Source organism: Protopterus annectens, chromosome 1.part1 (genome assembly GCF_019279795.1).
Source record: "Protopterus annectens isolate FY-2018-M chromosome 1.part1, PAN1.0, whole genome shotgun sequence".
NCBI lineage: Eukaryota > Metazoa > Chordata > Ceratodontiformes > Protopteridae > Protopterus > Protopterus annectens.
Window position 1 is genome coordinate 508,017,484 of NC_056726.1, and position 227,500 is coordinate 508,244,983.

The window sequence follows — 227,500 nt, forward strand, 5'->3', positions numbered from 1 at the left end:
TACATTAAAAATAAAAAACTGAAAATATTATCACTTAAAAGATTTTTGTATGTTTTTATACACTTTTAAAATGCACCTATGAACTATGTATGTGTAATGCTGACCATCCCAGTAACAACAAGTGTGGTACATATTTCATCCTATGTAATGTAATGTATCTACTCAATCTTAAATTGGAATGTCACTAAAAATAAATCAAGTAAAATGGAACAGACAGAAACAAATTCAAAAAGTCAAATGAAGTTGGCCCTGTACTTCAATAAAGGTTTTAATGAAATGCTTTCATTAAGCCCTGGAAATTTCGTGGCATTCAATCTGACCTGCCACTCCATTTCACGTAGTGCTACAAAGTTGTTAATGTCGCAATAATCATTGGATTTGGCTTTGTCGACTATAAAAAATAGAAATTTCTTAAATTCAATACAACCCCTCGAATGCAAGTAAAGGGCATTATGTTCGTCCTTCCTTTTAATAGAGCTGCAATGCTCTCTAATCCTTTCTTTCAAACTCCTTGTAGTCATGCCAACATAAAATGCTTCACATGACATACAAGAAGCGATGTACACACAGTTCCTCGTACAACAATTGCATACCCAAAATCTTTTAGGTGATAATATTTTCAGTTTTTTATTTTTAATGTATATTTTGTATCAACCTTACTGTGTTTGATTAATGAATTTTGAGTATATGTTATATTAGGACATTTTAAATATTTGTATAACCTTGTGGTTATGAAATGGTTGCATCATGAATTGTTGAGTAATTGAATAATGGGATAATTGAAGCAGTGGATGTGGTATTTAAGAGGAATACAGCTGGGTGTGTTGTATATGACTCTGAAGAAGCCAGTTTACTGGTGAAAGTGCTCAGTCGGTGCGTTTTTTTGGATTAAACTTATTTGCTTCAGTTCCTGGTTTGTGCCTTATTGCTGACTCCAACTGCACTGTGGTTGACGTTCTTTTTTTGTTTCAAGTGAATTCCTGTATTGGAGTTTGGTTCTTTATTTCTACAAATATGCTGCCTGAATCAAATCCAACTATCAGACAATGTGTTTTTTGGAGGGGGCACTTCATTATGTACATGGTGCCTCATAAGGATTTCGATAATGACATAAATCATTGGAGTGTTTTTTTTTTTTTTAATTTAGCACGGTAATGAAAATAAAAAAAGTTGAGTGGGTGACCACTTTGACAGACTACAGTCCCCCACTTCACTAAGGTTCCTCTGTCAGTTAGAAAGAAGTTACCTGTTACACTATAGGACTCCCACACCAAAACACAGTATAACCTGCTAGCCAGAACTCCTTCATCCTACACCAGTGTATTATACTTTGAGTGAAGTTCTAACAGGCTAACTTATCTCACTACATTGGAGAGGCATTCGACGAAGCAGCTCAGGATCGTTGTACAGGTCACCTAACTGCAACATCCAGCTGCATCTCCCATGCTGTTTTTCACTAGCAAAAAAGAAAAATGTTGGTAGTTTAACCCGGAAGAATCTACCGTTTTGTATGTCTTCCCATTTCAATACAGTAACATTGCAGCATATATTTGTTGTTTTATCAAGTCTAACATCTTTAAAAAGGAGTGTCATGCCCATGCCATCTAATGTGAAAAAAAAGATGTAACAAAGACGAAACAGCAAAAATAGGAGCAGATGCTTCACTATTAATTGTTTGCCAACTGATCCATCCGATAAAAATTTCCTTTTAAAGAGCGCTCGGTCATTGTGGTTGTTATAGAAACGATCCACAATGAACGAGCGTCGTAAAAAATAATTTTTTACTGGCAGTAGCAGTTGACAAGCACTTAATAGGTGTTCCTTCCTATTACAGCTGTTAATTGATTGTAGCTCATTTCTGCAAAATATAGAAAGTGTAACGATCATGCATTAGACCCAGGAAGGCATGTCTCATATTGCAAGTATCTCGCAGAGTTCCTCCTGCTTACCAACATGCCTTTGAGCCTTACAGCAAAAAGTTTGGAGTAACCATAAAGTAATGCTGGCAGTTGGGGGGATACAGGGCAAAAGAGACATGGTGCTGCAATTCATATCAAAAAGGTTACCATAATGTTCAATCCACAATCCCTTGTACTTTTCAGACTTCAAAATCCTTCAGAAAACGCACTTAAAACAACTGCTGTTATTCTACCAACTTTCTAAGTTTATAACAGCAATATTTAAAATACGTCTTATTTATTGAGCCATTACCCCCACCCATGTTGTCGGTCTTTGTCCAGATTTCTTGTACTAAGAGACTAAGAGGTATGACAACGAGAAGAAATAAGATGTGTGCATTCAGTTTGCTTTTTTAGAACGCGTGTTCATTCTGGTTACTATAGAAATTAACCACAATGAACAATCGTTCTAAAAAGTAAACTTTTAGCAGCAGGTGCAGTTGGTAAGTACTACTGAAACACTGGAGCCTAATTAATGTGCTTAATTTCTAAACGTATTGCTAGGTGTAACGATTGTGCATGCATGCTTCATAAGGCAAGTATAAGGCAGAGTTGAGACGTCCGAGATTTGAGTTTTCAATAAATCTGTTGGTGGATACTGTGCTCGTTGTTCTTTGCATCTGGTTGCTTCTTGGTTCGTTTTTTTATAAGGCAGAGTTGCTCCAGATTACCAACAGGTCCTCTGAGCATTTTAGAGCAAGAAGTCCGGACCATGTCTAACGCAATGCTGGCTGGTGGGAGTTGCGGGAAAACAGCAAAAAAGGACAGATTATGAGGTATGAAAGATTCTGAATTTAACCCAAACAGTAGAACGGGACCATTCAGAGAAGAGGGCATTTGTGAAACTGCGTGCACAGTGATAATGCATGGGCACATAAATACGAAAATAATTAATCAAAAAGACAGCTACCCAACCAAAGAAAATAGCAATACTTCACAAACTGGCCAGCTTAAACATGATTAACAAACAAGCAAAACGGCTGTTTTCTCCTCGTATAAAATTTTATTATGTAAGGTTTCGTTTGAATCCGTTTAAGTTTGGAAATTGATTCAAACGAAAGCGCTTACATAATAAAATTTTATACGAGGAGAAAACAGCCGTTTTGCTTGTTTTAAACCTGATTAACTCTGGAAAGGCGATGTGAGGAAACATGCAGCAAAGTTGTAAGTGTATTTAGCAACCTGATAGGAACATATAAATAAAATGTAGTTGACACTGGGAGCCAAAGCAGTATTGCAGCCGAACTTATACAGGATGTTTAAAAGCAAATTAGCACTGTGGGTGGGGATGTGAGTGACGTAGTAAAATGGGCGTTACTGTAGCTAACTATAGCTTGGACCCGAATTTTAAACTCTGGACAGCTGAGAGGGGAGTATGCAACTACCCTTACAAAATCTTAGCCGCTAACTACGTCTAAGCGGCGAAGTTGTGTGACGTAAACACGCCTAAGTCATGTTCTTATACGGAAGCTGGTTACTACCCTATAGCAACCAACTCCGACGCCTTGTAGTTAGGGAAATGAGTGGCTTAAAATTCACTGTTCATTTAAAGAGTGAATGATTGTGAGGGAGGGAAAATTCTCCAGATGTGAAATGAATGAAGACTGGGGTCAGGTGTTGAAATGATGTGATATTTCTTGCAGTGTTGTTTCTACTACCATAACGGATCAGACACATTCTACATTTGTAAAGAGGAAAAGGTATGTGACATGTGGCGTAATTAGTGCGCTTTTTAAATGTAATGTACACGAAGTAAAATGGATTGAAGAAATCGTAATATGTGGTTGTTTGTTGCGGGTGCTAGTTGTAATGTTGCCAGTAGTGAAAATGACATTTCACCACTTGGCTTAAGAATATTCGCTGTTTATTATGTTGTCACAGATCGGTGTAGTGCAGCTGTAAGGATGCTTGACTTTAACTTGATGCAGCTGAAGTGTTTTCTTTTGCCATTTAAAGTTATATTTCGTTAATTAATTGTTAGGTTTGATTGACTGGTATATTTGGATGCTGTAACTAGACTAAAGCCGCTCTATGATGCGGTGGTATTCGTATTTTAGTAAGAAGTTGAACTAGGCTTTAACGTTTGTGTTGTAAGGTCGTGGATATAGATAAACACGCACCATACGATGCTTTATGTCCAGTTAGTGATGAAACTAAATTTTATTGACTTCTCTTGTCACATATGGTTAGTAGTATGTTCGTTGATCGTCAGTTAATCCATACATGGCTTGACAGGGCAAAAGCGGTGATGTCTGCACGTTGTTTACAAACTGCTTAGAAGGAGAAGCTCTCATTCAAGGAATGGTGATACTTCAGGTAGAGGCAAAGTAATCACAATAGCAAGCTTACATGATTTTTAAGAGTTCTGTGCAGGTGCGCAGTGACTTTTTTTAGTCAAACTCGTGTCCATTTTTTTTACAGAAGCCTTGCACTTGGTTTCCTGGTGCACATCATTTTTTTGAGTTCCTGCAAGGATTCTTGCCTCTCTGGAGCTTCAAACTCTTTTTTTGTTTGTGTGACGGACATGTATAAATCCCACCCACTGCCACCAGTTAATATGTAACAAAGGCTTATCAACCACCTAATACCACTGATTAACATGTCACAGACAGGGCTTTAACTCCTGCACTCTTCTGTCAATATTTGATTGTTCAATTAAAACCAGCAGTATTAGGTCTGACTGCCAGCCCTGATATAAATTAAAATAAAAAGGGCCTTAATGATTTATGGTAAATGTGCTCTACGGCCTTAGGTGATACGTTCACTGTTCTGTACTTCAGACTGCTGGTCTAGTAGACCTTCAAGGAGCCTATCACCCAGATACTCGTAGAATACTTTTTTTTAAATATACAAATTGTATCCATTTTTCTGATTATAAGAGGCAGAAAGTTTCGCCAGCAAGCAGCTGCAAAATACAAAGGATTGTCCAAAACTCCACTTTTACATTCGGGGATTACAAACAAATAATCTCTATTCCAGTTCCTTTCTTGTGATAGTTTTTGTTATACTCTTTTGTTATACTCAAACTTACTCCCAAGCTTTCAGAGTTAAAACACATATATTCATAAAGATTAAATCATCCCTAAATAATCTGTATCTTATTTAGATTTAGGGAAATTTCTTTATTCTGTCTTTATATGTCTTCCTCCTCAAACCTTGTTATCTGTGGGGTTTAAAATTTCTGTGTCCTTTCCAATCGGTAACAAAGTAAACGTATAAACATTCCTAGCATATTCTATCACAGGTCTTACATGGTTTTAAATCGTGGGACCAAAATTTCCCAAGCCCTAATACAAAAGCTCTCAAAATATTCTTAATCTCCAGATTGCTTATAGGTTCATAGGTAGGTACTAGGCAATCGGCCCAAAGGCCTATGTAAGCCTAGCCAGCAAGGTTCCATAGCTTACGCCACCCAAGAAAGTTATTTTCCTGTGCCACTGTCCAGCAGAGACACATAAGTTATCCCCGGGGTGTATTTCCTATTTCCCATCCACTCATCAAGATTTTTCTTGAAGAGTGCTAATGAAGAACTTTTCTTGACATAGATGGGTAGCTTGTTCCAGAGTATAGGAAGTCTCTGGGACAGGAATCTATTCCTCCAGCGTGTCCTGTGTATTGTGGTGACAAGGTTTAGGTCCCTAGAGCGTGTAGCTCAGAGTGATTTCTGTAGGTGTAGCATGTCCAACAGCTCTGGGTTTGACATAGCTTTATATGTTAGGCAAAGATCACCTTGGAGTAGGCAATATGCTACGGAGTAAAGCTGGAGTTTTTTGAGGTGGTCAGTGTATGGCATTTGTTTGAGGCCAGTAATCCTCTTTGTGAGGTATTTCTGTGGCCTTTCCAGCTGCTGCAGATGTCTTGTGAGGTACATTCCAAAAGGGGTGTTGTACTCTATAATGGGTCTAATGAGTGACAAGTAGAGGGGAACAGTGACCTCTTTTTTTTTTTTTTTTCCTGGATCCCTTTTATGATGAGGTGTGCCATGTACAAGGACTTCCTGACTACTGTGGCGATGTGCTTATCAAAGGAGAGACTACCGTCCACCTGAGTCCCAAGGTCTTCTCATGCATTCGGTGTTAAGTAGATTGCTGCCTATGTGGTAGTTCATGGGTACAGAGTTTTTACCAAAGGGGTTGACACTGCACTTTTTGGCATTGAGCTTGAGGCCATGGCTCTGACGCCAGGCATCTGTCTCCGTGAGGCCTTTCTGTAGGATGTCCACATCATTTGGGGACTTGACTATGGCTCCTAGTTTGCAGTCATCTGCGAACTTCGTTAGCCAGAGGCCTTCTGTGTTAGCCTGTATTTCAGAGAAGTAGATACCAAACAGGAGAGGTACTAGGACTGAACCCTGTGGTACTCCACTTGTCACTGGTTTGAAGTCAGATTTGGAGTCTGCAACTTTTACAGTGTGGCAACCCATCTTGTGACGTAGGGATTTATACCTAGTTTAGTGAGTTTAACTATAATTCCAGAATGGGGAATGGTGTCGAAAGCCTTGGCGAGGTCAAGATAGGCTGTGTGAACCACCTTACCCTCATCCACGGCTTTGGTGACTGCCTCAAAGAAGTCGATCAGGTTCAGGAGGCATGATCTGCCTTTCACAAACCCAAACTGGGTGGGATCCAGAGTTTGGAGGTTACCAATGTCTTTGGTTATGAGTTCCATGATGATACGTTCCATGGCCTTGCAGACCAGGCTCGTCAGGCTAATGTGTCGATAGTTCCCAGGATCAGTGGTGGCTCCCTCTTTGTGGAGTGGGATAACTGTTGCTGTGCGCCATTCAGTGGGCACAAAGACTGATGCAAGGCTATTATTGAACATGATGCTTAAGTGGGGAGCCAGTTCGTTCTGAAGTATGTGTAAAACTCAGCCTGGGATGTTGTCCTGTCCCATGGATGCTGTGTTTTTGGCTTTAGAGAGTGCAGCTTTTACCTGTGTAGTTGTGATTACAGGGACTCAGAATGCAATCTGCCCTAGGGCATTTATAAGCCTAGCCAGAGTGTGTTTGGCTTTCGCCACCCTTTTAGATTTGTAGACTGTGCCTATGAATAGTAGGTCACAGAATATAGTCCCTTTACGGTTAGTTTATTGTGCCTCTGTGTAGCAGGGACCCAGAAGAGATCCCGGGGTTATACTTATGATCTCCCATCCACTCGTCAAGATTTCTCTTGAAGAGGGTCAGTGAGGGGCTCTGCCTAACCTGGACTGGGATTTTGTTCCAGAGTGATGGGAGTCTCTGGGATATGAATGTGTCCCTCCAGCATGTCCTCTTTATTTCTGTGCTCAGGTTTAAGTCTCCAGAACATGTAGCTCTAAGGGATTTGGATTTCTTGATGTGGAGCATGTCCATTAATTCTGGGTTGGACATGGCTTTATATGTCAGGCACAGATCGCCTCTGAGTAGGAGGTAAGCAACTGAGTAGAGCTGGAGTTTCTTTAGCCTAATTGCATAGGGCATCTGTTTGAGTCCCTTTATCCTCTTGGTGAGGTACCTTTTGTGTCTTTCCAGTTGCTGCAGGTGTCTGGTGAGGTACATCCCAGATGGGGCATTGAATTCAATTATGGGCCTGATGAGTGATGAATAGAGTGGCACAAAGACCACTCTTGATCTAGATGTGAAACCTTTCATGATGAGGTGGGCTATATAGAAGGTCTTTCTAACCACTTTGGCAACGTGATTAGATTACTATCTATTTGGGTCCCCAAATCCCTAATTAGTTCCTCCGTACTTAATGTATTACCTCCTATGTGGTAGTCTGTGGGCACTTTGTTTTTCCCAAAGGGGATGACTATGCATTTTTTTAGCATTTAGCTTCAGGCCATGACTTTGGCACCAGTTATCTGTCTCTGTGAGACCCTTTTGGAGTATACTTGTGTCAGCCGGAGAGTCTATTATGGCACCCATTTTGCAGTCATCTGTGAACTTGGTCAGCCATAGTCCTCCCGTGTTTCCTGTACCTCAGAGAAATAAATGCCGAACAAGAGAGGTCCCAGAACTGAACCTTGTGGAACTCCACTTGTAACTGGTTTAGAGTCTGACCAGGCACCTGCAATTCTGACCATGTGAGTTCTATCCCTGAGCCAGTTTGCAACCCATCTTGTGACACAGGGGTTGATATTTAAGCTAGTGAGCTTATTTATGATACCTGAGTGGGGTATTGTGTCGAAGGCTTTTGTGAGGTCCAGGTAGGCTGTGTGGACTACTTTCTCTTCATCTGTGGCCCTGGTAACTGTTTCAAAGAAGTCGGCCAGGTTCAAGAGACAAGTCCTGCCTTTAACAAAGCCGAACTGGGTAGGATCCAGTGTCTCAAGGTTTCCGATGTCATTGTTTATGAGTTCCATGATACACTCCATAGCTTTGCAGACCAGGCTAGTCAGGCTTATAGGGCGATAGTTTCCGGGGTCCGTTGTGGCACCTCCCTTGTGGAGCGGGACCACCATTGCTGTGTGCCATTCCTTGGGTACATATCCTGTGGTAAGGCTGAGCTTGAACAGGAACTTAATGTGAGAGTTAAGTTCATCTTTTAGCTCGTATAAGATGCATCTCGGGACACCGTCCAGTCTCACTGATGCTGTGTTTTTTGCTTTGGAGAGGGCAGCTCTCACCTGATTATCTGTGATGTCTGGGAGGTTACACTCTATTGGGATGGAGATTTGCTCTTTTGGGGGGAGAAATTTGCACTGAATCTGTCTGCCAGGATGTTGGCAATGTCTGTTGGTTCAGTGTATTTTTTGTCATTTTGCACTAACTCGGAGCATATCTGGGAGTTGCCGCCCAGGTTCCTGACATAACTAAAGAAGGCCTTGTGGTTGTCCTTAGTATCTTGTGCAATTTTTCTTTCGAAGCTGGCCTTAGATGATTTTATGAGGGATCGTAGCTTCTTGCTAGTACTGATCAGAGATGCCTTCCCTTTTTGGGATTTTACTTTATCATGTAGTAGCTTCCTCTTTTGTTGTATAGCTTATTTATGGCCAGGGTCCACCAGACAGGTCTCCTGCCTTTGGAGGAGTGAGAATTGGTTTTATTTGGGATGGCACGATCCATACATTTCTGTAGGTGTCCATAGAATGCGTTTGTGAAGGATTCTGCAGTTTGAGCCTTGTTTTCCACTGGCGCAGGGGCTTTGAAGGATACCACCTCAGTTTTGAGAAGTGTGAAGTTTGCTTTTGAGAAGTTCTTCACCGTGGTTACCTTGGCTGGGGGTGGGGATGGGATATGGATGTCCAGTGAGATTAATTTGTGGTCTGACCTTACCAATGAGGGTTATACCTCTGGTGTGGAACATAGAGTCCCTATGTTTGTGATGACCAGATCCAGTATGTTTTCCCCTCTTGTGGGGGTGGTGACCAGTTGTTCCATAGCATTTGAGTTTATAAATTCTAGGAACCATTGGGCGAGGGTGTGAGTGCTTGAGTAGTTAACCCAGTCAATGTGTGGGTAGTTGAAGTCACCCAGTATGATGGTGTTTGGAGAGACCTTCATGTTCTCCAGTGTTTTCAGGAAGGCCGAGTGGGGTTCCTGAGTTTGGGAGGGTGGTCTGTAGCAGGCTATAAACTGAAAGGCAGTTTTGCCCACTGTTAGTTGCACATGAATGGTTTCCGTTGCTTCGTGCAGTGCTACTAACCTGGAGGTGTGAGTATTTTTGATGTATATGGATACTCCCCCTCCTTTTGTGGTTCGGTCCGAGTTTTGTGGCTGAAAAGCATGGTATGAAGTATAACCTGGTAGTGCTGGGGTGCTTTTGGGAGCCTTGAACCAGGTCTCTGTTACTGCGCAGACATCAATGTTCTCCATACTGAGGAGAGTCTCGACTGCGTGCATTTTGAGGTTTAGACTTCTGGTGTTGAGCAGCATTACCCTTAGTTTCTTTTTCCCTGTATTGTCTATGGAGGTGGGTTTGTCTTTTAAGCCTTGCCTAAAAAAGGCACTGTGGGGGTGGCAAGAGCCTTAGCCAATATTCGAAAGCCCAGGAGTGACAGGTGCAAGCTGTCCCTAGCGAAGCAGCATGGCTTGTCGAGCATGTCATCCCAGGCTGACAGACACTGGATCCCCCTTGAATGACACCAATATTTTAACCAATTGTTAAAACTTATCATTTTATCTTTATACTGTGGCATCATTCTTGGTGAGGGTAAGATGCTACTCAAGGTCAGGGTCATACCAGCCTGGGCTACATGATCAGAGAGCTCCTCTGTCTCTTTTCATGTAGTCCAGGGAGGTACGTCTCAGGTCATTCACACCAGCATGGACAATGACGGAGTCATATTTGTACTTGCTTTGGAGTGACCTGAATGCATGTGTTATGTGGCGTATCCTGGCACCCGACAGACAACTTAAAGTGACCTTCTCCTTGTTCAGCCTGCTGAGTGGGACGTCAGTGTGTCTGACTATAGAGTCACCTATTACAAGTGTATTTGGTATGTTGTTTAGCCTTATGGGCTATGACTGTGTGGCACACTGACTTTGTGGACTATGTGATACGTGGGTATTTTTGTGGGGTCGCCGTTATTTTGGTGTCTGCTTTGCAGGTCTCTGCTGCTCAGGCAGATTTTTATTTAGAGCCTCCGCGTTTGTTTTTGTGTGTTTGTGTTTGGTTTGTTGTTTCTATAGGTCTATGTGAGTCTGTGAGACTAGATTTGTGCCGTGTGCAGTTACTGTCTTCTCCTGATTGACTGTGCTAGTCATTGGTCGAGAGAGCTCAGCCTCCAGTTTGGCAATATAGTTGCATCTCTCACATATATTTGAGCTTGTTGGGAGGAGAAGAGGGTTGTCCTGTGTACATAAGGCAGTTGTAACACTGCCTTAAGATTCCCATATTTACCTGCTGGACTGGAGAGTACACATGATACTGACCTTTGGACATGTCAGGATATTTATGATTTCTACTTTTGACTGATTAGGAGGATCAGTTATGTATTTAGAAGAGTATAAGAGAGGATTTAGTGCTTTAAATTTCTTCTAAGTGCAAGTGAGAGGCTATAAAGTGAGAATAGAGTACTTCTTTTGAGATACAGATCAGTTCCAAGGGAAAAAGTGAAGAGCAGACTTTGTGGAGCCGGTAATAGTTTAAACCTGTTTAGGTGACTCTGCCCGATGCTGCGCTATGCGCAAAATCGCACTAAAGCAGGTTTTTAAACAGGGGGCTTGAAAGAGCTAGGAATTAGCCCAAAACAGCCAATAAACAACAAGATCTTGTGCTGAAATCACTCCTCCAGGGACAGATAGGCTGCTCAAAGCTCCCCACTCCCACTGGTGAACAAAGAAGCTTCCTTCTATCCAAGTAAGGAAATGGGCAACACAGGAAAGCAATACCTGTATTAGGGACTATTCTAGCTCAGGATAGGTAGGAAAACAAGGATTTTTTTTTGTTTTTTTCCTTTTCAACAGGCAACAGAAAATGCACAGAAAATACTTTACACAGGCTAGCGCACTTGAGTGAGCAGCCTCAACAGTTAAATCAACAATGAGACCATCTTTAAAGTGCAGGTATTAAACAAAAGCAAAAACAACCTTAAATCTAGCAAAAGAGCAGTTATTATTCGCTTTTCGGCGAGAATAGACAGTCGCAAAGGTAAAGGCAGTAAAAGGTACTTAAAATCTGGTAGCAGTCACTCTTTTTTTTCGTCTCTCTGCTGCTAGCACCACTCTGCAGGACCACGAGGAGCTTGCTGAGTCGGAAACCTCCTTCCTATATAGATATATGCCCTTTAGGGGGTGAGAGTGGGGTAAAGTTAGCATCTGCCAGGATGTTGGCAATATCGGTTGGGTCTGTAATTTTCATGCCTTTGTGCTGTAACGCAGAGCAGATCTGGGTGTTGCTATCTAGATTCTTGACATAGCTATAGAATGCTTTGTAGTTGTCCTTGGATTTAGTGGCGATTTTGTTTTCGTAGCTAGCTTTGGAGGATCTTATAAGGGATCTCAGCTTCTTACTGAGGCTGACCAGGGAGCACCTCCACTCATGGGATTTTACTCTCTTTTGCAACAGTTTCTTCCTTCTGTTGTACAGTTTGTTTATGGCAGGGGACCACCAGATTGGCTTCCTTTTTTGGAGGATAGCGTCTTGCTTCTGTTTGGGATAGCACGATCCATGCTTTAATAATATTCATAGGATGTAAATAAAAATTAAAATCAGGATTGACTTTAATTCCCAAATCCTTAACATAACACTGCGTCCAAAGTAATGTTATTCAATGCATAAGGCTAGAACTTAAATGAAGAACACACTTTTTTATATTAAATTCCATATTATTGACAAATGAACACTTGTACAGTTCATCCAAGCATCCCTGGACTTTACTGTGATCCTTAGCTGTAGTACCAGTTGACTGTATCTTAGAGTCATCAGCTTACTTACTAACCCAGATCATATGAGCTATAGGAAACAATGTCATGAAAAGTCCAAATAAAACTTGCTCTAACACAGAGCACTGAGGTACTACAGAAACTTTTTTTAGACTTCAAGTATTGTCCAAGCAAACTCTACTAGTTCTAAAACGTAACCGGTTCTTAATCCACTTTATCACATAGTGATTCAGATTGAGTTGTAACATTTGGAATATCACTGTGTCATGACTCAGTGTCAAATCCTAATAGATAACCCATTGTCCAATGCTTCTCATAGTGGTTGATAAAGTGATAATAAATTGATAGTGTCATATCCAAATAGATAACCCATTGTCCATTTTTTCCCATAGTGGTTGATAAAGTGATAATAAATTTCTCCTAAACTATCTCCCCTGGGTAAATCCATGTTGTGTTATATTGATACATGAACCTAATGTATATTCTGCCTACAATTTTTTTTGTATATCCTATGATCTCATTTGATCTACTACCAGGTCAGGCTACTAGGCATTCAATAACCTATCATTCTTTGTTTCTTAACTTGTATATCCTATGATCTCCTTGGATCTACTACCAGGTCAGCCTACTAGGCATTCAATAACCTATCATTCTTAAAAAGACTGTCTAGAATTTTCCATCTGAGTTAAAATGTAATAATTTGTTTCTGTATATCTGTTTGTTGTTTGTTTATATCTGTGTACAAATCTTTTTATTTTGTGTTTTTAAACTGTAAAAATGTAACAGTTTTTTGAATGTGTTTTTTGGAGTTTTTCTCCCCGGACCTCCGCTGAAAATGGACATGTATCCAGTCGGACTATCACAGTAAACAAATGTAAAATAAATACATAATAATAAATAAATATTTACTGATGACCTGCTCACAACATATTCTCAGTATACTTGTCAGACTAATGGGTCTGTAATTCTCAACATATGTAGTTTCACCTCCCTTTGGTACTGGAACAATTCACGACTCTTTCCATTGTCTGGACACACAACCTGTTTCTAAAGTTCTTTGACAAAATACATTTAGACAAGTCATAAGAATTTTGAAAAAAGACTTAAGAAAATATCCATTGATCCCATCAGGACCCGCTGCAGAAGGAGAATTAACTTTTCTGAACTCTTTAGTGTTAATATGCCCAAATAAATTAAGACAATCTCCATCCCAATTAAACAAAAACTCATTTTTTACAGAGTTACTTGTATAGAGACAACTGTTGTAGCCAAAACTAGATCAACCAAATAACCTACATCTGTAATTATTTCATTATTATAAACAATATTGGCATCAGTTGGTTTGGACATGTGCTGAGGAAGGATGCTGAATATATTGGGAAAAAGATGCTAAGGATGAAGCTACCAGGTAACAGGAAAAGAGGAAGGCCTAAGAGAAGGTTTATGGATGTGGTGAGAGAGGACAGACAGGTGGTTGGTGTGATAGAGCAAGATGCAGAGGACGGAAAGAAATGGAAACAGCTGCTGTGGCGACCCCTAACGGGAACAGTCGAAAGAAGATGTTGATTGGCATCAGTCTTCCTGTCTCTAAAGTGATTAAGATGTTTATAAAAAGCCTTGTTATTACCAAGAATACATTTTACCAATTTTATCTCATAATTTCTTCTGGTCTTCCTCAAAAGTCTCCTACATTTGGTTCCATTATTCTTGTACCTAGCCTTATTACTTTCATTTGGAAATATTTTTCCATAGAAACTTTTTTCTTTTATTAAATCTATCTAGTTCATAATTCCACCAAGATGTTTTAAAAACTCTGGCTGTATTGAAAGCAATAAAGAACATGTTTCACTATCAATTGGTGAATAAAAAAAATGTTCCCAAGCAATATCAATACTTTTATGACTCACAATCCAATTATTCACATCAGTAATCATCTTTGAAAAATCAGTTACATGAAATTAGTATTTTACAGACTTCTTTTTTATATTTAAATAAGTCCCACTTAATTTTAAATTCCATTGTGCACCACAGTGGTCTGACCCTAATAACCCAGGAACAAGACTCCATTTTATTTTGTTAATACTTTTCCTTGCTCATACTACATCCAGTATATTTTATCCCTTGTAAGGTCTTTGACTAGTTGTTGCTAACCAAATTCCATACAACTCCTCTTTCATACCTGTGCCATCACAGGTACTTTTCCAATTAATGTTTGGAACATTAAGATCATCAACTATTAAATCTTAATTATTCTCAAACTTTGTAATAATATTTTTACTAAAATCACAATTTTCTTTAACTCGGACCTGAGGGTCTGTAAAACAGACATACCTTTGTAATAATAGTTTTACTAAAATCACAATTTTCTTTAACTCAGACCTGAGGGTCTGTAAAACAGACATACCTTGACATTTCTATTATCAATATACTAGCAGTCATAATCTCAAAATATACTGGTTGACCTGTCACGTTGGAGACAAATGTCATGTTTGCATAAATGCATACACCACCTCCCTTCTTGCCAACCCTAACATAATGATGAGCCGTATATCCTGGTAAATTCAATAGAGGATTTTTTTCTGAAAACCAGCTTTCAGTAATTAAGAGCAAATCCAATTTCATCTGTTATAGTGCTAGCATCTGTTTATATGCATCTCATCTACCACACATAGATAAGTTCCACACTACATAGCTTGCACATCAGAGGTAAAAATCACTGGCTATGCAAGATTCCACTCCTTTCAAACTAAGCTGACTTCCTTTAAGTAAAGCCTTACAAAGAATAAATTAAACTTGGCCAGAATTATTTTGTGCATACAAATGTGTGTGTGTGTGTGTGTGTACATATGTGCTCACCCACGCATGTGCATGGGCTTACAGACACACACATGCATTTCCACAAATACACATGCATATACACACATGTACACGTGTGTGTGTGTGTGTGTGTGTGTGTGTGTGTGTGTGTGTGTGTGTGTGTGTGTGTGTGTGTATACACATCCCTTACCAACTTTTAAGTAATCAATGTTAAGATAATTCTGCAATTTCTATCTGACATTTATTTCACTAAATGGTTAATCCTGTCTTTTCAGTCTGCTCTGCATGAACAAGTTCCTGACAAAACTAACGGTAAATATCAATAGTGTCTATGTTGGCAATAATGGTCTCCATCTCCTGCCAGAATGCAGTCTACCAGCCTCTGGAAAGTTGCTGGGGCATTTTTCGTCCCCTGGGCCTTATTGGTTATCATATGTCCCAAACAGGGTAACAGAAACTGAACTCTTGTCTCACTGCGGGTGTGAGGGGTATGTGCCAGTAACTCATAGTGAGTAGTAGTCAGACACAGCCTCAGTCCCCCAAATCTTCATCTGTTGTGGACATTGGGTAAGCAAGGATTTGGAAAAAGAACTCATCCATCTAGCTACTTAACTAAATGAGCTACTTGAAATTTCAACAATGCATCTTTATTCCTCCCGCAGGGAGGGCATCAGAGAGAGCGAGGGAGTCTACTAGATAAGCTAGCAAGTGATTTTTATCTGGACTAATCCTTTGTACTTAATTCTGTCAACATCTGGGTCACAGGTGGGATACCAGACCTGACTCGATCCTTCTGAATTGCCTTTGTTTCCTACTGTCAACCACCAGGTTTGCCAAAATTCAATTGTCTTTGGCAATCTTGGCCCTGGTGATGTGGGTGCCACCAGTTCTGATAAGGTTAATGACTGTGCCAGTGATGACCTTTACAACTTCATCAGGTTGTTTGGCTTTAATGCATTTGATGTTGACTCTACAGCTTCTGGAGTCTGTCAGCCCTTACAGAATCCACTCAGTAATACTCTTTGGCTCATCTTTCTGCACCATTTGCCTTGCTGGAACAAATGTTTGTAGCAGACATTTCTGTTGCTCAGGATAGGGCCTTCTGACCTCTCATACATTTGCAACAAGCCAGAGAGCCTTGGGCTTTGAGAAGCCTACCCTCAAAATTCCTCCTTCAAAATGGCCTCATTCTTCTCTGAGTCTGTTCCTGTAAGGTGTCCCGATAAATATTTATGCAAAATTAATTATGTTGCTCTCCTGAGGAATCTTCTGTGGAGGACTTGGATGAGAAGGAGGTGGAAAACTTCCTGGCCTCCTTTTCTGGGACCCCTTATTTAGGGAGGATCTTGAACTCGTGTGTCAGTGTTGGAGCTGGCCTACTGACCATTTACCCTTTCATCAGTGGCGATGTCAGAAGATCTAAAAGTCAATGCGGCAGTCGTCCTGGGTTGACCCTCCTTATGGACATTTTTAAAAGATGCTTCTAGGATAGCATGGGAAAACCCAGATATGGTGTCCCCTTGTCCCAAAGAAAGTCAACCATATTTTATGATCCCCATGTGAGTTGCCTTTGTGGGCAGAAACCTCCACAGAGTGATAGAGTGAATTTGGCAGTTGCCCTTAAAAGCCTCCCATACCCCAGAGCCCTGCAGTCTGTCCTCTGATGGAGAGGTTATGAAAGTATTCTCAGAGGTACTCCGTATAGTAGAACATATTTCAACAGAACTTAAAAAAAAAACATGCTGCTGTTTTCAGAGGGTCTGGCTTGAATCCACTGCGCTCCAAGCACAGATTAAGTACTTCTTGTCATTCTTGCACTTGTATAACTTATTTTGGCTGTGTGTCTACTATATGTTTGTATATTTATTATACTTTGCTTCCCTTTATCATTGTAAAGTGCCTTTTGCATTTCTCTGACCTCATTGCCAGCTACTGCACTGATGAGACATTTTTAAAGTGTTTGCTGGTTTAATTAGTTTGTAGTTTAGTTCCTCACCATTGGGCTTTGTCTTTGTGATTTTAAAATTAAGGATGTTCAGGCTGTGCTGTAGTGGTGGGGGTGGTAGCTGGTTCTGTTCTGAGCTGAAGTTTGAGTGTTGCCCTCTGATTGGCCACAAGGCTGTTTTGTGAGTTCAGTCACTTTCTGTGCCTGTATAAAGTTGGCTTGTATGCGTGAGCTGCTAGGCACACATTGGTTTTTAACAGTGTCGTGTACAGATGCAGGCACCTAAAATTGACATTTTCTGTATAAAACCATACTTGAAACTTCCTCAATTGATCAATGAAAAACTAGCTTGTGCAGTGACAAACATTGCCTCTCTAGGTTTGCATTAGATACACTTGTTTAACTCCTGTATTCCTTCAGCAACCTCTTGATCAAGTAAAAAGGTCCTGTAACAATTATGAGCACTCTTGCTATTTAAATTTCTAGCCTCTGTCATTGTCTGTAATTTGGGGGCTGGTGATGCCGAACTGTAATTGATTGGGCTAGCATGAAGGCTATTACGTATAGCTTCCATTAGTGAAATCCTAATCCCAGATGTGCCTGTTGCTGTGTATACAGCTGATTAATCTCTTTCTACCTGTATTCCACATATATTAAGAAGCCAGCCTTCTGATCTTGGTTATATATTTAGTATTCAGTGGTACTGGTGTATTCCTAAATACATAAAATAGCAGTGGGGCTTGGAACAGTTTTATTGTTACTGTCCTACCAAGCAGTGAAATGCAAAACCTTTTCCGTGAATTAGCCCATATTGGCTTTAGATTCAAGTTTAGCATGGTCAGAAAATTGGTATGGAGATAAGTTCCTAGATAATTGGATGAGTTTGAGATGACTCCTGTCATAACATTTAACTGTAGTCCTTTGGGTTTTGAGCTGCTACATTAGCAGCAGATATTTAATACCTAGCAAGGTTAAACCTCAAGCCACATGCTGCCATGGATTTATTCGAGAATGTCACCAAATCCCTGGATTAAGGCAAAACAGTACATACAGCCTATTTTATTTTATTTTTACATCTGCTACCCGGGTTAGTCCGACTGGGCCCAGAAAGCCCTTTTTCAGTGGAGACCCGAGGAGAAAAGCTCCAGGAAGATAATTAAAAAAATAAGAAAAACCTAACGATTCAAGTTGTAAGATACTTAAATGTACAAAAACAGAGAGAAATATACAATACAAATATATACAAGGCAAAAGTACAGTATTTTGAGAATGCAGTAACAATGTTTGAGAAGTTTGGTTAGCATGAAGTTATTTACAAGGAATGTAGCAATGCCTAATTAAAAAAAGAGTAACATCATGGCATAGTACAACAAAGATGCATTTAATAGCATAGGTACCAACTGCAGAGATAGTAATATATTTATATATTTAGACAGTTTAGGTAGATAATGGGCAGATATGTTAATTGAGAGAAGAACAAAAATTCATTAGGTAAAAGTTACTGGGTATCTTGACTTTGTCAAAGCTTTTGATGCAATTCTCTACTCGGGCATCATTGAGAAACTCACCCAGTTGAGAATTAAACCCATATGTCACTAGATGGGTAGCCAACTGGCTCACCAGCAGAATGCATGCAGTCAAAGTTGGGGATTCCACCTCTACCAGCAGATTGGTTACCAGTGGTGTACCACAAGGATCTGTGCCTGGTCCTCTACTGTTTGGAATATATTTCTCAGAAGTCCAGGTGAAAGTAGATGGCCTGTGGCTTACCAAGTTCGCCGATGACTGCAAGCTGGGTGCATTCATGGAGTCCCACAACAATGACATACTACAAAAAGGGCTTACACAGACAAATGATTGGTGCCAAAGCCACAGACATAAACTTAATACAAAAAATGTGTTATCATCCCTTTTGGCAAAGGGGAAGTCCCTGCAAATAACAATATTAACAGTACCCCCTTAGCTCAAACCATGTGGTGGGAGATTTGGAAAAGCAGGTTGATGGCAACCTTAACTTCGATCACCATGTGTCCACAGTGGTAAGGAAGGCCTTCTACATTGCACATCTCATAAGTAAGGGCATCTCATCCAGATCTAAGGATATTACAACTCCCCTGTACTCATCCCTCATCAGACCACTAATAAAGTACAGCACTTGCAGCAGCTGGAGAGACCTCAGGTTTCTCACCGAGAAAATTCAGGGACTTCAACACATGACCTCCATGGACAGACAGAAGGCCCTGTCACTGTACTGTGTATGTTATAGGCTGCTGAGAGGTGACTTGTGCCTGGCCTACAGAGCAATCTTGGACCCAGCCCTAATGGAAATGCTGCACATCCGCAAGTCAAATGGGACAATATTCACTTGCTTTAGGGATCTTAACCTAGCCTGTGACATTAACAGGACATGCTAGAGAGAGAGATGTCTCCCAGAGATTGCCACTCCTCTGGATGAAGCTCCCAGTTCACGTAAAACAGAGCCCCTCAATGACCCTATTTAGGAGTAACTTAAACAACTGGATGGGAGACAGCAAATTTACCCCGGGGGTGTCACCAATGTCCCTCTTGGATAAGGGCAGTTGGTGCTGATCATAGACTCGTGCTGCAAATATAGACCATACAAACTGGTCAATAAGGGAACAAGGGTATAACATGGCTAGGCTTATAAAGGCCCTAGGACCAATAACTTAGTAACCTCCTATGAACATCTGCTCTGCTCTGTTATGTTAGGAACATCTCTGTTTGGATTCCAGAAAAGGACTACAAAGTCATGCCCCAAAAGTATTGGACTGGTCTGACTTTCATGTAAGGTCTGGCCTTGTACTATATTTGTGGCATTTACTACCCTGTTGAGAGGCTCATTTGCCAACAGAAAATCCCCCAGCAACTAACATGTTCAAGACTGAACCATTAAGCAGATTGGCACATGGTTGCAAGTATAAGGTCTACATTGCTTTGGTAAGGGAGGCTGGAATATTCATATGGTTCAAAAAGTGTCAATGAGATTTCCAGATAATAATGCCAAAGGCCTTTTTCATGTCCAAAGTATAGCTAAATTAGGCTCTGAGACATTTTTGTTACCTTGCATCTATATTGCCAAAGCTCTGATATGGTCACTTCAAATGCCTTTGACAAACACATCCTGAAAAGGATGGGATAACTATCAGCTGAAGGCATGATCCCAGGACATGGCTGTATAACATAACATCCTCATTTAACAGGTATATTGGTCTAAAGTTTCAAACCTTCTTGATGTTTTTCCCCACTTTGGAAGTCACTGTAATGACAGAAACTGTAGAAGAATCATTAATTTTACCATCCCTGATAAATGAGTCAAAAACCCATTTTAGAGGGGATGTCAAAGCATACTGCATTGCCTTATATAGTTCGACATTAAGACCACCAGATCCTGGAGCTTTTCCAGATGGTGTCTGAAATATTGCCTGTCTTATCTCCAGTTCCTTTAAAGAGTGTTCCAGTGTCGGGAGCTGCTGGAATTACTAGCATACAAGATCACACTTAGGAGAGATAAAAGTAGAGCATCTCATATGCATCTCTACATGCAAATGGCTCTTTGACCTTGAACGTAAAAATGAATCTTGCTCTAGTTCTTCTTCTTTTCCTGTAACTGTCTTATTTTATTTGTTGCACCTCCTCATTCCACTACTTCTCATTTGATTATTGTTTTGTGTATTTCATATGTATGTGCTCTTTTGCATTATTCTATGCAAATTATACAAATGTATAATTCCATGCTTGCTTATTTAATTGTGCATTATTTTTTAATATGGAGCTTTTCTCCCCGGCCTACCTCTGAAAATGGGCCCTTTGGGCCCAGTGGACCTTCCCGGTTATCAAACTGGAAATAAATAAATAACATACACAATGAGCCATGTGAACTTTACCTGCTGTATGTATGGTTACACTTTGCTCCCCATTTTCCCCATATTCTTGTGTATCTTGATATAAATGCCTAGAATATTTGGCCAACACTTCACAGATTTCTTTGGTTTTGGTCAGGAATCTATAATTTGTCTGAATATGAGATGCTCTACTTTTATCTCTCCTAAGTTTGATCTTGTATGCTAATAATTACCCCATTCCCCACCCCTATTTCTGTATCCATTCTTGAAGAGCGGCCTATCTTGGATATTGCTGAGAAGCTCACAATTAAGTTGAAAAATAAGTTGCTTGGGACTCTGTATTGCCTTCTGATCCTCACACTTTGAATGAGCACAATTTCTATGTGCTTCTACTCCCTTTGTTTCCAAGTTCCTAATCTAAATATCCATGTCTGAAAACATCTGACTCTGTACACACTTGCTAAGGTTATAGGATTTCTGTTTGAGAGTCCCACCAAATCTTCCCAGGGAAATTACCTGCTGCTTGGTTTGAAGAAAATGTTCAATTATTGCACCTGTATGTTGCACTAAATCTGTTTTCTGTACAGTCATAGCCTAAAACATTCAAGGTGGGGTTATGTGCTCTTCCTCCTCTAATGAACATTTACAGTATGTTAACGTATGATCTGCTAAAGGTGTTGAAATTATTTCTTCTCTTGTAGTTCATTTATTAAGCTCATTGAAGATAGTCAGTAATCTAGCCTGCTAGAACTGTTAGCATTGGGTGTAGTAAATGCATATTCCTCTGTGTGAGGATGTGACTCCTCCGTATGTTGACTTTATATCAAACTGTATCTTTAAAATTTTGGGGCCTTAATGTTTTATTTATTTAACATTTATTTACCGGGAAAGTCTGACTTAGAACAAGCCAATTTTCAGCAGAGGCCTGGAGAGAAATGCTCCAGATGCATGTCTTTGTAATGTGGACGGAAACCAGAGCACCTGGAGGAAACCCACACAAATGCAGGGAGGACATGCAGACTCCACACAGAAGGTACCCCAGCCAGGAATTGAACTGGAGAACCTCATGCTATGAGGTGACAACGCAAACCACTACACCACTGTGCAGTCCAGTATGCCTCTTGGCAGCTGGAAAAGGAATTTAGCATAATGCTAAAATTCCCTGCTAAAATAGCAATTTGGTGATTGCATGCCTCTTGACAGCTGGAAAAGGAATTTAGCATAATGCTAAAATTCCCTGCTAAAATAGCAATTTGGAGATTGCATCCTGTCTCCATCTTACTCAAAGGGTTTGAGTAAGCACATGGAGCCATCACTGACATCTTGTATAGTACCAGTGGTAAGAACCTCTTCTTGGTTTGGAAGGTTGTCAATGGGGCTCTTTCTGAGTTGACTACCTTTTTTACTCCTTGTTTCCAGCCAGTGGTAAGGTTAACAATTACCAATGCACTAGGTGTAGTAGTGTAGATTATTATGTGTAGACTATGCCCTTCTCTAAATGAACATAAGATTCTACTATGCCTAATTGCTGTCATACTTTCTTGTAGACATAGCACATCAGTCTTTTGTTGCTTAAAACAGCATTTTAATTTTTTTCTTTTAACTGACAAATTAAGATTGCTCACATTGACTGAAATACACTTGTACATTATTTATAAATCTGCACAAATGAGAATTAATATGTGATTACTATGCTAACAACCCCAGGGGGCTTTTAAGCCTTGCCACGCTTCCTAAATATATCTGAAAAGTGTTGATATCCTAAAGTTATTTCAGTTTGGTATATGTAGGCTTGGGTATGGATGGTCAAGCATTCACAGGCTGCCTCTGTTTCATAAATAATTATGTGCCAGGCCAGGGATATATTTCCTATCCAGTGGTTCAAATTACACTTGAATTGGGTTAGGGGAAGAACTTTACTTCATATTAATGGGAAAAGTATTCCAGAGAAGGGGTAGTCTCTGAGACACATGTCCCTCCAACATATCTCATTTATGTTACATACAAGATTTTGGTCCCTAAATCAGGTAATTTTGATGAACATTTGCTTTGCAGATGTGCAACAGTTCAGTTGGAGAATGATCAAATGATGCTTTTTGGGCCAGGCAAAGATTGCCTTTCAGCAGTCTGTAGGAGAATACAGGGATAGGGATTTGAGGCAGTCTGCATAGGACATTCTGTTTACTGCCTGTATTCTTTTTGTGAAAAACCTCTGTAGATGCTCCAGTTGCTGCATATGCCTGGTTAGGTAGATACCAAAGGGAGCATTGTACTCATTGAGTGGTATGATGAGGGCTGAGTACAGTGGAATGATAACACAATTGGTCCTATATGCCATACACTTGCATATAAGTTGTGCAGTATAGAATGATTTCCTTACTACAGTAGACACATTATGGTCAAAAGCCAAGTTACTGTCTGCATGGATTTCCAAATCCCTTAACACTGGGTATACTCTTAATGGTGTGTTTTCAATATGGTAGTTTCAATGGGTAGCAGTATTCCCAAAGCATATTATTATGCATTTCTTGTCATTGTGTTTTAGACTGTGGCACTGGCACTGGTTATTGGTCTGTGCCAGGCCTTTCCTGGAGGGTACCTGTAACTTTGGGGGCTTCTATGACTGCACCTAGTTTGCAGTCATCTGCAGACATGGTTATTCAGAAGCCCTTGATGTTGGCCTTGACATCAGAGAAGTAGCTGCCAAAAAGGAGTGACTCCAGCACTGAGCCATGAGGGACTCTACTTGTGACTGGTCTTTTTGTGGAGGTAGACTCCTGTATCCTAAATTCTCAGGCTCTGTCTTTGAGACAGCTGGCTATCCAGTGGGTGGCTTAGGGATTTATACCTAATTTTGTGAACTTGTCTACAATACCAAAGTGTATTGTTGAATATTTTGACCAGGTCAAGAAAGGCGGTATGCACCATTTTGCCCTTGTCAACTGGAGAAAATCCAAGAGCATGGGTAAATAAACAATGCCATTAAAAAGTTACTGTTATCGCTAATATTACACAAATGCCTTAACTGCTTCCCATTATGCATATGAGCCAAAATAGATCATGAGAGCCAAGCAGCTCTTTCCCTTTTCTTGACAGTGAACTCCCAAGAGAAATACTCCTAGATGTATATTTGGTTGCTCAGATACACTGCTGATTAAGCCTTAATAGCTTGTACCACTATGTAGTTCATGGTAAAATATCTTGCTCTGCACCTAACTCATCTTGAGCTATTTTCATTTAGTGTCTATCTTCCCTTTAGCACTTCAGTATAACTTGTTTTACTCTTTCAAGGGTCAGTCTCATTTTTAGGATTATCAGAACTTTGTAAGGTATCAACTTTTTCAGATTCTGTTTCCTCTACACTAGCTTCATTTTGCAGTACCTCATACCTATTAAAGCTTAATACAGTTTCTAAAAAAAAGTATCCTTTGGTGGTTACCTTTGACACCTCTATGGACTGGGTGGCAGTCTATGTCGAGTAACTTCTTCACAACCTCCACAAAGCTGAGCAGTCATCAGGAAGAACAACTGTGCATTTGGCTGGCTCAGAGAAGTGCCACACTTGCTCTGGTATATCCTTCTGGATTTTCAGAGGATAAAGTGACAGCAGTAATGGCTTCATTCATCACATCCTCTGAAAATAGTTTGTCCTTGAGGAGATAATGCCTTCACTGATGTGGAAGAGAAATGCCTGTCGCCCTTAAATTTAACGCATAGGTCCATTGAGTATTGAAAATGTGTGGCAAGTCATTTTTGAAACCCATCCCTCTCATGTGAGAAAAGACTTTTCCTTTCTGAGCAGTGGTATGAGCAAAATGTGTAATATGCAAACCTTATGTCATTTTAACTATGATGGGTTCCTCCTCTTTAACTGCTTTACGAATACATTCCTTACCCATATAGCTCAAAAACCTAAAGATTAAATGACATGGGGCTCACTTGACAGTAGCCAGTCTTACTACTGTGTGATCTGTCATGATTGTCAAGGACACTACTGGGTGTAAATTAAGGGCATTTTGAAGGTGTTCTCCCAAAAAGCGCATACATTATTTGGGTTTTCTTCTCCCAGGAGGCTTACAAAAAATTATTCTTCTACAGTCTCTTTTCAGTATTGTGTAATTTCTCTTGTAGTTGTGATAGGTGCATATCATGGCCTGCAATTTTAGTGAAGTAGTCTTTCAAGTGCTGACTCCATAAGGGAGACTTCGGACACATAGTCTTTTAACACCTTTTGGTATGTCAGAGACTCTTCATCTACCACCTGTCATAGGTATCTCCATTGCTCTAGCTTCCTCATATACTGTGCCTTTACTGCCCAGGTTTCTGTACCGTACAGAAGTACGGGTCTCACCACTGTTTTTTATACCTTGAGTTTTCATTTCTTTGGCATTCTTCTGTCATTCTGTCATACTGTACCCCTGACACTGTGCCAGTTGGCTGTAGCCACTCTTATTCTGGCTTTGACCTTCTTATTCAGATTTCCCTTCTCCTCAACCACCTCTCCCAAATACCTGAAGCTGTTAACCTGTTCCAATATTTCTCTTCTATCTCAATTCTCAGTTTCTTCTGATTTCCTCCATTTTCTGCAATTGCTGTCTAATCTGTACTCTGTTGCCTCAGTTTTACATTCCCCTAGCCTTTCTTGAACTTCATGCTCATAGCCTGCCTGTAATCCACATCATCTGCCTACAGCAACTTTGTTGATCTGTTCCCTCTGACCTGTTTGCTAATGTAGTCCATTACCAGTATGAACAGCAGTGGGCTCAGAGATGAAACCTGATACACAGCCCACTCCCACTGTGAACCCCTCTGTGAGACTGAACACTGTTCATAGTTGAGTCATTGAGTCCTTGTTCATAGTCTCCACTAATTTTACCAATGTTTCTGGGACTTTGAACGACTGCAGGACTGCCCAAGTCAGCTTTCTTGGGAACTTATTATACACTTTCTCCAAGTCTGGAAATGCCCAGTTCGACTTCTTCCTCATCTCTAGCTTCTTCTCAACTATCTGTCTCACTGCAAACATCAGGTCAGTTGTGCTGCACCTGATCTAAATCTGAACTGATAATCTCCCATAGTACGTTTTACTACACTGTGTATTCGTTTGTCAGTCACACTCTCTCCAGAACTTTCAGGCAGCATGATAGGAGTTTGATACCTCTGTGCTGCCCACAATTGTGAATGTCTCCTTTTGTTTTTGAACACTGGCACTAGTATGCTTATTTTCCAGTAATTATCTGGAATATGCCTTTCTCTCTACTGCTGTGAGTACCCTCGGGAGCCATTTCTCCCCTATTTCACCCAAAATCTTTATCATATCTGCTGTGACCTCATCTGAGTATGCTGCTTTTTGTGACTTATTTAGTGCTCTTTTTACTTCTTCTATGGTGGGTGCCTCCTTTTCTTTCATCATAGACTTTGTTTGTTTGGGGCAGTATAGCTTCTGTGGGGTTTCCTTCATACAGAAGCTTGTGGAAGTACTCCTTCCATCTGCCTTTGATGTCTTGTGGATTGGTGAGCGGGTTGTTTGTTGGCATCCCCAGTGAAGGGCATCTGACTAACATCTTTATCCTTCTGGCTTTGCCTTGCAACCTGATATTTTCTTTGTGCCATCTACTGAGTCATTTTCCAGAAGTTGATAGTGCCTCTGATTCATTATTGTTTATTACTGCAATTTTTCTGCCTGCCTCTTTATTTGCCAGCCAGTATTTCTTCCTAGCCTGGTCTGTCTCTGTCTTTTTCTATCTCCCACTTCCTTCTGCACTCCTTCTTTCTTTTGATGTCTTCCTGGAGTTCTGTATTCCACCACCAGCTTTTCTTATGTCCCCTATTTCCACACTTAGCTCAGCTGCATATCTGTTCTTTAGTCCTCATGCTTATTGTTTTGTTTGTCATTCTTCTTCAGCTCTACCTATTTCCTCTTCTTGAGGCAGTAGAGCCCTGAGCATAACTCTCAACTTTCCATATTTTCACATAATGTCCAGATCTTTTGCGTCATATTTTTGGTCTGTTTCTCATAAAATTTGTGATTTTTCTTTTTTTTGTGGAAATCACTGAGGATTGAATTCCATAAATAATGACATTTAATTTTTCACATGACCTTTTCATTCTAGTAACTTTCTAAGTTTATAAGAGCAATATTTATAGTTTGTCTCTATTTTGGGGGCTTTGTCCCACCATTACTTTTGGCTTTGTTTGAAATTTTTATAGTAAGAGGTTGAGAGCTATGCCTTGAAGTTTTGTGCAGTCAAGGTCTTCAGCCTGGTCTTTGTTGACAATAGAACCTTCTCGAACAATGCTTGCAGCTGATTGTGGCAAACATGGTGTGGGTCAACTGTTTCACTGTGATGACTTTGCATTCACTGATTCTACCCCAGTGCCCTTTCATTACTAGGAACCTGAGTTGCGTATTGGCCACTCTTGTATGTGATCTTGTGGTTGCATGTCTTGCTGAACCATGTATTGGCGACCATCAAACAATTTCTGAGATAGAAGCCTGGAATGGTCTTTCTTCTTTATTCCTGTTGTCTCAGCATGTTTTTTTCTGAAGTCTATCCCTCACTACAATTCCTACACCATTTCTAGTCTGTCATTCTCATATGATGCTATGTGCATTATTAATTTTGCTGTATCTTTTGGGTCTCGACCTTAAAAGAAACAATGTGTTCTAGTGGCTATCTGATCACTAACACATAAACAGCAAGTACACTGACTCTAAATTTAGCATAGCTATTTATCCTATACTCTGTTTGATGAGTATGGCAGATGCAGTATATTTCATCCTGTTTGTGAAGATAGGTGAAGGCTGCCAGCCTAGATGTCTTGATAGGGAAGGATTTGGATGAGGCAGTACCATGTGTTAATGCAGTTGCATGCAGTCAGGCTTTGAGACAAGCATGTGGGTCTGGTAGCCTGGGGGTGACCCAGACAGACCGCATACTTGCAGCCATGATTGGTGAGGTGGTTACTTCAGGGAGGGAACTACTCTGTAGCAGTGAGACTGAAGTTGAGCCACAGCTGCTTCTGGGTACTGATGTTCCCTTGGACAGGGGGACTGCAAAGGTAGAGGTGAGTAGTAGTACCCAGGCTGACAGTGAGGCACCACTGTCTGAGGATGCCAGACTTCCTGTGGATTGGGAGCTGGGAAGGGTTACAAAGAGAGAGTTGAGGCAGGCTCAACTCTGACAGTATATTGCAAAGCCTGAAGCAGGTTGCTAGTGAGGCACCTGATTCTCAAAGGAAGGGGAAATCTGTATACTCAGACAAAGGGCCACTGTATAAAGAGTGGACCCCTGAGGGAGGGCTAGAAAGTGAAAGAGTACAGCAGTTGGTAGTGCCTAGAGCCTACAGTCTGGTGCTTCTAGCCATAGCCCATGATATTCCCTTTGCAGGTCATATGGACATAAAACGTACAGAGAGACATATTCTGCAGAACTTCTATTGGCCTGGAATTTCCAGAGATGTAACTGGGTACTGCAGGACCTGTGTGCAGTGCCAAAAGATAGGCAAGGCAGGAGGCAACGTGAGAGCTCCTTTGATGCCTTTGCCTGTCATTGAGGAGCCATTTCAGAGGGTAGCTATGGATATTGTGGGGCCTCTGGGTACCCCAAGTTCCACAGGGAAAAAGTATATCCTAGTGGTAGTAGATTATGCTACAAGATATCCTGAGGCAGTGGCTTTGCCCTCTATTGAGGCAGAAAAGGTGGCAAATGCTTTTTTGGAGATTTTCTGCAGGGTAGGTTTTCCAAAGGAAATACTGACTGAGGTGCCAATTTCATGTCAAACCTGCTGACTTGTCTGTGGAAGTACTGTGAGCTGAAGCACATGAAGACCACTCCCTACCATCCCCAGACTAATGGGTCTTGTTGAGAGGTTAAACTCTACAATCAAGTCCACGCTATGGACATTTGCAGACCAGTTTAAGATGGAGTGGGACAAATATTTGCCCCATCTGTTTGCTTACAGAGAGGTTCCTCAGGAATCCACATGAGTTGTTGTATGGGCATAGGGTGAGGGGACCACTAGATTTAATTTGAGATGAGTGGGAAGGTGAGTGTGAATCTCACAAGGAGTCTGTTGTGGCATATGTCCTAAACCTCAGGACAAGGCTCAGGAAATTCATGGGCTTGGCCCAGGAGAACTTGGCAGAAGCCCAACAACAGGAAAAAGGTATGGTATGACAGGAATGCTCGAGCTAGAGAGTATGCTGTAGGGCAGCAGGTAATGTTTCTCATTCTTGTCAGACACAACAAGCTGCAAGCAGCTTGGGAGGGACCCTACAGGGTGGTAAGGAAGGTAAGTGATGTTAACTACGTGGTAGAACTGCTAGGCAGGAGCACAAATTGTTCCATGTTAACATGATGAAACCTTACCACGATAGGGAGGCCCTTGTGCTGAGTATTTGCAGTGACTTTCAAAAGGAGTCTGAGGGAGATCTGGTGACTGATCTCCTCAGTGAGGCTCGGACTGACACCTCAGTGGAAAGGGTAGCAATGTCCCAGCAGCTATCTCCTACCCAAGTTTGAGAAATCCAAGCAGTGTTACAGGAGTTTGGGGATGCGTTCACTGGGAAACCAGGGTGTACCCATCTGGTGCAGCACCAGGTGGATACAGGACCCCAAAGGCCTATTAGACAAGCCCCTTATAGGGTGCCTGAGAGAGTCAAACTCTGAGGGAGGAGATGCAGGAGATGTTGGCACTAGGGGTAAGTCCAACAGTCCCTGGGCCTCCCAGTGATGCTGGTGCCAAAGAAAGATGGAAGCACCAGGTTCTGTGTGGACTACAGGAAATTTAAATAGTCACACAGAGTCAGATGCTTACCCCATGCCTAGGACAGATGCCTTAGAGCAGCTGGGTATGGCTAAGTATCTTACACAATTGATCTTACCAAGGGTTACTGGCAGGTGCCCTTGACTCCCAGTGCTAAGAGAGAGGTCAGCCTTTGTGACTCCTTTTGGCTTGCATGAGTTCACAAAGATGCCCTTTGGGATGAAAAATGCCCCAGTGACTTTCCAGAGGCTGGTAGATCATATCCTAGCAGGAGCAGGAGGATTTGCCCTTGCTTACCTAGATGATATTGCCATCTACAGCCATTCCTGGCAAGAGCACCTTCAACATGTCTGGGAGAGGGCAGGGTTGACCATTAAGCCCAGCAAATATCAGGTGGGTATGGCAGAGGTGTCTTACCTGGGACATAGTGGGGAGTGGTAAGATCAGGCCAGAACCTGCCAAAGTAGAAGCCATTCAGGCATGGCCTGCACCTATTACCAAAAAGCAGGTGAGGACATTCTTAGGGAAAGCAGGGCACTGCAGAAAGTTCATCCCCAATTATAGTGCTATAGCTGCTCCCCTTGCAGACCTGACAAGGAAAAACAGGCCAGATAAGGTAGTGTGGACCCCAGCATGTGAGCAGGCATTCTAGAAGCTTAAAGAAGTTTTGAGAGGACCCCCTGTGTTAGCCAGTCCAGATTACAGTAAAGAATTTGTTGCGCAGGTAGATGCTTCAAACCATGGGGTGGGGGCTGTACTTAGCCAGATTTTTTCAGAGGGCGAAGAGCACCCAGTGGTTTATCTGTCGTAGGCTCCAACCCAGGGAGGAATGCTATGCAGCTGTAGAAAAAGAATGTCTAGCCACAGTTTGGGCACTGCAGAAATTTCAGCCTTATCTGTATGGAAGAAAATTCACTGTAGTGACAGAGCACAATCCCCTGACATGGCCAGATTTCTTCAGAGGGCGAAGAGCACTCGGTGGTTTATCTGTCGTAGGCTCCAACCCAGGGAGGAATGCTATGCAGCTGTAGAAAAGGAATGTCTAGCCACAGTTTGGGCACTGCAGAAATTTCAGCCTTATCTGTATGGAAGAAAATTCACTGTAGTGACAGAGCACAATCCCCTGACATGGCCAGATTTCTTCAGAGGGCGAAGAGCACTCGGTGGTTTATCTGTCGTAGGCTCCAACCCAGGGAGGAATGCTATGCAGCTGTAGAAAAGGAATGTCTAGCCACAGTTTGGGCACTGCAGAAATTTCAGCCTTATCTGTATGGAAGAAAATTCACTGTAGTGACAGAGCACAATCCCCTGACATGGTTACATAGTCAGCCAGAAAAATGCCAAGTTGCTAAGATGGAGCCTAGGGGTGAAAGCATATGATATGTCAGTGCAGCACCACAGTGGGATTAGCAATGCCAACGCAGATGGGCTCTCAAGACAGGGAATGGGGTAAGGTATACTCAGATAGACCTAACCCTCTCAAGCAACGTTTCTCAAGGGTCACTTGAAAAACTAACTTGAGTTCTCCAGGGGGGAAGATATGTGAAGACAGGTGAAGGCTACCAGCCAAGCCAAACAGAATTTTGTAGATAATTCTGTCATTAGTAAATATTAATATAAGCCACAGGCTTGTTCTCTTAAATGGGGAAAAAATTGTGTTAAATGTGGAACTGCAAAAATGTAATATGCTGTAGGAAAGCTGTTAAGTCAAGTATTGTGTAATTGTTTGATGTCAACACTTGGAACCAATATGTCTAAATGAAGGAATTATTCCTATTGTTTTGAGGCCAGAGTTAATGGCTAGAATGTACATGTATATTTTTTTATTGCTGTGGCTTCCTGACCAGCTGCAAGATCAAAAGGGCTATTAACCTCTGAATTTCTGTTAGCCTGGGAAAACAGAAAATTGTTAAGAATGATGTAATGTGAAGCAGCACTGTATTATCAATTTAGAGAGAGAATCAGAGAGTGTTTTGCATTTGTCTTGTGAACATCCGACTCGCCAGCACTCTGCCTGTGTCTGTATGTAAGTAGGATCTTAGACTTAAGTTTCTCTTTTAGAACTAGCTAGGAAATAGGAAGATTAGACAGTTGTTTTCTGTGTGCAGCAGGTAAGGGTGATAAAGGACAGTGAGGGAAACGTACTCCCAAGTGAGGAGAGTGTGTTGAGTAGGCTGATGAATGAAGAGAATGAGAGAGAGCGAGAAGGTTGGATGATGTGGGGATAGTGAATCAGGAAGTGAAGCAGATTAGCAAGGAGGAAGTAAGGACAGCTATGAAGAGGATGAAGAATGGAAAGGCTGTTGGCCCAGATGACATACCAGTGGAAGCATGGAGGTGCTTAGGAGAAATGGCAGTAGAATTTTTAACCAGATTGTTTAATGAAATTTTGGAAAGTCAGAGGATGCCTGAGGAGTGGAGAAAGTGTTTTGGTACCTATCTTTAAGAATAAGGGTGATGTGCAGAGCTGCAGTAACTACTGAGGGATAAAATTGACCTATCTTTAAGAATAAGGGTGATGTGCAGAGCTGCAGTAACTACTGAGGGATAAAATTGACCTATCTTTAAGAATAAGGGTGATGTGCAGAGCTGCAGTAACTACTGAGGGATAAAATTGATCAGTCACAGCTTGAAGTTATGGGAAAGAGTAGTGGAAGCTAGGTTAAGAAGGGAGGTGATGATTGATGATCAGCAGTATGGTTTCATGCCAGGAAAGAGCACTACCGATGCAATATTTGCTCTGAGAGTGTTGTTGGAGAAATACAGAGAAGGTCAGAAGGAGTTGCATTGTGTCTTTGTGGACTTAGAGAAAGCATATGACAGGGTATCTAGAGAGGAGTTGTGGTATTGTATGAGGAAGTCGGGAGTGGCAGAGAAGTATGCAAGAGTGGTACAGGATATGTACAAGGGTAGTGTGACATTGGTGAGGACTGTGGTGGGAGTGACAAGATACGTTTAAAGTGGAGGTGGGATTACATCAAGGATCAGCTCTGAGCCCTTTCTTATTTGCAGTGGTGTTGGACAGGTTGACAGATGAGATTAGACAGGAGGCCCCGTGGACTATGATTGCAAATGACATTGTGATATGTAGTGAGAGTCGGGATCAGGTTGAGGCGACCCTGGAGAGGTGGAGATATGCTTTAGAGAGGAAAGGAATGAAGGTCAGCAGGGCTAAAACAGAATATATGTGTGTAAATGAGAGGGAGAGTAGAGGAATGGTGAGGATGCAGGAAGTAGAGTTGGTAAAGGTGGATGAGTTTAAGTACTTGGGATCAGCAGTTCAGAGTAATGGTGAGTGTGGAAGAGAGATGAAGAAGAGAGTGCAGGCAAGGTGGAATGGGTGGAGGAGTGTCAGGAGTGATTTGTGACAGGCGGGTATCAATAAGAGTGAAAGGGAAGGTCTACAAGAGGGTAGTGAGACCAGCTATGTTATATGGGTTGGAGACGGTAGCATTGACGAAAAGGCAGGAGTCAGAGCTGGATGTGGAAGAGTTAAAGATGTTAAGATTTGCACTGGGTGTGACTAAGATGGACAGGATTAGGAATCGGTATATTAGAGGGTCAGCTCATGTTGGACAGTTTGGAGACAAAGCAAGAGAGGCGAGATTGCGTTGGTTCGGACATGTGCTGAGGAGGGATGCTGGGTATATTGGGAAAAGGATGCTAAGGATGGAGCTGCCAGGTAAGAGGAAAAGAGGAAGGCCTAAGATAAGATTTATGGATGTAGTGTAAGAGGACATGCAGGCGGTTGATGTGAAAGAGCATGATGCAGAGGACAGGAAGAAATGGAAACAAATGATCCGCTGTGGCAACCCCTAACGGGAACAGCCGAAAAGATGATGAGACAGTTGTTTTCCGTATTGATGTCAGAACTATTCTACTGTATTATTTTATGCATTTTCCTGTGTCTGAACTCTTGACTAGAACTGTGCAGTAAGAAGCATTGTCTTGTGTTTTTATTCTTTATTGTTAAATATTTTTTAAACTTTCAACCCCCCTTTTATATCTTTTGAAAGCACATCTTACCCAACATACTAACGTTGAAGTTCTATCTCTTTCCCTTGGTAATAATCACTGTATTTTTACCCTTTTTCAACTCTGTTCTCAATTTCTGTATTTTCTTTATTTCTGTATAACTGAAGTTGATTAAATAAATCTGCAAGCATATTCACCTTATCTACGTTATATAATGTATTTATCTTTTGGCACTGGCCTGATGTTAACTAGTTTTAAGTGGAGCTTTTCTCCCCGGGCCTCTACTGAAAATGGACATGTATCCAGCTAGACTAGCCCGGTCAACAAATGTAAAATAAATAAAATAAACTGTGGCTGTTTTGTGTAGAGATAATTTAAGCTCTAGAGTACATTGCATGTATATAGTGATACTGTCTGAGTCATTCCAATAAGCTTTGCTGTTCAGTCACACTTACCATTTGGATAATAATCTTGCACAGTAGAATTGGACACCCTTTGATAAAGGCCAATGTGAGAGTGTTCAATCTCGCCGTTTGTTCTTACACATGGGTTCGGAGCCGATCCTCGGCTCCGTGTCAGCCGCTTGCAAGCTCTGCATCGAGAAGAAGCTCGAGACAACCTAATACCCACAATCCCCCTCTGCCTTTACCTCAGATCTAGTTTGCCGCTGCAGCGTTCGCATCACTGGGTCGAGCTCGAACAACTAAAGCTAAGAATAAGAATTTTTTTCTTGTTATTTCAACTGAATTTCTTCTGTAAACTTTGTTTAGTGACTAAGTGTGTGTGTGTGGTACGGTTGAGGAATTCTCGGTTCCGTTTAAGTTTAATTTTAAACTTATTAGAGTTTCCCTCGGGGCCTACCACCCCTTCTAATTGACAACTGGATAGACATTTTTTTCTTTAACTGGATTTGACAATTTTACCGGATTTGACTTATTACCTGGACTTGACTTCTCACCCTTTTTTCCACATAGGTTTAAGATGTCTAAATCTGGATTTAAGCATTGCCAATGTGGGCAAAAAATGTCAGTTACTGACAATCATACTTCCTGCGTCTACTGTCTTGGCCCTCTCCACCTGCAAGAAGACTGCTCTATTTGTCATTCTTTCAGTGGGAGGGTCATGACAGATAGGCGCAGGAAACTTATGGATAGGGGTTTATTGAAACCTTCCTTTCAAGAGGCTCTGGATGCTTCAGACCAGGCATCCAAATCCTCGAAGGAATCGAAGACGTCGGAGCCCAAGTCATCGGCTCCGAGCTCTTCGGCTAAGGTTCGATCACCGGTACCACAGACCTCGGGGCCGAGTGTTCAACTGTTGTCAGTGTCCGAGCCTCGAGTCTTGGAACCGGTGACAGCTCCCTCCCCCGACACTGTTGAGTTCGGCTCCGTCTTCGATTCCTTCGACCCGTTCTTCCAGGCCCCTCTCCGACACCGATGTTGACCGCGTGGTGCAGAAATTACTGGAGAATATGGCCTTATCCAAACTTATCTCGGTTTCGAGACTTGAAAGCCTTCCATTATCTCCATCTGTTCCTCCTCCGAGACCTGTCCAGTCTTTGGAGCCAGAAGAGGCTGATCTACTGATTGTGGAGCCCTCGGTGCCAGAACCGTCTTTTTCTCGGTCGGCACCGTTCACCTCGACTCCGTCTGATCCGGTACCGGAGTCTCGGAGCCGAAGATCCATCCTTGGTTCCGGGACCGAGAGTCGAACCGATGTTTCGGTTCCGACTCTCCCTCTCGGGGCCTCGGCTCGGATCGACTCGGCTCCGTCCTCGGGGTCGATGCCTTCGGTGCCTGTTTCGGGGATTCTTCCCACTTCTTTGGAACCGGGAGATACCTCGACTCGGGACCCGGGGGCCTTCGATCTCATGAGGAAGGTGTTGTCTACCCAGACAACCACATCAGTAGAAGCAGCCTCTCCTCCCCATAAAGGACCGTTATCCTCCTCTGCACCAACGGTCACATCCAAGCGTCGAGCACCGGTGTCTCAGCCACCCCTGGAGGGTGCCCCCTCTTCCTCGGAAGCTTCTTCGGATGCTCCCCCCCGAAGAAGTCCCTAGGAAAAGATTGTGTAAGAGGAGACACTTAGATTCTCCACAAGAATCATTGACATCGGACACTGACTTGGATGAGTCAGAAGGGTCCCCAAAGTCATCTTCAGAGGATGTCTCTTTTGCTGACATCTTGGAGATCCTAAAACAGAGAGGTGATTGGCAGTCCCTTCCCCCTTCTGAGGATGAGTCAGTCTTGCTGAAGGCATTCTGTGCTCGCCCTTCCTCCTCCTGGGTCACTCCGCCCTTCGATGAGTTAATGGAGCGGATTGCTCGAAGGGCGTGGGAGACACCTGATACGGTGGAACCAGTCCCTAGAAAGCCTAATAAGTACATTACTGCACCCCAAGACAAGGCTTACCTCACAAAGGGAGTTCCAGTGGACGCTATGGTGGTGGCAGCGGCCACGAAAAAGGAGATGTCGGAATCTTCCTCATCTGTCCATCCGCCTAACAAATATTCTAGGACTATGGACAGGTACGGGAAGCGCATTTTTAGTTCAGCGGCTTTTTCTATGCGATCCCTGAACTATTTGACCCACTTTACACGTCTACAGAGGGATCTAATCAAAGAGTTGGGAGATACCCTCCAGGGTACTACAGATGCTGCTGTTTCAGAGAAAGTTACAGCACATCTCAATACCCTTACATCCATTGTTAACTCATCCATGTGGCTGATCTCATACGCAGCCGAAGGATCGAGTAGGGCAGCAGCTTCAGCGATTGCTCTTCGCAGACAATCCTGGATGCGCTTATGTTCATTTGCGGAAGCCTTCAAGTCTTCCTTTACTAACGCCCCATTTGATGGTGCCACTCTCTTTGGCCCCAAAGTAAAGGAGACCCTTACTCGGTGTGAACAGGAGGGAAAGACTCTGTCTGCTGTCTGAGTCCGTTTTTCCACCCCATCCAGACCGTACCCCAAAGGGCAACGCGGTGGAAAAATGTGGTTTCGAAAACCCCAAGGATCTTTCCCAGGCACGCAGGGTGATGCCCCATCTAGAGGCAGAGGAGGGGGCAGAGGTGGAAGACGCCGCCCTGGCGGCAGAGGGGGTCCGCAAAACCAAGGTAACAGGGATACACTCCCTGGAAAACCTTTCCAGCACTCCTGAGAGGAGGCCCGACTGTCCTGCTCTGGAGGCAGTCTGGGGTCGCTTAGCTTTATACCCTCAGGCCTGGCAGAATCTTACTACAGACAACTGGGTAAAAAGCGTGGTTACCAGAGGTTACAGAATACCCTTTCTATCCACTCCCATTCCAAAGAAAAGACTCCCAGATGTGCCGCCCCATCTGCGAGACCCAGCAGCTATAGAAATTTCAAAGCTGCTAGAAAAGAGTCATCCAACCAGTCCCAGCGGACCAAATAGGATTCGGAACTTACTCAAGGTTCTTTTTAGTTCCAAAGAAGACAGGGGACTGGAGGCCGATTCTGGACCTAAGCAACCTCAACACCTTCGTCAAGAAAGAAAAGTTCCGAATGGTCACGCTTCAATCGATCCTTCCATTCTTACAGAAGGACGACTGGATGTGCTCAATAGATCTGAAGGACGCATACTACCACATCAAAATGGCCAGGGCATCCAGGGATCATTTACGCTTCCGGCTGGGAGCCAGTCACTATCAGTTTTGAGCCCTGCCCTTTGGTCTGACCTCAGCCCCCAGGGTTTTCACCAAATGCATGGCAGTGGTAGCGTCTCATCTGAGACGCCTAGGATTCCAGGTGTTTCCGTATCTGGACGACTGGCTCCTTTCTGCCACCACCCGGCGTCAACTGATACAGGCCAGGGATTACACTCTACAACTTTGTGTTCACCTCGGAATTTCCGTAAATTTCGAAAAATCTTTACTACAGCCATCACAGCATATCTTATTCATAGGAGCGGAATTAGATACGCATCATTTAATTCTAAGGCTCCCCCCAGAAAGGATAGCCTCTCTACAAAGCCACATTTCTCTCCTTCTGTCATCCAGAAAATCCCCAACAAAGCTGGTTCTGAAGGTCTTAGGTCTCATGGCAGCTTCTCTCATTGCGATACCATTGGGAAGACTGCACATGAGAGTTCTACAATGGCTACTGTTTGCACAATGGTCGTTCCAACAGCTACCTCTGACACACGAAATTCTGATTACAAACACATGCAAATCACATCTGACCTGGTGGCTTCAGACTTGCAACCTTTCCAGTGGAAGACCATTTGTGCTACCCACGCCGACAGCTACGGTAACCACGGACGCTTCCCTGATAGGGTGGGGGGGCATCTTTCAGGGACAGACAGTCCAAGGTGAATGGACCAATTTGGAGTACAATCTGCACATCAATGTTCTAGAGTTGAGGGCAGTGTTTCTAGCGTTGCAACACTTTGCTCCCCTTCTTCCTCTAGGGACTATTGCAGTTCAGACAGACAACATGTCTGTAGTCTGGTACATAAACAAGCAAGGGGAACCAGGTCTTATCAGCTATGCAGAGAGGCCATGAGAATTTGGCAATGGGCGGAGTCCACGGGTCGCTTTCTGATCGCAACGCACATCCCGGGGTCATCCAACGTCATAGCCGACAGGCTGAGCAGAGCAATCCTGTTGCCTCACGAGTGGTCCCTCAAACAGTCAATTGCGAAGACGATTTTTCGCAAGTGGGGCCAGCCTTCCTGCGATCTTTTTGCGTCTCCAATGAACGCCAAATGCAGGAGCTACTTTGCCCTATTACCCCCTCCAGGGGAAGTCCCCAGGGACGCGCTGGTGCACGATTGGCCCCCGGGTCTCCTGTACGCTTTTCCTCCCTTTCCCCTGATTGCAAAGTTTCTGCAGAAAGCCAACAACCTTCAAAGGACGATAATCCTCATTGCCCCATTCTGGCCTCGTCAAATTTGGTTCCCCTTTCTGTTGCAACACCGCATTCGGGGACCTTGGATTCTGGACCCAGAGCCAGATCTACTGGCTCACTCGTCAGGAGCTTCTCACCCCTCTCTCGAATCACTCCATCTAGCAGCTTGGCTGCTCCGCTTCCCTTTTTAGCCAGGTCTGATTCTCTTACACCGGCAGTTCAGAATATACTAGTGGCTTCTCATAAAGCTTCCACTACAAAGACCTACACTAGTAAATGGAAGCGTTTTGTCTTCTGGGCAAATTCACATCATTTGGACCCTGTCATAGCTCCGTTAAACAAGATCTTGGAGTTTTTAACAGAATTGTTCCATCAAGGAGCTTCTCCTGCCACTTGTGCAATTGGCTGCCATTTCCAACTTTCATGTGGAAGAATGTGGGGCACCTATTATGGCTCACAGACTTTGTAAGGCCTTTTTAAAAGGATCTTTCCATATTAGACCCCCAGTTAGAACTCCTACATCACCTTGGAATCTGAACCTTTTACTATCTAAATTGATGTTGCCCCCTTTTGAACCAGCCTCCGTTTGCCCATTGAAGTTTTTATCGTGGAAGACTCTTCTTGGTAGCCATTACATCCGCTAGGCGAGTGTCTGAGCTTCAGGCTCTTTCTATTAAACACCCTTATTTGATCTTCCACTCTGACAGAGTATCTCTTCGCACTAATCCATCCTTTCTCCCCAAAGTTTGCTCTACCAATAACATTAATCAGTCCATTGAATTACCCACCTTTTTCAAGAATCACTCTAATAAGTTAGAGTATATGTTACACAAATTGGATGTCCATAGACAACTCAGGTTTTATTTGGATAGAACAAAGGATCACAGGAAATCTGATCAACTTTTTGTAGCCTTTGCTGACAGCAGGAAAGGTGTAGCGGTTACTAAACGAACTCTTTCCAAATGGCTAACTGATTGTATTATATACGTTTATGATTCTTCAAATCAAACCTTATCTGTCAAACTTAAAGGACATTCTACAAGATCAGTGTCTACATCCCTGGCTCACGCAGCTCGCCTACCATTAGACACGATTTGTGCAGCTGCTACTTGGGCTAAACCACATACATTCATCTCTCATTACAAAGTGGACAGGGTTTCTAGGGATAGGGCAACCTTTGGTTCCACTGTGCTCAAGAACTTTCTCCCGTGAGTTCCTCAGGAACATGGAGCTAGGGACGCTACCCATGTGTAAGAACAAACGGCGAGATTGAACACTCTCACATACAGAAGTTATGTCTTTACCATAACGTTCCATGTGGAGTGTTCATCTCGCCTTTGTTCTTACATTCCCACCCTCCCACCCTCAGGAAGAACGTTCAATTTGGTGCCTGGTCTGGAGTATTCTCCTTCTGCATTTGCAGTGGTTGTATATGTATGATGTACATGTGTGTGTGTGTGTGTGTGTGTGTGTGTGTGTGTGTGTGTGTGTGTATATATATATATATATATATATGTGTATATATATATATATATATATATATATATATATATATATATATATATATATATATATATATATATATATATATAGATATATATATATATATATATATATATGTGTGTATATATATATATAGATATATATATATATATATATATATAGATATATATATAGATGATTTCTTGATTTATGTAATTTTTGGCATGAGTGTGCTCTCTCTGGCTGCTGGTTTGCTTGCAAACTAGATCTGAGGTAAAGGCAGAAGGGGACTGTGGGTATTAGGTTGTCTCGAGCTTCTTCTCGATGCAGAGCTTGCAAGCGGCCGACACGGAGCCGAGGATCGGCTCCGAACCCATGTGTAAGAACAAAGGCGAGATGAACACTCCACATGGAACGTTATGGTAAGGACATAACTTCTATTTTTAGTAGCTGATGAATATTAGTGAGTGGTGGCAGCTGATACTACCATTTAGACTGGGCAGAAAGGGGGCACAGCTGGAGAATCTGTGCCAACCTTCCCCAGGAGTGTCTGTGTGTTTGTATATAACTCCTATTTCAAAGTGCAAAGTGCGTGTGTGTCCTCTACTTGGGCAGGGACATGAAGCACTGGTTGGACAGAGAGGGTGCTGGAGGTTTTAGCTTGCCCACTAGGCTGAGATCTGGACCCTATAGCTGTGCCAGTGGGGAGTCTTATCAGGGATCTGGAGAGAAAGGGAGAAACCAGCCCCAGACTGACTGTGATCTCTTGTGTGCTCTTAAGGGAAATTGTACTTTACTGTGTGTATTTTATTCTTAAAGTGAAGAGTAAACTCGTAAGCTGAAAAGAAACGGCAACCTTGAGTCCTGGTCTTAGTAAAACATCCAGTTTATTCAAATAACACGAAAAACATAGAACCAACAAGAAGTCCACAGGTAAACGATACTAAGCGCTTTCACCCATCAAGCTGGGCATCATCAGAGTACAATTAACATATTGCTAGTCATCCCTTATATACTTTAAAAGTGCCATTAATCAAATAATTAATCAGTTAGTAAAAACAGAGTGTTTCTTAAAGGTGTTTCAACCATTTTAAAAAATCCCTTAAAATGTAGATGTAGATGTTAAACAGCGTTTGTATTTGTTCAAAATATTCTATAAATTAAAAATGCAACAATCAATTCAATCTTAAAATGTAATATTAAACAAACTGCTGAAAATTTTAAAAAATGTTTTAGAAAAAATAAATGAAATAGTAAAAACGTAATGTAATGGTAGTTTCTTTAGTGTTAGCTAGATGTAATATACTAATCAGTAATTCAACATTAATTGTACTGTCATGTAGTTACTTGTGTTGAAAGTAATAGTAATACCAATAAATTGTGATTTTAAAAATGTTATATGTTGTCAAATGTAAATAATAAATAATAAATATTTTTTTTAATAATAAATAATTCATTAAAAATGTGTAGGAACAGAGAAATGTGTTTGTTTAAAATATGTTCTGAAAAATACACAGTAATTTAGTTGATAATAGGTTAATAAATTCATATAAAATGAGATCGAAGTTTAAGTATACTAGAAATGGAAATTTGTTCATTCAAACCAGGCCATTTACTGGCATTCAATCTGAGCTGCCATAAACATTCTTTGGCTTCAAGTAAGTTTTTTACATCTCCACCTGTATGTACATTAACAGGTATTTTATCAATAACAAAAAATAAAAACCGTTTAAAATTTGTACAATTGATACTATGATTAAATAACATGTTAGTAGTCTTGTGTCTTTTTATATCACTAAGATGTTCAATGACACGTGTTTTAAGTCTTCTTATAGTTTTCCCTATATAAAATGCATTACATACTGAACATGTTGCTAAGTAAACAACCATGGTGGAGTTGCAATTGCAATGGCCTGGACATTTAATAGTTTTTCCATAATTATAAATAGTAGTGTATGGTCCATCATTAATAAATCTACAGATTTTACATGATCCACACTTAGTCATCTTAGAGTGTCTCAACAAGTCACTGTGAGTGTTGTTTTCAAATAATTTCTTTAAATTTTTCCCTCTGCTAAATACTATGTTAGGTGTGGTTCCTAAAATTTTTAAAATCTCTAAATCTGTCTCTATTACGCTTGTCCATACTTCTTGAATACAAGTCACAATCTCATTTGTTCTGTTGTTATATGGAATAATTAATGCGTCGTTCCTATTAATGTTAACCTTGGGAATAACCTCCTCCTGCGTGTCACAAGTAATGATAGGTTTGTATGTCGTAAACCTCTTTATTTTAACCTCTTGTCTAATTTTAGATAATAGATCATAGGGGTAGCCTCTTTCTTGGAACATAGCCATTAATTTGTCTAGTTCATATTCAAACAATAGGTTATCCCTTATTATTCTAGACAATCTAACCATTTGGCCTTTAACCAAGTTCTTCTTTTGAAAAAAAGGGTGACAACTATCAAAGTGTAGAAATGAATTTGAATGTGTTTTTTTCCTAAATAAAGTAGATGCAATAGTGTTGTTCACAACAGAGAGCTTAATGTCTAAAAATTCAACATTGTTTTCATAAATGTGACTTGTAAACTTTAAAAATTCAGTAGTCTGCTCTAAATATTCAATAAAATCAGTAAATTCTTCCTTGGATCCTCCCCAAAAAATTAAAATGTCATCCAAGTACCGTAGGTAAAGTAAAATCTTCTTCCAAAAAACACTAGTATAAACAAATTCAAACTCCCATTGTGCTAGAACTAAATTAGCATAAATGGGGGCACATCTAGCCCCCATGGCAACACCTTTTTTCTGTATGTAATAGTTGTTGTTAAAATAAATATAATTGTTTTCTAAAACTAGTTCTAGCATGGATGTAACTAACCGATTTTCAGAATTATTAAAACCATTATGTCTATTTAGACAAATTTCAAACATTTCTGTCCCCTTTTCATGAGGGATGACAGAAAATAAATTTACTACATCAATAGTAGCCATCAAAAAGTTGGTTTGAAAGTCAAAATTTTTACTAAATTCTCTTACACATTCTAAACAATGCCAAGAGTCTCTAAGAATGTGCGGTAAATTCTCCAAAATTCCTTTGCATTTAAAGTCAACAAATGCTGCTAAAGCTTCAGTTTTTGAACCCTTGGCTGAGACAATAGGTCTTAATGGAGGATTTTGTATATCCTTATGAATTTTTGGGATACCAAAAATTGAAGGCGTGATAGGAAATTCAACAGATATGTATTTATACGTATTTTGGTCAATACTTGCCTCCATCAAGTAATCGTAAGTTAACCAATCAATTTTTGTATAGGCCTTGTTTACATCATACCTGGTCACTCTCTCATATGTATCCTCGGATAATAAATCTGTCATTTTTGCATAGTAGTCATTATTCAACATTATGACTACCCCTCCACCTTTGTCTGGCTTCATGATCCTATACTTGTCAGAACTAGTTATTTCTTTTAAACAAAACTGTTCAGCTGTAGTTAAGTTAAAATTAGTCAGTGCTTTCTTGTTTAGAACTCGTCTGATTTGGTTTTCACAAAGTTTTTCAAAGATTTGAATTAAAAAATGTTGGGGGGGAATAAAAGTGCTGGAACGCTTGGGGGTAATAAAAGTACTGGAACGCTTGGGGGTAAAGTAATGTGAATCTAAAATGGGATTGTTAAAATGAAAAAATATTTTTAAATTTAAAAGTCTAGTGTACAGTTTCAGATTAATCAACACACTACCAATGTCCAAATAAAATGAAGGTACAAATTTAAAACCTTTACAAAACAATCTTAAATAGTTAATATCAAAATTGTGTTTGGTGTAGTTAAATAAACTAAAACCAGCTAGTGTAGATATAGTACAATCAACTAATTCTTGTTCAGTAATCAAATCAGTGTTGGGACCATGATGATGAAAGGAAGTATTCATCTGTACCACTGATTCGTTCTGTGTTCCCCCTTGTTGTAGTGATTGTATGATTGGTATTTGTTGTTGCCCTGTCTGTCCCTTATTCTTTCCGACCTCCTCTAAAGCGCTTAGTATCGTTTACCTGTGGACTTCTTGTTGGTTCTATTTCGTGTTATTTGAATAAACTGGATGTTTTACTAAGACTCAAGGTTGCCGTTTCTTTTCAGCTTATTTGTTATTCTTCCCTATGGGGACGCTCCTCACTGGTGTTAGTGGTGAGGATTGAGGCTCCTTGATTGCTGGACCAGTGCACGGGCATCACACTGTTATTGACCTTTGAAGCCCTACAGATTTTACCAGTAAGTGCAGTAATGGACAGGATTGGTTTAATGTGGCCAGGTGCTGTTTCAGTGGAGCTTTGCTCAATGAAATCAAATTAATTTGTTTCTAGATGAATTCTTGAAAATAGTGACTAGAAGTGGAGAGCGGGAAGACTGACCTAGCTGTTTGATAATTGTCTGTTGGTATGGACTTCTAGTTACTAAGACAAACAGGCAGTGCAGTCTCTTCTGTCCACTATCTGAAGAGGAGTGCTTATGACACGTGTTAACTGTTATAGCTTGCTGCTTAATGCTGGGTGCAAATTTGAGATTAGCAAATGAATAGTTAGGACACGTGTTTACAACAACATTTTTATGTATGTGTTTTTGTGTGTTCATGTGTGTAGAGAAGGCATTTTTTCAGTATGGGATGGGGTAAACTTCAAACTAGTTACTTTGATATAAAAATTAATTGAAATGAATACTGACTTGTATTGACTATTAAGTTAGATTGTCAGTTTGTTTGTGGGTTTCATCCCAAGCATACTGTTTTCATTTTGTTACTTGAGTGGGGAAGCTGCCACCTTTTACATTAAGTTAGAATATTTTTGTGTAATTTGATGTCTGTTCCAAAAGAACTTACTTTAATCCAGTATTTTTTGCAGACATGTTTTCTTTTGTAACAGAGGTTAGGGTTGATGCTTTTATCCTATTGCCTTGCAGCTGTTTTATGTATTTATTTCATTAGTTAAGAGGGTAGATGGACTGCTCATATTGACCCTTTTCAGCCAAGAGCTAGGTCAAAGAGTTGCAGGCAGTTAAGTACAAAAATTAAAACGGTTCAACAGTTAAATCCATAGTGTAGTTGTTAATGGTACAATGTTTAAAGTAATGAATGATATTTGGGTATGGGAATACAGCGTTTTAGGATTTCCAGTGATAAGAATTTTTAAAATGTATAGTACCAAGAATGAACGAACAAATGGTACTACATAAAATTTGTTTGTTTAATATAAACATGCATGCAACTGTATTGTTTAACTTCATTAAGATGTTATTAACTCTTCAATAATATTGTCAGGGTTATTGGGGAAAAAAGATGACTGCATAATAATGATTAAAAATGCTTTCATTGTTGATGTGGTAGTGTCAGGTTTACATGTAGGTATATTTTATTTTTGTAGTTTGTTTTTCATTATTCTGATTGTCCCTTTCTCATGTTGCTTGTTATAGCTTTAACAATTTCAGCAAATGTATTTAAAAAAAAATGCTTGTTCATGTATTGCATATGTGTGATTAAATGGACTGAACTTCATAGATGTGCACAATGCTAATTTTCAAGGGGTTTGCTAAGCAAAGAGCTGTATATGTAATCAGGTAAATGTTAGGTACTGAACAGCACTGGCAGGCTGAGCAAAGGACTGCTTGATAAAATAGAAGTGTAATGCTAATGGGAGAAGCAGCAGTAGGCTGTGTCTGAAGCAGCTCTGCCATAGAGTGAATGACCAATGAGCATACATCACAAGGAAGACAGGCTAGTGTGGCTCAGTCAGAATAGGTTCACATGGGCAGTGTAGCTCTGCATAGAGGCATTGTGTGCTTATCTGCCATAAAAAGGGCAGCATGTTGACCATCAGATAGCCTATGGGGTGTACAGAGCCAAGTACTAACTGTTTATCATATAAATGGGGATTAAATGGAGGTAGAGAGGTAAGAAAGGTGAGAACAGCAAGCAGAAGAAAACACATAATGGTAATCAGGGTGTGATGGTCTTTTCTAAACAATTGTGTTGGTTTGTGATTGTGCACTTGACTCGTAAGCAAATATCTATTTTGATTTAGATTGCATTTTTGCCACTATTTTTCATTGTCATTGGAAAAAAGGGATAGCTTGTAGACAAGATTTACTTTGATTTTCATTTTGTTGTTTTACCTTTAATTGTCACTGTTAGAGAGGAGTAGGTTTTAGACAGGCAAGCCCTAGCCATCCTAAGGGGCCTAGTTTGCTATAAATTTATATGGACTACAGAGAGGACAATCCAGAGATGATAACCTTGTGTTGGTTTGTGATTCTGCAGTTGCCTATTTTTTTACCACCGTTTTCACTTTTTGTAGGAAGAAAGGGATGGCTTGTAGATGAGAACAGTTGCCATAGCATTAGTTTGTAATATATTGATGCTTACTGTTAAAAATAGGTGCAACTGGGAGCAGAAGCTACTGCCAGTGTTTGCACTCAGGGTAAAGGAATTCCATATTTTGTGTGACCTTCACAACTAGTACAGCTGGAGCAATTACTTCATTCTACTTAATTTAGCATTTAGTTGTATATTGTTTGTGTGATATTTCTCATACAAGTTTATTTAAAACATTTGTGAGTTCTGTGTTAGCTGATTTTAGTTATCCTTTTCTTTTAGAATTATTTATTCATTTGCAGCTGAAAATTGGTTCCTTAAAGGAGTATGCCATTAATATTTTTGCTATTGCGCAAGTATCTTGTACTGTTTACTAAATGCTACGTATATTTAAAGGTGACACTTGATAACAGTGGGGATCTGTGGGGATCTGTGCTTCTCATGTCAAAGGTTGGATGATTATTATTAGTAGTAAATGTAGGCTTACTAATGATGATTGCACTTGCGTAACTAGCACAGCTTCGAGAACTGTTATTACATATATTGATGACTGGACTGATGAGATAAATAATGTTAGGCAAAGAGCAAATAGAGCATATTTAGGAAAGGAAGTGTCTTTTGCCAGTAAAGATTACTCGGTGACAATTTTAGAATTCAGAATACAAGTATTCAGCAATCTGAGGATTCAGACCATGTAGAAGGAAATAAAAAAGGAAGAAGTTCACAACAAATACCAAGGAAGAAAAAGATTACAGTGAATGATAATGTTGTTCTACCAGAAAACCTTCAGTCTACAGAAAAAGGCATATTTTTCTAAAAAAAGAATGTAGAAAAAAAGACAATGGGCAGGTGAAAAGGAAGAAATCAAAATTAAATTTGAAAGGACTGAAGAAGGTGAAAGAATTTGACAACATGGCTCAAGCTGTGGATATACAAACCAGCTAGATGAGAACTCTGTCCTTTCAAATGTAATAAGCAATGAAAACAGTGGGATTAATAAGACTAGTGGTGATAAAGATCATTCATGTCTAACAATTGATGGAGTAAATATTACTGAATTAGAAGTTGATTCTTCAGGTCAGTTCAGAAAAGATATGTATTATAACTGGAGATCAATGTTTAGAGGAACTGATACTTAATATTTGCAGAGAAGATGATGAACATAGAATAGTGCTTTGCTTGCCAGGATCAAAAATAGAGGATGTGAGAAAGGTCTTAGAATGTAGAAAAAACAACAAGGCAGGATTCACCAGACACGGTTTATTCTGAAAAAATACAAAGCACTCTGACGTCTCGGCCTTCGCCTTCCAGGAGTATAACACAAGTAAAACCACCAAGTCTTATATACAAGTTGAACCAATTATACAAGTAATTAAACAATCAACATATTAAGAATCAATTAATTAGACAGCATTTTCCAGTTAAAATCTTCATTAAGTCCATTTGGATATAGAGTTTTAAACTTTAAAATATAAACAGTTTCCTTATATAATAGTGACTGTTTAATTCTTAACATATCTCCATAATTATTAGATACTTGCTCCAAAATTGAAGCTTTAAGCAGCCTTTCATCACTATTATGTTCTTCAAAAAAATGTCGGGCAACAGGGCTCTCATTCTTAACATTAATTATGTCCCTGATATGCTCTAATAGTCTTATTTTGAAGGGCCTTTTTGTTTCGCCAATGTAAAATTTCTGACAGGGACATGATAATGCATAAATTACCCCTTCTGTTTTACAACTAAAACAACCATGAACTTTAAAAGGGATACCATTTATATAATCAAAACTGCAAGTAACAAAGCTACATGCCTTGCATTTTCCACACTGATAAGTTCCTTTTAATCTAACTTGTGCCACCATAATGTCTGTAGGGGCACTAAATCTACTTCGTACCAAAAGATCTTTAATACTTCTGCCCTTTCTGTATGAAAATTTTAGATTTACATTTAACCATGGTTTAACCTCATCAAGAGAGCTAAAATATTTCCAAAACAATGAAACATTTTTAACAAATTCAGGGGTATAGCAGCCATAAGTAGTGACAAAATATATAGCTTCACCAGATGTTTGTTTTTTCCACTTTTTTTTTATTAATACAAACTTCAGATCTTCTTTTCTGTATCATATTTTCTTTGTTATAATTATTAATATAGTCCCATAATTTATTGAGACATTCCTCCAAACAGTATGTGCTATATCCTCTCACTAAAAATGAATTATAAACTGAATCTAATTCATTCTTAAATATTATTTCATCATTACATAATCTATAGCATCTTAACATTTCTCCATAAGGTAAAGAATATTTAATGTGGGGAACATGTCCACTCATACCATGTACATAAGCAGTAGGGCCTTCAAACTTTCTGTTGACCGAAGTTATTAATTTATAGCCACTAGAGATGTCCAAAATAACATCCAAAAACGGTATTCGTGGACCCATAGTTAACCCATCAAAATCCAGACCAAATCTGTTTTGTTTCAAATCTGAAATAAATTCTACAGCCATAGATTGTCCCCCTTCTACCAAAAAAATTACATTGGAGAAACAAAAAGGCCCTTCAAAATAAGACTATTAGAGCATATCAGGGGCATAATTAATGTTAAGAATGAGAGCCCTGTTGCCCGACATTTTTTTGAAGAACATAATAGTGATGAAAGGCTGCTTAAAGCTTCAATTTTGGAGCAAGTATCTAATAATGATGGAGATATGTTAAGAATTAAACAGTCACTATTATATAAGGAAACTGTTTATATTTTAAAGTTTAAAACTCTATATCCAAATGGACTTAATGAAGATTTTAACTGGAAAATGCTGTCTAATTAATTGATTCTTAATATGTTGATTGTTTAATTACTTGTATAATTGGTTCAACTTGTATATTAGACTTGGTGGTTTTACTTGTGTTATACTCCTGGAAGGCGAAGGCCGAGACGTCAGAGTGCTTTGTATTTTTTCAGAATAAACCATGTCTGGTGAATCCTGCCTTGTTGTTTTTTCTACTTCCTCAACTTTGGTGCTGTTGTTCTGGTTGTTTCATGACTTCGGATTCACTGGCACAATTTCCACGGGTGCTACGTGACACCATGGATGGCTCACAACTTTCTCTGGACAGTTTTGTCAGCAATGCCATGGACAGAGGTGAGAGGCAATTTAACTACTAGAACTGGCATTGACAAAGGCAATATATTATGGGACAAGTGGGAAGATGAACGTAAAAAACGCTTCCCTAATCCTTTCTGTAGTGTTGGCAGAAAGAATCTTGTGCCCGATAATGCAGAACATAAGTCTCTTTTTGAAAATCTAGAGAAAAAAATGATCAAAGAAACTGCTACTTTTTTCAACATATGTGGCTTACAACGTTATATTGATACCGAGATAACACCTAGGGGACTAAGGGCTTTTAAAGACCCCACTACGCCCTTTGATCTTTCTAAAGAGTCGGAAGTTCTGTTTCATAAAAGATGGGTGGCTGCAGCTCACAACTGTACTACACAATGGTTACACATTCTTGTAGAAAGAGATAGTTTAAAACAGAAAGAACTGTGCGCTGATATTAAAAAAAATGTGCAATGACATATCTAAATGTGTATCCACATCTTTTTTGGATGATTTTCTCAAACAAATGAATGATAAATTAAAAGATTATGAATTGACACTCATTGACCGTAAAAAAGGCAAACTGATAAGGGATCTGCGTGACTATGAGTTAAATAAGGCGTTTGTATCGAGAACCAATCGCAACAAGGGGCGTAAACATGTGAGATTCCAGCAGGAAGCTGATAGAGTACGCTCCTTGAATTCCTCTGCTTCTGCTTCAGAAAATGGCTATACATCTTATGAAGATGATGGATTGGATACTGACTTTCCACATTTACCAGCAGCTGAGAATCCTGAGCATTTAAGAAACAATTTTCGTGCAGAGTATCCGCAACAGCAGAGAGATAACTCACGGCACAAACGCCAACGGGAATACCAGGACTACACCCCTTCAGAATCGACGAAACGGGGAGGCTTCAAACGAGGGAGATGGTAGTGAGTTATTTAACTCATTGGACTGTTACGTTGTAAATTTATCTAATTTTGAACTTAGTAATGATGAACTTTCAGTACTGAACTTAGGTTTAAAGTTTATTCCAACTGTAGTTTCTAGGTTGTATGACATGCAAATAGATGTTTATAAATTTAGTCGTAAATTGTACTTGAAGTATTTTTTTAGTTTAAACACTAATGAGCAATGTGTTGATTCTAATTCTGATGATTCTAGCTCTAACAGCAGCTTTTATTCTTGTTTGTCGGATGAATTTACTAACGCTTATGTTAAGCTTAACACTGAAAAGGTTCCTTCAAAAAGTAACTTTTTTCCTTTAGTTTCTAACCATGATGTCGCTAACTTTACTAAAATGGTTAATCATTCCTTAGAAATGGGATACCATGAATTCATGTTTAATAAAAGTAATATTGAATATAATATGTCGAAAAACGAATGGAAGATCTTAATGAATCTTAGTAAGAAAAATAATGTTGTTTTTAAACCTGCTGACAAAGGCAACAAGTTGGTTGTCTTAAATAGTATAGATTATTTAAACATGTGTATGCAACATCTTAATGACAAGAATATCTATGAAAAATGTGAGGTAAATAAATATTATGAGGCCATATCACAATACAATGACCTGATACATAAAGGCTATAGATTGGGTTATTTTGAGATGAAAGATGTGAAAAATAAATTTCAAACAGAAGGTTGTAGTAAGGCTTATTTTTATTGTCTGCCTAAAATTCATAAAAGTCTTAATAAACCCTCAGGTCGCCCTATAGTTTCCGGTCATAATTATTTTTTAAAAAATATAGGTATCTTTTTACATAATTATTTAATCTCTTATGTTAAGAAATTACCTTCTTTTTTAATGGATGTTTTTGATTTTTTGAACAAAATTAAGGATATAAAATGGAATAAAAACCTATATTGGTTATCTGTAGATGTTAAAAGCCTGTACACTAATATAAGCCATGATTTTGGATTAGAGGCATTGAGACGGTTTTTGGGTCAGTCACCCGTCTCTGAATTTGTTATTGAGTTAATATATTTTTCATTAACAAACAATTATTTTGAATTTAACAACATTATGTATCGTCAGAAACAGGGTACAGCCATGGGGGCTTAATTTGCCCCCATGTATGCTAATTTGGCCATGGGACTTTTTGAATATGAGTACATCTACAAACATAGGTTTTTTCAAGACCATGTTATTAAATACTATAGATTTGTAGATGATTTAATTTTTTTGGTAGAAGGGGGACAATCTATGGCTGTAGAATTTATTTCAGATTTGAAACAAAACAGATTTGGTCTGGATTTTGATGGGTTAACTATGGGTCCACGAATACCGTTTTTGGATGTTATTTTGGACATCTCTAGTGGCTATAAATTAATAACTTCGGTCAACAGACAGTTTGAAGGCCCTACTGCTTATGTACATGGTATGAGTGGACATGTTCCCCACATTAAATATTCTTTACCTTATGGAGAAATGTTAAGATGCTATAGATTATGTAATGATGAAATAATATTTAAGAATGAATTAGATTCAGTTTATAATTCATTTTTAGTGAGAGGATATAGCACATACTGTTTGGAGGAATGTCTCAATAAATTATGGGACTATATTAATAATTATAACAAAGAAAATATGATACAGAAAAGAAGATCTGAAGTTTGTATTAATAAAAAAAAAGTGGAAAAAACAAACATCTGGTGAAGCTATATATTTTGTCACTACTTATGGCTGCTATACCCCTGAATTTGTTAAAAATGTTTCATTGTTTTGGAAATATTTTAGCTCTCTTGATGAGGTTAAACCATGGTTAAATGTAAATCTAAAATTTTCATACAGAAAGGGCAGAAGTATTAAAGATCTTTTGGTACGAAGTAGATTTAGTGCCCCTACAGACATTATGGTGGCACAAGTTAGATTAAAAGGAACTTATCAGTGTGGAAAATGCAAGGCATGTAGCTTTGTTACTTGCAGTTTTGATTATATAAATGGTATCCCTTTTAAAGTTCATGGTTGTTTTAGTTGTAAAACAGAAGGGGTAATTTATGCATTATCATGTCCCTGTCAGAAATTTTACATTGGAGAAACAAAAAGGCCCTTCAAAATAAGACTATTAGAGCATATCAGGGACATAATTAATGTTAAGAATGAGAGCCCTGTTGCCCGACATTTTTTTGAAGAACATAATAGTGATGAAAGGCTGCTTAAAGCTTCAATTTTGGAGCAAGTATCTAATAATGATGGAGATATGTTAAGAATTAAACAGTCACTATTATATAAGGAAACTGTTTATATTTTAAAGTTTAAAACTCTATATCCAAATGGACTTAATGAAGATTTTAACTGGAAAATGCTGTCTAATTAATTGATTCTTAATATGTTGATTGTTTAATTACCTGTATAATTGGTTCAACTTGTATATAAGACTTGGTGGTTTTACTTGTGTTATACTCCTGGAAGGCGAAGGCCGAGACGTCAGAGTGCTTTGTATTTTTTCAGAATAAACCGTGTCTGGTGAATCCTGCCTTGTTGTTTTTTCTACTTCCTCAACTTTGGTGCTGTTGTTCTGGAAGGTCTTAGAATGTGTCTGTTTTTATTCATGTTGATACAAATGATCTCATCCACAAGGACTCCTACTGTTAGCAGGGAACTTGTAGCCCTCTAAGTTGGCATAGCCTGTACAGGTGTTGGGATGTATTTTTCACAAATCACATATAAAAAGGAGAGTCTGGTCACGGTGAATTAATGTATTTTTTTTGGCGGGGGATAGATACCTACATGAAAAAAAAGTCCACTTTTTAAAAAATGGAAATGTGTAGTGTATCCATGCCTAATTCTGGACAGCATGTTTAGACAGGATGCATGCATTTGTCAAGATCAGAGAAGAGAATTTTTGCAGCAGATATTTTGCAATATTTGACAAATACAAACAGGAATTTTGGCTGGTCAAAACTTAATAGTTCAGAGATGGGAACATTTTGAGGCATCTCTGATGGTTGTTATTGCCAGGAGCATTAATAATAGATCTGATATTGTTAATCCTCGTTCATTCCTTACGTGTGGGTATCTGTTCCGACCTCTGAACCGAGCCGGCCATCTTCCAAGCTCACGTTAGCTACAAACTCTCGAGCTAAAACTCTTACCCAGAATTCCCCTCTCCCTGTTATCTCAGATTTTGTTTGCTGCGTCACCATTCGGTCGTTTCAAGCTACTTCTGTTGAACTAAGTACAATATTTTGTTGTCATACTAGTCTAAAACAACCTTTTCTCTCAGAAAAGTTACTAAATTGTTTTCTCTTACCTTATCGCATTTAGTGACTATCCCTTCTTGAATCTTATTTTCAATCCCCTTCATCCTATTTACCGTGAGGTATTTTCTTCTTTACCATCGTTGGTAAACCCCTTTTCCTCCTTACCTTCGGGTATTTGTTGTACCATTGCTTGTATTCTTTCTGAATTTCCTTCTTTCCTAACATGGCAGGTAAAAAAGGTAGTCCAGGATTTAAGAAATATTCATATTGTGGCCATAAATTACCTACTTCAGATGCACATTCACTGTCTGTCTATTGCTTGGGTGTGCCTCATTTATCAATTGACCAGCCCTGTGGAATTTGTAAGAATTTCTCTAACATGATGTTGATTCAGAGGAAAAATAAATTGTTATTGAAGGGCCTACTTAAATCTCCTTTTTCAGAGGCTATTTCTGGGTCGGAGACTTCAACCCCTCCAAGATCCTATAAGAAAAAGACTGATGAACATACAAAGGCCAAGTCTCTTCCTTCGTCCCCGGCTGCTGGAGACACCCACCAACCGAGACCCAAGAAGGCCAAGCTTTCCTCTTCGGATCTGACATTTTCAGTTCCAGCGCTTTCAGTGCCTAGACCTTCGGCACCAAGGCCATTGGCGCCATCTGTGATTTTGGCACTGACTAGCATGCCCGGTACCGAGGGGCTCCTCTGTTCAGACTTCTCCACCGGCACCGACTATCCAGTTGATGCAGACTGTAACCACATCGGCTCCAACATCATACCCGGAACCGACAACTCAGTTATCAACACAGACTTTTTCGGTCCCGGCCTCCATGCCAACAACCACTTCAGCACCGACCTTATCGTCGGTGCAGACCATGACTTGGGCACCGATTTCCTTGGTGCAGACACCTGTAGTTTAGTTCCTTTATGGCCCCGTTGTTTTCAGTGCAGACTGGTGAGGTGGGCACAGAGCTTGCCTATGGGGCCTGACTCTCCCTCAGCCATGTCCATGAAATCCACTGGAAACCTCTCTGAACACTACGTGTTGCGTCTTGTGGATCAGGTGTTTTTGCCAGAGGTATCCCGCCCCCAGGACCTATCCTTCCTTGGGAGGTGATCACCCTTTGGCAAAGACCCCTACTTATTCTCCCCCTTCATTGCCTTTGAAGCCCCTTGATATAGCACAGTCTTCCCTCTCTACGGTTCTCTTTATAGACCTCACTAAGGAACCGTAGTTGCCTTTGTGGCAGGAGAGTTTTGCTATGACCCAGGATGTCAGCTGTGGCATTCTTAATTTGGTGTTTCACAGCCATCCAGGGACTCCGAGTCAGCAGGCTGAGCCACTTAGGGGAGGGGTGACCCCTGTCCTGGACACTCGCCCCTCTTTAGGTGGACCGGCCTTCCAACTAATGGTGTCAGCTGGCGATACTGTGCTACAAACTGGTCCGGCTCGTCGTGCAGCATGCATGGAAGGCTCCTGACACTGTTGAGGCCATTCCCCGGAGGCCAGATAAAATGTTGTCCCCCCCCTGCTACTGACCCCCCATTGGTCCAAAGGTCTTCCTGTAGATGCTCTGGTGGTGGCGGCTGCAACCAAGAAGGACTTGGCGGAAGAAAAAAGCCAGACTGTCCATCCCCCCCAACAAAGAGTCCCGAGCTCTGGACAGAATAGGGAAGCGTACTTTTGCATCGGCAACCTTTGCAATCAGGTCCTTGAATTATATGGCACACTTTACCAGGCTTCAAAGTGATTTAATTTCTGAGCTCTCTGAAACTTTGGCTGGTGCCATGTCTGATGAGGTCTGTGACAAAGTGGCCTCTCAGCTAGCCACCATTGAATCGATATCTAACTCCTCCATGCGTCTGATATCTCACGCATCAGAAGGAGAAGCTAGAGCGGCGAGTTCAGGCATTGTTCTGAGATGACATGCCTGGATGCGCTTATGCAATTTCGCGGAACCCCTCAAGGCTTCCTTTCTCAACGCTCCCATCAAAGCCTCTTCATTGTTTGGACCCAAGGTTAAAAGCACACTGGCCAGATGTGAACAGGACAGAAAGACCCTTTCTGCAGTGGGTGTCCGTTATTCTTCCCCTCAATGTGCTTTCTCCAGAAACCAGAAGAGTGGGAAGATGTGGTGCAAAAAGTCTCAGGGTCCTTTCTGTGACACACAGGCCGAGTTCTCCTCTAGAGGCAGAGGGGGAAACTCACAGGGAAGATGCCCTTTTCGGGGCAGAGGGGATCCATGTAACCAGGGTTCCAGGGACTCTTTTCCTTGTCAATCCTACCAGTGCTCCTGAAGAGCGGCACAACTCCTTTCCTCTGGAGGTGGTTGGGGGTCATTTTTCCTTGTACCCTTCTGCCTGGCTAACCATTACCACCGATTCCTGGGTACAAAGGATAATAACCAGAGGTTACTATATTCCCTTCGATCTTTGTCCTGCCCTCCCAACAAACTTACCCGATGTTTCACCCAGTCAAAGGGAAGAAGCAGCATTAGAGATATCAAAGCTGCTAAGAAAAAAAGTCATCCAAATAGTCCCTCCAGACCAGATGGGATCAAAATTCTACTCAAGACTATTGTTGGTGCCAAAGAAAACTGGGGACTGGAGACCAATTTTGGATATCCATATATTGAACAAGACTGTAAGAATACACAAATTCCGGATGGTCACAATACAGCATATCCTTCCGCTTTTGGAAAAAGATGATTGGATGTGCTCGATAGATCTTCAAGATGCGTACTACCACATAAAAGTGGACAGGCCATCAAGAAGATTTCTGCGTTTCCGTAAGGAGCCATTCACTACCAGTTCAGAGTACTGCCCTTCGGACTCTCTACAGCCCCCCCCCCACCCCCGAGTGTTCACAAGTGCATGGCAGTCATCACAGCTCACTTGCGACTACAAGAATTCCAGGTGTTTCCATACCTAGATGATTGGCTTATCTCCGCTCCCACCAGACATCTATTGGAAGAAGCCCTGGCATACTCTCTCCTCGCTGCAGAAATAAACTGGCAGAAATCCAATCTCACCCCATCTCAGTCCACATAATTCATGGGGGTCATCTTGGATACAAAGAATTGCAGAGCATCCATTCCAGAACACAGAATTCTAAGGATAAAGCAACAACTGATCCCAATCCTTTCAAGGGAGAAATCCACAGCACACTCTGTCCTACAGCTGTTTGGTTCCATGGCAGCCTCCATCACTATATTGTCCTCCTGGCCAGATTTCACATGAGGCTTCTACAGTGGCTACTGCTCACCCAATGGTATCCTTTTCAGTATCCTCTCTCAGCCAAGATTCGAGTAACTCACAGGTGCAAACAGGATTTAAATTGGTGGATGACTCACAACCCATCACAATGGTCTCACCCCTTCTCCCCCCAGCAGCCCAAGGCTACAGTGACCATAGATGCCTCCCTGATGGGGTGGGGGGGTTATGTCAGGGACAGACAGTCCAAGGTACTTGGTCCGAATTGGAGGCCCAACTGCATATAAATGTTCTAGAGCTGAGGGCGGTGCTTCTGGCGTTGCAAGCATTCGATCCCCTGCTGCCATCTGGGACTATTGAGATACAATCAGACAACATAGCAGTGGTCTGGTACATCAACAAACGGGGTGGAACCAAATCTTACCCACTTTGTCGAGAGGCCATGAGGATATGGCAATGGGCGATGGCTACCAACCGTTTTCTTATAGCAACGCACATTCCTGGGAGTTTCAACGTGATAGCAGACAGACTCAGCAGGTGCATTCTACACCCTCATGAGTGGTTCCTGAATCCCTTGATAGCAGCGGAGATCTTCCACCGCTGGGGTCTTCCTTGCTGTGACCTCTTTGCATCCCCGACCAACTGCAAATGCAGCAACTGATTTGCCCTGATTCCCCCTCTGGGACAGTCACCCAGGGATGCTCTAGGCCATGATTGTCCCTCGGGTCTTCTTTATGCATTTCCACCACCCCCCTTCATTCCCTAGTTTCTGAAGAAAGCCCGCTGGTTGAAGAGCAAGGTGATCCTCATAGCACCATATTGGCTTCATCAGATTTGGTTCCCCTTCCTTTGGCCTTACCTGCTAGATCAACCATGGATTCTCCATCCAACCCCGGGGTTGATCTCCCATCCGCAGAATCTGATTCATCCCAACTTGGACAGCCTGAAGCTCACAGCTTGGCTCTTCCAATTCCCATGATTGCCAAGTAGAATGATCTTTCCTTGCCAGTACGGGACAATCTTATTGCATCTCATAAGTCTTCCACTAAAATTACTTATCTAAGCAAGTGGAAAAGATTTACCCTTTGGTTGAAAGAAAAGCAAGTAGATCCCTTTTCAGCACCAGTGTCGATAGTACTGGAATATCTAGCCGACCTATTTCAATCGGGTCTATCGGCCTCTACCATAAGAATTCAATTGGCTGCAATATCTAATTTCCATGAGGGTGTCCAAGACACCTCTCTTATGTCACACAAATTATGCAAGACCTTCATAAAAGGTGTGAATCATCTAAAGCCCCCTTTTAGAGAACGTATTCAACCATGGGACCTGTCATTAGTTTTACAGGCTTTGACAATGCCACCTTTCGAACCAGCTTCTTCTTGCGACCTCAAATACTTGTCATGGAAAACCTTGTTTTTGGTCACCATTACCTCTGCCAAATGTATCTCTGAGCTTCAAGCCTTATGCATCAAGAATCCGTACTTGATTTTTCATAGAGATAGTGTCATTGAGAACTAATCCTTCCTTTCTGCCAAAAGTGATCTCTGAAATGTCCATTAACCAAACCATTGAATTGCCAGTTTTCTTTCCCAACTATTCAAGCAAAGGAGAGTATTGCCTACATACTGTAGATATTCACAGCCAAATTTGCTTCTACTTGAACAAGACTAAGGCCTCTCATAAATCAGACCAGTTATTTTTGGCCTATTCTGGATCTTGATTAGGATGTGCTGTTGCTAAGGTCACATTGGCTAGATGGTTGAAAGACTGTGTGACCTTAATTTATACACAACGTAATATTCCATTGCCTACTACCATAAAGGCTCATTCGACAAGGGTTTTTTTAATTTTATTGACATTTGTTGACTGGGAAAGTCCCCTGGGCCTAATGACCCATTTTCAGTGAAGGCCCAGGGAGAAAAGCTCCATACAGTCACAGAAATATTTACATAACATCAGCTTAAGTCTGAAAGTCAAAGTTTTTACATAATACAAACTGAAGTAGATGTACAAAGGCAAATATATATTATAGAGATATACAATGCAAGAAAATAAACCCAGTGTGTTAAATTTTTAGTAATTCTGTTTGTATAGTTCCATAAGAACAAGATACTTGATTAAGGTGAGAGACAAAAAAATATATAAGAAATGGAAAAGAGGTCAAACTACGACTTTGAAAACCTGAAGTAAACAAGCTGGACAGACAAATTAAAAGTAGTGTGAGACAAGATCAAAAAAAAAAGAAAATTTTATAAAGATATTGAGCCTAATAGAAAACATTTTATAGATACATAAGATGGGGTAAGAGTAAAGGCACGCAAACTGATAAACTGTATAGATTCTAAAATTTATTCTCGGACACAACAACAGATTATGTACTTGCAAAGTAGTTTGGCTTCACAAAGAGGGTGATAAATTTTCCTAGCGACATCTCTGGTTACCTCAGATGTTTTGGCTTTTCGGCTTTTTCCAGTTAGGGGTTGCCACAGCGCAACTCTGGTCTGCTAATGATTGTCAGTGGATTTTTATGGTGCCAAGTTGCCAGCCCGACGCCAAACCTTCAGCGAAGACACGCCCATTCACGCATGTCTTTTGGAGGCCACTCGACCACGGGTAGGACATGCAGACTCCACACAGAAGGCACTCCAGCCGATAATCGAACAGGATAACCTCTTGCTGTGAGGCAACATGGTACCGCTGTACCACCGCGTCTTTTGAAATCAAATTAGATTGTATTGGAAAAGAACTATGCAGACTGGATGCAAACAAAGCACAGGGGGGAAACATAATTAGTAGTATAACAGTCATAAAAGTGTGGGTACCTAATGGCAGTTCAACTGGTTTCAATTGTCAGTTCTCACCACGTCACAGGAATAAAAGTCCTCTTCAGGAACACAGGTCATAAAGTCCTCTTCAGGAGCACAGGTCATAAACTCTTTCAAGTATCCAAGTAAAACGAGACACCGAAGTAAAAGGATAATAATTTATTGTAGTTAGCGCTTTCGCCACATTGGCTTCATCAGACTTTATACAAAATGAGAGATCAACTTATTTAAAAACTAATGAAACGAAAACCATTGGTCATAAATTATCCAATGAAACAGCAAGGTCATTAACTCATATCTAACACATGAAAAGCCTATGCTGAAAAATGCTGCAAACAGTTGCCTCAAAGCAATACTAAAAAATATTAAATATATTGCCTAAAATACAATGTCATATAAACTACTGACATATATACTAACATTCAATATGCAGTATTTGAAGCGCTTGTTGTTCAGACTGTTTTTATTTTATGTTTTCAACTCAGCTGCATTAGAGTTGCTGTCATCCAAAGGTGTTTATATGTTAGTTGTTCGTATTAATCACTATATATAAGTTTTAATTACATGTATTTGTTTAGTGCAGATTTTAGCTTAGATATTGAATGTTAGTATATATGTCAGTAGTTTATATGACATTGTATTTTAGGCAATATATTTAATATTTTTTAGTATTGCTTTGAGGCAACTGTTTGCAGCATTTTTCAGCATAGGCTTTTCATGTGTTAGATATGAGTTAATGACCTTGCTGTTTCATTGGATAATTTATGACCAATGGTTTTCGTTTCATTAGTTTTTAAATAAGTTGATCTCTCATTTTGTATAAAGTCTGATGAAGCCTACGTGGCGAAAGCGCTAACTACAATAAATTATTATCCTTTTACTTCGGTGTCTCGTTTTACTTGGATACTTGAAAGAGTTTATGACCTGTGCTCCTGAAGAGGACTTTATGACCTGTGTTCCTGAAGAGGACTTTTATTCCTGTGACGTGGTGAGAACTGACAATTGAAACCAGTTGAACTGCCATTAGGTACCCACACATTTATGACTGTTTTGGTTTATGAACTTTTTTCCTGTGTGGGCACCGTGCTCTGTTTGCTGTGTGTGGCCTTTTTTTGCTTTATAATTAGTAGTATGACCTGAGACCACTTTGGCATGAACTTAAGAGTGCCATTATATCTGTTATTTGCTATGTCATATAAATATAGAAAGATTTTGCATAATAGGTTTAAAAGTATATGTGTCCGGTGTTTAAGGGAAAGAGAAGCAGGACAAGCCCAGAGTCATCCAAACCCATATGTGTACTTTCATGTTATGGAAAAATAATGGAAAATATTATATTGGATGAATTATTGTCAGAATTGGAAAGGTTGGGACTTAATATATTAACATTCATATGTTGAAAATAGAATCTATTGCCACCTGTAACATGATGTTCTATAGCAATATAATAACATCTATAAATTAAACATTGTGCTGTGTTGTAATTTATGTAGATTTAATTTCATCATTTGATGGTGTTGTACACAAAACACTGATAAGCAAATTGGAAAAACTACGCATCGATGTACTCTTGGTAAGATGAAGAGCTGCATGGCTTACAAATATGACACCCGTATCGTACAGCAGTTTTACAGGTGAAATTCAAGGTTGCAGCCAGGATGTCCAAAGGGCTTATCCTAGGCCCACACTTGTTTAGATTGTATCCTTCAGATCTGTCTTTTTCATCTGTGGTGTTCTACAGTCTGTATGAAGATGACTTCAAAATGTTTAAACTGATTGCATGTGTTACAGATAGGGCACATCCGTAAAATAACCTGACTGAATTGACCATTTAGGCACAGGAGAATAATATGACATTTGGCAGACATAAATTGAAAGGTGAATACCTAATACAGCAAGCAGTGATTGAAACTATAGATTCATATAAGGACCTGGGTGTATGAGTAGACCAAACTTTTGAGTTTTTCTAATCATAGTAACCAATTAAGTAATGGTTATAGAACTATAGAGTACATAGAAATGTTTATAAATCCAAGGAAATCAGAAGTGATGAAATCGTTGTTAGTTATATCTGACTCAAACTTGAATATGGAAAAACAATATTGAAACTTTGTAGGAAAACAAACTTGAGTAAAATTTAAAAAGTACAGCAGGAATATACCAAGGATCTCCATTGATGTGAAAATGTTATGAAAGACTAAACTATCTAAACTTGTACAATGTCTCAGACAGATATTTAAGATGAGGCCTTATTTTGGTATTTAGGGCATTTAGAGACAAATTCCTCTGGGAAGGTTTAGGGTTATCAAATAGTAGAGAATTATCAGGCAACTGATGTAGAAGATTGTGTAGGAATAAGAAGTGTGCTAATTGGCTCTCTCAGAGAGTAGCTGATAAATGGAATAAACTATCAAATTACATTAAAGCAAGCATTAGCTTAGAATTTGAAGAATAGTCTGGACATGTACAATGGGAACATGGTATATTGGCAGGATACAAAGGCATTATTGCCTGTGCTTCAAATATTTGTATGCATTTAAAGGTGGGTGATGAGTATTTTTTTCTTTCTGGGAAAATAATTTTTTATGCATAAAAATAAGGTGGGGTAGGTTGGGATAGCAGTGAGAAAACTCTTTGGATGAGATTGAAGGAGAAGGCCAGGTAGCTGGGGAAGACAGATGTACATAAAACACAGACTCTGACAGACAGGAGTGGTAGACACACAAAAGGTAGGAAGGACAGTGGATGTATAGGTACATACAGAGGGTGGACAAGTGATGGGGGGGTTGGACAATGAACAAGGAATGGGAGCTGATACATAAGCGTAGGAAAGCACTAGGATGTGGATAAGATGGGGTCCTGTCACAGCTGAATGCCAAGCTCTCCCTTAGGGCAACAAATCAGGACATTATTCACTCGGATGGACAGTGTTGTGGGCTGTTTGCTCCTCCACTGGCTAGGTGGATAGGGCCTACCAGTTACATGACTCCACAGCCATGTCAGAAGGCACTTCACATTGCTGATCCAGGCATCTCGTTATTGTCATACTGCAGCAGTCACCAGTTTCTACCATTAATGCTGGTAGATCCTCTAGACAGTTCTCAGAATGGGGGGCTTTATCCTCTCTAAGAACTGGCCACAAAACAGGTGAGATAACTGTGCATAATTGTAATTCTAAACAAAAGTATATTCTGTCTGTCCACAATTTCAATTGATTGATGAAGCAGGTCAGGGTAGGATTACCTCGAGGCCACTGTAGTAATGCCAGCACTACTTGCCAGATCTGGTGCTGCCAGTGACATCACTGTGCATTCTGGTAAGCTCATGCCAGACATCCACCTCTGATAATGCCTAACAGGCACTCTTGAAACTCCATGTGTGAAAGGAACAAAAACATTTTGTTTTCTTTGCACATATAGTTGGATCTCTGCATTCCACTGTACCTGAAGTAGTCATGGCTATTCAATCAGGTCTGCTTGATGAGCAAAATCATAGCTTATGCACATGGACCACATTTGTAGATCACATGTCATCCTACAGAGCTGTACTGTTAGTACTGTGTTGTAAATGGCTGTGGCACTACTTCTTGTCACTACAGGCATTTGCATGCCATATACAGAATTGTACTAATCACATGTCTTGTGGTCACTGTGACATGCACGGCTACTGCTAGCATGTCTGGGTAGAGCAGTGCGCTATGGCAGGGATTCAGAAGCAGCAACACTAAGTAGCCTTACTAGTGAAACCATTGCACTAATTTGGCTATTGAAAGCATGATATAAATCATCAGCACATTTTTGCATAACCCCTGTTCAGTACCATAAAATGTGGAAGAGAGGGATTTCATTAGAGATTATCTAGACTTGCAGCTTTACAGATCTAAAGAATTATAATTTAGAGAGTTAAGGAGGGAGTCCTCCCTGGTAAAGCAGAATAGCAAGAACAATAAATCCTGTGGTGGATGTCAGTCACACTGAAGCAGATATTGTGGCATTCGTGTATCTGGGATCTCTGGGCACTGACATGGCACTGCACTGTCTGCCTGTGGTTCTGGAGTGGGGAGTGTGACAACCATGTACAATGGAAACACTGAAGGACATGACACAAAATTTGGGGTAGCACTGCCACATGTTGAGGCATGGCTACAATATGTGACTGAGGTAGGGAGCTTGTGCATAGCACTAACTACAGCTGATAAACAGGTGCATAATGGGGTCTATGGTCATAAATGCATCTCATAGAATGCTGACCACATCCACTAACTGACATGTTTTGCTTACAAATGTACATGTTCTGGCATGGCCACCTGTTGGAAGCAATGGCTGGAAAAGTTCACTGCCCAGAGAATCTTGTGTTACTGCAGGCTGTTTACACACACACATAAACACGCTCAAGGAAATGCGCGCGCGCACACACACACACACACACACACACACACACACACACACACACACACACACACACACACGGTATGCATCTCATCAACTAAGATGCTACATACAGTGTTGGAACTAGGTTTGACAGAAATAGGTGCAGGATGTGAATGTTATGGTCAGCCATGATAGATCTGTGTGACAGGTATATTGGAGAATTACTGGTATAATACTTTACATAGGAAAAGACATAGGGTATTGCAACATACAGGCCCATCTGCATATTGCCTTTCTAGACACCTGTGGTCTGCATCTGCAACAACCTGTATAATAAGGTGTATATTTCAAAGTATGTTATAGCTGCATTTTAATGTTTTGTATTGTTGAGGTGCAATATAACACAGCAGGATGTCTGAAGGATAATGTCAGCAAGGCATATGTGGATAACAGTGATGGCAGCATGCAATTCGCAAGTTCCAATCACACATTGACACTGTCTGCAGCACTGCAGGGGAAGGGTTCATCCATGTCCACCATTACAGAGGCTCCTGTAGAGGTACAGGCTGAGCACTCAACCTCACCAGGGCATGGTGGACGTCTTCTACCTTTTGAGTCCCTTGCAGCCTCCACCTTTGTCTCTAGTGCTCCAACATCTGAAATGTTCATTGCCTCTCCGTTATGCACACTTACCATAGGGAATAAACATCGGATTTAGGTGCTGCTTTGACTTCAGGACCATGCCTAATATGGCTATCTGAGCACATTCGCATACTACCTATACCATTCTGGAGATGGTTGGCATGTTCTACATTTTCTATGATGACATGCAACAAGTACACAGTGGTATGAGCACACAGTGCTGCTGAGGTCAGTGGTGGTGAATGGTACTATCATGAGACGCATTAAAGCGGACCTCCAGTCTTCCCCCAGAGGCCATGCATTCAGTAGCCATAAGAGGATCCAAGTGTAGGGAGGTCAGGCACAGACCGTCTTGCATCAGACTGTTCAGATTGTTCGTGAGATGGCATCATTGTCATCTATAAGTACATAACCTACTATGCCCAGTTTTGGCATTGTTCAGGTTGTCCACCAGTGGAAGTGCTGAGGCTTATCATCTAGGTTGCCTCATTAGGCTGTATACTCCCATCCATGTAGTTTTACCTGTTCCTTATCACATGTGAGCATACAGCCTGCCACCCCCACTTGTGGTCAAGATGCGGCTCAGGATCAGTACATGGTTACCTCATCAAGGTTAACCACGCATGTTCTCATAGTTCTGCCCATTCCTTTCTACAGACTGTATCAAGCCCTAGCACCAAAAGCCAGCAAAGTGGACAGTGCCCGTGTTCATGTTATGGCAGCTTGACCCCACCACTGGTGGATGTGATCAACGATTTTCAACAATCTCCAAGACTATCTGGCTATCGCATTCATTTTCCATAATCTTATTCTGCCTCATAGTATTGCAGTCATTTGCCAGTGTCTTCCCATCTCAACATATGCAAGTGATGCTGATTGTGCCCTACCCAGAAACCTTTGGTAGTATGGTTATGTCACATACACAGCATGACTAGTCTATGCACTGCCCCGCATAGGCTGGGTGGGATTTATTCTGTGTTACTCATCCTTGGTTTATAAGTCAAGATGAACAGGCAGGGTAGTTCATTTTATATACTTTATTACATAGAAACACATTAGTATGGATAGCAGAAAATACAAAATATAAACAAACTGATTAACAGACAGACTACACAGACATGCATGCTTACATCTTAACAGCTCACTACAAAATGGCAGTCAGGCTCATGTGCTCAGTATTTATACCCATGTGCAAGCCCATGGAAAGCTTCTTAAAGGTATACATACATATTGATCTACATCTTCCCTCTTTAATGAATTGCCCACAATAAAGTGACATTTGAAAAAACATGCCATTGTACAGACACTAAGAAATAAACACAACGCTTATGTCCAAGTTGCCCTGTATCTGGAACTTGGTCTGGAAATGCAACCTGTTCTAGTGATATAGCAATCCAAACTGGGTTTGGCAACAGGGACAGTCATTGGTGAACAACTCTTATCGGGGATTTCGGGATTTATCTCCGGAACAGAGTTATTCACTGGAAAGTCCTGTGGAACTGGAACTTTGGACAACTCGCTCTGAGATAGTCTTTCTCACAGACTACGTGCTGTGGTACAGGCTTGGACACCGGCATCAAATGTTTAAATTCCACCTAAACTCTACTCCTTGTGATTCCACAATATACGATCTCCGCTCCGGACAAACATTTTTCACTGCTCCAGTCTGATCATAACATTTGCATGTTTGCATTCTCTCTGTCTCTCTCTCACATAATGGATTGAGCGGTTTACTGGACTTGTCATAATAAGACTTCTAGGCTAGGTGCTTCTTTAATAGATGGACTTTCACTGATCTGTTATTCTTAGCACTTAGAACCAATAAACTACTGCTGATTGGTAGTGTAGTTCTGATTTGTCTCAACAGAAGTCTCTGGGCAGCTGAACCAAGATGTTTATCATGAAGAATATTTCTGAGATTCAGGAAAACATCGCTATTGTCTTGTTTTTGACATCTCTAGTAATTGTTTCGCACTTTGAACTGCACGTTCTGCCAAATCATTTGACTGCAGGTACTTAGGACTACGTGTAACACCACTCTTCGACTAATCTTTTGAATTGCTGACTAGGTCAGAAATAACTTTGTGTGGACTACCATGGACTGCAAAATGATGCTTCATCGTAGTAATGACCGTACTGGACGCTAGATTAGGAAGTGGGTAAATCTCGAACCAATTGAAATGAGTCCACTAACACCAAGTAATGTTGACCATTCCATTTGAAAATGTCTGTAGCTACTGTCAACCAGGGTAGTTCAGGAATCTGGTTTCGCTGAAGTGGTTCTTTCTGTTGATGCGGCTTAGTATTATTACATACAGAACAAGGTGAAAGTACTTTCTCAATGTCCCTCACATAGAAAGCCAAAATACTAATCCTCTCACCCTTCTTTTGGTAGAATTTGCTACTGGGTGGCCACAATGCAAAATAGCAATATACTCTTTTTGCAAGGATTTTGGAACAATTCTTTTTGGACCTTTCATGATGATACTATTGTCAGACAAAATCTCATCTCTTTTGGTAGAATTTGCTACTGGGTGGCCACAGTGCAAAATAGCAATATACTCTTTTTTGCAAGGATTTTGGAACAATTCCTTTTGGACCTTTCATAATGATACTATTTAGACAAAATCTCATCTCTGTAAAGAAAATAAGGTTGCAGGTCTACTGGTAAACAAGATTGCTTTGACGGCCATCCTTGACTGATAGTGGTTGAGCTTCTGAAGAACTGGATCTGTGGCTGTATGACTTTGTTTCTCATTTTCATGCTGTTCAGTGGTATTTCTGGGCAGTCTAGACAATGTATCAGCAAGATAAAGAAGTTTGCCTTTCAGGCAGAGAAGATTGAAATTATACTTCTGCAATCTCAACAGCATGCATTGCAGTCTGGATGGAGCTGAATGTATAGGCTTTCTCTGAATAGTGACTAGAGGTTGATGATCAGTTTCAATCTGGACAGGTCTACCATAAATATAATCATGGAAACTTTGAACCTACAAAAACAGTTGCCAAGAGCTCTTTCTTTATCTGAGCATAATGCATTTCAGTTTGGGTTAGAGTTCTGGACACGTAGGCTACTGGTCAGCCCTCTTGAAGAATGACTGCACCAAGACCGAATTTCGAAGCATCACAAGAAAAAGTAACTGGTTTGTGAACATGATAGTATCAGAGTTGGTGGACTGGCAATTTTCTGCTTCAGAACATCAAATGCTCTCTGGTGTTGCTCTAACCAGGACTGGGATACATCTTTGCATGTCCGCTATCTAAGTGGTGCTGAAAGTTGGCTCAAGTGTGGAATAAACTTGCCTAGGTAATTAACCATGCCAAGAAAATGTCGTAGGGCTTGAACATTGTCTGGAGCTGGCATCTCTAGAATTGCAGTTTGCTTGGAAGGATCTGGTCATAAGCCTGAACTGGTAAAAAAAAAAAAAAAAAAAAAAAAAAAATGACCAACCTAAGTAACTTCTCATAGCCCGAATTTGCACTTCTGAGCATTCAGCTTAAGATTCACTTCACATGCTCTTTCCAAAACTTTCTTGAGGTTTCTGTCATGCTCAGCTTCACCATTACCTCTTACTAGGATATCATCTACTATAATAGCACATGGATACTCAGAAAAAAATTGTTCCATTGCACGCTGGATAACTTCACTGGCAGAATTTATCTCAAATGGCATTCTCAAAAATGTGTACCTGCCAAAAAGAGTACTGCAAGTGGTTAGCAATGAAGATTTTTAGTCAAGCAAACTTTGCCAAAATGAACTCTTTGTACCTAAGACGGAACAAGCAGTGGCATTTGGCATAAGAGCAGCGACTTATTTGACTGTACACATTGGATGATTCAGTGCTTTGTTCAAATCTGGATTGAAACGTATTCTGATATCATCTGTGCTATGACCACAGAAGATACCCATTCAGTAAGTTCATCAACTGAACAAATCACACCTTTCTGCACCATTTTATCTAGCTCAGCTTCGATTCTGTTCTGCATAGCTACTGGAACTTTCTGGGCTGGCCTGACAACTGAACTGACATATGGCTCTAACTTCATGGAGTACGCAACTGGAAGCTTGCCTAGTTTGTCTTTGAAAAGATCAGCATAGATAGAGAAAATATACATGGTGAAATTAGAGCAGTGATCTTTCAAACTAACATGATGGACTTCCTTATTAAATGAAAGTAGTCCCATTTTCAAACTGTCTCTTGAGCCCTAATAATGACTGGACGTGCCTTTTACCACATAAATAAGTCCTAGCTTCTCCCTGCAGAGCAACATGAAAGTACTACTGAGCCTTCGGTTTGAATCTCTTCACACACTTTGCCAGTTTAAGCTTCTCACCAGCACATACTCTAGCAAATGTTTCTGCAAACATAACATTGCACTTTGAACCTGTCAACTTTGAGCTCTATGAAAGACCCATTAATCTGAACAGTATAAAGTACTTTATTCTTTGCCCATAAATCTGCTGCATTGACTGTTTCATTAAGCACTGACGCAGCATCAACATAAAAAGTAGGGTCACATCTTTCTAACTGATCAGCTTGTCTTTCTTAATCATCATCATCATCAGCTCCCTTTTCCCATTTTTTCTACATGGGCTCAGGGTATTGTGTTATCTGTCGCCAACTCTCTCGATTCCTGCCTTCTTCAACACTCATGCTTGACTGTCGCAGATCTTCTTTCACACGGTCCATCCACCTCTTTGCTGGACATCCTTACTTCCTCTTAACTTCTTCCTGTCTGTCCCAAATCTTCCTCACCAGATTGTCTTCTGCATTTCTACACATGTGCCCATACCACCGTAAATCGATTCTCTTTGATCTTTTCTGCAATTGGAGCTACTTTGGCTTCTGCTGTTATGTCCTCATTTCTTCTTCTGTCCCACAGTGTTCATCCTACCACCTTTCTCAAGCACTTCATTTCCATCCCCTCTAGCTTCTTCAACTGTTCTGCCTTTACTGCCAAGGTTTCTGTACCATACAGTAGTACTGCTTGCACCAGTGTCTTGTACACCTTACTCTTCAGCTTCTTTGGCATTCTTCTGTCATAGACTACACCTGATACTCTATGCCAGTTGGCTGCTCTGATTCTAGCTTTGACCTCTTCATTCAGACTACTCTTCTCCTCAGCCACACCTCCCAGATACTTGAAGCTGTTTACCTGTTCCACTGTCTTCCCTTCTACCTCTATTCTCAGCTTCTTCTGATTTCCCCAATTGATTGCCATTACCACTGTCTTATATGTGCTTAGTTTCATCCCATGTCCCTTCAGTTTTGCATTCCATTCCCCTATCCTTTGCTGAAGTTCTTGTTCAGAGTCTGCCCGTGCTGTCACATCATCTGCATGCAACAGCTTTGTTGATCTCTCCCCTCCACTCTGTTTGCTAATGTAGTCCATCACCAGTATGAACAACAGTGGACTTGGATCTGAGCCCTGGTATACACCCACTCCCACTGGGAACCCTTCTGTGAGGTCAAACACTGTTCGTACTTAAGGCACTGAGTCCTTGTACATAGTCTGCACTGATTCTATCAGTGTTTCTGGGACTTCAAACCACTGCTGTACTGCCCAGATCACCTTTCTTGGGGCCTTGTCATATGCTTTCTCCAAGTCTAGGAATACCCAGTCGGACTCTCTCCTCATCTCTAGCTTCTTTTTAAGTGTCTGCAAACATTGGGTCAATTGTGCTGCATCCTGATCTGAATCCAGACTGCTCATCTCCCATCTTGCATTCTACTACTCTGCATATTCATTTATCAGTCACCTTGTCCAGAACTTTCATGCAATGTGGTAGGAGTTTGATGCCTCTGTACTGCCCACAGTTGTGGATGTCCCCATTGTTCTTGTACACTGGCATGAGTATGCTTGTTCTCCAGTCATCTGGGATACGCCTTTCTTTCCACACTGCTATTAGTACCCTCAGGGGCCATTTCTCCCCTGTCTCATCCAGCATCTTTGTCATATCTGCTGTGACCTCATCTGAGCCTGCTGCTTTCCCTGACTTCATCTTCCTTAGTGCTGTTCTTACTTCTTGTAAGGTGGGCTCCTCTTCTTCTCTCATTGTAGGCTGTTTCTGGGACAGTACAGCTTCTGTGAGGTTTTCCTCTTCCAGAAGCTGCTGGAAATGCTCCTTCCATCTGCCTTGGATGACCTGTAGACTGGTGAGCGGGTTATTGCTGGCATCCCTTATGAAGTGTGTCTGACTAGCTTCTTTCTGTCTTTCCCTTGGAACCTGATATAGTTTCTTTGTGGCTCTTCCTGAGTCACTTTCCAGAAGTTGGTAGAGTGCCTCTTTCTTAACAAAGAAGCTAAGAAAGAAGTTGCTATTGCAACTTGATTGTGGCAACTAATGGTTTATGCTGTGGGTGGAATGTTTCACTGGGGATGACTTTGCAATCTTGGATTCTACCCCAGTGCCTTTTCCTTTTATATGTGATCTTGTGACTGTCTTTCTTTCTGAACCATGTGTTGACGACTATCAAGCCATTTGCCAGACAGAAGTCTAGAATGGCTTCTCCTTATTTATTCCTGTTGCCCCACTCATGTGGACCCAGGCAATCCTCATTTCCTGTTCTGTCTGTCTTGATATGTGCATTCAAGTCACCCATTATAAACACAAATTCAACTGCTGTCTGAATGCACTCTTTTCCTCAGTATCACAACCTTGTTGTGGGGCATAGGCTGAGATTATGAATACTGCCATATCATTACACTGGAGTCTGATTACCATGAGTCTGTCATTAATTCTGATGATATCCCTCACTGCCTTCTGAAGCCTCTCTCTCATCACAATTATAAACACCATTTCTAGCCGGTCTCCCACCTGGGTAGTAGAGTCTGGATCCCAAGCCATGTGGCTTTGCTGCACTGCCCTTACATCTCATCTCTTGGATACATAGGATGTCCAGCCGTATCACGTCCTCCACCTCCAAGTTGCGTCCTGTCAGTGAACCTACATTAAGCGTAGCAATTCTCAGTTCATGTTTGGCAGGTTGGTTGGTTTTACATCCAGTTTTCGCTCAACAGAGCTATCCCAGGTAAACTAGGCTGAGCAACTAGACACCGGCCGGCCAGTAGCTTATTGACCCAGGGCTGCTGGGGGTTTATGGCATTTATTTTCATTTATTTATTATTTATTATATTATTTATTATTTTTATTTATTTATTTTTTATTTATGTTTATTTACTACCCAATAGGGGCGCATATGCCCCTCCCACCGTTAACAAGAGTCCCTGGTGTGGGTCAGAGTAGGCCGGGTCCTCAACCCACTTATCACCGGTAACTACCCATACCCATTTTTGGCAACATTAGTCAACATGACCGATATCACCTAGAGCCATATTTTACACCATCGAGTAGCCCTGCCATGGCACGCAGTCTGTGATCCATGTTCTCTTATCTTGAGGATACTGTGCACCTCAGTAGACGCCCAAAGGGGTTGGTCTGTACAACTCTTTCCCCCTATAGGGTACCATGTAGAGTACACCTCCATTCATTGGTGAGTTTGAGATGGAAACACTCAACATGTTTTTTGGACATGGTAGAAACCCCAGTGAGACACCTGGAGAACATGCAAACGCCAAATGGTCATTGGTTGGAGGTCAGGTATGAACCTTGTACCTTATGCGTGGGAGGCGAAGACCTTAACCATTAAGCCATCTGGTCTCTCTTCTTTTTATGAATGTTCTCTTTTTTAATAAAAGAATGAGCCTGTTTTGATTTATAAAATCTGTGGAAATAATTCCATTTTTTACATTGCATTGCTGATGAAAAGCTAAGCACTTTTCTCTTTTAGATACATAATTGCCACCACAATTATGCCAGATGACTATAAGGCTAGGTGAGGGTACATGCTTTGTTTGCTGACTCACCTTTGTGCTTCACTGAGACTGTATGCACTCTGGAATTTGCTAGAAAGCTACAAGGTTTACCAGTGACTGGTGCAGGGTGCACAGTTGCTGCCATGTGCTTGAGCCTATTTATTTTAACCATGTGCTGCATACCATCAACATTGGCTTTAGAAGTTGCTGGAGGCATGCATCCCTCATTTGTAAGCATATTTGTGAGCTCATATATTTGACAAATTTTAGTGGCCTTATTCAAAGTTAAATCACTGTCACAAAGCAAAATTTTTCTCACAGCGTCATCTTTAATAACACACACGTCTGTCTTTTATCAACTCATCCCTTAAATCCTCAGATCTGCATGTTTTAGCTTTGAGAAACCAGGCTTTTGGTCCCTTGTGTAAAATAAGTGCCTTTCCATTGTAACATTTGTTTAGGAGTTGCACATTTCTCTAAATTTACATTTTAAGTACTCTGGGTCTTCCCTTGACTCAGCCAGTACAACTATATAACGGTTTTCCCCTGTCCTGCAAAGACAGCAGGTGCATACACAAACAAATGCTCCCTTTCTATGGCTTCTGAACCAGGAAAATTAAGCAGAATAAATGCCTTTGTATGATCATCTTTAACAGAAAATGAAGCCTGTGTGAAAATATCGTACTCTTGCTCAAACACCCTCCAGTTCTCTGCAATATTATTGTCAAACTCAAGTGGACCTGGTTTTCGAAATCCATCTGCCATGCCAGCAAATCATGCCCAAACACACTGAAAATATGGCCCTTGTAATTATGTATGAACAAGCACACAGCCAGCACTTGTAATAACATTCAAACGCACAATAAACTCTTCAAAACACTGTACTTTGTGAAATATGCATTGTAATGGCTGTATTTTGCAAAATAACTGTACTGTAATACTGCACAAAATGTGAACACTTCATATACTTCAGACAAATTGAATAGCCTTAATTAATGCGTAAAAGTAGTAAAATGCAGTTGTTTCCCTTATTTTATTTATTTTGGACTTTATTTCAAGCATTTTCCATAGTTATTTCAAATACTTGTGTTAATATCTCATAATTTCAAATATTTATGTTACTTAGAAATTCATTTAGAGCATTCTGAATGCCTGGTTTCATGTTTTGTGAATAAAAAATTCAGAAGTTTTAATACCTGAAATTTGTTTCTGGCCTATTTTGCGAGTTATACGTGCAGTAGGGATGATTCACTCCTGTATATTCCTCCAATCTTAACTGAGTGCATCTTGGTCTCGAAACTGAAGAATTTGGATCTCAGTCTGGTACCATGTCGCTCGTCCTTGGTTATAAGTAAAGACAAACAGGCGGGGTAGTTCATGTATATGCTTTATTATATAGAAACACATCAGGATGGATAGCAGCAATGCAAAATATAAGCAAACTGATTTACAGACAAGACTACACAGACTTGCATGCTTATATCTCAACAGCTTACTACAAAATGGCAGTGAGGCTCACACTTGCTCATTATTTATACACATGTGCAAGCCCATTGAAAGCTTCTTAAAGGCATACCTACATGTTGATCTACAGTCTGTGTCATGGTCTCCTAGTTGAGGATCAGATGTAATCTGTTTGCCAGTGTGCAGTGTATTGCCCTCACCTCTGCCTCAGCTGTGGTACTGTTGCTGCGTGTTCCTCACCCGACTCTCCAACATGGCCTTCTACTTCTGGTACAGCTGCTATGGAAGATCTTGCAAAAATGTTCACTTGTTTGTTCACAGTTTGCACAATGCCATGTGCAAATCTTGCTGCAGGATTCTGAACTGTATTGCAGTGCTCCTCTTGGTGTGTCTAGGCAATGGAAGTGGTATCTTGGGTAGGCTGAACACCCACTCCTCTACATTATGTGTTAGGCTGAACACCCACTCCTCTACGTTATGTGTTTCAGCATGTCTTGCATTGTAGGCCATTTCATGCATGGTTTGAGGGCTGCAGATGGAGGTTATCAACCAGTACTTGACAACATGGCCTACTCCCTACTTGCATGTTACTCATATGTGTAGACCTGTCTAATCTACTCTGTGTGCACCAACCAGTTGGATGATCCTGTAGGAAGTCTCCTAGGAGGAACCTTTTTTATAGGTCAGTTGGTTGTGTTAATGATGTGAGAATTATGGGAACTGCCCATGTTCATAGGTTCATAGGTAGGTACTAGGCCATTAGCCACAGGGCCTATACAAGCCCAGCCAAAAAGGTACCCTGGCTTTTGCCACCCAAGAAAATTATTTTCCTGTGCAACTGTCGAGCAGAGCCACAGAAGTGATCCCCGGGGTGAATTTCCCATTTCTCATCCAATCATCAAGATTTTTCTTGAAGAGTACTAATGAGCTTTGTTTAATATAGATAGGTAGTTTATTCCAGAGTATGGGAAGTCTCTGGGACAGGAATCTATCCCTGTGGCATGTTCTGTTTATTGTGGTGACAAGGTTTAGGTCCCTAGAGCATGTAGCGCTGAGGGATTGGGACTTCTTTAAGTGGAGCATGTCCAACAGCTCTGGGTTTGACATAGCTTTGTATGTTAGGCAGAGATTACCTCCAAGTAGGCGATATGCGACAGAGTAAAGCTGGAGTTGTTTGAGACGGTCTGCGTAGGGCATCTGTTTGAGGCCGGTAATCCTCTCTGTGAGGTATTTTTGCGGCTTTTCCAGTTGATGTAGATGTCTTGTGAGGTACATACCAAAAGGGGAGTTGTACTCTATAATGGGTCTAATGAGTGATGAGTAGAGGGGAGCAATGACCATTTTTTTTTTTTTTTTTTTTTTTCTGGATGAGAAACCTTTTGTGATGAGGTGTGCCACGTAGAAGGATTTCCTGACTACTGTGGCGATGTGATTATCAAAGGAGAGACTACTGTCCACCTGTGTCCCAAGGTCTCTTATCACCCTTTCAGTGTTAAGTATACTACCGCCTATGTTGTAGTTCATGGGCACAGAGTTTTTACCAAAAGGGATGACAATGCACTTTTTGGCATTGAGCTTGAGGCCATGGCTTTGACACCAGGCATCTGTCTCAGTGAGGCCTGTTTGTAGGATGTCCACATCGTAGGAGTTTTGATTATGGCTCCTAGTTTGCAGTCATCTGTGAACTTTGTTAGCCAAAGACCTTCTGTGTTAGCCTGTACTTCAGAGAAGTAGATACCAAACAGGAGAGGACCCAGAACTGAACCCTGCGGTACTTGACTTGCCACTGGTCTGAAGTCTGATTTAGAGTCTGCTACTTTCACAGTGTGGGTTCTGTCAGTGAGCCAGCTAGCAGCCCATCTTGTGACATAGGGAGTTTTAACTAGTTTAGTGAGTTTGTCTGTAATTCCAGAGTGGGGGGTGGTGTTAAAAGCCTTTGCCAGATCTAGGTAGGCTGTGTGAACCACCTTACCCTCGTCTACGGCTTTGCTGACTGCTTCAAAGAAGTCTAGCAGGTTTAGGAGACACGATCTGCCTTTTACAAACTCGAACTGGGTGGGGTCCAGAGTTTGGAGATTACCAATGTCTTTGTTTATAAGTTCCATGATGATACGTTCCATGGCCTTGCAGACCAGGCTCGTCAGGCTAATGGGGCTGTAGTTCCTGGGGTCCGTGGTGGCTCCCCCCCTTGTGAAGTGGGATAACCGTCGCTGTGCCATTCAGCGGGCACAAAGCCTGAGGTGAGGCTATGTTTGAACATGGTACTTAGGTGGGGTGCCAGTTCGTTCTGTAGTTCATGTAGAATGCAGCCTGGGATGTTGTCTGGTCCCGTGGATGCTGTGTTCTTGGCTTTGGAGAGTGTGGTTTTTACCTGTGCAGCCGTGATTACAGGAACTTTGCATTCTTACTGAACCTATCTGCCAGGATGTTAGCAATATCAGTTGGGACTGTATATTTAGTGCCATTGTGCTGTAACTCAGAGCAAATCTGAGTGTTGCCATTGAGATTCTTGACATAGCTATTGAATGCTTTGTGGTTGGCTTTAGAATCAGTGGTGGTTTTGTTTTCGTAGCTAGCTTTGGAGGATTTTATCAGGGATCGCAGCTTCTTACTGAGACTGACCAGGGAGCTCCTCCACTCATGGGATTTTACTCTATTTTGCAATAGTTTCTTCCTTCTGTTGTACAGTTTTTTATGGCAGGGGGAACCACCAGATTGGTTTCCTTTTTTGGAGGGTAGTGTCTTGGTTCTGTTTGGGATAGCATGATCAATGCACTCATGTAAGTGCTTATAAAGTGCAATTGTGCAGGAATCGGTAGTTGTAACTGTATTGTCCATCTGCATGGGTGTCATGAAGTTCACAACTTCTGTCTTAAGAAGCATGAAGTTGGCTTTGGAGAAATTTTTTACCGTGGTTTCCTTAATGGGGGGTAGGGGCAGGATGTGGATATCTAGGGTAATTAGCTTATGGTCGGATCGGACCAATGAGGCGTTGACTTCAGGTGTGGAACACCTGTCACTCATGTTGGCAATGGCTAGATCTAGGGTATTGTTGCCCCTGGTGGGGGTGTGGATAAGTTGATCCAGGGCACTGGAGTTTATGAATTCCAGAAAGCGTTGAGTGAAGAAGTTTTTACAGGAGTAGTTTTCACAGTTAATTGTGGGGTAGTTGAAATCGCCCATTATTAGGGTGTTTGGTTGAACCCTAATATTTTCCAGTGCATCAAGAAAAGAGGAGTGGGAATCCTGGGGCATGGTGGGGGATCTGTAGCAAGCTACAATTTGGATTACAGTTTTGCCCAGTTAGTTGCACTTGGATAACCTCGGCTGCATTATGCTGAGCAACTAGCCTGGAGGTGTGGATATCCTTAATGAATATGGACACACCTCCGCCTTTGGTGTTCCGGCCAAGGTTACATGGCCGAAAAGTGTGGTATGAGTTATAGCCTGGTAGTGCAGGGGGTGCTCAGTCTTGCACAGATATCAATGTTCTCAATTTTAAGATTTAGACTTCTAGCATTGAGTAGCATCACCCTCAGATGTCCTTCAAGGATGCATCTGCAGTCCTTACAAATGGGTTGTCCTGTCGTCAGGCAGCCCTTCGGTCAGCCGGATTCCAAAGTCTGGGTCTGGCCTCGGCTGGTGTCGCACTTCACCCGACATCATAGCTGCAGTTCTCCGGGTATAAAGGCATCAGCCGACGCCATTTTCCGCAGTCTTTCTTGCCGCGTGGCGCCCGAAGCAGAAGCTGTTCGCAAGTGCCGGTCGGTCAGATCCAGAGATTACTACTACCGAATACTACTTCGAAGACTTCTAAAAAGCTAAGTACCCCGTTGGGGACTCTTTCTTGCCTCAGCCGATGTCAGAAAAAGTAAATAACTGTTTAACTTGTGGGAAACAAATACCTCATAAAGATTTCCACTCTTACTGCTTACCTTGTTTAGGCCCAGACCACGACTTAGCAGCTTGTTTAGCCTGTGCTTCTTTCAACCGACGAACGCTTAGGCGTCGGTCGGAGTTTGCTGAACAGTTTTTCGGCTCAGATTTTGCGTACATAATGCCGTCGGATCCTCCGACTACTCAAATTAAGAAACGCAAAGAAAAGGACCGACACTCGCGGTGCGCGGTTTCGGCCGAAACCGCGGTTAAGCAAACCGCGAGTGTCTTGGTTTCGGCCGAAACCGAGCAAACGGTTCAATCTTCAGCTGAATCCATGACTACTACCGAGGCCCCTTCTACCCTAGTTGAATCGGCCTCTGAAGTTTTACCTACTACTGTGGTTTCACAAGATTTATCGGACACCATCCCTTTGGATGTTTCTACCCCAGCACGTGGTGCTGCTAGGCCTCCTGCAGCCATGTCTATAAAGGCCTTTGCCAGGGCTAAAGCAGCCAAAACTTCCAAGTCTGTGCCTGTTAAGCCCCCCTCTCACAGGCCCAGTTCCAGTTCCCAAATGCTTACTCTGGCAGAGGATCTCATCTCTTTAGTAAAGGGATCCCAATCTCACCCAGACAGGGCCTCTCAACCTCCAGAAAAGAGACCTAGAGCAGAGCCCCCTGAGCCAGGGTCCTCAGATGACTCTTCTGATGATACAGACAATACAGACCATCCAGAGGCTCCTTTTTCTACTTATGAAGATTCCGATGCTGAAGAATCGATTCCTTCTGCCTCTCCACCAGAGGAATTTTCCTTTGGGGAAACTTTACATGCCATGAGAGAGCAATTCCAATGGCAGGGACAAGATTTCTCAGATTCAAGAAAAAGGCTTGGGACCTTTTTACACTTACCGCAACATAGGCCTTTAGCTATACCTCCAGTTCTTCCTGTTGTGGATGATGCATTTAATGATGCTTGCACTGCTCCTGATACTTTACCTCCAGCCCCTGCTAAGCCCGATAGGTTCTACAGGGTCCCGGACACTCATCACCATTTATACAAGGCTCCTTTTGCAGATCCTGAGACTATCTCCCAGGGGCCTAAGGCAGTAGCTTCGACCTCAGCGAAAAACCCTCTCCTTCTGAAAGGGAATCCAGGTCCTTAGAGAGATGGGGTAAAAAAGTATACACCTCTGCTACTCTCTCAGCTAGAGCATTGAACTGTCAGTTTCATATGATCCAATACCAAGAGTTTATGCTTGATCAGTTAACTAAGAAACTGTCCTCTGATGATTCCTTAGATAAGAAATATGTTCTAGAAATGGTGAATAACATTCAGCAGGTTAGTAACCATTCCTTAAAATGTGGCTATGATGCACTGGAGGCTTCATTTAGATCAGCCATGACTGGCACAGTTATAAGAAGGCATGCATGGTTGAAAGAACAGGTCTTACCGGATCATGTTAAAGCAAAACTATTAGATGCTCCTATGGATAAGGTCAGTTTGTTTGGTTCTCCTGCACAACAGGTACTGAAGAAAATGGAAGAGAAGGCAAAATCTGTACAAACAGTGAAAGATTTCTTACAAGTTCAGCCCCCAAGGTTTAGCAGGAACTGGCCTTCCAAAAATTGGTCCTTTCCAGACTCCTCTAAAACACAGAGAGGCAGGAATAGGCGTTCAAGAGGCAGAAATCAATCCAGAGGAGGTGCCTACAGGGGACGCCAGTGGCAAGGCAACAACCAACGAGGCACAGACACAACCACTACCACTGCAACAGGACAATCGCAGTGACTTGGCTCTGACACCGCCTACCAGGGAACAAATAGCAACACCCTTAGGCGGAAAGTTAGCCTTATTTTCAAAAAACTGGCACTATATCACAAGAGACAAGTGGATTTTGCAAACTATAGACCAAGGCTACAGGTTTCATTTCCACACTTTACCAGTAAAAAGAGGAATGCCAAACCTACCACCAAATCAAAAGACAGAAGCTCTAAAACAAATAGCTCAATTAGCAAAGATGAGAGCTGTGGAAAGGGTACCACCTACAGAACAAGGCAAGGGATTTTACTCCAGACTCTTCCTGGTACCAAGAAAAGAGAAAAATTGGAGGCCTATTCTTGACCTGTCCGCTTTAAACACATTCATCATTGTTCCAAAATTCAAAATGCTGACCCTACAGCAACTTCTTCCCATGCTGGGCAAGGAGTATTGGCTGGTAACTCTAGATCTCAAGGAGGCATACCTGCACATCCCCATACGACCAAATTGCAGAAGATACCTCAGATTTCTTGCAGGATCAGAGCATTATCAATTCTCAGCACTGCCCTTTGGCTTATCTACTGCCCAGAGTGTTCACGAAATGCCTGGCATCAGTAATCGCTCACTGCAGGCTTCAGGGAATCCAAATTTATCCATACCTGGACGACTGCCTGATACAAGCGGACAACAAAAACAAGCTGACACAAGACTTACAAAGAGTCATTTGCTTACTACAAGCCCTGGGATACACAGTCAATTTAAAAAAGTCAAGACTGATACCATCCCAAACAATAACCTTCTTGGGTGCAGAATTGGACACAGTAAAACAGATGGCATTCCTAACTGCAGAAAAACAAGAACAACTTCCTCTCTACTTCTTGGCATTAACAAAGCAGAACAAACTAACAGCAAGGAAAGTACTGCAGGCCTTGGGCTTCATGGCATCCTGCATAATCCTGGTGCCCCATGCCAGACTGCATATGAGAAAGCTACAGTGGTACCTAAAGAATTTATGGTCTCAACACAGGCACAGCTTAGAAACCGAAATACCACTAATTCCATGCCTGAAACAAAGAGTTCCTATGGTGGGCTCAGGCATGCCAGTCAAACCCAGGTTTGCCCTTCCACAGCATTCAACCAAGCCAAACCATCACAACGGACGCTTCAGACCTCGGTTGGGGGGCCCACATGCTCGACAAGTGCATACAAGGCTTATGGACTCCAGATCAGCTGCACCTGCACATAAATCAAAAAGAAATGCTGGCAGTAAAACTAGCAATCCAGAATTTCAGACCATTCCTCCAAGAAGGCCAATTGATGATAAGAACAGACAACACCACAGTCATGTGGTACATCAACAAACAGGGAGGCACTCATATTCATACCCTCTATGCCGAATGGCTCTGGACCTATGGAATTTGGCTCTGAGTTACAACATTCAGTTACAGGCAATATTTGTACCGGGAAAAGAAACCATCCTAGCAGACATGTTAAGCAGAACTACCTCGGATGCTCACGAATGGATGCTACACCCGGACATATTCAAGGCCATCACAAAGAAATGGGGACTGCCACAAATAGACCTATTCGCATCCCCACTCAATCACCAGCTCAAGAAATTCTGCACAAGGACATACCACCCACTTGCTTGGAAGGTGGACTCTCTATCCTTCAGTTGGAAAGGCCTGACAGCATATGCATTCCCACCTCTTCCTTTGATGCACAAGGTACTATTGAAAATCAAAGAGGAACGTCCAAGGATAATTCTGATGGCTCCAGATTGGCCAAGACAACATTGGTATCCATTACTGAGGAGCATGTCTCGGGGGGGGAAAACGTGGACACTACCCCTGATTCCTTTGATGTTAACTCAGAACGACTACAACATCCTGCATCCAAACCTAAAAACTCTGCAACTGACTGCCTGGAACATTACATAAGAGCAACTAACCCAGATTTATCCCAAAGGGTTAAAGACATTATCCTTGAGGCCCGCAGACCTTCAACAAGAAGGAACTATGCAGGAAAATGGAAAAGGTTTCTCATTTGGAGTACTGAAAGGGGGAAAGATGTCAAAGGTAGACATTGCCAACATCCTGGAGTATTTGGCAGAGCTTCCCCATACAGGCCTGTCCTATTCCTCCATCAAGATACATGCATCAGCTATTTCTGCAGAATACAGCTTCGATCCCCCTGTCTTTTCACATCCTCTACTCAGGCAGTTTCTGAGAGGAATTAAGAATGTAAAACCTCCTAGGAAACCACCATTACCAGCATGGGACTTGAACTTTGTGCTAGAAAATTGACACTCCTTTCGAACCAGCAGCAACAGCAGATCTTCAACACCTATCCTGGAAAACTGCTTTCCTGCTGGCAATTACTTCAGCAAGAAGGGTTTCGAACTACAGGCTTTAATGGCAGTACAACCCTTCCTAATCTTCCATCAAGATAGAGTGTCCATGAGAACTAATCCTACATTTATGCCTAAGGTGGTATCCAGAGTGTCTCTAAACCAGGCAATCCACCTACCTACCTTCTTTCCCAATCCACAGAACAGGGGGAAAGACTGCTGCATTCCTTGGATGTACATAGACAGTTAGCTACTACCTGGACAGAACCAAGGGCAATAGCAAAACTGACCAGCTTCTGGTAGCATATGCAACAGGAAGGGAAGGAAAAGCAATTTCCAAACAGACAATCTCCAAGTGGATAGGAAATTGCATTAGATTCTGTTACTCCTACCATGGAAAGCAAATTCCACAGAACATAAGGCCTCATTCTACAAGGGCTACAGCCACTACCACAGCTTTCTTACGAGGAGTGGCTACCAAGGACATTATAGAGGCTGCTACTTGGACCTCCGTGCATACATTTGCCAAGCATTATAACTTACCTCTATACTCTAGATCCCGAGCAGGGTTTGCCACTGCTGTTTTGCAAGGGATCCTAACTACACCATAATTTCTTCTTCCTCCTCCCTTAGTTTGGCTATGGTATTCTACCCATTTGTAAGGACTGCAGATGCATCCTTGAAGGACATAGTACAGTTTTGTACCTACCATAAATGTAGATGTCCGAACAGGATAGCATCTGCAGTCAGGATTACCCACCCTCCTTCCCTCTGTGGTATTCCTAGGGTATTTGCCCACCTAATAGCTAGCTGGGGGGGGATCTCTTATGGTGTATTTGTTTGTATATATGTACATACATGCTTATTTTTTGTGTTTGCCTTCTACTTTTTGGAAACATTGGCATTTATCCAAAAATTTAGCTATCCAAGAGGGCAACTGGCATCTGGGGCAAGAAACACTGAGGAAAATGGCGTCGGCTGATGCCTTTATACCCGAAGAACTGCAGCTATGACGTCGGGTGAAGTGCGACACCAGCCGAGGCCAGACCCAGACTTTGGAATCCGGCCGACCGAAGGGCTGCCTGACGACAGGACAACCCATTTGTAAGGACTGCAGATGCTATCCTGTTCGGACATCTACATTTATGGTAGGTACAAAACTGTACTTTTTTGCTTGCCTGTTCCTTGCCTAAAAAAGGCACTATAGGGGCGGCAAGAACCTTAGCCAGTATCCTATGTACCTATGTAGTATGTAGTGCACGGACACTTAAATAATGCCCTGAGCATTAAAAACCTCTTGCCAGTTAAGGGAGTTGAAGCCCTTCTTGTTGGTGTACCAGAGTACCTCTGAATTGGATGGGTCTTCATTGCCGTATTTGTACAGTCTTTGGTTCCCAGGACTTTAATGAAACTTGCAGTGACATAAAATGCCCACATGGTGTTGGATATCTCCACTGCAATTCTAGGGAACCAGATATGCTCTTACACATGCTGCAGTAGATTTTGCAAAACAGATTCAAGATTTGTAAGACTGCTTATGCCATCTCTTAATGTTTCCCTAGTAGGTCACTGAAAGGTCCCTGTAATATCCCCAAGAATGGGCCTATCATGCATTTTCATTAATTCTGCTTGTGGTTGACAGGTTGACAAGGCCCATCACATAGATTTATAGATTGTTACTAGGTTAAGCCTAGCTAAAGTTTCTCAAAAGAACAATCATACCCTATATCCAAGTAGGAGGGCTAGGCTTCCTTATACACATAAGTGGTTTGCAGTTTGCTTTACATTCAGCTGATGGTATGTGAGGTGCTGTCTGTGCCTCCTCTATTGACTTTCAGTACATGGCTGTAGTGTGCAGCATTTTTGGCACTTGTTGTTATGGTGGCAATTATCACATAATGGTTCTGAGCTGTAGCTGAGTCTAATCCATGCATCTCTCTCATTTTGTACACCGTGATTCTTGTTGTAAAAAAGAAGATATGCGCCATGCCTGACCAATTTTCTGTTTCCAAATTGGTTTGCTATTTTGGGTGTCATTTACATGTATTATCTGATTCATTTTCATGGAATTTCTTCCACTCATCGGTATTAAATGTATTCCATACTATTGCCCCTTGAGTGATGTCTCTGTATCTGTATTCTAGTCTGCAATATGTAGTGAAACGGCGACCTTGTCACTTTGATGTACAGTACTTAAAACAAAATAGCCTTCACTGTGTGTATAGTGGCGTGTGGGCTGCAGGAGTCTTGAACCCAACAAAAAACAATTTTTTTAAGTTCTACTTTGCATGTGACAAGGATGTTCCTTGTGCATGCACAGTGCCCTGTCAGCATTTATATTGTCAATCTTTTAAGGTTGATGTTGTTCACATCGAAGTTCATGTGTTTTGATGTAATATAGTACACCCATTACCCAACCAGACTCTTATCACTGAAGGTTTTGCAGTGAACCTCCCCATGCTCAAGTTAAGGGTCCTAATCCTCCCTTTCCTGAACAGATTCACCACTTCCTATAATTTCTCTCCATGCTCAGGTTAAGGGTCCTAATCCTCCCTTTCCTGAACAGAGTCACCACTTAGCTCTAGCTTCACGCATACTGAGATTGTCTTCTTTTCAACAAAGTTTCACATGTCTGTTTTCTCTCCTACTGCAGACTGGGTTTTGTGCTGTGTTTACAACCTGCGATATCTGCACAGTTTCAGTATGCATGAATATTGGCATTAGACCTATCTTCATATCCTACTCAATTTTTCCTAGTACTATAATAACAGTCTATGACTTAATATACAGTTGCTTCAGTAATAGGCAGATTACATCATTTGTCATTATGTGGAGCATACTGGAATAGGAGTCAATCATATTTAACCCTGTGCAGTCCACTGTCCTAGAGTACTATGTCTTAGACTAGCACATGCAGAGCCATTGAATGGCTCTTGGCATTCACTTGCTATTGCTGTACCATTAGATATATTAATTCCACTAGATATATTGGGCATGGAAAATGTAGAATATTACCTGACACAAAGGGTACTAGGTAGGTGCATCTAGTCACTGGGACAGATAGACGGCTCCCATCATGATCCTGACTAGCTGCAATTATGATTACAACAACATAATACTTAAGGGTTATAACTTTAGTGGTTTTCATGTCTTTGTTGCTCCTTGTTAATATGGCAAATGACATCTACTTATTGCAGCACAGATAAGTTATTGTACTAATGGATGTGCATAGCCAGTGACAAAAGGTATACAAAGTGTCTTTATCAATTAGGCACTAGCTACATAGGATGAGAATACAGCACATAAGCTGTAAACTGTTAGCCATCAATAGGAGTAGATATGCAGAACAGGGATGAAAATTGAGTCCAGTCCTACTTTGGCCATGCTAAATTGTCTACAGCATACATTCATGAGCCTCTGCTCATGGGAATTGACAGTGAACTATGTGTTAAAAGCATATATAAATAATACATGTCATGTAAACTGGAGTTGGATCTAACATAGCTCTCTTAAGGATGAAAATACTCCTGTTTAATCTTTTATTTTTCAATAAAGAAATATCAATTTCTATACAAGTGATTGATTACTTTGAAGTCTCAACAACTGGGTTTGACTACATTTTCTGGTTCTCTCTCTCTCTCTTCTTCTTCTTTTTTTTTTTTTTTTTTTTGTTGTTAAGGAGGCTCAGCCAGTAACTTCGATGCTCAAGAACTACCAATTTTCCCTGTGGATTAATGTGGATTAATGTTTTTCTTTAAGGATGGGGTGCTCATACCCCCTTAGACTGTAAAACTTTTGCACCTCACTTCAAGGATCTGTTCGTTTCTATTTTTTGTATATGTATACTGGTGTGTGTGTGTGTGTGTGTGTGTGTGTGTGTGTGTGTGTAATAATATATATGTGTACGTGTGTGTGTATATATACATAGTAGCACAAATGTTCATTGGGCAGAATGAGCTTACAACTTACTTAAAATGATTTTTGTCCATTAAAAGTCTCTGCTTCATTGTGGCTGCCAGCTCTATTGCATCGAGGGATAAAAGACGTGAATGTGACCCTGGTGTCTTGGGTTTGGTTAGTGAGTGAGGGCATTGAAAGAGTTGGTGAAAGGAGAAGAAAAAGAATGACAAGATTTTGCCTATTCACTTTTTTTAGGTGGACATGCTAGGGTACACATGCTAGGGGTGCATTTTTCCAGTGGTGGTGTCCCTGGCGGAGACTGGTGGTTAACACAGGAAAAGACAAGCAGACAGCCAAACAAGGGAGGAGTGGATCCAAGTGGATGTCGCCCATAGAGGTAAGCAGCATCTGTCCCAAAGACGTCTTGAGTACTGCATCTATTGGACCGTGATGCACATGGGCTTGGCATGTATAACTGTACCAAGAGTAAGCTCTCTTTCTTCCTTGAACAGCAGTAGCCACTCACAGGCCATTTCTTCTCTCCACTTTCTGGACAAGACAGAAGTACAATCCACATCATCAGCATGTGAGGTGGCCTGCAACCCTAGAGTCTGGCAGCATTAATTTAGGCACAGGAAGGTACGGAACAGTAAAGGGGCTCACACAAAGTACCATGATGTTAGGGAAGTAACTGCTGCCTTGTTAATAAAATGGGTGCATATATATATATATATATATATATATATATATATATATATATATATATATATATATAATGTGTGTGTGTGTGTGTAAAATTTTCAGCATCATCTAAACTGTATATACAATCACATGATTTAAGGGAGTCCGTGTCTACGTTGAGAACATTACTCTTGTCTTAATAAAGGGGAAGTGGTGTATTGTTGTATACTGTGGGTTGCTGTAGTCGCTTCCTTATTGCCCAAGCTGTTCTGCAGGTCAGACAGACATTGCAGAATCTATTTGTACCTAGCAATATAAATTACATGTGACTACACAGATTAATTTGTTTTTTGCACGGTCTTGTTTTATATTTAGGAAATTTCCAGTGTAGCTGCTTTTTTGCATGGTCTTATTTTATGTTTAGGAAATTTCCATTGTAGCTGCTTTTATTGCAAATTGTTTTATCTGTTATATGCATTATCAGTTTTACTGTCTGTTCTGGGTATCAACTGTGAAAGAAACGGATGTTTCCAGTGATTTATACTATCACCAGAATGTAAATTGTAATTATGTGACCTAACATATGTATTTTGAGGTATCTTTTCCAGATAACACAGAGAAGCATAAAGAATGATTTATTTTTTTTACTGTTCTGTTCTGTAATTTATTTATATCGAAGCCGCGGTGGTGCAGCGGTAGCATTGTCGCCTCACAGCAAGAGGTTCTCCTGTTCGATTCTTGGCTGGAGCGAATTCTGTGTGGAGTCTGCATGTCCTCCCCGTGGTCGAGTGTCGTTCGAAAGACATGCATGAATGGGTGTGCCTTCGTTGAAGGTTGAGCGTCAAGCTGGCACCTCGGCACCATGAAAAATCTACTGCCAGTCATAAGCAGATCAGAGTTCTGCTGTGGCGACCCGTAACCGGGAAAAGCCGAAGGAACAACAACAACTGTTCTGTAATTTATACAGATTTGACTTCAGCATTTGACAGGTTCATACACAAAACACTAGTCAATAAATTTGAACAACTAGTTATGTATTCTTGATAAGATGGATAGCTGCATGGTTTATAAATAGGACATGGCAAGTGTCATACAGCAACTGGACAGGTGAAATTCTTGATTACAGTCAGTGTGTCCCACAGGGCTCTGTCCTAGGCCTTAACTTGTTTAGATTGTATCTTTCTAGACCTTACTTGTTTAGATTTTATCTTTTGAGACCTATATTTTCTCATCCGAGGTGTTCTGCAGTCTGTATGCAGATGACCTGAAATTGGGTAAACTTATTACATGTGTTACAGATAGGGCATTTCTGCAAAAGAAAATGACTAAATTAACCATCTGAAGTTGTTAATCTTCTTCTTATTCATCACTGATGGGTTTGGTTCCGAGCCCTCGGAACCGAGTTGGCCTAATACCAAGCTTGCGTGCACCAAAAACTCTCAAGCTAAGCTGCTACCCACAATGCCCTTCTTCCAGTTACCTCCGATCTCGTTTGCCGCACAGCTGCATAGCAGGGTTTCACTGAGCTCTCCAGTTAAGTATTGCGTTTTTTTTTTTCAAAATTTATAGTATTTTGTGATTGTTTTCCTTTCAAGCTCTTCTATTTCTTGATATCTTTTTCAGCTCTACCCATGGGTATCCCTTTTCTTGTACCATCATTGGTAAACGCCCTTTTTACCCTTGTGGTATTCTGAATACCATTGTTGGTGTTTCCACTCTCTCTTTCCTTCCTCTCCTACTCTGGTTTGTTTTATTGTGGTATGTCTGAAAAGAAAGGGACTTCAGGGTTTAAGCATTGCTCTTCCTGCAATGGTAAACTCCCGAATAGTGATCTACATGAGAAATGTGTATACTGTTTGGGGGTTCCACACTTATCTGTGAAACCTCCCTGTGACATTTGTGCCAGTTTCAGTCAGCGGATGCTGAATGAAAGAAAGAATAAATTAATTCTCAAAGGCCTGCTTCCTTCTCCTTTTTCTGAGGCTATTTCTGCATTGGAGGTCTCAAACCTTCCAAATAGGGACAAAAAATGTCCTTGTTCTGACCCCTGTTCACCGGCCGGTGATAGGGGCAAGCCTCATAAGCATAAGGCCTATAGGACTTCCATGGAGCACAGAATTGTCTCCTCTGTTCCGACCACCTCGGCACTGAGCTCAGCAGTCCCTACAGAGATTGTCATGACTTTCTCGTCGGCGCCACTCTCGGCACCGATGGTTACGGTTCCTATCGTGGTTTTGGCTCTGACCATATTGCCTGCCATTAACTCTGCACCGACGTCCTCCATCTCTGTTCTGAGATAGTCAGTACTGACAACCTCTTCTGATAATGACTTCCACTCTGGCCGACGTAACCGAAGGCGCAGCTATAGCTGCGGGTGCAGGTGTAGTTATGAGATGCCACGCCTGGATGCACATTTGTGACCTCGCGGATTCCTTCAAGTCTTCCTTTTTAAATGCCCCTATCGAACCATCAGCTTTTTTCGGTTCTAAAGTGAAGGACACCTTAACCAGGTGCAAGCAGGACGAAAAAACCTTGTTTGCCACTGGCCTTTGTTTTTTTCAAGCCTCAGAGCTCCTTTTCCAGGAACCAGAGGAGTGGTAAGATGTGGCACAAAAACCTCAAGGCCCTTTCCTTAGCGCACTTGGTGAGGACTCCTCCTGAGGCAGCGAGGGTTCTAATAATGGAAGATGCCCCTTTTGGGGCAGAGGGGTCCCCAAAATCAGGACGACCGTATCAGCACTCCTGAAGCGTTGCCCGATTGCTTTCCTCTGGAAGCAGTTGGGGCTCGTTTCTCTCTGCAGCAAGCTGCCTGGCATTCTATTACAAATGATCAGTGGGTGCAGAGAATAATTTCCAGAGTTTACTACATCCCTCTAATCTCTTATCCAAGACCCCAAAATCCCTTCTCGATGTTCCACCCAGTCAAAGGGAAGAGGCAGCTTCAGAAATAGCAAAGCTGTGTATAAAACGAGTCATCCAAAAAGTCCCTCTAGACCAGTGCGGATCTGGGTTTTACTCAAGATTCTTTTTGGTGCCAAAAAAGACTGGGGACTGGAGACCCATTCTGGATCTCGACCAACTAAACAAGTCAGTAGTTCAGACCAAATTCGCATGGTCACGATACAATCCTCCTCTTCGGGAGGGTATGTGGATGTGCTCGATAGACCTCCGGGATGCGTATTACCACATCAAAATGGACAAGCACTCCAGGAGTTTCCTTCGCTTCCGGCTGTGAGCCAATTATTACCAATTCAGAGCCCTGCCATTCGGTCTCTCGACGGCCCCCAGAGTGTTCACGAAATGCCTAGCAGTGGTGACAGCTCATCTGAAACTTCAGGGATTCCAGGTGTTTCCATATCTAGACGATTGGCTTCTTTCCGCCCCCACCAAGTGCCTACTGGTCAGGGCCCTCCACTACACTCTTTAGCACTAGCGGAGTTCCTAGGCATCACCATACACTGGGAAAAATCCAACCTTCATCCCACCCAGCAATTGGAATTTATAGGGGCAGTATTCAACACTCAAACAAGCCAAGTCTCTCTTCCTCCTCACAGACTTCAGAGATTAAGGTTGCAAGTACAAGTGATACTCTGTTGAAGGAAGGTGTCTGCAAGGGAAGTTCTACAGGCTCTGGGGTCTATGGCTTCAGCCATCCCAATTGTTCCCCCTAGCCAGATTGCATATGAGACTACTACAATGGCTCATTTTGTCCCAGTGGGTATCCAATCTTCATCCCCTGAGTTCACAAATACTCATCACCAACTCCTGCAAACAAGTACTTTTCTGGTGGATGAGAACAGACTAACATCTTTGCTGTCACCCCTTCCAGACTCCCCAACCCAACGCCACGGTGACCACCGATACCAATGTCTTGGAGTTAAGAGCAGTGCTGTTAGCGTTGCAGGCACTTCATCCACTCCTTCCGTCGGGAATGATTGCAATCCAGTCGGACAATATGTCCGTCATCTGGTACATAAACAAACAGGGAGGGACCAAATCCTACCCCTTATGCCGCGAGGCCATGAGAATTTGGCATTGAGTGATAGCTTTCAACCGCTTTCTAATCGCAATGCATATCCCGGGGAGCTCCAACGTGATTGCGGACAGGCTGAGCAGATGCATCCGCCATCCATATGAGTGGTCTCTCAACCCAAACCTGATGGCAGAAATCTTCAGCCATTGGGGCCAGCCTTGCTGCGATCTTTGTGCTTCCCCCTCAAACAAAAAATGAAGCAGCTACTTTGCCCTCTTTCCCCCAGACGTAGAGTCACAGAGAGATGCTCTGACTCACGATTGGCCCGTGGGTCTCCTCTGTGCTTATCCCCTGACACCTCTGATACCTCTATTTCTAAGGAAAGCTATTCAGTTCAGATGTAAAGTAATCCTCATTGCCCCTTTCTGGCCTCGTCAAGTGTGGTTTCCCTTCCTCTGACCTCACCTATTACAACCTCCTTCGATCCTGGACACTCGTCAGGACCTAATATCTCACCCACAAGGGCTGACTCTCCCAAATCTATCCACTCTCAAGCTGACAGCTTGGCTTCTCCACTTCTGCTAGTTGCCAGGCAGGAAACCCACTCCATCTGTCCGAGATATTCTGGCCTCCCATATACCATCCACCAGAAAACTTTACAGAGACAAATAGAAAAGATTCGCTATCTGGTCACATAATCGGATGCTAAATCCTTTTTCATCCCCTACAACTGCTATTCTTCACTAGCTTTCTGAGTTGTTTGACAATGGGGCATCAGCTTTCACCATTTGAGTCCATTTAGCAGCTATTTCCAATTTCCATAATGGTTCAGATGGAGTCCCACTTATTTCCACCCGACTTTGCAAGACTTTTCTCAAGCGAATTTTCAATAGCAGACCTCCTATCGGGCAGCCTATGGAGGTACGGAATTTCTCCCGGGTTCTCCAGTCTCTCTCTACCCCCCCCTTTGAGCTGGCTTTGACATGTGATCTAAAATTCCTGTCATGGAAATCTTTGTTTTTGGTGGCGGTCACTTCAGCCAGATGGATATCGGAGTTACAAGCCTTATGCATCAAGAGCCCGTACCTGATTCCATAAGGACAGATTATCACTTTGTAGTAATCCATCTTTTCTCCCCAAGGTGGTTTCCAACTTCTCTATTAACCAGTCCATTGAGCTCCCTGTATTTTTTTCAAATTATTCAAACAAGGGAGAATACTGCCTGCGTTCATTTGAAGTTCATAGACAACTACGTTTCTACCTGGACAGAACTAAGTCCTTTCGCAAGTCGGACCAACTTTTCATTTCTTTTTCTGGCCCTAGAGTGGGTTGCGCTGTATCTAAAGTTACTTTGTCAAAATGGCTCAGATTGCATTACCTTCTCATATTCCCTTACGAATGAACCCAAGCCTGCTCAAGTCAAAGCTCATTCAACTAGGGCTATCGCAGCTTCTGTTGCCTTCCACTCCAGGGCTTCCATGGATGAAATCTGTGCAGCATCCATTTGGGCTAAACCCCATACCTTCATCACGCATTGCAAATTGGATCTGGTCTCCAGGGGAAGAGCGGCCTTTGGCTCAATGGTTCTCCGGAATGTTCTTCCATAAGGGCCACCCAGGTTCTCCAAGTAGCTTGGGATTCTGTCCCATCAGTGATGAATAGGAAGAAAATTAACAACTTCAGATAAAGAAGTTATGTCTTACCATAATGTTCCATCTGAGTTGTTGATCTTCTTCCAGTCATCACACCGTACCACTGTCCCCCACCAAAGGCTCCTGGCGGATATTATGGGTCCTTGTGGTGTTTCAGGGTTTCTGTGCAGAGTTGGCCTCTGTCTTTCTGTTTCTTCTATATGTTGCATGCAAACTTGATCTGAGGTAACTGGGAGAAGAGCATTTGTGGGTAGCAGCTTAGCTCGAGAGTTTTTGGTGCACGCGAGCGTGGTATTAGGCCGACTCCATTCTGTGGGCTCTGAACCGAACACATCCGTGATGACTGGAAGAAGATCATCAACTCAGATGGAACGTTATGGTAAGACATAACTTCTTTATTTGTGCACAGGAGAATAATATGTTGGTAAATAGTTCAAAAACTAAGAATATGAGATTTAGAAGACAAATTGAAAGGTGAATATTTAATAAAACATGCAGTGATTGAAATTGTCGATTCATTTAAGGACCTGGGTACATGGGTAGATCAGCTTTGAGATTTTTCTAATCATATCAACAGTTGGTTAATGATAGTTACAAAACTGTAGGTTGCTTGTTAGGTTGTATAAAAAGATTTATAAAGTCTAGGAAATCAGAAATGATGAAGTCATTGTTGGTTACATTAGACCCAAACTTGATTATGGAATAACAATATGGCAACCTTGTAAGAAAACAAGCATGAGTAAACTGGAAAGAATGCAGCAGAAATATACCAAGAGCATCCATGGATGTGAAAATTTAAGTTATTAAAATGTCTGGACTTGTATAGTGCCTCTTATAGATATTTAAGAGAAGGTCATATTCAGTTATATAGGGCATTTAGAGACAACTAACTCTGGGAATGTTTGTTGGGGTTATCAGAAGTAATAGGGAAGCCGCGGTGGTACAGCAGTAGCATTGTCGCCTCACAGCAAGAGGTACTCCCGTTCGATTCTCGGCTGGAGCTCCTTCTCTATGGAGTCTGCATGTCCTCCCCATGGTCGAGTGGTGTTCGAAAGAAATGCGTGAATGGGTGTGCCTTTGTTGAAGGTTGGGCGTTAAGCTGGCAACTCGACACTGCAAAAATCTACTACCAGTTATTAGCGGCCCGGAGTTCCGCTGTGGCGACCCCTAACCGGGAAAAGCCAAAAGAAGGAGAAGAAGAAGTAATAGGGAATAATCAGACAGCCTCTGTAGAAGATTCTGTATGAATGAGAAGTGTACTAACTGGCTCTCTGAGAGAGTAGCTGGTGCATGGAACAGACTGCCAAATTACATTAAAGCAAGTACTAGTTTAGATATTTTTAAGAACAGCTTGGACGGTTATTATGGGAACAACTGTCTTGGTATATTGGCAGGCTAGAAGGGCATTAATGCCCATGCTTGAAATATTTGTATGTATGGCTTTCAATTTACACTTTAATTATATTTCATTGGCCCAGAATACTGAGCACTAGCTAACATTCTGTTTGCAGTCTGATGTTCTTTGTACTGCCTGGTGTCATCTGGCAGGGTATTGGGTGACAGCATTGTCAAATGTCAAAAAGAAAGCAACAGTGAATGATTTTTAGAAATTTCAGTTGGCTTAAGAGATGGAGGCAGATATTTGGAGCATGTTGTTTGTTTTCTTTTGGCGCTTGTGGTTTACTCCTGTTAACTTTCCAGGCAGTGCTCAAGTACAATGTATGTTTTTAATTTTATGTTTGCCTTGTTTTTTTCTTCCCTAAACCTTGGCCAGCGAGACCCTTCTTAATATCTTATGAACCCATTTGTTCCATTGTTTTGCTAAACAAGGCAGGCAGACAGTGGAGGCAAGAGTTAGGATCAGAGTATATGTAATTCTTGGTTGGTTAAGGTACTTCTGTGCCTCTTTCTTTTTGCAGTATAGTGGGCACTGCCAATGCAGGCTTACAAATATCGGCACTTGTTTGTGCTTTCGCAAATGCAGCCTGATTATAAAGTTGTACAGTGGCTGGTAGAACTCGTGCTGTCCTGTCAGCATGTTGTACTTGAGCATACACTGTCTTGCAGTTTGTAGCACTTGCGTAGAAAGGGGTTTCCATAACCCTCCCTCCAGCATGGCCAACCTGATCTTGGCCACTCACTCCCATCTTTCCCTGACTGGGTCCTCCAGTGGCCATCCTCACCACTCAGTCTTGGTCATTTGGAAAATGGAACTTTTATCCCTGTATATCCTGAAGCTGGTTTAAATGTACCTATTTATTCTATTGATGATGCAATGTGTTTGAATTCAGAAGAACGAAGACCGTAATAGTGCAGATGTTAAGTTGTCAAACTCGCCTTCATTCTTGCTGGATGGGTTCGGAGCCGATCCTCGGCTCCGACTCGGCACTTGCTAAGCTAGAGAGCTAATTTTACCAGCTCGAGGCAACCCTATTTCCCATGATGCAAGGCGTGACTACCCAGATCTCGTTTGCCGCTTCGAGAAGAGGTCTCCTTCTACCAGCTCAGGTAGAGTTTTAGTATTTTTATACTAAAGTCAGTCAGAAAAATTTCCAATTTCCTTATTTCTTTTTCTTAAGAGTTGGTGTTAACTAGTACCTGTCTATCTTGCCCTGTATTACCTTTCTATTGTATTAGGGATAGTTTTTTCCTCCCTTCAGGCCTTAAGCCTCCTTTCCATTATTTTTCTGTCAGGAAGTGTGGGTGTGTTAATTAGTTTCCCCCCCCCCCTTTATTAGCTAAGTGTGTGTGTGTGTGTGTGTGTGTGTGTGTGTGTGTGTGTGTGTTTGTGTTTGTGTTTGGCATATCATGTCAAAAGAAGTAAAGGTCTCAGGCTTCAAGAAGTGTGACTCGTGCTGTCAGAAAATGTCTCTGACAGACGGTCACACTTCTTGTGTGTACTGCCTGGGGCCTCTACATCTGCAGGACTCCTGTGCTATTTGTCACTCCTTCAGCCAGAGAGTCCTGCAGGAACGTAGGAACAAATTAATCCTTCGTGGCTTGTTGAAGCCAGAGGGCTCCCCGACCAAGACTGGGTCGGGAAAGCCCTCTAAGCCACCTAAAGCCCAGGCTGTTGCTCCTAAGCCTTCGGCGGTGGCTCCGACTCCTTCGGAGTCAAGATCGGCTCCGGCTGGAGCCGATCTTTCTATCTCTGAGGTGGTGGTATCGGTGCCGGCTGGCTCCGATACACTTGCACCGATGTCGGCTCCGGCCGGAGCCGACGTATCTTTGATCAGGACTGGTGCCGATAAGCTGTCGGCTCCAACTGGAACCGAAGGGTCTTCGGCTCCGATGGCTCCTTCCAAGAAGAGATCTTGGTCCCCTTCCCTGAAGTCGATTCGCTCTGCTCCGGGATCTCCTCTGCTTTCCGAGCAGAGCCATCGGAGCCGATCTTAAAGGTCTTCCAGGCTATCAGACCATGACTTGGAGAGGGTGGTAAGTAGACTGCTGAAGTCGCAGGCACTGGCCCAGATGCTCCATAGCCCGTCTCAGCAGACGACCGCTATCCTTCATCCCCCTGCAATTCCTCCTCCGACTCTCCTTCAGAGTTCGGAGCCGGAGCTTCTCAGAACGTTGACCGTGGGTGCGCCGGAGCCGATACCTCCCCTGTCGGCTCCGTCGTCTTTTACTCCGATTTCTTCCATGAGACCTTCCTTGGAGGGATCCGGTCGTCGAATCTCCCTTGTCGGCTCTGAGGGGGCGAGTGGCATCGGACCCTTGTCCAACCTCGCTCTCCCTCTTGGAGCTTCGGCATTGGTGAGCTCGGCACTGACATCGGCCTCGGAGCCTTCTCTTTCGGCGGGACCGGGGATTCCTGTTTCTTCGGAGCGTGAGTCTTCTGGCCTCCCTGGAAGGGGAGCCTTTGAGGTGATGAGGAGTGTTCTAGCCCCGGAGCTGAGTAAACGGTCAGTTCCATTAGCTCCTCCCTCTTCGGTGCCTGTCGATGTCTCTTCCCATTCTCTTGCTCCCGGACCCAGAGATCCATCGCCCCAGGTTTCCCCATTGGGAAGAACTTCCTCTTCCGAGGTTTCTCCTGATCCTTCGGGAGAGCCCCCGCGTAAGAGGACGTGCAAGAGGAAGCACACAGACTCCCCCCGAGTCTACGACATCAGATACCAACTTAGATGAGTCGGAGAGTTCCCCACGGTCCCCCATGTCTCCTTTTCAGACATCCTGGAACTCCTTAAGCAGAGGGGGGACTGGCCTTCCATTAACCCCTCCGAGGATGAGTCGGTATACCTGGAGGCTTTTGGATCTCTACCCTCCACCTCCTGGGTGTCTCCGCCTTTCGACCCGCTCATGGAAGTGGTTGCTCGAAAGGCGTGGGCGGCCCCGAATTCTGTGAAACCAGTCCCCAGGAGGCCTTCTAAATTCATCAAGGCCCCCGCAGACAAACAGTTTCTCACCAAAGGTGTCCCTGTTGATGCCATGGTGGTGGCGGCTGCCACCAAGAAGGAACTTGCCGATCATTTTGTACCTGTCCATCCTTTTAACGAGGACTCTAGGACCATGGATAGGTACGGTAAGCAGATGTTTTCTTCAGCGAACTTTGCTATGCGCTCGCTGAACTATCTCTTTACTCTTTTCTCACTTTACCCGGCTTCAGAGAGACATTCTCAAGGAACTAGGTGAGGTAGTTCAGGATCCGTCAGCTGCTGGGGCTCAAGAAAAGATTGCCTCACAGCTCAGAATCCTAAATTCTATAACTAACTCCTCCATGCGGCTCATTTCTTATGCAGCCGATGGGGCGAGTAGAGCCGCAGGCACAGGAGTGGCTCTTAGGCGTCAGTCCTGGATGCGGCTTTGTAATTTCGCAGACCCCTTTAAGGTGTCCTTCACTAATACTCCCTTCGATGGTTCGGCTTTGTTCGGGCCTCAGGTGAAGGACAAATTGACCAGGTGTGAGCAAGACGGCAAGACTCTTTCTGCCGTAGGAGTCCATTTCTCCACCCCTTCAAGACCCTAGCCCAAAGGACAGAAGGGAGGGAAAATGTGGTTCCGTAAATCTCAGGGAGTCGCACCGGATGCACGTGGTCAGTTTACCCCCAGAGGCAGAGGGGGTAATAATAGATGCCGCCCTAGGGGCAGAGGGGGTCCGCAGAATCAGGGTAGCAGAGAGCCTCTCTCTGATAAACCCTTCCAGCACCCCTGAGGTGTTGCCAGACTGTCCACCCTTGGAGGCAGTCGGGGGAAGATTGTCGCTGTACTCAACAGCCTGGCGTTCCCTTTCTCAAGACAAATGGGTACAGTCGATCATATCCGAGGGTTACAATATCCCTTTCGTGAGCTATCCTGTTCCTCATCAATCCCTCCCGGACGTTTCACCTGGTCTAAGGGAGTTGACAAAGCTGGAGGTATCAAAGCTCCTAGCAAAAAGAGCCATCCAACTAGTGCCAGCAGACCAAGTAGGATCCGGAATCTACTCAAGATTCTTTTTGGTTCCCAAAAAGACAGGAGATTGGAGGCCAATTTTAGACCTCAGCAAACTAAACAAGTTTGCCAAAAAGGCAAGGTTCCGGATGGTCACACTTCAGTCCATTCTACCCTTTTTGGGCAAGGACAACTGGATGTGCTCAATAGACCTTCAGGATGCGTGCGTACTATCACATAAAAATTCACAGGCGCTCCAGAAGGTTTCTCCACTTTCGGCTGGGGACCAGTCATTTTCAATTCAGAGCCCTGCCCTTTGGTCTCACTACAGCCCCCAGAGTGTTTACCAAATGTATGGCCGTGGTCACGGCTCACCTGAGACGTCAAGGATTCCAGGTGTTTCCGTATCTAGACAACTGGCTCCTCTCTGCCACCAACAGGCATCAACTTCTCAAGGCCAGAGACTAAACTCTTCACACCTGCAACCAATTGGGGATTTCTATAAACTACGAAAAATCTTCATTGTCTCCTTGCCAATCTATTACCTTTATAGGCGCAGAATTAGACACTGTAGGGATGTCAGTAAGACTCACAAACCAAAGAATTCTGGACATCCAAAAGTATGTTCGGATCATACTACTCAGCAAAAAGATCAGGGCCAGATTTGTCCTGAAGGTGCTAGGTCTTATGGCTGCGGCCATCGTACTGCTTCCTTTAGCTCGCTTCCACATGCGTCTTCTGCAGTGGATGTTGTTCACCCAATGGTCCTTCCAGCAGCTTCCCATGCGCCACGAGATCTTCGTGACGCAATCGTGCAAGAGTCACCAAACCTGGTGGATGTCTTCTCCGCAACTCCATCAGGGCCGACTGTTTGCTCCCCCAATCCCGGTTGCCACAGTCACTTCGGATGCCTCTCTGATCGGGTGGGGGGGGCATTATCAGGGCAGGATGGTCCATGGGACTTGGCAACCCATAGAATACCATCTGGACATAAATGTCCTAGAGATGAGAGCAGTGCTTTTAACGTTGCAAGCCCTCAGCGACTTTCTTCCTTTAGGGACTATTGCAGTTCAGACGGACAACATGTCCGTAGTCTGGTATATCAACAAACAGGGTGGGACCAGGTCCTATCCACTGTGTCGAGAAGCTCTCAGACTTTGTCAATGGGCAATCTCCTCTCATCGGTTTCTGATAGCAACGCATATCCCCGGGAAATCCAACCTCTTAGCGGACAGACTGAGCAGAGCTATTCTCATGCCACATGAGTGGTCTCTCAAACAATCAGTAGTGGACGAGATTTTTCAGAGGTGGGGCGTCCCTTGCGACCTTTTTGCTACACCCCAAAACAGCAAATGCCCAGACTTCTTCTCCCTCTTTCAGCTACCAGGCCATCCCCCCAGAGACGCTCTAACCCAGGATTGGCCCCGGGGACTTCTTTATGCCTTTCTTCCATTCCCACTGATACCTCAAGTGATTCAGAAAGCTACCGTCTTGAGAGCCAAGTTGATTCTCATTGCCCCTTACTGGCCTCGACAAATTTGGTTTCTGTCCCTACATCGTCATCTCTTGGTTCAGCCTTGGCATCTGGATCCAATTCCAGATCTGCTGACCCACCATTCGGATCATCTGCACCAGGCCATTCATTCTCTCAACCTCACTGCTTGGTTGCTCCACTTTCTTCCTTAGCCAGGCTCCCTATGATTTCTAATCCAGTGCGAGATATCATAGTAGCTTCTCTAAAGTCCTCTACCAGAAGGATTTATGCTACCAAATGGCAGCGTTTTTCCTTCTGGGCAAAGTCCAGGGACATAGATCCCTTTACTGCTCCTGTGCAGTCAGTCTTGGACTTCCTAGCTGAGATTTTTCAGTCGGGTTCTTCTTCCTCTACAGTTAAGGTCCAGCTGGCAGTGATCTCAAATTTTCATGTTGGCTTAACAGATCAAAACATAATGTCTCACAAGCTTTGCAAAGCCTTTCTTAGAGGGATCTTTCTGCTGAAACCTCCAATCAAAGATCCCCCTCCGCAATGGGACCTGAATTTAATGCTGGCATCCTTGATTCTGCCCCTCTTTGAACCGGCTGCTACATGCTCATTAAAATTTCTTTCCTGGAAGACAATTTTTCTGGTTGCTGTTACTTCAGCCAGGAGGGTGTCTGAACTTCATGCTCTCTGTGTCCGTCCCCCATACTTGGTTTTCCACAAAGAATAGAGTATCTTTAAGAACTAATCCATCTTTTTTGCCCAAGGTTGCTTCCCAGACGAATATTAACCAATCTATTGAATTGCCAGTTTTTTTCCCTAACTCTTCTGACGGAGCGGAACAGAAACTTCACTGTCTGGATGTCCATCGCCAACTCAGATATTACTTGGACAGAACTAAACAATTCAGAAAATCTGATCAACTGTTTCTTTCTTATGCGGAAAACAGGAAGGGTCTTCCGGTCTCCAAGGTGACCTTATCCAGATGGCTGTCTTCTACCATTTCTCATGCTTATCTCCTTAGGGGCAAGCAACTGCCCTCGAAACCAAACTCACATTCTACCAGACGCCTAGCCACTTCTACAGCATTTCAGGATAGGCCACCTATTGACACCATTTGTGCGGCAGCCACTTGGGCCACTCCTCACACCTTTGTCTCTCATTACAAATTGGACTTGGCCTCCAGAGACAGGGCTAGGTTTGGTTCCACAGTTCTCAAGAGTCTGTTCCATTGAGCCACCCAGGATAGAGGTGCTAGGGACGCGGTCCCATCCAGCAAGAATGAAGGCGAGTTTGACAACTTAACATTAAGAAGTTATGTACCTATCATAACGTTCCATGTTAGTCGTCTTCTCTCGTCTTCTTTCTTGCGTCCCTCCCTCCTTCCCCCTAGCCTGGACAGACCTTGACGTTGTACTCTTCTCTGGGTACGATCCATTCTTTCTATGGGCCCTAGTAGGAAGTGTCACTAGTATCTAGTGGTTACTTTGCTTTGTTTCTTTCCACATTTAGTTCCTCTTCTTCCTTTATGGGAAGAAGGTTACTGGCAGGGTTTTCTATAGCTACCAAACGAGATCTGGGTAGTCACGCCTTGCATCATGGGATATAGGGTTGCCTCGAGCTGGTAAAATTAGCTCTCGAGCTTAGCAAGTGCCGAGTCTGAGCCGAGGATCGGCTCCGAACCCATCCAGCAAGAAAGAAGGCGAGAGAAGACAGCTAACATGGAACGTTATGGTAGTTACATAACTTCTTATTTTAGATGGATGCCTGTTCTCAGGTGTCACTTCAGAAGTCCTGTAATGTTTTATCTGACTAGCTAATGAAAAAATGGATATTTAAATTCTCAACTTTTTATAGGTCATGTGGATTCATTTTTTTTTTCCGTGTAATTTCCTCTATTTGGTAATCACCAAACTCACGGTTTCTTTTTTTTTTTTTTTTTTTTTAACATTTAAAGGATTGTTCCTTCTACAAGTCTAAGTAATCTCATTACATTTTTTTCCCCTTCATGTACTGTCGCATGTTTAGTGTCAGGCAACTTTCAACTTGTAGCTTTCCATTTTTCCTGCAGCAGGTCATGAAAGTCTCACCTTATTTTTTACTGTTAACATCTCATGCTGTTGCTGAAAGGAATATGCTTCAGTCTCATGACATAGGAGTGACAATACTCTGTTCACTATTAGACCTCACCTACAGTTTTAATATCCTAAATGTCTCTTGCTGCGAGGAGTTGTGTTATAAAGCACATTTACAGCTATACTGACACTTTTTGTCACATAATTAGTTGTTTAAAGTACCTCTATATGAAGAATAGGGATTGATTTTACTGCAGCATTGTATAACCAACCCATTTAAGGGCTGTCACTTTTGGCCATAGGAATTGGTGCTGTTTTTCTTCTGATTGTAGAAAATTTAAAGATAATAATTAACTTGAAATAACCTTACCAGATCTATGAAGTGACAACTAATAGTCATAGATGATGGAGCAAGCTGAAGCTAATAATCTAATCTACATATTACAGGGAATGGCATGAAAGCCTTCAAGGAATCGCACAAAGAAGCCTGCATTTTAGCTAAGTTGCGTGGAATAAAACTTAATTATGAGTGAAAGTTTTTTTTACCGGTCTAGAGGCATAGAGTTATCACAAAACTAAGTAAGTAAAAAATATAATTGATGTTTCCACAGCCAGTCTAAGAGAATAATGACTCATAGCACTGTTATCATGTCAGATCTGCGAAAGGCACTTTTTTTTACTCTGTTTAAGAGGTGTCATATAATGGGGACACAGAGTGCATTGCAGGAGTAAGACCAAATGAAAAACAAAATCACAACAGTCACTCTCAGGTCATTTTGGGTTACAGTAAATTTCAAAACCATACTAAACACTTAGGTTGAGATTCTGAAAGAATTAGTGCAGTGCCAAATATAAAATAGTGCAGTGTAAGTTGAGTTACATGTTGGGGCCAACTCAGAGATATGGATACTGTGGTCATGCAGCTCGGGAAGATTGTGCAGTCAGCATCATATGCAAATGGACCAAGTGAGGAGACCAGTTTTGAATAGACGCGAGGATATGCAACACTGTAGAATGATTCACAAATGTATAAAAATTATGCAAAGCGATACTTCAGGCAGCAAATGTGTACACATTTGTTTCTTAATGAACAGAAGGGGAGACTGTGTATTAAGATGCTTGTACTAGCATCTGCTTAGCTGTACAATATTTGTTGGGGTCTTTACTTGCAGCCAGTATTTCTGATTATGTGCATCTTCACGCTCTGTGTCTCCGATGGCTACAGCCTTGCCTAATATGCCATCACCTGCACAATAGGCTGATATGGACAGAGACATCTTGTGGGAGTTAGTAGACATGCACTGTCCTCGCATGGAATTCAGTACTTAGTTTGTATGGACACATAAATGCATAGCATTGGCCATCCTTACTGTGAGAACCTTCCGCTGGTTATCAGGAAACTGTGTGTGTGTATGTGTGTCTACTTTGCGAATGCTAAACCAGTTGCTCGATGTCATGCTGCAGCATGTGAAGGAGCACATGCTGTTCCTACGGACCACAAAAGAGAAAAACACCACTATGTGGGCATTCTATAAAACAGCCCATTTCCCAAAGTTCTAGGTTTCATTGACTGCACCCGCTTCACTATCCGGGTTCCATCTGGTCCATGTGGGTAATGGAACATCAACCAGAAGGGTTTCCACTCCATTAATAGCCAGGTGGTGTGCAGTGCACTGAGTATTGTTTTTTAATGTATCTGGCACCATCCAGGCAGTTTCCAAATTTCCCACACTATGCACCTATACCAGTGAATTGTAAGGTGTGATTTTCCATAACAAAGTCTTATTGGTGATGCTGGATATGCCATAGAGCCATGGCTCATGTCACTGAAGTGGAACTCACAGTGCATGGCTGAGATGACCTACAGCTCTACATTGTTGTAGACCCAAAACATTGTTAAGCATGCATTCAGATAGTTGAATGCCTGCTTCTTTGCCTAGATAACTCTGGTGATGCACTACTCAAGGGAGCCCAAAGGATATTTTGCAGGGGGATGCAAACCCAGAGCCCCCCATGCAGCCCCCCCCCACACACACACACAGCCATTCCAGTGTCCCATTACATGGTTATTTCTTCCCACTTGCCATAAACACTGTTCCAAACTCTCAGTATGCATACTGTTTTATACTTTACTTCTACAATTTCTAAAGATATTTGGATTTAATTTACAACATTTATTTCAAATTTTATTGCACAAACACTGAGACATTTTCTAAACAAAGCAATAGTCTTACTTAGCATTAAAACTTCTCTGCCTTTGAAGCTCATATTCACTGAAACAGCATTAAAACCCACATTCAAAGAAAATGCGTCTGGCTAGATGCGGGTTATGTTTACGTTTGGGCTGTTTTCAAATCATAGGCCTCCTTTCACACATTTTTAGGACCATGCAAAAGTACTGTGATTCACCTTCCTAATTGTATTAATTATAATATATAATAATTGAATTGGATCCCTTGTATAATACAGCACCACTTTTTAGTGTGTGTTCTACATTTATAGTTTTGAACATTGTCCAGTAAGCAGTGAAACAAAACTTAATTATGACAAACTTTCCAATTCAGAACGCTTCAACCATAAAAGGCCACTCAGGCTTCTGTCATTACAGTCCACCAACATCAGTCAATATGCACAATCTCTGCAGAAGTAAATGTTACCTGAATAATTAATTCCACATTATAGAGATCTGAAACTAATGAAGAAGTTGTTGCTAGAAAACTTTATATTTTAGTGTTTCATCTACAAATGCAATGCCTGCTGCCCTTGAAGAATAAATTGCCTACGTTATATTAAAAAAATGGTAAGCTGGTATATTGCAATAAGGAATGGGTGGTAAGCTGAAAAACAAGTTCATAGTTATTAGGCATCTCATCCAAAGGAGGAGAGATACTTAGGACTGCAGCACTCCATCCCCTTAAAATACAAATCTACATGCTATGAGAGTAGAACCTATAGCATCAACCTATCGTATCAAGATGCAAATATGCTACCTGCTGTGCTACTAACTGCTTTAAAATTATATGCCACAATAGTGATACCATTTTCCTAAACAAAACAGTTGCACATTTTAAGCAGACTTAGCATGAGCAGCAGTAAACTTCTCTTCCCTTGAAGCTCACAATTCCTTGAAAATGCACTTAAATAAATGCCCCTGCTAACTCTAGCTAGGACATATCACGCTCTCTCACACACACCTCAACCTCTTACAGCAAGAAATCTGGACAAAGCCTAAAATAAATAGGGACAGATTATAAATATTGCTCTCATGAACTTACGCGTTGCTAGAATAACAGGATTTATGTTGGTATGCATTTTTCTAAAGGATATGATATTTAAAACTCAAATGTCTGTCATTATTTAGCAGCTTCAATCCTTTGTAGGAGGAATATGGGGCAAAAATCTGGACATTCTGCAAAAACCTGGACAGCTGAAGGTATGCTACCTCCTTCTTATGCATACGTACAGACACACCTCTCAAGCCTCTTAACACAAGAAATCTGGACAAAGCTTGTTAATGTTGAGGACAAAGGCCCAAAACTAGGGACACGTTTAGAAAGTTGCTAGAATAAAAGGATTTGTGTTGGAATGCATTTTCTGAATGATATGAAGTCTGAAACTGAAATGCATGTCATTATTTCTTAACAAACTAATTTCTGATATAGTTGGTTGTCTCAGTACTCAATCGTGGGTTGCATATTCTCCCCTCTTGAAAGGCCCACTCTGCTTAACTTGATAATTACCTCAGTCACTTCACCATGGGTTGCAAGGCAGCTTCATCACTAGTGTGTGCACAAAATATAATGCCTTCAATGAGTCTGCAAGAAATCACATGCAATCATTATGGCACAAAAGTTCTACTGAAGATGCTGCCATTTTTTCCCATACACGACAGAAGCCATAAACAGCTGTTATTCCACAGCTAGATGCAGCAGTAGCAAATCAAATTGCAGAGAACTAAAATAAATTGGAACCAATTTTATCTACCATTATTTACTGTGCAACCCATGACATTCCTCTCCGTGGAAATTTTTGTGACTTTCGTATTGAAGCTGGTGACACAACATACTGAAAGAGTACAGTGCAATAGCTGCAGGAAATGCTCGGTACACATCCCATAGGGTGCAAAATGAGCTGTTGGCAGAATGCGAATACGTACTTCAAAACGTGATTGTGCAGCGAACAGGGCAGTTGGATTTAGTGTATTGGCAGATGAAACTGTAGATATCTCAGGCACTGAGCAGTTGTCCTTGGACTTTGGGTTTGTCGATGATGATTGTATTTGAGATGATTGTATTTGAGAAGAGTTTACGGTTTGTGGTTCCATTGTGGCGAGAGATGCACAGTCTGTATCAAATGCCATTGTCAGTGAATGCATAAAGTATGGTCTAGACTTGGAAAAATGACTCGGACAAGGCTATGATGGCTGCTCCATAATGGCAAGCATCCAGAATGGTGTTCAGGCAAAGATTCGCGAAAAGTATCCAAAAGCAGCCTTTATCCACTGCGCATCTCACAGACTAAACCTTGTAATCAATGATCTGAATGATGTTCCTGAAATACGTAGTGCTGTTGGTGTTGTCAAGAAGATTATTAATTTTTTCCATGACAATCCAAAACGATGAGTATTACTACCAAATATACGTCTTCTGTGTGAGACACAATGGACAGAGAAATACAAATCCATTTGTGTGTTTAGTCAGAACTTTGAGAAAATAGTTGACTGCCTGGCTAATCTTCAGAGGAGCACTGCTGTTGAAACCAGACAAAATACACATATGTTACTCAGTGCTTGCTCTTCATGCACGTTTCTGATTTCTCTCTTCATTATTGCAAATTACTCCTCAATTCTTGAGCCTGTTGCCCAGATGTTTCAGTCTGTTCAACTTGATATAGTAAAGGCTCAACAACACATCAACAGACTCATTGAAGTATTCAAGGAGCACCACAACCATGCTGAAGAGCACTTTAGGAGGGACATTCTCAGTAAGACAAGATCACTGGCAGGTAAACTTGGCATTGAGTTAGTGTTGCCAAGGATTTGCAGTCGATACACCGAGCAAATACAGTAGGCGTGAATTTTGAGAATTATTAAAGAACAAGTGTTTAAATTCCCTATCTTCGCTCATTAGTTTCTTCACTGATGTCTCACTTTTCCAGCAGTAACACTGCTCAGTTCAACTTATGTTATCTGCATCCTAAATGATGCAAAACCTAGAATATGAAGAATTCCGAAAATGAATTGCCGTCAGTAATGAACTATATCATATTGCTACTATATCTGAATGCTCGCTTGCCTGATGCATCGACTTTGAGGTTCTAAGACAACCTAAAGCCTCCGATGGGCTACTACCACCTTAGAAGATCTGCAAGATATTGACTACAATCAATGATGTTACTGAACAAACAAAAAAAAAAAAAAAAAAAAAAAAAAAAGTCAGGTATGGGATTACAAAAAAATTCTGATGTGTTTCAGCTACACCAGTGATTAACGTGCATCATGCTAACCTGGACTGCAACAAAAAATAAATACATAAAACTAGTTGATTTTTGCTTTTGTACATGTTTATGCAAGGAAACCTTAATACTGCAGTAAGCTCTGGACAGGAATATGTGCTTTATGCACCGTCTTCACAGTCCCTTAAAATGTCAATGAACCTCACATGAACTTGTCTATATTCTCCTCCTTTGACAATCTGGCTAGTGTTTTTTAGTTTTTCCTTTCTTGTCTCATCTTTAGTACATCTTCAGCATTATCTCTACTAAGCATACCGTATGAACAATCATATGTTACTCCTGCTATACTTTTTATTGTATGTCTAAACCACTATGCTTATGAAAATGACAATCTGCAATATTTTATAAGTGTGTAAACCACAATGCTCCTGTAAATATCTTGTGTATTGTATATTTGAAATTGTTCTGGAGCTTTTCTCCCTGGGCCAATGCCGAAAATGGGCAGCTTTGTCCAGTCGGACCTCCCTGGTAAACAAATGGAAAATAAAAAAAAAGTCTGACCTCTATGTGGATTCAAAAATAAAAAAGTACATCATGTAACAGAAACCAAACAATGGCTGTCACAACAGTGCAAAGCTTAAACACACTTTAATGGCCTTAAAGAGAATGTATATGTATAATGTGAATGAATGTGAATGTATAATATTGTTTACTGACTCTCAGAAATGACAAGCTCAGAAAAAAGGTGAAATATTGCTTGTCTGCACCTAGTGAGGTATGGCTTTATTGGTCTGACTGTACCAGTACATTTTTAAAAAAGTAAAAGGTCATGGGCATTGGGCTAGACTAGAAATCCACTTACCGTACACTTCTTTCATAAAACCCCAACAAACTATTTAAACCCTATTCAGGAGAAATTTATGCCATTAACATCACTTGCTGAAATCGGTATGAAAAAGTACTCCAACATAAACTGTTCAAGAATGGATAAATGCTTACCACAATTATTATTATTTATATTCCCTATCTTGACTCATTAGCCTCTTCATTGACGTCTTGCTTTTCCAGCAGTAACACTGCTCACTTCAATTTGTTTTATCTGCATCCGAAAATGATGCAAAAGCTGGAATGTGAAGAATTCCAAAAACAAATTGCCATCAGTAATGAACCATATAGGTTCATAGGTTCGTACTAGGCTATCTGCCCTAGGGCATTTATAAGCCTAGCCAGAGAGTGTTTGGCTTTTGCCACTCATTTTAAATTAATTTTGCTATGCTCTTTTTTGAGGTTAGTATACTGTGCCTCCGTCTAACAGTGACACAGAAGTGATACCTGGGGTAAACCTACGATCCCCCATCCACTCATCAAGATTCCTCTTGAAGAGAGTCAATGAGGGACTCTGCCTAACCTGGACTGTGATTTTATTCCAGAGTGAAGGGAGCCTCTGGGTTATGAATCTGTCCCTTCAGCATGTCCTATTTATTTCAGTGCTGAGGTTCGTCTCTCGAGTGCGTAGCTCGATGGGAATTTGATTTTCTGAGGTGCAGCATGTCCATTAATTCCAGGTTGGACATGGCTTTATAAGTCAGGCACGGATCGCCTCTGAGCAGGTGGTATGCTACTGAGTAGAGCTGGAGTTTCTTTAACCGGGCAGCATATGGCATCTGTTTGAGCCCTTTGATCCTCTTGGTGAGGTACTTTTGGGGTCTTTCCAGTTGCTGCAGGTGTCTGGTAAGGTACATCCCAAAAGGGGCATTGTACTCAATTATGGGCCTGATGAGGGATGGGTAAAGAGGCACAATGACCTCCCCTGATCTAGAGGTGAATCCCTTCATGATTAGGTGGGCTATATAAAATGTTTTTCTAACCACTTTGGCCACGTGGTTGTCAAATGAGAGATTGCTATCAACTTGGGTCCCCAGGTCCCTAATTACTTCTTCCATACTTAATGGATTACCACCTATGTGGTAATTTGTGGGCACTTTGTTTTTCCAAAGGGGATGACTGTACACTTTTTGGCATTTAGCTTGAGGCCATGGCTCTGGAACCAGTTGTCTGTTTCTATGAGGCCCTTTTGGAGGATGCTTGTGTCGGCTGGAGAGTCGATTATGGCGCCCAGTTTGCAGTCATCTGCGAACTTGGTCAGCCACAGTCCTTCCATGTTGGCCTGTACCTCTGAGAAATATATACCGAACAAGAGAGGTCCCAGGACTGAGCCTTGTGGGACGCCACTTGTAACTGGTTTGGAGTCTGACATGGCTCCAGCGATTCTAACCATGTGGGTTCTGTCCTTGAGCCAGTTTGCAACCCATCTAGTGACATAGGGGTTTATATTTAAGCTGGTGAGCTTATCTATAATGCCCGAGTGGGGTATTGTATCGAAGGCTTTGCGAGGTCCAGGTAGGCTGTGTGGACCACCTTCCCCTCGTCAATGGCCTTGCTGACTGTTTCAAAGAAATCAACCAGGTTTAAGAGGCAGGATCTGCCCTTAACAAAGCCGAACTGGGTAGGATCCAGTGTCTGTAGGTCCCCAATATCTTTATTTATAAGGTCCATGATGATCCTTTCCATAGCTTTGCAGACCAAGCTAGTCAGGCTTATGGGGCGATAGTTTCCAGGATCCATTGAGGCACCACCTTTGTGGAGAGGGACCACTGTTGCTGTATGCCACTCTTTGGGTACATATCCTGTAGTAAGGCTGACATTGAACAGTAGTTTTATGTTTGGGTTTAGCTCTTCTTGGAGTTCATGTAGGACGCAGCCTGGGACACCGTCTGGTCCCATTGATGCTGTGTTTTTTGCTTTGGAGAGGGCGGCTCTTACCTGGGCATCTGAGATGTCAGGGGGGCAGCACTCTGCTGGGATAGATATTTGCCCTTTTGGTGGGAAGGAGGGGGAGAAGTTTGCGCTGAACCTGTCAGCTAGGATGTTGGCAATGTCTGTGGGTTTGGTGTATTTTTTTGTCATTTTGGACTAATTCTGAGCATATCTGGGAATTCCCACCCAGATTCCTAACATAACTAAAGAAAGCCTTTTGATTATCCTTAGTGTCCTGTGCAATTTTTCTCTCAAAGCTGGCCTTAGACGATTTTATGAGTGCCCGCATTGTTTTGCTAATACTGATCAGAGATACCTTCCCTTTTTGGGATTTTGCTCTATCATGTAGTAGCTTCCTCCTTCTATTGTATAGTTTGTTTATGGCTGGGGTCCACCAGACAGGACGTCTGCCTTTGGAGGATTGGGTCTTGGATTTATTTGGGATTGCATGATCCATGCATTCCTGAAGGTGTTCATAGAATGCGTTTATAAAGGATTCTGCTGTCTGGGCCATATTTTCCACAGGCCCGGGGCTTTGAAGGATTCCACCTCGGTTTTGAGGAGTGTGAAATTTGCTTTAGAGAAGTTTTTCACTGTGGGGGTGGGGTCGGGATGTGAATATCCAGTGAGATTAGTTTATGGTCTGATCTTACCAGTGAGGGATACACTTCTGGTCTGGAGCATAGAGTCCCCATGTTGGTGATGATCAGGTCCAGTATGTTTTCCCCTCTTCTGGGAGTGGTAACAAGTTGTTCCATAGCATTTGAGTTTATAAATTCTAGGAACCTTTGGACTAGGGTTTTGGAGCTAGCTCCCAGTCTGTTTGGGTATTTGAAGTCACCCAATATAATGGTGTTTGGAGAGACCTTCATAATTTCCAGTGTTCTCAGGAAGGCCGAGTGGAGTTCCTGGGTTTGGGAGGGTGGTCTATAGCAGGCTATAAACTGGAAGTCAGTTTTACCCACTGTTAGTGGCACATGGATAGTCTCTGATGCTTCATGCTGTGCCACCAACCTGGAGGTGTGGGTATCTTTGGCGAATATTGATACTCCCCCTCCTTTTGTGGTTCGGTCCAAGATTTGGGGCTGAAAAGCATGGTATGAGGAATAACCTGGTAGTGCTGGGGTGCTCTCGGGAGCCTTGAACCAGGTTTCTGTTACTGCACAGATATCTATGTTCTCCATGCTAAGGAGAGTTTTGAGTGCGTGCATCTTGAGGTTTAGACTTCTGGCGTTGAGTAGCACTACTCTTAGTTTCTTATCCCTTGTGGTACCTATGGAGGTGGGTTTGTCTTTTGAGCCTTGCCTAAAAAAAGGCACTATGGGGGTAGCAAGAGCCTTTGCCAATATCCGAAAGCCCAGGGGTGATAGGTTCAAGCCGTCTCTAGCGAAGCATCGTGGCTTGTCGAGCATGTCATCCCAAGCTGACAGTTATTGGATCCCCTTTGAATGACACCAATACTTAAGCCAATTGTTTGAAATTGATCATCTTGTCTTCATATTGTGGCATCATTCTTGGTGAGGGTAAGATGCTACTCAAGGTCAGGGTCATACTGGCCTGGGCTACATGCTCAGAGAGCTCCTCTATGTCTCTCTTCATGTCGTCCAGGGAGGTACATCGCAGGTCATTCACACCAGCATGGACAATGACTGAGTCATATTTGTACTTGCCTTGGAGTGACCTGAGTGCTTGTGTTATATGGCGGATCCTAGCACCCGACAGGCAGCTCACCGTGACCTTCTCCTTGTTCAGCCTGGTGAGCGGGATGTCAGTGTGCCTGACGATAGGGTCACCTATTACAAGTGTATCAGGTGTGTTGTTTAGCCTTAAGGGTTGTGTTTGGCACACTGGCTTTGTGAGCTATGTGTTGCACGTGTTTTGTTTTGGGGTAGCGGTTGCTTGGGTGTCTGCTTTGGAGTATTCTGCTGCTTAAGCAGATTTTTATTTAGAGCCTGTGAGTGTTTTTGTGTGTTTGTGTTTAGTTTGCTGTCGTGGTAGGTCTATGTGAGACTGGAATTGTAGTGAGTGTGGTTTCCTTTTCCTCCTGACTGGTTACGCCAGTACTGAGTTGAGAGAGCTTAGCCTTCAGTTTGGCTATATCGTTGCATCTCTCACATGTGTTGGAATTTGTTGGGAGGAGGAGCGGGTTGTCTGTGTACATGAGGCAGTTGTAACATTGCCTTAAGATTCCCAGATTCACCAGCTGGACCGGAGAGGAGATTGACAACTGACCTTTGGACATGCTAGAATTGTATTGGGAATTCCTTTATAATTGAAAAAAAGGGCCAATGGGGAACAAGGTACTCAAGGAGAGTTTGTGAGGGTGTAGTGCTTTTAATTTTTTAGTGCTGACTTATATAATTGCTTTAGTGAGCAAGTGCCAGGTAACTTAAATGCAATGTGCTGCAGGTAACTTAAATGCAAAAACATCAAACAGTAACTTTCATTCAAGTGAAACAAGGAAATAAGTACAGTAAGCAATGCAGATATCACTAGGGATCCACAGAAGCGCTGAAAAGCTGTGTTTTAGGTGGAATTAGCGTTTCAGGGAAATAACAAGCAAACAAACAACAAGCATACAAACAAAGCTAGATTCAGCAGGCCTGGATCTAGTCTATGCTACAGCAAACAAGGTGTACCAATTTCAGTAAGAAGCAGTTCAAATACGCAGGCACTATAAGCCTTTAACCAGAAATTCCCAGCTCAGAAGGTCAGAGTCCAGCCTCTCCTCCCACAAGAGTGCCCACCATAAACCCTCTTAATGTAAAATAACTGGCCTGAAGCCCAAGTGCTTAAACCAGAATTAATACACTTTTAGAATAACAGACACTGAGCCCTCAATCAGCACTTCCCAACTTAGAAGGATGTAAGCTACCTGTCCTGCCACTACATTGCAGACCACAAACCTTCTTAATGTAAAACAACTGGTCTGAAGCCCAGTTGCTTAAACTAAAAGGCTTAGAATGAGTTACACCAAGCTGTAATAAATACAACTGAGTACTTTTAAGATGACGCAAAAGCAAAATAAAGTAGAAAGAAACACAAATACAGTAAAAGCAGATTAAAAAAAAAAAAAATTTGAGTGAGCAAATGAGATGGGCTCAGGAGGAGTATCCAAGTGCAAATTTACAAGAGGGGCGGGCAGTTTCAAAGCCACCAAGATTAACACCAAAACCAAAACAAAAACAGGGAGGGTGGGTGGGGACCTACTGAAAAACAATCACAACTTCCAGCTAGATATTGCTCAATGCAACACAAACAAATTACTTTAAATCGTGTATTATTTGATAAAAGTGCAGATAAAAATTTACTTAACTCCACTTATGCGTTCAGTTGATTGTATGCAGGTCTTAGATGGCCAAAGCTCACAGTTTAAAATATCATATTGACAGTTTGGAATTAGAGATGATGAACTGGTTCAACTATTGGCATACTAAGGTTCCCGATATTGTCAAAACAGTGGACTTTGCTGACTAATTGCAACACTGCTATTTCTTTCCTGCTGTTAAGCAAGCAGTTCTGGTTGTGCTGACCTTACCAGCCACTACCTACACCATTGAATGATCGTTCAGCACGCTGAGACGGGTCAAGACCTGGGTAAGGTGTACAATGACTGATGATAGACTTTCAGCACTGTGCATGATTAGTGCTCATTGTGAGCTTGTCATTCGTGAAAAGAAACCGTTAGTCAGTAAAGTTATCAACAGTTTTGGCAGGCAGAGCTGACGCTTACAATTTACATTTGTACCACAGGAGTTGTAGGCCTAAACTTGCAACAATGTACTACATTCCATGTGTTGTATAAAATGCTCACATGAAATGGAAAACAAAAAATTTGTCCTCAGTTTAGAAGAAAATGAGCTAAGAGAATAGTTGCTTGATGTGGTACAGATAGACAGACATATTACGATAAATGACGAAAATAGACTGCAGAAGGTCAATAAAACCCAAAAAGTCAGAAGTTTGATAAAACAAACACCGTAATTAGGACTGCCCATAGTAATTCATGCAATATAACAGAAGTAAACAGGATATGTTACTGTGCAGCTAATTTGATAACTGATAAAGTTGTGCCGCAAGAACACAGGGTAGTGAGGGAAAGGAAGGGGAGAAATCATGCGAATAGAGAAAACTATAAAGCAATTGACACAAGAAGTGCCACTTTTGGAGTATAGCAGAGGGAACAGATGAATAAATATGCTTATTTGTATGAACAAATGAACATCTGTCTTTCTAAGTATTTTTGTTGATCTACAAATAATGACAGAAAGCAGCAGCTAATGCTCCAGACGCCTAAAGGTAACAAAAATGATGACACATTGCACTAGAATACAAAACCTGAAAATGAGAGTTCAATATGCATAATGATAAAGGAGTATGATGGAAGAAATTATTAAAACAAGTTTATTCCCCCGATGGGAAATCAAAAACTCAAGCAGGCATGTCCAGGTTTACAGTAAGAAAAGAACATTATGTGCAGTTCGCAAAGGGTGATAAAACCTTTTCTTTTTCACATTGAGGACAGTGGATGACTAGCACAGTCTTGCTGGAGAGAAAGTAAGGTCAAAAGTAGTGATAGAATTTGAGGATGCATAGAACAAATCCTAATCTGCCTCTGCTGTGAACTAAAAATAAAAACACTATTTTGCTAAGTCTGCACAGTGTACCACTTTACCCAAACAAAACATACTTATGGTTACCCATTCCAGGTTATGTGTACCTGCCTTTCCACACTGTAACATCTGCATGAACTAGCAATTACTCTGTAATTCTGTGCTGCCTCCGGAGTTTTTAGGAAATGTCCACTGGAATACCTTTCTCATCGGATTTCTAAATAACTAAAACAAAAGCACAACTATAAACATCATAAGTCTAAAACTAAATCAATGCAAGACGTGCTTTATAAACACAAACTATGCACCCTCAGAATACCCTTCCTTACATGTACTGCAAACCCCAAACAGATTAAAACATTCACTGCACCTGCTTCTAACAAAGTACCTTCTTGATGACACACAGGACAAATATATATTTGTGCAGTTATTCAAACCCAGACTGTTTTTAAAATAAAAAAGTAACTTACAATCAATGGACAAATTACACTACCAAAGAAAAATAAGTAGTAGATCAGTAACTACAACTCTAGACATCATACCGAGAGCAAACTATATATTTATTACTTAATAGGCAATAATGCAGTTAAACCAACTATTTCCCCTATAGCTACTGACCTCCAAACTCTCCAGTGAAGATGAGAAGCATCAATGGCACCTACAAATGTAATTTATTCTAATTCAGATCTGATTTAAAAATCTTTAGATTTAAACAATCCAAACATAAACTACACACTCAACACAAGTGCTCTTGCCACACGCACCAAGCCATATAGTAGAAGCAGCATGTGCCTTGACACCAACAGGTCAGACCTCCATATAACAACCAACTGCACGAGATATGACAGCAGTTACATTATGCATTTATGCCATTACACCTATCAACAAGAAATGAGAATCTCATACAACCAAAAGTTATAGTAACACCGTAAATTAAATAAAATTCAACCTAGTTTGTCTATGAGCTTTACGTTAAAGGAATGTAAATTGTCACAAAAACAGCTAAATTTACCAAACACTGGTCGCAGCCAAGCCATTCCACTGAAGACCAACCAAGTTTTGACTGTCCCTGATTTTGGCATTTTTTTTTTTTCCTCTTCCTTTCTTTCAGAAAATGAGAAGATGTATTCCACTGAAGTAAAGAGGGTAAATTAAACTACTCAGTTGTCTCAAATACCTTGCACCACTTTAACATTTTGGCGCCAGGCTTGAAGCTTAGCTGACATATTGATTCTTTCTGTAAAAAAATAAATAAATAAAAACCAGGAGGAGCTTCTTTCTTGTGACAGAAGCACCGAACGTACCTTAAGTGCTGCACACACAAATCTTTCTGAGGCAAAACTAAAGCTCTTTCTGGTCACACAAATCTCATTGTTCACTCTGCCACTGGCAGTCTGGATAACTCTTCTTGGCCAGTGTTGCGAACTGTCAGAGATGAAAATGTGCTAGATTTTGTGACCCCACACCATCCCCCCCCCCCCCCAAACCAGCCACAACAGTCTATTGACAAAATATGCACAATATGCACACTCCAGGGAAAATAAATAGACAATTTAGTAAATATCTCTTCAAACAATTTAATCTTAACCTAGCACTGAAGGAGTTAATTCACCAAGCACTCTCCCATGAGAATCTCTCACCTTTTCAAAACCGCTTGCCTCTCGAGCTTTCTGACAGTTAGACATGAAAGTGCTATGGGCGTACACATAGAAAATCAAAGTGACGGAACAGATCGAGAGTACACCTGTCATATAAAAAGTAAACCAATGCCGGAGATGAATTGCCCACATAATAAAAAGGTATGGACATCGTCTCTCTATTTTAATTTCTCCAAGTCTTTTTGGGATTCTAATACCATGACTGGAATGAACCCCATTCCTAAGTCAAAGTATGATTAAAGTTCATGAAATTAGTACTGTTTCAGTCTTTGTTGGTGGCGGGGCGGGTGCTGTGAAGAGCCCTTCTGGCTATATGACCACTCCTTCTGCAATTCATATGGAGTTACATGTATCAGTACATCTGTGAATTCTTTTTTATAAGATCCATTGCTCCTACTACTATTGGAACTGCCTGGGTGTATTTCTTAAACATTGCCCTTGTTTCTGCCTACAAATCCTGGTATTTTCTATAGTATGGACAGCACACTAGTAACAAAGATAAACACCTGCAGAAATTAAGTGTCTATACTGCCTTTCGCTTCCTTGAAAGCTGACTGAGAACCCAAAAAAATTAACAAAACATTAATGACTAATTCACATTATACAGCTTTTAAGACTGTTATTTCCTGACTGGGCACCCCACTATGTCATACTACTTTACAAAGTGCCGAACAAACTGTACAAAAGAAGGCCATCTTTCTGTGGGTATGTGTTGCATGCATGATATACGTGAATCCTGCAATTACTTGCAGAAAGCACATTTATTTAGCACACACAAATGTAATGACTGCAACAGTGAATGCACTTGAACATCTACATTTATGGTAAGTGTACACCACTGTCCTTTCCAACACACATGCTTTCACAATAGCTCTACTTCAAAAGTCCAGTTCTGACATTCACTTTCAGCTTGACATTTTTTGTCAAAATACCTACCGTTCATCTGAAAAAATAAATGTAAAGGAGGGGGGGGGTCCCGTCCTCCCCTACATATAAGCAAACACGCCACTAAGACATTTAAATCAGAACCATTTAATGTCAATTTGACAGCAACAAAAGAATACATACTGGAGGGGGCAAGCTTTAAAAGAACAGAAAGTTGTTGTTTTACACCAACGTGTTTACAACATAGTTAATCAAGTGGCTCAAACCCTTACCTGCCCGAACCCAAAGACTGACAAAAAGGGGGAAACCATTCATGCAAGCTAGTGAAAATATATTTACGTGGTTAAACAAATCATCGGTGCAAACAACTACTTAAAACAGAGTTAGCACACTTAAAAATGAGGTTTGAATATTCTGAGTTTGCAGCCAAGTTTTTCGATAAGCTGCATAGGCTGACAAAAGAAGTGCATGCCAAAACATCACGCAAGGCAATATTGTTGAGGTTAAAACCCAAAGATGCCACTTCCTGATGTTCTTAAACAAGACCAGACTGATCTCAGCAAGCAATCGTAAAAACTCACCTCTGTGAAAGGATCCATCCTATTCAAACTCTAAGCGGCTACAAAAAGAAAATGAATACAAATATTTTGAACAAACAGCAAAGAGACTTCTTCTCACTACACTGCTGCTCAAATTTGAATTTCCACACCATGATGTCTGCAGATGAATTACACCATACATGACATGCCTACCATTCATCCTAGTATGTTACTGGATTAGTCATCAATCACTCAGAAAAGAGCTACTGCCTTTGTCTATGCAGAGGAAGGAAGAAACGCAAGGAGCTCCTCTCAGAGAGACAGGCTACTCTGCGCAGCTGTCAATGGTCGGAAAGGCGGGAGATGCAGTTTGAGGAGGAATTGAGGCTTGCTCGTCATATATCATATGACTGCAACCTCCAGTAGCATATCAGCATCTCCTCTGAATCCCCGAACGATGCAGGTTTAACGGAAAAAAAAAGTAAGTTGAAAATCAAAAAATGTGCGTTTTTTGCCAGTACATTTTTTTATTTGAACACACATCATTTGATAAATTAAGAAAATCCAGGGGGGTGCAAGTGCACCCCCTTGCACCTGCCTGCGGGTGCCTTTGGCACTACAGAATGCTTCTGAGACCTGCGGCAAGATATTTGCTGTCTGTGCAATGCTGCACATGGTGGTACACAGACACTAGAATGAGGTTCACCATTGGAGGACTTGACAAAAGGGAGCCCACTATGGAGAAAGTGCTGACTGAGGAGTCTTTGGAGGAACTGACGCAGAGGAACCACAGAATAAGCTGAGGCCAGGGGTACCTGCAGGCAGGAGCAAGGAGGTGCACTTGCACCCCCCCTGGATTTTCTTAAGTTATCGAATGATGTGTGTTCAAATCGAAAAATGTACTGCCAACAGTAACATATCCTGTTTACATCTGTTATCGCGCATTAATTACTATGGACAGTCCTAATTACTGTGTTGATTTGTTTTATCAAGCTTCTGACTTTTTTGGTTTTATTGACCCTTTGCAGTCTATTTTTGTCATTTATCTTAATATGTCTGTCCATCTGTACCAAATCAAGCAACTCTTCTCTTAACTCATTTTCTTCTAAACTGAGGACACATTTTTTTGTTTTCCATTTCCTGTGAGCATTCTATACAAAGTAGAAATGTAGCACATTGTTGTAAGTTTTGGCCTATGACTCCTGTGGTGCAAATATAAATTGTAAGCGTCATCTCTGGCTGCCAAAACTGTCTAACTTTACTGATGAACTGTTTCTTTTCACAAATGACAAGCTCACAATGAGCACTAATCACGCACAGTGCTGATAGTCTGTCATCCGTCATTGTACACCTTAACCAGGTCTTGACTCGGCTCCGTGTGTTAAATGAACAATCAGTGGTGCGGGTAGTGGTTGGTAAGGTCAGTAAAATCAGAACTGCTTGCTTAACAGGAAAGAAATCGCAGTGTTGCAATAAGTCAGCAAAGTCCATTGTTTTGGCAATATTGGTTCATAGGTTGATACTAGGCTATCTGCCCTAGGGCATTTACAAGCCTAGCCAGAGTGTGTTTGGCTTTCGCCACCCTTCTTAGATTAGTTGACTGTGCCTCTGTATAGTAGGTCACAGAAGATATCCCATTTAAGGTTAGTTTACCATGACTCTGTCTAGCAGTGACACAGAAGAGATCCCAGGGGTAAATTTACGATCTCCCATCCAAATGTCAAGATTCTTCTTGAAGAGGGTCATTGAGGGGCTCTGTCTGACATGGATTGGGATTTTGTTCCAGAGTGAGGGGAGCCTCTGGGATATGAATCTGTCCCTCCAGCATGTTCTATTTATTTCTGTGCTGAGGTTTAAGTCACTGGAGCGTGTAGTTCTGAAGGATTTGGAGTTCTTGAGGTGGAGCATGTCCATTAATTCTGGGTTGGACATGGCTTTATACGTCAGGCACAGATCACCTCTGGAGTTTCTTTAGCCTAACTACGTAGGTCATCTGTTTGAGTCCCTTGATCCTCTTGGTGAGGTACTTTTGGGGTCTTTCTAGTTGTAGCAGGTGTCTGGTAAGGTACATCCCAAATGGGGCATTGTATTCAATTATGGGCCTGATGAGTAGAGGGGCACAATGACCTCTCTTGATCTAGATGTGAACCCCTTCGTGATAAGGTGGGATATATAGAATGTCTTTCTAACCACTTTGGTAATGTGATTGTCAAAGGAGAGATTGCAATCTACTTGGGTCCCCAAATCCCTAATTACTTCTGTACTTAATGGATTACCACCTATGTGGTAATTTGTGGGCACTTTGTTTTTCCCAAAGGGGATGACTATGCACTTTTTGGCATTTAGCTTTAGGCCATGGCTCTGGCACCAGTTATCCGTCTCTGTGAGATATTTTTGAAGGATGCTTGTGTCAGCCGGCGAGTCGATTATGGCCCCCAGTTTGCAGTCATCTGCAAACTTTGTCAGCCATAGTCCTCCTGTGTTAGCCTGTACCTCAGAGAAATATATACCAAACAAGAGAGGTCCCAGGACTGAGCCTTGCGGGACGCCACTTGTAACTGGTTTAGAGTCTGACATGGCACCTGCAATTCTGACCATATGGGTTCTATCCCTGAGCCAGTTTGCAACCCATCTTGTGACATAGGGGTTGATATTTAAGCTGGTGAGCTTATTTATGATGCCCGAGTGGGGTATTGTGTCGAAGGCTTTTGCAAGGTCAAGGTAGGCTGTGTGGACTACCTTCCCTTCGTCTATGGCCTTGGTGACTGTTTCAAAGAAATTGACCAGGTTTAAGAGGCAAGATCTGCCCTTAACAAAGCTGAATTGGGTAGGATCCAGTGTTTGGAGGTTCCCAATGTCTTTGTTTATGAGTTCCATGATGATACGCTCCATAGCTTTGCAGACCAGGCTAGTTAGGCTTATAGAGCGATAGTTTCCGGGGTGCGTTGTGGCACCACCTTTATGGAGTGGGACCACTGTTGCTGTACGCCATTCTTTGGGTACATATCCTGTTGTAAGACTGAGACTGAACAGTGATTTTAAGTGAGGGTTCAGTTCTTCGGAGCTCATGTAAAACGCAGCCCGGGACACGTCCGGTCCCATTGATGCTGTGTTTTTTGCTTTGGAGAGGGCAGCTCTCACCTGTGTATCTGTGATGTCCGGGAGGCTACACTCTGTTGGGATAGTCATTTGCTCATTTGGGTGGAGGGGGGGGAGAAGTTTGCACTGAACCTGTCTGCCAGGATGTTGGCAATGTCTGTGGGTTCAGTGTATTTTTTGTCATTTTGCACTAACTCAGAGCATATCTGGGAGTTTTCACCCAGGTTTCTGACATAACTAAAGAAAGCCTTGTGATTATCTTTAGCGTGTTGTGCAATTTATCTTTCGAAGCTAGCCTTAGATGATTTTATGAGGGATCGTAGTTTCTTGCTAGTACTGATCAGAGTTGCCTTCCCTTTCAGGAATTTTGCTCTATCATGAAGTAGCTTCCTCCTTCTGCTGTACAGCTTATTTATGGCTGGGGTCCACCAGACAGGTCTCCTGCCTTTGGAGGAGTGTGTCTTGGTTTTATTTGGGATAGCACGGTCCATGCATTCCTGTAGGTATCCATAGATTCCACCTCGGTTTTGAGAAGTGGGAAGTTTGCTTTTGAGAAGTTTTTGACCATGGTTTCCTTTGCTGGGGGTGGGGACGGGATATGGATGGTCCATAGTGATTAATTTATGCTCAGATCTTACCAATGAGGGGTATACCTCTGGTATGGAGCATAGTCCCCATGGTGATGATCAGGTCCAATATGTTTTCCCCTCTTGTGGAAGTGGTGACCAGTTGTTCCATAGCATTTGAATTTATAAATTCTAGGAACCGTTGGGCTAGGGTGTTGGCGCTTGAGTAGTGCTCCCAGTCTATGTTTGGGTAGTTAGTCACCCAATATAATGGTGTTTGGAGAGACCTTCATATTCTCCAGTGTCTTCAGGAAAGCCGAGTGGGGTTCCTGAGTTTGGGAGGGTGGTCTGTAGCAGGCTACAAACTGGAAGGCAGTTTTGCCCACTGTTAGTTGCACATGGATGGTCTCAGATGCTTCGTGCAGTGCCACTAGCCTGGAGGTATGGGTATCTTTGATGAATATGGATACTCCCCCTCCTCTTGTGGTTCGGTCCGAGTTTTGGGGCCAAAAAGCATGGTATGAGGTATAGCCTGGCAGTGCTGGGGTGCTCTCGGGAGCCTTGAACCAGGTTTCTGTTACTGCACAGATATCGATATTCTCCATACTGAGGAGAGCCTCCAGTGCATGCATCTTGAGGTTTAGACTTCTGACGTTGAGCAGCATTACCCTTAGTTTCTTTTTCCTTGTGTTGTCTAAGGAGGTGGGTTTGTCTTTTGAGCCTTGCCTAAAAAAGGCACTATGGGGGTGGCAAGAGCCTTGGCCAGTATTTGAAAACCCTGGGGTGACAGGTGCAAGCCGTCCCTAGCGAAGCAACGTGGCTCATCAAGCATGTCATCCCAGGCTGACAGACACTGGATCCCCTTTGAGTGCCACCAATACTTTAGCCAATTGTTGAAATTGATCATTTTATCTTTGTACTGTGGTATCATTCTTGGTGAGGGTAAGATGCTACTCAAGGTCAGGGTCATACCGGCCTGGGCCACATGATCAGAGAGCTCCTCTGTCTCTTTTCATGTAATCCAGGGAGGTACATCTCAGGTCATTCACACCAGCATGGACAATGACGGAGTCATATTTGTACTTGCTTTGGAGTGACCTGAGTGCTTGTGTTATGTGGCGGATCCTGGTACCCGACAGGCAGCTTACAGTGACCTTCTCCTTGTTCAGCCTGGTGAGAGGGACGTCAGTGTGTCTGACAATAAAGTCACCTATTACAAGTGTATTAGGTGTGTTGTTTAGCCTTAAGGGCTATGACTGTGTGGCACACTGACTTTGTGAACTATGTGATACGTGGGTATTGTTGTGGGGTAGCAGTTGCTTGGATGTCTGCTTTGGAGGTCTCTGTTGCTTGGGCAGATTTTTATTTAGTGCCTCCAAATATGTTTTTGTGTGTTTGTGTTTGGTTTGCTGTTGCGATAGGTCTATGTGAGACTGGATTCGTGGTGTGTGTGATTACCTTCTCCTCCCGACTGACCATGCCAGTACTATGTTGAGAGAGCTCAGCCTCCAGTTTGGCTATATAGTTGCATCTCTCACATATATTTGAGCTTGTTGGGAAGAGGAGTGGGTGATCTGTGTACATAAGGCAGTTGTAACATTGCCTCAAGATTCCCATATTCACCAGCTGGACTGGAGAGTAAACCTGAAACTGACTTTTGGACATGCCAGAATAGTATAAGGAATTACTTTTTGACTTGATCAAAAAGGACCAATAGGGAGCCAAGTACTTAAAGGGAGTATGAGGGTGCAGTGCTTTAGTTTATCAGTGCTTACTTATTTAGAAGGAAAATAGAGTGTTTACTTTGAGATTTGGAACAGTTCTAAGGGAAAAAGTGAAGAGCAGACTTTGTGGAGCCGGGAATAGTTTAAACCTGATTAAGCGGCGCTGCCCGATGCTGCACTATGCGCAAAAATGCGCAAAAGAGGGTTTTAAGAGAGGGGGATCAAGGAGTTTGGAATTGACCCAAAATGGCCAATAAAACTACAGTTTCTAGGCAGTAACCACTCCCACAGGGGCAGGCAGGCTGTTCAGTGTTTACCACTGCCACTGATGAACAGAGACTTCCCCTTAGCCCAAGCAAGCAATGGCCTCCAAGAAACTTACAAACAGTTCAGAACAGCAAATCTGTAACTGAACTTTTTTTTTAAATTTCAGAAAGTGGGGGGAAAAAGCAAGATTTTTTGTTTTTTTTGTTTTGTTTAAAGATAGCAGAGATGCACAAGTAGCAACAAGTTAGAACAGTGCAATAAATGACCCCACACTTGAGTGCTAGGCCAGAGACAGGTAAAATGCAAGTTTTAAGAAAAAAAACAATTTTAAAATAAGTGCAACACAGGAAATGCAGTAAACAGGCTCTAGATGTGTTCTAAATACAGTTCCTAATACAGATGTCAAGTTTAGCAAGCTGGAAAACACCAAAAAGTAGGCGGCAATGCAGAAATCTTAACAAATAACCTGAAGAAAAATACTTAAAATCTCAAAAGTGGCTCCTTTCTTCTCTCAGCGTTTTCTCCTCTTGGTGGGTGCTTCACCAACAGCCAACAAGTCTGAAAAGACGCCAAAACCACGAGGCAATGTGGTTTTAAGAGAGGGGAACTTTAGTATGCCAGTATTTGAAACAGTTCATCATCATCAAATTCCATATTGTTGATATGCTATAGTTCATTAGTCTAGCCCAATGCCCATGGCCTTTTACTTTTTTAAAAATTTATTGGTAAAGTCCGGCCAATAAAGCTATACTTCACTAGATGCAGACAAGCAATATTTCACCTTTTTTCTGAGCTTGTCATTTCTGAGTCAGTAAACAATACTATACATTCACATCTCTTTAAGGCCATTAAAGTGTGTTTAAGTGTTGCATTGTTGTGACGGTCATTGTTTGGTTTCTGTTATATGATGTACTTTTTTTTTTTTTTTTTTGAATATACATAAAAGTCAGATTTTTTATTTTATTTTACATTTGTTTACCTGGGAGGTCCGACTGGACAAAGCTGTCCATTTTCAGCAGAGGCCCAGGGAGAAAAGCTCCAGAACAATTGCTAACATACTCTACATAATATATTCACATGAGCATTGCGGTTTGCACAGTTATAAAATATAGCAGATAACATATGATTGCATAAGATATTTACGTAAGCATAGTGGTTTAGACATACAATTAAAAGTATAGCAGGAGTAACATATGATTGTTCATACAGTATGCTTAGTAGAGATAATGCTGAAGATGTACTAAAGATGAGCCAAGAAAGGAAAAACTAAAAAACACTAGCCAGATTGTCAAAGGAGGAGAATATAGACAAGTTCATGTGAGGTTCATTGACATTTTAAGGGACTGTGAAGACTGTGCATAAAGCACATATTCCTGTCCAGAGCTTACTGCAGTATTAAGTTTTCCTTGCATAAACATGTACAAAAGCAAAGATCAACTAGTTTTATGTATTTATTTTTTGTTATTGTCCAGGTTAGCATGATGCACATGTTAATCATTGGTGTAGCTGAAACACATAAGAAAATGTTTTTTTTTTTTTTTTTAATCCCATACCTGACACTTTCTTTGTTCAGTAACATCATTTGATAGAACATCTGCAAGATATTGACTACAAAGGTAGTAGTAGCCCATCGCAGGCTTTAGGTTGTCTTATAACTTCAAAGCCGATGCATCAGACAAGAAGTGAGCATTCAGGTATAGTAGCGATATGATATAATTCATTACTGACGGTAATTCGTTTTTGGAATTCACTTTCTAGGTTTTGCATCATTTTAGGATGCAGATAAAATAAGTTGAACTGAGCAGTGTTACTGCTGGAAAAGTGAGACGTCAGTGAAGAAATTAATTTGTCAAGAGAGGGAATATAAATACTTTTTCTGTAATAAATCTCAAAATCCACTCCTAATGTGTATGCTCGTTGTGTCAACTGCAAATCCTTGGCAACACTAACCCAATACCAAGTTCATCTGCTAGTGATCTTGCCTTCATGAGAATGTCAGTCCTAAAGTGCTCTTCAACATGGTTGTGGTGCTCCTTGAATATTTCCATGAGTCTGTTGATATGTTGTTGAGCCTTTACTATATCAAGTTGAACAGACTGAAACATCTGGGCAACAGGCTCATGTTGATATGTTGTTGAGCCTTTACTATATCAAGTTGAACAGACTGAAACATCTGGGCAACAGGCTCAAGAACTGATGAGTAATTTGCAATAATGAAGAGAAAAATCAGAAACGTGCATGAAGAGCAAGCACTGAGTAACATATGTGTATTTTGTCTGGTTTTACCAGCAGTGCTCAGCCAGGCAGTCAAATATTTTCTCAAAGTTCTGAGTAAACCCATGAATAGATTTATATTTCTCTGTCCATTGTGTCTTACACAGAAGAGGTATATTTGGTAACAATGCTCATCTTTTTGGACTGTCATGGAAAAAATTAATAATCTTCTTGATAGTACCAAGAGCACTATGTATTTCAGGAACATCATTCAGATCATTGACTACAAGGTTTAATCTGTGAGATGCGCAGAGGATAAAGGCTGCTTTTGGATACTTTTCACGAATCTTTGCCTGAACACCATTCTGGATGCTTACCATTATGGAGCAGCCAGCATAGCCTTGTCCGAGTAATTTTTCCAAGTCTAGACTATGCATTCACTGACCATGACATCTGATACAGACTGTGCATCTCACAACAATGGTAATAAAAACCGTAAACTCTTCTCGAATACAATCCTCATCAACAAAATGAATGCCCAATGACAACTCCTCAGTGCCTCAGATATCTGCAATTTTGTCTGCCAATACACTAAATCCAACTGCCCTGTTCGCTGCACAAACAATCACCTTTCAAAATACGTGTTTGCATTCTGCCAACAGCTCATTTTGCACCCTATGGGATGTGTACCGAGCATTTCCAGCAGCTGTTTCACTGTGCTGTTTCAATATTGTGTCGCCAGCTTCAATATGAAAATCTAACAAGTCACAAAAATTTCCATCGGAGCCTTCTTTTCCACGGAGAGGAATGTCATGGGTTGCACAGTAAATAATGGTAAATAAAAGTGGTTCCAATTTTATTTTGGTTCTCTGCAATTTGTTTTGCTACTGCTGCGTCTAGCTGTGGAATAACAGCTGTTTCTGGCTTCTGTCGTGTATGAGAAAAATTGGCAGCATCTTCAGTAGAACCTTTGTGCCATGATGATTGCATGTGATTTCTTGCAGACTCATTGAAGGCATTGTATTTTGTGCACACACTAGTGATGAAGCTGCCTTGCAACCCACGGTGAAGTGACTGAGGAAATAATTATCAAGTTAAGCAGAGTGGGCTTTTCAAGAGGGGAGAATATGGAAGCCACAGTGAATACTGAGACAACCAACTATATCTGAATATAGTTGGTTAAGAAATAATGACATGCATTTCAGTTTCAGACTTCATATCATTCAGAAAATGCATTCTAACACAAACCCTTTTATTCTAGCAACTTTCTAAATGTGTCCCTAGTTTTGGGCCTTTGTCCCCAACATTAACAGGCTTTGTCCAGATTTCTTGTTTTAAGAGATTGAGAGGTATGGACTGTATGTGTCTCTGTATCTGTGTATAAGAAGGAGGTAGCATACCCCTCAGCTGTCCAGGTTTTTGCAGAATGTCCAGATTTTTGCCTCATATTCTTCCTAAAAAGGATTGAAGTTTCTAAATAGTGACAGACATTTGAGTTTTAAATGTCATATAACTTACAAAAAGCCGCAGTGGTAGCATTGTTGTCTCACAGCAAGAGGGTCTCCCGTTCGATTCTCGGCTGGAGTGCCTTCTGTGTGGAGTCTGCATGTCCTCGCCCTGGTCGAGTGGCGTTCGAAAGACATGCGTGAATGGGCTTGCCTTTGTTGAAGGATGGGCGTTGAGCTGGCACCTCGGCACCGTAAAAATCTACTGTCAATCATTAGCAGACCGGAGAGCCGCTGTGATGACCACCCTAACCGGGAAAAGCAGAAAGAAGAACATCCTTTAGAAAAACACATACCAACATAAATCCTGTTATTCTAGCCATGTTCTAAGTTCATGAGAGCAATATTTATAATCTGTCCCTATTTATTTTAGGCTTTGTCCAGATTTCTTGCACTAAGAGGTTGAGGTATGTGTGAGAGAGAGTGAATTGCCCTAGTTAGAGTTAGCAGGTGGAATTTATTTTCAAGTGCAGTTTCAAGGAATTGTGAGCTTCAAGGGAAGACAAGTTTACTGCTGCTCATGCTAAGTCTGCTTAAAATGTGCAACTTTATTGTTTATCAAATGGTATCACTATTGTGGTATAGAATTTTAAAGCAGTGTTAGTAGCACAGCAGGTAGCATACTTGCATCTTGATACAGAGGGCTATAGGTTCTACTTCCACAGCATGTAGATTTGTATTTTAAGGGGGTGGAGTGCTGCAGTCCTGAGTATGTCCTCCTTTGGATGAGATGTAACTATGAACTTGTTTTTCAGCTTACCAACCATTCCCTATTGCAATGTACCAGCTTACCATTTTTTAATATAACATAGGCAATTTATTCTTCAAGGGCAGCAGACATTGAATTTGCAGATGAAACACTGAAATATAAAGTTTTCTAGCAACAACCTCTTCATTAGTTTCAGATCTCTATAATGTGAAATTATTCAGATGACCTTTACTTCTGCAGAGATTGTGTATATTGACTGATGTTGGTGGACTGTAATGACAGAAGTCTGAGTGGCCTTCATGGTTGAAGTGTTCTGAATTGGGCAGTTTGTCATAATTGGTTCATATGTTTTGTTTCATTGCTTACTGGAGAAATGTTCAAAACTATAAATGTAGAACACACTCTAACAAGTGGTGCTGTATTATACAAGGAATGTAATTCAATTGTTATATATTATAATTAAAACAGTACTTTTGCATGGTCCTACAAATGTGTGTAAAGGGGCCTATAATTTGAAAACAGGCCAAAGGTAAACTTAACCCACATCTGACCAGATGCATTCTCTTTGAATGTGGGTTTGAATGCTGTTTCAGTGAATGTGAGCTTCAAAGGCAGAAGTTTTAATGCTAAGCCTGTTTTCATTGTAAGACTATTGCTTTGTGTAGAAAATGTCTCAGTGTTTGTGCTATAAAATTTGAAATAAATGTTGTAAATTAAATCCAAATATCTTTAGTCATTATAGAAGTGAAGTGTAAAACAGTATACATACTGAGAGTTTTGAATAGTGTTTATAGCAACTGGGAAGAAATAGCCTTGTAATGGGACACTGGAATGGCTGTGTGTGTGTGTGTGTGTGTGTGTGTGTGTGTGTGTGTGTGTGTGTGTGTAGGGGGGTCGGCTGAGTGGGCGGCTCTGGGTTTGCACCCCCCTGCAAAAAATCCTGCAGGCTCCCTTGGCTGAGGCAAGGCATATGTTGTGGCACTGGCAAAGTGGATGTGTCGTGCCTCCAACTGTGTGCCAGAAGAGAGATAACAAAGAGCATAATTGATGAATGCAGTACTACTTCCAGGCTACGCAAACAAGTGAATTAACTGGCCACAATGTGCATCAGTTGTAATCTAACTCATGTAATACAGAAAGGGGGGGGGGTTCAGGGCACAGTTGTCATAATTTGCACTAGTGAGGTGGGGCATAGCAGTAGGGCTCCGCAATTGCTTCACAGATATTAGTGGGGATAGACTAGAGATGTGGAAGAGATTACAGAGCTTAGTGATTGAAATAGCTGGTTATACTGTACAGTGATGGGACGAAACTTCCTGAGGGGCTCAGGTGGCCAGATGTTGAGGGCACTTACACACTACTGGTGCCAGAGGACACAGTTGCAGCAGGTGGTGTAGTGCTGCATGGGTATGTACATGACTGGGATTGCAGATCTTCAGATGGGAGTGATGCAGACATTGCATGTCATCTTCCTTGGGGGCTTCTCCTCCAAGGAATGGCAAGGATGATGTGGAACTTTGTGATCATGCCTGGCTGGCTGTTTGCCAAGTAGACTATCTCTTTGAGGGCCACAGCCTTATTATATCACACCAGACTCACCAGTATTAGGTGGTATTAAGGTGGCACTATGTAACCTTGTAGTACGTGCCTTATGGGGTGTGTTACATACTGATGAATAGAATATTATTTTTAAGTGAGGTGTGATATGCATCTATCTCTTTGAAATAGGAAAAAACATACAAAATCTTGGTCCAATTACAAGTTAGGTTGACACAATGCACTCAAGACAGCCTGAGTATGACAATAACTTTTCTGTATGAATTCTGATACATTAAAACACATGATGATGATGCAGTATGTTAGCAGACACAATGTCTATGCTGACAAGTCTGTTGTTATGAGTTTATGGACAGGGGCATGAATAAAACATTTTGTGTACTTGCAAGAAGGAGCTGAAATGTCATAAGTTTACTTGACTGGTAACAAGAAGAACATGATGAATGTTTGGACACTCCTTTGTTACTTTGGGCTAGTATGACTTATCACATCTGATTTGTCTTCTAAAGTAAATATTTCTAAGTACATTATAAGTTAGGCTAGGTTCATGCATATAGTATAATGTAGTGCATTCTAATCTGTAATTGAGATTGTGCCATCGTGTCTCCTAACAGCTATGTAGTTAAAAAAAAAAAAAAAAAAAAAAAGATTTTATGCATAATAAAATCTTGTACCTCATCTGGATGTCTCAACCTTATTCTTTCTCTGATGTCCTGGAAGTATCTATCACGGTTTATCCAGAATGGAGATAAAGAGCAGTGGCTACAGGAGTGTTGTTCACACTGGCATGCAGATGAAGAATACACTATGAAAGTAGCAATGGCCACCAATCATCTGTCTGAGGAGCAGGCAGTCCCACAGTTGCATGTCCTTACATATGTCAACATGCATGACACCCAGTATGCCAATTTTCTTTGCATGGGATTGTAGCTTTCTTCTGTGCTCAGATCACTGACCTGTGCATCCATTAATGGCTATTGTGCCACCTAGGTTGCGCACTGGGTGGAGGCCATGGTATCGACAGGCATAGCTTTCTAGTGCTGCCATTGAACTACCTACTGATGGTGCATCAGCAGGTGATAACGGTGCTACCTGTGTTGAGCTGCTAGACATGACCTGTTTTTCTGTATCAAGTGTAGGTGCAGGGATAGGTTCCATAGGCAACACACAAAGCTGTGTCAGTGGATGTGACTAGTACTGTGCCCTCAGACATAATTGTTGCTGACAGTGGCACCCTGCTATCAAACTGTGCAAGGGTTAGGCTGCCATCATTATCATTAGGCTCCAGTACTGTCCTAACTTCAGTCATGGCCTGTTCAGCTGAGGAAGACCTCACAAATGTTGCATCTGTGAAGGCAGATAATAAAAGACCCATGTATACAGCTGCAGATATGTGACAGTTCCACATGTACTGATTTGATGGCCTCTGTATTGTGGAAGTATGGAATACTGTGGGAGGGCAAATATATTTAAATAGGTTAAGGGGAGAGTCTTCCCAAAATTATTTTGTTTTTACCCATAAAAGCCAGCAAAAAACAAGAGAGAAGGAGTGATATGGTCAAATTATCATACGTTGTGGATCATAAAAGATACACTGGGTTGAGGAACACAAGAACATAGTGGGAGGATAAATGTAAATCCTCGGGATGATTTGGGGCAAATGTTTATTTTATGGGTTTGCATCACTTGGGATTCTTTCACTTTCCCAATGCGCTAGCACCAAATTCGAATAACTGTTAACGCAGGGGGTGCCCATGGCAACTCCCATACCTGCAAATAAAAATCATGGCCATAAACAAACACATTATTTTCCAGAACCAGTTCCAACACAGAACAAAGTAAATCTGACTCGAGGCCAGCATGATGTAAAAATGAATGGCTTCAATACCAAACTCATTGGGGATCATCGTGAATAAGCTGTTAATCTCCATGGTTACCAATATAATGTCATTCATTCTCACCAAATTACTTGTTCTTGTATGTAAATCCATCAAGAAGCTGCCAGTATCCTTAAGTACTGCTTGTGCATGAGGTAAGGCCTTCTTTATTTCATTCTCAATGTACACAGAGAGGGATTCAGTTATAGGTTCATAGGTTGGTACTGGGCTATCTGCCCGAAGGCATATATTAGCCCAGCCACGTTGTGCGGTATTCACTGCCCCTTTAGTAGTTCCCTAGACCCTTGTAGTAGCAGCTAGTACCCTTGGCCCCTATCTAGTAGTACTGTTGGTGTGATCCCCGGTGTGAACTTTGTTACCCATCCACTCATCAAGGTTCCTCTTGAAGAGTGATAGTGAGGGGCTCTGGCTTATGTAGATCGGGACCCTGTTCCATAGTAAGGGAAGTCTCTGCGAAGGGAATCTATCCCTCCAGCATGTTCTATTCATTGTTGTGTTGAGGTTTATATCCCTAGAGCATGTAGCTTGAGTAGATTTGGTTTTGCTAAGATGGAGCATGTTCAACAATTCTGGGTTGGACATGGCTCTGTACGTTAGACAGAGATCGCCTCTGAGAAAGCGGTATGCAACAGAGAACAGTCTTAGCTTTTTCAATCGTGCTCCATAGGGCAACTGTTTGAGGCCAGTAATCCTCTTGGTTAGGTACCTCTGTGATCTCTCCAGCTGCTGGAGATGTCTAGCCAGGTACATTCCAATTGGTGCATTGTACTCAATAATGGGTTTGATGAGGGAAGAGTAGAGGGGCACCATTACATCCTTGGATCTTGATGCAAACCCTTTTGTGATCAGATGGGTCACATAGAAGGATTTTCTAACCACTTTGGCAACATGGTTATCAAAGGAAAGCTGACTATCTACTTGGGTCCCTAGATCCCTTATTTCTTCTTCAGATTTCAGGGGATTACCTCCAATGTTGTAGTTTGTGGGTACTCTCTTTTTTCCAAAGGGGATTACTACACATTTATCCAACCCCTGCCTGCTACAATAGGATGTAGAGGTGGGTTTAGACAATCCTTATGGAGTTTGGGGAGCCCACTAATGCTTGGTATAGTAGGATGACTTGTATCAAAGAAATCAAATAATTCCTTTCCGAGAGTTGCCAGTTGAAGGATGCATGAACAGCACTCTGTTTTGGTCTAGTTCCTAAAGAAGAATTTATGTTTAAGTCAGACTCCCAATTAATTGGAGCTTGTACTAAATCACTCGTACTGGCTTCTCTTAAGTCATTTTCTGATATTTTCATTACAGGCCTTTCTTTCCTTATGCCCTGATGGTCGAGCTGTAGATTAATAGTCAACCTAATTTGCCCATTCAAACCTTTTTAATGTGTTCAGTAAGATGTTCATTGTTGTCCTTTATTGGGCTAGATGTTGTTATGTAAGAAAACTTATTGCGTCCTCTCGTCATTAACTCTTCCTTAGGTCATTCAAAAATATGACCTTTTCTAAAGTCTTGAAAATCGTGAGCTAATTTCTTGGTTTTCTGTTCCTTGAGTTTATTATCTTAAACATTGAGATTGAACTACAGCATCTCTAGTTTCTGTAAACACGAGTCTTAAAGGTGCATGTTCTCCAGTTCAGTTTGTTTAATTTTAATGCTTGCCGCTATCCTTTCCTCCTCCGGTTTGAAATATTCTATCAATAAGCTCATGTACTTGTGACTGGTTTGATAGCTTGCCATTTAGCAAGTAAGTCAGGGTAAGTGTTAACACAACTAGGTAAGCACTTACCCTCATACCTCTTGGTACTACTTTATGATAAATACAAGCCTTGAGATGAAAATGCTGCAACTGTAGTCTTTTTAGCTGATAAGCAGCATTTTCCACCTCATGGAAAATAGCATAAAAATCAGTTTCATCCACATATGGAACGTTAAAATCGGCATCTTCACTCTTCCCATTCAGTTGTAAGAGAGGATTAATGGACTCACCTACAGAAACGGATAAGGTAGAGTTCTTCATTTTATCCTTCTGGACTGAATTTACAGGTGACTGGTTATCAGCCATGTGCAGTGTAAGCTAGAGAAAAAAACTAGAAAAAATATACTCTGTTGGACTGCTAAAGGTGCCGACGAAAGTAAAAAGACACAAGTAAATGTAAATCCTCGGTGGGCCACCACAGCTGAGTAAATGAGGAAGACTTTATTCGCCACACTAAAAATGAAAAGCAGCTTTCTAAGTTTATAAGAGTAATATTTGTAATCTTTCCCTATTTTTGCATACTCGTACCACATTATTTTAGGCTTTGCCCGCATTTCTTGTGTTAAGAGGTTAAGAGGTAGGAGCACAGCAACAGGAGGATAGAGGGGAGGAACCCATACTAAAGCTCTGGTCCTACTGTTTGCAAATATGCTGTTATGGTGACTATCTCACACAGCTTGAGTATCATCATCATCCACCCCCATTTTTTCTATATGGGACTGGTGTGTTGTGTAAGCTGTCACCATTTCTCTTGAATCAATACCACTCTCCTACCTTCTTCGACAGTCATGCCTGGCTGTTGCAGGCCTTCTCTCAAACATTCCATCTATCTCTTTGCTGGATGTTCTTGTTTTCTCTTAACTTCTTCCTTTCTACCCCAATTCTTCTTCACCAGATTGTCTTATCCTTTTCTGCACATGTTCCCATATCACTGTGATCATTTCTCTTTGACTTTCTCTGAAATTGGCGCTACTTTGGCCCCCGCTTTAATGTCCTCCTTTCTTTGTCTGTCCCACAGTGTGCATTCTACCACCCATCTCAGGCACTTCATCTCCATCACCTCTAGCTTCCTCAACTCCTCAATTTTCACTGCCTGTTTCTGTACTGTACAGTAGTACTGGTTGCACCACTGCCTTTACTGCCCAGATTTCTTAGCAGTACACTAGTTGCACAACTGTTTCAGCTTCTTTGGCATGCCTCTGTAATGCACTACTCCTGTCACTCTGTGCTATTTAGCTGCAGCCCCTCTGATTCTAATTTTGACCTCTTGAACAACCCATCCCAGCTACTTGAAGTTGTTTACCTGTACCACTATTTTCCCTTCTGTTTCAGTTGTCAGCTTCTTCTGATATCCAGCAGCAACCAACATATCTATACTCAGTTTCATCCAGTGTGCCTTGAGTTTGGCATTCCATTCTCCTATCCTTTGCTGAAGTTCTTGCTCAGAGTATGTCTGTAATGCCACATCATTTGCATGCAACAGCTTTGTTGATCTGTTCCCTCCTACCTTTTTGCTGATGCAGCCCATCACCAGTATGAATGGCAGTGGGCTCAGAGCTGAACTGTGATACACACCTACTACCACTGGGAACCCCTTTGTGAGACCAAATACTTTGTACTTGAGTCTTTAGGTCCTTGTACATGGCTTGCACTAATTCTTCCAATGTTTCTAGGACTCCAAACCACTTCAAGAGGGCCCAAATCAGCTTTCTTGAGAGCTTGTTATATACTTTCTCCAAGTCTAGGAATGCCTAGTTGGGCTTTTTCCTCATCTCTAGCTTCTTCTCAACTCTCTCTCATCCTGATGTAAATCTGAACTGCTCATCTTTCATCTTATTCATCTTACTTTCTACTACTCTTTGTATTCATTTATCAAGCACCATCTCCAGAACTTTCATGCAGTGTGAAAGGAGATTGATGACCTTTGTACTGCACAGTTGTGGATGTCCTGTTTGTTTTTGTATGCTGGCACTGGCATGCCTATTCTCCAGTCATCTGAGATGCGTCTTTCTCTCCATACTGCTATGAGTACCCTCGGGAGTCATTTCTCCCCATCTCACCCAATATTTTGATCATATATGCTGTGACCTCATCTGAACCTGCTGCTTTCCCTGACTTTATTTTCCTTCGAGATTTTCTTACTTCTTCTAGGGTGTGCTCCTCCTCTTCTTTTCTGTAAGCTGTTTCTGGGGCAGTACAGCTTCTATGGGGCTTTCTTCATTCAGAAGCCGCTGAAAGTGCTCCATCCATCTGCCTTTATTTTCCTGTGGGCTGTTGAGCAGGTTGTTGCTGACATCATCTCTCTGTCTTTGCCTTGCAGCCTGGTAGAATATCTTTGTGCCGTCTACTGAGTTACTTTTCAGAGGCTGGTAAAGTACCTCTGATGCCTTGTTCTTTACTATTGCAACTCTTCTCTTAGCCTCATTGTTAGCCAACCAGTATTCCTTCCTAACTTGGAAAGTCTTTTCTGTCTCTTACTTTCTCCTGCCATCTTAATTTTTTTAATGACTTCCTGGACTCTGCATTCTACCAGCAGCTATCCATACCTGGCTCAGCAACATAACTGTTCTGCAGGCCTTACGCATTCTGTTTTGAGGTGTTGCCATTTTTCTTCATCTCTATCTCTATCTAATTCTTTTTCCTATGGTGCTAGAGCCCTGAGTAATTCTGTGAACTCTCTTCAAGCACCTTTATTGAATTATCACTTGTGACGCAGGCAAATTTACATTCATATAAAAGTAATCAAACTATATTAACATAACAAAAGTTATACTTCACATATATTGTTATATATCATATAACTTAAGCAACGTTGCATACATTATTCAATTCCTGCCTTTTTTTAAATGAGAAGCATCTTTATTAAACCATCACTTACTACATAGGCAATTGCACATTTATATACATAAAAACAAACCATACCAACATACTCTTAGTGGCAAGCATTTTACATCACTTATAATCTACCCAATCTTTCTCACGCAAACATTACATGGCTCATTTATGTCCTGCCACCTTTTAATCCTCATTCCTCCTTTGTATGTATTGTTCCAACAATTCCCATTTTTCCTGTGTAGTTTTTTCCTACCTTTTTCTAAAGATCTCAATTCCACTTGTTTTATCTCTGTTAGTATATTGACTACTTCCAATATAATTGGTTTAGATTTTGATTTCCATTTTCTAGTAATTGCTTTTTTGGCAGCCACCATTATTAGACACAGCAATGCCTTACCATGTCTAGGCAATTCCGATTCTGTATCATAGGTCAGAAAAACACCTCCCTTGTCAGACCAATTTACCCACTCAGCATCTCCAACAGTGCATCCCGCATGGAATCCTTAAAGCCCACCAACTCGCCACACTCCCAGAAAATATGTTCCCAATTACCTCTTTCTTACCCTTCACACCTCCAACATTTGCTATTTGCCTGAGGAAAAATTCTTTGGAGCTTACTTGGGGTATAAAAATATCCATGTAAACATTTCCAGGCAAAAATCCTAAATCTTCTAGATTTTAGTTGCATATTTGGGAGACATACATATATCCTGCCATTGTTTCTTTGTCAATTGCTTATCCAGTCACTCTTCCTAGTCCTTTCTAACCTCCTCTGATTTATCATGCAATATTTTATATGCTCTACTAATTATTCATTTTTTAATGGCAGCTTCTGTTCTAGAGTCTATTAAAAACTCTACCAGTACTGGTCTCTCATTTAGGACCCCCATATTTCTTTCTCTTTGCCTATACTCTTATATCAATCGCTGATAGGGAAGGCAATCTCTAACTTGCAGTCCAAATACATCTTTGGCAACTTCTCATTCTATTATCTTTCCCTCTCTAGTTATTAGCTCCCAATACCTTGGCTCCTTTGTCAATTTTTCTCCAATAAATTTCAGCCCCCCCCCCCCTTACCTGTTGTCTGTATCCATAATTGTACTCATCCCTATTGGCAGAATCTTCTTCCTCCAATCCCATGTTGGTTTAGTTCATAGAATACTGTCTGCTACTTTATGAATATAATATTCTGTATGATTATTGTTATTCTCCTTAAAGGCCTGCATCCAAAATCCCAGTCTGTCCTTGTTTCTTGAGCTTCCTTCTTGTTTCATCATCATCCCTTTCCAATTTGAATTATAGTTTTCTGCTTGTGCTATGTGTGTGAGTCTTAATTGTGTACCCTTTCAAAGTGGGTAATCCCAGTCCTCCCTGTTCTACTGGAAGAATCAGCTTATCTCACTTGACTCTTGCCGTCTTCCGCTCCCAGATAAAGTTATTCAACTCTTTATTAATTACTATCCATAACCTCTCCTCTGGTTGAGAAAAATATGCCTGACCTGTATATAAGACTAAAGGCACTAAAAACATTTTAACTGCTTGTATTTTCTTATCCATATAACTAAGCTTCCATTTTTTTCATTTTTTTTAATTATCTTTTGTTTAGGTTCTTCCCACATATCCTTAGCTGCCACACTAGAATCACTTCAATCCATACTCCTAAATACTTCATTTTATCATGTCCCCATAAACATGAATATTCCTGAACCCGTTCATGTGTGGGTGCATACTTTACTGCTATTGCCTTTGTTTTAGCTTCACTAACTTTGTATCCTAAAAAGATATGAAACTGTCTCAAAATCTTCCAAAACACTGTAATGTCTTTTTCTGGTTTTGTCAGTTATAAAATAATATTATCTGCAAATAAAGCCAGTTTTTCTTGACTACCATACCAGTTATATCCTTGAATTTCTGAGTCCCTTATTTTCTTTGCCAATGGTTCTAAATAAAATGCAAATAATAAAAGGGAAAGATGATACCCCTACCTAGTGCCTCTGCTCAAGCAGAAGTTATCAGAGAGGACCCCACCCACTTTAATTTTCACCTTTGATCCCTCATATACCCTCCTAATCAATGTTACAATTTCAGGAAATGCAAATGCTTCCATTGCCCTTCTCATAAAGTCCCAGCTTACTTTATCAAGTGCTTTCTCTGCATCAAGACCCACCGACAACAATATTTTCTTACATTCTGCTTCCTTCTGGATTATCAGTATTCTGTTAATGCTGTCAGATGTTTGCCTCCCCTCCACAAAACCACATTGATTCATAGCTATCAGTTTTGGTATTACTTTTGCCATTCTTTTAGCCATTGTAGACTTGAACACTTTATAATCATGGTTTGATATTGAAATGGGCCTGTATGAAGCTGGATCTGATTAATCTTTTCCCTCTTTAGGTATTGCTTTCTTCCAGTATGAGGGTACATTTCCTCTTGAGATACTGTGAAACAAAACCTTCCAGATCTTTATCAGTTTTTATTCTTCCTAGCTTCCAAACTTCCACAAGAATACCATCCTATTCCTGGGGACTTTCCTGTAGATTGGTTATAAATCACAATTGTTATCTCATCTCCTCCTATCCTAACAGTTAGCAATTGAGCCTCATCTACCTCTAACCTTGACATATTAAATTTTTCCATAAATATTTCCATTTGTATCTTTTCTTGATTTTCATATTTCTCTGCTTTATAGAGACTCTCATTGAATTTCCGAAATATTTCTTATACCTCTACAGGATCACATTCCCTTCTGTGTTTATAGGCTTTCTAAGTTTGGCGACAGCCCTTTTTACTTTTTTTGCCTGAGTCATTGTGCTAAAAGATTTTGCGTTCTAGTGTTATCAAAAACAGTTGCTCAACGGCAATCTTTCTAAGCTTGTGCATATCATTGTGGTAATCCCTTATTTTCTGCCTAGCATTCTGCAGTTCATTCTCCTCTTGCTCTGTGAGATTCCCCCTATTCTGTAATACTTTAACTTTTGTCTGTCCTTCTAAATAATTCTTGTTACTTTTTAAAGATAACTCCCTTTCTTTTATTTCTACTCTATTTCTAAACTCCGCCTTAATTTTATCCCACTCTCTAGCAATATTTTCAGAAGAAATTTCTGTCCTCTCCAATAGCCCCCCCCCCCCCAGACACATCTCCACTACCCATTCCTAAAATTCCTATCTTTTCAACAGATAGGTGGGAAAGCACCAATGTCTTATTTTTATTTCATTAACCTCTGCTTTTATTTTGGCTATTATTGGTGCATGATTTGAAATAGTTAATGGGTGAGTATCAAGACATTCAAATAAATGCACATGTTCCTGTGAAATGTAAATTCTGTCTAGCTTAGCCCAGTTTTTTATATCTTGGGGAATAATATGTAAATTTACTCCAAACTCTTATTACATCTTTCATGCCATCTTTTCATAAATTTCTTCAAACTTCTACACTCCTTTGTTATATTTCCCCTTCTGGACCCCCAGACACATCTTCACTGCTGCAGTCCCCACCTATAAGTAGTATTCCTTGCTGAAAACTGATTATTTCTCCCAGAATTGTCTTAAGGTCCATTATAGCAGTTTTAGGTGGACTGTAAATACATGCCAGTGTAATCCTCCTCCCTTGCAAGTAGCCCGTTAGCACTACAATTCTGCCATTATTATCTTTATCTTTTTCTGTCACTGTTGGAGCTCCTCTTGGAATTAATATAAGTACTCCTGTTTTCCTTTGTCCCAGGTATTCCTCTGAATAACCACCCTGAAAACCTTTCTTTATCAAATTCACATGTTCATTTCTTTCTAAGTGTGTCTCCTTTAACATAGCTATTTGCACTGTACATTTTTAATTTAGTTCACTACTCTTTCTTGATTTTTATCTTTGAAGCCATTTACATTTAAAGACATTAAAGAAAGCATTATTGTATTAAAAATTTATTATTCCCACTTATGTGTAACACATTTTTTGTTAAATGTCTAGTTCCAGCTTTTGTGTTGCATGCATACACTGTTTGACAGGTTGAACTTTTATACAGTTGTTTCTTGTCATATCCATTTGAGCCTATGTCACATCTTATAAAACTTTTTGATCTGATATTGTTAATCCTCGTCCACTTCCTTACGTATGGGTTATGGTCCGTTATCGGAACCGAGCCGGCCATATACCAAGCTTGCACCAGCGATAAACTCTCGAGCTAAGCAATCTCTTACCCATAATCCCCCTCTCCCTGTTACCCCAAATTTCGTTTGCCGCGTCGCCATCAGGACGTGTCAGGCTGTTGCTCTTGAGCTAAGTGAAACCTTTTTTTGTCCTTTTATTTCAAAATAAGGACTTTTTCTCTCAGAAAAGTTGATTTTATGATCTCTCTTCATAGGTTGATACTAGGCTTTCTGCCCTAGGGCATTTATAAGCCTAGCCAGAGTATGTTTGGCTTTCGCCACCCTTTTAGATTAGTTGACTGTGCCTCTGTATAGTAGGTCAGAGAAGATGGCCCTTTTGAGGTTAGTTTACTGTGCCTCTGTCTAGTAGGGACACAGAAGAGATCCCAGGGGTAAACCTACGATCTCCCATCCACTCGTCAAGATTTCTCTTGAAGAGGGTCATTGAGGGACTCTGCCTAACATGGATTGGGATTTTGTTCCAGAGTAAGGGGAGCCTTTGGGATATGAATCTGTCCCTCCAGCATGTCATATTTATTTCTGTGCTGAGGTTTAAGTCCCTGGAGCGTGTAGCTCTAAGGGATTTGGATTTCCTGAGGTGGAGCATGTCCATTAATTCTGGGTTGGACATGGCTTTATACGTCAGGCACAGATCGCCTCTGAGTAGGCGGTAAGCAACTGAGTAGAGCTGGAGTTTCTTTAGCCTAACTGCGTAGGGCATCTGTTTGAGTCCCTTGATCCTCTTGGTGAGGTACTTTTGGGGTCTTTCCAGTTGCTGCAGGTGTCGGGTAAGGTACATCCCAAATGGGGCATTGTTTTCAATTATGGGCCTGATGGGTGATGAGTAGAGGGGCACAATGACCTCTCTTGATCTAGATGTGAACCCTTTCGTGATAAGGTGGGCTATATAGAAGGTCTTTCTAACCACTTTGGCAACGTGATTGTCAAAGGAGAGATTGCTAGCTACTTGGGTCCCCAAATCCCTAATTCCTTCTTCCGTACTTAATGGGTTACCACCTATGTGGTAATTTGTGGGCACTTTGTTTTTCCCAAAGGGGATGACTATGCACTTTTTGGCATTTAGCTTTAGGCCATGGCTCTGGCACCAGTTATCCGTCTCTGTGAGACCCTTTTGAAGGATGCTTGTGTCAGTCGGCGAGTCGATTATGGCACCCAGTTTGCAGTCATCTGCGAACTTGGTCAACCATAGTCCTCCCATGTTAGCCTGTACCTTAGAGAAATATATACCAAACAAGAGAGGTCCCAGGACTGAGCTTTGTGGGACGCCACTTGTAACTGGTTTAGAGTCTGACATGGCACCTGCAATTCTGACCATGTGGGTTCTATCCCTGAGCCAGTTTGCAACCCATCTTGTGACATAGTGGTTGATATTTAAGCTGGTGAGCTTATTTATGATGCCCGAGTGGGGTATTGTGTCGAAGGCTTTTGCAAGGTCCAGGTAGGCTGTGTGGACTACCTTCCCTTCATCTATGGCCTTGGTGACTGTTTCAAAGAAGTCGACCAGGTTCAAGAGGCAAGATCTGCCCTTAACAAAGCCAAATTGGGTAGGATCCAGTGTTTGGAGGTTCCCAATGTCTTTGTTTATGAGTTTCATGATGATACGCTCCATAGCTTTGCAGACCAGGCTAGTCAGGCTTGTAGGGCGGTAGTTTCCGGGGTGCGTTGTGGCACCACCTTTATGGAGTGGGGCCACTGTTGCTGTACGCCATTCCTTGGGTGCATATCCTGTAGTAAGGCTTAGATTGAACAGTGACTTTATGTGAGGGTTCAGTTCTTCTTGGAGTTTGTGTAAGACGCAGCCTGGGACACCATCCGGTCCCATTGATGCTGTGTTTTTTGCTTTGGAGATGGCAGCCCTCACCTGTGCATCTGTGATGTCAGGGAGGCTACACTCTGTTGGGATAGACATTTGCTCTTTTGGGGGGGAACGGGGGGAGAAGTTTGCACTGAACCTGTCTGCCAGGATGTTGGCAATGTCTGTGGGTTCAGTGTATTTTTTGTCATTTTGAACTAGCTCAGAGCATATCTGGGAGTTGCCACCCAGGTTCCTGACATAACTAAAGAAGGCCTTGTGATTATCTTTAGCATCTTGTGCAATTTTTCTTTCGAAGCTGGCCTTAGATAATTTTATGAGGGATCGTAGTTTCTTGCCAGTACTGATCAGAGATGCCTTCCCTTTTTGGGATTTTGCTCGATCGTGTAGTAGTTTTCTCCTTCTGTTGTATAGCTTATTTATGGCTGGGGTCCACCAGACAGGTCTCCTGCCTTTGGAGGAATGAGTCTTGGTTTTATGTGGGATAGCACGATCCATGCATTCCTGTAGGTGTCCATAGAAAGCGTTTGTAAAGGATTCTGCGGTTTGGGCCGTATTTTCCACTGGCCTGGGGGCCTTGAAGGATTCCACCTCAGTTTTGAGAAGTGTGAAGTTTGCTTTTGAGAAGTTCTTCACCGTGGTTTTCTTGGCTGGGGGGTGGGGACGGGATATGGATGTCCAGTGAGATTAATTTATGGTCAGATCTTACCAATGAGGGGTATACCTCTGGTATGGAACATAGAGTCCCCATGTTGGTGATGATCAGGTCCAATATGTTTTCCCCTCTTGTGGGAGTGGTGACCAGTTGTTCCAATAGCATTTGAGTTTATAAATTCTACGAACCGTTGGGTGAGGGTGTTGGGGCTTGAGTAGTGCTCCCAGTCTATGTTTGGGTAGTTGAAGTCACCCAATATAATCGTGTTTGGAGAGACCTTCATATTCTCCAGTGTTCTCAGGAAAGCCGAGTGGGGTTCCTGTGTTTGGGAGGGTGGTCTGTAGCAGGCTACAAACTGAAAGGCAGTTTTGCCCACTGTTAGTTGCACATGGATGGTCTCCGATGCTTCATGCAGTGCCACTAACCTGGAGGTGTGGGTGTCTTTGAATATGGGTACTCCCCCACCTTTTGTGGTTCGGTCCGAGTTTTGGGGCTGAAAAGCATGGTATGAGGTATAACCTGGTAGTGCTGGGGTGCTCTCGGGATCCTTGAACCAGGTTTCTGTTACTGCACAGGTATCGATATTCTCCATACTGAGGAGAGCTTTGAGTGCATGCATCTTGAGGTTTAGACTTCTGGCGTTGAGCAGCATTACCCTTAGTTTCTTTTTCTTTGTGTTGTCTATGGAGATGGGTTTTGTCTTTTGAGTCTTGCCTAAAAAAGGCACTATGGGGGTGGCAAGAGCCTTAGCCAGTATTCCAAAGCCCAGGGGTGACAGGTGCAAGCCATCCCTAGCGAAGCAACATGGCTTGTCGAGCATGTCATCCCAGGCTGACAGACACTGGATCCCCTTTGAATGACACCAATACTTTAGCCAATTGTTAAAATTGATCATTTTGTCTTTATACTGTGGCATCATTCTTGGTGAGGGTAAGATGCTACTCAAGGTCAGGGTCATACCGGCCTGGGCTACATGATCAGAGAGCTCCTCTATGTCTCTCTTCATGTAGTCCAGGGAGGTATGTCTCAGGTCATTCACACCAACATGGACAATGACGGAGTCATATTTGTACTTGCTTTGGAGTGACCTGAGTGCTTGTGTTATGTGGCAGATCCTGGCACCCGACAGGCAGCTTACAGTTACCTTCTCTTTGTTTAGCCTGGTGAGTGGGACGTCAGTGTGTGTGACAATAGTGTCACCTATTACAAGTGTATTAGGTGTGTTGTTTAGCGTTAAGGGCTGTGACTGTGTGGCACACTGACTTTGTGAACTATGTGATACGTGGGTATTGTTGTGGGGTAGCAGTTACTTGGATGTCTGCTTTGGAGGTCTCTGCTGCTTGGGCAGATTTTTATTTAGAGCCTCCAAGTATGTTTTTGTGTGTTTGTGTTTGGTTTTCTGTTGCGATAGGTCTATGTGAGTCTGGATTTGTGGTGTGTGTGGTTACCTTCTCCTCCTGACTGACTGCGCCAGTATTGGGTTAAGAGAGCTCAGCCAACAGTTTGGCTATATAGTTGCATCTCTCACATATATTTGAACTTGTTGGGAGGAGGAGAGGGTGGTCTGTGCACATAAGGCAGTTGTAACATTGCCTCAAGATTCCCAGATTCACCAGCTGGACTGGAGAGTAAACCCGAAACTGACGTTTGGACATGCCAGAATAGTATAATGAACTACTTTTTTGACTGATCAAAAAGGACCAATAGGTCCTTATCACATTTAACAACTCCCTTTTCTTTCAGTTTTCTAAAAATGTTTTAGTCACTTTCACCCTTTTTATCTAATGTAAGGTATCAGTTGATTACCATAGTTGGTAGATAGCCTTTCCTTTCTTTCCTTTGAGTAATTTTGTGTTTTTGTATTATTGTTGGTATTTGCCTCTCCTTTAACATGACAGATAAAAAAGGTAGTACTAGTTTTAAAAGATGTTATGATTGTGGACATAAACTACCTACTTCAGATGCACATTCGTTGTGTGTTTTCTGTTTAGGTGTGCCTCACTTAACTGTTGACCCACCCTGTGGGATTTGTAAGAATTTTCCAACAGGACACTGATAGAGAGGAAAAATAAACCTTTGCTGAAAGGGTTACTAAAGTATCCCTTTTCAGAGGCTATTTCTGGGTCGGAGGCCTCAACCCCTCCAAGATCCCATAAAAAGAAGTCTGAGGATGCTTCTAAGGCTAAATCTCTTCCTTCGTCCCCGGCTGGGGACTCTCATCAACCAAGAAAGAAAGCAAAGATTGGATCCGACTCTCTCGGATCCGACACCTTCGGCGCCTAGATCTTCGGCTCCGAAAAGTCCTCAGCACCACCTATGTCTATGGCACCGATGTCCTTTGCTGTATTGGAACCGAGGGGCCCCTCAGTTCAGACTTCTTTACCGGCACCGACCTCACAGTCGGCGCAGACCACTATTGTTTTGGAACCGACAGCTCATTCCTTGTTTACTATTTTATCGGTTCCAACCTCGGCACTGACAACTACTTCGGCACCGACCTTTTCATTGGTGCAGACCATTACATCGGCACTGATGACTTCCTCGCAGACAGCTGTAGTGCAGTCCTTTACGGCACCGTTGTTTTTGGTGCAGTCTACTGAGATGGGCACCGACCTGCCCTCATCTCTAGATAGACCTGTTTCCCCCTCAGCTGTTTCTGTGAGATCTATCAGAAGCCTCTCCCAACATGACGTATTGCGACTTGTGGATCAAGTGCTTTTGGCCAGAGGAATTCCACCTCTCAAGACCTATCCTTCTCCCTTGAAATCTATTGATGTAGCACAGTCTTCCCCCTCTACGGTCCCCTTTATGGATCTCTCTAAGGAGCCATAGTTGCGTTCGTGGCAGAACAATTTTGCTACGACCCAGGATTTGACTTTTCTCAGCTGTCTTGAGACTCCCAGTCAGCAGGCTGGCTCACTTAGGGGAGAGGTGATTTCCCCCTTGGGCACTCACCCCTCTTCTAGTGGACCTGCCTTCCAAGTCATGGAGAAGGCCTTGGCATCTACCGCTGATACTGTGCTTACTATCTCACCATCCTCCTCTGGACCACTATGTACACAGGTCACTTCTAGTGAACACCGGGTGCAGAGGTCTCAGGATATACTCCCACAGGATACCCCCTTGGTGTTGTCTTCCCCAGCGTCTCCCTCTGAGGAAGTTCATCAGAAATCCTCGTGCGAGAGGAAGCATATGGACTCCATTGAGGAGTCTCTCACTGAAGACACAGACTTTGATTATGGGGAAGGGTCCCCTCGTTCACCTTCTGATGTATCCTTTGGTGATATCCTAGGAATCCTTAAACAGAGAGGTGAATGGCAGTCCTCTAACCCGACTTCTGAGGAGTCTGTGTTCCTGCAGGCTTTTCACGCCCGGCCCCCTACCTCCTGGGTTACCCCACCTGCAAACGAACTGGTCCGGCTCATTGTGCAGCGTGCATGGAAACCCCTGATACTGTTGAGACCATTCCCCAGAGGTCAGACAAAATCTTGCCCCCCCCCAGCTTCTGAACCTCATTGGTCTAAAGGTCTCCCTGTAGATGCTCTGGTGGTGGCAGCCGCAACTAAGAAAGACCTGGCAGAAGAGGAAAACCAGACTGTCCATCCACCCAACAAAGAGTCCAGGGCATTGGATAGGATAGGGAAATGCACCTTTGCATCAGCGACCTTTGCTATCAGGTCCCTGAATTATATGGCACACTTCACCAGACTTCAAAGAGACCTAGTATCTGAGCTGTCTGAAACTTTGGCAGGTGCCATGTCTGATGGGTTCCATGACAAAGTGGTCTCTCAGCTGGCCACTATTGAATTAATTTCGAACTCCTTCATGCGCTTGGTGTCCCATGCATCAGAAGGAGCGGCTAGAGCAGCGAGTTCAGGCATTGTTTTGAGACGACATGCCTGGATGCGCTTGTGTACTTTCACAGAACCCTTCAAGGCTTTTTTTCTCAATGCTCCCATCGAGTCCTCCTCCTTGTTTGGTCCCAAAGTCAAAACTACATTGGCCAGGTGTGAACAGGATGGTAAGGCCTTGTCTGCCATAGGTGTCCCTTATTCTTCCCCCCAACATGCTTTCTCCAGAAACCAAAAGAGCGGGAAGATGTGGTACAGAAAATCTCAGGGTCCTTTCCGTGGCACACAGGCTGATTTTTCCCCTAGGGGCAGTGGGGGAAACTCACAAGGAAGACACCCCTTTCGGGGCAGAGGGGGGTCCGCATAATCAGGGTTCCAGAGATTCCTTCTCCTGGCAATTCTACCAGTGCTCCTAAAGAGTGGCCCAACCCCTTTCCTCTGGAAGTGGTTGGGGGACGTTTCTTGTACCCTTCTGCCTGGCTAACCATTACCAACGATTCTTGGGTACAAAGGATAATAACCAGAAGTTACAAGATCCCCTTCGAACTTTGTCCTGTCCCTCCATCAAGATTTCCCAATGTTTCACCCAGTCAAGGGGAAGAAGCAGTTCTAGAGATTACAAAGCTGCTAAACAAAAGAGTCATCCAAGTAGTCCCAACAGACCAGATAGGATACGGATTCTACTCAAGACTATTTTTAGTGCCAAAGAAAACTGGGGACTGGAGACCAATTTTGGATCTCAATGTGCTAAACAAATTTGTGAGTGTGCAAAAATTTCAGATGGTCACTATACAGTCTATCATTCCTCTCTTGGAAAAAGACGATTGGATGTGCTCGATAGATTTTCAGGATTTGTACTACCACATAAAGGTGGACAGACCATCAAGAAGATTCCTGCGCTTCTGTGTGGGAGCCAGTCATTACCAGTTCAGAGTACTGCCCTTTGGACTCTCTACAGCCCCCAGAGTGTTTACAAAGTGCATGGCAGTTGTCACAGTTCACCTGCGACTTCAAGGTTTTCAGGTTTTTCCATATCTAGATGACTGCCTCCTCTCCGCCCCCACCAGACACCTATTGGAGGAAACCTGGCATACTCTCTCAATACTATCGAAAAGTTGGGCATAACAATAAACTGGCAGAAATCCAATCTCACCCCTTCTCAGTCCACAGAATTCATAGGCGTCATTTTGGACTCAAAAACTTGCAGAGCGTCCATACCAGAACACAGAATGTCAAGAATCAGACAGCAACTGTTATCAGTTCTCTCAATGTAAAAGTCCACAGCTCACTCGATCCTGCAGCTGTTGGGCTCCATGGCAGCTTGCATCACCATTGTCCCCTTAGCCAGGTTTCACATGAGGCTTCTACAATGTCTACTGCTCACCCAATAGTATCCTTTTCAGCTTCCCCTTTCAGCCAAGATTCACATAACTCAGAGATGCAAACAAGATCTAAAGTGGTGGTTGAACCACATCCCGTCACAATGGTCTCTTCCCCTAATCCCCTCAGCAGCCCAAGGCTTCAGTGACCACAGACACCTCCCTGATGGGGTGGGGAGGGCTATGTCAGGGTCAGACAGTCCAAGGCACTTGGTCCGAAGTGGAGGCCCATCTGCATATAAATGTTTTAGAGCTGAGAGTGGTGCCTCTGGCGTTGCAGGCATTCCATCCCTTGCTGCCGTCGGGGACAATTGCGATACAATCAGACAACATGGTGGTAGTCTGGTACATCAACAAACAGGGCGGAGCCAAATCCTACCCCCTCTATCGAGAGGCCATGAGGATATGACAATGGGCGATGGCTACCAACCACTTTCTTCTAGCAACGCACATTCCTGGGAGTTCCAACATGATAGCAGACAGACTCAGCAGGTGCATTCTTCAACCTCACGAGTGGTCCCTGAATCCTCTCATAACGGTGGAGATCTTCCACCATTGGGGCCATCCATGCTGCGACCTCTTTGCATCCCCGATCAACTTCAAATGCAGCAACTACTTTGCCCTGATTCCCCCTCCGGGACAGTCACCCAGGGACGCTGTAGTTCACGATTGGCCCTCGGGTCTTCTTTATGCCTTCCCACCCACTCCCCTCATTCTCCAGTTTCTAAAGAAAGCCCGTCGATTGAAGAGCAAAGTGATCCTTATTGCTCCATATTGGCCTCGTCAGATTTGGCTCCCCTTTCTGTGGCCTCACCTGCTAGATCAACCATGGATTCTTCATCCAACCTCAGAGTTGATCTCCCATCCACAGAATCTGATTCACCCCGACCTGCACAGTCTGAAGCTCACAGCTTGGCTCCTCCAATTCCCTTGATTGCCAGGCAAAATGATCTTCCCTCACAAGTATGGGACACTCTTATTGCATCTCATAAGCCCTCCACTAGAATGACTTATCTAGGCAAATGGAAAAGATTTACCTGTTGGCTGAAAGATAAGGAAATTGATCCCTTTTCAGCACCAGTGTCGATGGTACTCAAATATCTAACCGCCCTATTTCAATCGGAGCTGTCAGCATCTACCATTAGAGTACATTTGGCTGTGATCTCTAATTTCCACGAGAATGTCCAAGACTCCTCCCTCATGTCTCACAAGTTATGTAAAGCCTTCATAAAGGGTGCGAATCATCTGAAACCCCCTTTCAGGGAACCTATTCAATCTTGGGATTTATCTTTAGTTCTTCAAGCTCTGACATTGCCCCCTTTGGTCGCTATTACTTCTGCCAGACGTATCTCTGAGCTTCAGGCCCTATGTACAAAGAGTCCATACTTGATTTTTCATCCAGACAGGGTATCCTTAAGAACTAACCCTTCTTTCTTGCCAAAAGTAATTTCTGAAATGTCTATTAATCAGACCATTGAATTGCCAGTGTTTTTTCCTGATTATTCTAATGAGGGAGAGTACTGCCTACATACCCTAGACGTACACAGACAACTCTGTTTCTGTTTGCAAAGGACTAAATCTTTCCGTAAATCAGACCAGTTATTCTTGGCTTTTTCTGGATCTAGATTAGGATGTGCTGTTGCTAAGGTCACATTGGCTAGATGGTTAAAAGACACTGTGACCCATATTTATTCGGTACACAATACTTCTTTGCCAACTACCATCAAGGCTCATTCAACAAGGTCAGTGGCAATTTCTGCTGCCTTCCATGGCAGAGCTTCTTTACATGACATCTGTGCAGCTGCAACTTGGGCCACTCCTCATACCTTTATCAGTCATTACAAGTTGGACTTGGCCACCAGGGGAAGAGCATCTTTTTGGTTCTGTGGTGCTCAGGAATGTCCTTCCATGCAAGCCTCGCAGGAATAGAGGTAGCTGGGGACTCTGTCCCATACGTAAGGAAGTGGACGAGGATTAACAATATCAGATAAAGAAGTTATGTCTAACCATAACGTTCCATCTGTATTGTTGATCCTCGTCCACTCATTACTACCCTCCTTCCTTCCCCCTCCTATAGCTTCTAATGGATCTCTCCATCCTTCTCTTTAGGTCATTTGACCAGAGATAGCCTCTACCTTTTTCTGACTTGCAAACTCAATCTGAGGTAACAGGGAGAGGGGGATTATGGGTAAGAGATTGCTTAGCTCGAGAGTTTATCGTTGGCGTGAGCTTGGTATATGGCCGGCTCGGTTCCGATATCAGAACCGTAACCCATACATAATGAGTGGACGAGGATCAACAATACAGATGGAATGTTATGGTAAGACATAACTTCTTTTTTTTATTGAAAGCTCTCAAACAAAAAAAATAAGACACATCCCCAATACCCCCCAAACCTATTAACTTAATACTAACACACAAAAATATGTACACCTTCAAATATTGAAGTTTTTCCCTCCTATTAGGAACAAAAGTCCCCAAACTGAAAGCCCCACTCAGAGATATGAGTTAACCTAAATTAAGGTTGTCCATGTTAAGAGGCATGGTGCAGCTTGAGCTTCAACTAATACTGATTAGTTTTGTCTTATCTTTATAGCTCACCCAGCTGGGAAAACTCTGAATGCTTTCAGAGAACATTAACTACTTTGAGAAAGCCCCTGAATGCTTTCTGAGAACATTATCTACCCTGGGAAAACCCCTGAATGCTTTCAGAGAACATTATATCTTTGCCAGTTTCTCTTTTTTTTCCCTCAGCCAATCACTCTCCACCAGACTGCTGCCAGTTTTTCTTTATCAGATTGCCTCCATGGAGACATGATAACCAGGCAACCACTTTCTCTTTATCAGATTGCTTCCATGGAAACATGAAGACCAGCTGCAGAATTGTTACTGAGCATACATGTATTTGCTAGAAAAAGCCTCATAATATTTGGTGTTCTTTTTCATTTACTTGCTGTCTCTTAAAACTTTTTACTAAATCAATCTAAGGTTTTTAATCTAATCTAGTCATCTCCCCATGCAAGAATGAGAAAAAGCACATTCATTTTTCTTTTATCGTGCTTTTTAACCAGGCTATGTTTTTGTTCCACATTACCCTGCCTACATTTCTTAAAACTGAACAAGAAGAAAGAGAGAACAAGGGAGAAAGAAAAGAGAAATAAAAAGAATGGCGGCACCTGTTTGCAGTCCCCATTGTACTCAAAAATAACTGAAAAAAAACTTTACTTTGTAGGATGTAAAGAAAACCACATGCCATAAAATTGGTACTGTTTAAGGGAAAAAAATCTTTACTTACAGTAATTCTGTGAACTCTTGAGCTTTCTGTCCAGTTTACTTCCTGGTCTTCAGTCTAGTCTTTATTGGCCTTAGAGTCCTCTCTGACCACTGCTTCCAGCCGATTATGGCAACCAGTGGTTTATGCTGTGGGCTGGCTGTTTCACTGGGGATCACTTTGCAATTGTTGATTTTACACCAGTTCCCTTTCCTTACTAGGAGGGAGGCTGTCTGAGTTTAATGTTGACCACTATAGTATGTGATCTTGTGACTGTCTGTCTTCCTGAGCTATGTGTTGGCCACCACCAAGTCATTTGCCAGACAGGGCTTTATGGTGGGGTTACACTGACCAGTAGGAACACATACACCCCTCCCACTGTTAGCAAGGGTCCCTGGCACAGGTCATAGTAGACCAGGTGATTAACTCAGTTATCATCGTCAAGTACCCATGCCTTTTTTTTTTGGCAATATTAGTCAACACGACCAAATTACTTAGAGCAAATATTTACACTGTTGAGTGGATAGCCTGCCACAGCATGCAGTCTGTGGTCATGGATCAGGATACTGTGCACCACAGTTGATGCACAAGTGGTTGGCCTATACCACCCTTTCCTATAGGGCATCATCTGGAGTTTGTGCTGTTTACCCACAGCTCTATTCTTTGGTGAGATTGAGGTGGAAATAATCAGCATGTTATGGAGAGGTGGGAAGAGCTCCACAGAGTCCAAGGGAGAACATGCAAACCCCATATAGCCATTTGCCAGAGGTCAAGATCAAACCATGCACCTTGTGCATGGGAGGCGAAAACCTTAACCATTATGGCAACACAGCTGTAGAATGTTCATCATAAAGATCACTATTAAAGACATAACCCAGTACTGTTGGGAGAATTCTAAGCAATATAGCCTTATTTTCTCAAATCAAGTGTGTAGTCTAAAGCATGCTCTGTAGGACAACTGTAGCAAATCCTGCATAGCATGTAGAACTGGCATTCATTCATTCTTCAAGTTGTTTTTATCCATATCAGGGCTGCAGTGGATTTGATGCTTGTACCAGAACTTGTGGGTTCAAGGCAGGAATTAATCTTAGATCCAATAACAATCTTTTGTAAGGTACATACTCATACACCTTCACTTATGGCATGCACACCTACTGACAGTGGCAGCTCACCAGTTCATCTACAGCATGTTTTCTGGATATGAGAGAAAACGAAAGCACTCTACAACAATACACATACATGCAGAGAAATTATTTCTATCTATTGAGGTAGTGCACTAATCACAGCTGACCATTTACAGACTCCACACAGGTGAAGAAGTAAGTATAAAATAGTAGTAACATCACATACAAAGAAAGAGTAGTCGGTATACATTTATAGAGTAGAAAAGAGTATGGGTACAATTTTAGGATTTATATCCCTAATTATAACAAAGTTGAGAATTCACAGGAAATAAAGTAATATTGTATTTACAAGAGTACAGTATTTGTGAGTACAGAAGTGAAGCTGGAATAAGTAAGACCAGAAACAGTTGAAAGATTTAAGTGATGTGCCCTAAATGGTGACAAGTTAATTTGCCCTGCTGTTAAAGAAGTTTTAAGATTACTTTTGAACTTGAACAAGTTGGAGTTTTCTTTGAGAAATGGAGATGGGCTGCAAGAGAGAAGGTAGTGGACTGGGACAATGATCTTGGAGTAGACAGACAGGGTGCAGTTTTTTTTTAATAATGCTGTAAATTATATAAGGAGGTTTTTCATGGCAGAAAGTGGCCATAACATCCTAGGCACAGTAACTTGGAGTAGAGTACCTAGTGGAAGGTCATCTCACTGTTTAATGGGCAGCTGTTTTGATTGTGTTAAGTGTAAGATGGTAGTATTCTTGAGGAGAAGAGATGGTTATGAATTGACAGATGAAGTCAGAGATGGTTTGCAGTACAGTAGAGTTTTTTTGGAGGCAGTAGCAGTCATGGGAGGACCATACTCGAGTTGTTATTGAAGGGTACCTGTAGCAATAGCTGACTTGGAGGAAGAGGAGAGAAACAGCAGGGAGTTTATTTTTGACCAGGTTATTTCTGTGAGGAGGGGAGCATAAGTTAATGAGGTTGATACAGCCATAGAGGCCCAGGTACTTTAAGGAGGCATTGGTTACAGTGATAGGTTTAAGATAAGGCTGTTTGGGTAGTTACAGCGTCTATTGGGAATTCCAAAAAGCATGTTTTTTGTTTTAGGTTTAGAAGTAGGTGGTGCTGAATTAGCCATCACTTAAGGAGGTGTAGGTTGGACTGATGTTTTGCTTGAATAATTGAATGTGTCTTGATATTTAGACGAGCATATCTGCATAAATGAAAAGTGGAAGCTGAAGGAAGTTGAAGGGCAGTTTGTTAATAAAGAATGAGAAAAGTAGGGGGAGACTTGTGGGACTCCATTGAGAGACTTGACAGTGTTAGAAGGGCATTTTTTTTATTTTAATATTGAAGTGTTTGTTTTCCAAGAAGTTTTTAAAGCAGGAAAAGGAACCAGTGCTGATCCCAAATGCTGTAATAGTTTAGGTTGGTTGATCAGATCAAAAGTTTTTGTGAAATCAGTAAAAAGGTCTCTTGTGACATTAACTTTGTCAATATTTTGTAAGATGTCCTCTGTGAATGTCCACAGGGCTGTAATGATATTTCAGCTAGGCCTGGAGTCATGTTTTTTGTGAGAGTAGGTAGTATTGGCGGATGTAGAATGACAGTTGAGTATAGACGATTTTCAAGCATCTTGCCTAGAGTTGGAAATATAGTGATGGGACAAAAGTGACAACAGTGGTTTTGTTAGCTTGTGTTGGGAGCGGAGGAGATTGACAATAGCTGTTTTCTAGATAATAGGTATTATTTTTTGGTGAGACAAATGTTCTAGATATGAATGAGGGGTGGGCAATGCGGTCTGTGTAGTGATAAAGAAATCATAGAAGTAGGTTCTTGGAGCCGGGGGAGGGGTTAGTTTGAATATTGTTTAGGTTTTTATTTTCCTAATGTTATGTTTTAAGGGGAGGGGGTTACTAATTTTTTTTTTAATGTAAAACAATTCAGAAAGTAAATAAGCAAATACAAGCCACTGATGAACACTCTGTTAAAGCACTTATAGGTTCATAGGTGTGTACTAGGCTAATGGCCCTGGAGCCAGTGCCCTGGCATTGTGATGCCCAACGTTAGTTCCCAGTGGCTCTATCAAGGAGAGCCACTGGAGTGATCCCCGGGGTGAACATTCTATTTCCCATCCTCTCATCAAGATTTCTCTTTGAGGGCCAGTGAGGTGCTCTGCTTGACATGTATGGGAAGTCTATTTCAGAGCATGGGCAGTCTCTGAGTTATCAACCTGTCCCTCCAGCATGTTCTCTTGATTGTGGTAATGAGGTTGAGGTCTCTTGAGCATGTGGTGCAGAAGGATTGGAATTTCTTTAGATGTAGCATTTCTAACAGAGCTGGGTCAAACATGGCTTTGTAAGTCAAGCAGAGATCGCCTCTTAATAGAGGATATGAGACTGAGAATAGCTGGAGTTTTTTGAGTCTGTCCATGTAGGACATGTGTTTAAGGCCTAGGATCCTCTTCATGAGGTACTTTTGTGGCCTTTCCAACTGTTGCATGTGTCTAATGAGGTACATGCCAAATGGGGCATTATACTCGAAGATTGATCTAATGAGAGAAGAGTAGAAAGAGAGAGATTATGACCTCTTTCTTCCTGGATGCAAAACCCTTGGTAATGAGATGTGCCACATAGAAGGACTTCCTGACCACAGTGGCAATGTGGTGGTCGAAGGAGAGGTTGCTGTCAACCTGTGTCCACAGATCTCTTATAACGCCTTCAGTGTTCGGTGGGTTCGCAACAATGTGGTAATTAGTGGGAACTGAGTTTTTCCCAAAGGGGATGACTACGCATTTTTTGGCATTAAGCTTAAGGCCATGGTTTCGACACCAGTCATTGGTGACAGTGAGGCCTTTCTGTAGGATGTCTACATCACTTGGGGAGCTAATAATGGCTCCCAACTTGCAGTCGTCTGCAAACTTGGTCAGCCAGAGTCCCTCTGTGTTGGCTTGAACTTCTGAGAAGTAGATGCCAAACAGGAGAGGACCGATGACTAATCCCTGTGGGACTCCACTTGTGACTGGTCGGCACTCTGACTTGGAGTCTGCTACTTTCTCACTGTAGGTTCTATCTATGAGCCAATTTGCAACCCGCCTAGTGCTATAGGGGTTGTTGCCTAGTTTGGTAAGTTTATCAGTAATTCTTGAGTGGGGAATGTTATCAAAGGCCTTGCCCAGATCAAGGTAGGCTATATGAACTGGTTTGCCCTCATCCACAGCCCTGGTGACTGACTCAGAGAAGTCAACCAGGTTGAGCAGTCATGATCTACCTTTCACAAAACCAAACTGCATGGGGTCTAGAGTTTGGAGAGTCCCTATATCTTTGTTAATTAGGTCCATGATGATGCACTCAATAGCCTTACATATCAGACTCATCAGGCTAATGGGGTGATTAATTCCCAGGGTCTTTAGTCCCTCTCCCCCATTATGGAGAGGGATGACTGTAGCAGTACCCAATTTGGTAGGTACAAAGCCTGAAGTGAGCCTGCGATTGAACAGGGCACACAGATTTGGTGTCAGTTCACTTTGTAGTTCATGTAGAACATATCCAGGTATATTGTCGGGTCCCATGGAAGCTGTATTCTTGGCCTTGGACAATGCAGCTTTAACCTGTGCTGCAGTAATGCTGGTTGGCTGGCATTCTTCCATTGTTGTGATTGGTCCTTTAGGGGGAGAGAGGGGTAAAGTTGGCACTGAATCTGTCAACCAGTATGTTGGCAATATCTGTTGGCTCATTATAGGAGGTACCATTTGCAGTAACTCAGAGCAAACCTGGGTATTTCCATGGAGATTCTTGATATAACTGTAGAAGGCTTTGTGGTTCTTTTTTAGTGTCTGTCGCAATTCTGCCTCCATAGCTGGCTTTTAGAGGTTTTAATGAGGGATCTCAACTTTTTGTTAAGGTCTATAAGGGAGTTTTTCCAGTCTTAAGACTTCACCTTTTTCTGCAACAGTTTATTCCTTTTGTTGTAGTTTATTAATGGCAGGGGACCACCAGATTGGCTTCCTTTTTTTGTAATAGAGTGTGTTGGTTCTGTTGGGTATGGCTAGTTCCATGCATTTATGTATGTGTTCGTACAATGCATTGGTGTATGATTCAGCAGTCCTGCATCTATTTTCCATTGACATGGGTGCCATGAAGTTAGCCACCTCTGTTTTTAGGAGCCCAAAGTCAGCTTTGGAGAAGTTTTTCATGGTGGTTACCTTTGTGGGGGCTGTGGTTGAGTTGTGGATTTCCGTGGTGATTTGTTTGTGGTCGGATCTAACCAGGGAGGAATTGACTATTGGTGTAGAGCAACTGTTGCCCATGTTAGCATTAACCAGGTCAAGGATGTTACTTCCTCTAGTGGGAGTAAGAATGAGCTGATCCAGGGCATTGGACTTGATGAATTCCAGGAAGCGTTGGGCCTGTGTATTGGTGCATGAGTATTTTTCCCAGTTGATGGAGGGGTAGTTGAAGTCACCTAGTGTGAGAGTGTTGGACCCTAATAGTTTCCAAGGTGCCTAGGATCGTGGAGTGAGTCTTGGGACATGGTTGGTGACCTATAGCAGGTTGCAACCTGAATCGCCGTCTTACCCAATGTTAGTTGTACCTGATGTATCTCAGATGCGTTATGCTGGCTACTATTCTGGAGGTGTACATATCCTTTATGAATATGGAGACACCACCACCTTTGGAGCTTTGGTCCATGCTCTGGGGCCGAAAGGTGTGGAATGAGTTATAGCCTGGTAGCGCAGGGGTGCTTTCTGCTGCTTTAAACCAGCTCTCCGTTACAGCACAAATGTCGATGTTCTCCATTTTGAGGAATGCTTTGAGCAAGTGCATCTTGAGATTTAGACCACTTCATTAATACATCAGTATGTAAATTCAGCAACAAGATAAACAAATACAAGCCACTGATGGACACTATGCTAAAGCACCATTTCCCTATTTATCTTTTTGTGGCCAGAGGATCACTAGATAACTAACAGAATAGACAACCAGTAACCAGCTTTACTTGGCTTCATGTGGATACATTCCATTCCAATCAATGTTTCCATTTTTCCATTAAGTTTTTATTTGTGGTCTAGTGTACCTGTTTTGCCTTTAACTAACTCTGTGACTATATGTTATTGTCTTTTTAGCTGCTTTCCTCTTTGGGCTAAGATGCATGTCATCGTCAGCCCCAGCAACAGTAATCTCGGAGTTTAGTACAACCCCAAAATGTGTGTTTTAAGGTGCCTCTTTCTGTTCCCTTACACCTCCAACATCTCAGTTATCTAAGGAAACATATGATTTAATCTTAATTTTACAAGGATGTGAAAATATTTATGGAGACCTCTCCAAGTGAAGATTTGAAACCTCCTCTTTTTATTTGCATATCCGACTAGTTGGCTAATCTGCAACACTGATGACCTGATATACAAGAGAGGAGCTCAGTGGCATATCCCTCTTTCCAATTAAGACGGTCTGTCTTATCATTTTGTCCAAAGCTTTGTGTATCCAACTTGTTAAACGTTTCATATCTGCCTGTTGCAAGTGACTATTAGCAACTGTTACCACAAAATGGAGAATAGTGGTGGATATATTCCAACTCTTTTGCCAGCTGCCAGCATTCCATACTCTAATCTGTCTCTTTCTCTCAGATGGAATTTTTGCCTAACATCCTCCCATCTCATACAAGTTTGTTGAAATGTATCTTGCTCCCAGTACCTCAGAGCACTTTCCTTCATCTTCCAGTTCCTAAAGCCCTCCTCATGAGGGATACCTATCCTAGAGTACCATATTGGGATCAGATAGAAGTACCAAGATTTTGTGTGTTATTTATTTCGACATTGGCACAGCAAACTATTCAGACTTCTCCTTCTTTACCGTTTCTTCTTGCCAAATGCCTCTCCCATAATGTTTCCAGGGCTCTCTCACTTTGGATCCCTAGGGCCCCCAAGCATACAGTTTTCCATTTAGTCTGACAGCCAACTAACTGTACAAATTTATATACCATCACTGCATATAAATATCTTTCAGGATCTACTACCCCCAAATCCCCCCTAGCTTTTCTGCCAGTGTTAATATATTCTACAAAACTCTGGGCTTTGCTCCTCTTACAAAAAAAAAAAAAAGAAAGAAACCATATTTTTGAAAGTTAGGCGCAACATTTTCAGATAATATTTAGCAAAAGCTTGAAACAAATATAACCATATGGGTAGCAAGAAGTAGGCCACAACCTGAATTTTCTTATCAATTTCAAGATTTAACTTTTTCCATTTCAGTTTCTCCCTTTGTCTTCTCTAGACAGCCTCTAGAGGTGTTTGTGGAGGACTGTTCTTTTGAGTCACGTAGCCAGACCCCTAGGTACTCGAAATAATTATTTTTCCAAATTTGAGGGTATTGTGGCCTGATATTGAATTGGGTATGTTTCCCCAGGTTCACTTTATATCTTGAGAATTTCACAAAAGTTTCTAATAACCCATTCAACTTATTGTATCCCCAGACATTTTTCTATATCCTGTGCATATGCAACCATTTTGATTTAGACCACCCATTTTATATCCATGTATCTTATATTGTCTTGTACTAGTATGTAGTGGTTCTTGATAAGTAGGCAAAAAGAATGGGTGATGCGGGGCAATCTTGTCTGGTTCCCCTTTGTATCAAGAAAGGAGTTACAAGTCTGTGTGTCATTTTCACTTTTGCTTCCACTCCGTGGTGCATTTCAATTACCAAATCCATGAAATGTGCCTCCAAACCTTTTTCTTTCCTTAAATATCTTGCATTACCTATTACTCTTGATATGTTATCAAAGATCAGTCTACCATGTACAAACCCCATTCTGTCATCCACTACTGAAGGAATATACTGTGCTAAACAGTGGGCTAATAAGGTCCATTAAACCCTTAAGAATTGTGGTTTAAAATTGATATAGACACAGGAATTTGGGAGCACTGGGTCTTTTCCTTGCTTTTATATCACAACTGTTACCACCTTTCTACAGGAGACTGAGACTTTCTTAGTTTGTAAAATTTCATTAAAAGGTCTTTGTATTACCATATAGAAATCTAATGGTAGACCATCTGTCCAAGGAGATTTCCTTCTAGATAATCCAAATATCAGGTCCTTCACTTAATCTTTTTGTAATTTCTCTTAACAGTAGTGCCACCCACCTGACAGCCTTACTGTTCCCCCATTTCCAAACCCGAGTACAGTAGTGAACAATAATCCTGAAACTCCTGCAGTATTGGTTTGACTGTTTAACTTTTTCCACTGTCTGACTTGAAAGGTCTGGTCTGTTCTGCGCTCTGTCTACGTTTTTTGGCCAACATTTTTTTTTTGATAGGCTGGTGATGAGTCAATGCTATTGGATCTTTTTTTCTTAATATATTTTTGAGCTGCACATCCTCTCTCTGTCTGCCTTCTCTGTTCCATGATCTCTAGCTTACTTTCTCTCGCATCCTCTGTTGTTTTGGAAAACTTATTCTTTAACCCTTCAGCCCTACGTTGCAATTTATGATTGATTGATGCTGTGAGTTCTTTTTTTCTTGTTATATTCTCATGCTGCACATCCTCTGTTTGTCCATTTTCTCCTTTTCATACTTTCTAGCTTACTCTATTATTTATTCTTCTAGTCTGCTACTCTGTAGTACTGCGGTGTTGGTGCTGCGGTAGCATTGTCGCCTCACAGTTAGATGTTGCCCGTTCGATTCTCAGTTAGAGCGTCTTCTGTGTGGTGACATGCGTGAACGGGCGTTCCTTCGTTGAAGGTCATGCGTTAGGCCCGGCAAGCCAGCACGTAAAACTCTACTGCCAATCATTAGCGGACCGGAGTTCCGCTGTGGCGACCCCTAGCCAGGAAAAGCCGAAAGACACAAACTAGTCTGCTACTCTGTATTCCTTCAGAAGGGTAGCAACATTTTCCTTCAGCTGATCCCATTTGTCTATTATCATTTCTTTCTCTTCCACGAGACTCTTTATTGTGTTCTGTAAGCCCCCCCCCCCTGCATTCTTCCTGAAACTTTCTCTGTTTAAGGTAATATGTTGGAAATCTCCAATGTGTGTCATATCTCTTTTTGCTTGGATTTGTAATGCTTAAAATGATAGGGACATGATCTGACAGACAGGTTGAAAGCACCTTCAAGCTCTAAACAATGTTCTTATGTTCAACAGAAGTATATGTCCTGTCCAACCTGGCTACCATTGAAGTCTTATCAGAGATAAAAGTAAATATTTCAGATGGGTCACAATCTGCTGTGTCCCCTAAATCTACTGTTCTAAGTTAGGGTGGTACATACCATACTAATCTAGTCACTGTCTTTTACATTGTGTGGGCACTCGCATCACATCTTCTTGTGAACACATTCCAGTTGTTGTTGTTCTTCTTTCGTCTTTTCCCTGTTAGGGGTCGCCACAGTGGAACTCTGGTCTGCTAATGATTGGCAGTAGATTTTTACAGTGCTGACGTGCCAACTCGACGCCCAACCTTCAACAAAGACGCACCCATTCACGTATGTCTTTCGAACGCCACTCGACAGCGGGGAGGACATGCAGACTCCACACAGAAGGCGCTCCAGCCGAGAATCGAATGGGAGAACCTCTTGCTGTGAGGTGACAACGCTACCGCTGCACCACCGCGGCTTCTGTTTGTGAACACATTCCAGTATCTCAAGCAAATATCCCATCTTGAAACTCCAGCAACTTAACTATATTGGCATGAAACTCCTCTTTTGTAAAACCTGAGGGAGATACATTGATCGAATTGTAAGTACCAAGTTATTTTAATTATCTGCCTTTAATTGCTGCATACCTCCCTTTAGTGTCCGTTAGAGTTTTTTCAACACTATTTAGTGATACTCACTGTCACTACCCATGCTCTGCTGCTCCTGGCTTTTTCTTTTTTTGAAAAAGCTCTTCAGCTGTACCTTGCTCTTAACAATACTTTGTGTTCAGTAGCCCCTAAGTGGGTTTTCTTCAGGGCAAGTATATCGTCTCTCTGCATGTTTGTGTACTGCAATATTTGTTTTTTTATGAATGTTTACAAGCCCATTGACGTCTCATACTGTAATCTTCACTCCTGTATCACTCATATTTCACTAGTTATGTTCCCAGCCCCTTTACACAGATTCTGAAAGGCCTAGTTTGCCCTCTAAAAGCTTTGACTGCTTCTGTCTGCCTGCTAATTATGTTTGTTCCCCAGCAATTTTGCAGTTTCACTTTAATTGAGTTAAAACTAGTTAGTTAGAATACCCAGTGCCCCACTCTGGCTTTAAGAAGAGATCAACAATTATCTTATTAATAAACAAAGAACATATGATGGTCTTTATAGCATTGTAAGTGTATACATATGTGACTGCCTCTTTTTACCTTGGGCCAGTAATCAAGTAGTCTCAATCCTCACCACTGACACTGGTGAGAAACAGTCAATAAGAACAGGAATGGATTTGCACAGTATTTCAAATGCAGCTCTCTGCATCAAGCACAGTTTCCCCAGGAGCACACAAGAAACCTGTTCCAGACCTGAGACTGGACACTGTCTCTCTCTCTCTCTCTCTCTCTCCAGATCCAGTTCCAAGTAGTTGACAAACCCTTACCTGGGTATTCGATTTTCTCACATACATGCACACTTCTGGGAAAGGATGGTACAAATTTACTAGCTGTATCCCTTCTGCCCAGACTCTAAGGTAGCATCGCTGCCACCAGTCAATCACTGTCAGGCTCTTACAAAGGTTTCCAATTATACTGAGTATAATCAATATTAACATGTAAACGGTAGAGTATAACCAAAGCAGCCAGGCTTTTCGATGTGGCCAAGGCATCACTAAAATAACCCATGTACTCTCAAGATTTTTAAAGTATTCTCTAAAAGACCAGCCACAATGAAAGGTATAAAAATATTTAATAATAAATTATAACTGGAAAACATGAGAGTACTAAATATCTAAGTACAATAAGCGTCAGAGTTTCAGTCACAGGAGAAATAAAAATAACGCAGTTGGACAGATTCAAATAGATGCAGAGAAACACTACCTAATTAATCTCATTGTATTTCCTGACTGTCTAAAAGAATAACTGTTCAGTAGATAAACTTAATACAGCAAGGCAAGATAGGATGCTGAGATGCTTATTTCGGTAAGGCAAGTTGATCAGCTTTCAACAGGAAAATGAACTCAACTGACTGTGATAGCTTGCATAGTTGTTTATATCAGGTTGCAAAGAAAACAAAACAAAACCAGCTGCTGTGAGTTCCATCCTGTTAATGCTGGTTATGGAATGACATCAAATTTGATCACCTGACTCTGGTACAATGCACACTCAGAGCTTTGCTAAGATCTTTTGCAGTATTTTATAATTTTAAAATTCTAGACTAATTTTAAAAACTTCTACTCTTCCATTTTAGAATTCTTTGTTTAAACTTAAACATTTAATTAGTTATAATAACACTGTTGATGCATTTTAGCACAAGCATCTGTACAAGTCAGCGTGATAGTCAAATGACACAAAATTATTTACAAAACTCCAGCTGACTGCTAGCATATGTTACATATGCATTGCCCTATTCTCCCTGGCATGGATTGCAGCGCTTCACACTGTTACAACATATTGTTGGTTTCATGTTGGCTATCAGACAATGATTATTGTTCCTGTTCAAGAACTGCTGAAATAGAATCAATGAATCTTTATCCATGCAGTCTCTAGGATCTGTTTTTAATGGCCATATCAGTTCAAAACAAGATTCTCTCTCATTGTCTGCATTCTTTGAGATCCATGGATAAATTTTACAAACTGTTTATAACAATTCAGTGCTTTGCTTCTCAGGTAAACTAACCTCAGCCGACATCATGATTTACAGCTTATATCCCTTTTATATTTCCTTGTATATTGGGCTGTACTAAAGTTCTACAAATAGTTCTTGTACCCTTGCCTTCTTTCTTCTAGGCACCATATGTTAATTCTTCCCTACCTACCATCTGATATGATAGTTCCACAGTAACTGAGATGCCTTATTGCTGAGACTGATTACTTGGATCTGGTTAGCTCAACAACAGAGAAAAGCCTTACTGTGATGGAAAAATCATTGTTTTTTCCACAACCATGCTGACTTTTCAAATATTGAAAAATTTCCTTTGGGATTAGTAGCCTTTGTCAATCCAGGAGATGCATTAGTCTGTGATGTCTGTTCCACTTCTGCCTGTGGTTGTCCATCTTGATGAGGCACCTCCACTCCATGTGTTTTCAAGAAGTTAAAAGCATCTTGGACATCTAGAAATGTCTTTCTTGCTTCCTGTTCGCAATAAGGCCTGTGTATGTGTGTATATATATATATATATATATATATATATATATATATATATATTAGATAAATCAGTTTAAGTCTCTGGTGTTTGCACAGCAGTATAGCTGGAAAAGACTTTTCCTGTCTTCTGCTTTGTCACATCAGATTAGTCATTATTCTAATTTGATGGTCAGCAGCTTTACCAACTTTTCCTGGCTTCCATTTTTTGGCCAGTAGTTCCTCTTTGAGTTGGTATGACTCATACCTGTTTTGTGCCTTAAATTATCACTGTCACTCCAGCAGAGAGGCCAGCTACTATGTGGGCCTTCTGTATATGAATAGGGTCTTCAGGGACCCCACCCAACATGCTTCTAGACAAAACCTCAATAGTTCCCTCTTTTGAGGCACTCTGGTATCACAGTCAGATGAATATTTTCTCGTAGCCTGATCCAGTCTATTTGATTGCTCTTCCCACAATTCCTCATAATGACTTTCAAGGCATGCCTCTTACACAGTTTGGAGTTTTGCTGCTGGAGCAAAGCTGTATCATTGAAGTGAACTGATGGTGTCCTTTGGATTTCCTCATCCCTCTTTGCTGCACCTTCTGTCTATCACTTTATGGATCTGTAGTGATATTAGCTGAAGCACCAGTTGCTGGTTAGTTGGTGTGGCCTACAGCCAAGACTTGTTTACTTGGCCCATATCTGCCATGCGGATCAACCTGTTACAGATGTGATCTTTAAACTTCATGGATGTCTTATTTTTGCTAGTTGCTTTGTGTTTTTGGGACAGGCACTCTGTTTTATTGATTACCAGTCCTTAACATAAATCTACTTTACCCTTATTTAAAGCAACTTTTTAGATGTTTTTATCCTCTTTTACCTTGGAAGCTGTACAGGAGCATCTTGTCTTTATTTATGCCATGTCAGAAGTCCTTGAGGTTGTTAAATTTTTGGAGGAAGTCAATGGGACTGAGTTTGGTTTTGCTACATTGCAAAAAGCCAAAGGAGTTGGAACCATTGTGAGTCGTTTGACCTGTAATTACATTATCTTTTCTCCAGAATTGTTTGGAGATTGTAGGAGTTCGGTTTTTTAGGTTTTTGAGTAGGTTGGATTTGTGTTTTCAGTTGGATTGTTTGGCTAAGTTTCTGAGGGTATTGAAATGGGCTTGAGTGGTAGTGGAAGGATCAGATTTCCATTAGTGTCAAGCTTTACACCCAAGTTTTAATGGTCATTTGAGTTATTTGGTTATCCAGCTGAATTTTTCACTGTAGATATCTTATTTATTTCTGCTAAGAAGTGGTTTTGTACGTGAAGGAAAGTTATGGTCAGGATGTTATCATGAATATTGGTGTCTTCTTTGGAGAGAATGGTAGTCCATGAGAATGAGATATTTTTTTTTAGGTTGACTGTGTGTTCAGAGGGTTGAAGTATGAACGTTTTGAGGATAGATAGGAGTTTTGTGGATTGTTTTCTGATGGTGAAGATGATAGAACAGTGATTGCTCTGGGGTGGAGGGAGTTCAGTTAGTGTTGAGAAAGTCAATGGTAAAGTGAAAATTACATCTGTGATTTGGCTTTGTGGGTTCAGTGGTTAGTTGTAAAAGGCCATAGTCAGCTTTGTCTGTCTGTTTTTTGGGGATGAAGACAAGAATGTTGTAGATGAGGGAGGTGGGTTTTATTATTGAGGATGGGATGAGAGGTATGCTGTGGCCAAGTAAAGGGAATTTTTTATTTGCTGATGGAAATTTTAAAAGAATCCAGGTTTGTGTCTGAGCAAGCTTTGACACTGACGTGGGTATGGATGATAGGGTTAATATTGTTTTGTGGAGGATTTTTGTTCCCCCACCTAAAGTATCCCCAGGTCTACAGTCCTGAAAGATATTGTGAAAGGACAGGAGATGTTGGAAGTTTGGGTTATTGGATTTGAGCCAAGATTTGGTTATTCAAAAATGTCTAAATTATGGTGTAGGGTGAAGGCTTTAGTTAGTTTCATTTTTGATACGATGGGCATTAATGAGGACACAAGTGAGTATGGATTATGAAGAAAGAGAGAGCGTGATGGATGCAAGCTGTGGGGGAGGGAGCTGATTTAGGTTTAGTACTCCCTATTAGAAGTATTGCAATGACTGAGGTTGTTAGGTGAAGAGGCTTTGATCTGATATGGGCATCTAGAGTGAGTAGGGTGAGAATTTTTTTTAACGATAAAGATAGGAGGGTGGAGAAAGCTGACCTGTAAAGGGGTGTAGCTTATGACTGATGAAAACTGTAGAAGAGGATGGATGAGAGATGAATGGAGGGTAGGCAGTTTAGGAGAAGCTGAATTTTAAGTGGTTATCAGCTATGAGTTGTGATGAGTAAGGAAGAAAGAGGAGTAACATTAGTACAGGTTGTAGTAACTAGGAGAAATGGTAGAGCCTTATAGTAAAAAGTATTAAGTAGAGGTAGTTTACTGGTGGTAGATATCTGTTTAAGAGAAGGGGATTTTTGGGGTGACAGCAGGAGGGGAGTGGTTTAAATTGCAGATTCTGGGAGATAGCTGGGAAATTGGGGGTGGAAGGGGAAGTGAAGTGGGGTATAGCTGCCTTGTTAGTGGCAGCCAATCTGCACATGTGCAGTGTGGCTAGAGAGTTATGGAGTAAAGGAATGAATACTGCCATCCATCTAGATTGTAAATCTGAAAAGCAGGCTGAGGTTTTTCTTATTGGGTGGAAGGTGTGGTTTCAGGACTTCTGGTATTATTTCAAGTTCCTGGGAGCTCAGAACCTATGTACTGCTTTTTGAGTCTATCACCATTTTCAGACCATGTAAGTCGATAATGGCAATCCATTTGCAGTGAGGCAATCAAGTATTCCCATCATATCGCAGATCAACTATAGCAGCACTATCCTGAGAGGAAGTGCATATAGCTTTGGAGATTAAACTAAAAAAAAAAGCAGTAAAAAATGGTTACCAAGACTGAACCATTAATGGGGACCATAACAAGCACGTAATTTAGCGATGCATATTTTAACTAGCAATTGTAAATGTTAGCTGAAGCAGACATGCCTAGTAATAATAAATTTTGTTTGTGATATTTAGACTCTTTATCAGATTTCCTAATGCAGGTTTTAAAGTGTGGACAAGCCAGTCAAAAAAGCATAAACTTGTAATAATGAATCTGATGTTGTCAATCTTCACATAGTCCTTCACAGTGGTTTGGTTCCGAAACCTCTGAACCAACTCTGCCATTATTCCAGCTCGCCCGTACCAAAAACCTCTAGAGCTCAGCTCTACCCATAATGCTTTTCACCAAATAGATCTCATTTACCACTTCAAAGTGTGCCAGATGCGTCTCCTATGAGCTCTTGAGGAAAGCAGTTTCTTCTCTGTAAGTTACTTCCTTTCTTCTTTATATTAAAATTTTAATTTGTTTTCTATCCAGTCCTCCTTTTTGCTGTTAGTGTACGAGAGATCCTGTTTTCCTCTACCTTGGTACATTTCCCATTTACTTTTGGTATTTCTTCTGTATCATTGTTGCTACTTCATTATCCTCTATAGATTCCCTTTTCTAATTCCTTTAAAAAAATGACAGAATAGTTAGTCCCTGTGTAGTTTAGTGGAGTATTTGTTTTCGTGTTTTCTCATTATGGCAAACAAGCCAGCTAAAGGCACCTTTGGGTATTAAGAGGTGTCTTTATTTTATTTAGCATTTGTTTACTGGGAAAGTCTGACTTGGAATGAAGCCATTTTTCAGCAGAGGCCCGGGGAGAAACACTCCAGACACATGTCTTTGTCTTAAGTGCGATAGAAAAATGCCCAATTCAGATGGGCATACTCATTGTGTTTATTGTCTTGGAGCTGTACACTTACAGGAAGACTGGGCCATATGTCATAGTTTTAGCCATAGGGCACTAGTCAACTGGAAGAATAAGCTTATTCTAAAAGGTCTTTTGAAATCTAAATTTGAAGAGTCACTGTCAGGGTCCAGAACAGAGGCTAGTTCACCTTCCACTTCTTCCGCTTCCTCCAGTAAGAGAGAGAAGGCCAAAAAGAGACCTTATATGGTTCTGACTGTTTCCTCAGAACTGGTATCGGAAATGTCTAAATCTTCTGTGGTTCCGACAGCATCCTTGGAACCGACAACCAAGGCATCTCAACCCTCAGTACTGTCAGCTCCGGCTTCTGTACAGAGTTTTTCTGGGACCGTCCACAACATCATTTCCTACCACTATGACACCCAAAGCCCAGGAACTGAAGGAGTTGTCCATTAGCAATTTTCCACAGATCTGGTATTCTCCTTTGATAGATCCCTTTGCAGATCACCCTCCAAGCCCCTTCTTGGAGAAGCATCCTCCCAGGTCCATTTCCATCAGCCGATCCACCAGGAGCCTATCGGAAATGGATATTATGAGGATGGTTGACCAGCTCCTTGTGGCCAGGGGATTGTCTTCGGCTTTAGTTCCTAATGCCATTGCCTCTGGAACTGTGTCCACATCCAGCCCAGTTCTTCTCCTTCCTCCTCCAGCTCCCACTGAGACTTCAGAGCCTATGGTGTCGACAGTTCTGCTTTCAACTGCTTTCATGCTGGTTAGAGCCCCTTCTCTGGCACCAGTCACTACCTTGAGTGTTTTGGGTGTTTCAGACCCAGAGACTTCCCAGGGCCATAGCTTTGTTGCAGGTTCTGGGGGGGATGGTTTAGTCTTCAGCTTTTTTTTGGAGCCATCCATGCTCCTCAGTGCCTCTGCACTCATAAACTCGGCCCCGGCTTTGGCCTGGCTTCCTCAGTGTGGGGTGGGACCACAGTCCCGAAGGAGTACTTTTCAGTTCTGGGCTCCCAACCCTCTACGGGGGGGGGGGTCTGCCCTCCAGGCCTTGGAGAGGGCATTGTCCATTGTGGGCAGTAAGTTGTTGTCTACCCCATCGACATCTTGTCTTTCCCATCAACCTGAGCTTCCTCCAGCCTCTTCTCTGGGACAGAGGGCACAGAAGGCTGAAGATCTAACCACTGTGGTTATGTTCTCTTCCTCAAGAGCACCCCACCGAAGAGGTTCTTGCGAAGAGAAAGTGCAAGAGGTAGCATTTGGACTCCTCTGAGGAGTCATTCTGAGAGGATACTGATTTTTGATGAAGAAGAAGGTTTCCCCAAGTCTCCCCCTGATGATATTTCCTTCGGGGACATCCTAGAGATCCTGAAACAGAGGGGTGGCTGGACTTCTATCAAACCTTCCTCAGAGGAATTAGTATATCTTGAGGCCTTTTGTGCTCAGCCCTCCACCTTCTGAATGTCTCCTCCCACTGACGACACCATCAAACTGATTGCTCAGCATGCATGGAAGTCACCTTATGCTATTGGGGTGATCTGTAAGAGACCATATCGCATATTGTCAGCCCTTAAAATCAACCATACTGGACTAAGGGAATTCCAGTAGATGCCATGGTGGTAGTGGCAGCCTCTAAGAAGTAACTTGCCGACGAAAGTCCCACTGTCCATCCCCCTAATAAGGAATGTAGGGCTATGGATAGTGTTGGGAAGTGCGTTTACGCTTCATCGACCTTCGCTGTTAAGTCCTTTAATTACATGGCACATTTTACCAGATTGCAGAAGGATCTGATAAAAGAACTTTCAGATACCCTTTCAGGAGCAGTAGCTGAAGGAGTTCGAGACAAAGTGACATGTTAAGTTGTCAATCTCGCCTTCATTCTTGCTGGATGGGTTCGGAGCCGATCCTCGGCTCCGACTCGGCACTTGCTTTAGCTTAGGAACTCCTTTTACCAGCTCGAGGCAACCCTCTATCCCATGATGCAAGGCGGAACTACCTCAGATCTCGTTTGCCGCTTAGCGAAAGAGGTCTCCTTTACCAGCAGAGGTAAGTGAATTTCTTGTCAAAGAAAGAGAAGCTTAGTTAGGGTTTTATTTTTCCCTTTTAGTCATAGTATAGTCTGTAGTAGTTTTACAGCCCACCCTATTCCCTTGTTTTTTAAAACTTTTATACCCTTTTTAAACTTTTAGTGTAAAGTTTAGTTAGGCCTAAAACTCCAGTTCTTAATCCCTTCCTGTGTGTTTGTGTAGGGGATTAATTTTGTGTGTTTGTTGGGGTTTGTGTGTGTTTTCTTCCTCCTAGGATATGTCTAGGGAAGGCAAGGTCTCAGGCTTCAAGAAGTGTGACTCGTGCTGTCAGAAAATGTCTCTGACAGACGGTCACACTTCTTGTGTTTATTGCCTGGGGCCTTTGCACCTGCAGGACTCCTGTGCTTTGTGTCACTCTTTTAGCCAGAGAGTCCTGCAGGAGAGGAGGAATAAACTTATCCTCCGTGGCTTACTTAAGCCAGAAGGTTCTCCCTCTAAAGCAGGGTCTGGGAAACCTTCTAAGCCACCGAAGGCTCAGGCTTCAGTTTCCAAGCCTCCTCCGGTGGCTCCGGCTCCGTCGGAGCCGAGATCGGCTCCGGCTGGAACCGATGTATCTGCCTCGAAGTGGGTTCGGTGCCGGCTGGCTCCGATACCTTATCTACTGTAGCCTTGTCGGCTCCGGCTGGAGCCGACACCTTATCCAGCATCGGAGCCGAGAAACCTTCGGCTCCATCTGGTGTTCAGGGGTCTTCGGCTCCGATGGCTCCGTCCCGAAAGAGATCTCGGTCCCCTTCATTACTGAATATCCACTCGGCTCCGGGGTCTCCCCTTTTGTCGGAGCGGAGCCATCGGAGCCGATCTTCGAGATCTTCCAGGCTGTCTGACCACGACTTGGAGAGGGTGGTAAGCAGGCTGTTGAAGTCTCAGGCACTGGCCCAAATGCTCCATAGCCCGTCTCAACAGACTTCAGCTATAGCCTCACCCCTTGAACTTCCTCCTCCGACTCCACTTCAGAGTTCGGAGCCGGAGCTTCTCGGGACAGCGACTGTTTCGGTGCCGGAGCCGATACATCCTTCGGCTCCGTCATCCTCGGCTCCGATCTCCTCCTTGAGACCTTCCTTGGAGGGATCCGGTCGTCGGGTTTCCCTTGTCGGCTCCGAGGGGGCTAGTGGCATCGGACCCTTGTCCGACCCCGCTCTCCCTCTCGGGGCTTCGGCTTTGGTAAGCTCGGCGCCGACATCGGCCTTGGAGCCTTCCCTCTCAGTGGAGCCGGGCATTCCTGTTTCCTCGGAGCGGGGATATTCCAGCCTCCCGGGGAGGGGAGCCTTTGAGGTGATGAGGAGTGTCCTGGCCTCTGAGCCTGGTCAACGGTCCATCCCTCTAGCTCCTCCCTCATCAGTGCCTGCAGACGCCTCTTGCCAGCCTCTTGCTCTCAGGCCCAGGGATCCATCGCCCCAGGTTTCCCCATTGGGAATTTCCTCCTCTTCCGAGGTTTCTCCTGATCCTGCAGGGGAACCCCCTAGGAAGAGGACGTGTAAGAGGAAACACACGGACTCCCCTGAGTCTACTACATCTGATACCGACTTAGATGAGTCGGAGGGTTCCCCAAGGTCCCCTCTGAGGATGTCTCCTTTTCAGACATCCTTGAGCTCCTCAAACAGAGGGGAATTGGCCTCCATTGACCCCTCCGAGGATGAGACGGCATACCTGGAGGCTTTGGATCCCGACCCTCCACCTCCTGGGTGTCTCCGCCTTCGACCCACTGATGCAGGTAGTGGCTCGGAAGGCGGGCGGCTCCAGATTCTGGGGAACCTGCCCCCAGGAGCCCACCCAAATTCACCACGCCCCCTACGGAAAAACAGTTCCTTTCCAAGGGTGACTCTGTGGATGCTATGGTGGCGGCGGCCACTAAGAAGGAACTGGCGGATCCTTCAGTACCTGTCCATCCTCCTAACAAGGACTCTAGGACCATGGACAGGTATGGAAAGCGGATGTTTTCTTCAGCGACTTTTGCTATGCTCGCTGAATTATCTTTGTCACTTCACCAGGCTTCAACGAGATATTCTCAAAGAACTGGGTGAAGTAGTCCAGGATCCTTCTGCTGCTGGGGCTCAGGAAAAGATTGCCTCGCAGCTTGCAATCCTGAATTCCATATCTAACTCCTCCATGCGGCTCATATCCTATGCGGCCGATGGAGCGAGCAGGGCCGCAGGCACAGGAGTTGCTCTTAGACGCCAAGCCTGGATGCGGCTTTGTAATTTTGCGGACCCCTTTAAGGCGTCCTTCACTAATACCCCCTTTGATGGTTCGGCTTTGTTCGGACTTCAGGTGAAGGATACCTTGACCAGGTGTGAGCAGAACGGTAAAACTCTTTCTGCCGTTGGAGTCCAGTTTTCCACTCCTTCTAGACCATATCCCAAGGGTCAGAAGGGGGGGAAGATGTGGTTCCGAAAAGCCCAAGGAGCTACACCGGACGCACGTGGTCAGTTTACCCCCAGAGGCAGAGGGGGTAACAATAATAGACGCCGCCCTAGAGGCAGGGGGGGTCCTCAGAACCAGGGCAACAGGGAGTCTCTTCCTGAGAAGCCCTTTCAGCATCCCTGAAGTGTTGCCCGACTGTTCACCCTTGGAGGCAGTCGGGGGAAGGATTTTGCTGTACCCAGTAGCCTGGCAATCCCTATCTCAAGAGAGTTGGGTACAGTCGATCATATCCGAGGGTTACAAAATCCCCTTCAAAAGGTTTCCCGTACCTCTACAATCCCTTCCAGACATCTCACCCGGTCAAAGGGATTTGGCAGAACAGGAGGTTTCAAAGCTCCTAGAAAAAAGAGCCGTCCAGACTGTGCCAGCAGACCAGGTAGGATCCGGCGTCTACTCAAGATTCTTTTTGGTCCCCAAAAGGACGGGAGATTGGAGACCAATATTAGACCTGAGCAATCTAAACAGATTTGTCAAGAAGGCAAGATTCCGGATGGTCACGCTTCAGTCCATTCTGCCCTTTCTGGGCAAGGACAACTGGATGTGCTCTATAGACCTTCAGGATGCGTACTATCACATAAAGATTCACAGACGCTCCAGAAGGTTTCTCCGCTTTCGGCTAGGGACCAGTCATTACCAATTCAGAGCACTGCCCTTTGGCCTCACTTCAGCCCCCAGAGTGTTCACCAAATGCATGGCAGTGGTCACAGCTCATCTGAGACATCAGGGATTCCAGGTGTTTCCCTACTTGGACAACTGGCTCCTCTCCACCACCACCAAGTGTCAGCTTCTTCAGTCCAGAGACTACACTCTACAGCTTTGCAGGAGTTTGGGAATTTCAGTAAATTTCGAAAAATCTCTGCTGCCTTGCCAATCTAACACCTTTATAGGCGCAGAATTAAACACCGTCAAAATGATAGCCAGACTAACAGAGCAAAGAATTCTGGACATCCAAAATTGCTCGCTTCTATTGCAAAGCAACAAGATCAAAGCCAGATTTATACTGAAGGTTCTAGGTCTTATGGCTGCGGCCATTGTTCTTCTACCACTGGCTCGCTTCCACATGCGTCTTCTGCAGTGGATGCTATTCACGCAGTGGTCGTACCACAGTCTCCCGATGAGGCACGAAATCTTGGTCACACAGTCGTGCAGAGCTCATCTGAACTGGTGGATATCTTCCCTCTTCTTCATCAGGGCCGACCCTTTATTCCCCTCCTCCAGTTGCCACAGTCACTACGGATGCCTCTCTGATCGGGTGGGGGCATTATCAGGGCAGGATGGTCCACGGACATGGCAACCCATAGAATACCATCTGCACATAAATGTCCTGGAGATGAGAGCAGTGCTTTTAACGTTGCAAGCCCTCAACGACTTTCTTCCCACGGGAACTATTGCAGTACAAACGGACAACATGTCCGTGGTCTGGTACATCAACAAACAGGGCGGGACCAGGTCCTATCCGTTATGTCGAGAAGCTCTCAGACTTTGGCAATGGGCGATCTCTTCTCAGCGGTTTCTGATAGCAACGCACATCCCCGGCAGGTCCAACCTTTTAGCGGACAGGCTGAGCAGATCCATTCTGATGCCTCACGAGTGGTCTCTCAATCAATCTGTAGTGGATCAGATTTTTCTGAAGTGGGGCACTCCTTGTTGCGATCTTTTTGCTACTCCGCAAAACAACAAGTGCCCCGATTTTTTCACTCTTTTTCCCCTTCCAGGCCAACCCCTGAGAGACTCTCTAACCCAGGATTGGCCCCGGGGACTTCTGTACGCTTTTCCTCCTTTTCCCTTGATTCCACAAGTCATTCAGAAAGCCACTGTTTTGAGAGCCAAGTTGATCCTCATTGCCCCATATTGGCCTCGACAAATTTGGTTTCCGTCTCTGCATCGTCACCTTCTGGTGCAGCCCTGGCATCTGGACCCAGTTCCGGATCTCTTGATCCACCAGTCGGGTCAGCAGCACCGAGCCATTCATTCTCTCAACCTCACTGCTTGGTTGCTCCACTTCCTACCCTAGCCAGGCTACCGATGATTTCGGACTCAGTCAGAGACATTTTAGTGTCGTCTTTGAAGTCGTCCACTAGGACTGTTTATGCTAGCAAGTGGCGACTTTTTTCTATTTGGGCAAATTCCAAAAATATTGACCCCTTTACTGCTCCTGTACATTCGGTTTTAGATTTCCTGGTGGAGGTTTTTCATTCAGGATCCTCGTCATCTACAGTCAAAGTACAACTGGCTGCTATTTCCAAGTATCATGTTGGCTTGCATGACAATAACATTATGTCTCATAGATTATGCAAGGCCTTTCTGAGAGGAGTTTTTCTCCTAAAACCACCTATAAAGCATCCTCCTCCGCAATGGGATCTAAACTTAATGTTGGCATCCTTGATACTACCTCCCTTCGAACCGTCTGCTTCATGTTCTTTGAAATTATTGACCTGGAAAACTATATTTTTACTGGCTGTCACTTCTGCAAGAAGAGTTTGAGATTCAAGCTCTCTGCATTCGTTCCCCTTATTTGGTTTTTCATAAGGACAGGATATCATTAAGAACTAACCCTTCCTTTCTTCCCAAAGTCGTATCTCAAACCAACATTAACCAATCTATAGACCTACCAGTCTTTTTCCCAAACTATTCCGACAGAGCTGAACAGAAACTGCATTTTTTGGATGTCCATCGTCAGCTCAGGTACTATTTGCATAGAACTAAACAATTCAGAAAATCGGACCAATTATTTGTCTCCTATGCAGAAAACAGGATAGGTCTTCCAGTCTCTAAAGTGACCTTATCCAGATGGTTAACTTCCACTATTTCGTATGTATACTCTCTCAGAGGCAAGCAGCTATCTTCTAAGCCAAAAGCACACTCAACCAGGAGTCTATCCACTTCTGCAGCTTTTCAGGATAGACTACCCATTGATACCATTTGTGCAGCAGCTACATGGGCTACGCCGCATACCTTTGTCTCTCATTACAAATTGGACTTGGCCTCCAGAGATAGGGCCAGTTTTGGTTCCACAGTTCTCAAGAGTCTGTTCCATTGAGCCACCCGGGATACAGGTGCTAGGGACACGGTCCCATCCAGCAAGAATGAAGGCGAGATTGACAACTTAACATTTAGAAGTTATGTACCTACCATAACGTTCCATGTTAGTTGTCTTCTCTCGCCTTCTTTCTTGCATCCCTCCCTCCTTCCCCCTGGCCAGGACAGATCTTGAAGAGTTCCTATTAGGTTGTTTCCTCCTGAGCCTTCATATGAGGACTTCTATTAGGATCTTATGTTCCTAATTATGTTAGGATAGTCTTTAGCAGGGTAGGTTAGCTACCAAACGAGATCTGAGGTAGTTCCGCCTTGCATCATGGGATAGAGGGTTGCCTCGAGCTGGTAAAAGGAGTTCCTAAGCTAAAGCAAGTGCCGAGTCGGAGCCGAGGATCGGCTCCGAACCCATCCAGCAAGAAAGAAGGCGAGAGAAGACAACTAACATGGAACGTTATGGTAGGTACATAACTTCTAATTCTCAACTCACAAACCTAGAATCGATATCCAACTCGTCCATGAGGCTAATTGGACATGCTGCTGAAGGGGCAATGAGAGTTGTGGATTCAGGCCTAGCCATCAGAAGACACGCTTGGATGCATTTATGTGAGTTTGCAGAGCCATTTAAGTCTTCTTTCATCAATTCTCCATTTGATGGAACATCCCTGTTTGGTCCCAAAGTTAAAGAGACTTTAGCCAGATGTGAGAAAGATGGAAAGACTCTTTCTCCTGTAGGCATTTGCTTTTCCACTCCCCAGTGGCCTTATTCCAGGAACCAGTGGAGTAGGAGGCTGCGGTTTTAAAAAGTGCAAAAGGCCTTTCAAGGACACATTGGCATTGACTTCTCCTGGGGCAGAGGGTGAGGCAGTAGTGGAAGATGCCAAGGAAGAGGCAGGAGTGGCCCGTAGCATCAGGGTCCCAGATATTCCTCCTCTGGGAAATCTATCAGTGTTCCTGAAAGGAAGCCCGATTGCCATCCTCTGGAAGTAGTCTTGGGGCAATTATCCCTGTACTAACATGCCTGGCTAAAGATAACAAAAGATCTTTAGGTGCAGAAGATTATAACCAGAAGTTACAATGTTCCCTTTCTAGTTAAGCCAAAAGCTGTGACCAAAACACTGGATGTTCCACCTAGTCACAGGGAAGCAACAGTGTTAGAAATTCAAAAACTGCTCCAGAAGAGTCATCCAAGCAGGCCCACCAGACCAATTAGGATCCGGAATTTACTCAAGGTTCTTTTTAGTGCCAAAGAAGACAGGGGAATGGAGACCGATCTTGGATCTCAGCAGGCTGAACAGATTAGTTCAGCACACCAAATTTCGGATGGCCATGGTTCAGTCTATCCTTCCCTTTTTGGAAAAGACAATTGGATGTGCTGTGTAGATCTTCAAGATGCATATTACCACATAAAAATGGACAAACGGTTCAGAAGATATCTGCACTTCTGGCTTGGGAGCCAGTTACTACCAATTCAAAGCACTGTCCTTTGGTCTCACCACAGCTCCCAGGGTGTTCACCAAATGCATGGCAGTGGTTGCAGCTCATCTCAGACTGCACGGATTCTGGGTGTTTCCATACCTAGACAACTGTCTCTTTACTACTCCCACCAGGCATCTCCTCGAGGAGGCTCAAGATTACACTTTTCAGCTCTGTACCAATCTAGGCATTACAGTAAACTTGGAGTCATGTCAACAGCTAGAGTTCATCAGAGCAAGGTTAAACATGACCATGACCATCACATCCCTTCCCACAGAGAGACTACAAAGGATAAAAGGCCAAGTCAGCCATATTGTTTGCAACATCAAAGTACGAGAAAGGCTTCTACTACAGGCCCTAGGGTCTGTGGAAGCTTCTATCACTCTAGTCCCGTTAGCGAGATATCACATGTGAATCCTTCAATGGCTGCTAGCATCTCAATGGTCGATGTTAGACCAGCCAATGTCTCATTTAATGACAGATATTCTTCGTTTTTCACTGTTGCAGTCATTATATTTGGGTAATCCTGCTGACAGGTTGCCCTCAGCTGGCCTGAATTCCAAAGTCTTGGGTCGGCTGCTGTCACCCCTTCCCTGACGTCAGGCCGTCAGGGGTATAAAAGAAGCAGCTGATGCCATTTTCTTCAGTCTTTCTTGACGCGCGGTGCCCGAAGCAGAAGCAGTTCGCAAGTGCCGGTCGGCCGACTCCTGAGATTTTCATATTTGAGTTTCAGATCCGAAGTCTTCAGTAAAGCTAAGTATCCCATTGGGGAAACTTTTTTCTCGCTCCAGACCGATGTCGGAAAAAGTTAATAACTGTATTTCTTGTGGGAAGCAAATACCTCATAAGGATTTTCATTCTTACTTTATTCCTTGCCCTGATCACAACGTTTCTGGTTGTCAGTTTTGTGCTAGATTTAACCAACGCACTATTAAGCGTCTGTATGATTTTGCCTTAAACTTTTTTGGACGCCGATTTTAATTACCCTGAAATGTCATCAGATAGCCATCCGACTACTGGAGTTTACAAAAAATGGAAAGAAAAAGATAGAGAAAAACAACCGAGGCCCAAAACCAACGACGAAGCTTCTCCTAAGCCAGTCGCCGGTTCGCCTGTTCTCAGTGAGGCGCTATCGCAGCCCCTGACGCCCGCTACTTTAGAGTCGCAGGCCGCTACCAACTCCCACATGGAGTCAGCCATGCTGCTGGATACACAAGGTATTGGAGCCTCGGACGCTAATCCTTCAGATGGGTCTGGAGCCGCTGAGCAGGTACCGGCTTCTGAGGGTGTATTCAGACCTGAACATCTTTGCATTAAAACGACTTCAGATTCAAAGGCAAAGACTAAAGCACCTTCTACAGCAAGCAAACAAACTCAAGAGCCATGTAGTCAGTCCTCTATGCCCAAAAAACAGATGCTCAAAATGCCCGAAGACTTGATTACCTTGATGAGGGGTTCCAATCCCCCTCCTGATAAGAGGCCTAGGCAAGACACCTTTCTATGAATCTTCAGATCAGGTTTCTATTTCTTCTGATTCCTCTTCTGAAAATGAATAGTCTCTTCCCCCCATGAGGATTCTGATGCTGAAGAATCTATACCATCAGCATCTCCTCCTGAGGACTATTCCTTTGGGGAAACCTTGCACGCCATGAGGGAGCATTTCCACTGGGAGAGCCCAGATTTTTCAGAATCTAAAAAGAGGCTCAGGGATTTTCTATTACTACCTCAGCACAGGCCTCTAGCCATTCCACCTGTGTTAGACATTGTAGATGATGTGTTTTCGGAGTCTAGTCTGACCCCTGACTCCTTACCCCCAGCTCCTGTTAAGCCTGACAGATATTACAGGGTTCCTGACTCGCACAAATTTCTTTTTAAAAACCCTGCTGCTGACCCAGAAACTATATCACAGGGTCCAAAGGGGGGTTAAGGCTTCCACTGCAAAAAACCCATCCCCCTCTGACAGAGATTCAAGGGCACTGGATAGATGGGGAAAAAAGGTTTACACCTCTGCAACTTTGGCTATAAGAGCCTTAAACTGGCAATTTCATATGCTTAAGTATCAGCAACATGTCATGGGATTGCTTAAACAGAAAATGTTGTTAAATTCTGAATGTGCAGAAAACAAGGAAATGCAGGATTTATTGTATGCAGCAGAACAAGTTGGAAAACATACTTTGCAATGTGGTTTTGATTCTTTGGAGGCCTCCTGCAGGGCTGCAGTTAAGGGTTCTGTAATTAGAAGGCATGCTTGGTTAAAGGAACACAATCTCCCTGATCATGTTGACGTTAAATTACTAGATGCACCTTTACAGCATGATACTTTGTTTGGTGTTAAGACAGAAGAGGTGTTAAAGAAAATGGAGGACAAAGCTAAATCTATGCAAACTGTCAAAGACTTTTTTACAGGTACAGCCATCTAGGTTTAGTAGGCACTGGCCTACAAAAAATTGGTCCTTTCCTGTGTCAGACAGACCTCAAGGGGGCAGACCTAGATGCCCTAGGGGCAGATCCCAGGCGCAAGGTCCTTATAGGCCCAAGCAATGGGGTGCTTCTGCCTCCAAAGCTGGAGAAGATGGATCACAAACATACAGAGACAGTCCCAATGACTTCCCCCTGCCGGCACCAAGCACTTATCTTCTGGCAGCACACTTAGGGGGAAAATTAGCACTTTTTGCTCAAAATTAGCACATCATAACCCAGGACAAGTGGGTTCTAAACAGTGTCACAAGGCTACAAGTTCCACTTCCATACTGTACCAAAGGCAAACGGCTGGCCAGATCTGCCAAAAAATCAATGGGCAGAGGCACAAAAACAAGTCTCATCCCTCATGGACATGGGGGCCATTCAACAAGTACCAGAGCAAGAGCAGGGACAATGTTTTTACTCCAGACTGTTCTTGGTACCCAGAAAGGACAAGGCCTGGGGGCCGGTACTGGACCTATCTATTTTGAACACTTTCCTGGATATTCCAAAATTCAAAATGTTGACTTTGCAGCAGCTTCTGCCCATGCTGGGCAAGAATGCTTGGCTTGTGACTTTAGACCTAAAAGAGGCATACCTGCATGTTCCAATCAGAAAATCATGCAGAAAATACCTAAGATTCAAGGCTGGTTCAATGCATCATCATTTCTCTACACTGCCCTTTGGCTTATCTACTGCGCCAGGGTCTTTACAAAGTGCCTGGCACCAGTAAATGCATTCTGCAGACAAAGAGGAATACAAATATATCCTTACTTGGACGACTGTCTCATTCAAGCAGAGAACAAGGACATTCTTCTTCAACATCTGGCATTTGTGAAAAGACTTCTAACATGTCTAGTGTACACAGTCAACAAAAAGAAATCAAAACTAGTACCCTCACAAGAGATAATATTCCTGAGTGCAAGCTTGAATACAACTGCCCAGATGGCTTATCTCATGCCAGACAAACAAAGGCAACTGACTACCTATTTCAAAAAGTTGGCAACAAAGGCCCAGTTATCTGCAATAACAATTCTGCAGGCTTTGGGCTTCATGGCATCCTGCATCCTACTAATTCCATATGCAAGACTGCATATGAGGAAACTTCAATGGTACCTAAAAAGTGTTTGGACTCAACATTGCCACAGCCTGGAAACAGTCATTACTCTCATTCTCTGCCTGCACCGGGAGTTTCGATGGTGGGCAAAGGCTTGTCACCAGAACAAGGGACAGCCATTCACATTACCTCCAGCCAGGCAGACACTAACAACGGATGCATCACACTATGCCTGGGGAGCCCACATGGCAGGAAGATGCATTCAGGGCTCATGGTCCTCAAACCAAATGCATCTACATATCAGTCAAAAAGAGATGTTAGCTGTTCAAAATGCCCTGACAGCCTTCAAGGACCTACTTCATCTGGGACAACTACTGATAGACAGACAACACCACGGTCATGTGGTATATAAACAAGCAGGGGGGGCACACTTTCTTACCTCCTTTGCAGACTAGCCATGACCTTGTGGGACATAGCTATGACTTACCAAGTACATCTGCAGGTACAATTCCTGCCAGGAAAGGAAAATACTCTGGCAGACGAACTAAGCAGAAACCTCATGGATCCCCATGAGTGGAGGCTGGATCCTCAAGTCTTCAGCATGATAACAAGGAAATGCGGATGCCTGGACATAGATCTGTTTGGCTCCCCTCTCAATTACCAACTAAAAAGATTCTGCACAAGGACTTATCACAGACAAGCATGGAAAGTGGACGCCCTATCAGTATATGCCTTTCCGCCACTGCCTCTCCTCCCCAAGGTGCTCCTAAAGGTCAGACAGGAGAAGCCAAAGGTACCGATTGCCCCAGACTGGCTATGCCAGTACTGGTACCCAATACTAAGAAACTTATCTCTATACCCAACTTGGACCTTACCTCAAATACCTCGACTGCTGTCCCAGCAAGACAATCAGATCATGCACTGCCAACTCAGGACATTTAAACTTGGCAGCATGGAGAATAATGTAGTCGCACAAAAAACACCTCTCAGTAAAGATATGATGGATGTCATTCCGGAAGCCAGAAGGCCTAGTACTAGAAAGTGTTATGCTGGAAAATGAAAGAGATTCTGTGCCTGGAACCAGGCACGAGGAACTGATACAGTGGTACCAAATATTCCTCAGATTTTGCAATACTTAACTGTGATGCTGGACAAAGCCCTATCTTTTTCATCAATAAAAATTCATGCCTCTGCCATTTCGGTTCATTACAATACAGAGCCACCACTTTTTTCTCACCCTTTATTAAGGCAGTACCTCAGAGGAGCCAAAATTTTAAGACCCCCCCCAGGAGACTACCAGTACCTGCATGGGACCTCAACTACGTCTTGGAAAAGCTCACCCTGCCTCCTTTTGAGCCAGCTGCTACTGCTGATATGAAGTTTTTATCTTGGAAAGCAGCTCTGCTCTTAGCAATTACTTCTGCAAGACAAGTTTCAGAGCTACAGACACTCATGGCTGTGGAACCTTTCATCATTTTTCATCCAGACAGGGTCTCCCTGAGGACAAACCCAACATTTATGCCTAAAGTAGTGTCCAGTGTGGCTCTTAACCAAGCCATCCATCTGCCAGCCTTTTACCCAAATCCACAGAACAAGGGGGAGAGACTTCTGCATTCTTTGGACTTGCACAGACAGCTTAGATTCTACTTGGACAGAACCAAAGCTTTCAGAAAGACAGAGCAATTACTAGTGGCATATGCTGCAGGATCACAAGGAAAGCCGATCTCAAAGCAGACTATATCTAAGTTGTTAGGCCACTGCATTCGTTTCTGCTACTTACACCATGGCAAACCAGTGCCTAAGGGCATTAGGCCTCATTCCACCAGAGCTGCAGCCACGTCAGCAGCCTTTCTCAGGGGAGTTCCAACCACAGACATTTCAGAGGTGGCTACTTGGAGTTCAGTGCACACATTTACAAAGCATTATCATCTGCCACTCTACTCTAAATCCAGGGCAGGCTTTGCCACTGCAGTTTTGCAGGGCCTCATAGCCGCTCCTACTGCTGTCTAGTTCCAGCCTCCCAACCATAGCTTTGGGACTGTACCCAAATGTAATGACTGCAACAGTGAAACACGAAGAATATAGTACAGTTGTGTACACTTACCATAAATGTAGATGTTCGAGTGTATTCACTGTTGCAGTCCGGGTTACCCACTGCCTTCCCCCTTTTTCTCTTTTGGATCTTATCTTATCTTTCCTTCTCTGATTTATACTACCTATGTGGTGTAGTTGCTTATAGATGAAGGTAAAATTTATATTGGTGTATTTCTGAATATATATATAAAATTTGGCTACCCTTTGTTGGGGGCACCTGACATCTGGGGCAAGAAAAACTGAAGAAAATTGCATCAGCTGCTTCTTTTATACCCCTGACAGCCTGACGTCAGGGAAGGGGCTACAGCAGCCGACGCAGGACCCAAGACTTTGGAATTCAGGCCGGCTGAGGGCAACCTGCCAGCAGGATTACCCAAATGTAATGACTGCAACAGTGAATACACTCGAACATCTACATTTATGGTAAGTGTACACAACTGTACTTTATCAACCAGTGCAAGCGGGATCTTCAATGGTGGCTTCACTCCAATGAAATTTTGATGGGCCGTCCCTTTGTCCCCTCTCAACCCCAAGCCAAAGTGACCACCGATGCATTCCAGGTAGGGTGAGGCATTATCTGGGAAAGGAGGTCCAAGGCACTTGGTCCCCTCTGGAGGCCAATTTGCATGTCAGTGTTTTAGAGATGAAGCAGTGCTATTAGTGTTGCAAGCATTCCACCTAGCCCTTCCCTCAAGGGTGATTGCAGTACAAACAGACAACATGGAAGTAGTCTAGTACATCAACAAGGGGGAACCAGATCCTACCCACCCTGTCGGGAAACTCTCAAAGTTTGGCATGGCCAATTTCATCTGACCGCTTTCTCATCGCAACCCACATTCCAGGGAGCTCCAATGTGATTGCAGACAGATTAAGCAGAAGTATTCTGATTCCTCACGAGTGGTCTCTTAATCCATCTGTGGTGGAAAGGATATTTCGCCATTGGGGCCTGCCTTGCTGCAACCTATTTGCATTCCTCTGAACAAGTGCAGCAGCTACTTCACCCTGATCCCCACCTCTGGGGCAGTCACCAAGAGATGCTGTTCTCCATGATGGGCCACCCCAGTCTACTTTATGTATTACCCCCGATCCCTTTTTTAAAGAAAGACGTCAGGTCAAAGAACAAGATAATCCTTATTGCCCTGTTCTGGCCTTGACAAATCTGGTTTCCCTTTGTTTGGCCTCACCTAGTTTGGAAACCCTTAAGCCGAGATCCAGCTCTGGACCTGTTGTCCTACCTGGACAGATTGGTTCTCCCGAATCTGCAGAACGTCAAGCTCACTGCATGGCTTCTCCAGTTCCCATGATTGCCAAGCATTCCTCTCTTAGTTCATCAGCACAATGAATTGTTTTGGCTAGTCACAGTCACTCCACTAGAAAATTGTACCTCAGCAAATGGCAAAAATCTTTCTCTGTGGATGTCTAAATTTAATACTGATCCTTATTTAGCTCCAGTTGATAAGGTTCAAGACTTATTGACATGACTTTTTGAATCAGGGGCCTCAGCATCTACCATTCGAGCGCATCTAGCTGCGATCTTCAATTTTCACATGGGTCTGGTTGACTCTTCTTTGATGACCCACAAACTTTACAAAGCCTAGCGTTGGCTAGGCATATCTCAGACCATCCCACTCACCACTTTAAATTTATTGGAATTGAACAAGTTGTACAGGATAGTAGAGGAGGCCCAACACAGTTTAGGTTGCTGGAAAAGGAACTACATTGGAAAATCAGATTAGAAGCGTAGTACCATATGCCAGGTTTGAATGAAGCTTGTTCCATTTCCAGTGTTCTTCGCATTTTGAGTTTAAAAAGATAACTCATGCGAAGGTTTTCAGAATTATTTGATCCACTTGACATGTTTTGGGGCCATTTTTATACTTCTTTTATATTTTGTTATACTTGTTTCTTTATATTATATATATTTTTTGGTATAGACTTAAGTGTTATTTTGCTGATTAGTGGCCATTGTTGCCATTATTTGAAGAGCACACTAACACTGAGTTTTAAGTTGTTAGTTATTTCTTGTTTACATATACATTGTTTAACATTTTTTATATCCATTCTTTATTGTAAATTCACTATCTAATGCAAACTGATTTTGAAGTACTGTTTTTTTGGCCAGTCTATCTAATTGATGTTTTGTATTTTTTAATACATACAATGTATGCTGTAGTTGGTTTAATTGACTTTCTTGTAGGTCTTTTATACTTCAAATTCAACAATCAGTCGCTAGTTTTTAACAGTATTCAGTGGATTTATTTATTTATTACTACCTTTAAAGATGTTTATCTTTAACAGCTTAATACCAATTACTATTTGTTGTTCATTGGTTCTAATTTTAACTAATTTTAACATGATGTCATATTATTTAAAGTACGTTAATTGTTGTAACCATGTTTTCTGAGGAAGTTTGCCTAGGAGGCAAACGAAAAGCGCTTCAATAAATTTCTTTATTTATCTGAGTGGCTTCTCAACTGGCGGTGTTACTTTCTACGACAGTGACTGAATTTGTGCATTTGGGCATCAAGTCTGCATGTTTTTTCACTTTATGGTTCACTTTGTTGATTTTTATTGGTTTGGTTCGTTTTTTGAGTGATGGCCTTTTTGAAGAGGTCATTGATGCTCAGACCTCCATATAAGGAACCATCGGCACCTTGGGACCTAAATTTAGTTCTCCAATCCTTAGTTTATCTCCCCTTCAAACCTTCAGACAAATGCGATCTAAAATTCCTCTCTTGGAAAACATTGATCTGATGTTGTTGATCTTCTTTCCATTCATCACTGATGGGTTCGGTTCCGAGCCCACGGAATCGAGTCGGCCTATTACCAAGCTCGCGCCAGCCAGAAAAGCTCTTGAGCGAAGTCTCTACCCAGCATGCCCTTCTCCCTGTTACCTCAGATCTTGTTTGCCACGTAGCCGTAAAGCTGCGTTTCAGCCGAGCTCTCAGCTAAGTGAAATCTTTTCGATATTTGTATAAAATGTTTTGGGTATCTCAATATTTTATTAAGCGATTAGTATTTTTAGTGCCGTTTCTTCTATCTAACCTTATTCTTTCCTCTCTACCTGTTTTTACCATTGGTAAAATCTCAAGTACCATTGTTGATACGGCCTTTCTTCCCTTACCCTTGTGATACTTCTTCAATATCATAGTTAGTATTGTTTCTCCTGTTTAACCTGTTAGCTTTAAACTTTATTCAGGTTTCCCTTCTCTTCTTCATATTTGTGATTTTTTGAATGGAGTTGATTTCTTTGTAGTTGGATTATACAGTTGACCTGTGGTGTTTTTCTACCAAGATGTCAGATAAGAAGAGTACTTCAGGTTTTAAGCATTGTACTTCTTGTAAGGGCAAGTTACCTAACAGTGATTCTCATGATGACTGTGTATACTGTTTGGGAGTGGCACACCTTTCGGTGTAGCCTCCATTTGACATTTGTCAGAGTTTCAGCCAATGCACTCTTAATGAGCGCAAAAATAAACTCATTCTGAAAGAGTTACTCAAGTCTCCCTTGTCAGAGGCCATTTCTGCGATGGAGGTCTCAATCCCTCCTTCTAAGGACAAAAAGAGAACGCACTCTGTTCCTTCTTCACCATCAGGTGATCAGAGCAAGCCTGGGAAATCAAAGGTCCCTATGTTATCATCGGAGCATAAATCTGCCTCTTCGGCTCTGTCTTCTTAGGTTCCGTCCATCTCAAAACCTTTGATACCGATGCCTGTTTTGACAATGGTCCTGCTTCTGGCACTGATCATAGACCTTACTATGCCTATTTCGACTTCAGTACCTGTAGCCACTTCACCTCAAGGCACACCATTGACTACGCCATTAGTTTCCATTTTGGTACCGACCATTTTGGCTCGGAGTGCCACTTTGGCACCGAGCATTGTACTGACCTCACTGGATATGACCCCTTTACTTTTGGTCTCGAAACTAGAGACTTCGGTGCCAGCAGACCTTGCACTATGGACCTGATACTTCCCCCTCCATAGATCTGTTTCTGGGCCAACCATATAGCCCATTCCTCAGACATCCTGACTGGAATATCCACTAGATCCAGCAGGAGCCTTTTGGAACGCAATGTGGTGCATCTTGTAGACCAGCTGTTGTTAGCCAGGGGGATTCCCTCACTTTCTAAGACCCATCCACCTGCAGGACTTGGGTTACCTTATCCACAGACTCCATCTTACATTCCTCCTTCGACCATTTCAGTTCCAAAGTCTTCTGCTCTGACATCCTTCTTAGAACCCATCACCTTGGTGCCTATGTGCATCTCACTCTGGCTCCGAGTTTGTCCCTTTGGTCTTTGGTTCCCGTTGAACCAGTCCTTCCTCAATCTGGGGACTGGGGGATGGGCGAGTCAGCCTGGGGTATGGTTCCATCCTCTGCGCCGAAGGCTGCGTCTGCACTAATCCTGCATGAGGCTCCATCCATGGGGGCGGGTTCATCAGAGTGGCTTGTGACTCCGGGCTTGTGACTCCGGTCTTCAGGTTGTCGTTCTCAGTTCCAGGCTCCCATCCCTCTTTGGGCAGGCCTGCTTCTGTGCGATGGAGAAGGCTCTTGCTTCTGGCAGCACTCCTTTGATGCTGGAACCCCAGTTTTCACCCCATGAGCTACAGCTGTCACAGACCACCACCCCTGGGACACCGGGCAGAGAAGCCGCAGGACACCCCTGTTGAGGGTACCCACTCTTTCGAGTCCTCCTCGGAGACCCCCGCTGAGGAGCCCCCTCGAAAGAAAATGTGCAAGAGGAAGCACGTGGACCCAGCCGAGGAGTCTTTAACGGAAGACACGGATTACGATGATGGTGAGGGGTCCCGACGGTCACCTCCTGATGCTGTGTCCTTCGGAGACATCCTGGAGATGTTAAAGCAGAGAGGTGACTGGAAGCCCTCCAACCCTTCATCTGAGGAGTCCGTGTTCCTGCATGCTTTTCGCGCCGGCCTGATACCTCTTGGGTGACCCCGCTTGCTGAAGAGCTTGTTCAGCTCGTCATGCAGCACACGTGGAAGAGCCTTGATTACATTAAGGCGATCCCTCGGAGACCAGACAAACTTCTTTCCCCTCCCGAGGAGAACCCGCATTGGTCCAAAGGGTTAGCAGTTGATGCTATAGTGGTAGCAGCGGCCACGAAAAAGGACTTGGCTGAAGAAAGTCCCACTGTCCACCCACCCAACAGAGTCTCCCAGGTGGTGGACAGACTTGGGAAGCATGTTTTTGCATCAGGGACCTTTGCCATACAGTCCCTGAATTATTTGGCACATTTTATAAGGCTCCAGAGGGACTTGATCTCTGAACTGTCTGTGACGCTCGCAGGACAGTTGTCTGAAGAGGTCTGGGATAAAGTGGTCTTGCAGCTCGCAACCCTGGAATCAATATCCAACTCGTCCATGAGGTTGCTGTCACACGCGACCGAAGGGACGGCTAAAGCAGCAGGTTCGGGCATTGTTATGAGGCGTCGTGCCTGGATACGCATTTGTCGCCTCACAGATCCCTTCAAGTCTTCCTTTCTGAATGTTGCCATTGAAGCTTCATCCCTTTTTGGCTCCAAAGTGAAGGACACTCTAGTCAGGTGCGAGCAAGATGGAAAAACCCTGTCTGCTGTAGCCCTATGGTTTTCCAACTCTCAAAACTTTTTTCCAACCCTTTTCTCCAGGAATCGGAGGAGTGGGAAAATTTGGCATAAGAAATCTCAGGGCCCTTTCCGTGCTGCATGTGGTGATGATATTCCCAGAGGCAGAGGGGGTAACAATTCCAGAAGACGCCCCTATAGAGGCAGAGGGGGTCCTCGTAATCAAGGCTCCAGGGACTCTTTTTCTGGACAGCCTTATCAGAGCTCTTGAAGGGCGGCCCGATTGCTTACCTCTGGAAGCAGTCGGGGGTCATTTCTCTCTGCACCAAGCTGCCTGGCAATCTACCAGCACTGATTGTTGGGTACAGAACATTATCACCAGAGGTTGCACCATTCCCCTTTATTGTCAGCCAAAATTTACAAGAAAACTTCCCAACGTTCCACCCAGTCAAAGGGAAGACGCAGCTTCAGAGATTATAAAGCTGTCTCAAAAAGTCATCCAACCAGTCCCACCAGACCAGTGCAGATCCGGATTTTACTCTAGATTCTTTTTGGTGCCAAAAAAGACAGGGGACTGGAGACCCATTTTGAATCTCAGCACTTTAAACAAGTCTGTCACCCAAACCAAATTCTGGATGGTGATGGTTCAGTCCATCCTTCCCTTTTAAGAGAAGGTGATTGAATGTGCTCTATAAATCTCCGGGATGTGTATTACCACATCAAGATGGAGAAATGCTCCAGGAGTCTGCTTTGCTTCCGGCTAGGAGCCAGTCATTATCAATTCCGTACCCTGCCGTTCAGTCTCCCTACAGCCCCCAGAGTGTTCACAAAATGCATGGCAGTGGTCACAGCTCACTTAAGACTAAAAGGATTCTGGGTGTTTCCATATCTAGACTGGCTCCTTACCGCCCCTACCGAGCATCTTCTGGTAACAGCGCTGCACTGTACTCTCTCTCTCTCTCTCTCTCTGGCAAAGTTGTTGGGAATAACTATACATTAGGAGAAATAAAACCTTATCCCTCCAGGCTTCCTAGTGCAGGTTTTTAAGTGTGGATGAGCTGATCAAGTAAGGGTCCTGACCCTGCAACAGTGAAGTCTTTATGTGATATGAGCTCACCACCAGGTTTCCTAGTGTAGGGTTTGAGGTGTGGATGTGACAATCAAATAAGGGTCCTGACTTTGCAACAGTGAAGTCTGTATCTCAATAATACTGTTGAAAACTGATTTTGAGTTCTATTACTTAAGTTTGCTGTACTTTTCATTAAGACAGTTACCTTATTTTTTTCAGTCTGTCCAGAGAAGTGAGTTAATAAAAAAAAGAAACACACAAAGACATACTCGGAGGCACTGATCAAAAATCTACCAAAACTACAGAGGCCTCCAAAGCAGACACCCAAGCAACTGCCACCTCAAGACATAAGACATGCAACACATAGTTCTCAAAGTCAGTGTGCTAAACAGTCACAGCCCTTAAGGCCAAACACAATGCCAGACACACTTGTTATAGGTGACTCCATAGTCAGACACACTGACGTCCCACTCACCAGACTGAACAAGGAAAAGATCACAGTAAGCTGCCTGTCAGGCGCTAGAATCCGCCACATAACACAAGCACTCAGGTCACTCCACAGCAAGTACAAGTATGACTCAGTCATTGTCCATGCCGGTGTGAACGACCTGAGACATACCTCCCTGGACTACATGAAAAGAGACATAGAGGAGCTCTCAGATTATGTAGCCCAGGCCGGTATGATCCTGACCCTGAGCAGTATCCTACCCTCACCAAGAATGATGCCACAATACAGAGACAAAATGATCAGCTTTAATAATTGGCTTAATTACTGGTGTCATTCTAAGGGGATCCAATGTCTGTCTGCCTGGGATGACATGCTTGACAAGCCACGCTGCAAGGGACAGCTTGCACCTGTCACCCTGGGCTTCCGGATATTGGCAAAGGCTCTTGCCACCCCCATAGTGCCTTTTTTAGGCAAGGCTCAAATGATAAACCTACCGCCCTAGAAAACAAAAATGGAGAAAAACTAAGGGTGATACTGCTCAATGCCAGAAGTCTAAACCTCAAGATGCACGCCCTCGAAGCCCTCCTCAGTATGGAGAACATCGATGTCTGTGCTGTGACTGAAACCTGGTTCAAGACTCCTGAGAGCACCCCGGCACTATCAGGTTATACTTCATATCATGCGTTCTGGCCCCAAAATCCGGACCGAACCACAAAAGGAGGGGGGAGTATCCATATTCATAAAGGATACCCACACCTCCAGGTTACTGGCAATGCACAAAGCATCGGAGACCATCCAGGTGCAATTAACCATAGGTAAAACTGCCCTACAGTTTGTAGCATGCTACAGACCACCTTCTCAAACTCAGGAAACCCACACAGCCTTCCTGAAGACACTGGAGAATATGAATGTCTCTCCAAACACCATCATATTGGGTGACTTCAACTACCCAAACATAGACTGGGAACATTACTCAAGCCCCAACACCCTAGCCCAAAGGTTCCTGGAGTTCATAAACTCAAATGCTATGGAACAACTAGTCACCATTCCCACAAGAGGAGAACATATACTAGACCTGATCATCACAAACATGGGGACAAAATGCTCCACACCGGAAGTATATCCCTCATTGGTGAGATCAGACCATAAATTAATCTCATTGGAGATCCACATCCCGCCCCCCCCCAGCAAAAAAGACCACAGTGAAGAACTTCTCAAAAGCAAACTTTACACTTCTTAAGACTGGAGTGGTATCCTTCAAGGCCCCCGAGCCAGTGGAAACCACAACCCACGCTGCTGAAACCCTTACAAATGCCTTCTACGAGCACCTGCAGGAATGTATGGATCAAGCAATCCCTAATATAATCAAGACCCTTTCCACCAAAGGCAGGCGCCCGGTCTGGTGGACCCCAGCCATAAACAAACTCTACAACGAGAGGAGAAAGCTACTACATGACAGAGCAAAATCCCTAAAAGGGAAGGAATCTCTGATCAATACTAGCAAAAAACTACGATCACTCATAAAATCATCCAAGGCCAACTTTGAGAGAAAAATCGCTAATGACACAAAAGACAATCATAAGGCCTTCTTTAGCTATGTTAGAAACCTGGGTGGAAACTCCCAGATATGCTCAGAATTAGTCCAAAATGATAAAAAAAATCACTGAACCCACAGACATTGCCATCATACTGGCAGACAGGTTTAGTGCAAATTTCTCCCTCCCCAAAGGAGAAATATCTATCCCACCAGAGTCTAGCCTCCCAAACATCTCAGATGCCCAGGTGAGAGCTGCTCTCTAAAGCAAAAAACACAGCATCAATGGGACCGGACGGTGTCCCCGGCTGTGTGCTACACGAACTCAATGAGGAACTAAACCCACACATAAGGCTGCTGTTTAATCTTAGCCTTACTACAGGATACGTACCCAGAGAATGGCGTACGGCAACTGTGGTCCCACTCCACAAAGGCGGTGCTTCTACGGACCCTGGAAATTACCGCCCCATAAGCTTGACGAGCCTTGTCTGCGAAGCTATGGAGAGGATCATAATGGAACTCATAAATAAAGACATTGGGGACCTACAGACACTGGATCCTACCCAATTTGGCTTTGTCAAGGGCAGATCCTGCCTCTTGAACTTGGTCGACTTTTTCGAAACCGTCACTAAGGCCATTGATGAGGGTAAGGCAGTTCACACAGCCTACCTTGACCTAGCAAAAGCATTCGACACAATACCCCACTCGGGCATCATAGAAAAGCTCACCAGCTTAGATGTAAACCCATATGTCACAAGATGGGTTGCAAACTGGCTCAAGGACAGAACACACAGGGTTAGAGTTGCTGGTGCCATGTCAGACTCTAAGCCGGTCACGAGCGGTGTCCCACAGGGCTCAGTCCTGGGCCCCCTCTTGTTCGGCATTTATTTTTCTGAAGTGCAGGCAAACATAGGGGATTGTGGCTGACAAAATTTGCAGATGACTGCAAACTGGGCACCATAATTGACACTCCATCAGACACAGACATCCTCCAGAGAGGTCTCATAGAAATGGATAACTGGTGCCAGAGCCATGGCCTTAAGCTAAATGCCAAAAATGTATAGTCATACCCTTTGGGAAAAACAAGGTAACCCCTAATTACCACATAGGTGGTAATCCATTAAACACTGAAGAAGTTATCAGGGACCTGGGGACCCAAGTTGACAGTAACCTCTCTTTTGACACTCACATTGCCAAAGTGGTTAGGAAGACCTTCTACATTGCCCACCTGATCATGAAGAGATTCACATCCAGATCAGGAGAGGTCATTGTACCCTGTACTCTTCACTTATCAGACCAATGATTGAGTACAACGCCCCATTCGAATGTACCTTACCCGACACCTGCAGCAGTTGGAAAGACCCCAAAAGTTCCTCACCAAAAGGATAAAGGGGCTCAAACATATGTCATACGATGCCCGACTGAAGAAACTCCAGCTCTATTCAGTCGCATACTGTCTGCTCAGAGGTGATCTGTGCCTGACATACAAGGCCATGTCCAACCCGAATTAATGGACATGCTCCACCTCAAAAATCCAAATCCACCAGAGCCACGAGAGCAAGAGACTTAAACCTCAACACAGATATAAATAGGACGTGCTGGAGGGACAGATTCATCACCCAGAGACTCCCTACACTATGGAACAGAATCCCAGTCCATGTGAGGCAGAGCCCCTCACTGACTCTGTTCAAGAGAAATCTTGACGAGTGGATGGGAGATCGTAGGTTTACCCCGGGAATCATCTCTGTGTCACTGCTGGACAGAGGCACAGCAAACTAATGGGTATAGTATTCTCATCCTAAGGGGTGGTGAAAGCCACACACACTCTTGCTAGGCTTATAAATGCCCTAGGGCAGATAGCCTAGTATGAACCTATGAACCTATGAAAAGCAGTATCCCCTTCCTATTTTATAGGTTCATATGTGTGTACTAGGCTAATGGCCCTAGGGCCTTTACAAGCCTAGCCATAGGATTTCGCTGGCATAGTGCCACCTGACCTTAGGTCCCAGTGCCTCTGTCGAGTAGAGCCAATGGAGTTATCCCTGGAGTGAATTTTCTGTTTCCCATCCACTCATCAAGATCTCTCTTGAAGAGAGTCAGCGAGATGCTCTGGTTGACATGTATGGCAAGTCTATTCCGTAGCATGGGCAGTCTCTGGGTTATGAACCTGTCCCTCCAGCACGTTCTGTTAATTGTGGCAATGAGCCTGAGGTTTCTGGAGTGTGTGGTGCGGAGGGATTGGGATTTCTTTAGATGTAGCATTTCTAAAAGAGCTGGGTCAGACATGGCTTTGTAAGTCAAGCAGCGATTGCCTCTAAGTAGGCGATATGAGACAGAGAATAGTTGGAGTTTTTTGAGTCTGTCCATATAGGACAAGTGTTTAAGACCTAGGATCCTCTTTGTGAGGTACTTTTGCAGCCTCTCCAGTTGTTGCAGGTGTCTAGTGAGGTACATGCCAAATGGGGCATTGTACTCGATGATTGGCCTAATGAGGGAAGAGTAGAGGAAGACAATGACCTCTTTCTTCCTGGATGCAAAACCCTTAGTAAGGAGATGTGCCACATAGAAGGACTTTCTGACCGCAGTGGCAATGTGGTGATCAAAAGAGAGGTTGCTGTCAACCTGTGTTCCCAGATCTCTTATAACTCCTTCTGTGTTCAGTGGACTACCATCAATGTGGTAATTCATGGGAACTGGGTTTTTCCCAAAGGGGATGATGACACATCTTTTGGCATTGAGCTTAAGGCCATGGTTCTGACACCAGTCGTTGGTCTCAGTGAGGCCATTCTGCAGGATGTTAACATCATTTGGGAAGTTAATAATAGCTCCCAACTTGCAATCGTCTGCGAACTTTGTCAGCCAGAGTCCCTTTATGTTGTCCTGGACTTCAGAGAAGTAGATAACAAACAGGAGAGGACCCAGGACCGAACCCTGTGGGACTCCACTCGTGACTAGTCGGCAGTCTGACTTTGAGTCAGCTGCTTTCACACTGTGGTTTGTATCTGTGAGCCAGTTTGCAACCCACCTAGTGATATAGGGGTTGATGCCTAACTTAGTGAGTTTTTCTATGATTCCTGATTGGGGAATGGTATCAAAAGCCTTGGCCAGATCAAGGTAGGCTGTACGAACCACCTTGCCTTCATCCACAGCTCTGGAGACGGACTCAAAGAAGTCAACCAAGTTGAGCAGGCATGATCTACCCTTCACAAAGCCAAACTGTGTGGGATCCAGAGTTTGGAGATTCCCTATATCCTTGTTTATTTGGTCCATGATGATGCTCTCCATAGCTTTGCATATCAGGCTCATCAGGCTAATGGTGTGATAGTTTCCAGGGTCTGTAGTCACTCCTCCTTTGTGGATAGGGATGACTGTAGCAGTGCACCATTCAGTATGGACAAAGCCTGAGGTGAGGCTGTGATTGAACAGGGCACACAAGTGAGGTGCCAGTGCACTCTGTAGTTCATGTAGAACAAAGCCAGGGATATTGTCAGGTCCCATAGAAGCTGTATTCTTGGCCTTGGACAATGTTGTTTTAACCTGTGCAGTAGTAATACTGGGTGCCTGGCAATCTACTGGTATTGTGACTGGTTCTTTGGGGGGGTAAAGTTGGCACTGAATCTGTCGACCAGTATATTGGCAATATCTGTTGGCTCTTTATAGGAGGTACCATTGTGCAGTAGCTCAGAGCAAATCTGGGTTTTGCCGTGGAGATTCTTTACATAACTATAAAAGGCCTTGTGGTTGTCTTTACTATCTGCTGCAATTCTATTTTCATAGCTAGTTTTAGAGGGTTTGATGAGGGATGTCAGCTTTCTGTTCAGGTTGATAAGGGAGTTTATTCAGTCTTGGGACTTCACCTTATTCTGCATCAATTTCCTCCTTCTGTTGTACAGTTTGTTTATCGCAGGGGGCCACCAGATAGGCTTCCTTTTTTGGAGGAGAGCATCTTGGTTCTATTGAATATGGTGAGATCCATGCATTTGTGTACATGTTCGTACAGTGCATTGATGTATGAATCGGCAGTCATACAACTATTCTCCATTTGCATGGGTGCCGTAAAGTAAGCCAACTCTGTTTTTAGGGGCCCAAAGGTAGCTTTGGAGAAGTTTTTCATGGTGGCTACCTTTGCAGGGGGGGGGGGGTGGATTTCCAAGGTGATTAGTTTGTGGTTGGATCTAACCAGAGAAGAGCTGACTGTTGGTGTAGAGCAACAGTCGCCCATGTTAGTAATGACCAGGTCAAGGATGTTGCTACATCTAATGGGGGTAAGAATGAGGTGATCCAGGGCATTGGAATTAATGAACTCCAGGAAACGTTGGGCAAGTGTATTGGTACATAAGTAGTTTTCCCAGTTAGTGGAGGGGTAGTTGAAGTTGCCTAGTAAGAAAGTGTTAGGTTGGACCCTAATGTTCTCCAGGGTGCTTAGGAACGTGAAGTGTAAGTCTTGGGACATGGTTGGTGACCTATAGCAGGCTACAACCTGAATCGCTGTTTTACCCAATGTTAGCTGCACCTGAAGTATCTCTGATGCATTATGTTGGGCTGCCAGTCTAGAGGTGTGCGCATCCTTTATGAATATGGAAACACCACCACCTTTGGAGCTTTGGTTCAAGTTCTGAGGCCGAAAGGTGTGGAATGAGTTATAGCCTGGTAGTGCAGGGGTGCTTTCTGCTGCCTTGAACCAGGTCTCTTTTACAGCACAAATGTCGATATTGTCCATTTTAAGGAGTGCTTTGAGTGAGTGCATTTTGAGATTTAGACTTCTAGCATTGAGCAACATGACCCTCACATTGCATTTGTTTGTAGCTGTTACAGTGGTAATTTGGTCTTTGGAACACCACCTAAAAAAAGCACTGTAGGGGTGGCAAGAGCCTTGGCCAGTATCCGGAAGCCCAGGGGTGACAAATGCAGGCCATCTCTGGCAAAGCATCGAGGTCTCTCAATCATGTCATCCCAGGCAGACAGATACTGGATCCCCTTAGAATGATACCAGAAACTTAGCCAATTGTAGAAATCAGTCATTTTCTGCTTGTACTGTGGTATTATTCTTAGTGATGATAGGATGATACGCAGAGCTAGGGTCATACACTCCTGGGCTACATAATCCGAGAGCTCCTCCATGTGTCTTTTCATGTAGTCCAGGGATGTATTTCTCTGATCATTCACACCCACATGTACAATGACAGAGACATATTTGGACCTGTTGTTGAGGGACCATATTGCGTGCGTTATGTGACGGATCCTGGCACCTGACAGGCAGCTGACTGTTATTATTTAACCTAGTGAGTGGGACATCAGTGTGCCTTACTATGGAGTCTCCTATGACTAATGTGTTGGGCATGTTGTTTTGCCTTAGGGGCTTTGGTTGAGTGGCACACTGTTTAGGAGAATTATGTGTCTCATGATTAGTGTTGTGTTGTGGTGGTCGAGTGCGTTTCTGCCTTGGAGGTCTGTGCTGCTTGGGTAGATTTTTATTGAGAGCCTCCATGAAGGTGGGTGTGTGGTTTGTGTTTTTATGTGAAGGCGGTGCTGGTGTGTGTTCTGGAGGGCTATATGTTCCATGTGGTGTGGTGCAAGTGTTGATCTTCTCCTCTTGACCAGCTATTCCGGTCTTGGCTGGAGAGTGCGTGGCTTCCAGTTTGAATATACAAGTTTGAGTGTTGGGAGGTAAGAGGAGAGGATTGTCGGTGTACATGAGGCAGTTGCTACAATGACTCAAGATGCCCAAGTTCACCAGGTTAATAGGGGAAGCACAGGGAACTGACCTTTAGACATGCCTGGAGGGGTGGGCATTGACAATAAGTACTAGATCTGTTTCCTTGTAGAATATTTAGTGCTGGTAGCACTTTTGTGTGCTACAATAATTGCTGCAAGAAGTCTGGTGTAGTGCTAGACTTATAAGCTAGTTTAAGTGCAGGAGTGGAGAGAACTAGTAGATCTAAAGGACAAATTGAAGAGCAGACATTGGCACTGCTCAGAAACTTACAAACGGTCCTTGATACAGCAAGTCTGTATCTGGCCTAGACTAGTTACAGGAAAGGTGGGAAACAAGCTCATACGCGGGCATTTAAACCAGAAAGCTGAGAGAGATGGAAAAACTGCCCAAACAGCCAATAAACTACAATTTCTGGGCCAGAAACCACTCCTCTTGTGGTAGATAGGCTATTCTGAATCTTAACACATAGAAGATGATTAATTTGTAAAAGAAAAAAATAATATTAAGGAAGAGTAAGAAATTGCTAATGAAGGATCATTTTAACTACTTTGCCTGAAAAGACATAGAAGCATCTCGAAACCATGAAAATAGAATATTCCTCGTCTATAGCTTCTCCTTCACTCTTGCATAAAGTCTTTGTAAGCATTATGTAGATATGTTTATCAAGATCATTGGACTTGACATGACTTTCTGGGATTCGGCTACACTTTGTAAGGCATCTGAAAATTAGAATTGTTGCTTAGTTCCCATTTTTCCTAAAGTACCACAGGCTGGTTTGAAAGTCTGGTAAAATGTTTTTGAGAATATTCATGGAGGCTGTAGGAAGAGAGGTATTTACATTCTGGTTTGTAGGTCTTAAGTTTTTAGAAACCTTGCTTTCTTAGCTTGAGATAACTGTTAAAAATTATTGTATATAGTTATAACATGCATCCTTCACTCAGACTTGTATTTGCAGTGTCTCATTTTCTTTATTTAGGTCTGTGGCAGCTCTGCCATGATTTGAATACATACTTGATTTAGCAGTCAGCTTTAGTCAGATAATGCTTTGACCAACATTAGCATTTTCCCAGTGTTTCCATATTTTTGTTTTAGCCAGGAAGCAGATACATTTGTATAGAAATAAGTTGAAAAAGTTTAAGCAAAGAAAAACGTAATCGGTATGATTCATGTGACTTTTTTTTTTAATAAAAAAACGTTTTCAGAGAATACATCCTTTTTGTGTAGGCCATATGGATTGGCAAGGGGCATTTCAGAGGGGTGCCTCAGATGATCAAAGACTTAGTAAATCATCACTGCATTCAAATCTGGGCAAAGCCACCAGTAGCTGAATGACAATTCCTTCATTTTCTCCTGTCTGTCCTTCCTTTTCCCCTCCCCAGATTTTTGGGACTTTTTCTGGTATCCTTTTGCAGGTTAGTCTAGTTCTCATGTAAATAGTATTTCAGGTCAAGGGCAGAATTCAACACTTTCTCATATTTCTCAGGATATGTGGTTGGAAGGGTTAGTTTTAGGTAACATACAAGATAGTTTTTGTTGCCTCTGGACGTTGGCATATGGAAGGAAGTATCTGCAGCAAACCTATGTTTAGCTGATCCTTCTTTTAGAACACGTTTCCAAAAAGACATTATTTTCTATATCAGGGAACCTATTGATAATTCATTCTTATTATACACACAAACATACAAAAAAATTAAGATTGCACATCTGTTATGTATCTCACAGAACTTGGCAAGCATTTAAGAATTTGAGTATCAGAGTGGTTATCTTTTAGTCTGTTCGCCCTATCCTTCCTCAGTAGCACTGGATAATAAACTTTGAATCTCGTACATGCTTATTAACTTGTTCCAGTTTTTTTTTCACCTAGAAAGTTCCCCCAGTTTCAAGTATGCAAGGATATTTTAATTCTGAAGTTCTCTCTTTAACCATTCCCCCAAGGGTTTTAACAGTCTGTGTCCGCAATAACTTTCAGGTTAAATGGTATTTCCTTGCTGTCGTTCAAATAAGACTTTTTTTTTTTTTTACATGCTGGACTGCTCCTGATGGGCTTACGGCTGAGTGTTAAATTTTAAAAGATATTTTCCAGACCTACAAATTCTGATGCATTGTTTACTGCATTATTTGATGATGAAGTCAGCTGTTCCCCTTCTCAAGATTGCAAGTAGTACCTGACGTTACAGGCTGCAAGGGGATTTAAGTGTGACTTGAAATTTTGAGACAGTGGAATAGATTGCCAGTGGATAAACACAAAGGTAAAAGCTTAATGAAAATGTATAAAAGAACATCATCCATCTTCTGTTATGGTGAATACATGTACATCGGTAGAAACCAAACCACCAGTGACCAGAGTGGAGAAAACACCACAAGGAACAAACAACCCACTCTGTGCCGTTGCCTCAAAAAAAATCCACAGGCATGAAATGATCCAAAATATTGGTAAAAACACAGGTTTATTACTTCAGCCAATCAAAGCAGTAAAATAGCTTAAAAACCATACAGAATAAATGGAACACAACTGTAGTGTATCCAACACAGTCGAGCGCTTTCGTCCTGCTCTAGGACTTCTTCAGAACTGTGTTTGCTAAAACCCACTCCCTCTTTTATACTGACAATTAACAAATTAAAATTTAAATCATGTTAACCCTGTTGAATCTGTTAAAAAGTGTGTAGTAAATTTTAATGTTTCTGTGAATGAAAGCAGTGTTGTTTACTGAACTAGGATGATTTATTTTACAAAATAGTGGCCCTATGTTTCAATTCAGGTTTTATAGATACATTGTCATTGATGCCTGGGGTAACCGTGGCATTAAGTCTCAACTGCCACCTCATTTCTGCCCTCTCCAAGTTGTTTTCCAATTACCCCCTCTCGGATTACTACCAGTAACCTCCAGAATACCAAATAAGAAAGAGTGATTGGGATTATTTTTAATATGCCTGTATATAGCATTATTTTCATAATGTTTTCTCACAGCATACAAATGCTCATAGATCCTCCTCCTAAAAGTTCTTTCAGTTTTACCTATGTAAAAATGCTGACATTCCTGACAAATAGCTATATATACCAGTCCTTTCGTAATATAGGACCCTGTTGCTAATTTTATCTCCCTACCCATTACTTCCAACCATACTGAGGTTCCCACTAAGATGTACCTACAATGTTCACAAGTTCCACATCTAGTTGTCCCTCTCGCATTGTTCTTAACATTAATGGGATGTTCCAGTAAAAATTTTAAATTGTAATTAGTTTTAAAAACAAATGTTGGTTCTTTTCCTACTGTATCTAATATTTCTTCGTTCCATTTAAACAACACCCAGTTTTTCTTGGTAATATCCCTAATCCTGCTATTTGTTTCTCCATACGTCACCACCATGGATTGGGTATAATCTTTCCTTGTTGTTAGTTTCATTCTCCTTCACTAAATAGGATCCCAGCAGGGGTTTATACCTACTACCCCACTCGCTAATAACTTGCTCACAAATGGGTAGTACAAATTCAAATAGGTAACCTCTTTCAGAAAAAATTTTTACTAGTGTGCCCATTTCTCTCTTTACTATATCAATGTTAGAACACATTCTTGCTACCCGGACCATTTGACCCTTTACTATGTTTCTTTGTGTGTATAGCGGGTGACTACTTTTAAATTCTAAATAATCATTTGAAAAAGTGGGTTTTCTATAAATTTGAGATTCAAATTTCTTGTTTTCATAATTCTTAAGTAAAACATCAAGATAATTGATACTATCATTATTAGAAGTACCAGTAAATTTAAAATATTTGCTTAAATTATTTATATATTACATCAAGATAATTGATACTGTCATTATTAGAAGTACCAGTAAATTTAAAATATTTGCTTAAATTATTTATATATTCCATAAATTCTTCATGTTTATCTCCCACTTTCCATAAAATAAAAATATTGTCCAGGTAACGCAAGTAATGAATCCAAAACATAGAAAAAGAGGTGTTAAAAATGTATAACCCCTCCCACCCATACATTACAAGATTCGCAAACAGTGGTGCACAATTAGTGCCCATGGCTATACCATTGACCTGACAATAATATTCTCCTTTAAAAGTGAAATAATTATTTTTTAAGATAATTTCCATTAGTGTCACAATAAAGTTCACCATAGTATTACTTAACAATGTTTTTTCCACTAATACTTCATAAAAAAGCTCTAAACCAGTTTCGTGAGATATCGAGGTGAACAAGTCAACCACGTCCACAGAAGAGAAACTCAAACTCACTGAAAATGTATCCTGTTTGATTCTGCCCAAAAAGTCCCAAGAGTCCCTTAACACATGTTCTATAGGGACCAGGGATTCCCTTACTATTTTGTCCACAAAAACCCCTAAAGAGTAGGTAGAACTGTTCTGACAAGTTATAATCAACCTGTATGGGGGATCCCTGATGTCCTTGTGGACTTTCGGTATCCTAAACACAAACGGAAGAGTAGGATTTTGATTCACCAGAAAACCATGTACATCTTCGTTTATGACACCTTGCAATAGTGCATCTTCTAACATCATCTGGATTCTCCTATGGGGAATATTTATTTCATTTTTAGAAACACTTTGGTATTTCTCTTCCTGCTGTAACATGGAAAAAATCTTGTTGTAATCTTCCTTATTGGTTATAGCCATCCCACCCCCCTTGTCTGGTTTCATGAACCTCAGTTGGTCGTTACTTCTTAATTCCCTCAGTAAACAGCTCTCTTCCCTATTTAAATTAAATTTACTAGGCTTAAATTCATTGAAATACTCAAAAATCTCCTGTGAACAAACTTTATCAAAAGTTCCTATTAAGGGGTGAAGTGACAGGTTAAAACAACTTTTTCTTCAGAGCCATTCCTTCTCCTTAGCCATGTTGTTGTCCTTAAACATGTATTTTAGGTTAATTTTCCAAAAGTTTTAATTCAGGTAGCACAGAGCTTGCATCTTCTTTTTTAGAGGGAACAAATTTAATACCTTTCATTTGTAAGGTGAAAATATTCTTATCAATATTAATACCAGCGTAATTAAAAATATTAAAACCCTGGTAAGACAGCAGCAACCCATCAAAAGAGCTTAGAATGTCTACTTCCTGCCCCACTTCATTAAGTGTTACTTGTAGCTGTTCTTCCTCCACTTGTGCTGCATCAGGAAACCTTTCCCCCTGGTAGGACCCTGAGGTAAAAAAAATCATGGTTCCTATAGTTGTTTCTTTTATTTTGCAACCTCTCGGATCTTCTTAAGGGTGGGTATTCTTGATCATACACACTTTCCATTACACTTTCTCTCTGAGGATTGCCCTGCCTGTTATCGAACATTTCAGCCCTTGAAACATTGTCTCCTTCATAACTTTCACCAAAGTAAGATTTTGGGAAGGGGTAAGCTGTTTGATTTCTATACTCATTCTCATCCCTAACTAACTTTCTTTTTTTCCTTTCAATATTAATTTCTACTTGTTCCTCAACTTTGTCAAAAATCATATTATATTTCACAGAAACATTGTTAAAATGAACATCATTTAAAATAACTTTGTTACATTTCTCAATATCAACAAGCATTTCTTTGACCTTATTATTGTTTAACTTAATAAATTCCATGAGTTCGAACCCATGACTGTCAAACATTTCACATAATTCATCACATTCTTTCTGTCCCCTTTTAAGTCGATTAGGGAATTTATAAACCCTTAATCCCTTAGGTACTTTGCGGTTTTTAATGCATTCTGCTAAATATGCATTATCGCATTGTAAGTTACGTACCTTACAAAGCGATTGTTCTAAATCATTGAGTTTTTTGTCCATGTTCTCCTCCATGTCTTCTGTGCAAACGTTGAACAACCTAAAGTCATTATTGAACCAGTCCTGGAATCTATTTACATTATGCCCCACTGTCTCTGAAGTTGGTTTCTGTCCACAAGGAATAGAGCCGGTCATGGCCGTTGTTAACATCACCATATTTCCCCTAGAGCCTCAATTTGTCGCTCCTGATGACTATTCACCCACAACACTGTCTTGTCGGCTCCCTTTGACCTCAGAGTCCTGTGCCTTCAGGTGTTGTAATTTCTCAACAGCTTTTTGAAATAAATATTTCCCATAGGAGAATCCAGATGATGTTAGAAGATGCACTATTACAAGGTGTCCTAAACGAAGACGTACACGGTTTTCTGGTGAATCAAAGCCCTACTATTCCGGTTGTGTTTGGGAAAGTCCACAAGGACATCAGGGATCCTCCATACAGGTTGATTATAACTTGTCAGAACAGTTCTACCTACTCTTTAGGGTTTTTTGCGGACAGAATAGTAAGGGAGTCCCTGGTCCCTATAGAACATGTGTTAAGGGACTCTTGGGACTTTTTGGGCAGAATCAAACAGGATACATTTTCAGTGAGTTTGAGTTTCTCTACTGTGGATGTGGTTGACTTGTTCACCTCGATACCTCACTAAACTGGTTTAGAGCTTTTTTATGAAGTATTAGTGGAAAACACATCATTAAGTAATACTATGGTGAACTTTATTATGACACTAATGGAAATCATCTTAAAAAATAATTATTTCACTTTTGAAGGAGAATATTATCGTCAGGTCAGTGGTATAGCCATGGGTACTAGTTGCGCACCATTGTTTGTGAATCTTGTAATGTATGGGTGGGAGCTGTTATACATTTTTAACACCTCTTTTTCTGTTTTGGATTCACTACTTGCGTTACCTGGACGATATTTTTATTTTATGGAAGGTGGGAGATAAACATGAAGAATTTATGGAATATATAAATAGTTTGTGAATATTTTAAATTTACTGGTACTTCTAATAATGACAGTATTAATTATCTTGATGTTTTACTTAATAGGAATTATGATAACAAGAAATTTGAATCTCAAATTTATAGAAATCCCACTTTTTCAAATGATTATTTAGAATTTAAAAGTAGTCACCCACTATACACAAAAAGAAACATAGTAAAGGGTCAAATGGTCCGGGTAGCAAGAATGTGTGCTAACACTGATGGGCACACTAGTAACATTTTTTTCTGAAAGAGGTTACCCGTTTGAATTTGTATTACCCATTTGTGAGCAAGTTATTAGTGAGTGGGGTAGTAGGTATAAACCCCTGCTGGGATTCTATTTAGTGAAGGAGAATGAAACTAACACAAGGAAAGATTATACCCAATCCATGGTGGTGACTTATGGAGAAACAAGTAGTAGGATTTAGGGATATTGTCAAGAAAAACTGGGTGCTGTTTAAAGGGAACGAGGAAATATTAGATACAGTAGGAAAAGAACCATTTGTTTTTAAAACTAATTACAATTTAAAATTTTTACTGGAACATCCCATTAATGTTAAGAGCAATGTGAGTGGGACAACTAGATGTGGAACTTGTGAACTAGGTACATCTTAGTGGGAATCTCAGTATGGCTGGAAGTAATGGATAGGGAGATAAAATTAGCAACAGGGTCCTGTATTACGAAAGGACTGGTATATATAGCTATTTGTCAGGAATGTCAGCATTTCTACATAGGTAAAACCAAAATAACTTTTAGAAGGAGGATCTATGAGCATTTGTATGCTGTGAGAAAACATGATGAAAATAATGCTATATACAGGCATATTAAAAATAGTCCCAATCACTCTTTCTTATTTGGTATTCTGGAAGTTACTGGTAGTAATCCGAGAGGGGGTAATTGGAAAAACAACTTGGAGAGGGCAGAAATGAGGTGGCAGTTGAGACTTAATGCCACGGTAACCCCAGGCATCAATGACAATGTATCTATAAAACCTGAATTGAAACATAGGGCCACTATTTTATAATAGAAAAAATCCTAGTTCAGTAAACAACACTGCTTTCATTCACAGAAACATTAAAATTTACTACACACTTTTTAACAGATTATAAATGGTTAACATGATTTAAATTTTAATTAGTTAATTGTCAGTATAAAAGAGGGAGTGGGTTTTAGCAAACACAGTTCTGAAGAAGTCCTAGAGCAGGACGAAAGCGCTTGACTGTGTTGGATACACTACAGTTGTGTTCTATTTATTCTGTATGGTTTTTAAGCTATTTTACTGTTTTGACTGGCTGGAGTAATAAACCTGTGTTTTTACCAATATTTTGGATCATTTCATGCCTGTGGATTTTTTTTTGAGGCAACAGCACAGAGTGTGGGGTGTTTGTTACATGTACATCTGTATATTTCTACAGTTTTTTTGTACTGTGCAATCAAAAGGTTTGTATTGCACTTAGAATGTGTCTCACTGTATGTTGCAAGCACAGTAATTGGGATGCTAGCCAGCCCAGTGAAGATGAGGGAGAGTTCCTGTCTGACATGCCAGCAAATCAGCATGTGTATGTGAAGTATGTGGAGAATGTAGGTATCAACTAGATAATGGCTAGAACTCCTTTCTTGGTTGGGGTGCTTTTATGTTTTTTCACAGCCCCTTAGTGGAGAGTGACGTGGGATTTGGAGTAGATTAACAATGTCTGAGACTACCAGCAGATGTACACGGTGAAAGTATGTATGTAGAAAGATACCCAGCTCAGCATGCATTACACACTAGAGGAAAGAGGGTTTAAATAAGTTCTTCATATCCTTCAGTGTGATGGCATATATACTGCCACTTCTCAGATGTTGACATTTCATAGCTAAATAAGTGTGTTGGTAGTGGACTGTCAGTTGAAGTCCAATCACCAAGGGTCAGTAAACGAAGGAGAACCAAAAAATAAATTGACTAAAAAGAGGTGTATCTAGCACCATTTTCTGTAAAAACGAAAACAAATTACTTGGATTCCTATTATTGCTCAATTGTTTTACTGCACTATAGATAAATCTTTCTAGCACAAAATCACTGGAATATGTGGAAATGCGATTGAAGTACAATATATAATTATATCTACTCATTTATATCACTGACATGCATTTTTTAATAACTTATCTGATGTTGTCTGCTCTGTCTGGATTAAGTCTGTGGGACTTTGGATTCAAGACAAGCCAGTTTTAAAGCCTTTAGCTAGTCTTGGCTTTGCCTGCCTAACCCATAACTCCCTGCTTCTCCTTCCCAGATCTCATTTGCCACCATTTGTGGTCTGCAAGTTGGTCCGTGGCTCTGCATGGTGTTTCGGGATTTTCCTCAATGTACTTGCTAGGAGTGGTGAGATTTCCTTTTCGTTTGCCCTTTATTTTAGTACCAAACATTTTGAGTTAGTTTTAGATAGTTTTCTAGGTAGTATGAGGTAGTTTTTATAGGTATGTAGGTAGAAACCATTTTAACCTTTCCACTTTTTCCTGTTGTAGAGTCTCCTTTTGTGTGTGTGTGTGTGTGTGTGTGTGTGTGTGTGTGTGTGTGTGTGTGTGTGTGTGTTTTGTGGGTCTTTCTATGGACAAGGGGTTTAGAAACTGCATCTTCAGTGGGCACAAACTGCCATCACAGGATGCACACCTCCAGTATGTTTACTGCCTTTGTCTAGAATGTCTGGACTCCAGTTGTTCTCTCTCTGTGAGATCTTTTGCCCTTGTGCCCTTAATAACCACAAGGCCAAACTCATCCTTATGGGGCTTTTGCCATCCAGTTCTTATTCTGTTTCTAAGTTCTGTCCCTCGAATCCCAAGACCTGGTCTAGAAGTCCCAACAGTGAGACTTCAGGCTCTCCAGCAGAGGGGATAAGAAGGTCTTTATCTGCATCCAAATTGGGAATAGCTCTACCAGGTTCCCGGGGTCTGAAGATCCCATGACCTTTAGCTTTCCTGAGTGTTTGGCACTAGCTTTGGTTCTGATATCTCTGAGCCGATTGCCTTCTGCGCTGAAAGTGTCTCTGAATACTTCTCTGGTTCCAAGCATACCTAGTCCTTTTCTGGTAAAAGAGGCACCTTTGGGCAGTATGGTGTCCCTCTTTTCCCCTCCTATTCCTCCTCGCTGTATGGAGTCCTGTCTGTCTCCACCCTGGTTCAGAGATTCTGTGGCTCGGATCTGGCATGTGGTGTCATCTTCACTTAGACCCTAGAACCTGTTCTCTTTGGCCTCATCTGTCCAGTCGTCGAGGTCAGTGAGCATTTTCGAACTATCAAAGTTGGAGCAGCTGATGCAGTCCTTTTTGCAGGTACAGTTGCAACTAGGGCTTATCCCCTCAGGTCTGACGCAGACTCTGGAACCCTCCACTCCATCTTTCGGATTTCCTCCCTTGGACCTGAGGTTTTCAGGGCCAGTGGAATTTCCGCTCTCTGGATTGGATCCGACAGCCTGGTAGTCATTGGATCCATCCTATTCCTTGGTAGCTTCAACCTGGAGTTGCTTGGAGCTTTTGGCACCTTGGACCTGTGGTGTTGAGGCTGGAGTTTTGAGGTCGGGGTTGATGGTTTCAGTCTTGGGATCATCAGTCCCTCACAGAGCATCGGCCTTAGTTCAGCTCCAGTCTCAAGCTCTGGTTTTGGCACTGCTCCTTCGGGTTCGGGATTTTTCTCTTGTACCTTCATATTCTCAGACCCTCTGATCTGAGAGGCCTACTTTGGCCTCAGGCTTTGACATTGTGGAGAAGATGTTCTTGGTTAGAGGGAAGGGCCGGATGACTCCGGGCAGCACCTCCTCCCATTTTCCATCTGTTCCTCTGACCAGTCATCATACTATTCCCCAACAGCCTGTGTCAAGTAGTCTCCAGACTGTCCCCTTGTAGGGTTACTTCCACCTCTTCTCCATCTTCATTGGAGTGGAAGATTTTGAGGAAGAGAGAGTGCAAGAAGAATCACTTGGATTGTCTGGAATTAATCCCTCACTGAACATCCAGACCTAGAAGAAGGAGAGGACTCCTTCAAGTCCCCATGTGATGACACCTCTTTGGACGACTTATTGGAGCTGCTTCGCCAGCATGGGGGCTAGACCACTGAAGCTGCCTGTCTGGAGGAGTCAGTTTTTGTGCAGGACTTTGGCATAGGCTCATCCATGCCCTGGCTGGTGCCCCGTCTGGATGCTGTCATAGACCCAGTGTCCTAAAGGTCATGGAAGCAGCCCAGCACAGTAGAACTAATCCCTTGGAAACCAGGCAGAGTTTGTGGCTCCCCCAAAGACAGGCCTCACTGGGCAAGGGTCTGGCCATAGATGACATTGTGGTAGTGATAGCCACCAGAAAGGAGATTTCTGTAGAGAGCTCCTTAATTCAACCCCTGAACATGGAGTCTCTGGTGCTGGATCGATTAGGGAAGTGATTCTATGCCTCATCTACCTTCACTTTGAGTGCTATTAATAAAATTCCACTTGACAAGGCTTCAACGAGATCGTGTCTTGGAAATGTCAAGCATCCTCAAAACACAGCAGTCTCCAGATATACAGAAGCTGGAGACTCTTTTGTCCATCTTGACTTCCATCACCACCGTATCTGTGAGACTAATTTCTGAAGTGGCTGATGGGAGTGTCCAGAAGGGCAGGTTCTAATATTGCATTGAGGTGCATGCCTAGATGTGGCCGACTTTGTGCACTGCTTCAAAGCATTCTTTATCATTGCCACTTTTGCTGGGTCCTCTTTGTTTGGACCCAAGGTTAAGGACATGATAACGAGGAGCAAGCAAGATGGGAGGACATTGTCTACCATCGAAGTTCGTTATCCACCACCCAGTGATCCTTCTCTAGGAATCAGATGGGAGTAAACGACTCTTCAGGAAGTTGCAGCTTTCTTCCCAGGATGCTCCTCTGGAAGGTTCCTCCCATGGGCAGGGGAGAAACATAATGGATGCTGTCCTAGGGGAAGAGGCAGTCTGCTGAATTACGGCTTCCATGGGACTTTTTCTGGCAGACCTTTTCAGCGATCCTGAATGGTTGCCCAACTGCGTGCCTCTGGAGCAATCTGGGGTCATCTAGCTCTCCACCCCAAAGCTTGGAAGGCCATCACCTCAGATGCCTGAATGTTGAAATTCATATCCAGATGATATGTTTTCCTCTTTATAAAATTTCCAAAAGTTGTCCCAAAATGTCTTCCCCATGTTCTATCCCATCAGAGATGTTTTGCAGACGCAGAGATCCAAAAACTGTTCGCAGATTGAGTCATCTAAGAGGTCCCACCAGAGCAGATAGGATCTTGGGTCTATTATGGATTCTTTTTAGTACCAAAGAAGACAAAGGACATCAGACCAGTCTTAGACCTGAGCAGGCTGAACCAGTTTATCAAAAAGAGCAACTTTCTAATTGTCATGGTGCAGTCCATATTACCTCTTTTGAAGAAGGATGATTGGATGTGTTTGATAGACCTCAAGGACGTCTACCATCACATAAAAATAGATTGATGTTCTTGAAGGTTTCTTTGCTTTTGGCTGAGAGCCAGTCATTTTCCATTCAGGGGGCCTGCTGCTTGGTCTCACCATAGTCCCCTGGGTGTTTACCAAGTGCGTGGCAGTGGTCGCAGCCTGGCTTCGGCTGTAAGGTTTTTTGATCTTAATATACCTGGAAGATTGGCTCCTTTTTGCCCCAACAAAGGCATTGTTGACCTCCTCCAGGGATTCCTTACTTCAGCTATGGGACAATTTAGGCATTGCAGTCAATTACCCAAAATCAGGCTTTCATCCTGTACAAGTCTTCAGGTTCATAGAATGTTATCTGGACACAGTCCATCAGATTGCCAGTCTCCCAAGCTCCAGAGTTTTCAGTCTTCAAGCTAAGGCCCTGTCAGTGCTTGCAATTCCCAAACCTCCAGCTCACAGACTTCCATGGCTTTTGGGTCATATTGTAGCATCAGTAGGACTGGTCCCTCTAGCTGGGTATCACATGAGGGTCCTGCAATGGGCAAAGGCCATGCACTGGTCCATTCTTATGCATCCATTGGATTTACCAGTATGACTGATGATGGTGTGTCACCAGCAGATTCAGTGGTGGTTACAGTCTCCATTATTTCTACAAGGGAGACTGTAATCTCCTCTCATTCAGCCACATTTACCATGGATTCCTCCCTCCTGGGGAGGAGGGTGCATTTTGAAGGCAGGTCTTTCAAGGGTCCTGGTATTCTGCAAAGGCTCACATTCACATCAGCATTCTGGAGATGACAACAATCCTCGTAACATTGCAGGCTTTTCAGGACCATCCTCCCCAGAGGTGTAATGCAGTTCAGATGGACAGTACGTCTGTTGTCAGTTACCTCAGCAAACCAGGAGGAACATGTACTTACCCTCTATGTTGGGAGGCTATGAGGGTCTGATAGTGGGCTATCTGCTCTCTGTAGTTTCTGGTGGCAATGCATATCCTGGGGAAGTCCAACATTCTGGCCAACGGTCTTGGCAGGAGCATTCTATTGTCCCACTAGTGGTCCCTAAATCTGGCAGTGGCTTGGATTATTTAGTGCTGGAGCATTTCTTGTTGTGACCTGTTTTGCATCCCTGTCCATCACGAAGTATGACAGCTATTATGCCCTTGTTCCCCCTCCAGGACAGGCACCCAGGGATTCTCTGACGTTTTCTTGACTTCCGGGTCTGCTTTACACTTATCCCTCAGTTCTTGTCATAGTGAAGTCCTTGCGGAAAACAGCCTGTTGCAAAGCCTCCATGATCCTCATTGCCTCCTTTTGATCTCGCCAGATGTGGTTTCCCCTTCCTGAGGGCCTCTTCTGAAACACCGCCCTTGAGTGCTGGAATTCATTCTGGATCCATCTCATTCAGCCAATGTGGACTCCCCCATTCTCTAGTCCCTCAAGTTGACTGCATGTTTCCTCCAGTTCCCTTCATAGGTAGGAATCCCAAACTTTCACAGGCAGGGGTTCATTATTGTCATCTTCTCAAAAATAATCCACTAGAAAAGTGTATACCAGTAAATGGAAGAGATTTGGTTTGCAGGCGGAGCCTCTGGGACTTGACCCCATCTTGGCCCCCTTGGAGACAGTTTTGGATTCCCTAGCTGAGTTGTTCAATTCAGGCTGTAGCTTCTCTACTATCATTTGATAGAGATAATATGCCCTTGGCCTCTCTCAAGATTTCCTGGATTTTTCTGAAAGGGTAATTCTCTTTTTAGTCCTCCAGTAAGCGGTCTGGTTCCTCCTTGGGTTCTCCCCTTTGTTCTCCAGGTTTTGACTGGCCCCTCTTTTGAACCTTCAGCCTTGTTGGATATGAAGCTTTTGTTTTGGAAAACTTTATTTTTGGTGGCAATCACCTCAACTAAAAGAGTTTCAAAACTGCAAGCACCTGGTTCTTCTCCTCTTTTAGTTTTCCATAAGGACAGGGTTTCTCTTCATAAAACCCTTCCTTTTTACCTAAAATAGCTTCCAAGAATAACCTTCACAGATCCATTCATCTTCTTGACTTCTTTCCCAATTTTTCCAACAAAAGTGAATACCTTTAGCATTGTTTGGATGTGCACAGGCAATTAAGTTTTTCTCTTGACCGTACCAAGTCATTCAGAAAATTTAGTCAGTTGTTTGTTTCCTTCTCAAAATATAGGCCTGGCTTTGGCTCCAGGGTTGTCGGGTCTTCCTGTACCTGGATGATTGGCTCCTCACCACCCCTGGCTCATCTGTGTCTAAAGTAACTTTGTCCAATTGGCTGTTAGAATGTATTTTGTTTACATATTCTCTGAAAGACAAGACTCTTCCATAAAAGACTAAAGGTCACTCAGCCGTGGCTACTACTTCTACAGCTTTTCTTTTGAGAGTACCTGTGGGTGATATCTGTACTGCTGCTGGTTGGTTGGGCCCGCATATCTTTGCATTGCATTATAAGCTGGACATGCAATCCAGGTCAAGGGCTTCTTTTGGTTCTACTGTGTTGTGGAATATCCTTCCTTAGTTCCTCCCGAGGAATTGCTTTGGCTGGGGACTGTGTCCCACAGGTTGACTCCAGATGGAGCAGACCGGATATGAAAATTATGTACTCACCATAACGATAGAGCCGTGTTGCATGTCTCCATCTGGTTCAATGTCGCACTCTTGCCCCTGACCTTTTTGTTGATTTGGTGAGTCTTGCCTCTGTGATGACCAGACAACAGAGGTCTTTCATTCTGTTAGCCTAGATTCTCGCACTTCCCCTGGGGGTTTTCTTGTGTCTGTGGAGGAAGTGGAGGACTAGTTGGAGATGTATCATTATGTGTTTTTGTCATGGGGCAAACTATTTGTAGAAAGCAAGGTGAGGCCGATGCCAATAAGGAGATGAAAACAGGCTCCAAAACAAAACAAAACTTTCAGGTACCAACCAACTCCAATAAAGCCACAATACGAACTCTGTAACGAACACTGCTTTATTATTGACCTAGGTTTCGTCCTTGCGAACTTCTTCAGAATACATTCTATCATTGCACCTCACTCTTTTTATACATTGTTGATTATTCAATAATCATTCAATTAATAGCTTCATTTCCCGCCATAAATTCTTAAAAAGGAAATGGCATTTTGTTAATAAAATTCATCATACTTAAATACAAAACATATTCATTCATCTCTACCTCATGTAAACCTATACCAAATTAATTATACATTAATACACTTAAAAACTACTGGGGCAAACTATATCTGAGGAGCTGATGGATGAGTGAGGAGTTATGGGTACGTGAGGCAGAGCCAAAACAAGCTAAAGCCTTTAGAATCATCTGCTGTTGGATCTGAGTCACAGCTGAAGTCCCACAGGTTGATCCAGATGGAGACAGGCCACACGGATCTTTCATTATGATGAGTACATAACTTTCGTTTTTGTTTTGTTGTTGCAGCTCGAGTGTTTAACTCATTGACGATTGATGATGTCCTTTATGAAGCTAACATGAAGATGCCTGCAGGTATGACATTAATTTTAGATTAAAACTTCTAACAGTAGTTATGCTTTCTAGTTTAAAATGCAAAGAGCGCTCCAAAATGCATTGGGACTTCATAAGCATGCAAGATGTTTCAGACCTTTATAGATTTACTTGTTACAAAGTCATGCCTTAGTGTAGTTAAGTTTTACCTGGGCTTGTAATGCATCTTGTATAGATTTTTTTTCCCTCTTGTGGTTAGAGGTACCTTGCAGATATGTCATTTATATGGTATGTCCTTTTTTCAAGTAGTTCTCTGGTTTCCATACGTGGTGCACAGTGATATCTGGAATGCCTACAAATCCTACTTATGTCATAATATAGATTTAGATCCCTTGATCTTCTATTTATTTTACTACCAGTTTTACTCATATGTAGTAGATCATACAGGATTGAGTCGTTAACAACTTTTTAGGCACAGGCTTAAACTGCCCCATAGGAGTTTGTAGGAGACAGAGAAAAGAGGCAAGGCATTTAGACAATATGGAGAATGGAGTTGATAAGGGCTCCAAGCTTACAATCGTTCATAAACTTGGGCAGGTAAAGGCCTTTAACATCAGATTTGACATAAGAGAAGTAGATACCAAATAGAAGTGGTCTAAAAATGGAGATCAGGGATACACCACCTGTGACAAGTCTCTTGGGAAGTATTTTGCTGTTGACTCTGAGAGTGGTGTCTATCAGTGAGCCACTTGGCAACCTAAGGAGTTGCATAGGGATTTATATCGAGTTTGACCAATTGATAAGTGTATGTAGAGTGAGTGTAAAGCCAAATGGTTTGGGGTATAGGGACTGTAGTTTCCCTTTGTCCCTGTTTATTTGATCCACAGTGATGCATTCTGTCGTCTTGCAAATTTACTGATGAGGATGACAGGTCTCTATTTTTTTTTTTTTTAACAGTGCTGTTTCCTGGTACAAAGTTTTAGCGTATGACGAAGTGCTCAGTTTAAACATGAGAGTTTATGCATTTTATTTGTGATTTTATGTTAATTAAATTGTTTTTGTGGATCAGAATTTAGTGTCTGTGTTTTGGGTTTATCACTTTTGGACATGGAAACAACCTGAAAATTTTGGATATGAACGCAGCCTGACAACTTCTTCATGACATTCACTTATTCTGTCCAAACTTGATAAATTGTGCAAGAAGGTAAGCTGCTAACAACCTGTTCAAGTATGCAAGGACCTGAAGATGTTCACAAGGGAGCATGCATCCCATTTTCAGTAAATGGCCCAAGTGACTGATGACTCTGAGCAGGTCTTCTTCATGGAAAGAAAATCAGCTTGCAATTGTCTGAAGAGGGTATACCATGTATTCATTATGAGTGGATGAACTAGCCACTGTGATCTTTTTGTTTGAACAAAGGGAAATTTGACTTGGCCACCATCATTTTTTTATTTACAGCATTAAGATAGTTTAGTATTCCTTAAAGGTTCTGCTTACAGGCTCAGATTTAGTCCTGTAAAACAGGGCCCACATTACTGTTTACAGATATTTTGCTAGACTACAGTGAGGCAGGGGTAATCTTTAGTATTGTTTGCTATTTGTGTATTTAGAAGAATTCATACATGTATTGAATGTATCAAGGAAAAATCTGGAGGAATTTCAGATGCAGGTTAGCCTTTGGGAGATCTGTCTTTTGTCTTTTGGTCATTTGCCTTATCTCTGTGATAGAACCCTGGAGACAATCACGCTGCTTCCATGATCAGGCATTTTTCCATTTGCACTACCTGCAAATTCTCTCCTCTTCCAATACATTTGGATATTCATAATATTGATCACTGCTGCAGTAGCCTTAGCTGTATGGATTATATCCTGACAAGGATATAGCAGCCAGCCAACCAACCTTCAAAGCTTCAGGGCACCTTCTGTGTGCAAACTGTTAGGCAGCTTGAGCTGAGCTGCTAAAAACATAGGTTTGAGCACCAAGCCTTGCACAGCTTTCCTGTTGCCGATGAGAGTGCTACTTTGCAGACTTTTGAAGATTGATGGTCAGCTTGTGCTGTTCCTTTGCTAATTAGCCAAGTTCCCTTTGGGGGAAAACCTTTCCACAATTAAAAATATTGTTTTATTTTATTCCTGCTTAGGGAAGTTGGTTTTGTAGATGTTTGTGTTTTAACGTACTGTCACAAGACTTGACTATATTTTTAAACTGGAGCACACTACAAGTGTATTAAAGTGTTTTTTACTGTGTTTTGTTTGGAAAAAAGTGGCTTTTAACAACTTTAACATTTTTCTGGCTTATTCTGCTTGTTTTATCCCAGGAACGAGGCACCATTTTTGGCTTGAGCATGGAACAATCTCCAGGTCCCATGGTTGATCCTTCTTCCAGCCACAGAAAGAAAAACTTAAGCAGATAGCCTTTGCCACAACAGCAGGCTTACAGTTTGTCTCACCCACAGTTGGGTAACTCAGCTGTGGCCTAAGCTGGTTCCTCAGACCACTCATCTTTTACCCCAGATCCCACTGGTGTAAGACCTGCAGCCACTGTGGACCAAGGGTTAGGCATGTCTTCTGTGGCTGTTGGGGTACCCTCAATGGGTATAATCTCACTAAACGGGTATCTTACATTCCAGCAGAACAAAACTGTGTGGCAGACAAGATGGCCAGAACCAGAGCAGACCCTCACTACTGGAAACTAGGTCAGAGGATCTTCCAAGATTTGATCCATCTCTGGGAATTCCTCAAGCAGACCTCTTTGCCTCCTTTGTGAATAATCAGATGGTAGCATTCTGCTCCAGAAATCCATGCAAGATGGCTTGGAAGACAGAGGCCTTTTCCTTTCCTTGGACAGGAATGTTCTTGTATGCTTTTCTACCCTTTTCACTGATAGCCAGAGTACTCATGAAGATTGAGAAGGAATCACCCAAGATCATTGTGGTGACTAACTTCTGGCCCAGACAGCAATAGTGCATCCTTCTTTGGGAACTGGCCAGGGGCAATTACGACAAGCTTCTTCACAGAATGGATCTGTTCACACAAGAACAAGGACAACCATACCCCAGTCAACTTCAACTGACTGCCTGGATGATAGGGTCTCAATTCCCTTTAGGCATCTAGTTGCTAAAGATGTACAGCAGGTACTGATGGAGGCAAGAAGGCTTGCTACTAGAAAATCACATCTTAGCAAATGGCCAAGGTTTTTTAGTTGGTGCCAACAACATAACCAGCACCCATTCATGACTAGTGTTTCTCTGGTTTTATAGTATTTGTGCGAATTATTATCCTATGGCCTTACTCCTTCATCATAGTTAATTTATCATCCATTTCAGCATGCCTGCCCATGGATCCTCCTCTTTCAATGTGTTCTCCTGTCAAAATGTTTTTGAAAGGGGCTTTGCATAAGAGGTCTCCAAGAAAACCTTTTTCCTTCATGGATCTTAATTTTATGTTAGAGAAACTAACATTCCATTTGAACAAGCTCATTTGGCTGATTTTGGATCCTTAAAATGGAAAACTGTTTTACTGCTTGTTCTGATGTCTGCAAGAAGAGAAGTTGCAAGCTCTAATGGTGAGTCAACCTTATCTTATTTTCCACAGAGACAGGGTTTCTGTGAGAACTAATCCTTCTTTTATGCCTAAAGTGGTATTTGAGTTTACTTTAAGCCAAACTATCCATCTCCCCATTTTCTTTTCCTAACCTGAAAATGAAGGAGAAAGGATACTCATTCAACAGACAACACACCTTGGGTACTATCTTGATATAACTAAATCTTTTAGAAATTCAGATCGGTTGTTCATTTCTTGCAAGGGTAAAAAGATGGGGCAAGCTGTGCCAAAACAGACTATTTCCTAATGGTTGTTTCAGGGTATTACTTGCTATTATTACCATAATAATACTACTCCAGGCAGGGTCAAGGCACACTCTACAAGGACATTGACTTCATCTATGGCTTTTTGGAAATGGGTGGATTCTAGAAGTATACCAAGGACCCAACCTGCTGCTTCTAGAACTTACTTTTACAAAACACTGCAAGCCTGATTCATTCTGTAGTTCTAGATCAGGCTTTGCTAGATCCATTCTCCAAGGTTTCCTGGATCCTTCCCGTTCAACCTCCCAAATGTTGTAATCTAGGGTAAGCTACACATATAGTTAATAAGCTAGTGCAGAAAGGGTCAATATGATGAACATTGGACAGTTGTGTAAGTAAACTTACCCTAACAGTAGATGTTAGAGTGATCACTGCTGCAGTTAGCCACTTCCTCCATCCATCCCTCTTTGTTTTTTGATTTTGTTAGGGTGTGCATATATGTTTATATATTTTTACTCCCAGCTTTTTCCTTTCAGGGCTCAGTTGGCATGAAAGCTCTTAAGGGCTTGGCACACAAACCTATGTTTCAAGCAGCTCAGCTCAAGCTGCCTAATGGTTTGTATGCTTGTATGGTGCCTTGAATCTTTGGAATTTGGCCGGCTGTTGTATCTTTGGAAGGATATAACCCACATAACTAAGGATACTACAGCAGTGATCATTTGAACCTTTACTGTTATAAGTTTACTTACACAGCCATACTTTCTGCAGTTTCAAGAGCTCAAACTTATAGTATCTGTGTGCTCCTCCTATTCAGAATGACTTTCTGCAGTAAGCAACCCAACCCTCCACCAGGCGATTGCCAGGCAAATCAACCCCCCCAACCTCTTAAAGTAAAATAGCTGAATACTCTGTGATGACCACTCACACACACACACACACACACACACACACACACACGCACACTTAGGCTAACCATTAGTATCCAAGCTTGGTGACTGAATTTAAGTTGCTGGCATCACAGAGTGGAGATGTTTCCTGTGCTTCATTTGGACTGCCTTGCTGCTGGTTTAAACATTTCCATTACATGGAGGATAGTCTTTCAAACCTTGATTGTACTGATTTAGGATTTTTTTCAGAAGTTTGTGGAAATCATCACCAGATTTGAAGAAGTAGCTAAGTGAAATTTAGTGCTAAGGAAACTGAAATAATGCCTTCAGAGGAAAATTAAAGTTTTGCAATGGCCCAGCCAGAGCCCAGACCTAAATCCAATAGAAAATCTCTGGGGTGATCTGAAGAGTGCTGTGCACAAGAGATGCTCTCACAATTTGACAGAGTTGGAGCGATTTTGCAAGGAAGAGTGGGCAAATATTGCCAAGTCAAGATATGCCATGCTGATAGACTCCTACCCAAGAAGACTGAATGTTGTAATTAAATCAAAAAGTGCTTCAACAAAGTATTAGTTTAAGGGTGTGCACACTTATGCAACCAGCTTATCGTACTTTTTTTATTTTTTTATATTTTTCCCCTAACATATTTGTTTGTTTTTCAATTGAATTGTACAGGTTATAGATCACATTAAAGGTGGGAAAAGTTTTGAAATGATTTATTGTGGTCTCATTTTTTTATATCACAAAAACCTGACATTTTAACAGGGGTGTGTACACTTTTTATATCCACTGTGGCTGTTATTTTTCTATTTCATTAGGTCCAACTCCTGAGGATATAACCTTTTTGAAGGCAGTGAATCTGATGAAAGAACATAATTGGGCAGATGAAAAGGTTTTACTAAAGCAAAGTTTATATAAATATATCTAAGCAAATCAGCCCAAACAGTGGATGAGTTGTCCATTTTATTCTTAGCGCATTTAATGACTGACACCAGTCGCTATTTTGACATGCAGGCCCTGTCTTCCATATGTTCCGATGAATTGGCAGTGAGATGGAATGCTTAACAGTAAAGCTTTATGCGAGTACCAGAATAGTTTTCAGGAACTCTGGTCTAAGAAATAATGGATAAATGGTAAAGATATTTTGTTTAAGCTAGATATTGGAGCACAGTACAATATATTGTTTGACTCTGCATTCAGAATACTGTTTCTGAACTGCAAGCTAAGCAAGTCTGAATGTATGCTGCTGTTATATTATAAGCTAAAGCCATCCAGTCAGAGAGATTTAACTATGCCTGTAAGAATGAGGTATCTAAGCAGCTGTTTAGGTTGTAGCTTTCCAAAGACAGATAAAACAAGCTGGGATACTAGGCAAAGATGCTTCTGGGTCTGTGGACAAAATTAAAAGAAGTTTAGTTAAAAAAATGTTGACAGAAATGCAGGTTACAGTTAAAAGGTACAGTGTACGATCACAGGAAAAGTGCAAAGCAGTTCTTTGATGCCATTCTCAGAAAATGTGAGAGAGGGCAGCGCACATCTTCACAGAGACAGACATGGTGAATGCTTGAGTTGTCCTAATGCAAAACCAGTGCAGGGACTGTCAAATAGCATGTTTAATGGAGAACTTTCAAAATAAAAAGCAGAGCTTTCAGATTTTGCAGACGGTATACTATGTGAGAAGAGAGAATGTAGAAGAAATATGCCTGTTACAAGGGCTTCATTGCAAGTATAGAAAAATAAAATACAGAGGGCTGAAGAAAAGAAAAATCTAGCAGTATGTACTAGAAGGCTGTTCTAATATATTTGAGGGCATAGGATGCTTAAAAATACAATAGCACTGCACATTATTACTAGACAGCTTTGTCAGTGATGCATGCTCCAAACAGAATACTGTTGTTAAATAGAAAACCAAACAGACTCTAAATACAGGTAAGCACTTGATGTAGTGTGGTAGCTAACTTATTGACTGGGTCAACAGCATGGTAGTTGCAAACTCGAAATTTGCATAGAGTCATAGGATCTCAATGAAGGGATTCAGAGGGAGCATTATCCTTTGCAGACTGTTAAAGTAATCGCTGTTGGTCACATGCTTAATAAGAAAAAAAAACTAAACTTAGTAGCCACTATGCCCAATGCCAAATGTCTTTTTAATCTTGGATGCAAAATCAGGGATTGGGACAGATTAAACAAGATAAAACAAGCTTCGGTCTATATTAGTTCATCAAAATATGTATTCATCAGCTAAACAGCAAAATTCATTACTGCAAAGCACGGAATTTTTCCTTGGGTTAAGAACTACTGGGCCATTAGCGCAACTTTGCTCTTTTCCCCACCATAATGCGATGTAGGAGTTGGGTATATATAGTTGGGGAGTGTGGGGTGTGCAGTTGGAGGGACTGAAAACCTATTGCTTCCAATAACAGCTAATGTACACAGTGCTGGAAATGAAAGAACTAAACAGCCCGTCAAAAATTCATATATGATGGCACTAACAGTACAATATAATGATGGGTCTAGCATAATCAAGAATATCTTGAATAAAAATTGGAACATTTTGGGTAGTGACAATAAAGTGAAAATAAATTGTGGGAAGTAGACCCACGTTTTTTATAAGAGGGCTAATAATATTAAAAACATAGTTGAGATGAAGAAAGAAATTGGAAAACATCACATAAAAGTAATAAAAATTCAGTTAAGTAATAGTTTGAGACGGCTTATTTACCCACAGGCTGGAAACTGTTCAACTAAGCATTTGGCACTATGTTCAAGATGCCCTGCATTCTGTGTGGGAAAACTGGAGAGGCATCTCAGAAAACATGTTTATGAACATTATTACGACATCTCTGGAAGCAATATAAACAGTGCCCTATGTAGACATACAACTAAATGCCAGGATTATAAAAGTTTTATTATTTACCATTTTGGACAACATTCCTTATGATCTTAGAGGTAGTCCTTGGAAAGAAGAAATAGAACATTAGGAATTATATTGGCAGTTGAAGCTTGATGCTTGTTATCCACCTGGTATAAATGATGTAGTTTCTCTAATCCCTGTCTTGAAAAAGAAGGCATCTAATTTATGAGTTGGTTACGTACATCTTTTATAGCTACATATATAAAATTTGATAGCATACTGTTTGGTAAAAACAGAATATTTCTCAGTGTTTTACAAAAAGCATAATAATTTTAAGACATAAGCCAATGTATTTATTTTTATATTTTTATATTTATTGGTACATTTGTTTAATTAATCATTTATTATTTATGTTATATTAAATTCTGGTGATTTTTTGGCTAATTACAAAATATGTATAAAGTGGGCAGGTTTTAATTTACATTTATTCTGAAGAAGTCCCATTTTGTTTGGATGAAAAGCTATTTCACTGGCAAAAGCTTCAGTAAATTTGTGTGGATCTTGGCGTTTAGCTTTCCTTTCTGGAGTTGGTGACCCTTATGGTGGATGTACTTGTGGTGGTGTTACATTTGGATTATCTACTATATTTCTTAATCTTGTGGCTAAAATTGAAGTAATATTTTATAGTCTACATTTAATAATGAAATAGGTCTGTATGAGGAAACAAACTTATTATCCTTTCCTTGTTTAGGTATAGGTGACCTTACAGAAAATTTCCATGAGGGAGGAATTATTTTGTCACTCTTGATTATCCCTGAAAACTTCACTCAGTAATTCTAAAATATTTAATGGAAACAGACTATATAATTTCATAGTTAAACCATCAATTTTGTAATAATCAGGATTATTATTTTTATCTTTATTGAGATCTTCATGGAATTTTTAAAAAATATTAAGCATTTTCTCTATGTCAGAAGTAAGCTTATTTGTGTGAGGACTTTGGGTATTATTGATTTGTGCCCCTTTACCTAATAGAAATAAGATGTTAAGCAATCTGTGTAGATTTTTTGAGGTCATTGCATAACTGTGCAATGTTATTTTTTCTAAAGCTATCTCTATTTTATGCTGTAAAACTATTTGATATTTTGTCATTAATGTTTTACTTTTGACTTTAGTATTATCTAACAGTTCTTTATCCCAGTCTTTCATTTTATTAGTAACCCATCTTCCCATTCTGTTTTTAGTATGCATTTTAAGGAGTCCCATAGTATGTAGTATGACTTTACTAACCTGACTGGTGTCATTCAAAGATAAAAGAAAGATTTGTTCCTTAAAGTAACTGTTAATTTTTTTTAATTTCATCATATATACTGGGATTCTATAACTAATCTGAAATTTCCTTGTATCCATTAATATGTTAACTGTACATTATAATTACTGTTATTATAATAATAATACATTATTATTATTAGTACATTATAGTGTGATTTAGATAAAGGACAACAGATAGTTTTAAAATATTTCACTTTATTAAGTAAATCTGTAGAGGCTTAAATCCTGTCACTTCTAGTCTGCATCACATGCACATAAGAATAACAAGTGAAAAACAATGATTTACCTTCTACTTTTACTATTAAATAAACTAAATTATTAGTAGTAATCCGTCTGTTTAGTGCTTTAGCTGGTGCCAGAATTTTAACTTTCTTCTGTTCAGTTGTATCTTCCATACGAGAAAATCCTTGCTAAAATTGCTATGATGTTTAATTATTACAAATGTAGACATTCCTTTGGGTTCATTAATGAATTCCATGACCTTAGCCATTGCAGTAGATTTTCACCACAGTATAGCAGTTCCTCTTCTCTTTTGTTTTAAAAGATGCAGATAATAACATTTGGTAACCTAATTAAATATCGTATAGCTTTTATCTGTCAACTGAGTGTCATGCAAGAATATACCACCAGATTCATGAAATGAAAATCTCCATGAAGGAGCAGTGCAGCTGCTCCTGCATGGAATATGGCTGCCGAAAGATTCAGGAATGTGCCGTATTGATGTGCACCAGCGAGCCGACACTGTTCCTGCACAGAAACCCATGCAGGATGCTAGATACCTCATTTGCTGGTGAAAAACATGCAAATGAGGTAAAGTAGTGATCCAGGAAGCAGGCAGGTAGCCGTGCAGGAACAGTGTAAGCTGCAGAAATGTATTCTGCTACTAGCCAAATACATTTCTGCAGGATTGAAAATGGAGCCATAACATCTCCAATAAAAGCATGGTCCCTAACCTGTAGGTATACCAATGGCCATTGGCATGTTAAACTGGGTATTTATTAAAAAAATAAGTTTATTATTTCTAGGCCATTTAAGCATAGAGAAGTGCCACACAAATGGGATTGTGGGGAAAATAAAAAAATAAAGGAGAAAAGTGCATTTTAGGGGAAAGCTGCATATTGCCATTGTAGTCAGTGGTAAGCAGAACCAAAACAGTGGCAGGAAACACTGGCTGCTAAGGGGGGAAAGCTCATGTGTAGTGCAGTAAATATGGATTAATTGGGAACTTATAATGAATCACAAAATTCTTCTAAGTGTCACACTGCACATAACTGTGTAGGTGCTCTAACACCATCATGTAGACAAGGAGGAGCAACTAAAATGAAAAGGGTGTGTGTCATGCTTGCTTTTAACACATTGGAGTTCCATTGGCCGGGTTTGTGCATAACTAAACGCAGCTAAGTGAGGGTGTGTGTCTGAAGCTGTATACACTTATTCCATAAACTGAGGAGCACGTTCGCGCCCGGGGGGTGGGGGTGGGGGGACATTTCTTGTTTACACTAGCTAAATGGGTCTGGGTGGCGTGCCAGAGCTGAAACAGGAAGAATATAGGAAAAATAAAAGGAAATAGAAGAACAAGGGAAATGCAGTACAAATCAGCAATATGGGAGTATGCAACTCACAATGGTCATTAAAAGCATTGAATAATACAGCTGGCAGGTGGCTGCATAGCTGAAAATGGGAGAAAATGTAAAAATAAAGGGCAACAGCACAATAAAGGGGAAATGAAGTAGAAATCACTAATATGGGACTTGTGCAACTCACAATGGGCCACATAAAGCACGCATTAATACATTTGGCAGGTGGCTGCATAGCTGAAAATGGGAGGAGATGTAAAAATAAAGGGCAACAGCACAATAAAGGAGAAGTGAAGTAGAAATCACTAATATGGGACTCTTGCAACTTACAATGGGCCAGGCAAAGCACCTAATAATACAGCTGGCAGGTGGCTGCATAGCTGAAAGTGGGAGGAGCTGTAAGTAAAAAATAATTAAAAAAAGGTCACAGCAGAATAAAGCAATCCTGCACAAATTACCAGTAATGCCTCTAACACTATCAGTGGCCAAATCAAAGCCATGAGTAGTATAGGTGGCAGCTGGAATGCATCATAGTCAGCTAATAATACAGGCAGTATCTGCAGCACAACAATATAAAATATGGAAACACCTTACAGTCTGGTTTTTCCCACAAACTCTGCACCATTGATGTATACATGCGGGGGGGGGGGGGATTTTAGCTGGGAAAATGTTAGGGGCTGCCATTGCTTTGATACATCAGTATGTGCTAGAGGCTGAGGGCAGAGAGGAGGATAATGCTGACAACTGCCACAGACCAAGGAGGAAGAGAAGAGTGTTCAGACCTAGGGTAACTTGCCAGGGGCTACATGATCTGGAGATAGTAGAGCTCTACAGAGTGGACAGAGATATACTTCAGCAACTCACTGAGCTGTGCCAGCTTCAAATTAGAGCTAGAACCAACAGAGGGGAACCCATCCCAGTGGATACCAAGGTATGTGCAGCCTTAAGAATTCTATCTACAGGTACTTTCCAAAGACCTACTGGGGACATGATGGGGGGGGGGTCTCACAGGCATCTTCATCCAGGGTACTCCACCAGTTCCTGGATGCCATGCTACCACATGTCGGTGAGCACATTTACTTCCCCAACACCTGTGAGGAGAGAACCAGCAATATGCATCTTTTCCACCATGTAGCAGAATACCTGGCGGTACTGGGTGACATAGACTGCATGCACATCCACATCAAAGCACCACCCGGTGAACAGGATATGGTCTACATAAACTGCAAGGGCTTCCCTTCCATCAACTGCCAGGTCGTGTGCAATGGCCAAGGCATTATCATGAATGTGTGTGCCAGCAGCCCCGAAAGCTATCACATCTCCCACATCTGGCATTCGTCACAGCTGTACCAGGCATTTACCAGTGGGGGCATCCCGTATGGCCATCTGGTGGGGGATGCTGGCTGTGCACTGGAGCCAAGGATGATGACACCGATCAGAAATGCATACACCCCCCCCCACACACAAGTATGCCATAATGAGGCACACTCGCAAACCAGGATCATTATGGAGCATGTGTTTGGGATGCTGAAGTCATGGTTCTGCTGCCTTGACATATCTGGTGGAGCATTGCAGTACTCTCTAGCCACATGTGCACACATGTTCATAGTATGTGCCATGCTACACAATATGATCCTGCGGAAACAGCTGCAGCAGGATCAGCATGGGGAAGGGCCACACAGCCCATCACCATTGTCAAGGTCCCCACAGGCACAGTGGGACTCATAGGAGGAGGCCCCTGAGCCTGCTCCTATAGGCAGACAGAGGTGTGCCCGGTATGCTCAGGCCTTGGCAAGAGGCAATGCATAGCACACACACACTGACACTGTGGAGACCCCAGGGACTGACGCCTCTCTCTGACTTGCACACACAGTAAAATGGAAGACACACACATCACATTGCCTGCACCTTACCATGTATAGGCAGTGTACTGTGTGCATCCAACATAGGCTTCCCTCAAGCACTATCCTCATAACTGCTGCAAGCACAAAGCAAGTCAGTCTTCTTAACAATAAATGAATGGAATAGTATGTTCTGCTAGCATATCTATGGTAATGCTGCATGCATGCAAGGGAATGGGGTGGCCTGCTGGGGATAGCAGTACACAACTGACAGCTACATTGGCCACCAGGAAATGTCTGGCCAAAACTGACCTTCACACACTATGCAGTAGTACCCAAGGTGGCAAATCCCATTGCATTATAGGTGTGGGGAAAACTAAGTGGGGGGTCATAGGTCACAGGCATGGATGTCAGGGTGGAGGTCCCATAGCCATCCCTCACACCCACACAGCAAGCCAGCTGTAGAAAATCACAGAGAAATGTCTGGTAAAGGCACACAAGAGGAGGCAATGTTGAATTAACACCCTACAGACTCGCACAGTGATATTACAGCAGGACCTGCAGTTGCAGTAAGGCTATATGAAGGGTATGAAGTCTGAAACTCCAATGTATGCCAGTACAATCTGACTTGGGCTCTTTACTGATATGCCTCCAGTCTGCAAGACAGGGCACAATGGTATGGTAAACAGAACCAAAATATAAAACAAATACCAGCACAGTCTGTGCAAGTGTGTACAGTGGACAGGTGTGCCCTCCCCATATACCCACACAAATGCAGTAACACATATGTTTGCATGGAAGTAACAGCATAGCACACATTGGCAGGGATGTACCAATACACATGAAAACATATTGCCTGTCCACAATATGCAGGGGTCAATGAGCTATGTGTATGTGTGGTTAGTACTGTCTGGATCTGGCCAGCATGTTCTCGTGGCAGTCATCTTCTGCTGCCTAGGTACAGTGCTGTCTTTAACAGGACCATGTGCAGATAACTGCAGTGCCAACTGTTATGCATGTCATTGACACCCACTGCTCTGCTACTGACATACCTGGAAGCCACAGTGCTGTGTGGAATATGTTACACATATTACTGACATCTTGAAGGATGTGTAGCAGAGGTAACGCAACAAACAGTCCTGGATAAGGAGCCCTCTCAGATCCAATATCAAAAGTCAAAAAACAGATAGGGTCACCACGGCTAATAAAAACTCTTTTATTCCTGCAGTGCAAGTAAGCGCTTTCGCGTTCTCTCAACGCTTCATCAGACTTCAAAACAGTTACATTTCAAAAAAACATTCTTAAATATGGACACCAATACAAAGCACCCAATCAGCATCATCATAGCATCATCACATGTTTAAATCACTTAAAAAATAAAGGCATACATCATAAAATATATCTCTATCATAATAAACATAATGTGCCTTCCTAAAACATAAAAACAAACATAACATTTCAACAAACATATATATAATATATATATGTATATATATATATATATATATATATGTATATATAGATGTATGTATATGTATATATAGATGTATGTATATATAGATATATGTATATGTATATATAGATATATGTATATGTATATATAGATATATGTATATGTATATATATATATATATATATATATATATATATATATATATATATATATAAAAACTGGTTTACTATTACAAGGTCGAATTGCACTCCTCCGACTGTACTATAGTCGACAACGGAAGGTTGTAAATGTCGAATGTCGAAGTCAAAACATCAATCTAGGAACGGTGTTAACATGGGTTGAGGTAGGTGTTCGTATTATTCTGAACTACAGACATCTCCCCTACCTCGACCCATGTTGAAACCCATTCCTAGATTGTTTGTTTGAGTTCGCGATTATCAGTTTCGACCTTCCATTGTCGACTGTACTACAGTCGAAGGAGTGCAGTTCGACCTTGTAATAGTAAACCATATAAACTATATCAAGAAAAATAGCAGAATCAAGGAATTCAAAAAATCAATGTTTATAAGGATGTGCTGCTAGAAAATGTTTTAAAGTAACCTTCTCATTAAGCCCTCGTCCTCTATATGCCTGTAATCTGATGATCCATCTATTCTCACATTCTTCCGTTTGATTTTTTATATTCCCTAATCTTTTCGTTCCTTTCATTAACTGTAGTACACTGAACTTAAAAGAGTGTGATGTCCCTACACTTAATATGTGTCTAGCTAAGGCATTGTGATCATCCTCCTTGTTGATGGCATATACATGTTCCCTCACACGTTCCCTGAGACTTCTGTTCGTCTTACCTACATAAAAACACGAACATGCCTGGCAAACAGCCAGATAGACTAAATCTCTTGACTTACAATCAGCATAGAAGTCAAAATTAAAAGAATTTCCCATATCTGGGTGTATAAAGACATTATTTCCTGACATATATGTGCATTGATGACACCCTCTACAGGAAATGTACCCTTCCTATTTGATATAGTCACTCCTTGTCATTGTCCTCATAACAAAGTAACCTCTTCAGAGATTTCATATTCCTATAACTGAACCTAGGTTTATTGCCTACTATTTCAGAAATAGTATCATCAGTAGTAAGGATACTCCAGTTCTTATTTATAATATCCTTTATCTTCATATTCTTATTGGAATAAGGAATTATAATCCTATTAATAGCTGTATGATGTCCTCTGTTAACTTCAGCGGTATCACAGCCTTGGTGTCTATATAAATATGGTTTGCCCTTGCCTCTCCTCATTGAGTCGGTATTACTATAGATGTTTTCTACTTCTTTCTCATTATAACCTCTTGCTAAGAGATTGCCGACTAGCATCCCTTGTTTACAATTAAAAACCTCATCTTCTGTAGTCAAACGAGAGACTCGCAGGGTCTGGCTCTCTAATATATTACCATAAATATGTTGTGGATGCATGCTACTACGATGTAGAATACCATTCCTCCAACAAGATTTCCTGTATATTTCTGAATGCACCACCCCATTTCTCTTTGATATCTGTACATCTAGGAAATCAATCACATCATTAGAGCATTTATGTTCAAAACTCAAGAAATTTGTCGTACCATTTATATATTCAATGAATTCAGTTAACCCATCCATAGTCCCATCCCATACAAAAAACACATCGTCCACAAAAGCCTGTAGAACTTGATGTTGTTAGCATAGTTCATGTTGGATGTGACATATGTATTCTCCCAGTATGCCAACACAAGGTTGGCATACGAGTTGGCACAAGGGGTGCCCATTGCAACCCCTTTTCTTTGTAGGTAATAGTTATCATTATACATAAATACATTATTATTAAGTACCAAATCAAGTAGCATACTGATTTTAATAACCAGATCCCTGTGCACTCCTTTCTCGATAAGGTATAACCTTAGATATTCCATCCCTACATCATTAGGTATGGTAGTAAACAAAGATACCACATCTATTGTGACCAACAACTCACCATCAGTTGTATTGTGTGCAGAAAGATGTGCACCATAATCCTCCAAAAACTGTTGTGTATCCTTAAGTATAGTTGTTGTGTCATTAACTATCGGTCTAAGATGTTTCTCATATGGATGCCGGCTCCATAAGCCACCCCCCACCAGAAACAATGGGTCTCATTGGTGGGCAGACCAAAGTTTTGTGGATCTTGGGGAGTCCTCTGAATGAAGGAACCAATGGTGAATCAACCAACAAATATTTATATAGTTCATCATCTATCACACCACATAATAATAAGTCATATAATTCTGCATGCACATTCTTAATTAATCTATCTAATGATAAATTATTGAGCATAGAATATGTGTTAACATCATTTTAGCATGTTCTTCGTAGTATTGGAGTACATAACGTAGTCTAAAACCACAATTGCACCCCCCTTATCTGTCTGTCTAATCACAATATTATATATGTGTGGCAGAGGTGCCAAGACTTTTGTAAATATAAGTGCTGTGTGGTACTGTTGCCAGTGGTCATTCTCAATAATCCTTTTTCTTATATTTGCTTTTACAAATAATGGACATGCCTGCACTGTTGAATGCACTCT

At 42.0% G+C, this 227,500-nt stretch overlaps 1 long non-coding RNA gene across 1 annotated transcript; it reads left to right on the top strand.

Annotated features, from left to right (window-relative positions):
- Positions 1-3,386: 3,386 nt before the first annotated feature.
- On the top strand, positions 3,387-211,187 carry LOC122813342. Its single transcript, XR_006366665.1, has 3 exons — positions 3,387-3,658; positions 86,140-86,281; positions 211,120-211,187. It is a non-coding gene; the product is annotated as an uncharacterized LOC122813342 (long non-coding RNA).
- The last annotated feature ends 16,313 nt before the right edge of the window (positions 211,188-227,500 follow it).